Below are 237,368 nucleotides of genomic sequence, written 5' to 3' on the forward strand. Positions count from 1 at the left end.
ACTGATATATTGATCCCATAGCACTCTCTGCACCTAATCTCTGCATATGCATTTATATGCAGACCCCCCCCCCCCCCGCGAGAAGGGTAAGCAGTTTGGAAAATGGATGGAAGTATATGTTTTGGTGGCCTACACTGTACTTGCATCCTGCCTGAGGTGCTGTCTGGGATGGGCTCCGGGCCGCCCTATGATCAGAAGGGGGGGCGGTTTTAAGGGTAGATATAGTATCCAGTATATTGGCTAAATATTTTTCCATAATAATATTTTATATTACACAAATAACTTCACATGACTGGAGCCATAGTTAACATGGATGGGTAAATAGATGCCACTGTACTGAAAAGACAGTCAATCTATTTCCAAACTGCAGATGCCTCCCAGTAACATGAGTCTTATAGTCAGATTTCGGTGGTCATATTCCTTCAAGACATCAGTCTGAACCTTGGTTCAGTGGACAGGCTCCTGCTACTAAAGATAGAAGCATGCGGTCAACACAAACCCCTAGATTTCAGCAACATTCAAACTAATTTATATCTTGTTAAAAAGCATCAATATAAAATTGCATGACCCTTCCTGTTTGGCAGAATCATCTGCCAAGTAAAGAATATTTCAGTTTCTTTCTTCAACCACAGCGATTGAGCAAGATACCAAAGCATTTTCCAGATAGGAGCCATTATACAATGTTATTTTTAATGCAAAATCAAGACCAAACGGAGGACTAGGGCCATGATACCATTTTTGGAATTCACATGAAATGCACCAAGCTTTTCGTTTGTCATGCAAAATAAAACAGAGAAGTTTCCGGTTTCCCATGGTGTACCGTAGCCTAGGACCGGTTTATGTGGTACAGAAATCTCACAGACCAAGATGGTAGAGGTAGGGGGTAGCAGCAGATCGATGGGTGATTTCATAGATTTAACCGTTTACTTTTTATTACAGAAAGCGCCAACATGGAAGGCAGTGAAAAACAGAAAATATATCGTTTATTTTTGGAAATTTACCAACCCCTGTGCAAAACCGCCAGCTCAGCCCAGTGGAATACTAGCTACAGGCCGAGTACTGGGAACCCTTGGATAGATTACAGTCATCCATAAATTCTTATAGAACACTTGGCATCTGCCAGCCGCAGTGCTTGTGAACAACAACCCTGGGATAATCGGAAACACGTGTCGATCCCCCTCAACCTGAGTCCTGAGAGAATCTCAAGGATAATGCCTTTTTGAGAAAGGGCCTGTTTTCATGAACACAGGAAAAGTATCTTGGCTCCACTTCACCTCGTCTCCCCTACCTCCCTTTAGACATTTAATTAGCTATGTAAGCTGCAAGCTAACCGTCCAGAGGAGAGCAAACCAAAGAGCTAATTAAAAGCTAATGTTTTTAACATTAATGCTATTATTGTACACTGATACAGGTATTTTTAATAGACAATCGCGTTCAACTTTCACACGGAATTTTTAATCAACTGTCCTTAAAAAAGTATTTGTGACGAAACATAAAATGATGAACTCTTGTTTTTATTTGAACTGAAAGGCTGAGGTCAGCACAGACCCCAGCAGACCACCCTTTGTCTGTGTTCTTTTAATTTATAACAATAAAGTAATTTGCTAATCTGACAGCTAGTTGCATCATCAGAAAAATATTTTTCAACTACATGCACATTTGAAACTTTTAATCTACTGCAGCACGTTGTTAGTGATTTTGCTCTGCTCCCAGTTTAAGTTTCTATGAACATGTTACAAGTGGGTAGAGGTGAGAGTGAGTCTAATGCAAGATTTTCCTGTGAGCTATTTGTTCAGGTCATGTGCATGAATAATACGAATCATGAAACATTCTGACCCCCACAACGATTCGCCGACAATTTCCTTCCATAAAATGTCACCTAAAAGCGAGGGTATCTACTTTTAATTTTATATTTTATACAATACCTTTATTATTCATGGCACGTAAAAATTATGCTTATTATTCTGTGAATTCAAATGGTTGATGAGAAGGAAAAGAGTATCACTCAAGTAAACGTGCAATAGAAGTCTCTATAACAATGACCTGTTCCTTTGACTGGGGTCTAGACCCAGTTGGACGTGGAAAGTTAGATATACAATATTTGGAATGCGCTTCACCGCTTTTTGCAAAATAGGACAGGCTTCCAGTGTGCTTGATGACTTCTAAATACCCCAGAGGCAGACATTGGCCTAAGCACACAATGCTGTTTCCCTGTCGCATATCATTTCCTGCTCGCAAACTGACTGGCTTTTACCGTAGTGCATTCAACCCGAGCCGGATTCCCGGGATCCAAACACAACAACATGGTTCTCAGACTTCTGAAGCTCCCTCAGATTTGCTCTACTGTCATAAATGCAGATATTTGCAACACTGGAATAAACAGATGTGGGATACTACACTGTGTATGTACACGTAATAGGACAGTGTTCAGACCATCCATCTGTCGTCTAACACCTTTGCGGTGAGTCTGGAGCCAGTTCTTCGCATCTGAGGGCACAAGGCAGAAGGAAGCCCCATTATATTTAGGTGTCCAAGCCGCAGAGCTGTGCCCCCCCCCCTATTGTTTTAATTTAAAGTTTAAATGCAATTTTTTTATAATGGTGTAGTAAAATAGAGTGGTCAGCGTTTACAGAAAGGTCGCCTTTAATTGAAACGTCCATGGATCACTTACAGTGTTTAGTGTGAAAGTATGAGTTTCATATAAGGTACAGTAATACTTTACTTGATAGGGCCAAATAAGGTAGTAACTCAGTTACTACTGAAGTACTAATCATGAACAAACATAGCATGTATAAAATACATAAACCATCATGATTGATTAATGATGAACAAGACGAGATCAGTACGTCACTAAGACGTCGGATGTCTGTGACGGTTGGGAGGTCACCCGTTTAAATCCCTGGCAGAATTATTTTGCCGTTGGGCCCTTGAGCGAGGCCCTTAACCCCCGATTGCTCCTGGGACAGACTGAGCCTGCTTTCTCAGAAATGCACATCGCTTTGGATAAATGTCCCTGGTAAATAAAGTAAGACGTTTAAAAATGTATTTCAAAGTCATATTGTAGATCATAATTCTACACGTTTTTCATATATACAATTACACAGAAGTGGGGATGCCTTATATTTAAGGGGAATGAGTTAAGGCCTTTTATAAGACCTTGTGTAATGTCTCTGCAGTAGATCTTTATGCAAAGTTGTTTGATTAGCTTCACATAAATTATTAAAATATGAACACAAAGAAATGCTGAAAAATGTATGAACTACAAAGCTTGGAGTTGCAGAATTCAAGTGAACCTAAATTATTGATCAGGGTGAGTTGTGTGCTTTTGAAAGTGCTCGAAATAGCTCTCTGGATAATGTGAAAACATAACGTCCTGCAGCCTGGTCCGCTGCTGGTCCCCTTCGTTACATCGCTGAGCCCAACTGGCTATTGATGACAGTAATGCCAGACCTTTGGCGCCTACATCAAATAAAATAAACCAGAGTTTGGACCACGCTGTTCTATGAACTTCACGTTACACACAGTCCCCAGGTTAAGAACGTCTGACTTACGGGCTCATCAAACTTACAAATGGACTGCGATAAAGCTTATTTTATAAAAAATCCAGGTTAAATGCAAGGGTCCTCAGTAACGAACACATCGTACGACGGTTTGTCGGTACAGTACGCGACGAAATGCAGACCTAGTTACTGGTGTTATTATTGCATAGCTATCATCATACACCGTCTCACTATTTTTTGGATTTACCTACAAGTTTAACTTAAAGACAGACTTAGAGAATTGATCTCATTCGTAACATGGGGACTGCCTGTACTGTGATCGCATGGTGTTTCAGGTGGCTATGTAGCGATGAAAGACATGCAGGGTTGGAAAGACGGGCCCGAAATGTTAAGGAGCGGTCTTTTAGCAGCCTTTATTACGGCACAAATCCATGTGCATGTCACCTACACACAGAACACGTACCTTCCTACTGTCGTCCTTATAATTTCTTCATCAAAATACAATTTTCTTCTCTTTTTTCCATTTTATCAGTTGTGAGTATTTGCGGAAAGGAGTACTACAAGGTCAGCCTGTGGAAGCTTGGACTGAGCTTCTGGAAGGTTCTTTGGGCATCATTGATTGGTCAACAGTCCACACGGTTTGTCAGTATTAACTAATGATCTGAGACAAAGATCTACAAACATTAAAACAGATGACTTTGGGGTCACAGTGTGATAAAACAAACCTGTTATTTTGATGTAGTGGGGACATTTTTTCTATCCCCGCCAGGTGGGGAAACTCAGTTTTATAAAAGCTGTGACTGCAATCAAAAAACTAAAAATCAAAACCAAAAAAGCTTGTATTTTGTTTGGTTACTTATAGTTCAGCTTAGCAAAGAAAATCCTACTACCTTTTTTATGTACTCCTGCTTGTTTGAAACACAAAAGCTACCCAAGCAATGAAAATACCAAGCACTGGAAATGGAAATTGAAACTTTTTACAGATTATTTCTGTTATATGAAAAAAAATCCTTAGTCATTTATCAGAGGCAGAATAAAAGGCTACCTCTAAAACCATGCTTTTGATGATGTGACTAAACTGAGTTTATGTGGGTTAAAAGAAACTTGACTGAGCTGCGAATTGCGCTCCAGCAACATCTATTGTCTGATTTTAGGAGACCGTAGCTTTCTGTGTGTTTATGTTTCTCGCCTGCATGTAATCGTAGTCTGCAGTTTCATTGGTGGAATTCCTGGTCTCGTGCCCGTGGGGTATCTCTATATAACTCCGAGCTTGGGGAGTCCAAATAAAAGCCAAGCGGACAGCACCACTTGCGGACTCACTGTGCACGTTTCCAAACCACTTTTTGCAAGATTGAAAAGCAGAGAAAATGTGTAAGGGATTAGCAGCCTTGCCCCATACGTGCCTGGAAAGGTAGGATCTATGCTATATTATTGCATAAAAGGCGGTTAAGTCTGCTGCATGTTCATTTTTGAGAATGTTACTAAATAAACAATGAATGACCTCCTTTGTTGTTGCTTTTGTGAATCATAAATATGTCATAAATACAAATCATACTTGATTTAGGTGCAATTTATTGCTATTTAATGCACTTTTTGGGGATTCACAAAGTTATGAATAAGTGACTGCATGTAAATTGCATGAAAGTATATTTTATGCGGATTTACTAAACGCCACTAGCGGATTACGTAGCTGATTAGAAAACACCCACAATCCAAAAAAGTGTGGCTTTAAATATCTAAAATAATACCTACTATCTGACTGATTAAAACTGAAATCTTCACAGTATAGATTATCCACAAGGACTACTCCCTCATGCATTCTTCAAAATTTCAAGATTTACTTTTATATTATTAAATATTCTTAGATTATTGTAAATGTGATATATAACTTTTCAGTGTTGACTCACCAATCGGCATCGTATATTTTCCCACCAAAAAACATTAATAGCAGTCAGCATCTGGAATGTGTCTTAAAGATATTGTGACAAAATATTATTTTTTGATTTTTCTAATGAAGGCCAATTGGCACAAGCATTCTGTACACAATTTTGCCAGATTCAGTCCCCCCGCGACCCAGAAGGATAAGCGGTTTGGAAAATGGATAGATGGATGGATGGATGGATGGATGCCCCCAAGTTTTCAGCAGATCTGTTATAGTCATTATTCTCCCTTTATTACAGGATATAATGTGTCTTTAAACTTCTTCCTATATTGTTGCGACAAGTGTAGAAATAATTTTACTGTTGCAGTCATTGTTGTAATTGCATTCTGCCTACAATGAACCGCGACGGAGTCTACACAACAATCATTAAAACAAGGGATGAGAAGTTGTACTCATATTTGGTTTCATTGAAGTGCCTCACTTGAGAAGATAAGCCTTTCTCTGCAGTGGATGGGAGGAGATACAATCCCGATTTATGCTGAACTCCCAGCGACATTCGCTGTTGGCATGCTGTCCTCTCTAATGTCAGGGACCGAACTCTGAAAAGGAAAACGAATTAGGCAGACGACAGCTATGATGGCTGATGTGGCAGCGCTGAAAGCTGTCCATCGTATTCGTGCTTTCAGGTCAAACGCTCTACAAACGGTGTATCACAGAATATTTAGGATTCTGCTTAATTAGCTGATACCAGTGACAGTATGTAAACAGCATAGGCAAACTCTATTTAGGTGCATGTTATAGTAATAACAGTAATAGTTCTAATCGACATTTTATATGTAAAAGAAACTAAATGTAGAATATTTGTGGTGAGAAAAATGAAAGCACGTTCGATGTCCAAGGATAGGCTCACTGTGGCACTGTACTGCAGTGCCAGTTAGAGAAACTGGATGGATATTACAGTGATGTAATCGTGTTTGCCTTGTTTGAAAGGTATCAAAAGATCTCAGCAACGAATGGCGGTGAATTCAGTAGTTTACGTTAAAATTGCAGGTAATCTGAGTGGAAATTAGGTTCCACTTCCATCCCTAGGTATTCCTGGTGTGGGATGTGCTTCAGCTAAACAACTGTGCAGATGCCACGTGTTTCATGTATATAGTGACTGTTGGGGTTTGTCTGCTGTATGAGTAGTGAGGTCTCTCTCAAGGGCCCTTCGAGAGGAATGATGAGTGTTTAATAAACACATACCTCCCACTCAGAGACCTTCCTAGCAATCTGTCCCAAGGTTTCTTAAAAGTCACAGATACTAATTATATCACATAATATTTGTTTTCCCTGGGCAGTTGTTATGGATACAGTATAATTTACGTATTGTTTAAATAATCCTTAGTTTGCCTCAGAAGTTTAGTTCAACTTTAATGTACTCCAAGTTTGAGTCATTATCAAGTGGTATATCCTCTTTCATACTCAACACTGTTGTAAACTCTCATATCGTTTTGTAAAAATATTGGGAAGGCCTAACACTTTACTCGAGGGGGCACAAATAATTAGTAGTACATTCTTACTTAATGTATTAATTGAACAGAAACTAACTGTTATGTACTGATTTGTATTAATCTGTCATAATGGTTCATAAATTTCATGCAGATGCTATGTTTGTTCATGATTTGCACTTACGTAGTAACTGAGGTACTAAGTTTCTTGTGCCCTCTGAAATAAATGGCCGCCAAGTATTGTTTTCTAACTATATGTGTGTCGCCATGACAATGCAGTGGAGTCTCTCCCTAAAGTGAGTTAATTTTATTAAATGTGCCCCTGCCCCCCACCTCAGAGTTTATTTTTGACTTTTGTACGTTTGTAAATAAGATCATCACCCCAATCATTCAACTTAAATATTTATGGAGGGGAGAACTGCATAATGGAAACTTATTTATCTGGTTCATCTTCAAGGGCTAAAGGCATCAAGACTAAATTGGGAACTCTGCTCCAGAAGCCAGAGAATTCCATCGACCTCATCATCCCCTACTCGGAAAAGCCGGAGAAGAAACCCGAAAAGGCTCAGAGGTGACCATCACGCGCACATCTGACCGTCAGCTGTTATTGCTAGACGCGTTGCCTCATAACGTAACGAGCACCACAAGAGTGCTGTGAAGAAACACCACACAGTCTCAAATCAGGCACTCGACGCAGCAAAAAATAGAACTACCTGACTGAAAGGAAAAGCAAATTGGAAGCGCCGTCAGCGGTTGGCAGCTGCTGTTAACAGAGCAGTTTAAGTCCCCCGGCCCAGCCTGAATAATAATAATAATAAGAGTCATTGTACGCTTGCCTTCCACCACTTTATGTAATGGCTGACGTAATTACCACATGCAAGTTATTTTCTGACATTGTGCAATTTATTCACTGAAATGAAAGACATCTTCCTTTAGAGGGTTGTTTTTCAGCAGAATAAAATGAAGTAGTGATAAAAAATGAAATGTAAAGGTTTTAAAACTGTTGCAGAATATGAAAAATTAGATACAGATAAATGTTCTGATTTAACCTAAAAAGCCACGACATTTAAAATCAGGTGAGTGGAAATTTTCCTCATTTTCTTCTTATATAATTGAGTTTCTGTCACTAGCTTGGATAAGACAAGGAATGCAGAAGACACTGTATATCCATCTGAAGACTTGTTAAGGGGGAACACAATGGTGTTTCACTGGAAAATATGCAACTGTGGCCTTTTCATTAATTACCTTTTTCTAAGCGCGTCAAACTATGCCCTCATGTGGCGAGTATGACAATGTGCCATGTGAAACCAGACATCTGTTACGTTTTCCTCAAATCAAATGCTAATCCGTCACATCAGTTTACAGCGGTCACTGCACATACTAATGGACTCCCAGTCAAGATAATAACTAGTAGCATTGGAGCGCAAAGCAAAAAGCTACTCCTGCTTGTCAAATTTTAGCCATGAGTCGAATATTAATGTCAGAAGATTAGCTATCGTACAGCACAGTAATGATTTATCATGTAGACACTGATCTGTAGCCATGTTCTCATGTGAGCTGAAGAGTTTTGGCTGGTGTGATCTGCGTGAGCCTGTTCCCTGTCACATAAATGCACACTGGCACAAATGAGGAACAGGCATATTAGCAGATGCAGGGCTGCGCCCTTAACTGCTCTGTTGTTCTTAAGAATAACTCGATGCAAGACTTACCCTGGGGCAGTATGGCAAACAGGGCCATGCGGCACGAGGGACAGGAGGGACGGAGCGGAGTACAGAAGTTTAAACGGGCTTGGGAGTAGCAACAAGGAGGAATGAGCGATGGCCCTTTCCGCGTCAGCACAAGAGAGAAACAGAGAACAAAATGCCGTTTGGCTGGGGAGTTGGGTTTGGAGGACTGTGCGTATCGTCTGGGGGAAATAAAATAGCTTGATTTTATCGATGGAGTGGTAATCTTTGAGTGTAGTAAGGCTGCCTATTTGACTGAATCCCACTAGCAAAAAGAGCATATGAAGAAAATTCTGATCGCCGTTGAATGTCACCGTAGGTGCCGGGTTAGACAAACCAAGAGCAACACTTATGACGTTTCTAACATACTGAGCTTTGAAATACTGGGGTACCTGCAGCTCCACAGCACCCCCAGGGCTGCTACCGACGGCCAGAACTCGATTTCTCCGTTATAACTCGCAGCTACAGCGCTGATGTAGAACAATACAGGACACAATTATTGTTTTTGTTACATTTGCTTTATCCTTCCTCCTCCAGAAATTCGGCCTTTGTTCATTTAACGAGCGGTTAGGCCTCTTTCCCTTGTGGCACCACGATTTCGTGCTTTTCGTTTTTTGTTCTGCACAGGCCGTCCCCCGAGGAAGCCCTGCAGTGGCGGGAGTCGCTCGACAACGTGCTGATGAGCAGCTGTAAGTCGGCTCCTTGCGTCCTGCCTCCGCCGACGTGGAACCGCATGCGGCGGCTTAGTGTCCATGACTGTCAGCTGAAATCAGCCGGTGTCGTTTACCTCATGCACTAGTAGGAGAAATTGTGGAGACACTTAGCATTTTCGGCATTACGCCTTAAAAATCGCTACTGGCGGTAATTCAAAGAATGTTTAGAAATATCATGCATTGGACGTAACTGGAGCAACAGTCGAATAAAGATGAATAAGGTTTTGCAGTCTCTGAAGATACAAGCATCATGATATGCGTCGAAAGAATTCAGGTTGACGTGCACAGTTATTTATTTAGCGGTTGCTTTTATTCAAAGCGACATACAGTTGAAAAAGCAGAGTCAGAATTTAGCATTAAGGGCCTTGTTCAAGGGACCAGCAATGACATCACTCTGCCCACCCTGGGATTTGAATCGGTGACCTTCTGATCATGGGTACAGAGCCACACACCTTATGGAGGAAGCATTACGTAAAGCAATGAGTAATACTATATTTTAAGTACGCAAAAAGTTTCCTTACTAGGTGTTTTGATCCTTAGCATGTAAACATGCTACCATGTGTATCCCAGGTGCTTTTAGACTGGCCAAAGAATTTATTTCACTTTGATACGAATCAACAGACCGCAATCCTGGGTTTACACACTTGTCAGGAACCCGAGGTAGATTGATGAGAACTTTAAGCTGTTCATAAATTGTTTGTTCTGCACATTTACGCCCCCAGTGAACTGAGCTAGTCAGCCTTCAAATTCTAACTCTACTTTGAAAACTACGTTCAAACTGCATTTTCCATCCTGGAAATAGCGAGAACTGTTTCTTAAGAGCACATATCGTGCTGCCAAATTGTAGCTATGTCCTTATATCCTTATTGTAATCTTAGATTGATCCCCCCGCCAACCAAAAAAAATCACAAGTATGAAAATGGCTAAAGTTGTAAACCTTTGACATCAGTCAAAAGAATTTTCTGTTTCATTATTTAATATTTTCATTGAGTGTGCTATAGTCTTAGCAGAGACGCAATTATCTGGGAATGTATTTATTTAACTGATTTAGTTAAAATACATATTTAGTTTCAGTTTAATTCAATTCCAATATAGCGAAATGACCTAATAATTTCTCATTTGCAATTTCATGTCAGAAAATTTTTATTGTGATCATTGCGCTTTATTGTCCACCGTTAATCATCCATCCATCAAGTTCCATTTAAGTACAAATGAACTATTATTAACATTCTACAGTATATATAGCAGTAAACAGGCAAGGACATAAGGCTTTGCACTAAAAGCTGAAGTGCTGCCTTAAAGGAGGCCAGATGCTGAATTTTTTCTTCAGTTTGAAGGAAAGAACGCAATGTTTCCCCAACCTAATTTTATCAGATTGTTCATGCACGCGTGATAATCACTCCGTAATGAAAAACAGAAGCACAGCATTAAAAGATAACAGAAAATGTATGCGCTCCATTTCTGGAAAACATTATCCTTTTGGCTAAACCAGGTGATCTCCTACCCTAGTATTATTGTCATTCGGATAATATTTCATCTCATCTTTCTGTGTTCTTAATTGCAAGTCGCTCATACAGTTATTAATTTTTATAATGTTCGGTCATATGCTTTTTGCTGTAATAGTCAATATGTTTTTATGAATTATTGTAAGCTACCTTTAGAGTCAGTTAAGTGGTTTTTAATCTTAGTGTTAGTGTATGTTGCTATGATCATAATCATCTTTTTTCAGGTGCAAATCCTCCTGTGTTGGTAGGGTTAAAACAAAACACTCCTCCTCCCGCACGTGGACGTGGTTTTCGGCCGAAATCGGCCAATTTCCATGTGTTCCTTTTCCACAGATGGCCTGACCATTTTTAAGAGCTTCCTGAAGTCTGAGTTCAGCGAGGAGAATGTCGAGTTTTGGGTGGCTTGTGAGGACTTCAAGAAGACTAAATCCCCGATGAAGATGGCCATCAAGGCTAAGAAGATCTATGAGGACTTCATTCAGTCTGAAGGCCCAAGAGAGGTCTGCAAGAATCCAGTTAATTTGAACCACTTGGACTTTTTCCATTCCTTTGCATTTCACTTGCCCAGTACATACTGTGTGCAAAATAATTATAAATCAGTCTGTTTCTCATTGAGTGCCCATTATTATGTGCTCAGATCACAGTTCTGTATAGTTCTTTTTAAATGCATGAAAAGAGACTAATTTCCATCGTAGGGTAGCTCATGTTTGGCACAGAAGCTATTGGAAACTCTGTTTCCCATCCAGGAATATCACACTATAGTAAAAGGACGGTAAAAGATCCTAGCGTTCATTACTTGCCGTTAAATACAATGTGGAGTTGACAAATTCTCAATCCAGTTCAATTTTGACTAATCGAAGCTCACCGACTACTTACAGGTGAACATCGACCATGTGACCAAGGACATCACCCTGAGGAACTTGGTGAACCTCTCCGCGGGCACTTTCGACCTGGCCCAGAAGCGCATCTACGCTCTGATGGAGAAGGACTCCTTCGCTCGGTTCCTCAGGTCCGACCAGTACCTGGAATTAATTAAGTAACTGCTTGTTTCCATGGCTGTTAAGCTATTGACACCAGCTGGATTCTTGTCAAGCAAATCTGGTACAACTGAATAATACTATTTCTATAGAAAAATATATATCATTTCATGCTACTCGTCAGGGGCAGTAATATTTAGTGGTGAACTTGTCTATTTAAATAAAATGCTATTGACTGTAGACTTTATTATTCAGTTTACTCTCATAACGTCAGCCTTTAACCAGCATAGAGCTCTGATGCAACATTTAGGCATATAAGACCAAATGCGGATTCAATAAACCGTTAATAAAATCAGTTTGAGTATGCATATCGATTAGATTACTGCATCTATTTCTATGTAGTTTATATTTAAAAACCAAGATCATCATTCTGAAACCTATCCAAGTACGTCATGTTCTGAATGAAGAGGGAACACTAAATTACCATTATGTCATCTTGTGGAGAGTATTTGTCTTGTAAAATCACTTGTTAAGCTAAACAACAGTAAATGGTCAACAGCCTGCAAAATTCGGAGTTAAAGATGCTTAGATGTGATCCCCAGGATGGAGACAAACACGTCTGCTTAGGGGCACTACGAGGTTTGCAGGATGTTTTTCTTAAGGAAGAATGTCGTGATGCAGTTTCGGATGTTCTTGGGTCGATGTTACCTGGGGATTTAAGTAAACAGGTCAAGAGGTATTTTGAACGTAATGTAACTTTATATTCATATTATGTATTAATAAATGATACATTGGACCTTTAATATCTTTAAACCAATAAAATTCTTTAAATATATATTTTATAATTGCTGTTATTAGTATTGCACCTGGGTTTCCTATTTTTGCTTTGCTATAAATGACATAAATAAAAAGTGATACATTGAATTCTTCAAGTCATTACATTGGCCCGGCATATTCCCTATGAGAGTGCATGGCTTTCCTCCTTCAACATAAAAATACATGGTTTTGGCAGATTGGAGTTTCCAAACTAAGCTGTGTGTGGGTGTGTTTTTCTGCCCTGCATGCTGTTCCGAGAATGTTCTCCGGGATCACTGTGATCCCACATTAGATCAGCGACTATAGATGGATGGATGTTTTAACGATTACGTCTAATTTTCTTACATTTATTTAGGACTGCAGGAAGCAAAACTCTTAGCTTCAAAGCAAGCCAATGTATTTCACGCGTAAGTGGTTACACTCCTGCTTTTAGCGTCTCAGGTCCTCGTACCAAGAAATAGTAGCAGCTACAGATAAATAGTCCAGCATTTTAACAAATGAAATGTAATATATTACAATAAATGTACAGAAAAAAGCTTTCCAGGTTCAGAGAAAAAAATGAATTTCTCTCCAAAGCCATGTTCTTTGTTTATTTATCTATAGCTGCAGTTTTGCAGGTGGCTCACTGTAGCCAGAGGCTGAGGTCCGTCCCCTTCACCTGTCAGACCTGTCAACAAAACATTGGTACAGCACTTGGCAGAATACAAATGGATGCAGGTCTGGTAGGGGGGCAGTGCAGATTCAGGACAATGGAAGCTTTCAAACAGCCACTTGTTACTCAGTGTGAGAGCACGGCCATCTGTCATTTTTCACCTGTACAAATGCAGCTGTTTAAACGCTATTTAGATGTTGCAGTGGGGGAGCAAGAAAGAACAAGGAGGTCAAATCAGGATCACTGATGACCAAAAAGACAAAGAATATAAGTTCCCACAAGGCCATGACTTAGATGGTATGTTTTAGAGTCATTTTTACATTTCCAGCTTTTAAATTTTGGGTTTACAGTAAACATAAATGTAGGCTATCCATTTATGCATCCACCGCCTTACGATCTTGACTTGGCTGGATGGATGGATGTCTTGGAGATGTGATAAAGTTTGTGAGAAACAACCGTTTAATTGTTCTGATATTGTAAAATTCTATAGCTGAATTACCCAAAAAGACAAGATAATTTTCAAAAACATTATGTTAGGGTTATGTTGTCAAAGGGTGCCTCTGGGCCCTGCGTCAGAAAAAATCTAAATGTGATCCTGAAAGGATTTTATGAACATAAAAAATAAATTTAATTATTAAAGAGTACAAAAATCACTACGGTATCAAAAGGGTTTTCATTTTGCCATAGTGAATGATGGGCCGGTAACACCTGAGGTCCCGGACATCACTGCGGGACACTGAGGTGCACACTGCAGACATGTATAATCTTTGCACTGCAGACATGTATAATCTTTGCACTGCAGACATGTATAATCTTTGCACTGCAGATAAATAATAGCACTCTGATGTGAACTAGCTGATCCCTCATTCTTTCCTTGACTAGCTTATTTTTAATAATTAAATTTGCTTGTGAATGAATCTTTTAATCTGATGATAATTCATCAAACGATTAGTAACAGTTCATTAATAGTTAAGGAGCAGACCCCCCAACTAAAGTCTTATATTATTTTTATAGTCTTATTTTTACAAAGCCATTCTTAAACCTGTGAGAGTTTCTCTGCTGTCTTGAAAACAAAGTAATCATGATAAAGAACATTCTAAAAGATTAATAATATAAACTGCAGTATTTTTTCCAGCTTTTGATAGCTAGTCTTCCTAGGTACATATTTGAGCATTGTTGATCACGGTTGATTCGAGTATTTTTAAATATTATGTGCGAGTAATTGACTTGCTTTGTGTTAAGACAGCATTGATACTAAAATGATGGAAATAAGTCATAGTTTGGCGCTTCTACCGGGGTGGGAAACCTGTTCCATGGAGGGCTGGTGTGGATCTTTGGGATGACATCATAATCAGCCAATAACAGAGGGTCCCCAGGACTGGAGTTGAGAACCACTGCTTTGTTATTGGCTGATTGAGAGGTCTTCTAAAAAACTAATTCCCGGACTGGTCCTCCGTGCATCAGGTTCCACACCCCAGGTTTAATACCAAAACTCATTGTATTTGCATGCTGTGAACCACAGAGTCAAATTTCCCAACAGATTTTAAGCTATTTTAAGATATATGGTGCTGTTCATACCTTGTGATATGCAAGCAGGTTATGGGTGACTAATCCTAGCTGTTCATAGACCATGTGCAGATTACAATTGTTTCATTTACGGTTTTATTCCAGACATAAGTAACAAAAGACTGTAATAACAGTAAAATAAAAAAAATATATAGAAGCCATCAAAAGAAACTGTACTAAAAATGATGCAATAAATAATAACGGTTGTGATGTACAGTTTACAAGAAATAAATGTCTATAAATAATACAATCAGATGTTCAGTGTTCATTGATAACAAAGTGATTACAGTGAATGTGTCTGCCTGAGATTTCCATAGGCTATATAAAGCAAATAGACGGATTGCGGCAATATTTCAAAACAATGTGAATAACGTATCTCGCAATAAGCACAGACACAGGACACACCATGCTTACAGTCCGATAGGAATATCGACAAAGGCTACAAAAGGCAGATTATATGATGAGACTATCTTTTATCACTGTTCACCGAGAGAATGTCCAGAGGGGAAGATTCATAATAGGAATGACAGCCTGTCAAATATGAGAGAGAACAGGAAAAAAAATCCCATGTGATGTTCTGACCACAAAGAGAAGCTTGGTACTGCTCAAAGGGGGAATCGTGTGACTCTCCGAGGCCCAGACACACAGCAGCAAAAATGCACAGAACACGCTCCAGTACAAGGCCATCTCACGACCACACCGCTGCCTTCCATCTTTTTATTCCAATGCAGTGTAACTGGAATATTAACTGTAAACAGAGACAAGTGGCAAAACAAGTAACGGAATAAGAGGTAGTTCTGCAGAATGTGGCACCGACTCAGTGTCTGATGTGTAAATTTAATTATCAACAAAGGCACCTTTGAGCTTGCAAAACAGGGGATGCAGAATACGAAACAAGAAAATAAAATGATAATATTTTTATCCAATAATTGTTTGTTATATTTTAACAGTTGCAGCTTAGTGTAAATGGTAACTAAGGTCAGTTCTCGCACATAGATTCTTTGAAGGTATTGCTAAAATGATCCAGAATGTAAAATGTATTAGGTTTCATTATTAAATATAATGAAAAAGCGTTTAAATATAAATTAGCGCCATATTAGTACTGGAATGATACACAAGAACAAACAAGAATAGCTAGAATGATACAGAATTGTGCTACTCCTGTCTTGTCCTAATCTCACTTGTATAACACAGCTACGATACTCTAAGACAAATAATATTAGGCATTTTTAGATAGCAAATTTTTCTGTATTTGTTTTCTCATATAGCCACACGGTGATAAAAAGAAATCTTGATATTCCTACTTTTCGCATCTCTACTGCTTTTCAGGCCTGCTGCTACACCAGACACAGAGATCTGAACAGGCACGTAAATACACTCAGTCAGTCTAGTCCTTGGGGACCCACAGACAGCTCATGTTTTCGCTCTCTCCCAGCTCCTAGTAGGGAGCAAAAACATGGACTAACTGACAGGGATCTTGGAGGCAGCAAAAACATGGATCAGCTGTGGGCCCCTGAGGATCGGAGTGGGACACACTGCCCTAGACAAGCTGTGGCAAGATCTGGCCGAGGTTGCAGGCGGTCCCTCTCCGCCTCTTCTCGACACCACAAGGGAAGCCATTCCTGGCTGACTGTGCCATATCCAGGAAGAGCTTTGAATTCAGGAACCGTCTGTAGGAATCCTTCTCCATGAGGAGGAAGATCTTCCTCTGGGCTTCCTCAAAGCAGGAGGGAGCAGCATTCTGCAGGTTTTTTCTGGTCTCCTCTCTGGTTGCAGAATCCAGGTTGACCTATGGAAGTTATCAACAGACAGCCTTCTTAAGTTTGTCCTCCAAATCTGTAGCAAAACGCTACAGGGTACAAATATATGTACAGATTTTCTTCTCTTTTTAGTATTCGATTTTTGTTACACGTACCTCACGTGGAGAATTGACAGCAACATATTTGTCATAAATGTCATTGGCCTTGGCTGCAAGACTTTCTTGGGATGCTATCTTTTTGTAGTCCTCACACGCCATCCAGAACTCGATATTCTCCTCGCTGAACTCAGTCTTCAGGAAGGTGGCAAAAGCTGGAAGGCCGACTGAAAGATAAAATGAATATTGTGTGGGAAAAGTAAGACATCCCAACGAAACAAATTGCTCACATTTTTATATTAACCTGCAGGAAAAAGTGAAGCATTTGAGTGCTGCTGAGGGAAGGTCAGTATATGAAGTGTTTGAGAGTGTCATTGCAACATGGGACCAGTAGGGGGCTGTCATTGCAACATGGGGCCAGTAGGGGGCTGTCATTGCAACATGGGGCCTGTGGGGGCTGTGTCAGAAGGCAGCTAAGTAGCTCCCTGTAGGCAACACCCAGGGATGCTCGGGGAAAAGCGCCTTCCATATAGATCATGAGAAAAATGTGAGCACGAGCAACTCATGAATATATTTGTTGTGTGTAGTCAGAATTTAGATAAAAAATGCTGTGCTTAATCTCTATGGGCATACTAAGAATACTGAGACAATCATGAAGCCTCAAATGGCTGGTGAGAAATTATCACAATGGACTCCTTTACAAGCCAGTGTCAGCGTAATAGGGAAATATGATTTATGACAATGGTATGTATTCCATGAAAGTCGGAGAATGCTTAATTGTCCCTAATGTATCATATACAGCCGCGGTAGCATGAAAAATCATCATTTTGACATGCTGTCAAAATTAGAAAGCTTCACAAAAATTTTAATTAGTGAGCGATTTTCTAAGAACTGTTACATATGGCGAATGCTAGCTTTATTGTTACACCTGTCGCTGTTTTTGTTATTGCTAATCTTACCGCTGTCATTCACCAAGTTGTTCAGTGACTCCTTCCATTTTCCAACTTCAGCCGGAACACTATTACCAATAGGAAAAAAAAAATGTATTCAAAACGATTTTATTCAAACTATTATTTAACGCAAATTGACAACAATTCAATGATGCACTATACAGTACAAATAAAACTGAATCGAAATTGAAAATTAACTTGTCTTCCATATATACTGTCTCCCCGAAGCCTTGTACTCCAAAACAAAAGGATAAAACACAAAAATATAAAACCCATAAAAAGGAAATGGACTATTAACAATAATATTTTTGATGTACAGGTTACAAGTGATAAATAATTGTCTATAAATATGTCTTTAATATATACTCCTCTCTGTCATACTCCCAAAAAAACACATGGAATAACTTAACCATAGGTGACAGGGATTTTTCCCGTGCAGTTTGTGTCCTGTACAGTCAGAACAGTACCTGACACCTTCCTTGGAGATCCCAGACATATTATACATATAACAGAAGTTATTTCTATCTGATTTCTGTCTGTAAAATGCAGAGAGGCACCCATTAAGTCATATATAGATATATAGATCGGTAGACGTCTACACTCAAGGACAAGCCTTGGGTGTCTCTGAATTATAATTCTCCTAGTCATGTCTATAAAAAATTTTCTATGGCTGAAAACTGCCCCACAGGAAAACTGAGTCAAACTGCAATCGGCCGCTGTCCAAACTGAAGTAGCTTTGTAGCCCATTAGCCATTGACCACTATGATAAGATCTCCAAGGGACTCCCATTATAATGATCCAGGTTCACTCTACATCTGGGTAAACAGCTTTTTTTAAGACTCCTACCTCCTTGGGGCTGAATCTCTCTCTTTACTGTTGCCTGCTCCCTGATCAGAGTGAAGGTCGGCTTTGTGAAGCAGGAAGCCGATGCGATGCTTCATATCCTTCGCGCTAAAAAGGACGACACAGGAAGTGAGCAGATCCAAATCAATTAACATTAAATGCTACCTCTAATTTTCAATCTCCAAACGTAAAGCAAAAGCTTTATTTTACATTATAATTTATGTACTTTTTCCAGTTAACTAGTATAACTAGTTTCTTAGTATAACTTTGTTCTAGTATAACTTTGAAAAGAAATCATATTACTAAATTGTAACCCTAAAGTATTTCCAAATATGGTATATTTTTCATAGAATTAGCCACACCACAAATGTACACATATAATTCTGTCGCAGTCATATATGTTTTTTTACATATATAATTCTTAGACAATATACAACAATTACAATACACTATAATTCTTGTAGTTATATACAGATTAATACTGAATAATTCATATTAAAAATCAATGTAACACTTTGTTAGTAACATTGTTAGAACAATATTCATCAAACCATTAGCTATAATATGTATTACCCAGTACAGTAACACATATTTTAAAAACAGCGAAAACCCACCAAAACCCAGTACCTTTTCAAGCATGTTGCTGGCAGAGCCGAGAGCCCTTTACACATTATGCAGGAAGTCCGAGTGTCAAAGGCAGAGAACAGAAGCTAGGTGCCGGGTGTCTCTCAGCGACTGATTTGGTGTGTCTGTGGAGTCCTTGGCCCCGTGTGCTTTTATAGTGCAGGAGTGTTCCGAGCAGCACGACCGGCCAATCACGTCACACCAGGTGCTGCATGCAAAACGTACACAGTGACAGCTTACATGCTTGTGACGGATGGCCTTAAAAAGGTGCTAAGGGAAGCAGAACCATTTTAAAGATGAGGGGAAATATTTACAGTTAAAAAAAAGCAATGGGAATTCAAAATTCTTAATTCATTACGAAAGAAATGTATGCCGATGCCGTCTAATGAATAAAACAGATAATTCATCAGTAGGATTAGTATTGGTTGACTAAGCTGTGGAGACTCAGACTGAACATGTAACATAACGGTTAATTTCTTATTTTTCATCAGCGCAGTCTGTATATGTAGTGCGTCTGTATATGTAGTCTAGTCTATTTAGTGCAGTCTATATATTTAGTGCAATCTGTATAGACGATGCAGTATTCTGTGCAGTTTGTAATTCAGTGCAAATATTCAGTGCAATTTGTATATCTTGAATATTTATTACTCTTTTCATCCCTCACATTGAGTCGAGTTGCATTTTCAATTTCGTCTTCCAAGTGACAATGACAATAAAGATTATCTTTACCTTTAAAAAGGGACATTTGGGGTTGCAATGGACAGGAAACCGGGGTACGCTGTACCCGAAACACATGTCCGATATCCAGTCGCAAATCATTAATTAAAAGAAATGCTAGCAAATTTAGTAGCTTTCCGTTTTGCAAGGTGATGCTACTGTAGATCCTGCTCCTGAAGGCCACGAGCCCACAAGGTACAAAGGCAGAGAATCTAATCAAAGGACTAATATAATCATAAGCAGTCTGGATTACCATAATGGAAGCTGTCCTGATGTAGAGTAGAGAATCCTACTCAATTCGATTACCAGCTTTTCGCAGAATGCCAGTTCCCCTTTCCCTGAAAGCTCACCTCTTGCGCGTGCAACTTTTCAGTGAACGTCTGTTTGTTAAATAGGCTTCACTGGCAGGGCCGGCATTTACTATCGACTGACTGTGCGGCAGGTTAACCGGGGATGAATCTCACAGGTACACAGTTAGGCCTGGGTTCAGAATATAGTCATTTAAAATCCCTGGTAGATTAAAGTCCATCTTGTATCCTTGAGCGGGGAAAGAAAAAAACAGCTAAAATAACGGTCACTACTGTCACTTACAATTTAATGTAACGTTTTTTTTCCCATTGAAATACAGCAGCCGTAACGTCTGGAATGTTCAATTGTAAGTGATGTTACATTTCCTTGCATTCTAGCGTCTGCAAGCCACCTGATAAATTATGAGATTAAAATTCTAAACAGAGTGAGAAAAATCCAGGAACTTAAAGGCTATAGAGCCTGGAGACAGAAGCAGAATTGAGGGCCAAGACGAAACGCCGTGAGTCATAGGTGGTGTGGGTCAGATTAGAACTGGTGTTACAGTATGTGAGGCGTTTGTGTTGTAGGTTAATACATGCTGCTCCCCCCCGAGCCGCTTCCGGGGCGGCATAAGGCCAACAGCCTGAATACCAAGAGACGCAGGTCCTTCCCCCACGAAAGTGAGGACAAATCCCCGTACAGCTCACAGCGGCTCCCGCAATCCCAGCTTCTGATCAGCTCACGCTCACTGTTTTCCATCACAGCACATGACCACTTGGCCCAAAACTATGACTCATACTGTACACAGAAAGGCAGGAGCGGCCCATGGTGAGATGCCCGCGAGAATACAGCGGGGGCATGGACACCCTGGCAAATGCAGTAGCACCAGCACCTTACATGGGCCTTTCCATATGGAAAAATCTGGAAAGATTTGCGGGGGGCAGGCTGGTAGCCAGAAATAAATTTTGGGGGAGTCTGGCGTTTTTGACGAGAATTCAAACTCATTATTTTACTATCTGGCTATGTGTCTGGGTGGGAGCAATCATTTTTTGTTGGGGGGGGGGAGTGGGGGCAGTTTAAAACCCAGACTGTTACTACTTGGCTGGGGGGCCCATGACATTTTATCAGCAGATCCAGAATTTATGGCTACGTCCCTGCCCTATCGACTGTAACCCCTGAACCTATTTGCTAGGCTCTCCTTGTGAGAGTGGGGGGGGGGGATTAATCCTAGCCAATAAACTGGAAACCATGGAAAATAGCCAGCAACATCTGAATGTCCATTCCAAAGTCAACCGGGGACTCACTGGTAAGTTCTCCCACTCCTGGGCTTAGCACACATTGCCACGCCGACAGACAAAATGCGTTCATTTGCAAAAATGCTAAGGAAAGGACACCGAGCCCGTGAAGGGCTTCATCCCGACACCTTCCACCACACCGCCTCTGATCCCCTCAGCCCGGCTGGCTTCCCGGTCTCGGCCTTCGTGGGGAGCCGTGCCGGTCGCCAACCTCCCCCTGGGATTTACCAGCGACGCCCCCTGCAGCCTTTCAGCTACCTGCACCCCAACACACAAATAATGACCCTCGGAGTACAACACGCTGTGGGAGTGAGACTCTCGGCTTTCCTGTCACGTGCTCCACTCTCCAGAGTGCGGGCGGCACCATCAGTGTGACATGGAAATGCCCTGTAAGAAAACACACAAGAAAGAAATAATTATAGTTATTCTGACATCCCTGGTTCAACCTTCATATACATCTACATACCCTCCAACATTTCTTACACCAGGCAAGGAATGAGCAGGGACATTGCTGTTATCGGTTGATTTGCATGGGGTCCCCAATGTTTAGCGGCCCCCTGTTGGCCATAAACAGTCACTTTTTTTTTTTTTTTGGGGGGGGGGGGCTGAAAAGATTATTTCATTGGGGACCTAGAAACAAAAAAAATGGACCCTGCCAATGATGTATAAAACTGCAATAGGCATCTACCTTCCATAACCTCTTAACCAGCACTGCGTCATGGTAAACCCAGAGTCTACCCCAGGATGCAAAGGGCATTAGGCAGGGTACCAACCTGCATGGGATGTGAACCAACAATCAGTTTTCCCATTCATTCATTTTCCGTAACTGTGATCCAGTGCCAGTACTATCTATTTTTTCATAACAAATCATTTTGTTCATTGAAGTATGTTCATGTAAAACCTAAATGATAAATAAACAGAAATGGTGTAAGATGTGCTAAAAGGTGTATACTGTAATCTGGGCCGGTTGTTCTACACCATGCAGGCATGGCGGCTAATCCAGAAATAAACTACAACTTGTATATACAGTATAAATCCAGACGCCCCCCCCACACACAGAAGCGAGTTTGGCTAGTATGACCAGATTTCCAGGTCATGTTGTCATTTCCCCACGATGTGATCGACAAAACTCCCGGCGTCTGTCTCGTATGAGGCAAAGACACAAAGACCCCTCCCTTTAGGTTAGAACTCATTTTATGGGTCAGTGATTCGCATCAAGTCAACTTACATAGAAAGTCTGAAATGGAAACGGAATCACTTTTGTACCGCGTTTTTCCTTCCATTAAAGTTGCTGCTGTTGTTATTACGGTTGTTGTTCTTGTTACACCATTTTCCAGCCAACTGAGAATCAACTAAGAAATCCTTGGCTTAATATTTATATTTGTAATTTATTTTCACAGGACATAATCATCAAAAGGCCAGCAGACCTTGAGGGAGCCAGTGTCTCAGAGACGTGCCCAAACCTCGCCTCTTTGCACTGGTGCCCATCCTCTAAGGGGATCCTTGCTTTGCGCTAATTAAGGCAGCACATGCCAGGAACAAAAGACCAGCCAATCGAATCTCGCCCCCCAAATTTCCTACACAGCTCCTCAGTAAAGTGAAGCACTTGCCTCTCTAGACCCGAGACCCCCACACTATCTAAGATGCTATGTTCCTGCCATTGAATGCTTCCATGGGAAGCACAGCAAAATGGACTGATCGATGTCAAATGAATATACGCAGATTCAGGGCACTGTACTGGAATTTTTAAACGCCGAAGAGAATAATTCAAAATGCTTGCTCAATGAACTAGACATAAGAGCACTCAATATAACTTGTTTAAATGAAATTTCCAGTAACCTGAATATTTATTTAGGTGTGGTCATTAGTTATTGACAGTTAAGGTAGTGCTTTCTTTCACTGTGGAAACTAAAACTGAAAAAAATATATTCTAGAATAAAATAGAATATCTTTATTGTCATGTACAATGAAATTCTGTTTTGTTAGAATACAAGATTTTGTTAGAATACAATATTTAAATTGCCCCTCTGGGACAAATAAAGTTTTTTTTTTTTTATTTGAATTTGAATTTGAATATATTTAATCTTTAATATATCTTTAATACCACGAAGCCGGGTCCATAGGCTTTCCCATAGATTCCTGATGATATTTTTTTTAAACAAAATTGTAAAACACACCTTCCTTTCCTTTCACAAACTACCAGCTTTCACTTTCCCATCTCTGCCCCCCACTTCCCTAGAATTGTTTCATTCCCAAGGCCAGCCGAGAAAAACACCATCGGCATCTATCTTTCAGATTATCAGCTTCATGCTTGGCTTTGCTTGCTGACCCTGAAGCTGCTTCATGCAATTTTTCCTCATGGTACAGAATGACTATAATGGAAGAGAGTGACGCCTACAAATCTACGTAATACGGGGGGGGGGGGGGGGGGGGGTACAAATTTGCCCCAAGGGCCCTTGGAAAAGGACAGCGATGTTGACGGTTGACTCATCTGCTGTGTCGTTTTCGAAAGCAGACACGACAGATGGAGGCAGAACCTGTTCCTATCCGTAAGAGTATCGTCAAACCGATTCGACACCGATGTTGTAAATGAAGTATTAACATGTTCAAACAAACAATACACTTCACATTTAGCGAAACACATACTGCGCACGAAGAGTTATCGAAAAATTCCGTTAATAACAACGTTTCCAGTCAGCCTGGATTCATGACTGTTCTCACATAAACCACATACATTCTTCTGAATTCCGTAAGCGTGGCCTTCAAATGAGCTAATTGTTCTAAGCCGAAACTCATCACGGATGGACTGCTGTTCGTCTTCGCCGGCTATGTTACTCCGAGCACATTTTGTTCACAAAAGTGAAAGACATGAGAAACAGAAAGACGGACTGCAGATGCCAGGAATGATATTTACTCTATATAACTAAATGTAATTGGTATGGAGAAGCAATGTCAGGCCAGATTCTAAATATTCAATAATGTTCCTGGCCATCCTCGAAGAATCGGGTGGATTCTTTGGAAGCAGTTTGCTTTCGAAGGGTGTTTATTTTATGACCACAGAAAAAGATGCTGGTTTCCATGTGTACAAGACATAGAGTAAAAACACAAAACACACCCAAAAACGAGACTCTGAGCAAACTTTTGTACTTATTCATTGACAAATAAAATCTACAACAGGTATTTTACCTTGACTAGTCTGATGTTTGTGTCATTTTGTTCTGCTGTGGACTAGCAATATATATTTGGAAAAATAGTGACGAAACTCCGGACCAGGCCAGAATTTTGTAGACATCTGCTTTGCTACGTAAATATAAGCATACTCTGTTAATAGCAATATTCTGAGAATGATATGATTTTCTGAAGGGTGAATTTACTTGACGAGCCAAGAAACAGAAGCTGTGTCATACAAGCGATTGATGTGGAACTTGGGAGTTTTGTAGAAATCATTTTTTGATTCTTTTTTTCAGTTTGTGATATTTCTCATTGTCTAACATCATTGTCTTGGCAAAAGCATATAAAGTTGTGGCTGACCTGCATTTTAGTGCCGAATCATTGAATGACCTCCTTAATTCACTGAGAACTTTAGTTTTATCTGGTATCCCTCCCCCCCCCCCAAATTCCGCCCCACAGATGGCTCTTTTAATACCACACCATTTATAGACACTTCTGACTACTGCCACGGATATGTTTGGGGTTATGGTAAGCTTGGTAAAACAATCTGCTCTGTTACTGTTTGACATAAATATTTTTCACTAGGGTTGGTTTCTTGTTTTCATTTCCTCGCATAGAATACGCCTACAGATTAACTGAAGTTTTTTCGTTATTTTTATTTCTCGATGCCGTTTCCTAGTTGCCGATGACAAATGATTTACAACAACCTGCCAATTCAATGCAACTGCGAGGAACGAATTAAATTTGACGTACTTTTCTAGGAGGAACCTCCACATTCAAGTTGCCGTTCTAGAATATACACATTCTAGACCATTGCTGATTTTTAATGACCTGAATAGGGAAGAAATTGTGACTATAGTAGAGGGGATACGTGCGGAATAGCACAGTGGTGCAGATTCTTATCGGGCCAGATGGCGTTAAGTGACTCTCTTCTCTGCTTTCATCTGTCAGTGAGCGTCTGGAACACGGCTCCTGCATGGAGTCATCCCCAGCTCAAACCACACCTGACCACTGTAGGCGTATCAGAAGCTGGCATGTCTAACATCTGAACACAAAGGGGCTTAGAGCTGTCAGGGAAATTACTGTCACTATGAAGGGCCGGTTCGGAGCTATCGCATTTCTTGATATGTTCAACGTTGAAACTAATTACTCACCCAAAGCGTCGTCCTTTATGGCAGGTGCTTTTCAGACCTAGAAAGAGAATTGACATTCCTACCGAAATAGTGTTCCCCTAAATAGATTTAACTGGGCTTTTATGATGTCTTAATTAATCAGAGCAGTTCGACTGATTGCTACAGACTTCACTGTAACTCAAACAAACAACCATTCTAGCAAATTTAATGCATGTCTATTCTGTTCCGTCATTTTATAATCACGATAAACATGCATTTCAAAACCGTTATTTCATCAGTGACAGAGACATATTTGAAATGTAAAGATACTCTGGAGCCAGACAATCGCCATTCACGCATATCTACACAAAACCCCCTCTTTCCCCATCTATGTTTCTGTTTAGCAGAAGCAGTATTTCAGTTTCAGGGTGTATCCTCTGCAGATGATGGATGAAGCATATCTAGTCTTCCAGTGAAATAATCTCAAGGGTATTGACATGATGTGTCACTCGCTAGTGTATTTTTGAGTTAAAAAAAGACCTCGACCCTTTCAGTATCAAGGCTTTAGAGCTTCATGTCATCCAGATTTTTACAGCACAAGGTTTTGTCGGGGGGATAATGAAAGATCGAGGTGGTTGAGGTGTTGAACAAAAGGTTGCAAGTTCACTTTTCTATGCACTATTGAGAACGGGTCTTGATTTGACTCACTTCAGTATTAATGATTTATATAACGGGAGGCAGGGGAGCCCTGCTCTGGGTTACCTTGCATTCTTAAGTTAGCAAAACCAGGATGACCTCCTGTGGACTCATTGCCTAATTATAGTAGTATAGTGTATATATATAGGGCCAATTGGATTACATAAAAATTCAGGAGATATTATGAGGCATGATGATGATGGGTGTAAGCAGGAAGGTATTGCTATTTTGAGATGAGTAAGGATTTCTCTCGCTGTTTGGTACTCAGCTTTAAATGTGTTTCGATTTCTGTATGTGTGATTTTGACGTCTGTATACAAACATCCTTGACCCCACGACCGAAATCTATAATAAGATGATGTGTGCAAGTGAAAGATATTATAATAAGCTTGACGATATGCCTAAATACTGTATGTGTCCATAAGCCAAGAGAACCTGAGCCGAAATATTCTTAGGGAAAAAGAATCTGTGTTTCCGTAAGATTAAGAATCAATTAAATAGCACACCGTGTTTTGTGTGTTTCCAGCCTGTGGAGATGTGTGTTCGCAGCCTGACACTCCTGCATCTCCAAAATCATAATAGCCTCCATCAAATCGTAACAAAAGACCGAAATATGACATCGTGAAATGCTGACTCTATTAGGACACGGAAATCTGTCCTAGAAATGAAAGCTAGTAGACGGTACAAGGACGGCGCTGTCAGGCTTCTGGGAGAAAAATACAGCGATTCCAAGCTGCACATCGTAGTGGAAGACTGAAGTGAAATCAAATAAAATAATGCTCATTAAGAGTGTCTGTGGCACAGGGTGACGTTTGGGATCAGGAGGGATCAGGCACTCAAGGTCAGAGAAGAAACTTTCATCTCAATGCTGCGTCGCATGGGAAAGGAAACAGAGTAACGACGACAATGGCAGCAAACAGAACAGCGCAGTGATTCTCGTTTTTTCAGTTGTTCAACCATATTGGCGATTAGCTAAACATCACTTATTGTTAGCCTGGGACTGAGGGCGGTGCCAAGCAGTTTGGGAAGGTCCATGGAGTGACACCATGTGGGTGCTTCCTGTCCAAAGGGTCCATTTCCAAAGCCAGATATATGTCGTACGATACAGTCAGACAATGCACTGCAACAAGGGTAAAACAGCAAGAACCCGCTTGGGATCTGAGTTGCCCTTTTTAAGTTAAATTACAGATTTTTATCCATTAATATACTCCAAAGAATATGCTTCTCCCATAACATCTTGTATGTAAAACAAACAAACAAATAAACGAATGAATAACTGCAGAAACGACTGCCGTAACCTGGAAATGCACTCTTATCCATACCTGCCAAACCACAGCAGGATGGGACCACAGATCCATTACATGAGGGAGTTGCAACAGAACCAATCATTTTCTATTATTTAAAATACTGCAACATTTGTCTATAAATACACCTCAAGGTCACTGTAAATTAACATTTTAATATGGTTTTCCAGATTTAACGTCAGTCGAATCATGACAGCGTGGCAGTAGCTGATGCTCATCACAGTGGACCGTTTTCTCTATTGTCATTTATGCCAATAAAAAATACTGGGTTATGTGTGTTTATTGAACAGTGATGCGAGGCAGATTCGCGATGATAACGATAAATATTAAACTAAAACTTTGGCGAACTGAGAGAAGTAGATCTTATATTTATGCGTTACAGACTCAGAATAATGCCTTGGAAGCGATGAGAGTAAAAGGTATGGAACTTTGCTGACACCTCGTGGTAGTTTATTGGGTCTTTTTTCGTACTAATGTTTCCGCATATGTGAGGTAAATTTGCGGGCAGAAACTTTACAGCCAGCCAGTCAAACGCTGTCAGAAAAAACTCCTTTCACACAGATAATTCTTACAAACAAGCTGACTGGGAAATACTAAGCATTTTTTTCCTTTTAGCCTCGTAATACTTTACATTATTTTTTTGCCGATACGCATGTGTGTCGGTTACAGTGCGCCTGGCCCAAGATCCGTGACATAGGACCCTTACTGGGGGTGAGGCGGTCTGTCTTTTTTCTTTTAATCTGTCTTAAAAAATAATATTTGGCTTGCTTCCCTTCTGTTTACAATAATCAGAAAGATTCCGTGATTGGTCGGCATTAGTTCAGCCTTGGGGGTGGACCAGCTGGGGGCCTGATTTATTGTGTGTTGTAAATCTCTGACTAACAGTGTTTGGGAAAAGAAAACTAATTTAAGCAGATAAATGTCTGTGTGTGCGTGTGTGAGAGAGAGAGAGAGAGAGAGAGAGGGTATACCTATCCTTATGGGGACACAATTTCCCCATAATGTGGTAAATATAAGTTTTTTTCCCTTATGGGGACCGGTTTCCTGGTCCAGACTTGTCTTACCTAAATCCAATAGAAAATCTCTGGGACATTATGTTTCAGTCCATCAGATGCCCCCAGGTTGCACCTCAGTCTGTCCAGGAGCTCAGTCATGCCCTGGTCCTGACCTGTGAGGAGATCCCCCAGGAACCCATCCATCTCATCTCATCTCATTAGGAGCAGCCCTGACGCTGTCAGGCATGCACACAAGCATGTGGGACCCTACAAGCTACACTTTTGAGTTGCTGCAATGAATTTTCATTTCCATCAAACGAAGTGGCCTCTCTCCTTCCTAACACATTACCCAGTTCATATCAGTATAGATGGGTAGTACAAATTAATAATTCTAAAAAATAGAACTCAGAATCCTGTAATCCAGGAGGCCTATTATTATATTATTGGGTATTGAATTTGATCGTTTGGGGGTGTATTTTAATTCTTAGACCTCCTGGATTACAGGATTCTGGGTCCTAAAGAGGAACGAAAATACACTATAATGTCTGAAATATATGAGAGTGAGGCGATGCCTGAATCTACACAGCCACTGTGACTTGCCCAAGAAGGGTACTTCAATGACCAGTCTTCTTCTAGTACCCATAAAATGTCTACTTCTACACTACACAGGGTTCTTAAGAGGACCATTATAGAACAACAGAGTGACCCTATTTGCGACTATGGAGCAGTTTAGTGTTCTAGACAGGAACCGGCTTACAGCTGACTGAGACACGGTAACAAAGTACAAGTAAACAAGCATAAAGTCAGCAGGGTAACCCTGATCACATGCTCTTAGATGTGTTTAAAGACAAAGGAGTCTACAGGAAATTTTTATTGGGGTGACCATCAGGGTCCGGTTATATTTGTGGGGGTGATAGCGCCGCATCCTGTCTGTTATGTGGTATCGCTTAGAACATAAAGTAATGCATATATTGTTTTTATTATTTTGATGTGGTGGTTACACCAGTGGCCACGTATTTAATAGAGTTGCCCCCCCCCCCCATTCGCGCTCCCCCCCCCTCCGCTTAGATCTGTCCCTGACCAAGGGCTGTTTGCAGCAGGGAAAGGAAATTGCATGAATAAAATATATGCAGTGTTGATGGAGTCATTCTGTCTGCAGTCAGCCAAAGTCCTCAAGAAACCCTGGTGATTATTAATTATTGGACACACTTTGGCCCAGTGGGGAGCCTGTTATTGGTCTCAGTGGGGAGTGCTGTTGCCTCACACCCTGTCAGCTGGGGGTTCACCACTCCCTTCTCCACTCTGGACTTTGCTGATTCTCCCTGTGTTGCGAAGATTTCCTTCAGTTCCCATTCCACGGTCCGAAGATATTAAGGCTAATTGGTGTCTTTAAATTGCCTATAGAGTACAAAATACATGTAAATTTAAAAGCATTAAAAATACATGTGTTGTCACAATGGTTTTTTCAGCAATAAACTGAATAAAGTTCATCTAACCCCTTGAGATGTATCTGCATTCCTAGAGGAGTAAAGATCAAATATAATTGAAACATATCAATTATTATATAAAATAAAAAGTCTCATAAAACCAGCACGCCCGAGAACTTGGATGAAATGCACAGCTGAAATATGAAGCTGTGGTCTCCACAAGGGGGACCTAGTGCAGCTTAATATTCTGAAGATGTGATCTCCACAAGAGAAATCAACTTAAAAGTCTGAAGAAGTGATCTCTAAATGAATGTGAAAACCAAGTGAACCTGGCTTTGCTGTGGAGATACTGGAAAGGTCATCCATAGCAGGGTTTGGGCCTCAGAGAAGATCCCATGTGTTTCACAAGGACCACTTGGCTTCAGTCTGGTGTGAGACACAGAGATGCTTAGTCCAAATATAGTGTCCAAAACATACAGCATTTCTGAGGTCCGATGAAAATTATTGATTAGTAGCAATACAATGTTGCCAAGAAGGGACAGGATGCTGCTGTAGTCATGCATGTTGCATGGATGGATGATAGCTATCATGTCTTATGACCTTGTGGTTAGGACATGCTAGTTGTAGAAAAATGGTGGCAGAGATCCTACAGTAGAGATAAAAATGCAAGTAATTATGGTTCTGAATAAATTTAGAGATAACCGTGTGTAATAAATCAAAATGATTGATAAAAATCAAAGTCAAAGTCATCAATCAAAGGCAATATCCCTCTCATTTTGAAAGTCAATGTTACTCCTGCATGCTGAGTGCATTTTCTTGCATTTCAACAGGCAGGACTATATCCAGCGTGCTAGTGTTGCTAAGAAACTCATTTTATTTATAATGTGAAGAAATGAAAATCCAACCAGCGGGACATGCTAAATCAAAAAAGGTGAAAGTGTGTATCCATTACTGATAAGCATATTTGATATGACCTTATACTCTTCTTAAAACTGAGTATACTTCAGGATATTTCTTGCATGCTTTAACGCAATTTCCAAAAACCTTCTGTGTTGTAAAAACTACTCTTGCATCCCGAGATTAAGTTACTTGCTTTTATAGAACAAAAATTTGAAGACTGAAAGGAATACAGGTTAATTTTAATTTATGGTCGATTTTGGAAATCTCCATTTAAAATGATACTATTATTGTTCATTCACTATTATTTACTTTTTGGGATGCTGAAGGAAAATGTTTAGTGTATTCTTATGATTTAGCGATACAAAACGTATGCAATGTTTAAAATTTTGCTTGCTTAACAAGAGTAATACACCCTGTTAAAACTCGTAACTTGAAATTTATGGGTGTGATAAGGAATAATTGAAAACAGAGACGCTGGTCAAGACGAGATCATTTTCCATAGATCTGTGGATACCATTACAATGTTTCCCTACATGTGCATGCCCGTTTTTTAAAAGACAAGTTTGTCCAAGTTTAAGGAAAAACGTACAGTACCTAACAGTACAATTTGATTTGAGGAAGCGAGATCCTTAGATGCGTAATATAAACCAAACCTTCGGGGATGTATGTGAGTCTCAAGCTGAGACTCCAGGGATCCTTTTATCAATTAAAAATGAAACATTGATTTACTGCTGAATCGCTGCCCGTTGCGCCACTAGATGCCACAATAGGCGCCCTTTCGTTTAAAGGTTACAATGAATGAGGAAAATGAGGCATTATCCCCGCCCACAAGTCTATGATGTAACACTGTTCCAATGAAAACAGGTGGAATTCCCAGGTTCAGCCAATCAGCGCCAGCTCTCGAATTGTCCAAGTCTGAGAATGACTCCCCCAGTCATGGCGCTGCGGTGAAGCAGGAACGGGCAAGCAAAGGGAAGATATTAAGTCCCGTTTTATTTTTAAGTTATTTTTACTTTTTAATATGCGTGGAGTATAGTTTTATTTGGCAGCGATGCGGGGACGTAACACGATTGTGTGTTTTCCCCTTGGGAAACAACACAAAGGCTGATTTTTGTTTTAATTCTCATCGAACTACAGCGATGCATTTGCATGAGTACTTACTATTAAGTTACACTAGCCGACTTGCTCCATGGTAGTTCCGTGCACTTACTGGGTGGCATCGTATTGTAGCGTGCCACTGAAGTTAAGGTGCCGTTCGGTTTCCTCCCCTTAAGTCTAGTTGCGATTCTTCTAAATAACATTTTAACGGCTGATCGACCAAGCGACCATGCCAGGGAAAACTAAGTATAATTTAGTGGATGACGGTCACGATTTGAGGATTCCTCTGCACAACGAGGAAGCCTTCCAGCATGGCATTAATTTCGAAGCAAAGGTGAGTAAGAAGCGAAAGGTGAGCAAAGTCCACGATGCGCGCTTCTATCATCGCGCACTAACTGCCAAACGTTACAGACTTTATTATAATGTTATTCTCTGGTTTGTTATTGCTTCTCGTTAATTTGCAGCCCAGGTAATGAACAGCCAGTTAACAGGCATCACGCGCGCGTCTGTTATTTTTACTACGGCGATCCCCATTGATTTTGTATCGAAACAGTAACTTGACGCAAAATAACATCTTTCAGTCTTTTTTGATTGTGTTGGAAGACGCAGCCGCCCGATGCACTGTAAGAGAATGTGCTATTAATTGTGGTATTTTCCCCCCATATTTATAGTACATTGGTAGTCTGGATGTGGCGCGACCGAATAGCAGAGTGGAGATAGTAGCAGCTATGCGAAGGATACGGGTGAGTTTTCCTGCCCTGTTCAGATTTACGCCACAAAGTTGCCGGGAATGTGGAGGTCATACCATAAGCTGCTTGTAGTGTTTAGGAAACTTGTTTAGTAGTAGGGGATACAGAACTAATTTATACTGTATAGTGGGATAATTCTTAATTAACGTGTCACGCATGAAATGTGCACCTTATTTCCACATAAAACTGAGGATACCGTTGATGAAATAGTCAAACATTTCAGCAGGGCTTTCAGGAAGACGCTTCAGATGCTCCTAGTTGTTACTAAGACAGGTTTCTTGTGGAACAGCGCAACGTGCTTCTGTTTTGAACCGTGCAAGACATTGTCACACAAGTCCTTTATGGCCTTGCCGAAATGGTCTATTTTACGATTAATTTATGGTGTTTCTGGGCGGATCCTGTGAGCATTTCGTTCTCGCCGATAAAATGTACATGTTGGATTTTTTTAATCATATAATGGGCTCTTTAATTATTGCAGACATTATTTATGAATATGCAAATTGAAGGCGAGGAGTCTCTTCTACTGATGCCAAACTGCTTTTCTTTCTTTCCAATTCACCTGTAATAGCTCAGAATAATTTTTTTCTGCGAATTTAACATCAGAAAAGCTGTAGTGGGGATAATGTCCACATTTTTAGGCATCTGAGAAGGTTGTGCCAAGGGCATCAGTAACAAATTCCTGTTGAGTGATCGTTTTCTTCAAGGCAAGGTACTGACATTTTTCATTACTGTCAGCTGCTGTATACTTGTGATGTTTTCATAACTGGCAGAGTTCTGTTTTTGGATGCTGTGACGCAGCTTTCTGACTTTCGAAAGGTCTGCTGGTGGGTGGGTGTGTGTGCAGCAATTGAATTGATGTGGTAGGAATTTTGTGGTGCTTGGAAAGTTTAACAGTTTTAATAGTATAAGAAACATTGTTCACTTTCAGAGTTACCATAGTCGCAGATAGATTATTATTATTCATAATAATATTTATTAAGCATATTGTCTTGGATGTGTTTCTGTGTTTACATATACAAATGTTATTTACTGAGATGGGGAATTATGTATTTTCATATTTTTTTGCACCCAACAACGAATACAGGTAATTCATTGTGGTTTATTAGCTAACAGGGGCGCTGCTAAGGATTTTGGGCTCCATGAAAAGAATCTTGACAGGGCCCCCAACTCATTTATTGGGGGCTTCTCTGGGCCCCCTCTCAGTCATGGGCCCCGAGAATCGTCATCGTTTACCCCCCCTTTACAGCGCCCCTGTTAGCTAACAGTAGTTTCTTAAAACGTCTCCGTTAACAGCTTATAGGCATAACCAGTTCTGCCCTGGAAAAGTCCTCTGCAGAATCATACAATATAAATGATACCATATGCGTTGATGTGTCCCTAATAGATTAAGTATTACTCCATTATAGATTAATGAGCCGGGCTGCGTATCAGGCTGATTATATGTGACCCTGCGATCTCATCGGGAAGTTTCTGCCGTATCTGTTTTCTATAAAACGGGGAGAATAAGGACAGCAGCTGCTTCCATGCTCGTCCTTCCCGTCATTCTTCATGACTGTATCGTGGATTTTTACCGCGATATATGATCAGCATGGGTCATGTTTTTAAAGTGAGCTTTTCCGAACATCAGCGCTGGGAAGCAGATGTACCATTTGCATCCCAATTCCCCGTCGATAACGAGGTGGATCCCAAGCATCCCGTTGGGCTCCTCGGTTCTTGGTCTGACGTCGCATGTCTGTGGTCACAGTAAGAGGAACCAAATCCAGGTCGAATTATATCGCGCCGCTGATTTCATCAATAGCTACAGCGTACGTCACCCTTCCGTTACCCATCCATGCATTTGGGAAGTAGTTTTTTATCGAGCAAATTTGGGATGCATTGTAATTAATGACGCTAACGGACCATTTGTAGAACAAGCAAGTATTACTTGCAGATCTTGGTCCACAATATTGACAGATGGGATTTTCAGTTAAACTTGTGATTTAAGTGTTTCAAAGGGGCCACTTGTTTGACACTTTTTTCCAAATAGACTTGTAGTAGAGAGAAGGGTTAGGATTTATTTTCTTAATGGACGCTCCTTAGTACTCGAACCCACGACCCGTGTGTTGTTAGTGCAGTTCTCTACTTGTTGAGGTGCTGGAGCTCAGCGGTGAGGGTAAGTGGCCACCTTTCGGCTCTCTGCTATTTCCTTTTCATGCTTCCCAGCGTCATTCATAGTAGCAATGTCTGTTTTTAAGATCCAGTGTGTCAGGCTCTCCCTCTTTAGTAGTGACTAATATTGATGGTAAAACTGTAAATGAGGTATCACAATGAAGAGTCAAGGGGCCTCTCGTTGCCGAGTTACGGTTTGGACAGCGATCGATAAGGCCGATAACAGGATTTCCGAGTAAACTTTCAAAGGATGACGTGAAAACATCAGGCACGTATCTTAATGTGCCAAAGGCTAGCTCTCTCCTTTTGCTGGCTATTTTCAATTACTTACACACTTGTTTATTGCAAGTCCAGCCAGTTATTTTTTACCTAAGATTTGTTCCATGGAACAAATATACAAAACGCAAAGTATGTTCAACAGATATTTAATATTCTCTAGGTGAAAGTCTGGTAATTGTTCTGGTTGATGAAATTCATAGCTGTTCCTGTCCATCTGAGTGTGTTCAGCTCTCCCCTTTTCACCTTCCAGAACTCGCTCTGTAAATACTATTTCCGCACAGGCCCGTGGGATCGAAGACTCGGCGGAGGTGAAAATGTGCTTTAAATGTTCAGGCGTGATACCGATATTTGACTTGTCGAAGCCTTTTTAAACTGGGTGTAAATCAAGCCCTGTGACCTTTGCTAGTTCCCGCGTCTATGGTTGACTTGTGGAGAAACTCTGCCCTGGCTGATGTTTAACTTGCTGTCATTTCCGAAATGCGTCGACGGGGTCTGGTGATCGTCTTTGCGTTTCATGGATTGCAGACTGGGAAACGATGGCAGGTGTTAAAACCTTCGCCGTAAAAAGTCTTCCGCTAGTTCCGCTGGCGAGTCTGTGTGCAAGGCTGCTTCATCATTGGTTTCTGAGTGGCTGCTTTCTGCGAAAACAAGACCCTTCGCGGCATACAATAGACTCCCTGTACCCTGGCAGGCTAAAGCCTTCGTCTTTCTGTGGAACGTGTTGGGTTTCTTTGTCTCTTGTGCGCTCTAAGATGGCAGAGCCATTCACGGACAAGGCTAGCTGATGTCCGTTGGAAGCCGGCCTACATGCTAGATTACCCACCTTTTTGTCTGCAAAGAGCTTCCTTTGAGTGTAAGTAAGAATATGTCTGCCTTTCCAGGAGTGACCTCTCTGCTCTGGCTGAGACTTTGGCAGGGTAGCAAGGACATGTCCTGCTTTCCTTATGCCGTTCGTCATAGTAACCGTGATCCGTAAATCGACTCGTTAACCAGCAGCTTGGAGATTCCTTTCCTTCCTTTCATGACCCTTTGTGAAGACGCCTTTACAGAGGTTAGCCACTTCCCCACCGTTGGTGACGCATCGTAGCTAGTTTCCCGCCATTTTTCACCCCTGAAATATCAGTGCTCCTGTGTGATGAATGGAGACGCTGTCCCAGTTCCACCCCAGATTAAGTCGCATTAAACACAAAATTAAGTCTCTCTGATTTTTTTTTCTCCCTCTGGTAACATTAAATTACTCTGAAAATATCACGCCTGAGGTCCTTACATTTAATTTTTTCTTTTCATTTTTAGGCTGTGGGATAAATTAAATTTTTTTTTCATTGCTGCATTTCTTTATGACTTAAGATATCATTTGTCTGCCGGTGCAAGGTTTTACTTTTCAGCTAAAATAAGATGTTCAGCTGGCCTGTTTCTGGGCAATAAAGTGTGAATGAAGGCTGATAGCCAATAGTAACATAAGTCATTTCAATGTGCGAATGTAAAAAGAGAATTAAATTGCTATTGAATGTTCTTCAGCAGAGTTTTTGTTAAAGAAAAATGATCCTTAACACATCTATGGCAAACATTGTCTTAAACACAGTATTCTTTTGTTTTTGGTTGCCGTTGATGCTATTTCTTTAACTATAGATTAAATCTTCCTTCTTAAGCTAGTTGTAAGGCTAAACCGTGATCAGTGTTAGCTATAACTGACTGTCTTTTTCTCATGCTGTTGCCAAGCGTTTAGGGCCTGGGTGTTCAGGAATATTTGTACTCATCTGCATACTTAGAACATCCTTCCTGAACCATGAGAGCTTGTTCCCCCCCCCCCCAACCATGCTTTAATGATCCTGATTCCTATTCTAATTTATTTTGAGCTCAAAGTTTTGTTCGCAAGACGTGTCTGGACAGTGCCTGTCACTCTAAATGCCTTGGTACTATTATGAAAGCAAAATCTGAGAGATTGTTGACCGCAGTCTAAGTGGTATGTACTGCTTCCAGGATGCAATTATTTAATAAGGTTAGCATGTTTCTGCTTGGTGGGCAAATAAGATTTGGCACATTTTGTCATATTTAAGTTTAGGTGCTAGGTCATTGATGTCTTCCGCAGAATAACCGAATGCCAGTTCTACATTAATATGCTTGGTAACAGAATTATTCAGGAAAACGGGCCTCTCTGTGTAAACGCAGTACGGGCTGATCAGCTGTCTCTCTCATGTGACTCCAGTGAATGGTAATGAAGTTTTCTTTGCACGTTAGCGCTGTCTTGACATCGAGAAGATGTTTCCTTTCATCTCGGTTCAGTCTCATTACGCTGAACTATGCTTACGGCAAAGACTCGCCCCAAGGCTACTGTTTGAGGATATAATTCAGTAACACGTGGATTTAAATGTGTACAAATATACCTTTTATCGCGCACGGGGATTTGGCTGCTGTTGAATTCTGACAGGCTGTGTGGATTGACTTCTTCTTCGCCAAGTTCCGGTAAAACAATCCCCGTCACCTTCCCGGCACACCTGTAGTGCTAAAATTAGCTGACATCAGTGTCACCAATAAATGAGAGTCTGGAAGCTGGGGACGCCATATCAGATTGAGCAGCGTCTGGCTGGTGTTGCGTGCCGTCTGGGGTCTTAATGATGAAGGCCCCCTCGATCGCATCTCCCATGGATCAGGGGGGAGGGGCGGGGGGGGTACAGAAATGTAGACAAACAGTTTCTCCATGTGGAGGAGACAGAGATTAATAGTGCGTGATGTCTCCATCGCTTGCTTATCAGACTCTATGTAATGCCAATCCATCCATCCATCCATCCATCCATCCATCTATCCATCTTCTGACCTCCTTTTCCTTTTGGAATCCTTTTTTCAAGGAAGATTTTTTTTTTAATTTTGTAATGTCTATTTAAAGTAATAATAGCTAGTGTTTTTAAGACACTGTGTCAAAGAAAAATATTGTGATTCTTCCTTTTGTGTTGTGTTTTTCATAGGGTAAGATGGGTGGTGTGTTTTTATTTACCCAAGGTTTTAATTGTCCTCGGGAAGCTCAGGTTAGCTTCGATGAAGCCTGGCAAGGCAGCTTGGCGGAGCCGCCGATGTAATCATGGCGCTTACACCCAGGGGGACTCCGAGCTGCTTCTGTCATGGTCAAACTTCATGTTTGATATTTGAAACTCTGTTCCCCTTAGCTGGTTCTTTTTTACCTTGTAAAAAAAAAAGTAAATAAAATTGTCCTGTTCGGATGCAATCAGCCACCGGGTCAGACCGAGTCTACCTAGATCCGCTTGATTTCTCCAGTGTGATGATTTTGCAGGGGGTGGATGTGCAGCCTATCTGTCCAGGACAGAACCCCCCCCCCCCCCCCCCCCCAAAGGCTGACACCTTCCCTCCCACTCCCACAGATAGGCTGAAGCTAAGGTTTCATTTCCCAGCAAAGGATGGAGGCCGTGCAGTAAGTTTGCATTGCGGAATAACAGACTCATTTGCATTCTCTGATGTCTCCGATGTCTGTAAAACCCTTATCTGCATTTCCCCATGCAGTCTATGAATATGAATGCTGGCAAACATTTTGAAATGATTTTTAAAAAAAAAGCACGTCAAGGTTTACACTATAATCCAAATCTGTGTGTGTTCATTACATACTCAAAACCGAGTGACCAAACAGTTTCCGTGTCGGCCAAGTGCCCTCAGAGCTGAAGCGGGGATGATGATATTTTGATGTGTGATCTGCCATGTACATCTATGCTGTTATATTGATGTGGCAGCTCTACCTGACTCCATACTGCTGTCACGCGGGTCAAGGTGAACGTTTCATATCGGCGCCTCACCTGGTCGTGCCTGTACCGGACGCACAGCAATGGTGGACACGTTCTGCGTTTCATGCATCGACCCTCCGCGGCTTCATTATATTTGGCTTCCTCTGTTGTCATGGTAACCCCTCTGTTGTCTGCGGGCAAAGGCGGCGATGTTCGCGTTTGTGTTTTTCTCCCGGCTGCGATGTGAGTCAGTGATGCTTCCGATGTCCTTGAAGAATCCAGCCATTATTGTCCTGCCTCTCCGTGTTTTTGAGGTCACTACATCCTTTCGGAATGGGGATATTAAAAAAAAATATATATATATATATATTGTTCATTGGTGAGCCTAAAGAATGCAAATCCTTCAAAAGACATTAATAAAGGGGGTTAAAGAGCCAGACACATGCAGGTTGTGGTTGAAAGGAACCGAAGCTAGAGGTATTCTGGACTTTCACCACTAAAGGGCGAGGTAGGATGGAGTCTGTGGTGGAAGCCTAGGCAGGCATCCATGGCGTGACGAGCCTGACGGCGAATGCGCTGGGTTGTTAAATTGGGGCTTCCTCAATAGACAACATCCTAGGCAGCCATCTGGTAAGCAATGGGTTAACCAGCACTGGCTCAGGTAATCGTAAATGTCTCTCAATTTTTTTTTTAAGTCTGGGAATAACTTCCAAAATGTCCTTGTCACGTATATCAGCCCAGCATCAGGATGTACAAACAGGGCTTTTGTGCTCAAGTATGCAGATGGGCTCAGTGAGACAGGAGGGGAGGGCCCTCCGTCTCCCTCTAGAGTATCAGGTGACCGTGATTATGGGCTGGAATGAGGCTCACCTACCCCGCACTCTCTGGGTCGCTCTGCCGTGACGTTTTCCATTCCGCTTCGCCCCCAGTGAACTCCGCAGTACTCTTGACAGTCCCGATGACCGTGACGTTCTTGTTTTGGTTCCTAGTATTCCCAACCTACCCCGCACGGGTTTCAGTTCTGCTTATTTCACATGTAGATCCAGTTTTGTGATCGTGCTGGGTATTGAGTAGAGTTCATCTCCTCCTGGTCCCCATTTAGACCCCTTAAGCAAACCAGTATACCCAAATAAATGTTTCCCACTCGCTGGAAAGTCCTCCTCCCACGTAATTGTGGTAACTGTGCTTTTCTTCTGCACCAAAAGCATTCGGTCCAGTTTCTGAAGCTGCGATTGAATATTCGGCAGATGATACTGAAATTTATGAAGCACAGGGCTTAGGGATCTGGGAGACGACCTGGGCTTTTCGGTATTTATTATTTTTTTAATTGTATTCAGAGGAAAAAAAACGCCCATATTAAAACCTTTACTTGCTATGGATATTTTTAGTAAGAGTGCCAACTGCCATGGGAGGGAAATGCAGAACAATGGCACAATCCCAGCGAATACGGACACATTGGAATGTCGGAATGCCCTGTCCCAACATCGCACCAACATGTGTGAGGTAGTAGACCAGGAAGGAAAGCTAAATTTAAATGTATTCTAGGGTGTGTATGTGTGTGTTTTCTCTCTCTCAAGCAGTCTAATGATTCGCATTTCACCTCTCATGCCTCGTTTTCTTATTTGGTGCTCTAGCAGTTGTGTGATTAAGGACTGGCGCTTAAATCAACACACTGCGTGTCTTAATCTTCCCCGCCTAACCTAGGGCTGCCCTACAGTTATTTCTGGAATTCTACATTGTAGGGCAGATGTTTGCGCAGATGGCAGTTGTGTTCAGAGCATCTTCCCTTATTTCTTCCTCGACAGGGGAACCTTAACTCCAGCTCTTTACTCCAAATCTATCTGTGAAGGGTGGGGGGGGGGGCTCCTCTTGCTACTCGTACCTGCTGCCTTTAGATCTGTGGTCTCAAACGTAAATAGCCTGGGTGGGGGGGGGGGGGATGCCTTCTCCCAAGGAAGCTACTTGAGCTGTTTTTGAGCCAACAGAGAAATGAACGGGAATAAGAAACGATGTTGTGTCTGTAATCCGCTGAATGTTCTCTGTGGAAAAGAAATGGTCGATCTGCAGGTCAGTTTTAATAATGAATTAAAAACGTGTAACTAGCCGTATAAAAGTGTCTCCTGGCTGGATCTGGTCCCTAGGTTGGTAGTTTGAGACCCTTTGCTTTAGAATTTAAACAGAATAACCGGGGTGTGAATGTCATTCAGGGATCAAGAAATCTGTCGTATTAGTTTTCAAAATGTATATTTATTTGTTTAGCAGACATTTTGCCCAAAGGGGAGGATCTGAGAGCAGAATGAGGAAGATCCCTCTGGTTGCTTGGGTTTGGGGGCCTTGCTCAGTGCTCCAGGGGAGAACTTGTAATTTTATCTGACAGAAGGAATAAATAAATAAATACATTTTGAAAAGTAAACCCAGAAACGCACATGTTTATCTCTAAGTATTGTATAGGTCTCGTGTGTCAAAGTTGGGGGTAAAATCAGTTTCTCCACACTATTTAGTTGATTCCTGCAGTTTTGTTCCATTTATCTTCTCCTTGGGTGCGTTTTATTGCTTTCTCCATATGAATAGCTAAGCTGAGCGGGGAGAAGCCTTTTCAGATAGTGCTTCAAAGGATGAAAAGCTAAAGATGATTTTAACAAGCCAATGGTTAAAGAAATTGGTCTTTATTTACTAATATTGACTAGGTATGGTGGTCGATACTACTGTAAAATGGGACATTTTGTAAGATTAACTTTAAAACCATAGACACTGAAAATTCAGGAGTGCATAACTTTCCATTTTTAGATATTTAGCACACGTACGGGTAAGAAAGGGGGGTCAGTCAGTTCCTAGAGCGGCTGGGGGTTAGGGACCTTGCTTGAAGGCCCAACATCAACCACGGGATTTAAACTGGTGACTGTCCGATCGCAGACACTGTTATGAGGCACTGAGCTACACAAAGCACGTCCAATATTATTAGCTCATCATTTTTTGCAGCCTAATTTTAGTCATTTTATTTTTGACATTTTACAAGGTGTTCCAATGTAATTTGCGTCATTCAGAGACAAGATGTACTATCGAAATAATAGACATTTGAAAAGTATGTCCGGGTACCTTCTGTAAATTGGTAGCTAATCCGTGGGTCAGTCTTAGAACGTGTCCGTTACCAAAAGTACGTCCCTCTCCTACCTAGGTCATCTGCATTTTAATTCTTCAGTTTGCATTTTATCATCCTTGAAGATGGCCTTTGTGAAAAACACGGAATTAGGTCATAGATTATCGCTAAGAATAGTAACCTGGCGTTAGCTTTAGTCGCCGGTGGAGATTTTCCCCCCTTTTGTGAGCCTTTTTCTCGGTCAGTTGCCAGGCATTCGCACATCCATATATTTAGCTCATTGTGGAGGCCGGTCTGCCACACAGTATCGCTTTCCTGCTCTGCGCTAACGCCAAATCCTCGAGGTCCTTCTAGGAAGTGCTCTAAGCACAGCAAGCAGACCACGACATCCTCCATGAAGCTGGATCTCCTCTTTTGAATCCTGCAGATGCTTCTGCTCCTGGTCTTTTTCTTGGTACAGAACAATGTTTCCCTGTCATTCCTTTGGTGTAATGACGCGCATCGTTAAAGTAATGATACCCAATACAGCTATGCGTCAACTTGTGTACGTATTTGGGACCAGGACCAGTGGCCACAAGTCAATTTGGGCGTATCTCAATATTGGAGTTGTCCATGACAACTGTATGCATACTGTATTACAAGTTAGATATGAAACAGTGGGTCAGTATATGGCTGGCAGCGCAGCCCATTCTCCTGCATGTTACACTGAGTGATACACATAATATACTTCATATATTATTAGTATTTTTTTAAACTAGTAATAAGGATGGGCCGATCCACATTTTTTCGGTTCCAGTCCGATTCCAGTATACAAATGCCGATACAAGAGTTCTGTTTACTTACATTTTTTTTTTTTATGAAAAATATTAATGTCAAATTCTTTAGGCTACTAGAAATGTACATAACGCGCTGTTCCACCTCGCTTGTGCATCTTGTTTTAAGCATTTTTCCGGCATTTGCAGTTTGCTTTGAATACCTTCCAAGCGAGGACACGCGAGTGGCGAATGCTTAAAATGTTTTCCTCCTGCTGGCAACAGCATCACCACTTACACATACATTGCAATAGCAGCCCCTCCTGTGTCACAAGCCATAGCGAATGTTCAGAACAGTCCAGGCCGTCCACTTGCAAATCATCTATTGCTTCTTTCGTGTTACTCGCGTTGTCTCGCACAATCGCGTGCGCTTTGTTCAGTTTCCACTAAATGTTTTTACAAAAATTGCAAATCACTGCGCTACTAGTTGTTGAAAGCATACAGTAAAATACACTCTTGCCTGATGTTCTTGCGCTCCGGATATGCGCATGATGTAACAGAAGGCAGAATTAAGTCACTTCGCTCACACTACTGAGTGGCAGCGTGAGCGTTTAGCCTGAATGGGAAAGAACTGTCCTGCTATTGATTGTACAGTACAAGCAGGTTTAACAAGAAACACAAGCTATCTTTTTCCAGACCGCCGAAAACTAATTAAGTAAATTAAGTATCGGACATCTTACATGGCCGAGACCTGATCTGTTTAATAGTTGTTTTCATGCTGTTTTTCCGCTTTTATTAATAATAGCATTTAAGTCGTTTTAGTATTAATAACGACTTAGTGATAATTTTAGTGCCACTTATGTAAATGAACTTGCCTTTTACCAAACAGATGAGCTTAACCCCCAGACATGCGCAAATCATGACCTTGACCACCAGACTTCTGTCCTTCACGGTACTTAATCCCAGAACATCACCAAGCATCCTTTTCCAGACAAGTGCTACTTCTTAGACTATATTCTGCCTGCTGTCCCCTGAGTCATTTTCATAAGCTGTCCAGTGTGATGCCCGTCAGTTCTTGTGCTATGAAGCACTTCGACCGAATTCAAACCCAGGCAACAATCCAGTCCAACTGATGCGACCGGTTCTGCGTCTTTATCAAGTGCTGCATTAAAACACCAGAATCACTTTTAAAAACAACATCGACCAGGTTATCTCATTTGAAAAGCAGAGGTTTCTCTCGATTATATCCGGTTTGTTCCCCTATTAGATGTTTATCTTTAGTTTTAATTAAAGCCAGCTTTGGCACTCTGGTGCTGTGTTTATTTTGTGAAAAAGGTCACTGTAATGCATTGCCCTGGCCACCTTCCTTTTTAACACAATTTATTTGTAAACAGTGTAAGTCCAGATTATCTCCAGTTGACAGCCCATTTTATTGCCCCTGGCAAATCACCATCCATGCAGAATCCTTAAGTGATCCTAGCTGAAGACCGCAGGCTGGCTTGTACTGCAGCATAAACAGAGGTGTGTGTGTTTACTGTAGTTGTACAAATATATCTTTTTTTTTTTCTTGTGCCTGGACACCATATTTGAGATAATGGGATTATTTATATGTCAGATTCTTCATTTGGCATTTTCTCTCTCCTTGTGAAGTAAAAATATCTCCAGAATGTTAAGATGTTTCACCTTCTGCCTGCTGTCTTGGCAGCTTTACTATACTTCCTACACAAGTTATGACTGAAAAGTAAGGTAATTGTTGCTAGACTCCAGCTACTAAACATGATTGGTGCCTGTGGTTTGCCAAAAAGATGCCACCCTGGATAATTGCCCATAATGCCCACGCCAGGATCCTCTACTGATATAAGTATGAATAATCCAACACGAATATGAATCGAAGTATGAATAATATTGTCATTTTTTAGTGCAGGTTTTATATTAGTCATTTTATGTTAAGTCCTGGCCTTTTTTTCCCCTTTAAAATTTTTGAGTGCTTTTCAGTCAGGATCTATGCAACTGACGGTCCGGAAAGTGTAAAATATATATGCGGAGAAATGGCTACAGCCACTGACACAGGGTAAGATCAGAGTGCAGGGAGAGGTGTGACATTCCACTGCATTTCTGTCTCTGCACTGCACCCTTCCAGCCCTGGTTCGGCACTGGAGATGCCTCTCTCTGTCTAGTTACGTCTTGCGTTCGCTCTTTCTCCCCCAGTCATGCTGGAGGCCTGGCCTGCGAGCAGATAGGAGTGTGTGTCATGTCGAACGGCTTACCCCCGCCTGCAGGCTGAAATCCCTCTCTGGCAATTTACTGTTTTACGAAGAATATTTCTATTCTGGAAAGAAATGGTAGTCAATCTGCCGTATACATTCTTAATTGCATTCCTTTAATAGGAATTGGTTGCTTTCCTGAAGTGGTATTTTCATGTCTTCGTATGAGAAGGACTTCCTGTATGAAAATGTACAATCGGGAAAAACCGCACACAAAACAAACATGCCAGTATCATTCTTTTTTTTCGAAATTGACTTCCTTAGTTTGTTCCGAACCCTACAGCTTGGTGCTATATAAATGGAATATAGTAATTCTGAGTTCTACTGCAGCTTTCTCATGACGGTAACGCGATGTCGTCCCCCCCGTCTGCCTGTGCGGTGATGGTGAAGCGGACTGTACCCTGGAATCACTGAGTGAGCTGTGGACTGTTTTCCTGGAGCCTGGTTAGAGCACAGAAGGCCCTCCCCGTTCGCTGTAGTTAATGTTCAGGCTGACCTTTTGGGGCACATTTGGCCTCCACACCTTCTTTGTAGAGTCTCCTTCATCCCGGCCCGACCCAATGGAATATCACACTTTCCGCAGCTGGGCGGCACCCCAGTTGCAGGCCGATAAGGTACACAGACAATGTATCACCCATTGTTAACGCCCTGAGCACACAATAGAGGCAGTGTGTGGCGGGGAGGGGGGCTTTATTAGTGAAGAGAGACGTATCGACCTGCCATGACATTGGAGGGAACACGGAGGCATTGTTGGCTGCGAAGTGATAATGCACAGGCGCTATCGGCCGCGCGCTAGCAGGCGTGCGCTAGCAGCTGCAACCTCCCTCCCTGCTGCCACACCTGCACCTGCTGATAGAGCAGTTTAATGTTGTGTTGCAAACTTTAAAAAGCTTCCCATGTAATACAGGAAAGTCCCGCATTATAAGCGATGATGGCAACCCAAGTTAGCAGCTTTTGCGTTAGCAGCTGTGGATCTGTTTAGCGCCTGTGCGTTTAGTGCGCGTGCATTAGCACTCGAGTGTTAGCGGGGTTGGTTCAACCCTGGGTAACTCCGGGTTAAATGGAACATAGGCTCCCTGGCTGTCAGAGCTGTGCCTGCTAATTTGCACTCTGGCAGTTTAGTCTCATGTTGCAAACTTTTGCTATAACAATAATTCAAACGAGTGTAGGAGCTGTTGATGATTTGTAATTTTCTAGGCTAACTTCATTAAATATTCAGCTGAGCAAGGTGTGATTATTCTCTTCATATGCTGGTTTTCAGCTGTATTTTTCTGCCGCCAGTATATTATTGAGTAAGTTGATATTATGCAGAGGGATAAAAATCATGTGCTTCCTCCATATCTGTTCCTTCCACAAAGTGCGACTTGTTCTTGTTTACATTCGAAATTCAGTCCCTGCTGAATGTTACCAACATGGACCTGTTTATCGGACTGGTCTCCACATAACCCAGTACTTATGTCAGTGCTCAAGGGGAGAAAAAATTCTTTTTGAGTGGAAGTGTTTCAGTCTGCACCATTTCTGCTGTTTGCTCTCCAGTGTTATCAGACATGCTGTAGAAGTTATAATTTCTATCTTTCTTGCCACTGAGAATTCACTTTTAATCACAAGATGTTGCACTTACTTAATTGGCGAGACTGATACTGGTATCGCAGGATAGATGGGATCTACGATTTTTATTTAATGAGCATAGAAAATCTGTAGTTTATAAGAATTCTCAGAATCTTTCTGAAACAATAGCCTTAGAAAGCACATGTAAATTACCTAGAATAATGTTAGTTTATTTAGTGATTGGTTTAGCTGTGCATTTTTGTCATCTTTTTTTATGTGGCCTCTGTTCCTTCTCAGGTCGTTGCCTGTCATAACTGACGAAAGAGGGACACAAACCTGATTTATAGTACAATATAAAGTCTGTAGAGGGCGAAATTTCAAATGCTGAGGTTTCCAAACGATGCTGCTGGGAGGATGGTTTGCTGGCTCATGGGGTAGCAGTGTGGCTGGACACCGGGGGGTTCTGGGATTGATTCCAAGGACACACCATTTAGGTGAATTGTTGTCTCTAAATTGGTGGTGGTGTGTGTTTATGTTTGTTTGTTTGTTTGTTTGTTTGTGTGTGTGTGTGTGTGTGTGTGTGTGTGTGTGTGTGTGTGTGTGTGTGTGTGTGTGTGTGTGTGTGTACTCCAAGTGTGTCTCAAACCCACAGTAGATAAATGGTGACGGATGGATGGGTTTCTCTGCAGTTTCAGTTGGAAGTGTGTGTTCCTAGTGCAGTTGTACTTTCTAATTCTTCTTTTCCCATAATACTTTGGTGCTGTGGTAGGGTAAACGGAAGCCAGATGTTTTGTGGAGTTCCTTTATGGAATTAAAGCTTCAGCTTCTTACAGAGGTCGACCCAAAGAGCTGTTTCCCACCGCAGTAAATTGAGGGAAACAATATGAATCATTTTCTGTCTGTCCACCCATCCATCGTCCAGTGCTTTGCCAGGGTACGAGGCTGAGTGCATGGGAAGCCACACGTAGCCTGGCAGGCTAATTCTCCTTGGTTACTCTTCATTAGCTCTGCCAGCGTATTCATAACTTTGCAGGCTTAGTCACCTAATAATTTTGCCCAGCATCTAAGTTTCACTAAAGTTATTAATTTTCTACAACTTCAAAAGTTTATTGGTACATTATCTCTGCATACAGGAGTAAATCTAGAACTTTTTTTAAGGTGGTGGGGGAGGTATCAGAAGAAATTTGAGTGACGGGCGGGGGGGACTCTTTGGGCCAGTCAGCTTCCAACTGGGACCAGTGCTCCTGTGGCCCCCCCCTGCATACACCACTATGCATATTGAACCTACATGACTTTGGTCACAAAGCAGTTAACCTGATTTAGTTGATATTTTAATGTTGCATTGTAATTTTGGATAGCTGTTCCCGGCAGCAGAACAAAAGCTAAAAGCCTGTATAATATGCCCGTTTATGTAGCGTGTGCCTCTCCATCTTTTGGGGCTCGGAAATTACTTTGCGCGATTCGCAGGTTATCATGAATAGAAGGTGTCAGAGACAGAACTGCTTTTGTGTCATCAGCCGCAATTATGGGAATCAATAATGGACTCGTGGTGTTAGATTAAAATGCTGCAGCGTCCTCTGCCCATAACCGCCCCCAGCCCAGATCTTTATGATCTGCTGAATGCCTCCACACCTGTCAGAAGACACCGTAACTCTGTCGGGAGGTGCCCAAGGAGGCTTTGAATTGCAATGAAATGAGGTTTGGAGAAGGCTCTGGCCCCTGTAGTCCTACTCCCTCCTCCACCTCCTCCTCCTCCATTGTCCTGCCGCGGCTCCTAAGGGACACTCTTCAATTCCCCCTCCCCACGGGATGGCATTTCGCCTGCCACACTCGAACGTCAAGCATAAAACTGATAAAGTGCTTGATCTCCCACGGGTCCCCATGAGAGGGCACTGAGATTTTATTAAAGGTCCCCGCTCCGCTGGTACTTTAGCCAGTAAGGTCGTATTTTACTTGCCCTTCTCTCCTCTCCCTCCAAAATAGCTTGGACTTCCTGTACTCTGGAGAAATGCATCTGGTCATCCTGTATATTGATCGGTGGCCTGGAGTTACATTTTGTTTGCGATGCTTTGGAATGTGAGCCGTAGATTAGACTGGTAACTCGTAGGTAAATCAGGCATAATAGCCTTTTAGTACCTCGGATATTATCTGTTTGGATGTTATATTGCATCCTTTGTTCACCGACCCAGCGAGTCAGGTTCGGGTTATAAGAATGTGTTAATTCCACTTGGTTATTAAAGGTCAGAGAGATCAGAGACAATGAACTTTTGAAGCTGCGCTCAAAGAAGGTTTTCACGTAGATCGCGTCTTGCACAGTGCTGTGATACTACATAGAGTTTAGAATAGTATTTAAGTAGCTTCCTCCATAATGTTTATTAGCTTTGACGTAGCTTTATATTGCTGTGCTAAAACAAAGTTTCATTTCAGAATTAGTTTGGGGAAGTTGTCAGCTGATGATTTGTTCGGTTTAAATAAATGGGTTGGGTGAATTCTGGGAAATACTCCTCGGTCGCTATGGAAACATTCTATAGTTTGATCAGTATCCATGGACACCAGATGTATTAGAATAATCATTTAAACCACTAAAAGCCCTTCTGGTGAAATTGTCACTGTAGGGAAGAAATACCCTATTTTTGATTCGGATAATTTTCTTTGGACTCCTTCTACAACTTTCGGCATGGAGTAATTTGCCTGTTTTTTTCCTGCCCTGTGTGTCGCAGTTGACTGTGTATTGAGCTCTGCAGTTGATCTGTAAAGCATTGAGTATAACAGTCTGATCTTAAAGCAAAATGTACAGATGCCACTGCAGCTTCACCATGCAGTCGGTCGGAAAGCTGCAAACACGTGGTACCGCGATGTACAGCGTGTTTGGTACAGCCAGCCCAAGACACGCAACCAGAACCGAACCTTTAACGTGTGTTCTGTTGGGGTTTTCCTGTATCCATCGTAATTGTTTGTTCATGGTTATGCTGCCATCTTGGCTCAGCAGCTGAGCTAACTGGAGATCTAGATGAAGAACTCACCCCTGTCACGATAAATAATGCCTTATTTCTCTAAATATGAGCTCTGTCCAATAAATATTCTTTACTTCCCCTCCATATATACATTTAATCCCGCTAATATCCTTTAGTGAGTAATCTGCACATTATTTGATGATGAATACACCTGCGTGCTTTTTCTTGGCAGACCTCCTCAGGGTAAATTATTTCAGACGGGCTGTCAGATCGAGCTCCTTCCTCTCCTGAAATTCGTGCTGACAACTGTGTGGTTTTTTTCCTTTTCTTCTCGTCAGGAAAGTGAGGACCTTTGTGAGGACCACAGACATTGGTGCTTCTTCTGCTAACACCTTGAGCTGCGCTTCACGCGACGCACAACCTTTACAGTCACTGTGAGATTAATATTACCACCCGGAATGGTTTATATATGTAGGTTTTCCTTTATCACAAGCATTTACTTTTGCCCGATTTCCAGCGTTAAATTCTCCTGGGAGCAAAACTGGGTAAACATTTTACTGCGAGTTCTTGTCTATAGCAGCTGTGTGACCCAGAAACAGCCATGTTGCTATGATGATGTGTGTGAAACCACAATGCTCCTGTAGTCATTAAAAATCTTTCTCTCCACAAAGGAATCATCACAGTCAGGGAGCAACATCACAGTCATTTCTGCGGCTGTAATCCGTCTGGTTTGAAGTTCTCGTGTGTAGAACGGAGGTGGTAAGGTTGTAAGGGTTGCTAAGTTGATCTCCATTGGTTTATTGGTAAATGGGAGATTTTAATGTTTTATAGCTGACCTATGTTCTGTGATAGTGACCTGGAAATGACACTGTTAATCACCTCATAATATTAGCCATAACATTGTATGTTGTGATTATGCATGACCTCTTTCAAACAGCCCCCTGGCTTTTAGTTGCCGTGTACATCATGTACCGTGTACCCTCATGGTTTGGCCCCCTGTTGGCCACAAACAGTCACTACACGTAGGGTCCCAGAGTGACTTTTTGAATGTAGCCTCCGAAATGACAAACTTGCTCCTGTTCACGGTGAATGGATTCCTTGATTTCTGCAGCCTGTGTTTGGATCGTTTTAGGTCAGTCTGTGCATGTAAGGTTAAGTTTCTTGGGGTCCTCGGTGAAGTCTAGCATTTTAGCTCTCCATCCTCTTATTTTCTTTTGATGATTTAGGGCAGTGTAATCTTTCTAACATTCTTCATGCATTTTTTAACAAGCAGTTCCCTTTCAAGATGAACAAACGCCAATAGTCTGTAATGAATGGTTTTCACTTTTCAGTGGTTCTGTGGAATGCAAGTAATTTCCCAGTGGATGTTTAATCTTATTTTTTTCTTAAAAATATGTTTGTCTTTATACTTAACGTAAATCAGTAACAGTATGTGTAACTTAATGGGTTGTGATGTGTAGCATTTCGTACAAAACTAAGGCAACGATGAGACAGTTTCAGAGCTTAATTTTTCTATTAAGCCCCGAGTAACAAAAGAGCCCTTTGTAGATTATCAAGTGTTTATCTGGAAGCTGAACATTTCTTTGCCCTTTTTCAAAATCATGTTCGTCATCAACGTACTTTTTATAAAAATGTAGCCACTATTATCTTGCCCGTAATTTAGACCCGTTCAGCAAAATCAAAAGTTTTCTCAAGATGAGGTTGATGATTTTCTGCTCTTAATGGGAATTTTTTCGGAGGGGAGCGTTTTCCCTTTATCGCCGGGCTCGTGCCGGGGTGTGCATAGCAGGCTTTCCGTTCCGTGACACTCTTGGTACATTGTTATGATCCAGGGTGTAACAGGGTTCCCTGGCCGTTCACTGTAATTTGCTGATCACTTGTTTCCGACTTCCTTTCGCTTTGACCCTATTGTGACGCGCTGGGTATTCCCTGATTGGCCAGCTCATTAGCCGCACCTGCCTGTTTAAAAACGGCCCTGCTCCTACGGTCGGCCAGTCATGTGGCTGCGCACGAATACGTTCAACACGCAGACAGGGCTATGAGGGTCATTTACTGTGTGCCTCAGCATTATAACGGCTAAAATGCACGCGCCAAGGTCAAAGGCCACATGCGCAACAACAGCCCAGCAGCAAGCGGCATACAGAATGGCCACTTTGAACATGCAGCTACTCTTAAAGGACTGCAAGGACACTGAGGTCTTACCTGATACTAGCTGGATGTTCCTAATAGAAGTGGTGCATTGTGAGTTCTTATTCTAAAATATAATAAGGTGTATGGGATGAGGCACGAACTCTCACTCGACGCACTGCTGACCGGATTGAAGCTGTATGTATGTAGAGATGTGTGATCTGTGAGATTCTGGGTGTGGTGTGACTCTTGGTGCCGGACACTGTGGTTCCGCGGCTTTACTGTCTCAGAAACAGCCACTTCCCCGGGATTTTCATGCACTACAGTGTCTAGATAATGTCACAATAAGCAAAAAGAGTCCTTTCAGCTCTATGACTGAAAACACCTTGGTAACAAGAGAAGAGCAGCCAGACTCATGAAAGCCTCAAGTGTAAAAAAAAAAAAAAAAAAAAAAAAAAAAAACCATCATAATTGCTTCTCTGAACACACGCCTTTTAAGCCACGCTTGAGTTAAAAATGAGTCCAACCCTGATATTAGCGAGGTGTACCGGACACACCTGTCCTGGATGGATGGATGGACAATGTGAAACTTGCACTTCACAGTTCTTTCTCATATTTGTTGCTCTTTCTTCCCATGATGCGAAAATGAAAGTTCAGGCATCTCTGCATGAACAGGCTAAGGGGATAGCGGGTAAAAGTCAGTGTCTTCAAAGTACGTTTTGGTGGCAGTGACCTGTGTCTGTGAAGCTGGTTGGCGAGCAGATAAGAATGAAGAATGAATCTCCAGCTTGGCTCTTGCGAAGGATTAGCAGTCAGTCTGGGTCATATCAGCAGGCAAACTCCTTAGATCTCACTGAGCTCTGGGAGCTGCCGGAACCCTTACTGTGACGGAGCAGCACGGATTGCAGGTGGCCAGATGAACCCAATTAGGACCAAAGCAAACAGCAGCTCATTACGGCCGATTGTGGGAGTGAGGGAAGAAGAGCAGACCGGTCCCGCTAACTTCAGCTGTGTGCCGTCTGAAGCTCAGTGTTTACCTCAGCGGGACAAATGTCATCGGATAAATAATTCAATATCCACTATTTAATTATTAAAACTTTTTGTGTGGGTCATGGTTCTGATCCGCTTGCTTGATGTGACTGATGTATGGACAGAATTTGTGTTTGACCATGGTTGGTGTAGCACTGGAGTGCTACGGGATAAAGGACGGCAAACCATGAGGTAATGAGCGAGCAGATCCACCCTGTCCTTGTTACTTCATTAGAGAACAGGCTTTTGTTTTTGCTGAACTCCCCCCCCCCCCCCCCCCCCCAACCCTCGCATTGTCTCTCTAGTGCATTGTTGTTTACTTGGGATGTGAGTCTTTCCTACAGTAGCCTGTCCGCTCACAGCAGGGAGTCTCCTGATCTCTGCCTTTTAAGGTGCCTTCCACGCTGCCATGCGTTACCAGTTAATCCAAAATGACTAATTTTGGCCGACAATATGTCGTGTTGATATGGCCGTGTCACGCTGCTGCTGTATCTCGACCGGCCATTATTCAGGGTTTCTGCCAGATTTTTGATGATATGTTTTATTCTACCAGGTACCAATTGCTTCAGATAAACCCCCAATATCCTCACTGAGTCTGGCTGTCGATCTTCTCTCCTAACCCATCCTGAACTCTTTATTGACTTTCTTGTGGCCTGATGACCACCGGTCGCCCATAAGAATGTTGGGTTCAGTCATAGTTGAGCCCATCTTCCAGGTTTACAGCACTGTTGTGCTTCTTGGTAATGCTAGTGTTACTCATTTGCTGATTAGAATATTTTATATAATCCTGTGGCCACCTTTGGGTTCTCGAGCGAGGCCCTTAACCCCAGGGACACTTGCTGACCCTCCTCGCTCTGACCCCAAGCTTTCCTCAGTCATTTATCTCCTTGGTACAAAAACATACTAACTAAACATGTTATATCTGCCATATGTATTGTGTGTCGTATGGAATATGTTACTGCACGTCTCAGCATGAAACATGCAAAACAGTCCAACCTCTGTGCAAGTAATATTTTTTTCTAGTTTTGAAACGTCCTACTGGAAATGAGAATACTTGCTCTGAACGTGTCCGATTGAAATGATTCATGTACTATTTTTGGGGAGACTGAATCTGTTTCATCATCTATAATGACTCGAAGTTGGTCCTCATTAAAAGCATAAAAACTAAAGGATTTCGTCGGTCAGGACCCACTGAGAGTGGTTTTTATAAATCAGAACCCACTTGTTAAATGCCATTCAGTGACTCTTCATATTCTCGCGCCATTGATTAATTATTTTTTTTTAACTATCTGTCGTCATCCCGTCAATCAGGTTTCCTCTTCTTTTCAGTACGAGTTCAAAGTGAAGAACATCAGGAAGAAGAAGGTCAACATCATCGTATCGGTGGACGGCGTCAAGGTGGTCCTGAGAAAGAAGAAGAAGGTAGATGGCCACTTTCATGCCTTCTTCTGGATCACTGGTTGGTTGGGGTTAGGGTAGGTGGGCCATTGTCACGTCGCTGATTGATTAGGCCACGCCCACCACACTTGTGTACCGGGTGTTGTGGCCCAGCTTGCTTTGGAATTTTCCATTTTTCAGGGTCTAGGTTGGAGAAGCCTGGCACCATTTGAGATGATTGCAGTTGGCAGTCGTTTGCCTGGGGAAAAAGCTTCATCCTGTATTAAGGCAGATTGAATGTTTGTTTGCTGGACGGAGGAGAATCACCTTAAATTACTAGCAGAAAGCAGAGAGTGATGGCATGTTTCCTTGAATTCCAAGCTATTGCAATGCCTGCAAATTGGTCCATTATGTCTGTAATCACACCAAATCATCACAGGGGCGTAGGGAGAGTGTGTGGCACTTTCAATGTTATATAAAATATTTTGGGGTTTTTTTTGTGCAGGGTCATTGTCATTTATTATCTTTTGGTGATTTTGAGTTTGTTGGTGGATGGATGGATGGATGGATGGATTGATTTATGGGGCAATTAATGAATGAATGAATGAATGAATGAATGAAACACGCTGTGTGCTCCCTTGTCTTATGATGGCATAATCCACAGAAAGGTTTATGGTAATACTTTACTTGAGAGGGCACAAGTAACATAGTAACTCAGTTACTACTCAAGTACAAATAATGAACAAGTATAGCAACTACATGAAATACATGAACCATCATGATTGATTAATGATGAACGAGCATAGGATCAGTAGCTAAGTAGCAGAAACTAGCCCTTAGTTTCTGTTTAATTACTACATTAAGTAAGAATGTACTATGTTATTTGTGCCTCATCAAATAAAGTGTTACCAAGTTGGTCAACAGGAAAATGGAAGTTACATCAGCTACTGAATGTCGACAAGAAGTTTGAGCGCTGATACTGGACAGTGAAATAACGCTTCTCCTTGGTCATAGTGTCCCTTGGGTTCCTTTGGCTTTTTTGGGGTTTGTTCCTTTGACTGCTGATAGTCAGGAATGTAGCACTGATGTGTTTTTACTATTAATATCTGGAAATGCTTCAGTGATCAGAGCAGACGATTGACACCAAACCTGGCCAGAAAGCAGCCTGCAGTTAGCTTCTGTAAAATCGCTAAATAAAGGGCAAACCGCAGATGATTGTAATTCACAATGTTCCTCAGATGTTTTGTATAGTTTCTGTGCCATTTCTCTTTACTTTCTGCGTCGTCTTTTCCTCCTCAGTGCAGCCTCACTCCCGGCTTGTCGGCCCGGCTTTATTTCGGCCGTTCCGTGGAGATCCGTGTTCTTTATAAAGACCAGAGGAAGGTCCTTTGTCCATAAAAGGCATTTTTTTCATCTTTGAACATAGCAAAGGTGTTTTATTGGCTTTGTCTCTTGGGCCTGTTTGCTTCCACTGGCAGTGGTGAAATGTCAGCAAGTTGAAAGGCTTCGCTTTTACGTTCGACAATTAATGTTTGTTTAAGCCAGAATAGTTAAAAAAAAAAAAAAAAAAAAGTCCTTGAATCGATAGGGCAGATCTTTCAAAATGCTTATGATTATGCTGTGAGTGGCATCTGATATGGTGACTATTCAGACATGTACCTATAGTGTTTTGTCATGGGGACAGTACTGTAGTGCCTTTACGGGACCTTAGCGCAGTGCCTGATTCCAGTTTGCTGATTGGCTCCTCTTGCTGCAGTGGGTGTGGTCTGAGAAGAGGGCTGGTTCTATCCTGTGATTAGTCAGTTCATGTAAACTTTAATGTGCTTCTATGAAGCATAGATTCAGCCATAATGACGTGATGGAGGAAGTGGTGATGCCGCCGCCCCCCCTCCCCGTGACCCTGGACAGGACAAGCAGCTACAGAATTTGGATGGATTGATGAAAATGATAATATGCCAGGAAAACAACATTAGCAGGGATGGACGTGACTGTTACGCAAGTACGCATTCACCTTTAAAAGCGATGTGTGGGGCAATCGATTCATGTAACAGCGCAAACACGTATGTGTTTTATGTGCGTTTGTGCTGAAATTACCATGAGTTTTAACCTCTATTCCTCAAACGATGTACGAATTGTGCTGTTACATTAATCGATTGCTGCACGTAACACTTTTAAAACTGAACGTGTAACAGTCGCGTCAATCCCTGAACATAAGTGATTTCTTTATTGCATTTTTTATGGCGGTCAATAGGAGCTCTGATTTCGGCTACTTGCATGTTGTCATCGAGGTAAAAACAAATAGTTTTACTTCAGTGGGCCCTGAATTTGCGTGCTTTCATGTTTGTCACTCGCCAGCGTGCACAATGCCTAACATGCGGTGATTCCTCGCCCCCACAGAAAAAAGAGTGGACCTGGGATGAGAGCAAGATGATGGTGATGCAGGACCCAGTTTACAGGTAGGTGTGTCTACTTCACGCGTAACCGGAAAATGTCACCGATGAGGGACTTGGCTGAACGAGCCTTTAGCTCCGCTGTCTTTCCAACGGGGCGACCTCACTCATCATTCCCGTTTGTGGAGTTTTTCTAAGAGCTTTTCAGCAAGAGGTAGAACGTCAATGGGATTAATATGCTTTTTGGCATCTTCCTGGGAAGGTATTAAATCAGTGGTTAAACGGAATATAATGTGCGTCGTTTAGAGGCCGCTGCGGCCTTTGATTAGGCTGCGCCCATTCGTCAAGTGTAAGTATGGATCATGTTGGCCATCAATCAGAATGTCATCCTTTTTCTCAGTAATGGAGAATTAATGTGCGATGATTGTCGAGAATGTTCTTACGCAAAGTATGCATGATGTGCTCTGTGTAATTACGTGTCGTAGCTTGGGGAGATGATGCAGCAGATCTTTCATTGAAGTGACTTCCGTTAAGGGCCTTTCTCCGCGATGTTAGCGATGTCTTCTGCTTCGCATAACTGTAACGTTCCCCATGAGATTCACGGAACTCTAAAGCTTTTTTTATTTTTATTTCACGCACTTGTGAAACTGCATCCAGTAGCTAATCAGTTCGGTTTATCGAATTTCTTTCATTTCATAAAAAATATTGATGATATTGATGAATCTCGGCTTTGCTTAAGAGAAATTGTCTCCTTCGAGCGGAGATAAAGACCTTCAGTGCTTGGCAGTCAATGTCATGCCGTATTATTATTGATCAATACCCTTCAGCGTAAATATCAAGTAGCAAAGGTAACTTTTTGGTAAACGGTTCCGCTCCGCGTTCCCTCTGTGAGGAGAGGGACTGCACGTTGCCATTCGCCAATCACCCACCAGATTGTACTTTTTAAAGCGTTCCCAACAGACACCCCATGAGTTTCAAATTTAATTCTCTTTGTGTCATTTCTAGGAAAATAAAGGGGAAATAATAGTGTCTTACTATACTAATGAAGTTAGTGAGTGGATGCTTTTAATGCATTTTGCTCTTAACCTGAATACTGATTTATCTATTCAATCCACATACTGCTGCCAAATTCTCATTTGAATTTGTCAGAATGTTTTTTTCTTTGCACAGTAAATGGCAGAGGCTGTGTTTTCTGTGTAGTTTCATATGTATGATTAAGGACAAGGAGGATATCGGGAACCCGTTTGATAATTTTTTTTTTTATTTTTTTTTTATTTTTCCATGATTGCTGATCCAAACAAGGAAATGTTACCAGGGTGACACATAGGGGGCGCTCTGAGTAGGATGTGGAATGACTTGCACAGACAGAGGAAGAGCAGGCAGACTTCAGAAACCAGTAGGTGGGACTGTGCTTGGAACCCGTGTCCCGGGATGTGTGAGATGTAACTCTGCCAACTCTGTCGTGGTTCTGCCGTAACGGGAATGATGGCGGCCGGCCTCCTCAACTCGAACGTACGTGCAGACAGAAAAGGCAGCCTGGGGGGTCTGACACGGAGACGGTTGCCAGGCAGCACTGCCTCCTAACCCACTCCTCGATTTAGCCACACAATGGAGGATTTGTTGCTGAGGAAAAACCGGATTATGTTTCAGTTCACTTGTATTAACCTACACTGCAGGTATCGTAATATGGAAAAACTCTTCAGCTGTCAAGTAGAACATTCATGTTCCAGGGACGCTGATGTCATCCATGCTGTCAAACTTTTACACCCCAGATATTTCAAATGTACAGTTATCCACAGGCAAAGTGTCGATGTCAGCTAGATTGTGATGTACAAATATACAAAAATATAATATATTTTATATAATTATATATATAATATTATATATTACTGTCATACTCATACGTTCTGGGCAGTGATGTACTGCAACGTTTCTTTAACAAAATCAGCCTAAATGGAAGGTCTTTTTACCAAATACACGCAGTTTCTCGTTTAACATTTACCCCAACACAACTTCATATTCCATTCGTCTAACAGAGTTCCGTCTTTGGGATCCTTCTTCTTCTTGGAATTTGGGGTCGAAGCTTTTCCAATCGGCTCCGATCCTGTGAGGCTTGGAGAACAGATTGCTTTTCCGAACGCCATCAGTTAGACGCAGCTGATTCATCCGGTGGAAACCTCGCTGTTCTGTAGCTCTCCTTTGTGTGCATCCTTCAAATACTCACAGTCTCGTACATACTCTGATCTTCATACAAATGCTGTGGCCTCGTTTGACACCCGACCATAAATGAAGATAATACTCCTTTATTATGAGTTCCTGTCTTACTCAAAGGGGTGTAAATTAAAGGTATTAAACTCTGCACTTACAGCAGTCTTGTCGTCTTGGTTCTTCAGTTTCTAATAGCTAAATGTATATGAGCAGGCAGCCTGTATAGCTTGATTAGCAACATGCCTATGCTGCATTATGAAACCCACGTGCGACGTGTTCATTCATCGCAACATTTAACAGATACATTTATCCCAAGTGAGGTACATTTTGAGGAAGCTGGGTCTGTCAGTCCTGGGAGCATTTATGGGTTAAGGGATTTGCTGAAGGAGCAAAGCGCTGACATCACTCTGCCGACCCTAGGATTTGAACCAGCGACCTTCTGATCACAGCATCCGAACCCACTGAGCTGCACACCCACCTCGAACTGTAACACTGAAACTGTATTCTCTCTTCGTATAACAGAAGGCAGATGAGCTCCCTGCTTGTGTCATTAAATACCCGTGACAGTCACTGTTTGTCAACTCCAACCCCCTGACTAATCGAAAAGTCTGCTTTTCATATCGGCCACTGAGTCGGCTCTGCTTTACTAAACTCCATGTCAGAAAAACTGTCTATGTCAGGGACCTTTCAGAGGCATAGAGGCGTGTGTGTTTCACAAGTGCACGCCCTCATAACTGTGGAAATGCTGATGGAAGAATATTTAACGGAAAATGGGTTCACCTGAACTTTGAGCAGTTGTCCAGAGCTTTTGAACGCTTTTCTTCTGGCTAAGATCACTTTTTTTTGGACGTTGTTAAAGACTGTGCTTGGCTATAGCCGTTCCTGCAGATGTGGGATGTTTTATTGGTCCAGCTAACAATAGCAGGAAAACCACCGTCTGATTTTAAAAAAGGAAACTTGACAGATTGTATCAGTCAGTCCATCTTGAATCTTCATCCATCTTCCATTTGTCTAATCCTGTTTTGGATCGCAGGTTAATCTGGAGCCTGTCCTAGGAGGCGCCGGTGCCTGACCCGGGAGAATCCCTTTCAGGAATTTCAGTTACTGCAGTTAATCAATTTACAAAAATGCCTTTGGAGAATGTCTCTAGTGGGGATGTTGAGCCCTTGTGACAGTCAGGGTAGGGACTGACGTTTATTAGACCACGAGGTTCCTCTGTCAGGAGGTACACGGCAGGGCTTGGAACATTGAGAAGAGAGAGAGAAAAAATAAGTCCCTTTCAGTGCATTAGAAAATGGAAAATCACAAACCTGGGTCTAGGAGTCGGCAATCACATTGGATCACATGAGCGTCAGGTTTGGGTAGAAGCTGTAGTCAAGGTTACAAGAAATCAACAGGAGTACAACAGTTCAAGCAGGAAGAGGAAGACACACGACCAATTACAATGCAAAGGCCTGGTCACTTGACCTTTGCTCATGAGATAGCCACACCCCATCCTTATGATTGTGCAATTAATGCTTAGCCACTCGACGTTTACTTTGTGTAGTATGTTTACGTTTTTCCAAATTGTGATAGTGAGCACGTTCAGAGCACTGTAATACACAGGTAGCCGAGTTTGGTCAGCTGACTGGCATGAGATTTTCAATTTGTGACACGCCTCCACACGTATTTACGTTTATGTAAGAGTTTTATTACCTTGTAATAGTCTGTAGGGTTTTCAAACTACCCCAGTGCTTTTGATGTAGCCGATTCTGTGTTTATAGTTGAATAATATAGATCTGCAGTAAGATTTCTTATGTAACCATGACAGATGCGTGATAGCTGGCAATCCTGTAGCAGAAACACGCTCGACACAATCGTGTAGCTCAGAAGTGCTGAAATAAGCTTCTGAACTTTGCAGTCATGCCGTGTTTTTTTTTCCCTGAGACTGGTGCTGAAGTCCTGCCAGGAGTCATCAAAGATTAACTGTGTTTGAAGGTGGAAGAGGCCCCCTTTATCAGAGCATCTGGACTCGCTTGTTTGTGTTTCTCTGTTATATTTCCCCCCTCTTGTTCCTTTTTCTCTGTGGGATGGTGAAGATGTTGGATGACCTTGATGTTCCTCAAAAACACTCGGTGAGCACTTCAGCAGAATTGCCCGACAGAGCCAAACCAGGCTTCTGCTGACAGAGGTTGATTGAAATTGTTTTTGAAAAACCAAACAGGTCGACAGGTTTGACCGCATTAAAAAAACGGAGCCACTACCTACACGCGTGTTACTTGGAAATTCTACCTGATCTTCACACGCTTAACCTATATAATGCTGGTTTGGAAAAATATTCCTGTCCCTTTGCGGCTGTAATCCTCTCTGCCATTTGCAGATATGCTCTTTAATGAGCATTTTAAGGTCATATCTTATAAGACATCAAAGCTCTGCTCTCGCACTGTGAAACGCAAAAGCGTAGCTCACTCCTTGTGAAAGCAGAATGGCTGTTATGCATTTGCACGTCATACATGAGTAGCCTTTGTTTTGCATTAATACAAGTTGTAAAGATACATTTAACCCTTATAAAGAACAGTACAAATAAACTCACACCTACACTCAACACTCTTTCATATGACTGACAAATGGGGGTATGAGAGAAGCGTACTTCCGGCTTATTTTTCAAAATCCTTAGATTTATCACGCATTTAACATATGGATATGTTCGATAACTGGGTTATTCCAAAATGACATCAGGTAAGGTATACCTTAGACTGAGTGCCGGGAAGATGGACGGAGTCCGTATTCACGGTAATGCAGGCGGTGCACGTTTTCCAGTTAGAAGAGGATTTTCACAGAGTTGCTGCTCAGTGTTTGAAATGTTTGTAGGATTGCTGAATAGCTGATGACAGAGTTCCATTGCCACACCAGCTCCTAACAGTAAAATCACGTGTAAGACATCCTGTATTATTACTGTATTCCTTATGGTAGGGCTCTCAACCATTTGATGTCCACGGACTGGTTTATGTCGTACAAAAGTTTCACATAGCTGAAAAAGGGAGGGGTTGGATGGGTGTGTCTATATGGCTTATAGAAGTTTGAGGGTAGAACGAAAAATGATTGAGAGAGAAATCCTTGATTGGGTCCAAGCAACCAGAGGAGGTGGGACCGACCAATCAGACATCTTGGCCCTGCCTCCTCTAGTTGCATGGACCCACCTCCACTACAATCTGATTGGTTCGGAGAGAGAACCAATCATTTTAGAATTTGTGCAATAAACATGAATTGCTGATCAACACTTTTTAAAAGCCCATGTAGGGCTTTAATTATGGGGAGGTACAGTGTGCAGAGATTCGCTTAATTGCTCACTGGCAGCAGTTTCTGCTTGTGAGGGGGAAGGCGGGGAGCAGTCTGTGCTCATGCTGCTACCGTGGCCACTTCAAACCCTTGTCCATGTTCAGAAGGTCGCTGGTTCAAATCCCTGGGTAGACAGAGTGATATTCCCATTGGGCGCTTGAGCAAGGCCCCCCAATCATTCCAGGGACTGGCCGACCCTGTTTTCTGAACAACATTGGCTCTCGATCATAGCGTTTGCTGAACAAATAAATCTAATGTGGTTCTGCTTTACAACGGGAACAGAACCCAAGGCAGTACCTGCTGCCATCCAGACCACTAAAGAGAAGTGCAGTTCACTCAGACCATCAAAACCTTCCCCCGTTCATGAACCCGAAAATGACAACAGCACCAGTCCTTGTGATGCAACATTTAAGTGCAGCCAGGGGGTAATGAAGCAGGCTTCAGGTGTCTGCATGGCTTTCAGCTGGAGGATCTTGTCTGGCATTACGAATGGAGAAGTGGCAGTTTTAGCACAAAGAGAGAAGCCCACTGAAGTGACAAGCTCCAGACCCTGAAAATGTGTCAATTGGTTAATCTTTCTAGTCCAGGGACAGACTGGTCAATAGAACAATCCTCCATAGGAATCCTATCGACATCTGACGGCAAGATGCACGTTGAAATGATCAGGTTATCCGGAGTGGAACTCTAAGGATGGTGCCTCAAGTCTCACCGGAGACGTCGTGGACATTGGACTGTTGCAGGTGCCTCTGATGGGGTGTTTTATATTGTGTCTGCCTGCTATTGTTAGCTTGTGTCTCACTCCTGCTGTAATCTCACTACACACATGAGCACATACATGTTCAGGTGAGATATCTGGGAAGGATGCAGACCTGAGTCTATCTGCCATCTCTTGCCTTCACCTGAAATACTTCTGGTGCCACATTATGGCGGGGGGGGGGGGGATCTATGCACTGACCCATTTTTCCGTCATGACTGAGTGATAATGAGAGACCAGGGGACTGTTTATCACTGTGGTGAATGAAGAACATCTCCCAATGCACACGCTAATTAAGATTAAATTTCTCTGCTGTCCTACACATGCTAAATTTTAAACTAATCCTCAAACTGCAATCGTATTACTTTCTTCATGATTATTTTTTTCCTTCATTTTGAACAGCTCTCATCCCCCCAGTAGGAATAGGCAGTATTATGTATGCATGTATAATGTATGCATGTTCACACACATGCACACATGTAATATAATGTAGTTTAATTTAATATGGTATCATATAATGCTGAGTTATTTATTGGTTGGTTTTTTTTTTTCCCATCCCAGTGGGGAAATTCTCTTTTCGCCTCTCTCAACTTTATAATATAGCATATATTATACCCACTATGTGGATAGCAGTGTTGAGACGCCTGGCCATTACACATACTGGAACTTTTATGACATCCCATATATGTATGTGTCACGGGTTACACATATTGTGTACACACTCAGCAGGAGGTAGTGGGCATGACCACCCACTTTCGGCTCCAGGATCGGCTTTGAGGATAAGCTGCATTTCCCACACTTTTGGCTTCCTATTAACTTTAACGAGCCTGGCCGTTCTCCTCTGCCCCCTCTCATTAACAACACTCCGCCGGGTGTTTATCGCAGCATCCCCTGTGAAGTCCGGACGTCGTAGCGCGTGGAAATCCCAGGAGAGCGGCTCTCTCCGAGTCGCCGGGGACACCCTTCTGGCACCAGCAATCATAACATGTTTAACATTTCTTAGATCTAAAATTACTTGTATCTTTGCCACTCTAATGCTTCGCCAAATGGTAACTGAATCTCTTGACCCAGTGCCGTGAGTAAAGAATTTTCTGTTTGCAGGTGTACCTAATTAACTGGCCATATATATTTATAGTGTATATAAATGTGTTTGTGTATAATATGCATAACATAGATGATATAAACAGACCAGCAGAGATAAGAGGGACAGAAAGGGTACTCTGATGGGGAGCATTGCATCGCTGTAGTACTTTACAATACATTCACTCCGTAATAAGACTGGATGAAGGGCATTTCTGTATTAATTAAAAGGAATAAAATGTGAAACATGCAACGCTGGTATTATTTTCAAAATGGAGAATTCTTGAATGACGCTGACCAGCTCCTGTCTGCCTTTAGCCCCTTGTAGTGTGTGACGGCAGATTCTCTCATCCTTGTACATCGCTTGTAGTGTGTGACTATGGAGCCTTAGTCCTTTGTGGTGCTGGGGGGTGTTTTATAAAATGCAGTTTCTGTGTAAAAAACATAACATACAGGCTCTCGTTACGACTGGGCTGCATTTTGTGTTTATTTTGCATAGTTAGGCCCGGCACAGCGATGTTCACGGTTAATTACTACATCCCAAGGAAAGTCTGTAGGTAACTGTAATGGGGCCTTTTTTTAATTAAGCCAAAGGTGGTCGTTTTTTTTTTGTTTTTCGTCGTTTTTTGTGTTATTTGAGGAAAAACCTTCAGATATTTTCCTGGTATGTTAATTTTTTTTTCCATTAGGAAAAGTAGATTTTTTTATGAGCCAGTTGGGTTTGATCTATTTAATACGTGTTCGGATAGAGAAGCTTTTCCCCCTAGAGAACATGCTCAGAAAAGTGTTTTCTTTGGGTTAATTGGTGCTTGTCACCTTTCTGGCAAATGAGAACGCTGCATATTTTTGCATTTCTTTAAAGTCCCTGTTTTTCAGAGATATATTCCTAAAAACACTAGTGATTATATATTGCTTAGCATTAGCTGGCAGCTGCCATGATCGTTTGATTGAAAGCACATGTGGAATGTTTGTGTTATTCTGGCAAAGGGATATTATCTCTATACATTATTCCATCTACAGCAGAACAACTGCCGGCTTAATTCACACAATGTGGTCTCACAGAGGAGCCGATTCTAACGCGCGCTTAAATGTGAGTGGTGTCAATCTGTCGATCCCACAGGCGTGCACTAATAATGCCCCCCCCCCCCCCCCCCCGTCTCTATTAGCATGGGGAACTAATTACAGGCAGCTCTGCGTAAAATTGACGCAAGTAAATTGGGACTTGAGCAAAAAGAGCAGAGATGCGTAGATTTTACAGAAGCGCAAACTCAGCAAGGTCATATGTGGCAGTAAGTAAATTTGCACTTTATCTACTTGTTTAATATGTGTTCTTTTGGAACTTGCATATTTCGAGTCTGCTTTTGATTAATGTGTTTCTTGCTGTAACTTATCTTGAATGGTATGGGAAGGTAAATCCCATAAATTTATGTAAAATTACACTTTAGGGCGTGTGGACCAGATAACTTATGTCAGCTGAGAATTGCCTGTATGGTAAAAGTGTTACCTATGGTGCTGTATGGCTTCAGTACAGCTGGGGAAATATACAATATGAGATTTTCAGGGGGCAGTTCTTTTTCCCTCTAGTTGTGTAACTTTTAAAAATGAATTTAAATTCTGCCTTTGTTGACTTTTAGACGCGCTTGTGCATTAAGAGTCACCTGCTGGTTTAATAGAATTTGGAGATTAACAGGGATTGTGGCAGTCATTCAGCCGAGCAGCAGGCGCTGAATCATTCAGGTACCGTGAACAGTGCGCGGCGTTACTGCGCTACCAGCAGAGCGAAAGCCGTGTTTTGGGAAAGATAAGAGTCAGAAGCTTCTCAGAACGCTGGGGACACGTCTGCCTGAAACCACCCGCGTTTATATTTTCCATGTTTTTGCATGGAATCTCGTTGTGCCACTTAGCATGAGCCTTTGATGAAACGGATCTGAAGTCCTCTCTACTCCCTCTGTTAGAGAATTAATACCCCCCACCCTTGTCCCATCGTTTCCAAGATCATCCATCCACCCACCCACCCACGTTCTAAATGCTTATCCTGGTCACAGTTATAGAGAAGTCTGAGGCTCTATTACCATTTTCATTGTTGTTGTTGCTTCTCTTTCGGTTTGTTTTATTCCTGTCCTGTGAACCAGAATGTTTTCCCTATACACTCCATTGCTGTGAATCATAGCAGCCCTGCATGCCTGTCACAGGAAACGACTGTAATGTAGGTGTCGCCGGCTGTGAGAAGTGGTCCTAACCTTCTACGGGATGGATACCTTTTATGTCGGGGCGTTCCAGTCCTGAAGGAATCTCCATCTCTCCCTGCCCGCCTCCCTCTCGCCCTTGATCTAAGCCACTGTGGAAATGTTGACATCTGTGTTAAAATTGCTTAAATCTTCATATGTCTTATCTTGGGTTTAAATGCCTTTTGTTACGAATTTGATCTGTCTGTCTCACATGCTGGGGCTGCAGATCCTTTTCATTCATTGATATTCCATGTATAATTCTATTATCTACATTCGCTGTAATTCTTTATGCCCTCCGACGTGACTGTGGTTAATGTCTCCTTATTCTTCATGCTTCTTATTCTTAAGAATTGCGTGTGTGTGTGTGTGTGTGTGTGTGTGTGTGTGTGTGTGTGTGTGTGTGTGTGTGTTCTAAAAATGCGTCCATCTATTTATCTTCCACCCTCTTATCCAGATAGAGTTGTGAATAGGGCTGGAGAATGTTCAAGGCAGCAAGAGGTACAAGGCCAGGCAGTGCACTGCGCATAAGTGTCCTGGTAGGGCATGCAGTCACACACCAGGGGCAATGTAGAGATACCTCCATGTCTGTGGAGTGTGGCAGAAAACCAACACGTACACAGTGGGGATGTTATTCAAACCCCTGACTCTAGGGGGCGAGAGTATACAGCCCTATCCACATTTCTGTCCTTGTTGTATTTCGTGATGTCATGATGAAGGAGAAAATGTTTTACTGCTCGTGGTTAAGTTTATATTGATAAATCACCGAAGGGGGAGAACTTGTGCCGTATATCAAGCCCGCAAGCGTTCTGCTCTGTGTCAGGAAATGGCTGAGTCAGTAGGGCTGGTCCAAATGGAGAAAAGAGACAGGGGTCCATTTTTTACATAGTCGTGGTCTGTTTTGGTATACCTTACCATCAATACCTACTGTTTTAAAATGTGGCAAAACATTGTTCTTTAAGTATGTAAGATGGGGGGGTAAAAATGATGTTTAGGAATTATAAATGTTCCATTTGCCAAGAGGGGTCTTAGGCTATAGCCTGGGATAGCTAGTGCATTAATCTGCCCCTGATGTTTATGGGCTGGACCACTGGACCCCTCGCCCCATCCACATCATCAAACATTTTTCTTCCTCCAGTAGACTTTTCTGATTAATTTTTGCTGCATCTGATAAACAACCAATGGCGTCTCTAGGCCCTGTGGGAAGCTCGCCAGGATGGTGACTCTTATTTATACCCTAAACTGTACTTGTCACTAAACACTCAGGGACTAAAGACTTCCTTTAGGGGGAGGTTTCTTCCCCTTAGCAGCCACATATAGGTTGGCAGTGAGATTTCCTGTGTACTGCAGTGTAAGTTGATTCCCTCTGCAGTGGCCCTCACTGCCCCATTTCTGATGCACTGTGGTGCTTTTCTAAATCATCCTTAAGCACCTGCTGCGAATGTAACTTAAGGTGTTTCTTTGATTCTTTCATTGACGGTATCTGCCTGTGACTTTGTATAATTTACCCACAATGTAATTGGTAAATGCATTCTCATTGGTTAGGGTTTTTTAATAAGGACATAGCAGCATTAATCCCATTGACTGCATGCCGCTGTCTGTATCATAATTTATTAAGTGAAGATTACTGGCAATCTCAAGTTATTCACTCCTGGTGGCCTTAAGGCCTTTTCTGCCTGGAAGGTTCTATCTGTTGTTTGGGTCTTCAGTCTGTCTAGTGCCATGATTATTGTTGTGATGCGGAAAAAAAAATGGTGACAAACTCCCTCTCTGTTTGCAGGATTTTCTATGTCTCTCACGACTCGCAGGACTTGAAAATCTTCAGTTACATCGCCAGAGATGGACAGAGCAACGTGTTCCGCTGTAACGTCTTCAAGTCAAAGAAAAAGGTAACCGTCCCCATTAAGCGTTTGCACGGTATGTCTCCAGCTAGCTGACGCTGCTGCTTGTATGATTCGGCTGCATTACACGCCTTAGCACGTTGTTTACACAAAGTGGGCTGGAAAGAAGCAACCTGCTGAGTTGTGGCCTCGTTACTTCAAGCATAGAAAAACATCTTAATATTGCTGTATACTATGTGGGCCATTACAGTGATAATAGCTGTTTTTTTCAGTCAGGTTACTATGCAAATTACTATAGTTTTTCACAGCATACTCCCTGTTTTATAGCAAAACATTTTGATCGGGAAAACTGATATTTGAATTGCTTCTGTGGTAAAATAAGTCTTTTAAAGTTTGTGACCATTTGCATAAGTTCCTTAAGTTTCCTAAACTGAAATCCTACTGAATTTCCTTAGCGGCATTAAGTTTGCTTTCATGGGAAAAAAAATAGAATTAATTCAGATCTCCCTATCTGCTTGTTAAATGAGCGTGACTCCCAGGAATCGATAATGACGTTAAAGGTGCTGCGGAGGGGAGCCCTCGTGAATTTCAATGACTCCGGGTTGTCTGGTTTAGAGGACGGAGAAGCAGGTCGGTGGAACCTGTCAAATTCGGGGTTTCAAGCCTCCTGATTACTCCCCAGCGTACTCACTTTGTGCTGGGGGAGCACTGCGTCTCTCAGCAGGTTAGGACGCCATGGCTGTGGTCAGAAGATCCCCGCAGATCCCCACAGATCCCCGCAGATTCCCGCAGTGTAATGTCACAGTTGACCCCTTGAACAAAAACCCTTTAACCCCATTGGCTGCAGGGTTACTGTCGGACACTCTGCATTCTCGAAAATGTACATCGCTTTGCATAAAAACATTTCCCAACTAAATAAAATGTAAATGTGTTACGATGTTTCGGCCAGTTTTACCTCCCCATAATTTCCTCGTCAAGCTTCCCCTTGCAGGACCAGCAGCCATGTTGATAGAAAGCAAACAGCATATCCTGTTATTTCCATTCATGGCCTATTATTGCTTTACCAGATTGGCCAATGTGAGCACAAATTAATATGGGAATGAGGCTCCTCAAATTGGCTTGATGATTGCTTTGTGGATTGTCAAATTTCCAATCTATTTTCATAAATGCTTTAATATTACACTTAAGATTGAATTGTGCCTGCTTGTATTGTTTGCCTGTGATGGGCTGGCCCCCCATCCTGGGTTGTTTCCCGCCATGTGCCCGTAGCTTCCAGGATAGGCTCCGGACCCCCTGCGACCCAGAAGGATAAGCGGGTTGGAAAATGAATGGATGGGTAGTTTGCCCAAATGCACATGAATGCATGACCAGTTTTCGCCATAATACCTCTTCTCTCAGTGACTGACTTTCATTTAGATTTTTAAAAATCTTTTTAGCCTAAAATGAATTGCACAGCTTTTCTGGCATTTTTGACAGTTATTTGTCACACTGATTTAATCGGTTCTTGGGGTCAGCCTGTAGCCAGGGGGTGGGTTTCCTGTTTCCGGGGCCCCGGAAAGTAGTGACCGCAGGGGGCCAGCAGGGGGCCGGATCTCCAGGGGCTCGTGCTGGTGCATGGTGCTGGTGCATGGTGCTGGTTCATGGTGCTGGTGCATGGTGCTGGTGCATGGTGCTGGTTCATGGTGCTGGTTCATGGTGCTGGTGCATGGTGCTGGTGCATGGTGCTGGTTCATGGTGCTGGTTCATGGTACTGGTGCATGGTGCTGGTGCATGGTGCTGTAGCCTCACGGTTTTAGGCCTCTGGCCTCAGTTCCTGTCCCTGGATCTGTGCATGCGTGTGTGTGCATGCGTGTGTGTGCATGCGTGAGGGTGGGTCCTTTATATATTACACTGTATATTACACTGTATATTACACTGCTCCGACCTTGCTGTTTTCCTCTGCTGGGCAAACACTTGTGGAAAATGGATGGATATTTTGTGCATGTGTTTTAATCATAGAACAGAATTCCAATACATTTCTGTTTGTTTTTTTTTCTGTTTGTTTTTTTTCTGTTTGGCATTGACTGGATCAGGCAGTGATGAATTGATATGCTGATTAACTGCACAGTTTTGCTTTCCACCTTTTTTAATTTTTTTTTGCCTCTTATTTCCATTGTGACACACTGATTGGCCGCTTAAGTCTTACATGCTCCTACAATAATTTATGTTACTATGAGAAGTCAGCTGACAGGTGCCTTTGTGGGGTCACTTTGACCCCAGGTTAGGTGTGAGCTGGTCTGCTTCTCTTCTAGTCCCAGAACCCCCTTCCTTGTCTCTTGTGTTTATGTCCTGACGGCTTCATGGCCATTTATAAACCTCCTAGTAGATTTTGAGTGACAGTGTGGGGATCCTCTTATGTCACGTTTCGCTTTGAAACAAGCAACAGAGCAAAAAATGCAACATCACATGGTCAAACATCTAAGCGTAGTATGATAGCCTCAGTGCGTCTTATTCCTTTCAGCACCAAATGATAGATTTCATCACCGTATTTTTATTGCATCACCAAGACGGATCTATTTCAGTGGAAATGTGTTTTTTAATAGAGGTTCAATGGTGGTGGTTGTTCTTCGGAAATGCTTCGCCCTCGGGGAGTATGAAGGCCATTCGGTCTGGGGATTTGAGGACCTCACAGGAAATTACTGATCACCTTTGAGAATAATGGCATCGCATGGCCCCCGATAAAGCAGCATTGATAGGTTTCTTTCAGTTGTATTTCACCTGCTCGCCTGATTTATGCTATTAATTGTGCTTTTAAGGGAGAATCTAAGGGGAGGAGAGGTGAGGCTTTTATAAAGAACAGGAACACTGGCTGTCGTTGCACCTGCCGCCTCATGTCCGCAGTGTCACATTCATGGTGGCATCCCACAGTAAAGGACTGATTTTGTTCTTCGAGCCCTCTCGCTCTCTCTCTCCTCCTCGCGCTCTCTCTCTCTCTCTCTCTCTCTCTCTCTCTCTCTCTCCGCTCTCTCTCCCAGTGCGGATCTCCTCGCATAAGATGCGTCTGGTGACATGGAGGAATGCCGTCGGCAGGCCAGAGAGCCGACCATCCTCAGCTTTATTTCATGTTGGGCCTCTGCGGCCCTCCTCAGAACATTCCAGAAATACCCGCAGTAATAAAGCAGAAGTTGGCACAGTTGAAGCCACGAAAAGGAAGTTTTGAAGATGCAGACGGTTCTTGTTTACACGGGTGGATTAGCTTATCTGTGGCCTCTAGGCTGCTACTTCAGCATGGACACTCGGGTGCCGCTGATTTAACCAGCTGCAGCGTTTTTCCCGGGGCAGGCCCATGAGGTTTGCCAGGACCTACGGCTATAGCTCAGGATAGCCTGCGAATTAATCTGATGTCTGACTTCTTTGTGCAGTCAGTTAAGCACGGTAAAGTGTGGGCAGAATTTTAAGTCTAAAAGACGGTGACTCTTTCTGAGATGAAGTGGGGGAAGGACGTCAGAGCATGTCGGTGATGCTGAGCCACATCTGTGGCAGCGTATGTCTGTCTTGTGGGACTCGGCACCATCTCAGTGAGATACTCACCCCGATCTGAAGTGCTTTGACCCATCTGGCTGGCAGCGTGAATGCGTTAAATGAGACGTACGCCCGTGCCAGGTCCCATTAACGAGCCGCTCTGTCCTGCCCGCCCCAGAGCCAAGCCATGCGCATCGTCCGGACCGTGGGCCAGGCGTTCGAGGTCTGCCACAAGCTCAGCCTGCAGCACACGCAGCAAAACGCCGACGGGCAGGAGGGCGCTGACAGCGAGAAGGCCAGCAGCGACTCCGGCGTTCCAGGTAGCTATTCCACCTGCGCATCTGTCTGCTGGTACAGGTCCGTTTTTATATTTCGTAGTTCACCTGACCCATGTCAGCATCACTATTTCAGCACCTCAGGAATTAGTTCCCATGACAGCTTGCTGCCGTTTCCAGACTGTCAATCACTGGGAGGTTGCTAAGCAACATTGTGTATTTTTATCTCCCTTTGAAACAGTGCAGAACCAAAATCGCATGCCATGCAGATTCTTCCTGGAGTTCTGGTGACCATTAAGTCACTGTTTCTGGGAAGCAGGTGAATCCTCATGCTTGTGAATGCTTCACCAGTTCTCATTTGAGAGCCGGCAAATACTGTCTCTGACATTTACGCCAAAGTGTAGCCGGCGGTGGGATTGCAGTCTCTGGGGCCCCCCCTCAGGAAGTCACTTTGGGGCCCTCAGGAAGTCACTTTGGGGCCCTCAGGAAGTCACTTTGGGGCCCTCTGCCATCTGTGTTTCCTGCATCCTCATCAAGGCATTTCATTGCTTTATGGTGAAGAAACTGGTCAGCTTAGGCAAATCTTCTGCTAGCAGCTTCCCATCATTCTTGGCGCTTAATAGCTCCATGTAATGTTAACGTTGGCTAGCGAGTAAAGTCAGAAGATCGTAGCTAGCTAGCTGGTTAACATTACAGGTTAATTTAATATGTGCTGTAGTGAGGTGACCTCCAGAGCATGTTCCTGCAGTGGTTATTGGATCAGAATCAGCCGGGATTCCGCCTCTGAGATTTCCGTGCTCCGGTCTCGCAGGTCAGCCGGCGTCAGCGGCTCGCGGGTCAGCCGGCGTCAGCGGCTCGCGGGTCAGCCGGCGTCAGCGGCTCGCGGGTCAGCCGGCGTCAGCGGCTCGCGGGTCAGCCGGCGTCAGCGGCTCGCGTGGTGAGCGGCTCGCGTGGTGAGCGGCTCGCGTGGTGAGCGGCTCGCCTTTTCAGTTCGCCATTTGACAGGTGCGGAGAAGACGGTCACTGAGGAGACGGACATTGATGCGGAGGAGGCGCCATCCAACAGCACCGTTGGCGAGTTCAGCCGCGGCGTCACAGACCTGGACGTGGCCAAGGAGGAGCAGGCCGCCGAGCCGGATAAGGAGGTACGCCGCCGAGCCGGATAAGGAGGTACGCCGCTTCGCTCTGGCCTAATGGGACACCGCGACAAGACTGTGGGTCCACGGTGTCGCCTGTCAGTTATACAGTTCGTTTTAATGTGAAGCGGCGTGTCCAAGCGGACAAACCGCCTGATGATCGTTTGGTTTCTATTGTCATCCTCATGTATTACTGAAGCTGAGATCATTGGGGGGGGGGGGGTGAGAGAGGCCAATGTGTCATTGATCAGAAGGCTGTCGGTTCATATCTCGTGCTCAGCAAAATAGTCACACATCCTCTCTGGGTCCTTGAGCAAGTTCTATGACCTGATAAATACATGACCCTAGACTTATTACTTACCTGCTGCCTTGTACAGATGACTTTATGCTACTTGTTCATTTGTATGATTGTTTTTTTATATGGAAGGATGGGGACGGGGCGTCCAGTAGGATCTTCGTGAGAGAGAGAGAAAGATAGAGAGAGAGAGAGAGAGAGAGGTTTTCAGCAGGGAACATGCAGTGACCCTCAGATCATTACTATCAGCCCCTGTTCCCAGTTGTCACCCCACTAATAAAGAGCAAGGCGAGTCTCAGGTGTTCACGTCTCTCACCAGGAAATGGATGATTGCCTTGGGAGCTGCAGCAGGCAGCTTCTCGGCTTTGTTAGCTCCATCACCGCGGCCCCGGCAGAACCGTGACGTATCGCTCTGGTTTAGGTGGCTGACAAAATGTGCGTTTCAGCTGGTGGCCTCTTCACTGGTTCTGTCTAAGGTAGCGTGTCTTTAATTCTGGGCCGGTCCTAATCTGATTCGTTCGTATGCAAGATGAAGATGAGATGAACTTTATTCATCCCAGGGGGAATTTCTTGCGCACGGAGCAGCACAGATGAACGTAAATATACTGCAAAACAGGCTAAGTGCAGAGACAGCAGACATAATCCGAGCAGGTAAACGTGGCGTAATTATACGCGATTAAAAAGTACATAACCAGAATATCATGAAAATATCATGAAAAGCAGCTTATTAAGGAAGTAAATCATTTAAGTAAAAATATGTGAATTAGCCTATGGTACATTAGGAAATAAAAAGCAGACTATGGCCATGGTGGGATGGTTCCTGATGTGCTGTGTCTGAGCTGGACGTCCGGAGGCGGCACTGTGGTGCCTGACGGCAGCAGGTAGGACGAAGGATAACTTGTAGCTCCTCTTAACACGCTGGAGGTGGAGTGAGCTGGCTGAAGGTGCTTACTGCACTTTTAAAAGTCGAAATGCATTTGTGATCGGAGCGACGCCCCCAGCAGCAGGGTGTGGCCTCACGCCTGCAGGATTTCAGCATTTCATTGCATCCTGAATTCTGTGTGTGTGCATGATCTCCCTGTTGCCTCCTTACTCTCGGCGAGTGAGTGTTTACACCCCTTGGAAGGCACTGGCTTCGTGTCCAGGTAGATTGACCACCTAATCCATGTCGGGGGGGGGGGGGGGGGGGGCACCATGAGCTGGGACAGGGTTTGTAAACTACCAGCTCAATTAAAAAGACCTGGATTTCAATTTAGCACTGAGTTCTTGCTGTGTGCTGATTGGTCAGTCTCCTATAATCATGCATGTGTCACTAATGTTAATGGGAAACAGCTGGATGAGTCTCTCAATCAAGGAAACAAACCAAGAAGAATTGAATTGGGATTGAAGCTCGTGTCACTGCCGGACGTGTGATGATCTTGCCATCGGATTGGCCTGACCTTCGAGGTGATTGCCTGGAATACACTAACGTTGTGTGGGCGCTATGGCAGCTCAGTGCCACCCAAACGCTGCATTACACAAAACCTGAAGTATTTGCAGCTCAGATATAGAATAAAATGACAGGTTCTTCAGTATGTGGTCTGCAGGCTGGAGTGTAGAATAAATTTGGCCATTCGGTTGACTTCAGACGCAGAATACACAGCAAAAAACGTCATTGTTTGGCGCAAATGTTTTATGGTGGTCAATGAATCTATTCTGTGAATAATGGATAAAAATCAATGCAGTCATTCCAGCTTAATGGCAAAAGGCTATAAACTAACAATAGGCTATTAGGGCTGAAGAATGGAATAGCATGAAAGCTGACTAAGCTACCGGAGCTTCGGCTTAAAGCAGCATTTTGCATTAGCGATCACTCACAGCAATCATACATCACCAATATTTTAATACTAGTTAATAAAGTCCATAGATTTCGAAAAGAGTGCCACTGTAAACATAAAAGTGGTTGCAGAAGGGAAATTAAATTCACTGGGGTTAAATAAAAATTGAATATATGTGACTGCTTAACAATAACAGAGCAGTGTAATCGTTATTGAAAGCTGGTTCAGTCCTGCAAAGAGTTCTATGTGTCAGTGACTTGGACTCCATTCTCTCTATAATAAAACTCTGTAGTGAAGCCTGATTCCAGCGTTCATTAGATATATTAAGAAGAGGTCGCACATCGCCTCACTTGGCACCGTCGTTCAGTTGTAAGACCCCGTCCGGTTCCGCTGGACCCAGTCATGTTAAACTCCTGTGTGCTGCTGAAGACTGAGAGACGACCTCATGTATTTAACATTTTCTGAGGATAATTACTACAATTTCAGCACAAACAGATGACACAGAGACGCAGCTGGAAAGGGCTGCAGTGTTAAACGTGTTTTATCTGCATGCTTTTTCCCCTCATTGGCTAATACGAACAGAGTTTTGTGCTTTAATCTGATGTAATGAGTGTTGTTTTCAGTCAGTAAGTACATGGAGCCAGTGGACTGATGTGTGGTCCTGTGGATTCGGCCTCTGCGACTGTGATCGGAAGGTCTTTGGTTCTAATCCCATGCTAAGCAGAGTAGTCACAACCCCCCCCCCCCACCCCCCCCAAAAAACCTGTACTCTGTCCCCAAACTTCTCTCTCACCTGTATATGGTTGTGTGTGTCTCAAAACGAGAGCAAACTGTGTGGAAGATGTGTGAAAGCGGAAGTGTTATAGTGTAATTTTGCAAATGGCAAATAAAGCATCGCTGGGATGTGGAGAAGCATTTATGTAGAGAGGAAAGTTGCAAACGACATTAGACGCTGTTAGATCTTTATCCTGGGGGGTTTTATAGAGGGCGGCGCTGGTCCTTCTATAAGGAAATGAAAGGGAGCCCCCCCCCCCCCCCCCGATCTTCTGCAGTCCTGATATTGTTCAGCCAGGTTTTCTCGGGACATCTGATATGAAGCGTCTGACAGCCGGGAAACGAGGCCCGGCCCGACTGGCGGTCATCCAGACAGGGGCCCGGCCCGACTGGCGGTCATCCAGACAGGGGCCCGGCCCGACTGGCGGTCATCCAGACAGGGGCCCGGCCCGACTGGCGGTCATCCAGACAGGGGCCCGGCCCGACTGGCGGTCATCCAGACAGGGGCCCGGCCCGACTGGCGGTCATCCAGACAGGGGCCCGGCCCGACTGGCGGTCATCCAGACAGGGGCCCGGCCCGACTGGCGGTCATCCAGACAGGGGCCCGGCCCGACTGGCGGTCATCCAGACAGGGGCCCGGCCCGACTGGCGGTCATCCAGACAGGGGCCCGGCCCGACTGGCGGTCATCCAGACAGGGGGCCCCGGGCCGACAGGCGGTCATCCAGACAGGGGCCCCGGGCCGACAGGCGGTCATCCAGACAGGGGCCCGGCCCGACTGGCGGTCATCCAGACAGGGGCCCGGCCCGACTGGCGGTCATCCAGACAGGGCCCCGGCCCGACTGGCGGTCATCCAGACAGGGGCCCCGGCCCGACTGGCGGTCATCCAGACAGGGGCCCCGGCCCGACTGGCGGTCATCCAGACAGGGGGCCCCGGCCCGACAGCAAGAAATCCTCGGCGGGGCCTGTAGCTGATGGAAGGAAATGAGAAGTAAACCCGTCGTTTGAAAGGAAGCATGAGTGAAGCTGGGGAGAGTCTGACATGAATAATTCACCGTGTACCTTTCACGTCCCGCACCGAAAATCCTGCATCAGCTGCTGACAGTTGCCAGTTAAGTCAGACAGGTCCATGTTGTTTTGTGGTTGGTAGACGTTTGCCATTGCAGTCATTTTCCTTTAATAGTGCATTTTATTTGCATAAAACACTGATAAGTTTGCTTAAATAATTTGGGCTGGGCAGAACATTTGTTATGAAGATTACTTATGAATACCGTAGTGATGTGGGAGTGTAAAGTAATAGCATGTGCCCTGCGGGAGGACAAATTGTCTCTGTTGTCTAGAAACACTCAATGGAAAGTCGTGGGTTTGTTTCTGGTATCGTCGGTAAAATCGACGTGTATTACAAGCGGCGATAACACAGCGTATTCGTCCGTTTCTTCTCGCCAGTGTTTATGTCACGATATCTTTGCCTTTAATCCTGACAGAAAACCTTTTTCATGCGTGGGATGTGTCCGGAAGAATAGCAGTAGTATGACATTTGCTTCTGGTACGAACCAGAACAGAAATGCCTGATGATGACATCAGAGGGGGATTTCATTACTCGCTGCCCAAGTGATCCTTTATCTGTTGAAAGTGATTGAGATTTTTGGACCAACATGATCTGGTGATAAACGGCTGACGCAGCAAAAGGGCTTGGTTGTGTGTGCTGTAAAACACGTTAGGATGAACTGAAGTTTGTAACAAGCGATACCATATTTGAGTGTAACGCGCTGGACCACGGGCCGGCTTTTGGTTGAAGCTGAGCTGTTGTATCAAGCATGCAATATGTAATGAATCTTTACCACCTTGTCATTGTGACATTTCACGCTGATTATTCCATCTGCAAGCGCGCTGTGTAATTCATGCTTAAATATGTCCTTTGTTGTGCTTCTGGCTCCATGTTTATTTCAGGCGCCACGTCATTATGGCCTGTTATAAATCAGCGTCTCATAATTAACTTTTTTAGTGTTACCATGGACCATGTCGGCAAACAATACCAGGTTGATTTGGGGGGTTTGTTGGGTGTGAGTGAATAATTCAGTGGTGTGTATCCCCCCTCCCCACGCATCCTGTAAGGATTAGGCACATGCAGGGGAGGGGTGCCTGAACACCTGTGCTTTATGCCCAACCGACTGAACGAGTAATTCCCCCCCCCCCCCCCCCAGTCAAGGATCACGCCAAAATTACTGAGGGACCTCAGCTTTTGCTTTTTTGATTTGTTTGCTTGTTTTCTGGAAGGGGGGCAGGTCAGGGGGGGGTTCCAGATCATCGCATGGGTGTCTTTCACAAAACTACTGTGGCCTCCAGTACTTGAGAAGAGGCTGTAATTTAACTTGCCTGGAACCGCGGCTGTGGTGGTGTGTGTGCTGCTGGTTCGCCATGGGCGTTAAAGCAGCTGGGAGTCATGTGTTCGGAGTTAGAGGGGGGGCGGCAGGATAATCTGTTTGTGCCGAGAGTTCTGGCTCTCGTCGGGGAGGCATGTCAGTGTGCTGCGATCCCTCATGCAGAGGGGAGGCAGCAGAGCTTAATGGTGAGGCTGGGAAATGATCTTCACTATTCCATTTTACAGTTTGCTGGTTCTCAATTGGCTGTGGCTTCTAGCTGTGTCAAAATGTCCTGACACTGGAGGTCTGTGGCTCAGTGGGTTAGGACACTGTGCTCCTGATCAGAAGATTGCTAGTTCAAATCCCAGCGTCGACAGAGTAATTTTACTTCTGGGCCCTTGACGGCCAATTGCTCCGGGGACTGCCTGACCCCTTTTCACAATTGTACGTTCCTTTGGGTAAAAGCATCTGCTAAATAAATGTGTATTCATGATCATGACTGTCATTTAGATACTGCAGGTGATGTAAATGGCCCTATTATGCTTTTATAGGTTTTATATCATTTTATTAAATGAAATGTGAAAGTATAGTCACATGATGCAATTTGCCACCGATTTCCGCTGGTGGCCAAATCCATCATTTCCCTGCACCTTTGTCAAGATGTTCCAGTTAAACACTCCGTGCTTTCATGTGAACGACGCTTTGATGTTTCATCACGCACGTTGGCGTTTGTCATTCCGCTGGTCCATTAGCTGTGTGATAAAAATGCTAAAACGGGCCGCTTCCAAGAAGATCAAGGCTGGTAATTATTTTTGCCAATGTTCCTGAAAGCCTCCCTGAAGAAGACCTTTTTTCTGAAGCAACGTGTGTGATGAGATTCTTGAAGACATGGACCAGTGAAGCGATCCTCCAGAGGAGCTAGCGTGGGCTCCTCTCCCAACATTTTCTCCCTTTTGATCCATGATTCGCTTAAGCGGAAACTGACCGCAGATCAGCTCTGTGCAGTGGCCACCTTATGATTAATGTCAGTTGAGCGCCATCTTGATCAGGCCCATGGTTGGGATGCAGATTAAAGTAGTTTTGATGTGACCCCCCCTCTCCTAAGAGGCACTATTCCTGAGACCTGCCGGTGGTCAGTGGTGGCTTAATGGTTAAAGAAACACACCTGCAACTGAAAGATTGCTGGTTCGAATCCCCGACCAGCAAGGCACCACTAGGGTACCCTGAGCAAGGTGCCGCCCCCAAGCGCTGCTCCCCGGGCGCTGAATTAGCTCCCCCTGCTGACACGATGTCACATATGGGTTAAATGCAGAGAACATATTGCGTCGTCGTGCACTGTGTGCTGTGGTGTGTCAACAATGATCACCAAATAAAAATAAAATAAATAAATAAAAATAAACCCACTTTGGGTCGACCTGTGGCTGAATGTTGCGATTTATCCATCATCTGAACCTCAGAAACTGGCTACTCTTACTGCACTTGCATTAAGTGGAGTTATCACGATGTCATACGCAGAGTTCGCCTTTTTTGACAGATGATGGTGGCCTTGTTTCAGCTCTGTACTTGCTGGAGTACAGATTGGATGCGGAGATAGTTGAGGAAGCGATAGTTTTAAGGGGACGTTGGGTCTTCATGAGAGACAGACGCATGTATACTGAGCTGAGTCACCCAACTGGCATCTCTGGGGCATTTGGCTTGAAGGGTCTCACTCAAGGGGTCAACAATTAAATGATCGCTCTATTGACCTTGGGATTTCAACCCACAGCATGAGCCTTAATCCGCTGAGCCACTGCCCTGTATGTAATATAGCTCCATATCCACTTATTTCCACTGACAATAATTAACCATTAATTGCCTGTCAGGAAACAGGAGGAAATGTTTGTGAGCGAGAAAGAGGACTAATGTTTGTTACTAACGTGGGACTCGATTGGGCAGCTGGTAATGTCCCGTGGAAATGTAGGCGGCTGAAAGTGAAGTGGTAGTTGGGTATTTTTAGAGGTTTCCGAGCAGCCAGCAGGTTAAATGAAACTATTTCCATGGCAGGACATTGGTTCAATAGCCAGGAAATAGTCCTGTTGTTACCAAAGAAACTTGATTTCTTTGATGTCTTCTTGAACAGGGGAAAAAAAATTCTCAGCCATTAAATAGCAATAATAATCATCATGATAATAAATATTAAGGAATAATAGCAGGTCATGTGGTATGATATGACGTCACTGATCCATGGCATGCCTGCCAGTAACATGCGTCGCATCATCTCTCGTTCGCCATCCTAAATTACCCACACAGATCCTGCTGGGATTTTAAATTTCCACACGAAGCCCAAATAAAGCTTTTCCCGTTGATTGCATTTATCGCGGATGAAATCGTCTCTTGAAGGAAGGGGTAGTTATCCATCCGTTTGCTCATTTTAGGCGGCCCCAAGCCGTCTGAGGCGTGTGCGGTTTTCGTAGGTCTCACCCCAGTCCTCCTTCTGCCGTTTGGAAATCCGAGGCTCTGCAGCACGATTCTCCGGTTCAGCTTGACTAACACAGCTCCCTCCGTATGAATAATGTAGCATTAGTATGGTCAGTGTCATCCCTACTCTGATTTAATATGTTCTCTTACCCACTGGTGTCACAGTAGCAATGAGTAGAATCACAAAAGAATTTGCTGGAAATTGCATGTGGTATAATTGGCTGTTTTATGCTTTTCCAGGAGTCTTAGCTGACTGTTGTTGGATGGGAAAATGGATAAAAAGCATTTATTCTTGGAACTAGTTCTTAAATATGCTTAAACATTTTTTTACAAATGGTTAAATGATTGTGCTGATATAAATGAAAATATTGATTAATATTTAATTCAGTCTTCCTCCCCTCTGTAGCAACATGCCGGCCAACTGTGTTTGTGCAATAAACAGATGTTTTACGAACTAAATAAATAGCTATGCAGTAGAGTCAGGAGGTCGTAGCTAGCTGGCTGGTTAACAGAATATGCTGTTTCGGCTTCTCTGCGTTCATTTAATATTTAGTGCAGGAACTGTTTGTGGTCAGCAGCGAGTGCCGTGCCAGTGTGTGGTGTGGGTGGGGGTTAGGGTAAACACCGTCGCTCAATGTATGTGGAGTATAACTTCGGGAGGCCCACACAAATGCATGGATTGAGTGCTGGTCAGTTCCACCATTTGGTGTAACCAGGATTTTACCTTAGTTATCCTGAATTTGCTTAGTCACTTCTAAAGTATATTAATCGATGAAGCAATGAATACGTTTTCCAGTTCAGTTTTACCTTGCATGACTGCATCAGGTCAAAACAGGAACTTGACAGAATTCATTCTGCCAGGCTGTGAGCTCCTTTCAAGATCACTAAGCAGTGAGAAACCGGTGTCAAGGAAATTCTGACAAGGAGGCGGCCAGCGCAGGTGTTGTTTACAAGGTAGCTGCTGACAAAGTTAGCCAAGCAAACATCTGCTGTCTACAACACATCCAACCAAGTCGCATTAGCATTCAACTCGGAGGCTCCGCTCGTTCTATTCCGACGTGCAAATTTGAATAAAAGTGATGCGAAAATCCATATCATCTCTTGATTCGGGATAGATTGGAGAGAGAGCCATCCAAGGTGAACTTTGTGCCTGTTATTAAGCTTCTGCTGCCTTGTTTGTTTGAAATCGAGACTAATATATGCAATGGGATTTATTGTAATTTGTTTTCATTTTTTTTACTGTGTCTGCGTCATTAATTAACAAGGTTTTGTTTTTCTCCCCTTCGCTCTTTGTGTCACATTAAGTATAGCCAAGGACACAGAGCATGCAGAGCAGTGGTATTGGTGCAGGGAGTCATTTAGATGGTGCCGAAAGCCAGTGTTAAGGTGGGTGACTCCTTGGGCTAAAAAAGCCAGTGTAAAAGTGGGTGACTCCTAGGGCTAAACAAGCCAGTGTAAAGGTGGGTGACTCCTAGGGCTAAAAAAGCCAGTGTAAAGGTGGGTGACTCCTAGGGCTAAAAAAGCCAGTGTAAAGGTGGGTGACTCCTAGGGCTAAGAAAGCCAGTGTAAAGGTGGGTGACTCCTAGGGCTAAAAAAGCCAGTGTAAAGGTGGGTGACTCCTAGGGTTAAAAAAGCCAGTGTAAAGGTGGGTGACTCCTAGGGCTAAAAAAGCCAGTGTAAAGGTGGGTGACTCCTAGGGCTAAAAAAGCCAGTGTAAAGGTGGGTGACTCCTAGGGCTAAATAAGCCAGTGTAAAGGTGGGTGACTCCTAGGGCTAAATAAGCCAGTGTAAAGGTGGGTGACTCCTAGGGCTAAAAAAGCCAGTGTAAAGGTGGGTGACTCCTAGGGCTAAATAAGCCAGTGTAAAGGTGGGTGACTCCTAGGGCTAAAAAAGCCAGTGTAAAGGTGGGTGACTCCTAGGGCTAAAAAAGCCAGTGTAAAGGTGGGTGACTCCTAGGGCTAAAAAAGCCAGTGTAAAGGTGGGTGACTCCTAGGGCTAAAAAAGCCAGTGTAAAGGTGGGTGACTCCTAGGGCTAAATAAGCCAGTGTAAAGGTGGGTGACTCCTAGGGCTAAAAAAGCCAGACGTGTTGATTCAGCAGACAGATTCTGGGCAGGTAAGGGAATGTTGAGAAAAGAGTACAGGGTTAAAGGTCTGTCTTGTTCCTTTGGCCTCCTGATGTGACACCTTGCGTAGAATTAGGGGACCCTTTGCATTTGTCATTTAGCAGGCTCTGTTGTCCAAAGCGACAAGTCATAAGTGCAGCTAGGCTGAGCTTCTAATGAACGCCCAGGTAGAAGAAGCGGCATTGGAGCAGGAGCTACACAACATCTTCCAAACAAAGTAAGAACTTACTGGGACTATTATTCAGTCAGCAGATAGTGTCCCACTGAGAGCCTTCAGCGAGTATGGAGAGGTGAAAGCTAGTAGGTGCTTCTGGAACAGAGGGGTCTTGAGGTGTTTCTTGAAGGTGGAGAGGGAGTCTGATGACCAGATGTGCTTAGCATTCATATAGCTGCATCTGGGACAAATTGTCATGACAGAAACCGACCTTCACCGAAACATTGTGCGGGTCGTTCATGAAGTCGGTATCTGGCTGGTGACATTTCTGTGTTTTCGGCTCGGCTTTGGGAGATGAAGAATCCGGCCACGGCGGGGAGCCTCGGCCATTTATCTCTGCCAGAAAGTGTCACTGCTCGTCAGACTGTTAAACGTTTGCTGCATAACCCCAGTGGCCATTAGGCAGCGGTAATTAATGAGCCTGTATCAGCCTCCACCCTCTTTCACTCTATTTTTAGGTCGAGGCTGCAATATTTCCCAGTCCTGGAATCTACATCATATCTGATTTTTCTTTGTACTGTATCTACCAGTTACAAAAGTAGGGAGAACTGGGAATCCCCACAGGAGATCTGGTGTAACCTGAAAGGCATGCTGCCACTGTAAGCCTCCCCGGCAGAAGTGGCCTATGGATGGATGGATGGATGGATGGATGAGTGGATGGATAGAAAAATGCTCGGTTGCACAGTAATGTGCTTAATTAACATAACGAATTTTTCAAACTCATGCAGTACGTGTGGAACGTTTGCCTTTGACTGGCTCTTCACTCACTCTTGTGTCCTCCGTGGTCTCCTCAGGTCCTGGAGGACGTCAGCATCCTGCTGGCCACCCCCAAGATGCTGCTGCCGTCGTCGGGGCAGGCGCCCGCCGACGCCCCCCTGTCCCGGCACCACCAGGTGCAGTTGCTCCAGCAGCAGCTCCACCAGCAGCAGCAGCAGACCCAGGTTGCCGTGGCCCAGGTGAGAAGCTGGAGAGGGGGAGGGATTTAAGTGCCGCAGGCTGGCCGAGAGGAAGGCCGGCTATGTTGATAATGGCCCTGCTGGTGCCACGCAGAAAGCCGCTGCTGTGTGTATCGGAAAGGTGGGGCAGGGGCTCGGTGAGCAGCACTGTTGTTTCACACCTGCAGTGCTGGTGTTTTTAATCCCACCTCCGCTCTCCGGTTTCTGCCTGCAGTCCAAACGCGTGTGGTGTGCTAAGTTTGTGTTGAAATCGCCCACAGCGTGTGTGTGCCCTGCGACGGACCGGCATCTCGTCCAGGGTGCCCACTTGCCCTCTGTTATCTGGGATACGCTCCAGGCCTCCCCCGTAATCCTGTCCAAGATAAGCAATTGGACGGTGGATAGACGGATGGACGGAACGTCTCTTGGAATGTACACACGGCCGCTCTCTGATTATGCAAGACGTAGCATTTGGCGGAAGCCTCGGCTTGACAGATCGCTTGTCACGCCATGCTGGGGAAAGTGCAGATGATTGATAGGCGGCCGCGCGTCTGCCCGCTTTCCGCCCGCTTTCTGCTCGCCAGCCGCTGTTGTGTTGCGGGCGGAGGTGCCAGGCCAACGTGGGCTTCTTTACAGACGCCAGTACGGCGCGGGCACAGCAGTGGCTGCCTGCCCAGGTCCCTGCCTGGCCGTCCGCCCATGCCAGCTTTTCCTAGCTGCGAAGCTCAGCAGTGCCTATAGGCACCTTATGAATATGGAACCCCCTTTTCCACTTTTTCCTTAATTGCTTTCCCAATGTCCTCGGGCAGGCGGCCGACGTTCCGGGATTTCCCAATGTTCCGTTCCGTTGTGAAGCATCGTTTCTCCTCCTGACATTCCCCAGTGTACGTTCGTTTCGCTATCAGAGCCGACCCGAAGGGGATCCGGTGTACCCTGTTTGATTTGTGGCGGCACTTGATAGAGGGTAGGCGAACTCTAAGGAGGCCAGAGGTAGAGACATTTTTGTCAGAACGTCATGCTCGCTGCCGTGCTGTTGGCCCAAGGCAGCTGACGACGGTCACTCTGTGCTGGATGTGCAGTGGGGGATGCTGGGAAAGGCTTGAAAGGAAAGCAAGCTTTTTAAGTTACGTTATTAAAGCTCAGTATATCATCTTTGTCATTCCTTTATCATTCCGCCCTCAGATAACAAACAAAATAACAAAAAAAATCTAAATTATAAAGACCATAGATGTGTGAATGTAAACGTTCATATTATAGTCTCAACATGTGATCAAATGACAGAGCTAAGTAAATGTATATTATGAATTTAAAATGTTTTGCTTATGCTGATTTTAAACGCGTCGTTAATCAAGTTAGTGTTGTATTTAACAACTGTATTCTACATGTTGCATGATTAGAAGTTGAGTATTATCGAGCTTTGAAGACAATCTTTCTGTAACCTACCTGAGGTTACTGATGAAAGTACGATAAGTTAAAATGGTTTGAATGGTTGCTGGGGATGTAAAAGGTCAAGAACTCCTAAAAATGCTCAGCAAATGTGTTTCATAGATAGAATGAAGGTGATTTCTGTGTGTGTGTGTGTGTGTGTGTGTGTGTGTGTGTGTGTGTGTGTGTGTGCGCGTGTGCGTGTGCGTGTGCGTGTGCGTGTGCGTGTGCGTGTGCGTGTGCGTGTGCGCGTGTGTGTGTGTGTGTGTGAGATCACAAAGGGTCAGATGCATTGCAGCCAGACAGGACAGCCGGTTAAATCCCTGGTGCAACACGTTCAAAATGTCAGCAGTGTTTGGATGCAGAGTGCTGATAAATTGTGATTTGTGGATTCTGGCTGCCTGTAACGTTCACTTTCTGGGATTTTTTCTGCTATCGAATTCAAAGTGCTTTATTCTCGAGGAGGGCCACAAAGAATGACCTTTCCAATATAATTAATTGAATGCATAATTTACTGGCAGGTGGGGAATATTTTAGTGTTTTTACTCCCAAAAAAAATGAATAATTGGGAAAAGGAAACATATTTTAAGATTTATACCAGCAAATGAACTATGAATGAACCGTCTAGTCAAACTGCAACCAAAATGTGTCATATTTGTTTGTTTACATTATCCATGTCGGCATCGGTGGGCGGTGTGTGGGTCAGGCCTTCGTACTTGTGACCGGAAGGTCGTCGGTTCATATCCTGTGTTTGGCAGTGTGCCCACATCTCTGTTGGAACTTTGAGCAAGGCCCTTAACCCCCCAAAAAATGCTCTAGGGATGCTGGATGGACAGCTGACCCCACGCTTGGACTCAAAGCTTCTAACTCACCTCTGTATAAAGGAGAGCGAGAAAGAAACGCAAGAACATTCCGATGTACCTGAACAAATGGAAAAATAAAGATTCATTTGCATTTCCATTCCTGTAGTGTTTCTCCAGAAACCGAAAGGAACAGCAGAGCAGCAAAATGAATGGAGAAGATGAAAGTTCTGTTGCAATGAATCTCGAATGCAAACACGCAAAGTGGATTTTGCCGTCCTTTCATGTCTGCGATTCGCAGACCTCGTCTTGATGCCAATCCGTCTGCCGGGCTATCATTCTGGGTTGCTGGTTCCGGTGGCTTGTCGTAGACCCAGCTTCATTTCATTTGTTTGTGTTGGGTTCTGCTGCTGTGGTTCTGAATGACCGATCTGATTTTTATTGAAACTGACCTCCAGTGCCCAGTGCCCAAGCGATTTATTTTGGCGTTCCTCAGCTGGCCTGCTCCACCCTTTGCTCTGGTACCGTCTAGCAAACATAGCCGTACCCCGCGTGCTTTGATCATCGAGCTGTCACTGGTTCCCCAACCAGCCACACTGCCCTCCCCGCAGTTCAGTGTTCAGTGACTGGGGGTAAAGATATTTCATTTTTAATCTGGAAACTCGAGAGCCCATAGGGGCTCACAATTTCTGTTTATCTGGATCCAGAAGCTATCATATATTTGTATTTTACCTGAAGAAATCATTTTAAATATGCATAGTTTAACTTGGGGTTTTTCTCAGAGTAAGTGGGCTCATTTTTACAAGCTTAAGGGTTTAATGCACTAGTCATTTAGGTTTAACTGGCTTAGTGTATAAGGGGTCCAGCTCACTAAAGCCTCATTAATGTTTAGTTACTGTCTTTATGCAGGTTTTAGCACCACTTTACGAAATTTAGTGCAGAGTTATAAGTTGCGCAAGCATCGCTGTAGTCATGTAAGAGTCCTATAGAAGAATTCATTGCAGAATGCATCATGTGGAAACTTTACCTTCTGGTTAATTGTGCTGTGGGTGAATCCTGGTTTTCTTTGAATTTAAAAGCTATGAATGTGGACTGATATGCTCACATGTGTGTTTTGAACAGGTTCACCTCCTGAAGGACCAGCTGTCTGCAGAGGCAGCGGCCCGGATCGAGGCCCAGGCCCGCGTCCACCAGCTGCTGCTGCAGAACAAGGACCTGCTGCAGCACATCTCACTGCTGGTGAAGCAGATCCAGGAGCTGGAGATCAAGCTCTCTGGACACAACTCCAGTAAGCAGCCGCTTTGCTGTGCTGTGGGCCGTTGGGGTTTATTGGGGGCACTGTATTCCTGGTGGACACAGCTTCAGAGGTGTGGATGGAGGCAAGGGTGGATGCATGAGTTTAGGTCAGTAGTTCTCAATCCTGTTCCTGCCCCCCCCCCTCCCCCCCCCAACCCACACCTTTCAACCTGCTGCATTTATTATTAGCCTGTTAGGGACCATCTGAGCCTGATCGAGGTTGGAATGAAAACATGCTGACAGGTGGGGGTGACAGGAACAGGATGGAGTACTGGTGTAGGTGGATACATGATGGAGGCATGTGCGAGTGTGGGTGGTGGCATTGGGTGGATGCAGGTGAGGGTAGCAGTATAGGCGGCTGGATATTTCTGTTCCGCTCATTCATCAACATGAAGTTAATACTTGGCATCTGAGTCTGACAGATTCTGAAGCTACAATGAACCAGGTCAAGGCAGTGGGGAGAGGGGAGTTTTTGTCTGAAATGATCAGTTTGTTTGAAGGATCGTGGTGTAATCTGTCTTTGTGTGGGTTAATGTTGACGCTGTAAGCATTTCTTTCGTAATGATTCTGGAAGATTCAGTGCCTTTTGTCTTCCCCCCGGTGCTCCTCAGTGGGCTCACAGGACAGCCTGCTGGAGATCACCTTCCGTGCCAACGTGCCCCCGGTCCTGTGTGACCCGTCCACACCCAAACCCGAGGAGGTGTCCTTGCCGCAGTTTAATGACGGGACTCACCTGGCCCTGCCACTGGGCAGCCCCCTAGGTATGGACAGCTGCCTGGTAAAGTTCGAGTGTTTCCGTTTCCTTCCGGGCCCCCCGCAGCAGGACCGGGGGCCGGGCCAGTCCCCCTCCACAGCCCCACGGGACGAGCTGCTCGGCAGCCTGGAATTCCTGAAATTCCGCGAATCGGGCATCGCCTCGGAGTACGAGTCCAACACGGACGAGAGCGACGACCGGGACAGCTGGGAACAGGATGACAGCTCGCTGCGGCTGTTCAACGTGCTGGACAAGCGGGCGCCGGGCGACTGCCTGGAGGACGAGATCGCCGTGTAGCCCCGCCCCCCTAACCACAGTACTGCTTGTTGTCCTGGCATTCAAAGCGCTTGTGAAATCCTCTATCTATTGCTTCTCTTCCTGGCCAGCTCTCAAACCTTAAAGATTTCTTTTAAAAACGTCGTGTACACTGACAGATCCACAAAAACCTTCACACAGACCAACCCAGTGTCTCTAAATACTGCCTGTCACTTTGCTGCTCCACAGCCGGAGTTTGTCGTTTCATTTTGCCAGTGTGCATGTGTGTGGCACCTCCAGTCCTGCTTATATTTGCGGTCAGATGAAGTTCCCCATTCTGGTCTCATTTGTTACAGCCATAACTTTTTGATTTCTAAATCAAAGGCAATTTCGTCGTACAGGTAAATAAATCTCAATGTCGCTGAGCACCAGTGACGTCTCAGCGGAGCTTGGCGATCAAACGCTGAAACTGAGAATGTCCACTGCACTCACTGGACTCTGCGAACTGCAGTAATGTCAGACTCTCCACTTCATGCAGACCTTGTTCACCGTGTCTGTCTGTCATTTAGTCTCAATAGGCCCAGAGTAAAAGAGGGAATGAGATGGGCACGACCTTTTTTGAAATGGAGAATCTTAGCTCATTTTCTTGCCTAAGTTTTATGCTAAATCTGCCCTTCGCCCCAATAATCCCATGACATTCAGTTGTTCCTGCCCACTGCTCTGCTTTTGACTGGTATCCTGTTCAGATCTTATGGACTTGCAACCAGGGTTTTGGTTGAAGGTTGGGGTGGACTGAGGAGGTTGCACCCTGTCGGTCTTCTCAGTGTTGCCCCCTCTTGGTCTCATCACTACTGAACCTGTGTACTAGGATGAAGAAGCATGATCGGGGAAGCATGCCGGATATTTTTTTATCGTTCAGACCGTCGACAATCATGAAGATTTTCCACCGTTTTTTCCAGACGTGTATTCAGCACCTGTGTGTCAAGATGGTCCTCAAACATAACCGTTGAAAATGTATCCAATAAAAATTGTATAGAAATGATTTAAATACCTTTTTTTGTTTTTCCGCAGTTAAATGAATGCAGGTATACTCACTAGACCAGAGAATATCTTTATTATGGCATGTGTCATTCACCGCTCGTGGTCAGACTACTGCTGGTCAGCCTCAGTTACCAGTCTTCAAAAAGGCTTTGCGCGGTTTATCCCTCAGTAAGGAGTGTGCTTACAGTGAGAAAGGCGTGACAGATGGCCTCCATGTGCAATGTAACAATACCTGAACGTCATGTGTCGCCATCCCCTTCAGAGTTTGCATCTGATTGTAATTTGAATCTTATGAATACTGATTCTTATCTACTGGCTACAGTCGCCGCCTGGCAGAGTTCTCTGCTAGGTGAATACTAATGTAGACCAGCATCCGAATTGCTAAATTAGCCCTTGAAAGAAGCCAGATCTTCTGAAGCTTTGTTTAAAGTTACCCTTATCCTGTGGTATTTGATGCATGTAAATTGCCATTTGTTTGAAGGTCAGACACCAATTAAATATCATTCCCCAGATTTAATCATTGCACTTGGCAAAAACAATTACCCATTATGTCAAGGCTCCTGATAGAAAATGCATAGCCTGTGTTGAACACAACATAAGATTCTTTTCATGCAGTTTGACCCCCTCCTATTGGCTTGTCACTTTTATTGATCTGTGTTTGTCAACAATTCCCCTGCCTTCAGGTGGGAATTATAAAGGATTCTTCATGGTCCTTTCTCTCCTTGACCTGTAGGAGAGTGTGAATTTGAGAAGGTCATAAATGGAGTCTGTACGTGACGTTGTGCAAGGTGATCGCTCTTGTGAAAGCTCCACATGCAGGTTTTCTAAATCTTGCAGGCTTTTTCCTCCAGGGAAAACGGAACCGTATCGATCCTTTTAGCCTTGAGGTCGTCTCACTTAGGCGATGCCCGCTGATTTATGCGAAGGACCGCACCTCTCTCTCTGGTCTTTGTGTCTGTTGCCGTTCGGAGGCGCGAGACTATGGATACTGCTTAGTGAAATACGACCCATGAAACAAGGAGAGTTCGGTTTCTTGTAAGATATCATCGATCCCCCTCCTCTTTATTATCTTGACTCACAGCAGCTCGGTGTATCGCTGATGTCTCTCTCCAGTTAAGCCAGACGTCGGTGGCCAATGGAAGATTAGCTATAACATCAGGCAGTTGTCCCTCTGCCGTATTCATTATGTGTTTTGCATTTATCTGAAGCACAACTGGTCTAGTAGAATCTGAAAGTTGTTTCATCTACAGAACACCCTGGGGGGGGGCAGTAATTGTACTTCTTTCCCCCTCGATTTCCTTCTGTGATGTCTTCATTTTATGACTTCTGGCCGTGGCTCCCCCAGTAATTATGCTCTTGAAAGTGCTGTAGTGTATTCAGAGGGGATTGTTTGTGATGTTTCACATTTCACAGTGGCACTCCGCGTTTTTAATGAACACTTTTATTAGAAAACAAGTGGGAAAGTAAGAGGAAGAAGACAACAGCTGTGTTTAGTTGGCATATCCAAAACTAAAGGATAATTAAATCTTATGTTTAAAATGTCATACAGAAGTTTTATGTTCAGGGAATCAAATGTGGAATTCAAATTCAGAAACTAGATGGTCTTACCTTCAGAGATAATATACAATGAGTGCAATGAAATCATTTATTTTTCCTGGGTGTAGGGCTGTGATTGGAATCCATTCAGCACACAGTAGTGTGTGGAGTAGTGTATGGAGGTGGTACCTTTTGGGGAATCTACATTTGGCTAGAGAAACGGTCCAGGCTGTATATAAGGCAGTCAGAAATAACTTTCTGATTTTGTTCCAACAACGAAGGAAAATCTGCTGAAAGCCCCTTGTTAATTACTCACGTGCAATTTAAAATATTACCCCCATATCTGTTCTAGGGGCCAACAAAGCGTCAATAGCTGCAAGGGAGCAATGATCAGACTAGAGCATTTTTCTTGAATTGTAAAGGACAGCTTTCCTAAAGTATTACTGAAAACCTGGTTAGAAATTTTTCAACTAGACACTGCAGTTCATGCATCATTTACTTTTTGACTACTTTTATACAAAGTGTTGATCTTAGATCTACAATCTCTGGGAATACCAGTTTTTAGTGAAACTACATCGATAGACAGTCATTGTGGAAAAATGTTTACTCTGAAATGGCATCCAATCAATACGGAGGACAGATTTAATTTGTAAAGTTGAAGTGACAGTTGCTTGTCAGTTCGATTTGTTCCTTAAAAATTGCACCCCCTTGTCTCAGGATCGACAGGTTGGCCATGGTTCATAGCTAGTTTGACTGCCAGCAGCAAGTTGATAGTGCTGAGATCATTAAGAAATGAAACGGATGTTTGTTCATATTTTGATTTTCCAGTTTGTAAAGCCATCCCCTCCTTCTCTGGACTAATAGGCAGGTTCCTCGTAATTAGCCGATTTAAACTAGCCAGTTGGTTAATTAACCACATAAAGAGTAGAAATTCTGTTATTATCTATGGAATGAGAATTTGCTGAATCTTGGGAGTGGCATTTATTTTTTAATTAAAGCGTAGTTACCATACAATTTGCCTTCAAGGGGCCATTAAACTTTTACACAGATTAATTTTTACAGTACAGTTCTGTGTCTTTTGCAGTTATACCTAGGCAATAATATCGTATGTATTTTGTGTTTAAACAGAGCTACTTCGTTGTGTGAGGAGATGCACTTTGAGGTGAAGGACGTTGTCAACGGCAGGACACTCTGCCTCCATGAGATCGTTTGTCAGGTTGCCTCTCTGTGTTACTTTGGTTTTGTGCATGATCCCATTTCTCTGGCAAATCCTAGGACCGTAATGGACACATTTACTTTGAAATACCATTTGCTGGGTTTTAATGTCTTTTTTCTTCAGTATATCACTGAAGTCATTTGGTTGCCTTTGAATTAAAAAAATATGCATTTTATTTCCCCTCAACACTGAAGGATAAGCAGTCAGAGGTTGGATGTTAGAATAGACGGGGGAATGGTTGGTTGGGATGGATGTATGGTTGGATATGTTATGTAGGCTATAGTGTTATCAACAACCAATGGTAGTTTTGAATTCACATCCTCAAATACAGGCAATAATACTGAGGTGCGCGTAACCTGGCCAATCACGTCGCACCGCCACGTGCCAGTTTAATTACCGTGAAACGGTGCCCAATGTGCTGCATACGTCAACCAACTGTAATTAGGCCTATAAACACCTTATTATTCTGTAAAACATTAAAAATGTTTTAAAAGGCGGGTGCATGCCAAATATCTGAAAATCGGCAAATAGAGACAGAGAGGCGGCCTTTATTACTGCGAGGTCCCAGGTCCTCTGATCGATGGGTATCCTCCTTAAAACGCAGCTGTTGCTGGTGCCCCCCCCCCCCCCCGATTTCTGAAATGTCACAGCAATCTCTGTTATTTTCAACCTACTAGAAATTGCCCTCATTTTGCTAAATGAACGTCAGGTGACTGTTTCGACGTAATGCGCGATGCGCTGTGCTTTCTCAAATCTGTGTCCATTTAGACGTTTAAATTCTAATTTTTCAACACCATTTGTTCGTTCGTGAAAGAATGAACTGTCCTGGTCACATTTAAATTGAGATTCACCTATTTTATATATATATATATATATATATATATATATAATATAAAAATTCAACAATTATGTTTTTGTTTTTTCTTTAAGAATTTTATGGATGGATTTTTAGCAAGGTTGTATTAGATCGTTCTAAGAATATTGTCTTACCTAACTAATATTTCTGGTAATACTGAATTATCCGCTGATAAATGATGTCTTCTGTACTGAACTGAGAAACTGCTGAGTTCACCTTTAGGAATGAGTGTTTCAGTATCTGTTTATGCTATAGCCTACTTTAGCTAGTTTCCCTGGTAAATGGTCATTAATGATGACGATTAAAGAGAAAACTATATAATTTTGCACTTTGGTTGTGGGTGAAAATGACGGAGTTCACTATGTAAACACATAAACATCAAATATTGCTTCAGTATTTTTTATATGTAATTAAATGCAAATTTATATTTTTTACTATTAATTGAAAAACAAGTAACACATTTATATTGAGTTTGTTGATCCCGTAAGGAGCTCTGCGACTAATGAACGCTCTGGAGATCACCCCTTTGAAAGTGTCCCCAAATGTCCTAATTAGGCAGGATGTACGGAGTCCATTTGAGCTGCCGCTCTCATAAATATGAATCCAGTCATCTGTTTTTGAATAATCTCATTTACACTTAAAACTGCTTTTCCGTGTCTTGCCTGAATGCTTGCCGAGAAACATTTGTCTCCGTAAGGTAAGACATCTTGCCGTTCGTGTCTAATTGCAGGATCTGCGGATCGCTTGCCTTCCTCTGCCCTCATGTTTCTGTGCAGCCTCCCATCTTGCTTTATGCTTTCATGTTGCCTGCTGCTGTTTTCAGTTGTGAAACATCCTGAGTGCTGAAAGCGTTTAATTTCCATCATGGACAGCGGAACGCATCTGAATGGGGGCTGGGGGGGGGGGGGGTGGCCATGGACACTTGTATGTTTGCTTTTGAAAAACTCGGATATAACATAATGTAGTGTGGCGGAACATCTAGAGTCAGTCCTGGATGCTCCTAAAGTTCCACAGTCCATGATTTCCATGTGTTCTCAACTCAACAGTAGCATTGTGAGTACATGAGTGTGCTGTGTTTGTCTTGCACTGAGGTCTTCCTGACTACATGCAGCACTCAGCATCTCACGCCGGCTTATCTCTGATGTTTCCAGTCGACCAAAGCATGTTCGAGAATTCCAACACCGCCCACCAGCCGGCGTTCCCCAACTCCAAGTCGGCCGCTTCATCGAGCCGGCGTTTGGCGCCTCCCACATCCGGCTTAGGGGGACCCGTCGACATCTCCGGCTCTGGGCCGGCAAAGCTGGGGGGCAGCCAACACCTGAAGAACGCTCTGAATCTGGGCAAGGCCGTGGGCGCCAAGATGAACGACCTCCTCCGGCGGAAGGATGTCAGCAGCGTCGGGGACATCGGGGTGACGGAGGTCAACAGGAACATTGGCGCAGTCTGGTCTTCCGAGGACCGTGGGAGCGTGGGCATTGTGGCTAGCAGGTAATTCGGAATCGGAAAACTTTATTCATACTCAAGGGGATAAAAGGCCCTGTTTGTGAGGCAAAGACGCAGTTATTTCTGAGCGATGCCATTAACTGAAAGGGCACTTTTAAAAACTTTAGGTGAATACTTTACTGGAACAATTTCTGTGTTAAATGCCTTCTTTCCCAATTGATCTACAAAAAGGTACTTTGCCTTCAGAAGCTTGCAACCTTCAGATTACTATACGAGTAGATTTCTACTGCGGCAGTAATCACGCTGCCTGGCTTTTTGCATTCCTTAAGCCAGGTGAATTAATCAGTCAGTCTTAATTCTGAGGAAGAACATCGCATTACACTGAATGCTATGAATCATTGTTTATGAGGCGTCTTATGTGCTTGCCTGCGCAGAAATGCAGCAGCATTTATTGGGGCCTGATGTAAGGCCTCGTGCGGCGCGAAAATGAAGACGGATGTCCTTTGTGTGCTCTTGCCTGGGTTGTTTCTTTTTAAACACATTGCATTCAAAACAACATCTGACAAGGGTCACAAGCAGCACCTCCTATCAGGCTAAACTCTCAGCAGCGTAGTGATTTTGGGAATTTTGTGTCATCGGCATCCTCATTAAATATGCATATGGAAGTAGATTAATGGGCAGAGATCCTGGGTTCTTTGGCTGCTCACTCTTCCTTCTCCAACTTTTTGTGAATAAATTTCGCACCATTATGTGGCCTTGAGGCATAAGCAGCTAATAGCTAAGCTAGAATTATTCTCCGTCCTTAATACATCCAGCCAATCAGAAGTTCCCCTTTTCATTATTTTAACAATATTAAATAGAAGAGAAAAGGCACAAATACGGGAAATCTGTGTGTTATCTGTAGTTACTACGCACATATAATCTTGTGTGGCGCATTACGTCTTACTGTTCATGCAGCAGAATGTTTAATGGTGATAATATAGTCAACTATTAATATAGTTGACAATACCGTATGTTTGCTAATATTTGGTAGGTGTTAATATTTTTACTTGTATCATTAAGAAATAATCATCGTGTTAAGAATTTTAAGAAACATTTTAATTCCTGTAGAATTTTGACTTTAATTTCCTTTTTTTAGTGGTCGCCTCAGTCAGGATTCCATTCCACGCCTGGACCCTCCTCCCCCCAATGTTAAAAAGCGTCTTTCTCGTGCTCTGAAGAGCACCCAGGACATGATGATCTCCTCTGACCCCGTGGTGGCTGTCACGGAGGCATGCGACTCCTCCTCCGTCTCCCCCCTGGATGAAGCGCCTCTCATCCAGGAGGAGGATAAGTCTGAGGTCCAAATGAAAGGGAAGGAGAAGGATCCAGAGGGAGGCCTGGAGTTATACGAATCTGTGGGGTTTGGGGTCAGAGCTGAAGAAACGCGACTCCCAGGTTCCGTCGGCTCAGGCCTAGATGGACCGGCGGAGGACAGAACCGACGAGCTGTCCCATCTCCAGCTCTCCGTGCCGGACCTCATCCACAAGGACAACCTGGAACCTCTTCACAAGCCTGAAGGTCCGGAGGGCAGAATGGCGTCCACCCCTCGGCCAGGAAAGCCGGGCTGCCGCATCAGCCTGGGCGATGCCCTGGAGGACTGTCCGGGGGGGTCGGGTGTGGCCAGGCAGAGATCCGCAAGTGTGGAGGGTGAGGAGCCCCACCCGGACCTTCTCTCATTCGAGTGACCGGCCCGTGCTGCTACGCTGCGGCCTCTGTGTGTGTTTTCATCCTGACAGCATCCTGCTCGCCGTTCAGTGACCCAGCAGGAAATGACTAATCACTGGGCGTGGTTACAGAAGAGGTCGTCACATCTAACACTAAGTGCAATGACACAAACCAAATCCTTTATCATTTTTACTAACCTATATCCCTTAAATTTTAAAATGATATACAAGCTTATTTTTATGAAATGATTTTCTGGTCCTCTAAACAAAAGCACTGTGAGGTATCTTTCGTCAGAATGGTCTTTGGCCGTTTATTGCTGTTATATGACTTGGAGATTTAAAAAAGCTAAATTAATTCTCAAGCTTTGATTTCAAGATAGCTGTTCTGATGAGAAACAGAGGGTGGGCTCTGCAGGCCAATCTGCATTTTTTTCATTACCATTTTTAGATTTATACGCCGTTGTGTGGTAACATAATGAGGAAAAATGCCCAACCTGGCTTGTTTTACGCAGTGTGTGAATTTCTGCTGATTCTGCTCACCTGATTGGACATTTTGGTGAGTCGTTCTCATTGGCTGCCGCTTTTGGCATACACTTGAGTCTGCGGATGTCAGCTCGCCGATAACTGGCATCTGGCGAAAGCCGCAACCGAATGCTGCTGCTGAGGTGAGCTCTGGCGGAGCCCAATTTAAAGAATGTGCCCGAAACCCTGCCAGCCTGTAGGGGGCGATGCTGAGCCCGTTTTGGAGGAGGCGTGACATCGCTGCTACATGATCAGCTGACCACGGACGTGGTGATGAAATCAGACTTTAAACTGACTCTGTCAGTGGGTGATTGCTTATTTGGAAATTTTAATTATTATGTAGTATTCTTATAGAATAGAGAAGCACGAGAGAAGTACTAACAGGAGAAGAAAGAATTTACTATTATCCATCTTATATTATTTAATTTAGCTTAAGACTCCGTGGGCAACTTAAAATGATGAAGTACCTTCCCCCCCATTACAAAGCGTTGTTATATGCAAAGTGCATTAAAACAAACATGAACAGTTGCTGTATTAATGATTTTGACTAACTGAGCAAAGCGAAAGTGATTAAGGGAAGAAATGATCCAGTAAGATGATGCAGCTATATACACACACACACACACACACACACACACACGATGTATGAGAGTTTTATGCAACTATAACTTATCACTGTGCAGGCCATTAATGATAGATTGCATATTTTAAGAATAATCTAAAATATTCAAATGCGTTTAAAACCACTCTGTTAAACTTTTAAATGTGTATGAATATGTGCCCACAAGCTTTTGTACGTCATTGTATACTGTCGGAAATGCCTTCACTGTACATTATAGAACATTTTGCTTCTTAACTGGTTTTATATTGCAAAGCTCAGATCAACACCAAACAAAATATATATGCTGTCATAATTGATTTTAATAGATTGTAATGTAGAGTTATGAAATGGCTGTATAATATCGTTTCAGATGTAATTTATGGGAAGCTGTGTGTAGAATTTTCACAAAACCATTCCCTAAAATGAAGGAGAAAAGTGATTTTTAATACCAGCATTAGGCTCATAAACTGCACATTGCAACAATGAAACGTCTGACTCTGCCTTGGTGTCTTCTGGGTCCGTCCTCCACTATGAGAAGAACCTGCTGAAGCGCCACATCGTTCTCGCGGGTGGAAATGTTTTGGCGGGTGATTGTCACGTGTGTCTGTGCCAAAGGTGTCTACGTGTTCTTCAGTAGTGACACACTTGATTCTTCAAAGTTAGCGTAGCCTAGAATATACAAATGCAGAGGTACAGTATTATTCTGACCAGTTCTTGTTCAGATCATTTTTTTCACACCCAGATGGCTGAACATTGGTTTAGATTTTGTCGCCATAGCGCTGACGGTCGTCCTCATCGTAAGGATGACAGGGAAGAAACCAGATTTTCCTGGCAAAAGTCCTGCGTCGGATTAGCTTTTGTCCTTTTATTTGCATCATTTATTGACAGTTGCCCTCTGTAATTACATCATATGGTGTCCACTATCGGTATAAGTACAATGCGATTTGTCAGCAACTGGATAAATGGTCTCCTGCGTGACCTTCAGCGTGAGCCTGAAGGCACGTGATGAACATCTGCACCGGGGGGGATGTTCGGATGCTTCTGTTGCAGACCATCTGAGGTGCGTAAAACACATTTTACTGCTAATGGTTTGGCCACGTGAGGATGTTTTCCCATGACGGCTCCCGGCGGACTTTCAGAAAGCACCTCCTTCGCTTTGTTTCTCTGCCATATCCATTGTTCTTACTTTTATTTTACTTTTCATAAGAGAAGAAGGGTGACCTCGTGATTTTCCACATGAAAGACCCGTATGTAAGATTTTTCCACACAATTGGCAGCAAAAAAATGAAAGAGGAGCATAGAATTGTTTGTTTAAACCAAAGCTACGACTAAATACTGTCTCAGATTTGTTGTCATGTAGTATCTATTGGTCAGAACCTAATTATACCTATTTTAATTGGTAAAATTAAATTGACTAATTTTGCCATTTTTTGATCGATTTAAGGGACAACGGAAGCACAGTCACTGTGCTGTATTATGTGTTCAAGAAAGCTACCGTAAAACGACAAGCCTTATCTTTCTGTCGAATTATGTTTAGGGTGGTGATGGGCAGCCATAATGGTACCTGCATTGCGTAACGTGAAGCATTTCTTCAAAGAGAATTACTGTGTGATGAATAAGTAACAATTCAAACAGACTTTCATATGCAGGTTTATAACAGGTGTCTCAGGACAGCAGCACACACAACTTCACTCGGGGGAGCAGCATGGTGAGCGGCTGACTAGGGTTATTATTGAAAATTACTGCCATTTTAAAGCATAAATGTTTAGGATTTAAGACATTTTTGTATTCCTGTGATTTGTTTATTTTTTTTCCCAGTTTTTTGCAGATTTCTTCAAGTAATATTTTCTGTTTGGCATGAGAATGAAGAAATATTCACGCATCAAAAAATAATTGATTACACGTCTATGCATTGATGAGCTTCGTATGCAGTAAAGTATACCAGCTGAGTATTATGCTCTCAAGAACCAACGATGCAATTACATCTAATGAAAAGCCAATTGTATTGGACACCAGAGTATGGCGCCACCCAGTGGACAGTTTTGACACAGCATTTGTCTGACTCTTCCCCCCCCCCCCCCTCCCCCACACGCCTGCGACTTTTTCCAGAGGTGATTTAGCCTCAGCAGCCCCGCTAGCACTGTGCTGTATTTACGCCTTTGATCTGGTCTGAAGTCAGTTCATAATTCACAGCTTTGTTGTTTGCCGGCGGACTGCGGTAATAGAGTTTTGCAAAATGCGTGATAAACACTCAGATTTCCGATACTCCATCTTCCCCAGAGGGGTGAACGGCTTGTTTAAGGGATGCCAGCCAAACAATGAGTATTAACAGGTGCCCCATCCCTGCTAGGCCTTGTCCATTGATCGGGGTTTTGTTAACAGCACTCTGGTTATGGCACCAGACAGAAAAGGAGAAGTTTCTCATTGAAAAGATGCATTGGAAGCCCTTAATAGATAAAGTAACAAAGTATCTCCTAAGGCACATCCTTCCCATGCTGGATTATTATGCGAGATTCAACTTCATTCCTCACGTGACGATCGTGCATCTTGATTACCCAGGAGGCTGTGCCCCAATACACCGAGTGCCAAGGTCATTTCTCTCTCAAAAAAAAAAATAGAATGTTCTGGAGCAACAGATGCATTGCGTTTTTCTCTCATCCTGGATCAGCAGGATTAAGTGAATAAGCGGTTGTTTTCCTTTCCTGTGGTCCCTAGGTGCCAGGTGGGGGGGTTAGGGCACAATGGATTGTTTTTTAATTTAAAAAACGCATTGAATTCCATCGCTCTTTCGGTGACGCTCTCGGGGCTGGCAGAAGGATGATTGTTCATCTCACGCAGTATGGAGCTGTAGAAATTGGCCCTCTGATCGCATTCAAGGCGGCGGACACGAAATGCACCGCATGTCCCCTGGGGTTCCGGAAGGTTCACTCTTATTTATTTTTTTCTCCTGCCACTGCTCCCATTACTGCAGCCTCAATGAAAACAGCATGGTTGAAAATTGGTGAAATGTCAGTCCAGCTGGGAGCAGTACGTTGGGTCCCATCCCCCAGTAACACAGGTTCGACCCAGGCATCTTCTTCCTCTTTCTCTTTATAGTGTTGCCCCCACCAGGGTTAAGTGCACCGTGCCTGAGATCTTTTCATTAAATCCTGTTTGAACCTGCACCCATCAGTAACTGCTTCGCTGCCCCGATGGTTCTCAGTTCCCTTGACTCGGGCGTAACCGGCAGAGGGTGAGACCCCAGATAAGTTTCCAGTAAGTTCTTAAACCGTTTTTTCATTAATGTAGGACGGATGGCATCCAGGTTGTTTATGTAGATGGATCACACTAGAATGAGACTGTCATTCACCCTCAAAGCCAGTAGCGAAGAAAATCAGAGGGTGCAGGAGACTCTTCTGAACTCCAGCGTCACTGCAGGCAGTGGGCGAGTCCCACCGAAGCACTGGTGCAGCTGAGGTGTGTTGGGCTGCATCGCCGCTGTGAAACCAGGCCCCCGTGCAGAAATACTCCCCAAGCTGCAAGGTGAGTGGCAACAAATATATCGCTCCCTGCAAACGTGCAGGAAACCATTTGGTCCCTCTCCTCTATATCTTCAGCCCAGCTGGCTTACATTCAGCCTGTGTTTAATACCCCAAGTGGGCACAGCTGGGCATTATTTAGAGGCAATGTACTTTAATAATGTAATTCTAAACAATGTAAGTCTTACCAGAGCACAATTAAAGTTCTTACTGTTCAAGGGCTCCTTCTGGTAAGTTTGACCACAAAAATATCATGTTAATATTCTCATGCCTGATTATGGCCTAGAGGACAGTGTTGGTTCAGTCTAATGGGAATCCCCCCCCCCCCCCCCGCACTAATTAGGTGCCACTGGGGTGCTGGTAATGGTATCCATGGAGTCCTGGCACAGGATGGTTTTACGGCAGCTAGGGTGTCTTGGCTGGCTGGAGTGCATGAGCACCACATTTGGGATGCAACAGATCTACGCCCCCTGCAAGATGCACCGTGGGCTTTGATCCATCTCGGCCAAGCAGCTCCCCTCAGCTCCGGTAAAAGCTCCCCTCAGGGCAAGCTTAAGGCCTTAATAGCCCCAAGAAAATAGTTTTATCATTCATAAAGGGTTAGAAAAGGACACTGAAAGCGCATCTCCATAAAGTGAAAAATATGATACAACATTCTGGTTATAGTTGGCAGTTTTCCGAAATACAAAGAGCCCAACTGCATATAAGCATCTCTGTTCCTACTCCTTTGAAATGCTTTGAGTGGCATCTGCTGGTCAGTGAAGTAAGTGCAGTACAGCATCACCGGAGCGCTGGGCTGCATTTACGGGCTGCGTGACACTGCCTCAGCTGTAGCAAACAGCCATCTTCTCGGCCCATTCAAAGCCAAGTGATCATTTGTTCTGCCTTAAAATTCGAGACTAGTCAGGTTTAATTTAACAATGCATTTGTCAGCGTGATAGCCTACGTTTTATTTTCATTAATGCTTATTCCAAAATGCCAGTCCACTTAAACTTTGCCTAAATTATAACTTTAAAGTCAAAAATAGAACTTAAATGTTTGTTAGTGAATGTTACATTCTGTGCCATGGGGAACGAGTGTGGCCATTTAATGCCCCCCCCCCCCCCCACCCAACCTCCCCTTGACTGTTTGTTGGCAACAGGAGTCCCCCAAACCTTGGGGGCATCAGGAAAATGCACGATTTATTTATTTTTATTGATGTGAAATGTGTTTTATGCGGAAACAAATTAAGAGTGACATTGACCAACATCCATCAACAAGAACGACAGGCACAGAAATCAGGTGCTGAATCCTTTATTGGAAGAAATGCTGATAACAGCTGCGCACAATCCAATTAAATTACGATCACTCACTATAACACGTATAAAACTAACAGGGTTTGCGCTGCTTTTAATCTTTATGCACTTGAACATCTCTTTGGGAAGCAGTTACATTCAAGCTTGCATGTAAGATAGTGTGTGTGGGTTTGTTTTTTTTTGTAATATCTTGAGGCTCCAGCTGAAGGCAACCAAGACCACACACAGACTTCCACGCCACACACCATCTCGCAGAAAAACGTGCAGGCAGCGCACCTCTATCAAACTCACAGCATCGCCATTAACGCCTTTCATCACACTGTGCTTTCACAGAAATATTAAAACCAGGCGCGCTTATAAAAACAAGATTGTCTTCATTTTGAGTAAAGGAATAATCCGCAAAAAAGCATTAAAGCATCTGTGTAACTAGCTTGCCGAGGGATATATCCGTTTGACTTCCTTCCCTTATAGGAGGGGGCAAAATTACTCCTCTGATCTCGTCAGTAGCACTTCCAAGATTCAACACTGCAAATCAAAGTTATTCAAACACAACTGTATTTACGCAACTGCAGCAAAAGCGTTTTCACACTCAAAAAAAGAAAATGGGTCACAGATTGGATTTCGTTGAAACTTATCTACTCTTGTCTGCAATGCTTAGCCCATAAGATACTTGGCAGATTTTTCTCTTCTTCCTAAGGCTTTCATTTCCATAAAAGCTAAACTTATTCAACTACTAGCCAAGTGTCATTCAAATTGTCCAAAAGTGGGAATAACGGTGAACGAGACACTTTCAGCCCTCAGTTTCAACCTCAACCCCACGTATTTTACAGAAACCGAGCACCAAACACATCCATGGTCACTGACTTAACCCTCAATGATAGGATCCAGTGAATGTGTGTGAGTCTGAAATGCATTGCTAGATTTCTATTCGTGGGAATTTTTTTTACTCCAAAAATTCTGTTCTGAGGGCAGAAGGAAAAATAATTGATTCAGAAAGATGACCAATCAGATTGTAAAGGTGGTGGGTCCAAGCAACTAGAGGCGGGACCAAGATATCTGATTGGTTGGTCTCGCCTCCTAGTTGCTTGGACCCACCACCTCTGCAATCTGATTCGTCATCTCTCTGAATCAATTATTTTTACCTTCTGCCCTCAGAACATTATTGAATAAGTTAAACTACCAAGAGCAAGATTTCTACAGTAGGGATTAATGTGATGCTAGATACTGAAGAACGGCGGTTTGTCAGAGAACCTGGTGGCCATTCCAGGTGGCCCTGGGTTCTGAAGTAGAAGCTGCTTTAGAAACAGCATGTCATGAATACGTTTTTGTCGGTAATGAAGCGAAGGGCCTAACCGCCATCTGTAAAATGTACTGGGTTGGAGTTTCCAGCTAGTTAACATAGTTAATGTTCAGGCAACCAAGGCCGTCTACAGTATTTGGATAGAAATCAGTGTTCTCAGAAATCAGGCACATCCTACAACACATAAAACATTAGAAGTCTCTTCTAATCAAAGACCTTGAACCACAGCCAAACTTTGTGCTGCCACGTGCATATGGGTTCCTTTCACATATAAATACAGGCCAGAGCGATATCCCTTCACCTGTTTTTGGTACTTCTTTGCATTCCCCTCATAACCCCCCCCCGGGAGTGGCTCAGTATCGATTTCGTGTTACTTGGAACGCTCAGAGCCTTCTCAGAGTGTGCTCCCCGGCTGAGAAAGGTCAGCTTTACTCAATGCAATCTTTTAAATGTGGATCACGGTCGCCCACCTGCAAGGTTACAAGCTGCAGCCAAGCCCCAGTGCCTGCAATGTGCACGAAGAGTGCTGCTTAAATTACAGCACTAATTGTCCTACTTTTTTTTTTTCGCTTCTCCGCTGCAGAAAAGGAGAGGATTTTTTTTGCCCTTAATCACAGTAAAGCTTTTTCACAACAAATAATCAGCCATAAAATGCTTTATATGCAAGTCTGGAGCACAGTACAGACAAGCTTGGTGACTAAATGAGGACTTCCAATGCATAGGTGATCACAAATAAGCACACAGATCTCAACAGGCATCATCATAATACCCATACAATAAAACGTTAACCCCGGCTGGCCTGTTTCACACCACACTCATCCAGCATCTTCACGACTGAGAAATCTCGCCTCTCGCTCCCACCCCTCCCATGTTGACACCCTCAGTGCTTGGAACTTTCCGGACATCACTTCTTGGCTTTTAGTACAACGGAACATCTGGCAGTACTTTTCTTCAAAACATATTACTGTACTGTACTAATAAGCCAAACACACAGCCTTCATAAAAATCTTCTCTGGGAGGCTTATGAAGTATAACCTTCATAAAATATTGTTTTGCACCAAACATAGTGATAACTAAATAGAAGTTACCAAACCTTCTTCCCTAGTGACGTCCAAACAAAGCTTCATTGAACCATTTGCTGTATTTCCTGATTGCACTATTACTCTTGCTTTGCTTGGGGGGGGTGCTCTATGAGCCCTTTTCTTGAGTCAGTAGGGTCAGAGAATACAGCAAATGGTTCAATGAAGATTCATTTTGCCATCGCAATTTCTTCCTCGGTAAACTATCGACCGTCGTACCAACAACAAGCTAAAGTGAACCGGATATCAGGGAAACTTCACAGCTGTAGTCAATATGCTTCTCTGTTTAAACAAAAAAATTCTTCACTGAAAATCAAATAGAAAACAACTTAACGTTTTAAACCTTAAGTTTACTAAAAATCAATAATAAAAATTAAAGCGCTACGACAAGAGGAAACACGCTATGTATAACGTTAATTGCTAGACCACTCTATGTATAGACGTGAAAGTTCCCCTTGATGTTATGGCACTGCTGCCCCTTTAAGACACATGTCGGTCTTTGTCCGAAGCTGCAGGACGGATGTCTGCAGTCTCTCTCCCCTACTTCTCACATTATCTGTGGTACAGCCTGTTGTCATGCCGACAGGTAGAGCAGAGAGCTTTACACAAACAGCCCTTATATCACCTGGTGACTGGGAACTCATACACCCAGACCTGGCCTTTTTTTTATTTAAATCTTCATTTTATTATGACGAGCTGTCAGCCTATATTAATAGAGCATCTCTTCCCTAGCAGGTTTCTTATATGGTAAGAAATAAGCACTGGTGCAGAGATGCATTGTGGGGGATGTTCTGCCAGTGTTTCCTGTCGTTTTCAGTTCCCTGACACCTTTGTGACGGCTGATTGCTGTCACTTGTCAGTTTTGTAAGAAAACGCTTTTTACCAATAGCAGTGCAAACATCATCCTACAACCAACAGCAGTAGTATTAATAATAATAATTAGTGGAAAGATGACTATCTGAAGTTGATCAAAACAAAGTTGTATTAACTTTCTCAAATGTTAAATTCCACAAAATTCTGATTATGTAAACATTCCACACTAATATTCACGCAGAACCATCCCCAACGATGCCTGTGGTTTACAAACAGGCCTGAGGCGTCTGCAGAGCATTGCACACAGTTAATAAATCATGTGAGTCTTACACAAGAGTGATATCGCCCAGGTGATATCCCCTACATACTCTGGAGGTCTTCACTTTCAGTCTCTCGTTCGACCGCCACACTGGCCCAGGCAGCCAGCGGTGCCTGAACCACAACAGTGAAGAGTACTGAACATTCAACCAAACGTACTTAGCATGGTGATGGAATGTGTTTTCTTGTGAACGCCACTATTTTTCCTGAATGTATAACAGAAACTTACTTTTTGCCACAAACCTCCGTACACTACTCAATCATCCCAACTCAACTGTCTCCTTGCATAAAGTTTATGCCAGAGGGGAAAAACTGTGTACATTTCTCCTTTTAAAATGAAAATGGCACAGCTACCAAAGACATGACCTGTCATTTTAAATGATCATCTGTCTTGTCGAAGTCGGCCGACTGTCTTTCCCAACCATTGTCAATCTTTTCTTTTACAGTTGTGGAGATTGTCTTCTGGAGGCTCTGAGTGAGACCGATACGCCCCCTACAGGTCAGTCATAAGGCAGGCATTGGCCAGTTCACACACCCAACACTTCACCCCAACTTTGGACTGGGGAGGCAGAAAGCTGAAGTACCTAGAAAACTCAACCTGAAAATGGGGAGAGCCCAACCCCCCCCCCCCCCGGGCATGGAAAGTTGAGGCACCAACTTCCTGAGCCACTGTGCACCCCAGAGTAATTCTGCTGAGAGATAAATACTTTAAACCGATACTAAGACTAAATGCTACATTTTAAATATAAAATACTCAAACTTCACACCGAGATGCAGATTTAGATAAATAGTGTTGATGATAAATTCTAGCAACGTGGCATGTTTATGATCACTAGCACACTCACACGCAGCAGTCTTGCTGACAGGATCCCCTAGATTACAGGGGGTGGCTGCTTTGTTCATACTTCTTAAAAACATAAAAAATAAACAGTAGTCACCTTTCACAATCATAGCCCTGTAATCAGGAAATCAAGTACCAATGAACGAGACCTAAGAAAAGTGCCAAAGTTCAGGTTCAAATGTTCTGAGACTACTCCAACAATAAATGTCCACAGCTAAAGCTAAAATTAAGAGAATTTTAAAACACAACCTTACCTAAAACACAAGTCACTTGTGACAAGACTAACCTTAGAAGCTATCCACTTACTTGAACCTATTATCTGTGCTTAGCAGGACGGATGGAGTAATTAATGAGACGTCTACCAAGCCATTAGTTAATATCAGTTAAGTATAACTAGGTTAGGGTGTATTTGTAAAGCATTAAAGTTAATCAGACAAAGATGTTTAGCCCAAAGTCAGATACAAAAGGAGGAAATTTCATTTCAAAAAGATTCAGATATTTGTACAAGAACAGCAAATATATTGGGGAATTTCTCCGTGTTCTTAAAGTATACAGCCTCGATGGCTATATGATAAATAGCCGTGCAACACGGAAATCTCTCCACAGGTCATCTTCAAACCGCTATAACAGTGATGTTGACACAGCCATGTTGAATCTCCTGAACACTCACACATCAGCACATACTACAAATCCAGGGATGAACATTTTTCACCCCCAGGATTTCATAAGAAAATAGTTTCTGCTGTATTTGGTTCACTGAAATATACAAACAAAAAAAAAATGGATTGATCACAGATTTATCAAAGCGTCTTAGGTGAACAGTTCAGACGGCACGTGCATTTTGAACTGCTAGATTCAAGTTTTAATTTGCAAAGATTATTCCATAGCGTAATACTTTCTGATAGCGCGGATCGCTGGAGGCTACTATGCGTTTCCATTGGAGATTCATCCTCTTTCGAAGACCTGACATCTCTGTGATCCATAAACGGTACTGCGAGGACTGGGCGTCATGCCACTGAAAAGGCCTTTGGACACACTTAGTCATACTGGTCGTAGACTCTTATTTTAATGCAGTGGGTTTGGTGTATATGTCTACCTCCGTTTTGTAGGCAGAGTCCTAGCAAATCAACCCCATGGAGATCTGAAACACTGCTCCGTAAGCTGCAACTGTCCCAGAAACCAAAAATATCTCTGCGTCCATAATAAGCCCCTCCCCCGCATTTAAGGAGCATGGAAGAATTGCGATGTGTGGATTCACATTATTAAAAGCTTTGCTCCAAACGGCACAAGCCACACATGGTTTAATGTCATTTCTCAAGTACAATGGGAAGCTAAATGTTGTGCATGTTTATTGTAACTAGATGCTGTGCTGAAATGAGTCACTTAATGCGACGGATCAGTGACGAGACTAAACAGTGAGAGTCGAGCAAGCAAACGCAGGGCTGGGCAACCATCGCATTTGGGTCTTGTTCTGAATGTCTGAGACTGGACCTCTCAGAATACAGCCCAAAGCACTAATTCATTACATTAATTGTTTTCCAGAGTAGTAACATAAATATGCATCTCTTTTTCCAAAGTCTAAATGATCTGGGCATCGTGACATTAAACAAACATCTGCAATTGCAAAAAATCGAATGCCCTGCGTGAAATGCAATGATGCATGCAGCCCTGCGCCTACTTCACTGGCAGCTTGGCCTTGCATATATCAGAGGATGCCCCAGTTCTGCTCTGAGGACCCCTGGTCACATATGCAGGCTTACTGCACGGTCTGGTACAAGTAGCCCCTCTTGTAGGCACTCAGCGGGTAGAAAGTGGCAACGACGAACTTCCCGTCAAAGGTGCGTCCTGTCAGCAGTCTCTGGGCTTCTTTGGAGTCGCCAGCATTTGCATACTCAACGAAAACCTGCAACCAGTGAGAGACCATTGCATATGCAGACACAAGCAGGTGAGATCAGATCTTTAATTTTTATTTTAGAAATACATTTTTAATTATTTTTTTGCGCGGTCTCACAAATCAAACGGTTCTTGTGAGTATGGCTTTAGTGGACAGCTAATGAGGCTGATATTTTTAGATCATCCATCCATCCATCCATCCATCCATCCCCACCCAGCAGAGAGAAACCCCCCTATCACCTGGCCTTTTCCTGGATTCTCCTTGGGGATCAGCAGAGACACGACGGCACCGTACTTCTGACACTCCGTTTTCATGTCCTCTACGATGTCTGAGGCAGACGGAGCGCTCGGTCAGCACCTCCTGGCAGCGTGCGCGGTGGCGGGCAGCGTGCGCGGTGGCGGGCGTGCGCGGTGGCGGGCGTGCGCGGTGGCGGGCGTGCGCGGTGGCGGGCGTGCGCGGTGGCGGGCGTGCGCGGTGGCGGGCGTGCGCGGTGGCGGGAGTGCGCGGTGGCGGGAGTGCGCGGTGGCGGGCGTGCGCGGTGGCGGGAGTGCGCGGTGGCGGGAGTGCGCGGTGGCGGGCAGCGTGCGCGGTGGCGGGCAGCGTGCGCGGTGGCGGGCAGCGTGCGCGGTGGCGGGAGTGCGCGGTGGCGGGCAGCGTGCGCGGTGGCGGGAGTGCGCGGTGGCGGGCAGCGTGCGCGGTGGCGGGAGTGCGCGGTGGCGGGCAGCGTGCGCGGTGGCGGGCAGCGTGCGCGGTGGCGGGCAGCGTGCGCGGTGGCGGGCAGCGTGCGCGGTGGCGGGCAGCGTGCGCGGTGGCGGGCAGCGTGCGCGGTGGCGTCACACCTACCCTCGTACTCCTCCTCGTTGTGAAGGTGGCTGTCGTCGATGACGTTCAGCAGGCGGAGCACTGGCGTGGGAAGCATCACCAGGTCTTCGATATGAGGAGCTAAGGAAACGCCAACGGTGAGTCAAACCCTGTGCGATAGGGCTCTGTACCCGCCACTGGAAGGTCGCCGTGTCAAATCCCGTGTGCGGCAGACTGATTTGGACCTGGGTTGCTGTCTGACCCTCCTGTCTGATCCCCAGTTATATCCTCTATAGAACAAAAGCATCTACTGAATAAATGTAATCGTCTCGAGCAGGGATCCATAAAGCCTCACGCTCTGTAGAGGAGCACAGACATTCAACAGTATATAGGACAGGGGAAAACAGCCTGTGTGAGGGGTGGTTGGAATCCATAATGATGCTGGAGGCTCTGTGGATGCAGCAGGGATGGGAGACGAGCATCGATGATCTTCCCAACTGACCTCACTACCCTGTTCAGCTGTTTCTGTTCAGAGGTTGTGCAGGTTCTGAACCAGACAGTGATACAGTGGTCAGAACACTTTCAATGGTGGCCCTGTAGAAGGGGGTGAGGGCCAGAATGAGTAGCTGGCCTGCCTCAGCCTTAGGAGGGAATGGAGCCACTGTTGAGTCTTGAATTCAGATCGTCTGCCAGGTGCACGCCCAGGAACTAGCTACCACTGACCCTCCCCACGGCCGTGTCATCTGTGGTGAGCCTTCCTGAGGTCTATGATCATTTCCACGGTCTTGTCAACATTCAGGAGGAGGTTGTGGTGTCTGCACCACACTGTTAGCTGCTGACTATGTTAGTATGCTGACTCGTCACCGGTACTGATGAGACCCACCACTGCGGTATCATCCGCACACTTGATGTGGTTGTTGCTGAATCCAGCAGTACAGTCATGGGTAAGCAGGGTGGACAGCAGGCGGTTCAAGGCGCCTTGGGGCAAGCCGCTATTCACCGAGATGGTGCTGGATCTGTGGTCGCAGACTCTGACTGTCTGCTGCCTTTGTGTCAGGAAATCGAGGATCCAGTTACAGGTGTCAGAATCCACCTCCAGTACAAGAAGGCTGGGGGAGCGACGCTCGACAAGCACGCTGGATATGACGCGACCCAGAGATATGGGCCTCCTCGGATGACAGACACATGACATCACAGGGTGACACATGCGGGGCCCCTCCCCCAATCTGCTACGTACCGAAGGGAATGCTGAAGAAGGGGCTGCACAGAGCTGCCTTCGCTGTGCTTCTCTGGACCGGGTCGTTGTGGAGGAGGCTGGGGGAGTGATGAGAACATTCCTCAAGCACAGGTACAGCTCTGAATCTCAAATTAAAATTATAAAATCCAAAAGATGAATACTGCTACTCACCTTTTGATAAGGTCTCGTAGGTGGTAAACCGGTATCGCTGGACCGACCACAATTTTACTAGCGAAAATGTGGTCTATTATCGCAGTACTTTTATCCTAAAGAAACAAAATAGACCAACAATCATGAGGCACATGGAGTAAACTTGAGTAAATCACCTTTAACAGCCATGCCAGCTAGAAACTGATGTTCATCCCACTTGATATGGTGCTGATACTGTAATTAGCTACATTAATTTGCTATTCATGAACCCTTCCTCTCCACATGATCACTTGCCTTCCATTCCTGAGATCTAACAGTTTCCTTCAGTTTAATTCCTGAGTACATTTCCAATAAGATGATTCCTAGACTCCACAGGTCGATGGCCGTGGTGCAGCCCCTGTCCCCCTCCATGCCGGCCTGGGCCAGCGAGTTCTGCAGCTCAGCTTCAGGTGCCCGGTAACCATCCGTCTGAATGTACTTCACATCCTGCCGAGTGGACGAGCAAATGCATTCGAGAAAGACATTAAAAGCAAGCTAAATTGCAACACTTATGTTCCATTGAACAGTGTCATATTGTTAAAAAAACCCTTTAACAGCTACCTTGAATAAAAAAAACTCCTCCAGTATTTAACAAATGCAGGTACAAATGACTTATGAAGAACAAATTTTATTCGAATGTTGTTTAATGTCATATTACAGTGGTGCGGTAAAACTGTGAGCATTATACTAAATGCATTAGAGATAACTTCTGTATGAGGTCAGTGTAGCTGTTCACATCCTATGAAATGTTATTTACATCAGAAAGATTGTTTATAAATGCACTGCTTTGAGTCAAACCATATTTTTCTACTTCTAAGAACTTTCTTATGGTAGAGGAACAGAGAAAATTGCTGGTAATTTACAATTTTCTTTACACCTGTCCATCCATTTTCCTTGACCGCTTCTCTAGTACAAGAATGCAGTGAGCCTGTAAGCTATCCCAGGATGTACAGGAAACAAGGCAGGAAAGACCATCAATGGGAAGTCAGACACACAGACCTATTATGGGCAAATTAGTGTCATCAGTTCCCCTGACAACCAGTTTTTGGAAAATAGGAGGAAAGCCCAAACGGACAAGAGATCAGCTATAAAAATGTCCATATGAAGATTTTACCTGATGTCCCTCTTTATAGCTGAGCCCGAAATCTATGAGCTTGAAGCACTCATCGTCGGCGCTCCACAGGACATTACGCGGTTTAAGGTCAGCGTGAACGTAGCCCGCTCGGTGCAGGAACGACAAGGCCTCCAGCACATCCCGGGCACAGTGCTGGATGACCCACATGGAATGGCCCTGATTGCTGGCCCTCACCAGCAGCTCAGACACGCTCACATCCAGTAGCTCTAGCAGCAAACAGCGAGTCGCCACGCCCACAGAGCTGTGATTGGTGAAAACCCCATACAAAGTAACTGAGGAAGAAAAAGACAAACGAAACATCTTATTTATCAGCTTGGGTCATTTGGTCTTTTAATCAGCCTCTTCATCTTGGTATCTCCATGGTACCATTCATCATCTTGGATATGTGTCAATGTTATGGAAATCTGCAAACAATCCAAAAAAGGCACACCAAAGGGTCCATGGAAAATAATTCTAATAAATTACAGTGCGTGCTTTGTTAGCCTTTTTTTACTGATGCACGTAAGAAACGACCTACTTTTGACAAAGTCTAGTCACGTACTGCACAGATGAGACATTCCCCGCAGTCCGCCTTAATAAGAGATTACAGTGCCTTACCGATGTTTTTATGTCCATGAATATCCTCCAGCACTGATCTCTCTTTGTGATACCCGTAATCCCCGCCTTGTGCGTCCACCTGGAATTCCTTAACGGCGGCCAGGCTGGCTCTCCCAGAGCTGACGCGGTACACGGAGGCAGAGACGCCCTGGCCGAGGCGAGCCTGCACTTTCCACATTTCCCCAAAGATCTCGAAAAAGACCGGTTTCATCGCCTGGTCTACACCGCCGTGCGGTACGCTGCCGCCGTCGCCGTTTGCTTCAGAACTGCGGCCAGCCATCGTGCGTGTGAAGCCTAATAAAGCCTAAGACCTAGCCGGCCTAGCTAGCTAGCTAACCCGACAGCAGTCAATATTACACATTATTAACATCCCGACTTTTGAGTTTTGGGAAAACTGTGAGATATCAGTAGTCGTACCATACTCAGACACTTGTCCTTTATATTTATAAATGTGTGTAGCATACTGAACTGTCAGTTAGTTGGCGGCGGCATCCCCGGCGCGTCCGAATCCGCTGCGACTCCTCACATTCATCAAGTTGTTTTTAAGGAGAAACGAGCTCCTTTCCAGTGACGCCTATTACTGCCTTTGGGTTTTCGATATTCCCTAAAACGTTAAGGGAAAAAGTAAGCCGAATGCCCCCGGGTTTGTTTGGGCGGCCATTTTCCCGGAAACGAAAGAGCGCACGCGAGATTGATACAGGAAGTGACGAAGGGCTGAGGTCTCACGCTGCTACTTCGCTATTCCTATTTCGGTTTTCTGCTTTTCATCATCAGGGTTTGACGTACTGGAAGTTAACCTATACTTACAATTCCCCCCCTTAATACACCTATATGGAACAACAAATATGTATTATACTGAACTCTTGATGGGTGTCTTTAGTAATACAGTTGGTTACTAGAAACCCAAAAGGTTTCCTCTGTTACCCAGAATTGTATTTCTTGTTATCAATACCATACCTTCTTAGTCGGCGATAAAATCAGGAATATGATTTTTCAAGATGAAAGCTGTTCAGTCAGACAGTGTAGTGGGTCAGTAGGTGCCACTCTTGCCTCATTCCTCCAGCATTGACCTTTGAATCCAATCTCTGATCTGTTTGTGTGCGTTTTGCACAGTCTCCCTATGTTTAATGGCTTCCCGCTTGGTCTGAATTCAAGTTTTATTTATATGTGTGACAGTCCCCAAAAAATAAACTTGAGGTGACGACGGCCCTCGGAGGGAGGAGAGAACTGTGGGAGGAAAGAATGCAGAGATATGCAGTTAAGATAACTGGTGTCCTAAGTTGCCTATAAACTATTAATGTCTGTGCTTGTTTGTATGTATGTGCCCTGCAATGGACTGCATTGGTGTAAACCAGCATTCTGTGCTACCTGGGACAGGCTCCAGGTAGGGCTACACATCCAGCACTTTCCAGGACCACACCAGAGTTTGGTTGTGTGTCCTGGAAAAAAAACTAATTTTATTGTGGGAGCAGAATATCCCTATTAATTTCCCTATCAAATAGACCTAAACGAAGTTTTGGAATGCTGTTGCAGTGTGCAGTATTTTTGGGCAGTGACTGGGTGTCCAAGATTTTACAGGACTTAGTTGGCAGGATCACTGGCTAGAAGAGCAAGGGTAATTCTTGATACTAATTAGAAACTGGCACCATTTAAAAATTCATTTATAAACGTGTTATTGTTAGAGCACTGCATATTACCTGCTTTATGTTTTTGAATGTTGCTTTTTGCCCCAAGTGAAAAGATGAAAAAAATAATTGACTTTATTAATTGACTGATTTTATATTTTCGCTACCTAGAATCGTTACATATAAATATTCGTAGTCACATCCGAGTTCACTATATAAAAATGTACAGGTAGAGTTGTCTATCAAACATTTACAAGTGTAAGCATTTAAATAAATAATCTTAACTGTCACTGGATATAAAGTAGTGAAATATTGTTTAGTAGTACTTCAGTCATCAATACAGTGCATATAATATGCATGTAAGATAAATAGCCCGTAGAAAATCACAGGGATACTTAGAAAAGCCCAATATACAAAAAAGTATGAGACCAGAAATATATCTATATAGTAGGCCTATTTGTAACAGTGACATATATCAAAGATATACAAATAGCAGACTGAAATTCCTAAAATAAACAGAGCCTTATACTGTAAGGACAGCCCACAGATTTAGCCTTATAGTGAATCAGCTCTGCTGTAACATCAGTTAAGTTGAGCAACACTGGCAATATGTGAGCATTTTTATTACCAGAGGTGGCGATTTCAGGTCCAGAAGTTACAAATCCAGACCAGGATTTTGTTTCAACCAACCAGTTGAGTATACAAAGTCACAGTCACAGACAACTCAGCTGGTTAGTTGAAATAAAATCCTGGTCTGGATTTGTACTCTCTGGACCTGAAATCTCCACCTCTGCTTATTACACATTTCAACACGTTCATGAAATGCGTTAATCAGTCACTTTGTAGCCTTTTTTAAGAGATGCGTCCAAACACCTAAACTATGCGGATCGGCCCCCTTTTACGGATAGAGAGGGAGGTCCCTCCCGCCGCCTGTGCGGGTCACCGATCGGCCATTTCGGTGTCGCCACGTCGGGGTGACGGTCACAGGAGGCGGGTCTCCGGAGGGGGCGGAGGCGGATGAGCCTCGACAGCAAAGCGACCGCATTAGACCCAGAAGGCGGCTTAAGAAGCGGGACGGCTGGCGGCCGGTGTGCGTAAGATCGGGGTTTCTCTCCTTGTGATTTCGCGCCTTGAATTGTGTATTTATATACTGAGATTGTGAACTGAATCAACGGCACATTGATCGGTTTGTGCCCCCGTACTGCCAGGCCGATCGCACAATGACATCAGCCATTGATGATAGCTAGTAGCGTGGATTCGAATTACAGTATGCCGGAGAGTTACATTGTTAAGGGTTAGTTTATTCCGTTGTGTATGTATGGTTTTCGCTTGTTTCCTTTTTGTAAGTCCGATTGAATTGCTTTGATTAAGCGGACTCGGGGTGCCGTTCCCCTGTACAGGCAAGCCCCGTGTCCCCCACGCCTCCGATGATCGATGTCCGGCGGTGCGGTTCGAGTCCGGGTTCAGACCGGGTCACCCTGCATCATGCATGTAATGACTACGTGGAATCAGATGTTGCTTGAAAGGTCCATTCAATGTTCGTATTCGAACAGCGGATCGTAACGTGTTATATTTTCTTGTTTTCATTGAAACTTGTGAAAGTATTTCTGTGCGATTTATTTATTTGTGTGGTTTTGTTCTTTGTACTGGGTGTGGCTGAAAGACTGGCCATTCCCATGCGCTTGTTGCACATATCTGATAAAACACATGAGTACTTGAAACTCTCTGGTTCCCGTCATCACGAATATCAAATAAAGATGATTAGTATTAGTTATTAGTAACAAATGTTGGGCGCTTCCACCTTTACCTTCATTATCTAATCGGAGGTGGACGATCTAATTAGCCAATTATAGTAACGTTTTTCGGATAGAGTCACCAATCTTACTTTAGCGGCCCCTGGGATCAGAGTTCGAGTCTCCGCCATAGCTCCATGTATGTGGAGTCCGTATATTCTCCCCATGTCCTCCTGGGCTGTTCTCCACTTTCCCCCCACAGTCCAAAAACATGCTGAGGTGAATTTGAGGTACCGAATTGCCCGTAGATGTGACTGTGTGTGAATGGTCCGGGCGCCTTGCACCTGTAGCGTCCAGGATAAGCCCCAGACCCGCCGAGACCCTTAATAGGACAAGTGGGTAGTTACTAATCTAGCCGCCGCGAGTCACCAGTATTCCAGATGTTGATTGCTCTGACATCTAGGCCAGAGGAAGCAGAAATCTTCGTCACTATTGATTACAATCCAGTCTTATATCTCTAGACTTATAATAAGAGCACATAGATATGAAAATTTGTGGATTTTAACAGAGAGAAGAAGAAATCAGGCCGTCATGGATATCCGGGGAATCGACCAGAAACTAGAAGCAGCAGGGCAGTCGCACCTCCTCCAGTTCTGGGATGATCTGAGCTCCGAGGAGCAGGCGGACTTGGCGCAGGACTTGGAGAGCATGGACTTCGCGGAGATCAACGGCTTCTTTGCGGCTGCCATGGTGTCGAGTCAGGCCAGCAACGAGAAGGTGGACAGCCGGATGGAGCCCGTGCCCAGAGACGTGCTGGGCAGCACGACCCGCGACCGAGACCAACTGCAGGCGTGGGAGGAAGAAGGTGAGCCGACTCTGAAGTCAGAATCTTTACTGGAACACGACCAAAGCCGAGGGAAAATTCTGTCAGCAGAGCTTGCTACAGTTAGAGACGGCATCACCACAGATTTCTAGCAATTAGAGCCCAACGTGCTTTTAGCTCAGCAACACCGTGAGGGTCATGGGTTCAAATCCCTCAGAAATTGTCACCCATCCTTCTACTGTAAGTTGCTTTGGATAAAAGCTTCGGATTGATGACTAAATGTAAATTCAAGATATGCAGCTGATAGGAGTGAATTGTTGTGATAAATACGGTAGTTTGGGCTTGTTCAGCAGCACAGCCGACATACATCTGTACATATAGCACAAAACATACATGATGTGCAGTTATAATGTGAAAGTTTGTCCAGTGGTAGGATGCTGCTTTTCAGTTGAGCAAATGCTTCTGTTTAAGCTAAGCTGTGCTGCTGAAAGGTTCCGTTTTCTAACTGCATGTCCCATTAAGTAAGACAGGTCTGCTTCTATTAATGCTGGGGTTATTTAATATGAATTATTCCATTATAACAGTGGATTGTTTGCCTCTAGTAGCGGCGACTGTGCCAACATACTTTGGAAGAATAGCTGAGATATAAATGGATTCCATACTGACAAAATAGTTTTTTGAGATTAATCAAGCTTCATGTGAAGTGTGCCGATGAGCTGGTTACTAGTGCTGTGTTTAGCAGTGGTTTTGGAATAATTTTTGTAATAAAATGCATTTGGATGTAGCTTTGCCTTGCATGACTCTAAAAGGTGCCAAACACAGGACTGTATATTTTTGTTTAGCCGATGTTTATTTTAGCAGAGACTTCTGTTCAACGTGGCATACAAATGAGGATCAGAAAGCAGGGGCAGACGCTCCCGGATGCATTTGGGGTTAAGTCCTTAAGCCACAAAGCCATGGGATTTGAACCGGCGACCTTCTGGTCATGGGTCGTAGCCCATGGAACCACACATCACCCCAAATAACCACCTGTGTCACGTTAATGTGTAAAGACATCCTGTTTCAAATTAACCCAAAAAAGGAAATGGAAATAAAAATCTCAGTACTTGGTGTTTTCTTGTTCTCTAAAAATGTTGCGGTCCGTCTACTTTGCCAGGATTTGGGTGTGTCACAGTGTGTGTGTTTACATTGCACACTCAGTAAAATACCATGCCGTAACAATGCATGGGGAATTGATTAACGTGCAGATTTGAAAGGGCGTGAAGCTGTGTGTCATAGCAACAGCCCTTTTTTGCCACACAAACATTGTAAATAACGTAGACAGCCGTCAAATATTTTATGGTTTACGATTTAGGTGTGGTAACTAGAATCTGCAATATAGTATTAAAAGACTTTTTTTGCTAGAACCTAAAGTTCAATGCATACAAGAGGCTTTATCACCCTCAAAGCCTTCTGATAGCTTTATTTAAGGGGCAAGGATGTCAGCATCTAAGTGGGGTGGAGTCGGGAATGGGATGAATTAAGAGGCCTTTTCATGGGCAAAAACTGACTTGTTGTTCTTGATTTATAAAACTGGGCAACAAGAAATGAATCGGTTGTTAGGAAATGAACGAGGGGCCCTCAAGGTATTGTTCTCTGTGTTGAGGGCGATGCAGTTACATTAGCCTCCCAGTGGGAGTAGGAGTGGGGGCCGCACGCATCTGTTTGTGCTTAGGTCTGACGTAAACGGGCTTCTCCGTGGTTCACACAAGCGTCGTCGAACCTGGATTCAGCAGCAACAACCAAAACAAATTTGCCAACTTCTATGGTGACGTCCCGGTTACGGGCTTAACCTCAAGAACAGTGACTCATTAACAATATAATACAAGCAGAAAGCTGTGTCTGAGTGTTAGTGCTTGGCTCTGATAAGGAGGGAGGAGGTGTGGATTACTGTGGTGATCGTCACTGATATCTGCTTTTATTTGTAAACTGATGAATATATGGCCTCAAGTATTGTGTGAATGGGATGCAATAAAAATAAAATGAAAGCTTCATAATCGTACTTTACTTAGATATCCTGATGCTTGAAAAATGCAAATATTAAGTAACTTCTTTGTACTCGTATTTACCGCCATTATCTAGACGCAGGTGGGCGACATTAAAAATTGCTGCAATTGCTTCTGCTGGGAAATAATTTTTTTTGTTGTTTTTTTTTCCATTTTCAGGTTTAGTTATTGAAAGTTTCCATGAGTGTTAAATCGCTTTCAGGCTTTCTGACTGCATCACACATCCGCAGTGTGAATCATTTGGCTCTTATCACCTTATTTCAGCCTCTCGATGTCGCCCCCCCCCCCCCACAGGACTCCTTCGTATTTCCCAGAACAAAGTGGCCGTTCTTCTGCTGGCTGGGGGTCAGGGGACCAGACTGGGGGTCCCGTATCCCAAAGGGATGTACGACGTTGGCCTTCCATCCCACAAGACTCTCTTCCAGATCCAAGCGGAGCGGATTCTGAGATTGCAACAGCTTGCAGAAAAGAAACACAAATGCAAGTGCTGTATACCGTGGTAAGTGTTGGGGGGGGGGGGCTGTTTTCCAGCTCCTGACAGGACTCCCCTGTTGTCCTGTTGAGCGAGGCTGTTAACTGGAATCTGTGTAATAAAATGTCCAAGCGGCTGGATAAATGAAGGTGAATGTGGGAAATTAATGAGCTTTTTCACTCCATGCTGGAGGTTACAGCCCAGTGTCTGCCAGAGCGAATGTTTATGATTGAATTGCACCGGACTAATTAGCTGTTTCTTCCCAGTCGCTAATGCGATGTGTGCCTTTCACAGAAAATTATTTCAGTTCTGAAGAGGGTGAAAGTAATTTAGGAAATGAGATTCATGAACTGAATAGAATCACCTGGGAAATCATTTAAGGGGGAGAAAAAACATTCTAGACAGGTTGCTGAGGAGGGGGAGAGGTGGTGACCTTGAGCATGTGAGTGTTTATTTGTGCAGGTCAGCCAGAAGAGACTGGGCACTTATTTCAGTTTCATAACGCAGTCACACTCAATAGGAACATTCCCATTCCGTCAAGGCCGTTTCAAACCAGACGGTGACGCGCTGCACTTTTGTTGTGTCACCAGAGAATTTACTGACTCCTACGTGACATTTAAGCTGACTTACTCGTTCCGTGAGGCCACACAGCTGAAGGGAAGCAGGAAGACCTTCTCGGGCGATGATAGGTGATACAGATGATAGTTGCTTGCTTGTGTGATTTCCCACAGAGCTTTTCTTGTCGTGCCAGTCGTACAGCCGTCCAGTGGGTTTGGAGGAGGTTACCCGTGCATGTGATTAAATCAGCATTGTGTACCGTCAAGGCGGACAGTCTGGTTTTTTCCCTGCTCACTTTGGCTGACTCATGTTAAATACACACAAAATCATCAGTACTTAAAATTATAAACTGCAATTTGTGGGGGTTCCGTGGTATTTGAACAGTTGGCACTGTAGCTCCACACCTTTAGGGTTGTGGGTTTGAATCCCGCCACTAGCTTGGTGTATATGGCAGGGTGTTTGAGCACTCCTGCTTCTGCTTCTGGGAAAGAAACTTGCGGTGAGGTGAATTGGTGACTTTTTTGTCCATTGTGTGTGTGTGTGTGTGTGTGTGTGTGTGTGTGTGTGTGTGTGTGTGTGTGTGTGTGTGTGCATGCTACATTAACCAGCAACAAGGAACTAAACAGAAATTATGGGATGTCCCACAGGTACATAATGACCAGTGGCAGAACCATGTCCTGCACCAAAGATTTCTTTTCCCGACACAATTACTTTGGCCTGAGGAAGGAAAACGTCATATTCTTCCAGCAAGGAATGCTGCCTGCCATGGACTACAATGGGAAAATCATCTTGGAGGGGAAAGGAAACGTTTCTATGGCACCAGGTAATGTTTCCACATTCCCTAGAACCCTAACAAGACAGGAATTGGGGAAATCGGAAGGAATCCCCGCGATGGACCGCCATTCCTAACGTGGCTTTTTCATCTCAGATGGGAATGGAGGTCTGTACCGTGCCCTGGGAACTAATAAGATTGTGGAGGACATGGAGAAGCGAGGGATGGCCTACGTCCACGTTTACTGCGTGGACAACATCCTGGTGAAGGTGGCAGATCCCACCTTCGTTGGCTTCTGCGTGCAGAAAGGAGCGGATTGTGGAGCCAAGGTCAGTCGCAGGCAGTTTAGAGAAGGGGGCCCAGCTGCAGTCCTGGGGGGCCGGAGCCCTGTGTAGCTTAGTTCTTCCCCTGTTCCACCATGAATGATTCAACTCAAGAGCTGTGTGGTAATTAGCACAAGAAGTTGAATCAGGTGTGTTAAATGTACAGGGCTCTGCCCCCCCAGAGTCGGGCACCCCTACTTTAGAGCATAAAATGCTTGCACTACTCCCAGTTTACTGCTAGGTGGTGCCACAACTTCAGAATTGCCTTATAGAACTATAAAGTTTAAGCAAGCCACGATCAGGCCCAGCGCCCCCTCCCTGTATAAGCAGGTTCAACCAACCGTGGATCAGAAACACAAAAAATGAAAATTCCAGAAATTTCCAAAAAGCGAAACTTGAATTTGCTGCGGGCCGAGCACTGCTGAATCCACACAGATTCACACGAACGTGAACTTCATATCGATATTCCCTAAGAAACACACTATGATACCTATTTCCATAATATTTATTTCATATTAGGTATTATGAGTACTATAGAGATGATTTAAAGTATGTGGGAGGATGTGCATAGATTATATGCATGTACTCTGTCGTTTTATATAAGGGACTTTTGTTAACCACGGGGGCTCCTGGAACCAGTCCGTCATTGATACCAAGGGACTTCTATCTGTACTCATGTCCATCTGCAATATTTACTGATTATAATTAACTTTGATGCCTTCTGTAGGCACATTTGTGGGCAAAAAAAAATTAAGCCGATTTCTCATCCATAACAACATACTCCATTAGAGACTCTATTTATCCAAGACAATGTGTAGTATAGACAGCAGGATCAGATAGTCCCTGGAACAACTAGGGGTCATGGATCTTGCTCAATGCTGAAATCGGCCTGTTGACCATGGGATTTGAACCAGCAACCTTCTGATCACTAGTCACAGTCGTAAAGCACTGAGCCTCACACTGTTTTCTGGTTGATATTATCGATTGGTTCTGCAGGATAATACATGTGCGCGATTTCATGTTCAACTCACTGTTGTAGCTCTGGGGATGTACCCTGTTTTTCCTGCCAATTGCTGGGTTAACGGGACGGTACAGTTGCTCAGTCGGTAGCATAGCACTCGTATGGAGTTTGCATGTTTTTCACATGTCAAACAGCTTTTCACCTGCTACTGCTCTGGTGTCTTACTGAAATTCAAAGATGGGTGGATGGATGTGCTTCATTGTACTGCTGATTGAATGGAATCCATGATTTAAATTCAGTCATCCTAGGTGATGGTCACATATCGTTAAATCAAATTGTTAAATAGGAATCATGTTAAATATAAAACTATTTTTAATAGCCTGTTCACATTTTACTCATTATACGGCTTATTCGTTTTCGTGAGATTTTGAGAGGGATGTCATTTAATGAAACGAAACACCACATGGCTTTTTTTCATGAACATTCTGTAGCTCATCCTGGCCAATCAGATGCAGCCTCTGGATTGGTCCTCAGTAAACCAGAACGTATATGACAGCCCCAGTCCTACGTAACTCGATCCCAGGGAGTGCATCATCAGAAGCCCACAGAGGGAGGGCTCCCGTGGTACGCCTGCTGGCACAGGCCATGGTGTTTGGGACGATAAGCTTCGGTTAGCGCTTGCCCTCTCATCCTCCGCCATCTGTGGTTTTCCATGTCGCTAGTTTGTCTTCTACAGAACGGCTCGTAGCTGCAGACCCTCGGCTGTTTACCACTCCGACGGTGGTTGTAGGTTTATTTATTTCCGCCAAACTTCCCTGCAATTGTCACAGTTTGAGCAAATTTCCTTTATCTGCCTACTTTTTTATTATAATTTTTTTTTTTCGTCTATTGATATTTTTTTCCCTCCACTGTAGCAGTTGCATTTATGGCCAGAAAATGCACTATAGAGAGTTTTATGCGTGCGTATGTAGGGGCATGGCACACAAAACCGCGGCCCTCTCCACGAAGATCAGAAGAGTTTAATTACTGCCGTACATCACTTTGCAGATTCTGTGGAGTGGGTGGGGGGTTAGGGGGGGTTAGGGGGGGACGTGAAGCTGGGGCCGCCCTGCCGTTGTAAATTATAAAGTACGCAGTTAATGTGGCCTCGCGCTCTGTAGCTCCGCCTCAGTGGAAAGCCGTCGTCAGAGGCTACGGCTATAATTTGCAGCGGACAAATGGATGGTGGTTTTTAATTTGATGCAGACTCTACGTGAAGAGCCTTTGCTTACCCAAGCTCACCCACACCCCCTGCTTATTTCACCATCCCTAGCAGGGTTATCGAATAATGCCAGGGCCGACCCAACCCTGTTCAGAGCCATAAGCAAAAATTGATTGACCTAGTTGCGATTGTAACACGTTGTTCAGATGGGGTGCCCCCTGGTGGCCGTTGGACCCTAAGCAGCCGCTTGGTTCGCGTACACCTTTAACGCCATACTATGCCATATCGTTGACAGGTGGTGGAAAAGACCAACCCCACAGAGGCGGTGGGAGTGGTGTGCAAGGTGGACGGACGCTTCCAGGTGGTGGAGTACAGCGAGATCACCCTGGCGACGGCGGAGAGGCGGGGCCCCGACGGCCGACTTGTGTTCAACGCGGGGAACGTAGCCAACCATTTTTTTACCCTGTCCTTCCTCAAAGACGTCGTCAAGTGGGTAGCAGTAAGGGTGATGTTAAGCTAGCGTTCGTTAATGGATTCATTCAGATGTGGCCTTGTTTCTCCCCTGGTTTGGCTTTCTGAGGTCTAAAATAGCTAGCACTGGGGGAAAAAACACTGTAAATGGGTCATGTGATGTTTTATGAGTTCTGCACGTTCAGGATCTAGCTGGCCTTCATGAAAAAAAATCGAAAATTTCATATGATGCACTGCAGTTCCGTAGGTCTAGACAGTGAGCTTCTTAAAGGCTCGAAACGCAAAGCTGTTTGGTTCTCACAGAAGAAGCGGGATAGTGCCGGAATGTTAAAGATGGCCTCCTCATCTGTCTCGTCTCTGCAGTGTCCATGAACCTCGGCTGCAGCACCACGTGGCGCGGAAGAAAATCCCACACGTGGACACACAAGGACAACTAATCACACCGGACAAACCCAATGGGATCAAAATGGAAAAATTTGTCTTTGACATCTTTCAGTTCGCCAAGTGAGTGCGGCGATTCTTTCCACCTCGGTTCTAACATATGGCCTCTGGTGGCCCCTTCTTCCTCTGTAGCCCGAGGAGAACCTTTATGACTGAGCGACGGGGATGCTGGATTCCCGGCTTTTTAGAGCACTATGCTATCTCTTGGCAACACCAGAGTCACCGGTGTGGCTTGGAGTGTGCGGGTTTGGTGAATTCTGTAGTTGCAATTTGTGCTGTTGCTGTTTTTGTTATGGGTAAAGAAGTGATTTGGGTGGCCGGATCTAGACAATGGCTCTAGATTCCAGGTCCGCTAAACACAAGTAGCTTGAAGTCGTTGGTGCCTCTGTGTCTGGAGTGCAACCACATTGGGGATAGAGAGGGTGGGTGTGATTGGGTCTTAGCACTCTCTGCTCATTCCATCGGCACTCTGTCATCTCGCCCCTATCAGGACCTTCGTGGTTTATGAGGTCTTGAGGGAGGATGAGTTCTCGCCCTTGAAAAATGCCGACAGCCAGGACGGGAAGGACAATCCCACCACGGCCCGGCACGCTCTCATGTCGCTGCACCACCGCTGGGTCCTGAATGCCGGAGGCCATTTCATCGACGAGAATGGTACCAGGGTGCCGGCCATTCCCAGGTGAGCCGTCTGCCTGCCCTGCCCCGCCCCTCTCGAGATCAGCCAATCGGCTTGCGCTATTAAACAGCTTGCAATCTCTGAATGGCTGGGTGACGACATGTGGGACATGTGGTTATGGGTCGTCAGGTGTGCAGTGGTGGGATCTCGTGTTCTAACTCCTCGGGGTATAGCTTAAAATCCACTGTGCTTTACAGTGACATGAAATCATTTAGTTTTGTTTTTATAGCTAGAATATTAGACAGCTTTGGGTGCCATTTTTACATCCAATTCATTTTCGGAACAGCATGTATACTGTTGAACATTCATATACAGCTTTAAATCATTTCATGCACCTTTTTCCACCTCTTCAGCTATGTATATATAAATGTCCGGTGCATTCAGTTGCATTTGTTCTAAAGTAATTTAGCTTGTAACATTTATCATACAACTTTACATGACAAGAAGCTAAATTGATATTTTTAAGACATTTATACATTATTAATATAAATATATCACTGGCAGATATTGTTCCCCCATACACCGTTTTGCTAGAGTTGCCCACTTTAAACGCTCACATCCATCATTCATCGATTTTACATGTTTTTCCACCATTATCTTTTGTTCCCATTGACCATATTTGTTCCTGTGTAACGTTTCTAGACATGGATCCGCGGGAGGCGTCGGGCCCAATGTGAAGCTAAAGTAAATATTTTCGGTGTCGCATTACATGCATGGTGACGGGGCCTGCGCTAGTGGCTAGTGGCTAGCTGTCACAGAACCTGGTTGATGCATTGAAACCTGAGACTAATGTGCTGATTTGTATCTGTCCACCACAGATATGGATCATATATGTACAGCTGTGTGCACGCATACGTATATGAGGAATAACTGTTTAAATGGCTGGTTTTCAATCTTAGCTACTAATCAATTGAATGTGATGCACGACAATGACGCATGTTGCCCCCTGTGGCTGTTCTGGAGTAGAATCAGGGTCACTTTGAACCTACTGAGTATGACATCATTTTCTTCTCTTACATCTGGGTTTTAAACTATTAGAATGTATTTTTTTTTTTATTGCTGTCATGAATCTTTGGGATAAGCTTTTCTTATTAATTAAATTTTTTAAATCATAAACAGAAAGACTTTGAAGATTTGTGATATATTTTTTTGATTAATCCTCCTTTTATTTTTTGTTTTTTTTTCCTCTAAAATTAGTCTTGAAAAGTTTGCACCCAGGATTTTTAAAACTGTACACATGTATCTCTGCTCTAACACAATCTTTTAATCTCATGATCTGTATTGTTCGATGGATTTTTTTCCCCCTTCTCTGAAATAGTTTTACCAGTTTTTTTTGTACTCCAGAAAACCTGGAACTTGTTAATGTTTGTTCATCCTGCTTTGGTTATAGCTTGAAGGACGGAACAGATCTACCAATCAAGTGTGAGATCTCACCACTGGTCTCCTATACAGGAGAGGTAAGCAGGGAACAGAGGTGGGTATATAATGGAGACACAGAATGACCAGGCATTTGTTTACCAGAGCAATAAACCAGAATTCAACCAGGATGATTTTTTTTCCATAGAAAAAGACAATTGTATTTTATAAATATTAGTTACTAGCTTATCACGGTCATGCATTTTCAATTCAGAATAAAATTCAGCATATACTGTAAAGCAAATATACATATTTTATATTGGAAAACGTAAACATTCACTGCAGTCATGGAGTAAATCTTTTCTAATGCAGAAATCGCTTTCTTGGTTTCAGGGGCTCGAGAGCATCCTAAAGGGCCGTGAGCTCCACCCCACCCTGGTCGTCGACGAGAGCGGCATCCACGAGCTCGTGAAGAATGGCGTGTGATTGGTTGTCTTCCTTCCCACCCTCGTCATGTCAGAGAATGTCGACATTGTGCAATAAACCAAAGGAAGGAAGCTAGTGGAAGAGAGAAAAAAAATCTACTTATTTATTTTAATATGACCTTTTCTATCATTGTAGTGTCTGTGGAATTAGCTATGCACTCATCTATGACAGTAATTTATACACGGAACGCGCTGTACATGTGTTCTGTGTTTTTGCAAATTAAAATTCCATTTGTAGACCTATTTAAGGTGCAAATGATGGGTTTTATACTGTCAGCACAAATCTAGGTTGTTTTTACGGCTGCTATTTCCATAGGTTTAAAGGAGGAATGTCAAAACATCGAATAAACAGGCCGGGTTCTTGGTGAACATGTTGGCGTGGTTTTCGTGTTAGAGGTCCAGGGCTCTGCTGAGTATGGATGGATTTCAGATACAGCCGAGTCTGCGATAGTCATTCAGGAAATGCAGGAAGCGCGAGCTGCTGCTCCATCTTTCGCTCTCTAACATGTTCAGGCCGCTGTCACTGCTGGTGTGTAAAAGTTACCGCTCAGCCTCGGCCTAATCCCACGGCGCAGAGCATAATGGCAGCTTTGAACGGCTTAAACATGTTAAATTCATTAGTGTCATGCAGGTGTGTTAGACCTGCTCGTAAATATTCTGTGCTTGTGCACATCCATTAAAGAGTCATTTGGAGGAAGGTTGTACATATTCTCCAAATTGTTCTTTGGATCTTGAAGTGAAATTCACTTAAATGTATAGATGTTTCCGACTTCTGTACCAAAGTTTGATTTGAAGCTGTACTGTTCTTACATTTTATTTTTTACCTTCTTTGAAAAAAAATGTGATCATATAAAAATGGTAGTACCCTTAAATGCATGATGTGACGTTCCTTCTACCATTTTTTTAGATAGCACTTATTGAAGGATTAAAATGAAAACATGCCGTTATGCCGGTATATTCATACGGTTTCTGGAGTCCTGTGCTTAAGTCCCTGTTTGTGGAAATGTGTGGCTGTCATTATCCCCGATAAGAAAGGCAACAATGAAAGCAAATAGTCCCATTTTTGGTTTAACTAATCAGTCACCACAACTTGACTGAGTTATCTGTAGGATTTCGGGAGGTTTTCACCAAACCCACACTAACTGGCTGTTATCTGCACGCTCCTCCATGAGGGAATTATGGGGTCTTATCAATTAGCTTTGTTCTTTCACTCGTAACGGTCGTTCAGACTGTACCTGAAAACAGCCCATGCCACTTAATAACGTCTCGCACATATAACTTGTTTTTTTTTCCCCCAAATAAGCAAAAGTATGTAAAAATAGACGTCCTCAGCGCTACACTGCCTAGTGCACGGCATGCGATAGTCGCTGTGGGGAAGTGCCCTACCATACTGCAGTGTGACCATCCCAGCTTTATACCCATCCCCCTGCCCCATTCTCACGTAAGTCAGTGCGATTACACTCCCCACTTTGACATACGACCTGTCTGTCGGGAAGGAGTGCAGTTGTAAGTGTGGACAGTCTGTATGGGTAAAGTTACCCTGCTCTCTGACTGACATCTGTGGATATCACAGGTCATGCCCTCGTTCGCTTTAGGAAATTCAGAGTTTTATAAAATATTAAGCAGTTGCAATGTTTTGTGAAAAGATTGGGCCCTGTTCAAGCACCTAATGGTGGTGTGTATATTCTGCCAGGATTTGAACCCACAACCTTCTGGACAAAGATCCCTAACCCTAATCTGAGCTTCACAGTGTCCCCAAGTAATAACCAAAAGTACAGTATATATGACGTTTAATATAAATTACCTCATATACTCATGTAATGTTCTGGGTTTATACATGTTTTGTAATTTGTCTCACCATGAACATGAACAATAAAAGCATCACCATTAAACAATACGATGACATATATACTGTACATGGAGACATTCAGAAAAACCACATATATTTTGCCTTATTGCTTATATGCAAGGAGTGGCTCAGTTCTTATCAATGTTTCCTCCTACCTCTTAGATCACGGCTGACGTTTCTGCCCCAACTTCACATGTGTGGACTTTGCATGATCTCCCTCTGTTGTTCTGACATTTCCTCCAGGTTCACCAAGTTCCTCTCATGGTCCAAAGACACGCCAAAGTGACTGGATTTTCCAAATTGCCCATCGGTATGAATTTGTCTGTAAATTGAAATTGTAAATTAGTCCCCATTAGGGTTTGGTTCCCTGCCCTGGGTTATTCCCTGCCCCCCCGTGGATTCCCCATGGTAGACTTTGCAGTGCCCCCCTGCCATGACAGAGCAGGTATGGAAATGGATGGAGGGATGGATGTATATCTGCATTGTGTATTTCTGTATGTGTTTCTGTCATTTTGCTGAATTTAAAGTTCGGAGGGGAGGAAACTGCACACCCTCTCGTCTGTGAGAGACTGGATGAAGAATTGAGAAATGTGAACGTTCTTCCAGCAAGACCTCAGCGGCACAGAGTACAGGTCAGAAAAAACTGGCCTTGAACCCATGGGATCTCTGCGTTAGTGCTTTCATGGACAGACTTTCTTCGCTGTTTCCAGCGGGACCTGATGGGCATAGTTTCCAAAATAATTTACATTCTGCCGTTGCTATGAGAAAATAACAAAGCGAAGTATCATATGAGCGACGGCCTGGGTTTCATTAGCTTCAGTGTTCGGTGTGAAGCGCGGTAAATGTCAATTGCTTAAATATCCAGTAATGGAAACGTTTCGATTATTTTAACTTTTTTTTTCCCCCCAAAATATTCACTGGTATACAGTATATAAAAGAATTCAGTTCTTTAGGCAGAGTACTGACTGAAAAAATAATTTAAAAATTATTTTGTATATTTGACGTCTTGTATAGTGTTTTGCACTTCTGCATCATCCATCCATCCTCTAACTGCTTATCCTGATCAATTTCACAGGGGGCCTGGAACCTATCCCAGGCAGGACAGGGCACATGGCGGGGTGACACATAGGCTACAATTGCACTATTTGCGTGTGATTAGACGGCGACAGGGAACCAGGTAATTTAGAGGAAACCCAATTAACACGGATAGAACATGCAAAATGCAAGCAGAGGAGGTGGGATTTGATTGGCCCTACCCAAAGGTGTGAGGAAACAGTGCTAGGAATTGCATAACTCCAATTATTATTATTTTATTAAATCAACAACAACAATAATAATTGAGTACAACAGAGGTTTGCCATGATTGGTCGAGCAGCCGGTTTCTTAATGAGAACCTTATGCTGGCCATGCGGAATTCTGGGATTTCGGAGGCTTCCCAAGAATGTGCAGAATGTGGAGTTTTTCAGTGGGACTCTTACATCAGCTCCGGACGGAGAGAGAGGCGCCTGGGACTGCGAGACCTACCGCTCGCTGTCACTGACAGCCTGCATTACGTACGGGCTTCCCTGGACAAATGGTTTGATTGAGGAAACGCTGAAAAAAAGTAAGCATTTCTCTTCTATAAGTATAATATCGTTTACTAAAACAGGCAGACCGTTCTTTGAGAAAATCATATATGATGTTATGTGCAATTACTGTTAAACTCAGGGGGGTTTTTCTGCGATTCTTACTTAACGTTAATTCCCTAATAAAATGCTTTTAACGTCTGTTTTCTGCGTATTTCGGACGTGCGTTTTCTGGAATGCTCTTTATTACTAGTTTTGCCACCTTCTATTGTTTGCATGGCGGCCGAAAATAGAGGATATCGGATTCCAGGTAAAGTTTGTAGTAGCTGGATCGGCACAGTGGAAACATTCAGCGAAATCATGCATTCGCTACAAACGATTGATATCCTCTTGGTAACTAAATTTTGCGCAATTTTGGAAACAAATTATGTTGAAATACCTGGTCTTGAATATCGTGCATTCAGTCTAAAAGCTTGGTGGCAGTATTTATGCGGTAAGAAGTTGAAGTAGAGTATTTTTCATATGTATGCGGTGCCTAAGTAGAGTTCCTGAAAGTAAATGCTAAGCAACTGTAGCAGTTTTTAAAAGTACGCTTTTGTTTTTAAAACGTATGTTAATTTGTTGCTTTCGGCCTTTTGTGGCAATAATTTATTTTATAGTCCTTTCCACGGAAAAGAGTTAGCTGTTAGACTAAGGGTCGTAAATCCTAAATTAAATAAAATATGATCAGTTGTGTATAAAAATTTGGGGGGGAAAAAATAAAACATTTACCTACAGTCATTACATACGTCAGGGCGAACCTTTTGCTTTTTATTTATTAAATTGAGGGAAAGCAACCTTAAGGACTTTGTGATCCACGTAATACATTGAATAAATGGCATTTACACACATATGGTCACACTTTCAAAGGGGATCTTGGGATCTTCCCTTTTCATAATTAAACGCTTATGTTAGCAGTTAGGACCCTCACAAGGTCCAGACAAGGGAATAGTGCATTCATGTGATATCAAACCGGAGCAGAACGACTAGATGCAAATAATTCCCTACCGCACATTCCCACCGTATTGTCTATCCTGTGATAAATGTTGCATTTAGGGGTTGGTAGGAAAGTCATTCTGTTTCACTGGTCTAATAGGCCTTAATTTGCTGTACTTGACTCTAATGTTTAGGGGTTTGATGTGGGTCTTTTCATGCAAGAGGTTTTTCAGGATGTTATTCATGAGACAAAATATTAAAGTGCTTCATATAGCAACGATTCGGGTTGGCAGCAAAGCCCGAACCTAAACGGAAGCCTGGGAGCGACTGTTCTCACTCTTTCCCATTCGTTTCAATTAATTTCCAATTTTTTTAAATGAGATTTTTGATCTTCGTGGTGTCTGCTTAGCATCACCAAAATTTCTTAAAATGTGAGCAAGTTGCAGATTAATTAAAATCCATTTTTCAGTACTTGTACCATGTTTTGAAGTGACCAAAATATTTTAGTCCTACAGCTTGGACACCCCCATTGACATTTGTGAACCATTTTACTGTAGGTCTGTGCTTTGAATGGTCCTGGGGGGGGGGGGGGGGGGTGCTGGAACCTAATAACGGTTTCTCTCTCTCGTTACATGGATGTGTTGCCCCATGGACAAACCACATATTTCTGTGCTCCAGGGAATCTGTTATCTTGTGGTTTTTAACTTCAGCAATGAAAGATGCTTTTGTTTAAAAACAAAGATGGGACAGAGAGAATTTCCTCATGAAATGGTCTCTCGTAGCACGCCTGAAGCTGACTTCTGTTCTTTGACCCTTATACTAACCGATTTCTGTGTCATTAATGCTCTGTTATACAGTGGCTCTGTAACATGGTAATAGTTTCACATTAGTTCATTTTACAGCCTGTTGTGAATTGCTGAGTCTGGTGACTGCCTCTAACTCTGTTACTTAAGTAGTAAATTAAAGATACATGGTTAATTGTGAACATAACATCATCTTTTTAAACAGCTGCTCTTCCTCTGTGTTTGTGGAGAAAAGTTACTATCTTGTGTTAAATATCCCCATTGGTTGTTGTATATTGCATTAAAAAATGACTTGTGCTGTATTCCAATGAACAGGAAACCTCATCCTTAGCACAGCCTGACTCTAACTGCCTGTATAATTTCCTGTATACCAGTTTTAGTCGTCGTCAACCCATTTTTTTTCATGAACCACTTTTTCTGCTTTGATCTTTAAGGCCGCTCACTCCTTTCTAAAATCATGATGTCAGAGTTTGTTTCTTCTGGCAGATTGTATAATTTGTGTTTTCACTCTCTGGATGTTCTGATATCGATTTCCAAAAGGTAATTCTGAGCCATAATATCCATAAAACTGCAAGCAAGTATCGCGAAGCCAAGTTCACATGTATTTCTTTTGCCGGTGCTTTTGTCCAAAGCGGCATAGAATTGAACACGCAGGGGGAGACGGGCCTGGCTGGCCGCAGGATTTAAACTGGGGGGGGGGGGAAATAACGCTTTTGATGGTTTTGATGTTTTGTCTGATCTGGTAGGGACTGGCACCAGCAATGGTGTTGAAACTATTTTCAGAAGTAACTGCATATAAAAATTGGCTACTGTTTATTTAATAATATAACCTGTTTGATAACTAGAAGCAGCTGTGATCACTTTCCCATTAATTTCCAGTCTGTTAAAAATCCGATTTTTGATCTTTGTAGCGTTTCTTTTAGCATCTGTGGTCAAGGAACCGGGATTTACTAAAATGTGATCAAGTTGCCGATTTTTTTATTGGTTGGCGAACATGTGTAATTGGTGACATCAGACAACTGCGTGTGTGAATTTAATATTAAAGACTTAATACAAGAGTGTAAATCATGAGCCGAGATGTTTTAAATCACGGTGTGTTGCTGTATAACAAGGGGTATGTAAGTTTGTATGGAACAGTAGTATGCAGAGCTGTTTAGTGTTCGGTCATTCCAATCTGTGCCAGGAATCCGAAGGTTGTTGGTTTGCATGCCAGGAGTGATTCTGCTCTGTTGGGCATTTGAGCGAGACCCTTAACCTGTGACTGCTTTGTCCTGGTGTGACGTTAATCTACATCCAGCCCTGCAAGCAGGTCCTCCAACGTCCAGGGAAAATTTGGGGGCTGGTGGCAGGATTGGCTCTCCAGCCACTGGGAAAAAAACTCACACTGTTCTATTCCATCCGAATAAGTGTGGTGCTGAGGTATCATACGTCTGTAGGTGGGTTCTCATCCCTGAGGATATTCGTCATGCGGTGGGAGCGGCAACGCACTGTATCAGGGAATGCCCCATACCTCCTGTTATACGCACGTTTATATACTCACCCCAAGGTATCTAAAGTGTCGGTATTCTGAAATGTGAGCAATATTTAGTAGCAATGTCACGTTAATTTAATGCAAAAATTGCAGTGCTACATTACAATATGGCTGTTTGTACCATCGTCTTTAAAAATAACCTCCAGAGCTTCAACGCCCTTTGTAACAAACACTAATCCATTTTTAACACCTCAGCCTTTCTGCCACTTCCCTTGTTTATTCATAGTGTGCCTCGTGTCGTCGGCAGTACAAGTCTCACATTGTCAGTGGATGTTATGGTGAAATTCACCTGTGAATGGCTTGACCGCTATGTGGCCCCCGCCCTATTTTGAGCAATTTCTCGAGTCCCGTTCATGACCCGCTGACCGCAGAAACCCGGAGAATGTTCCCTGTTTTTTTTTTCCACGAGGTTAAAGTCGTTGCAAGTATGTGTTGCAGGTATTTGCTGTCAAGGTCTTTTAACATGAGTTTGCTTACTGTTGCTTTTAAAATTATGTTGTTAGTTTTAATATGTCGATTTTAAAATCAGGAACAGGCCTGATTAATGGTAATTGTTGCAGGATTCTTGAAGTGGTACTGGGTGGTAACATTTCACTCGACGAGGCACAAATACTTAGTCATAACTCACTACTGAAAAACAAATTATGAACAAATCATGAACAAATATAGTTGCTACTTGATGAAAAGATGTTATTCAATACTGGTTCCTTCAGTAGTTCACAGAATTAACAGATATAGTAACTGCTTGAGATAAAATATGCATCACAATTCATAGAATGATGAATTAACATGAGATCAGTATGTAAGTAAGATTTCATTTTTGGTTATTTAATACATGAGTGTAGTATTGTCAAGTGTTACACGCTGCATTATTAGTTGGTTCATTTTCCTTTATCAGTTTTAACAGGATTGTTAACTAGTAGCTAGTTGACAGCCCTTTATGCTGGGGAGGCAATTGGTTATGGTTGTTTTTATCAGCCTGAAGTCAACAGCCCAAAAAAAATTGTTCTCTAGCTAAACCTTATCGCCCCCATTATCACGTCAAATGGTTTCGGCGAAGGAAATCAAAACATGCATAAAATGAGATTGGTCAGATCAGTATTCGCCTCCCATCCCGCTCTGTGACAGGTCTGTGTATCTCGGGGGGGGGTGTCTGACGTTTTGTGCACCTGACGCTCGTAGCGATGAGTACTCACAGAAGAGCTTGGTGGCACGGCTTCTGTTTTTAGCCCAGAATTCCCCTCCCTCCCAAAATGATTACCGCCTAACCATCGTGAACAATCCCACATGGAACATTCCGGTACATAATTCTCAGATGCCACCTTGGTCTATGTTTTAATGGATTAAACCCTGGAACAGCAGAGCAGTGTCTCTGGTCTAGGGGTAACAGTTAATCCCATAGCTTTACTTTCTACTATTCTGCTACTTTCTGTTATTTTTAAACAGTCCGAGGACTCAGGAGAGGTGGGGGTGCAGGTTCAGGCACCGGGAAGGAAGAAGGGAGGCTACGTGTTGCTGAGAGGGATCCGTGTTGTCAAACTGAGACGAGGCACAGCTAACGCTTACGTAAGGTGTAAGAATGAATAAACACAAACTGTTTTGTTTTGTGTCATGCGGGGATGTGGAAATTTTCTGTTCACACATGGCTCCTGATTCTCAGGGCCGGGTTATAGTTAACAGAGCAGTTTTCAGTGATGGTAGTGAGTAAATGGGGGGGGCTTTTCTGTGCCTCACGGCAGGTCTGCTGTATAGTACAGTATGATATTTAACAGATTCACATTGCAGTGTACATATTTCTGTAATAAGCGCTGTTGAGTTTAGGTTTTAATATCCTGTGTGAATATTAACGCGTAACTTTTTGACAAAATGACAGACTCATGTCGACAGTTCAGAATTAAAGTTGTCAGGAAACTGCATGATTCTTTACATTTGCTTGGTTTCTCAGTCTGTTCCTTTAAAAAAATAAAAAAATAAATGTGCGAATCTGTGTATTAGGATAATAAGTTGCAGTGGTTCCCAGTCCAGTCCTTGGGGATCCACAAACTGTCTTACTGGGAGCTCAGAGGGAACAAAACTGCGGACCGGCTGTTGGTCTCTGAGGACTGAACTGGGAAACGCTGATCTCCTGTCTTACGTCTATACTTTTGAATTGGGGAGCATATATTTAGTGTTTTAATTTGAGGGAGGCATTCTGCGTTTAGGCCGGCGTTGTCTTAGTCAGACATGATTTAAATACGTTTTGCTTTATGGAGGGAAACAGATGCGTTTCTTAGCTAGGTCTGTTTCAGTGAAGATTCCCTCCTCACAGGTGAATCGACGCAACTCTCTGGCAGGAGCTGGGCCTGCACATTCTTTTTTCATTACTTTTTATGTTTTATTTCCTTCTAGTTCATGCTGTCGCCCCGAACAATGTGTTTATTGCGATGCGTTTAATAGGAGTGGTGTTTATCTGTGTAAGCTGAGTCCAGAGCTAACACCACATTAATGCCAACCTCATCAACAAAAATGCTTTGTGTCCAGTTAGAAATGTCCACTTTCATGATGTTCATATATTTCCCAATTAAACATACTAATCCACCAATAAATGGAATGAAATTCAAGCAGGATGTAGGCCTAATCCCATTTTTCAGTTTAATTTTTTTCATTTCAGAAAACTGAAATAGAAACTGTTTTTTATCCATTTAGTGTGTGATTAATTACAACAAAATTAAAATAGTTTTGCAATTATTGGGTAACTGAGCATTTGCCGCCGAATAATTAATTTGCACTGTTGGCCTGATGTTGAAGCTTTGTATTGACTAAGAGGGAATATTGATTAATTGCACCTGGAGGTGATTATGAAAGCAGTTATTTCAAACAGCGCAGCCTCTGACATTTTCCTGATTGCCAGGCTGCTGTACCTGTACAATACTGCTTGTCCCTGCCGCGGTTACATCCACTCTCATTTCACACTTTCCCAGATGACACACATTACCCACAATGCTCTCTAATTGTTCTGCACAGCATCTTTTTATGAGTCTGCTAACGCTGATTTTTCTCTGAATTTTATTGGCATCTGTTTACTTTGCCACCTGCTTCCAGTTACGGCCGTTTGGGTTTTTTGTTTTGGAGTTTATGCATCCCCATAAAAGAGACTATCTGCAGTGCGTGTTAAGGCCAGAAGGAGGGGGGGGGGAATCAAAAGCACATGTCTCACTATAGGGTGTCTGTGCGTTAATATCTGTCTTGGAGCTTAGTTGCTGTTAGTTACTGTTAGTTACTTAGTTGCTGTGGGCTTAGGTACAGCCCCAGTAAAATGTACTCTAAGATGATGCTGTGCTGTCAGCCATTTTCCCAGCTTTCGTGGGATTGTTGAAATAGTCTTGGGGGTGGAAGAGAAGTCTGTGGTCTCCTTTTTAAAGACCTTTAAAAGTCTAATGGATGATTAGGCGTTGTGGTTTTGATTGAGATTTTTCAGTATACGGATTGTGTACTGCTGTTTTTGGCAGAGAACTGTGGGTGTCTAACACGAGCCGACCTTGATGAAACGCTTAATTTCATTCTTGCCATTTCAGTCTGACACAGATATTGCTGAATTGTAACACTTGCCTTGTGTATGATGGCAGACATAGGAGAGTCCGAATGTCACAGGGATGGGAAAAAGGAACAGAGACGAAAGTAGCAGAAAAGAGAGGGTGACCAAGAGGAGTGTGGATGTTGGGTTGCAGTTGTAGGCTGGGTATCAGGGACTGGGAATGTTACTGGTGGCACTGTGTACTTTAAGTATTGTGATAACCCTCCGAGTGTCAGTGGTCCTGTGTGCTGCACTGTGGCCCTGAGGGAATGTGACTTTATCCCACCCTGGGCTGTTGACTCCAGTTTTAGCAAGTTATCTTGTTTAATGAAGTAGCTCAGTACTGCTAGGGCTTCGCGGGTCCTGGGTTCCAGGCTGAAATATGCAGCCAGTTCAGCGTTGGGCTGTATGGGGGTACGTGTGAGGAAATGTGAGTATGTCATGCCCTGTGTTCCATGCTCGACACAAGCTTCCTGGAGTATTCATACCTTATCATTTGTATCTCTGTGGTCTCACAAACGTGATCTCTGTGCTGTTACTGTGTTGTCATTTAATATTTGTTACTGACTAATGATGTCTGTTTTTTTTACTGGCTTAATGTGTGTTGTGCTACCATATATAAACCTGCATTCCCCTTTGTCTGTCTGTCAAGCATGCATTTGTTCATGCGGTGCCAGAATTTGTATGTGTGGTCCTTGCTAATCCCGAAGCCCTTTCACCCTAATAATACTGGAAGTTGTGTCAATAGGTACCACTTAAACCTCAAAAAAAAATCTGTTTTTCATCATTCGCTTGGCACCAGAGAAATTTGGTCCCCATAATAATGGCGGGTTCCTCTCGGCCCTTTATGGGAGCGGTGGTCTAACCACACCTCAAATTCACGCCGACGCTCCAACTTTTTCCCCATTTAACGAGCGGACGCCGGTCGGCCGTTAGTGCGAAGCTGAGACTAATCGTGCACAGGTGACAGATTTAATGGGCTAAAATAACCGATTCAGTGTTACAGTCAACGCAGAAATCCAAGGAATCCATTATATGAATGACATGGAAGACGACGGCGACACTTCAGAAGGTGAAAGGGTGCGGACGGTTTTAGTCTTTTGTCTGGGGACGTCAAACAGTGTCCATAAGTATAAAATGTTAACCCAAGTGCTGTACTGAAAGGAGCGATATTTTTTGTATTTACCTGTGAACTGCCGAAACTATTGTTTTTCAGAGTCTGATACTGTAGGATAGAGTGCATGTTTAGTTTGTGTACCATGAATTTCCAGTAAGAGTGACCCATCCCCCCCCAATCTGATTAACTTTATGACCCCTGACCTTTGTTTGAAATGGAGGAGTGGTGCTCTGTGCCGGGTTGCGAGCTTGGCTCTGCCTTGTCTTGACATCTTGAAAGTCTGCGAAAGTGATGTGTGAAGGGGCTTGGAAAAGGAGCTTTGGAGCCCAGTCATGTCATAACCACCGGGGGGAACAACCAGAAAATTGTATGTTACTTTCCACGCTTCGCAGTCGCTACAATATGCTAAGGGGGGGGAAGAGACCTTGTTTTGGCAACTTTATTTCACAATCGTACCCTTGTGGGAATGCATTTCTGGTGGAGTGTTAGTTGAAGTGGAATATTTATAATGGCAATAAATACGGCTTTATATACTTGTTGGTTTGTTTGCATGCCCATATTGGATTTCATTGAAAAATACGACATATAATTGCAATTTTTAATTAGATGAGCCTTTTTGCTGCGCCAAACGGGCTTGAGTTCAGGCTTCCCTGTAGAACTTTCCTAAAATGAGCTGGAGGGTGGTTTCGATGGATTTCTCAGACGGAACTAAGGGAATTAGACTCAGCTGTCAAGGTCTCAAAGCAAATTAATTCCCAGTTCTGGTGCTCGGCGGCGTTCCTGGGAATTAAAATCCGTCTCTGATTTCCGTTTCTCTTCATAGAAATCCCATTAATTTTCTGGAATCAGATTTATGAAATGTAATTATTTGGATTTAGCATGGCAAAATGTGAGTTATGCTCTGTCAGTGGGATTGCACGTGGAAAAAAACCCAGATGACCAAGGCTTTCAGATATTTTTAAAGGCAGGGGAAAATACAGGTCACTTCCTGACCTTTGGCCGTTAGGCTGGTGTCTATTTAAAACGTAATTACAGTGCAGTGAAACCCCAGACATTCTGAAAACATTTTGCCAATTTGATTTAAATACTGTGAATGCAACAAATCAAATCCAAAGTATCTGGATTCATATGGGAAGAAGTGAATTTTAGATTTAGCCCCCACTTACAATGACAGAATTGGTAAAGTACTGCAAGACTGTTTACATACTGTAAATAGTCTGGAATATACACTGTACATAACTTTTTTTTTTTTGGTTGGGTTCAGCTTGGCTTTGTAACATTATCCGTCTAAACTTCATGGATATTTACCGGTTTATGGATTTTCATTGTGCAGTGTCGACTAAGCTAGAAATGAGCTACCTGGTTAGCTGCCGCTTTCTTTCTAAGTATGAAATTGGTTTGATGTTGTAGGGTAGTAGCCGGCTTTGGGACTTCGTTGGTGTTGGGACTGTTGATATTTCATGTGTCGGCTTTTCTTATTGGGAATGAACGCATTCCATTCATCGGCCACTAGCTTAGCACAAGAGGACAAGCGCCACACGTACAATTTCACAGTCCGTTCATAGAGACCCCTCTCTCATTTCCACAATCGCATTGAAATCGTGCAACTTTTTCTGGGTTTTCTTCCCTTCGGACCTTGAGGATCGCGCACAGTTGGCACGGGCCCACGATAATTGTTTGGATTGGATCGCTTATTTTGAAAAGGGGTGATATTTCAACATGCAAAGCTGTGTCTGGTAAAGAAATCGCTGGGCTGGCGTGTTACTGTCGTGTGTGTCGGTTGAATGGAGTCGGTCCCTTTTCCGATGTTCCAGTGTGATTTGATATCTAGGGGACTGCGGAGCTCCTGTAGCTGCCCAGGCCGTTGTTGTTTGTTTTGGGAGCGCTTCACGACTACTGCTGGACGCGTGCGGAGGTATGCGATGAAACACAAGCTTCTCGCCATATCAGGAAAATAGATGCGTGCGGCTTGTTTTCTCTCATATACCAGAACTGCAAGAACCTAAACGAATGCGTTTTTTGCCAGACTTTCTAAATGCATGAACACCGACCATTTATAAGTTCTTTGGAGAGCCTGAAAGAAATATCCCGGAAATTATAGATGAATGTAAAATTTGAATGAAGCCAACCTTCATGTTTCTGGATATTGTCAGGTATGTTAGCGCAGTGTTTAGCTTTCCTGAATGTTGAACTCTTTCTGCAGATATTCTGTATTTGTAATTTGCATTACCTCATCAGAAACCATGCAGGCCATTTGCCAGTGAGCCTAAAATCTTCTGCTTTATGTCACGACCAAATCCCTTCCTGATTATTTTTTTCTCCTATGCTGGATGACATGGGGTTTATCATAATATATTGTTGAGTTTGGGGTTTTGGTGTAGCTGCCACCCCCCCCCCCCACCCCAAAAAAAATTGTGCGAAAAGTTGTCCACAATATTTCTGAGTTGAACTGTAGAATGATGAAGATTCTAAACAAAATGCTGCAGAAACCTTTGTCTGCATCTCATCGCCGTAGACAGTAAAACCCTTTCTTATAACTTTCGAAGATCAGTTGTTTGTATTCTTTATTTTTTGTAGCCTTGTGTCAGTGTAGCAGAATTCTGTATTTAATGGCCTTTTATATTGATTTATTTATTTTATAAAGGCAACTGGAGAAAAAGCTATTTCCGCATGGATTTGAAGACCTGCTCATTCTCAGTTACCCAGGGTATTCTAATTTCTGCTGCTATAAGCTTTCTAAGCTGTTAACTTTGTCTATCATCATAATAGCCTTTAAGGAATGTTTTGTACAGGCAGCGTTAATGTTGCATAGAAGCAGCTCCGTCTACCTCAGATACCTTAGCTGTACCAAGAGGCCATTTGAAATGTCGTTCCTGCTCAGAAGATCTCCATCCTTTTCCTGTTATGCTTATCCAGTACAGCAAGGGTAGGCACCTCTGATCCGGGGTGCCGGTTTCCAGCAGGTTTTCTGTCCTACCTTGTCTCTGATGAGCCAGACCTGATCCTAGGCACACAGTATTTTACCAGGTAGGATGGGAAACCTGCTGGATACCGGCTCCCTTGGATCAGGGTTGCTTACTCATGCAATACAGGCTCATTATCATAGAGCTTATGCAGATAGAGCCCCCTCCAGGCTAAGACCTGTACTGCATTGTTAATCCTGGTATATTTTAGAGGTGTGTTTTGGTTACATATATACAGGGGTCTTGCGAGCTCCTGTCAGTGTGAGGACAGGCATAAGTATTATGCAAAGAATGTGGACTTGGGGAAAAGTGTGGTATAACTTTACTTTTTGGCAGTTTCCTTACTGTTATTTATTGATTCTGAAATAATGAAGTGTGAAAGAAATGTATTCAGTTAAGTGCACTTTTCTTTTCTCTCTTCCAATCATGCAACAGACGACTGAGTGATGCAGGGCGCTGGCAGGTGATGTGCACGTGTGCCTGTCCACGCACTTTCTGCCGAAGCCTGTTACTGTCCTTGCGCATTACCGCTCAAACTCATGCCCTGCTAACCCCGCCCTCTCTCTCATTGGCCAGCCAGGGTTGCATAAACCTTTCATGGGAGTTCGTCCCTTCCAGCTCCCAGGGAGAGCTTGGCATGCAAGCCAGCCGCGTTGTGAAAAACGTGGCCATCTGATCCTCCGTAAGCCGCATACAAGCAGCTCTCTACTTGCATAAAACCAACTGAATATCTTATGTAATTTATTGGATAATGTACTGCAAGTAAATCATATACTCATCAAAAACTCTAAATATCCTAATACAGACCATCATAACCGAGGGAGCGTCAGTGTTTGGGATGTCAGGCTTCTCCTGCTGAGAGGTGTACATTAGCATTCTGATTCCATATTTGGGTTGCGCTCTCTAATATCGCTTTATGCTTATAAAATTAAACGTAGGGCTTGCAGGTTCACAAACCCTCCACCCTAGATACCATCAGCTTTTCAGGTTTCATATTTTAGGCTCCGCCTCTGCAGTTTTAAGCATCAACAGCTGCACACTCAGCTCTACTTGCCTTTGGCATAATCCAATAAGTCCCTGAAGGATAACCAAGGTCTCAACTGTTCTGTTTTTCTGGTCTTGGTGAAGTTCTCGCCCATATAAGGTTTATAGGCGTGCGGGTGGTGTGTTAAGCCACATGGAGCGCCTTTAGTCCACCGAGATCCTGGTCTCCCACCGAATGGGAACCCGGAACGTCGTGTAACGGGGCAGGCAGGTCTCAAACAAATAGAGCCGTTGCACTGGGTTCCTGTCGGTTCTGACCGACCAAAACCCGGTAATTAGAGGCTATGAAATAGGGGAGCAGCGGGACTTCCTGATGCTGTGATGGAAACGTTGTTATCTTAAAATGACCCCCCCCCCAAACCCAATAAGCAATGTGAGGTTAACAGTGCCGTTGTTAAGCATCTGCTCTGCAATCTTTCATTTTCGACATACTCGAGCCCCTATAGAAAGCGCATTTGGACATGAAGGTGACATTGGTTTGCATTATAAGATCCCCTTCTCAGTCATGAGGAGGGTTGTGTTTGGCCAGAGATGAAAACTAGAGAGAGAAACCGCCGGTGCTGTTGTTCAGATTTCCCCGCAGAGTCCTGTGGCGGCTGGTGTGTGTTTAACCGGTGGCTTGAACTTACCCAGCAGTCCAGGACAGTGATGTGAGTGTGATGGTGAAGCTTTGCTCTATCAGAAAACTGTTTGCTAGTCACCATCCTGAAAGATCTTGAAGATATTGGAAAGTATTAATACTATTTATGATTGTAAAATATTTCCATCATGGGTTAGTCATGGTATACTGTTACTATAAAAATGATTGCCACATTTTTCAGCAATATTTTTTGTATATAGTGAGGAACACATGTTAAGATGCTTTGGCAGAAAAGATATTTGCTAATTTGATTCATAGGATTGTGCACAAGTTAAGACATTTTTAATTTGTTTTTCTTGCTACTTTGATTCATCCATTCCAAACTCAACACCCAAAATACATTCGTAAAAGGGTTGACCTGCAGATGAGTTTGCTTATGTTTTATGACCAGTTTGCAAATCCAGGTTGATTCAGACATGCCTTTATAGCACTGCGTGGAAGGATGACCAACCTTCATCTTTCGTACGTCTTTCATAAATCCTATAAAATCCCCAGTGGTCGAGGAAGATAATCTGAAACAGAAACACTCTCCTTATTGTCTTTTTATTTATTAAACAAAACATTTCTATAACAAAAGGGTCAGTGTAGAGAAATGAATGAGCCTTTCATTTCTGAGTTATTGCACTTCCTTTATCTGCCGTGAAACCAAACATTTCCTCTAGTTACTGAGCGGACATGAACATCTTCTTTGAGGATTTTTTTTTTCTTCCTTCCTCTTCAGTTCCAGCGTTATGCTTGGGTTCAGACGAGCGGTCCGCTTTTGAGTCTTTCCAACGTTTCTGTTTTGAGGTATGAGCTTTGACCTAACATTTGCAAAGACGCAGAGTTTCATGCCTTTAATCCATTCTTTGGTAGATTTTTGCCGGAGTGTTTAGGCTGACTGTCATGCTACAAGTTCCTGTTACTGACACTTCCAGCTCATAGGGACGTGATGTTCTCCTCCAGAGTACTTCACAGCACCTCAGTGTCCCTGCAGGATAGGAAATTACATTTATATGTTTTGCAGACACTTGGAATTTTAACCAGTGGCTTTCTGATCACAAGCACACTGTCCAAAGCCCCCAAAGTGCTGCTGTCTGTAGGTTAGCATACAACCCCAAAGCATGACACTCCCACCATCACATTTGGTAAGGCTTTCACCAGCTGTGATGTCTTTGCTTGAATCCAAAGAGACACACACATACATTTTGGACCCCTCTGTCCAGAAAGCATTCTTGTAAATATCTACTCAGTCATCCAAATGGTTGATTGTAAACTGAAGAGTACCGTGGTTAACCTCTGGCTAACCCCTTTGAGTTTCTGTCATATTACTGAGGTATGAGGCTTGCTGTCAGCAGCAGTAAGGGAGGCCTAAGTTGCTTTGTTTTGCGGTTCCTTTGGACATCCTGCTTGGCGCTTTTCCTTGTTGATCTGTTGGCTAATTTCGAAGCTGGAGTATAGTCTTGAATTTCTGGCTTGTTTGTCTTGCAGTGGACTGATAAATCCCAAAATGTTTTCCCCCCAATGGTTTTATAACCTTTTCAAAACATTTGAACCCTTTGGTCTCTACTGAAGTCCTCTGAGGTCATGGTTCACACAGAACTCTAGGAATAAGACCGACTACGATTTTTACTTCTGTGTGGGATAGGTCCATCAAAATTTGGACTTAGCTCTTTAATTTGGTAAATTGGATGGATGGATGGATGGATGGATGGATGGATGGTTGTTGACTGAATTCACTTTTCACAAACATTTTTTAGGATAAAATATCTTTATTATAAGCACCAATTCAACAATTTAAATGTAATATCTAACTTTTACAAAAATAAAGCAAAGTGATTCCCATGAACACGCAAGTTTGCCGCAGTTCTCTCATAATTTTTCCATTAATCCTCTGTATTGTTAGATCCTTATGGGCAAATTTAGCAAAACTTAATTTCCTTTTTCTGAATTTTCAGGCTTTCTGTCCTGCATGTGGTAGGAATGAAGAATCTGGCTGAAATGAGGCACCACCTTCCTCTGCTTCTGCTCTCCCTTCTAGGAGCCGTGAGGTCGCAAGTCAATCCCGGTAAGCCAGCCGATCTTATCTTGGTGCCTGTTTTAGCTCTGGGGTCCCACCCAAGTTAAACTGAACTTCCCTGCACTTTTTTTGTGAATTATTCGCATGGAGCTCAGTGACGTTGCAACGAATATCTGTCCGAAGGAGCAAGCCTAAGAATAGAGGTGGTGTTTTTTTTTTTTTTTATGGTAAATGCCTGGGTGAACAAGGATGTTTGCAATGTACCGAAGGAGAATCTGTGAAAAATTACCAGACGGTGTTTTAAAGGTTTGGAATCGTTGAAGGAATCCGAGTCGTTACAGGCTCTAGATCTTTCCATGCCGAAAGCCTGAGTGTCGCGTGACGCCTTCACACGTGTGTTTTATGGAGAGGAAAGTGTGACGCAAATGTGAGCGCCGGTCACGTTTTACAAGATGACCGAACTGGCGGACAGGAATAGAACCTTTTGTAGAAAGTCCATGAAAAAATGCCGCAGTTTTCGACTTGCGAAATACGACAGAATATAGGTCTTGTAGCCTGTAAACTAAATTGCATTGAGGTGTTTCTTTACAATGAGGCGAGCCGTTAAAAGTGTAGCATCTTTGTAAAATTCATTTTGATTCAGTGTAGGAACGACGGGCTTGGAAATGCCACAGTTATAAAGTATTATAGATACCTTGGAGGGGGGTTTAACTAAAGCCTTATTGTGCCAAGCTGCAGAAAATCCAGAATGTTCTTACATTTAAACAAACACTGAAGATGACGCTGACTTATAAAGCATAATTTTTCTGCTTGAGTTTCACAGTGTATTAGTCTCGGAGCACAGGGTTGACTTCTCGTTTAAAATCGCAAACTATGGAAGATGCCAGAACAATGTTTATTAACGTTCCAATGTCATGAAGCTGGACTAAAGTACTTATTTAAATTTGGCTCCGTTATTGTACAAAAAAGGGGGAATCGTCTGCTAGACTCATTTTTTGTATCCGTTATGAAATATGAGGCAATCATTCCATATAGCGAATTCCCAAGAAGCATCTCTCTCTCTCTCTCTCCTTCTCTCGCTTCGTGTTCTGACATGAACTGCATTAAATACCGCTCCCCAGAATACATCTCCAGAGACCCACTGAATGTACCTGGAACTTAACTTAAAATCTTCCTATCCTGCCTTTCTGCGCCTGACTCTTATTTAACTGCATCTCAGGAAACCTTAGACTCAGGCCTCGGGAAAACGGTAAACCCACCTACTGCAGCCACAGGACAGGGTCACATCGCTGGAGAAGCCATCAGCTGGGTCCTCCTTCACCCCGCATCTCATGTAGTATCTGCAGAGTCAGACGCAGGCCTCCCGTCCCCTCATTCCTCGAGGTTCTGCAAGGGCTCGACCTTGGCCCGGGTTTATTATTACATGTACTGCGTCTACAATGGGCTCCTCGATCCGCCGGGAGTCTGCGGCTAGTCCGCGGCACACATTTTGACAGCAGGAAAGTACATCAGAATTAGCCGGTTTGCGTGCATTTCTGGATAGTGCTTACGAAGCCGCAGAGGACAGACGGGCAGAGTTCAATAACTGAAATATCCAACAGCGCAAGAATTTGCTGCTTTAAATATGAGCTACATGAGATCAAAATCGGCAAAGGTTTTCAGAATCACTGTACAGATTAATAGTTTTGAATGTTTCTAAGCTTTGTGTTTTTTTTTTTTTTTTTTTTTTTTTCATATCTTGTATTGGGAAAGATTGTCATGTACTGTTATATTAGTTTAGATGTTATTTCTAAAGTACAAGAAATAGGTTTTTCCATAGCAGGAAAATACGCATCACTGTCTGAAGTATGCCAACTTTCCCCTGCTTAAAATTCCCAAGTACTGTAGGTACAACGGAGTCCCTACTCTTTTTTATTTAAATTTTTTTTCTGAAATGAATGTTAAGCCATGTGACATGAAGGCCTGTGGGTGGGGAATAAGGGGAGGAGGAGGTGGTGAGCACAGGCCCACACAGCCCCCACCCAGCTTGTGGGAAGATAGCGTGGACGATAAGTCCCTGTGGCAACGTATGGGGGTTGGAGACGGCGGGTAGATGGCAAACATCGTGGAACAAGAACGCCTTTCAGGGGCAGGGGCCTGGAAAAATCAGGGGATGAGAGGGAAGGGGGGGGCTTGGAGCTAAGAGTCCAGGCTTGGGTTTCTGCACGCCTGCCAGTGCGTGAGGACCCCGCAGAGCAGCCCCGTGATTCGCCGAGCCGCCACTGCCTCGCGCCCCAAGCGGCCTCCTTCCTCCCACAGCGCACGCCGATATTTTTAGCCTCGTAGCCAAAAACTTAAACTGATATTGCTTTAGTTTCTGTTTCGTTTTTTTTTTTTTTTTTTTTAACCGATCTCTCACAGAAAATACGTATATATTCAAATAAGCATTTGACAGGGTGAATTCGAAATATGAATCGAAAAAGCGTGTTTCACACAGTAGCTTTTTCTTTGGCATTATAACTTTTGTGAGTTCTTGCTTGTTCTCTTCCTGTAGCATAAGTCAATAAAACTGTTAAATCACGTCAGCTAGGTAACTCGTATTCCCGATCCACTGAACATTTTTCTGGATAAAGGGTTTTATATGTACACACTGCTACCTTTATTAAATTGTAATATAATAAAATTATATCCTGAATTTTATTATTTATGTGCGGTATTATTACTAATCTTGGATGTTTGTTTCATGAACGATAGCACACAATGCCATCTTGGTGTCTTTTTTTTTTTTTTTTTTTTTATGAAAATGAACAAGAGGGTTGTTGAGTTAATTTAATTTGATACATCAGGACCTTATCGGTTGTGTTACAAACAGGTTGGGTATCACTGTTAAAGTTGCTCTGGTTTAATAACAGCAACAGAGAATACACACACATTCTATATTTCACTGGATATCAACAAAGTAATATGTGTGTGTGGATATTTGCATTGTACATAATTTGAATGAATGTTTACTTGTATGCATTATATACAGCACGAGTCAAAAGTCTGGGCACATCTATAGAAAATCGTTTGTTTTTCGACAAGACCCTAAGAACACCGCAAGGATACATAAGTACTATACTATCTTGTGGACAGGAAATGAGATGAAGTGCTGTGGCAGATGACCTGACCCCCATAACCCCCTGACCTAAACCCTTTAGAGCTCGTTTGGGACGAGTTTGGTCAAAGAGTGAGAGCAAGGTGGCCAACTTGTGCCCAGAACGTGTAGAAACTCCTTCAGGACTGTTGGAGCAGCGTTCCAGGTGGCTACATCTGGAAGCTGGTTGAAGGAACGGCAAGAGTCTGCACTGCTGTCATGGAAGCAGAAGGGGGCTGTTTTGAAGAGTCCAAAATTAATAATAACAATGAAATGAGAACATTTTGAGATGTTGCAATATTCTTGGTTGCTGCAATATTTGATTTGTATTACCTCATTGCCTCATGGCCTTTTACTATAAGATGAATAGCAAAATAGAAACAAGTGCATTAAAAGCAGATATGTCAAGATTTTCGAATGCGAGTATGCATATGTGATGAATACTTTTTGAAATGTATTTAATTTTATATACTTTCTATACCCATAACACTATCCTATAGATGTGGTTGGAGGATGGATATATATAAGTGTACATTTGTAATCGCATCCCATATAAAATCAACAATGAAACGGCTGTTTGATGTTTTAAAGTAATTATGCAGTGATGCCGCATATAGCATCTGCGCGTAAATGTGACTGTGGCCAGACGGCAGGAGGTTAGGCTCAGGGCTTCGGCTAGATTTGGATGACATGAAGTCGGAGCTGCCGGAATGAACCTCGAAGGTTTTCCCATCTTTGGTTTTATGCAGGTCCTCGGGGTGGGGAATGGGGGTTAAACAAAATGTCCTTCACTTCCATCCATGCTGCTGCTGGCAGGATCACAAAGGCGTTTCTGTTGTGACGTTGGGGTGGCGCGGGTGGGGGTCCATTTGCACTGCACTCTGGGCCCAAAACCAAACAGAAATCAATATGCGCATAACTGATATTCGTGGGCATTTCGTGGGTGTGGCTCCCTCGCTAACTCTCTCCTTTTTTGTGTTTGCTGAAAAAATACCTTGGCAAAGCAGAGCCAGCAATTCCCCTGAAGCCACATGCCTTCAGCGTCTCTCTAGTTGCCCTGTGATGTTAGGCTCCTCCCACTGACGATGTTTTTTTCATGCGCAGTAAAACTGATTTGGACCTCAGTGAGAAATGCCCCTGAAAGAGTGTGTCTTCTGGCAGATGGGAGGGGTTTTTGGGGGGGTTTCTGACTCCCCCCCCCCCGTTGTAGGAAGACCTGGATCGTATCACAAGTAGCACACATGCGTGTGGATGAAGTGCTGTGACAGATGACCTGACCCCCAGAACTACAGTCTGATACTATACCATCACTACTATCACCCCCCACCCCCCCCCGTCATTTGAATTGCTGAATATGGTCCCTGCAGAAGAAAAAAAAAAACCCCAGAGACCCTCCAAAGTAAAACTTCATCATTATTACAGTTACTGCATGGTAGCTGGAGGTGGTTCTGTGCTTGAGGGTGGGTTATATTCCACCAAGCAAAGGATATTGCAGAAGCGTGCCAACCGAAGGCTTCCAGGCTTGAAGAAAGAAAGAGGAGGGGGATGAATAAGGAGGTCTGTGATCTCCACGAGTGTAGTATATCAGCCTTGTACAACTGCTGTAAGTTTTCATAACTTTCCTAGTGATGGAAACTTAAAACTTCTAAAAAATACAGAACAAAGAACTTGAAATATAAGGCGTGAGAAAAGAAAATGTGCAGGGAAAATGCACATTTTTACATACAGAATCGAATTGCGCATATTACACAGTTCTGTGGTTGGCAGATGAGACACTTTACAAGGTACATTAGGGCTGCAGCTATCGATTTTATTTTATTAATCAAGTATTCTATTGATTGTTCCATTGATTTATCAAGTAATCGGATAAGAGAAATTTTCGTCTTAAAGAGCAATAGTAACTATTCAAAAGAGAAAGACGGGTCTCTTAAAATAAAACTTAATTCCTTAATTTTTAAAGCAAAAAGGTCGTTTGAAAAACGAACATGGAAATGTTAAATTTTCAAACAATTTGAGCCGTTGCTTCAGACGACGACATCTGCTAAATGTGTGCGACGTATAAAATGTTAATTACTGCCAACCGTCAATAGCTTACAGCCACAAATGTATGTTGAAACAATTTAAACTCTTTTTTTTGTCAGTTTTCTTTTTACTTTTATTCTGCAGCTGAACAAGTAGAAATATGCAGCTGTATGTTTCAGTGTATAAAAGTAAATAATAAAAATAAACAGAACTGTAATGACAGGGGCACACTGGGGAAACTGCTCAAATGTAGCTGGACAGCTGTACTCAGCTAGGGGAAAAAAGCCAGTTTCTCTGTCATGGTTTTTATTATTTGTTTATATATTTAAAAAATGTAAAAAAATCTTAGGTTGCTGTCGGCCAAAATAAAGGTTAAGAGCTGTTGCCAAGGAATGTCAAGGTAGGATATAATTTTGCATATTAATGCACAAAAATGTAATTTAAGTTTTCTGTGTCCATTCTACTTCTGATGCAGTTTTTCCTTACCACTGCTAAACATCTGTGATGGATTTGTTTAAGTGCGGTTAAAGTTGCTTTTGTTGATGTCCGTAGGTGTGTGTCGTTACCCGCTCGGAATGTCCGGCGGACAGATCCAGGATGAGGACATCTCCGCCTCCAGCCAGTGGTCCGAATCCACCGCGGCCCGTTACGGCAGGTCCGTCCAGCTGGACCCGCCGGCGCTCCTGCATGCTAAATCGCCAGCAGCCATGCCTGTGAATATTTATACAAATACAAAAGGATGTGCCTGAAACCCACGACTGACAGAGTATGTATTGTTATTCAGCCTCTGTGTGTGTGTGTGTGTGTGTGTGTGTGTGTGTGTGTGTGTTTGCGTGGTGCGTGCATAAAAACCACACTGATGGGGAAATTTACCCACGTGGGTGGCCTGTTCTCCGTTTCAGATTTACACGTATTCTGGTTTCTCTGCACAATGCCACAATGTTTTCACAAAAGCTGTGCTTTCCCACCAGTCCAAAACAAGGCCCCCATTGCATGCTGCTCCTCAGCCGGTCTCTCCCTCTCCTTCCTCTCACTTCTCCGTTCCCCCCGCCCCCCCCCCCAGACTGGACTTCGAGGAGGGCGACGGCGCCTGGTGCCCAGAGATCACCGTGGAGCCCGACCACCTGAATGAGTTCTTGCAGGTTGACCTGCGCTCGCTGCACTTCATCACGCTCGTCGGCACGCAGGGGCGTCACGCCGCCGGCATGGGCAATGAGTTCGCCCAGATGTACAAGATCAAGTACAGCCGCGACGGAAACCGCTGGATCTCGTGGAGGAACAGACAGGGCAGGGAGGTTGGTCATGTATCCTTTGCCCTGTTGCCCTTGGGCTTAATTCCCTCTAACTTGCTCCTGGTGACTTTGCAGTCAGAACCATGTGACACAGGGGTGATTCTAGGATAAAATTTTTATTTTTTATTTTTTAAGGTGGGCTGCATGAAAGGCGCCATTATTTAAACAGAGGGGCCACCCATATGATTACCCAATGATATGCTTTGAATCAGTGAGTGACAGGGGAGGGAGCCCTCCAGAGGCCAATTAGCTTTCAGCTGTGGTCAGTGCCTCTGTGGCCCCGCCCCTGATGTGATTCAAGGTTGGGAGGAAGGAAGAGAGACTCTGTTTGTGTTTGGGCATGGAGATGGGTTTAACAAACACATGGAATGAAAACCAAAGATATCAGCTTTGGTGGAATCGCAAGGCGACAACCCTGGCATAGGGATATGATGGAAGCCAGGGCCTGCGTGCATGTTCTCTGGACTAAGCCATGAACAGAACAGTGTCATTCGGTAACTTGACACGCGTGAAGTAAAGGAATGTCACCTCATCTTGCTTTGCCCCGTCTGGCATGTCCCCAGCCTCCCAGAGGGCCTTGAAGCTACTCTACGACATGAACTGCTGTTTATATCGGTTTGAGGGTGTTCTTGCTGCTAAATGCTAAGACGATTTAGCCCAGCCCCCTTCGGAATATGGATTATCATTAATCATGACTTGACCTGGTGTAACGTTTTAGCTCTCAAGACAGCGGTTTCCTTGGGGGCCACAAACGACGACGTCGTCCATCAGCGTGAGCGCGCATCGGCGGCATCTCATGACATCATTCTGCGTCGTTCCCCCAGATCATCGAGGGCAACAGGAACGCGTACGACGTGGTGCTGAAGGACCTGGAGCCTCCCATCATCGCCCGCTTCGTCCGCTTCATGCCTGTGACGGACCACTCCATGAACGTGTGCATGAGGGTGGAGCTTTATGGCTGTGAATGGCTCGGTAAGCTGGGACGGCCCACACAAAACCCAACAATGCATAGATAAGTGGATGCTAATAGCAAGTTAGCTCTCCAATGGCCTTGCCTCCTGCTGGGCTGCACCAGGGGTGACTTACTGCTAGTATGCGAGTGATAAAATGGACAGTGGTGTGCTTTTCATTCTCCCCTTCAATAGTCACCATTATCCTGCCAATGGTCTTATTTATGACTCTTAACCACAGCAATATACACTTGAGAAAGCAGGATCATCAAGTGCTGAGAGCAATTCAGGGTTAGGGGCCTTGCTCAAGGACCCAACTGTGAAATCACTCAGCCAACCAAGGGATTCAAACTAATGTCCTTCCGGTAATGGGCACAGTGCCCTAACCTGTACAGCCATGCAGTCTTGGTCTCCCTTAATTCTGCCAGATATATGATCCCAAAGATTTTCGCTCTACTTCAAGCCAGGGGCCCACTGCAGTGTGCAAGTATAATTCAAACTCAGATGTTTGCATATTTCACAGTGACGGCCGTTTTTCTGAATTGATAGTGCTTTAGTGCCAGTGCCTTACTGTTAAATCGTATAATGGATAACATTTTAAGTACTTTTTGAGCGCATTTTATCTGTGCTATAAATCTGCTGCTGGCTGCCAATGACTTGGATTTGTAAAATATCTTTCATCTGAATAATTCCCTGCAGGGTTGTGCATTATTGCTCTTATCTTGTAATATGACCACATTCATCTCAAAGTGTTTCCCTCGAGATCATAAAACGCATAATTGCATTACATTCAGCAGCTGCTTTTATTGAAAGCGACGTGCAGTTCAGAAAGCAATTGGGGGTTCAGGACCTTGCTCAAGGACCCGATGGTGAAATCACACTGCCAGCCCTGGGGTTTGAACCCACCACCTTTCAGTCACAGGCATAAGGTCCTCGCTCGCTCTGCCACCACGTGCCTCCAGTTATAGAAATAAATAATTAAGGAATTTCAGTCAGTATGCGGGGCCGGCATGGTGGTGCAGTGGTTAGCACTGTTGCCTCACACCTCTGGGACCCGGGTTCGAGTCTCCGCCTGGGTCACATGTGTGAGGAGTTTACCCCATGAGGGATTAAACAGATTCCTTACTCTTTTCTCACAGATGGCTTGGTGTCCTACAGCGCCCCCGCAGGCCAGCAAATGATCTACGAAGACCTGCAGGTTCAGCTCAACGACTCCGTGTATGATGGGGCTGTGGGCTACAGGTGAGCGTACTCTGTCTCCGCACACCGGTCACGTGTGGAAAGGCTTGATAATTCAGTCGTTTTATGACATTCTAAGTTTCAGGTCACTGCTTCAGTCCGCATTCATGTTAACTGCAGAACGAATCAGTAATTGTGAAGTTTTCAGACAACAGAATGTCACCATCTAGTGGCCAACAGTTGTGTTGCTATCTTATTTATTTTAGCACCTACATTTTTTTTTAAAAAGCAAGGCCAGTCTCTGGAGCAGTTGGTCTCAATGGTGAAATCCCTAGGATTTGAACCAACAACCTTCTGATCACAAGCACTGCAGCCTAACCACTGAGTCATGCACCCTCCACGTAGAAGCATGCATGTGTTCCTGATCCAGTTCTGCACTGTCCTGAACATTGAACATTCATCAAACGTTCCCACGTGATTAAGCTCAAGTCCTTCATGGCTCGTATCTCGCCCACAGCTTGACCGAAGGGCTAGGCCAGCTGACCGATGGCATGTGCGGCCTGGACGACTTCACTCTCAGCCACGTCTACGCCGTCTGGCCTGGCTACGACTATGTGGGCTGGAGCAATGAGAGTCTCCTCATGGACCATGTGGAGATCATGTTCGAGTTCGACCGCATACGCAACTTCACCACCATGAAAGTGCGTGTAACAGCCGTCTCCGAGGGCGGGGCCAAATGAATAGAGTGCAATTTTATAGTCACTATATAGGTAGCAAGTACAACGGAAGTCAGTCATCACAAATATCATCCCGCTCTCCTGTGATACACATATATAGGTGAGAATGAATCTTGGGGTCTGAGTCCAGGGTCACCCATTTACCCAGCAACTTTATAGCAGGTTTGCAGAAATAAGAGCCTAGGTCAAGGACTCAGATTGTTATATGACTACTCTTAGCAATCTAAGCACTTAGCAATTACTCTTACCATTCAAAAGAACAGAGCCAGGTACAGCCCCCAGCGGTGGAGGATTCAAACATTTTCTCTCATGTCTGTATGTAAAGGGAACTGCCTTTACGACTGGGCTTGTCACCAGTATAACGTTTCTGGGTCCAGAAGAATTTCCCTTATGGTCGGTGTATCACATGTTTGTTGGTTCTCGCCCATGCCACAGGTGCACTGCAACAACATGTTCACCAGTCGGGTGAAGATGTTCCGGCAGGTGGTCTGCCGCTTCCGCTCGGAGTCGGACTGGGAACCTACGTCGGTCTCCTTCAGCCCCGTGATGGACAACGTTAATCCCAGCGCTCGCTTCGTTACCATCTCCCTCCACAACCATATGGCCAGCGCCATAAAATGCCAGTACTTCTTCGCTGACACCTGGATGATGTTCAGTGAAATAACTTTCCAGTCAGGTACTGTGGGTTTTTGGTCTATAGATGCCTACAGGCTTTGATGGATGCTTGTCTTCATATATAGTGTTCACAGAACGTCTTGGAATGCTTATTCCTTTCAGTAAGAATATAGCAAATTTATTGGTTTTATAACACAACATCATTACTCAATTCATTTGTTTACAAAACATTCACATTAGAAACGACTAGTAGATTTAAGTAAAACATTCAAGTAGTATTGTTGAAACCAAAATTGTACTTGTAAAAGACCTGTTCTCATTGACAAGCAGTCTCACTGGGTGCTTTTTAATTAGTAACAACTTTTGTGTTTTAGTCTCCCTTTAGGAGTGAATGTCTACAATTGCAATTGATAGCAAAATGGCAGGAACAGGAATGAATGAGTCAGTCAAAAAAAAAAAGACGCTTAATAAAAGTAAAATGTCTGTGCGGAAGAAGTTAAACGTTGCTTGTCAAAGGATTTTTGTTACGGAACCAATAAATTTGCATTCTTTCTGCAGAAATTAAGCAAGTCCTTTAAATGCTCTTATATGATGTAAAAATAATGACGAAATCTTCTGATACCTCTAGCACTGATGCAGGTCTATCTTCTGCCATAATGCCAGCTACAGTAAGACCTCTGATGCACTTTACTGTACTGTGCCCTGAACAGTGATCAGTCGGAATGAAACTTTCCTGTCAATGTGATTTTCTAACGTAAGCTTCTTCTCTCTCTCAGATACGGCGATGTACAATACCACCCTGCCACCCTCAAACACTGACCCCCCAACAAGCACTCAGCCAGGTAAGTAGGTCTGCTTCTCTTATTTAAAGATCTCGATTTTTTTATTGCTTTTTTATATGCATGACAAGTGTAATGGACACAACACAGTATCTGCTTAACAAGGCACCCAATAGTGGTGATTAGAGACACAGTCTTTCATAATTAGTTTTCTTTTTACACTTTGGCTATGAAGATATCTATCGACTTTAAAAATACAATCGCTGGGGTTAAGTGATAGCAGGAACTGTAGTAACTAGAGGTGTAACGAGATCTCATAACACACGATATTACAACATGACGAGATTTCTCATCGGAGTGAAAAGCGGTTCTGCAAATTAGCTGCTGCAAGCATGTCACTGTCTGACGAAATTATCATAGTTGATGCACCAGACACTTAAATCTTTTGCGCGGCAGCATTTTTGGTAGCTGGTGGAAAATATAAACGGCGAAAAGGTGACAGACAAAACAGGAACCAATGTGGGAAAATAATGCCGAAAATGTTAAATAGGAGAGAAGCCTGTGATTTGTGTTTGTGGTGAAATATTTTATGGTGCTAGATATTTCTGTTTACTGTATATGATGATGGTGATTATTTAACACATTTCACCATACATCTGCATTATTTAGCATTTTGTCTTTCAAATTAATCAAAAGTTTTCCTTAAAATATTGTTAAAATCTCGTCTCGTTCTTGTGAACCCAATATCGTGTCTCGTCTCGTGGGCTGAGTGTCTCGTTACACCTCTAGTAGTGACTGTCAGTGACAAAATGAGGGCGATTTACAGGTAGCAGATTTGCTGTCACAGAAATGATGGCTGTCAGGCATCTGACTCCTTTGACCTGTTCATGCTCAATGGAAAAAATGATCCCCCCCCCCCCATTTTTCTGTCAGGTGACGACCCTACTCATAAAGTGGATGACAGCAACACAAGGATTCTGATTGGTTGCTTGGTGGCAATCATCTTCATCTTGGTGGTCATTATAGTTATGATTCTGTGGAGGCAAGTTTGGCAGAAGATGCTGGAGAAGGTCAGTGAAGATTTCATTCTAATCGGGGAAACGTACCACGGTTCACCACAGAATGTTAACTGCCTTATACAATTGTTCTTTATGCTTGTGCTTTAGACTAAAATATACAGGAAACTCTCAAGCAATCTTTCAACCACAAAGCAATGTTTCCCAGTCGGCCCTCAGGTACCCCCAGACAGCCCATGTTTTTGCTCCTTCTCAGCTCATGCAGAGACAGTCCACATTTTTGCTCCCTCCCAGCTCCACAGAAACGTGGACTGTCTGGGGGGGTGTCCCAGAACCAGTTTGGGGAAACAGTGCAGTAAAGGATCATGGGAGGCCTGGAGTCTATGACAGAGGGCACAAGGCAAGGAAACACCCTGGATGGGATGCTTCTCCATTGCAGGACACACACACACACACACACACACACACACACACACACAGAAAGAAAGAAAGGCAATTTAGTTAGCCTGATAATTACATTCGCCTGTGGGAGGAAATCTGTGTAACATGGGGAGAACATTTGAACTCCCAATCCTGGAGATATGATGCAACAGCACTATCCACTAAGTGACCATGCTATTAAAATCTCTATATAAATTATTACATATTAAAATCAAAGTTTTTGATGGGGTCTTCTCGTCTACATTTTGGCTAAATCTGAGCACGAGGTTAAATGTGGTTGGATATAATGTGGTTCTCATAACTTTTAGTTCTTCGTTCTGGATTTCTAAGCCAGATCTGGCTTCAGCTTTGCAGTGTTGGGGGGGGAGGGTGAACCAAGAATATGATGGGGTGGACTAGGCCCACCCTGCCCCCCCACTCCCATGGAGCTGAGCCCTGCCCTGGGCAGAAAACGGACAATGAGCTAACTGTCATTCACTTGCATCAACACAGAGTGAAATCTACACCTACAGCAGCAACAACAACCATTCATCGTCTCCCAGCGAACAGGAATCCACCTACGAGAGGATCTTCCCCCTCGGCCCAGACTACCAGGAGCCCTCACGCCTCCTCCGCAAGCTGCCTGAGTTCTCCCAGGTCACAGAGGAGGCCGGTATGAACCACCACTATAGAAGTAAAACAAAGTCTAATACGAAGGTTGACTGATTAGTAGATGGTCCAAAGGCCTCATTGACTGATAGAGGATCTTAAGACCCTTAATAGAAAACGACTTAAGACTAAGACTGCATGACAGAAGATCTTAAAGGAGCAGTTCAGGTACAGAAGATACGAGCACAAACACCCTGGCAATATCTTCTGTGTGTGGATACAATTAGTGCGTGGAGTTTAGTAGAAGAAAAGTAACATTAAACTACATTAAATTGCTCACTACAAAGTCTGTGGATTATCTTCAATAACCGGCTCATGACTTCTGATAAGAGACCTTGCTGTTCAATTTTTCAAATGTACTTTTCTGGCACTTTAATCACCACAGAGAAAATGCCATTCAGTCTCATTATATGGGGGAGAACCATTGCGACCAATATCTGCAAAACTAGGCATCTCCCAGCAGAACAACCTAGATGGATAGATGGCACTAAAGTCCGTTTTGGGGTGAACTGTCCCTTTAAGACCCCTACCAGAGAATGACGTATGATGGCATGTCTGATGTATGATGTTTACTGCATTGACTTGTTTGGGTGTTGGGTGTCACACAGCGGGGACCAGTGTAGCCTCAAAACCATCTCAAGCCAGTGGCCAGGAAGGCGTACCTCACTACGCCGAGGCCGACATCGTCAACCTGCAGGGGGTGACGGGGAGCAACACCTATGCCGTGCCCGCCATCACGATGGACCTGCTGTCCGGGAAGGACGTGGCCGTGGAGGAGTTTCCCATGAAGCTGCTGAGCTTCAAGGAGAAGCTTGGGGAGGGACAGTTTGGAGAGGTGGGTGATGGCATAATCTAGTGGGGAATGGGTGGAGACTGCTGAATGCGAAAGGCAAGTCGGGACTTGAGGATGACCACGCTCTGTTTTTGGTTAACTTTGTCCGGGGCTGGTGCGTACCAGGTGCATCTCTGTGAGGCAGGGGGCATGCAGGATTTCTTGGAAGAGGATTTCTCTTTCGACGTCAGCCCCGGCATGCCCGTGCTTGTAGCTGTGAAGATGCTGAGAGCAGATGCCAACAAAAATGCCAGGTAAAGCCATGGCTTTGCGCAGATAAGCCACTCGGATAGCCAGGTCAGTATCCTTGTGGTAATGCCCGAGCATCCATTCACAGGAATGACTTCCTGAAAGAAATCAAGATCATGTCACGGTTAAAAGACCCCAACATCATCCGTCTGCTGGCAGTGTGCATTTGCGCCGACCCCCTCTGCATGATCACAGAATACATGGAGAACGGGGACCTTAACCAGTTCCTGTCTCGTCACGATCCCATGGTCCAGGCAGCCTTCTTCGGGAATGCTGCCATAGTCACGTAAGCGTGGTTCTCTCTAGCTAACACCTAATATGCTGCCATAGTCTTTGGGTCTTTTATGCAATTTGACTTGACGTGACTCCCAAACCCTTCAATCTACTTCTTGCCCATCTGTGCTCTGCAGTTACAGTAACCTGCACTACATGGCCATGCAGATTGCCTCTGGCATGAAGTACCTGTCCTCACTAAACTTCGTCCACCGAGACTTGGCCACACGCAACTGCTTGGTGGGCAAGAATTACACCATCAAGATTGCCGACTTCGGCATGAGCCGTAACCTGTATAGTGGGGATTACTATCGCATCCAGGGCCGGGCCGTGTTGCCCATCCGCTGGATGTCCTGGGAGAGCATCCTCCTGGTGAGCACCAGCAATCTCTTCAACCAGACCTCCTTTGTTTCATTTTTGTTACAGCATTAACTATTTAAATTCTCCAAGATGATTTGGTAGCATGAGCTAATCCTGTGATTTTTGGCTAAAGTCCTTTGAAAGACTAACGCATTCGCGCAAGTTAAAAATGCGTCCCCATGGGATGACCTGTTCTTTGTGGTGCCCTGCTTCTGCACTTCAGGGCAAGTTCACCACCGCCAGTGACGTATGGGCTTTCGGCGTGACCTTGTGGGAGATCCTGACTTTCTGTAAGGAGCAGCCCTACTCGCAGCTCTCCGACGAGCAGGTCATCGAGAACACTGGCGAGTTCTTCAGGGATCAGAAGCGACAGGTGAGTGTTTGTGCTGAGCCAGTGTCTGTCCAGCATACAATTCACTCCCTCGCTGTATTTACTAGCTTCACGGCATGTTTTTATTGCATGCAATTGGATGCGGCGCTCCTCCTAAATTTTTAGCTATTTGTATTCATCCAGTAAACTTCGCCCACATAATCAAGAGATTTACAATTTATCATAATTTCCGGAGGGCAGAATTTTTCTGATTACTTATATTAACTCCTGGTTGTCTTGTGTCAGTCAACCTGCTCAGTGTAACATCACATCACCAGGGCAGGCCATTTACGCTATACGATTCCCCAGCCATTTCCAGCTCCTGATCCTATTCCCCATAAATCCTTTGTAAAAAAAAAAAAAAAGAGCTTAACGAGTCCAGATTGTGGAAATGCTGCCCAGAAGCTTTACTACCCACTAAAGGGCCGACCACACACCTGTAACCGTAACTCGCCAGCACATGCGTTTATCGCTTGTGAAAGTAACGTCACTTAGCGATAAGAAGTAGCGTCAGATGACATGGCTCCTTTTGTCCCATTCTGACGTGTTTCCTGCAAACGCTCCTCCCGCTCTGCCCAGATCTACCTGCCCCAGCCGGCCGCCTGCCCCGATCCCGTCTACAAGCTCATGCTGAACTGCTGGCAAAGGAACGCCAAGGAGCGGCCGCTGTTCCAGGACATCCACCGCGTGTTGCTGGAGTGCCAGCCGTGACCATGGCGGCGGCAGCGGAGATGGGGGGGCATGCGGGGGGGGGGGCACCTCAGTGCACTGCTCAGACGATTGTGCCCAGCGGGCCCTTTGCCGGATACTTCCGGGTTCTCATGCAGGCGGGCGTTCCTCTCCCCTTCTGTGAGAGAGTAGTTACTGCTGTGTAAATATCATTATTTTCATATTTGGGCCAGAATAGGGGCAGCCTGAAGTGCTTAGGGGAGGGGAGGGTTCGGCAGGAAGGGTTATGGGCTGGCAGGAGGCCTGGAAGCACTTTTGAAACGACCCGACTCCAAATTTAATCTAGTAACCCAGCGAAAAAAGTTCTGTTAAAAAGGATACCCCTGGTCACCTACCTTCTCAAAGGTTTTTTCCCCCCCTGGAATTAATTAGATTGATAGTATTTGCTAATATAGCAATATTACTGTCATGAAAGGGGCTGAATTCTATCATGATTCCTTTTAGTCAAAGAAAAATCGCACGAATGTCACATTTCAGGCCTTGTCCACAAAATGTCACATTTTCGGCTTTTGAATAATAAAATAGCCAATATATAATTTTGTTGTTATATAGGTCTGGAAGTTGACTTTTTGTATATGGGTTAGGGTTTGTAATCATAAGGGACAGTTTTGAAATCATAGCCGTCCCTTAAGAGTTCTTAGTGGATTTTAGGGAATACTTCGCACATTTTTATGTTTTTTGTTTTATTAAGGAATGAGGGCATGTCTTGTTGTTCATTTTCCTGTGGGACTCATTTCAATGAAACTCAATATGCGTCAGCACAGGAACAAGGGCATTGTGTAATGTAGGTGAATTAAATATTCATAGTTTTAATACAAAGAATAATCTCAAATATCACTTTGTATCAGAATATCTGCTATTTTAAGCAACTTTGTGCAGTAGGTTTGCAGTGTTAACTTTCTACAAATCTTGTTGCATTTTTTTTTTTTTTAAATAACAGTGATGATAATGTGCTTTTATGTAATTTAAGGTCCACAGCAATACTTAGTTTCAGTCTCGAGTCAAACACTGACAGTTTCTTGCAGGTAGACTAGTATACATCTTACAGTAGAGGCGCGATATCACGCTCAACACAGACCTGGAATTATGGAATAGTCCAATTAAACTACTTCAAGCTCGGGAAATTCGGTATGTTTGTCATATTTTTATTTTTCGCTAGTGGAATCATACTCTAAGTGCCTTAAAATGTTATTAATGTTAGTACTGATTAATGTTAAATAGTGAGTATCAATATTTCTATTACTACTATTTGAATGTTGTTAGGCAGAGGATTTTATTGTGGTTTGGACATTTAATAGTGCATTATTTATACAGTGCAGGTCATACAGCATTTACCCTGGACCATGTTTCCATGACGCGCAGGTGAGAATTTTAATGTTTCATTGTCTTCACCCCCTGAAAAACAGAAATGCTATATAGCCACTTTGTTCACGGTCAGTAGATGTCTTGCCTTAAGCCTCAAACTTTGCAGTCATAGCACAGCACATCATAGAATAATCCAGGGTTTGTATAGTCACTCAACACACTTGCATGAGAATCTAACCACCCAAAGCACATTTCCTGGCCTGACGTGTCTTCTTATGTAAATTTCAGTTCCATAAACTCATCTCTAAGTTATAGCAATTTTAACTCAATTCATAGCTATTAATGGTAATAGTTCACTTCACAGAAAACCTGCGTTCAAGGGAAAGATGTCAAATGGACTGGTAAACTCAAGTTTTTCTCTGCAGGACACAGCACTGTTTAAAATAATCTGTGAGCTAGAGGAATGTATAGATGTGCAAGGGAGTGAAAGAGTACGTGAGATGAAAAGGAGAGATGTCGAAGATGCTCTTCAGCGTACGCAAAGAGCATGTTTGTGCGTTTGGTATAAAATGAGTATGAAAATATGCTTGATTTCATTAGTACATGAAATGGTAGCTTTCTGTTGTGTCTGAATGTTGCATTGATAACGAAACACGCGTTAAACTTCTGGGTGTATATAATTTTTGCTGTTTTTTTTTTTTTCGTTAAGGGAGTTGTGGATTTATTGTACCGTGAAATTAGGAAACTGAAGGACAGTTCGTTCACATGGTAGATTAGCTGAAAACATTATCTACAGCTGAATGGTTATTACAGGCTGGCATAAGTGTTGACGTCTGGTGTTAATGAAGAACTCGGCTATGTGATCGGATGCCTCTTTTAGGTTTGAACAGCAACAAAAGGACCACTCTGCAGATAGTTATATCTAGCATACTACTGTAAGGATCGGGTCCTATTTATCTAATCTTGTAGTCTGGGAAAAGGTATTCATATCTGACTGGGTAAAGGGGCTTTATAACTCCAGTCCGCCCAATCAGGCAGCGCAAACTCCGCAGATATGCTTTTTCCAGCCACCATATGTCCGCTCTGCTCTGCTATAATGCAAAGGCAGGCATGTCCTAAGACCCAGAGTCATGTGCATTCTGATTATCAGTTGCACGTTGATGCTGTTCCTGAAAGAGAAAGACCACTTGTGGCAGACCTGGGCGAAAGCTGACCAGGGGGCCATATTCAGCCCATAATGATATTTTACTGGTCTGCTTGATAATAATAAAAAAAATCAATTAAAAAGTATTACATTCAAATGTATGGAGATTTTTTTTTTTAATTAATGATGTATTTTACGTTAAACATGAACAATGCACTGGTTCTGTTGATTTCTGCGAATATTTTCAAAAAAAGGGAAAAGTGAAACCAAGCAAGTCCTGTTATTGTACAGTAGCTTTCAGGTGAGGTGGGCATAATCATTTTGAAACATCCCACGCTGATGTGGTGAAGCTCAGATTTGTCACTCCGTAGAAAACAATTGCCCACGGCTGGCTTATGGTAAGAGTAGCTATGATTAAATTTGAACAAGCTCTAGCATAAACTGTGGGACGTTCAGACATGAATTGCCTACCCTGCGTGACGTCCCATAGCCTTTAACTACACAGAATCCACTGGAACCCTGACATTATTGGAATGTTTCTCTGTTATAAATCAATATGTTTAAAATTAGACATTTGATAGTATTTGCCCTTTGGCGTATTTGAAACCCTCAAAACCTCCTGTTAATTTAGCTTATTTACTTATTTGCAACCACATCCTATAATAACTGTTAGATCTTGATAAAAAGTTAGTGTCAAATTGAGCTTCAATTCATAAACCATAATGGTAACAAATTCAAAAATGACCAAAGCCATAACTTGTTGAAACCACACAATAGCTATCTTCATGTTTTCTTTAGACTGAGGGATTTATTTTCTAGCCATTAGTTTTGCTTTTATAAATGTAGTATTTGTGTATAACATCATACTGGTTTTGTCAATCATAGTAACATACTGACAGTGACACAGTTCTGTATAGTAATTATTGTATAGAGCTTATTTTGTGCACTACATTTTTTTTTTTACAAGTTTAGTGGTAATTTGTTTTATTCTGTTATTGTATCCAGGTATTTGTTTTGCATATTAAAATCGAATGATTTCAAAATATATACATGTGATGTTTTGTATTTGTAAGTCTTTAAAACGGACAAAATACTTTGAATTCCTTTTTTGGGATGATCAGTAATTTAAAGTCAATGATCAATTTAAATATGATTGCAATGCAAACCTTTGTTTCATTTGCTGTTCTTTATCGTGCTATTTTATAAAATAATTCTGCAACTTAATGAAAACATTGCCGACTCACTGATGTTGGTTAATAAACTAAATGCAGTTTAATTTTCACTATGACTCATTTTCCATTGCATTTGACGTGCTAGTAGATAGAAAATGTCACCATGGTAACAACTGGTGCAATGACACTGGCATGTTGCAGCTGCCATGTAGTATAATTTACATGTGTTGTCACTTTTTTTGTTTCATGTGAACAGTTCTGGCTTTAATATTTACCTTTGAAACCTGTCACGTGACAAACTCTTTCCTTTGTCTAAAGTCCCCATCAGTTTATACCAGAACCAATAACTTTAGATGTGGCTGCTTACTTACCTTCCTAAGGAATGTCCAATCATCCGAATGAATACTGTTTATAAATTGCATTGAGGGAGAGAGATTCAAGATCTGTACAGAAACCAAACGTGTATTTTTTTTCCACTTAGAAGGCCAGGAGTTCCAGATGATCATGGAAGAGGCAGTGCAATACTGAATCCATCCATCCATCCATCTTCCACCTGCTCAATAACTACAGGGACAGAATGAGTCTAGAACTTACTCCAGAAGCACAGAGGGACAGTCTGGACAGGATGAGCTGCAACTAAATTTAAGATCATTCATACAGTCAGTAATTAAACCCTCCTGAAAAAATGAAGAGTGTTAAACTCAGTCTTTCCCTGTTGCAGCAGTGTTTTTCCAGAAAGTCGTCTTCAAGAGTGTGATGACTCCACTGGTCTCTCTCGACTGTTGATTCAAATATTCCAAGACTCAAAACGGTGGCAAAAATATATATATATATATTCTTAGCGGAGTGCAAGGCGGTGACATCCTTTATGAATCAGATCTGAGCTGTCAGTGTCTGAACAGACTATGCAGTATTTTTTACTCCAAATTATTCAGAATAAAATAAAATAAAATTAACAGCCAATTGGCTGTTAAACGTAATTTGTCCGTCACCCACGTTTAAAAATAAATGGTTACCTAGACAGGGTGAGACGGGACATTAGGTGGCCAAAAATCATGATGGGGGCGGCCTGCACGTGACTGATCACACCTAAAAATACACCGCCCCTTATAGACAAAAGGCTACTATTTCTCTGCTCTCTGCAGGATTTAGAGGTGAGGACAAGGACGAGATCTGATACTGAACAAAATTAAAGCAGTGATCCAATGGAGATGAACCGTATTTTGCAATCACACAGTATTACTGTGCGCGTGTTTTTTTTTTTTTTTGTCATTAACTGTATAATTAGGTAGTAATATTAATCGATTCAGTAACAGATGAAACAAACTGCGCGTACATTATTACGATTGCAAGTAAGGACATTAATTTAAAAGTCAAATATTAAGCAATTACTTCGGTTAAATTGGATGTGCCCGGAGTATTATAATTAAATGTGAAGCTCACTCTGTCTCTTCTGATGCTGTTCTCCAGGAAAACCGCGTCTGTACTTGGGTCAGTTGTTTGTTGCAGATGCTCGGTTTGCATGAGGATCCGCTCCAGCGACACGCTCATATCAGCGTCTTCCTCTGCGCCGCTAACTTTCGGGTTGCTGAAAGCCCAAACCATGATGCAAAAGTAGATGAAAAACGTCGCCATCACGAAAAGCATCAACGCGTACGATTCGATAATTGCTTCGTTTACGTTGTAAGGCATGGTTTCCCGGTATTTGCGCTTTTATTTATGTGAAATAAGCAACGTGCGAAATTAAACTTGAGTTTTTAATTATTTGAATGGTTTTTAATTAATGCAGCGAGTGAGTCGAAAAAAATATTTTCGGGAAGTTGTTTTTTTAAGTATTTTAAATAATTCGAAATATTTAATGTCCCCAACAGTTTCTTTGTCAGTTTTAAAAGCTTCACGTAGCTTATGGCTGGTGTCCGTTGCAGTTCAGCATCTGTCTGTTCTGTAATCAGATTCCTTTCACTGATGTTACCTTTGGACTGACGCTGCATTCAGTTTTTAGCGTCATACATTTGGGGACACAAACCCGCAGGTGCTAGCTTTTCATCCGTAGTATAGTTATAGCTATATTCAGTTTAGTTTCTCCCCGGAAACAGAGAATTCTGTGACTTGGAAAGTAATGCATTATTTTATTTTATATGCCTAACGGTAGCAAGGTTTCAACTCAACAGAAGTCGCAAAAAAATCATAAACATGCATTAAGCCCGTGTTCTGTCTGAAAATGCACAAATAAGATTTAAAAATAAGATTTACTTTGTTTTTAACGCGTTTACTAACCTTAATGTCATTTACCTGATAACACCCCATTATTTTTTTTATTAAAATGATTATGTCGGAATAAGTCTTCACATTAATTTACCATTGCGGAATGGTATTTGTGGAAAAAGCACCAACGGAATAACCCCCTGCAGTGTGTCTTAGGTAAGGGATGGGTTGTATGCCGAATACTTTCTCCTAAAAGACTACAAGTCCCATGTAGCCGTAAGCCGAGGTCCCGGATGTTTATCGTGCCGGAAGAGAAGCAGTGTCTCTTTCCCGGCCATCTTGTGGCAGTCGCTGGCGACAAGTTCGCTTCTAGCCTCGGTAGAATCGGAGGAGAATCCCATCGGAGGGGCGCCATCATGCCCGGACATCTGCAAGAAGGCTTCGGCTGCGTCGTCACCAATCGGTTCGACCAGCTATTTGACGACGAGGACGACCCGTTCGAGGCGTTAAAGCAGGCGGAGAGCAAGAGGAAGGACGGTGCTGCTCCTGGTTCTGGCAAGACCGCCGCTCAGGCCGCCAAGCAGCCGAAGAAGGAATCGCAGAAGGACAGAAAGAACCCGCTAACTGACAAGAAGGAAGAGACGCAGCCGCCGGTGTCTCTGAAGAAAGAGGGTAAGAGTTTTGTTTCCCATCCGAGGTTGATGGTGTTTCTAAAATCCTGAAGAATGTTGGCTATTGCACGCGCGCACCCCCCATGAGGTCAACAACATGGTTTCTATTGTGGACCCGCGCGCGTGCGGTCCGACAGCTACCGCGCCGAGCACGTGCTTCGCGCGCACATCCATTATTGCTTTTCTTTCTATCACACGCGGTGTGGCGCCTGTCTCGGCCTTTTAGTTCAGAGTTTTGGGGGAAAAACAGCGGCGTGACCCGCTCGTGAACAAAAAAAATCCCTGTCGGATATTTGCTGGTATTTGTGATTTAGTTTTTTATTAACAAAAAAATGAACCATGGGGATTTAAATCTGGAATCGAAACGTGTGATCTACTCGACTTTTAAATTGCAGATCTTTTGCTGGGCTGTGCAGCCGCCCCCTCCCCCTGCCGGCGCTCCACGAACGACAACTTTAGGAGGGAAGCAGGGGACCTCGTGGTGGGAGTGTGGGTGCCGTGGTGTCGGCCGATCTTTATTTTAAGTTGTTTGGTGTAGGGAAGGCGATTGGTCGCACATGGATTTCTAACAAGTTTTTTTCGGGGGCGGAAGTGCTATGGCCGCGAACCGGTTCGCCCAGGAACGAAATGAAGCGTGGTGCGCGGCACCTGTTTAGTCGTGTCAGTCAGCCGAGAGAGACTCGCGTGTAGCTGCCGGTCCCGCGTGGAAGGCGGCGCGTGCGAACCACGATCACCTGATTGCATCTTAAAATGCATGTCGCGGGTTGTCGGTATGTGTGGTGAGCTGCATGGAGCCCGTTTTGGCGAAGGGGGATGTTTAAATAGCCGTACTCTAGAATTAGCGCCTTGATCCTGTCTTCGGAGCCCCTACGACCTCCTGCAGGCTTTGGGGGGGGGGGTCGCCGCTGAACTCCCACACCCCCCCCTCCCCGATCGCGCAACATAACTCCAGTAACGTGTCTAATGGCGGCTGCTGCCAGTTTCCTTCATGGCACGAGGATCTTGGGGCAGGGCAACTTAAAATCACATACTGCTCTGTACCTTAAGGAGGATTTGACGTATTTAGCTCATCGTGTTTTTTTTATTTTATTTAAACCAGTTTAACGTTTCTCTTTTACATCACGATTACACGGGGTTGCCATCTCCCCGGCATCGTGCGTGACACTGGCGCGTTCAGACTCGGGCAAGAAATGTTACAGCAAATCTCTTATTCCTTATATACCTAATATTGCCTACGTCAGAATCATCGGGGTAGTTCGCAAACCCTGCAGACTCTTTACAAGGCAATAAAATTCTTACATGCACGTAAATGCGTGTGCAGACTCGTCTCAAATGAAAATCTCGTTCCAGCCAACTGGCCAGAGTTGGCAGCCCTGTGATAACATCATGCCAGGGGAGAGGTAATCAGACCACAGCTGATGATTGCATGACCAGTTATCTTATTGATTTGGTAGTAAAATGTTCATTTGCTTTCCCCGTTGGTAGCATGTTCTGTTTTTCTCACACTGTTTTCTGCCACAATTCTGAAATGCGCTTTGACGGGCTGTGGCCTGAATCCCCGTTTTGACTCTGCTCTGGGGTTCAGCTCATTTTTTTCTTTTCTTGCTTCAGGCATCAGGAGAGTCGGCAGGAGGCCTGAGCAGCAGGCTCCCCACTCAGGGCAGCAGGGCCCCCAGCAGGGAGCCCAACAGGGCCCTCAGGGCGAGGCTCGGCCCGGGGAGAGGAGGCCGGAGAGGAGGCCTCCCCGGGAGCGGCGCTTTGACAAACCCGCCGAAGACAAGCCTGAGGGGGGGGAGTTTTCTGTGGATAAGTGAGTGTTTGAGACTGGATGCTCTCTGGCGTAGCATTTTATTTCCGTTAACGGATTAGCACAGAAATCTCACTCCTTGGGTTTTGTTGCTCCATGTAAAGTGCTGTGTCACGTTCAGGTGTTAATTTTCACTTAATCTGTGATCCTAGCCACATTTATACTGTCAGTCGTCCGTGGCCCCTGGACCTCAGAACCGAACATTTCTTAACGTTTATTCTGCACTCGGGGAACCAGCAGGGTTTAGCTGCACGTTAGGCATCCGCCCTATTAGCTGGGGGTGGTTACCTTGCCCCCATGAACCTAGTCTCTGGTTGTCTACATGAAGATGTTCTTAGCGAGGGAGAAGTAATATTTCGTGTACTCAGGAAAACTTAAAATGCTACTGGAAGCTTGTATATGATGAGTGCCATTTTTTCTAGTCCTTCATTGTCTTTATTTGTACATGCACTTGCTTCCTCCCACCTCTCCCAGCAGGCCTGTGGGAGAGAGGCCTCCACGAGGCCGTGGTGGATCCCGGGGTGGACGTGGCGGCCGAGGGCGTGGCATGGGCCGCACCGACGGGTTCGACTCTCGCGGCAAGCGGGAGTTTGACCGGCACAGCGGCAGCGATCGGACGTAAGTCGTCGCCTGCCCGGCCGTCCGCGCCGGCACTTCCCGCGTCGCCGAGTTGCGGCCAACCTAACACCCCCTTCGCTTTGCTTTCAGTAGCTTAAAAGCCGAAGAGAAGCGTGGCGGGAGTGGATCTCATAACTGGGGCACTGTCAAGGATGAGTTAAGGTGGGTCAGACGGTCCTTGGAGCAGCTGGGGTTAAGGGCCTTGCTCAGTTGTAAATTGCTTGACCCAGCAACTTTCTGATCCCAAAGTCTTAACCTGCGAGTGAAGAAGCTAGGGGCATGGTCTCATAACTGGTATATTGGCCAACGATTGAATGGGAGTTTAATTTCCTGTAGGGAGTTGTCTAATACTGCAGAATACCCATGTAGGAAAAAAAATACATTGTCGTATTTGGGTTTATTTGTTGGCTAAGTTTTTTTTGTGTGTTTATGTTCTGCAGCGAGCTTGATCAGTCCAATACCACTGAGGAAACCCGTGAGGGCGAGGAACACCCCCCTGCTGACTCCGAAAACAAGTGTGTCCCCGTGAGACCGACACGCATCAAATAAGTCTTCTCGCTGATCCGAGAAGCCTTCCGGGGGCTTTCCGGTGACCTGCCCATCTCACCCAACCGCTTGTCTTTATGTTTCCAGAGAGAACGAGGTTGAGGAGGTCAAACCAGAAGGACCCAAAGAGATGACTCTGGATGAGTGGAAGGCGATGCAAGACAAGGAGCGAGCCAAGGTCGACTTCAACATCCGCAAGGCCAACGAGGGCGCCGACAGCCAGTGGAAGAAGGGATACGTGCTGCACAAGTCCAAGAGTGAAGACGTATGTCTGCTTCCCGTAGCGCTTCCCTCGGTACACTCATTCTGTTCTGCTAGCTTCTCTTAGCGCCGCTGATTCACACAGATACATGGAGGCTGGTGAGCGTGCTATCATTTTGGTTTCAGTCTTGCCTTGGTGTGCCAACAATATTGTCTCCCTGGGTCTTGTAGACTGTTTATAACGTCGTCGGACGTTGTAGCGACGAACTGCCTCAAACTCTTCAATATTGTTGGCACAGCTGTGTTGTCGCAGGCTTTGGAAGTAATCCGGACTTAAATTCGAGGTGTGTTCGTGACTTTGCACAAGCGCATTGGAATGTCCACCCTTTGAGGCACACCCTACAACAAGAACAATGAACGTATGAATAGTAATCAAGGTACAATAGATGTTGATGCAGTTTGTGCCATGCAGTTCGCTGGTATGTCTTCCTGCTCATAAATTGTAATATACTTGTAAAGAGTGGGATTCACTCATTTTAAATCCAGCTCTAGTTGTGGCCAGCAGCTTCGAAATTTGTAGGGAGCTGCTGGTAAGGCTGTTTCCATTGCACCTGCTGCCTTTTTGGTACTTCAAGAAAGTACCAAAAGTTCAGTACTTCAAGGTGTTGGTTTTCCACTGCCGTTAAAACTGGTACTGGCGCCGGATGACATCACAGAGCAAGGCTGGGTATTTTCTACTGAATTCGAAAAATGGCTTGAAGCATATTATATGGCTTGGCAATGTGCAATATTAGTACCAACATGGCATGTTATACACATACAATTTTTACATCGCCAGTCAGGTATTTTAAAATAAGGCTTTTACTTTTAGTTCTGTATTGACATTATAGCACAGGGGTTAGTTTTGCAAAAAAAGTTTACTGTGGTAGGAAAAAGCTTCGCAAGCTTTGCAATTTCAATTATTTCTTTTATAGATTCTTATATGTTTTGTAAATCAGTTTGATGTTTACCTCTACTGCTTTTTCATGAGGGCTGCATACGTTCAAGACGATCGTAATCATTTTCAGCCGTTTAAATCACTCGAAGGCGTGAGTTAAGTTTCTGTCTTATAAATGTGCCAATATTTAGTACAACTAAATCACATCTATATTTATGACAAATTCAAATCTCTAGGACAGTATGTTTGTTTTGCGACTGCTTACAATACTGTCTTCAATTCCATCTGTTATCTATGGAAGCATCGTTGTTAAAGTGCAACATCATTAGTTGGGGTCTGTCGGTCGTGACCATATATAATCAAAGGATTATTTGTCATTGTGGTTTACACAACAGTTGACTACGAGCCTCTGTAATGGCACTCATGACAATCAAAATAGTTAATTTCTGTATTTAATACTGAGGATATATTTGTATTTACAGAGAGGTATGAATAAGCGTTGTGTGAGGTTTGACACGTGATGCATGTCGGTATTGCACTGTAGTGTGTCGTGGTGACGGCAATATGAATAATGAGAGGCATGTCGCGCTTTCAGGTCCAGGCCGATGATGCCGCTGGTGATCACCACTTCCGGAAGCCGGCCAATGATATCACGTCCCAGCTGGAGATCAACTTCGGAGACCTGGGCCGTCCCGGTCGCGGCCGCGGTGGGCCCCGTGGCGGGCGTGGTGCTCGTGGCGGAGGTGCTGGTGGTGCCGGTGGCGCGGCTGCCGGCGGCCCTGGTGCCAGTGGCCCTGGTGCTGCTGCTGGTGGCGCGGCTGCCGGTGCAGGCAGGGTGGCGCGTGGGGGCCGCACTGAGAAGGTACCCCGTCCAGATTAGCTTTGTGAAGAACAAGGGCTGGGGGTCCTCCTGTCTTAGAGCCGCTGCCTTGATATTTAATCTCTCTCTCTCTTGCCCCGGCAGCCCAGTGGAGTATCGGCTCCGAATGTGGATGACCCAGAGGCTTTCCCGGCCCTGGCCTAAGGCGACCCAGTGGCGCCCCACCCCAAAAGGCCCCCTCCGGGCTCTCCTCCTCCTCCTCCTCTGCAAGGCTCGCATGCTATTGGATCCTTCAGCTACAAATAATAAAGAAAAAAAAAACACCATAAATGGAAGACTGTCATCCATACCTTTCACATTGAGGACTGACTTAAGTTTTAAAAAGGAAAAAAATGGACTTCTTGCTATCCTGAAGCAAATTGTTAGAGGTTTTGTATTTTGAGACAAGGTAGCAGGGGCTGTTTTCTTACAGTGATTTTTGTTTCCAGAGATTATGCATTCTTCACGGATACTATTTTGTATTGCTGCTTGAAAATATGCATTTCCAAATATAGGTGTGAAGACTATAACTATAAGTTTATGGTGTCCTAATTGCTTGTGTTTTTCCCTTACAAATGTACTATTTTAAGCATACAATTGGACTGTCTACCAGCCAACAAGCTCTACCAAAAAAGTTAAAAGACGCTTAGTATATTTGAGAGTGGATCCAGGACTTGCTTAATTTTTTTTTGTACAGATTAAATGTTTCTGAAGCTAGGGAAGTAGTTAATTTTGGTGTATGAAGAATAGCTGATGAGTTTCCTGTGTAGGGTTTTGGTGCGTCCTGGTTTTCCTTCTTGCAGATCTGTTGGTCCTTGGCCAACGTAAGATCTTGTTTCAGTGTCAAATGAATAGTTGTGCGAATTGGTCTTTTAATGATTTGATTCCTGAATCTACTCATCTTTGCAGCAACTGAAATTGCTTAGACCACTAAATTTTAAGTGCTTTGTGGTGATTTTGTTTGGGTAGTTTTGGATTTTAAACATTGTTTTAAGCCTTCGGTGACAGAGATACAAGCTTTGGAGATTTGTTACACATATCTTGGTCTTCTGCTTGGCTGTTCTCTGATTTCTCCAGCAGCAAAACAAGAGTTTTTCTGAAGGAAATGCATGTTGCTCTCAATATGGCGTGAGTGCCTACAATTAGCATGACCGCTAACCCTGCTATCCACGTCTGATTGGTTTGTACGCTGTGAGCACACTGCTTCCATGGTGGTGTTTCCGACATGACCGTAAGCCGTACCTTTTGTGTTCCGTGTTGAGAAGTCGCTGGCGATGTACACACAGATTTCTTCCGCCCGCTTCCATTCTGTAGATCTGTTGGGTCCAGGCGACTTTGGGTTTCTGGGAGATGAAACCCATTTTTGCAAAACATCCCTGTTCCAATAAACTGCCGAGAGGTGATTCCTGCCATTGGTGGAGCATAGTGTTGCGTAATTCTTCATGTGTCGAATGTTCTTGATGGTGGAATGTTTGCGGCATTGCTGTCAGCCTGAGCATTTTTCAGAGTTTGCGTCATCTCGGGTTAGTTTGGGGGAATCTTAAATGCTCCTTAAAAGTGAATGTTCTTATATTCACCGTTTTTATGCTTGTCAATTTGCCCAACTTCTCCATCTGATGCTGTGCCTTAATCATTGTTGGGCTTTCTGCTTACAGGTTCCATGCCCTGCGTATAAAAGGTAATGGTCTGGCTGATCGTGTTAAAGGTTAGTTTCAGTAGTAGGCTTTCGAGGTTTGTGTGGATGTCATGCATGACACTCCTGAACTACTTAAGGTATAGTACAGCATTTCGATTTCTATGATTTTTCTATATATTGGGGACGCACTGATCCAACTTTTTCAGTTCCAATACCAATACCTGGGCTTTGGGTTTCGGGCCGATCGCAAGTACCGATCTGATACTGGTGATTAATAAGACGTATGTCACACTTTGGAGAGAAGATGGAGATTGTATTTGAGACATTAGGCTTAAATACTTGACCTAAATACCTAATTTTGGAAGACAATGTAAAAAGTACACACACACACACAAATATATACAAGATGAATTATTTACTATTAACGTAATACTAACAGTCTGATAAGAATAAAGTAACAGAAGGTTCAATGCCAATGTAAGTAATGTTATGTATTCTAGACGCAGCAATCTTCAGGAATTAAAATTACAGTATACAGCAATATGTGTATTAAATGAGGCTCGCATCTCACGACCAACGTTGGAGCTCCAGATATCAGTAGGGAAGCTAATCGCTGGAACATCTTTTAGCGTTTTTGGTACGAGTTCACATACTCTTTGTACAGCTCGGATAGAGCGGTCTCAGGAAGATATTTCCGTGATGGAGAACTACCCTGATTTAAAGTGTTCAATGAGGCAGCAGAACCCCTCATTTCCTACAACTGCGAGCGGGTTCGAGTACCTTTTCTGTTATTTCTGTCGTTTCTACACTATGGCCGGTGAGTTTCTCGCATCTTTGCAATGCTGCCTGCAGAGTTCACTGCTTGGAACGGTCCCCTGTTTTCGTTTTGTTCAGCTCCTTGCGCTCCCTGGCATGATCCTTCTGGAGAAGCCTCATGAAGTTGGTCGTGTTGTACTTTGCAGTGCTGCTGCCTCCCGCGCAATACATTGGCTCTGCAGATTTCGCAAACAGCTGTGGAACTTAACACAGCAAGCCTGAAATGCCACCGATATCCGACCCACTTATTTAAGCCGCTATCGAACCGATAATTCCACCCTGCACACTCTTTGACAGTGGAAGGAACCAGGGGCAGTGTACAAACTCCACACTGTAAGGACCCAGGACCTCCACTGTGCCACCATGTGGCCCTAGTTAAATCATACTGCTGCGTATCCTGAATATGGAGTGTGTGATAATTAGTGTAGTGTATCTTTCTGGCCAGCAGGTGGCACCAGCAGAAATGCAAAGTTTGGTGATAAACGCTACAGCAAGAAGAATTATCAGTGCAATAGCATACTTCCCATTGGGTGAAATCGGGCAATGCAGACTGATCCTGTTCCTGAGGGTTTTTTTGTGGGGTGGGGTTGGGAGGTAATGCTATAAGCAGCTTGATTAGCTTTAGAAATGAGTGTGAGGTGAAAATTCAGGGTGACTTCAAATGAAAACACAAGTATTCTGAATTCTCCAGCATAAGGGACCTAAATACCCAGGTTATGTATTATCACATATAAATATGCCTATTAATTGCAGTTCAGCTTGTGTGTTAAGCTCAAACTTGTGTGAAGGTTTCAGTTAAATAGTCCATTCCAGTCCATCTTGACACTGTCTAGGGTCAACCTGCCCCCAAAGGACACTAGAGGCCCTGAGAAGGTGCTCTGAAAGCTTGGGAAGAAATCGCTCTCCACCACATCATCTGGCAGCATCTCACAGTCCATGTCCAACAGTCCATTTGAGGAGATATAGTCAACAGTTATATCTGTGACTGTAGACAGCTCAGTCTGGACAGAGTTATCCGATTCATGGGAAAAACTTTTGATGTAAGAGCACACCGGCTTAATCTGGTTGACAGCGCAGTTCATTATTGCCGCGGGTATCTCGCTGGTACTCCCCTCTGGAGCAGACGAACCACCAGCTTCCTCCACGACAGTCAAGGCCTGCTTTTCTTCAATCTCCTCGATCTCCATGGTGTGCGGTTCTTTGTCCAGAGCAGAGCAGTTGAGATGCAACTCCAGCGTCATTTCACCCTACAGCAGAGGACCCACACAGGAAATCATCTACACTGAAGAACAGGAAAGCGACGAGAGTGCAGACAGTCTGTTCTTACCATCTACATAATACAATGTGAATGGAAACAACCTAGTGAAGGATGAAATAACCGTATCTGTTATGCCATCAGCGGAGCTGCAGCGTTTAGGCGTCTCCTGGTCTGACGGTACCTTAGAGGCTGTGCACTCCTTAGCCCATTTGCTGTTGGCAGGGTCAGGCACGGACTTGGGCAGAAGTCTGAAAAATGAAACAAGGTTTTCGTAACACTGAAAGTAGAGGTCGTTTAACTTCTGCACAACTCAAGCATTTAGTATAAACTTTGGTGTTATTAAAATGTTATACTCTTCTTCTGGACAGGCTCTGGCAATGTGACCGTCTTATTCTTTACACCAGAGTTTCCCATTCCGGTCCTTAGGGACTCGCAGTCGGTTCATGTTTTTGCTCCCTCCAAGAGCTGAGAGGCAAAAAATGTGGATTGTCTGTTGGGGAGCAAAAACGTGGACCGGCTGTGGGTCCCCGAGGACTGGACTGGGAAACACAGCTTTACATTATTCATGTATTCATCTTCTACATCGCTTGTCCTATGCCAACATCCAGGGGCTCCGGGACACAATGGAAGCAAAGCCGGAAATAACCCAGGTGTGAGGTGACCACAGTAACCACAGTGCTAACATGTTTAGTTTCCGGCTGGTTTCCTATCTCAGTAACAAAAACTGAGCTGCTGATGGTGTCCTAAATGAGAGTGAATGTCAGCAGTTTTAGGAACCGTTGTAGTTGACTTTGTGTTCTGATGACGCTGGGGAGGATCACACAGGTGTGTTCTTTGGTGAAATGTTCAAGAAGTAGCTTGTTTTCTATCATGTGTGGAGATAATTCATTAACACCTTCGCATTTGCGTATCAGACATTTGCAGTTTTGGTTACTATATCTTTAATATTAAAAAATCTTTGCTTGGGTCCCCCTTGCACGTTTCTCGGCGTGTCTCATTCACGTGTTGTGATCGTGGAATCTCGCATTTCTATCAGTAATTTATAAACTTAAGTGCCGTTAATTTTGCTTTTGTAATCATGAGTCCAAAACGTAGTGCTCCCCGTAGTAACTTTATACATACAGGGACATGATTTAGACGGTTTGTGTATTAAATAAAAAAAGGTCTACATATGAAATTGTCATTTGACATGGCAGTAACGTTTGTTTAGGAAATGCTAATTAATAGACTTTTTATGTCACTGTTTTGCCTAGCAGGTTGTCATGGGTTAAGGTTAGGGGGGGCAGCTATTTACAAATTTTCACATTTGTGGCAATCCACCTGGTCATAACCCTCTAAAGGGGCTGATCTATGCGTGCAGGAGGGACCGTATCTGCAGAACACAGCTGGGTACAGAATATGTTGTTTACATTTTAAAACGTTCTTCTGTTTTTGTTCTCTTCAGGATGGTGGCGCGTGTGATGGTGTTTACCTTTTCGCTGATGTTGTGAGACACAGGTAAATGACCATCAGCAGGGGAAAGCACAGTAAAATCACCGGAATTATAATGAAACCCTCTGTGTCATCTGAAAAGAGAGAACGGAGGCAGAACCTGCAGTGAGCATGAATCAGCCTGAGAAATGCCGCAGTGACTTTGAGAACGTAACCTTTCTGCTTGCACTTCGCCCACACATGCACGCCAAATCCACGTGTCCCTCACGTCTACGGTGACCAAGGAGACCGTGACCGCTTTCTACACGTTTGGCGGAACACTTAGTGCGGCCCACGCACGCTCGTGTGTGACGTGTAGTTTCGCCCGTGATGCGTACTCACTCTGCGAGATCAAAAAGACCGCCGAGTCTCCTCTCGGACCTTCTCCAGCACCCGTCCTGCTGCTCATAAAGAGGCTGTACTCTCCAGGTTTCAGCCCACTGATGCTAAACATCCTCTGCGTGGCCTTTATTGGACCTGGAACAGAAGCCACTCCCTCACAAGATCTGCCGGCTGGAATTGCATCTCAATGTTCACATTTTGTAAGTTTACACCTTACATTTATAAAAGCAGAATCATTATTTCTTTATGCTCTATAATGCCAGCACCCCTGTACTATCCTGTGAACAAGGAAAGAGATGAAGTGTCGTGACAGATGACCTGACCCCCATAACCCCCATTTTTGATTGTAATTTCTGTCCAGTGCAGACTCGGCACATCGGCTGTATCCGCCTATTAACTGGCAGTACTTTTCCCACTTTAGGTGTTACAGGAAACCATCCAAACATTGAGAGGCGTCTCACTGCCTCGTGAGCATCGGCACGCCGGGATCCTCACCGAGTCGACTCTCCTCCCCTCCCTCTCTCTTCAGGTAAATGATGAAGGCCCTCAGACAGCCTCGCTGGTGCTCGAGTGGGATTCCGCTCCAGCTCACGACCACCCTGTTGCCCGTTACCTTGGTGATCGGGGTTGGGCCCAGTGTCGGGGCTGCGTGTCGTAAAGCATGTCACTCCCAAGCAATTTTTCAGTAAGTTAAAGCTGTGTTTTTTAACCCGGTCTTGGGGGACCAGCAGACGGTCCACATTTTTGCTCCTGCCCAGCATCCGATGCTTGTGTTGAACTGGGAGGGAGCAAAAATGTAGACTATCCACTGAAGACTGGGTTAAGAAGCACTGGGCTAAAGTGGAAAAGAAATTCAAACATCTATGCTTTTGGAAGTAGTAATACACCTCGTCTCTTACCTGATTCCCTGGAATGTGCGTCTATAAAATCCTGCTTCCCAGAGCCCTGCTCATACAGGGCAAACACGGCACCCTGGTAGCATTCGAATGGCTGAATGGTTTCTTAGGAGGCAGATGAAAAGGGAGAATCAGAATCCTTTGTCATTGCCTGGCTGTACATACAACCTCCAGTAACAACACTAGCAAACAAAGACAAACTAAGGTCAGTAACAGAAACAGTAACACATGACCAGGATTTATAGTAATACTTCAGGAAAATGTCATGCAGTTGGATGTCTTAATTGGTTTCTTGTTTTTTTTTTTTTTGCCTTGCCCACCTGTTATGCTGGTGTTAAGCTCGTTCTGTCCCACCCTTTTCCACTGGAGGTCTTGTCCATGTCGATGAGCGGCAAACCACTGCACTAAATATCCTTTCACTGTTTCTGTAGTAGCAGGTGTCTGCCAGGAGATGGCAATGCTGTGATTACTGAGGGGTTGGCAGACCACATTCTGGGGGGGGTCAGCTGGGGAGGGAGATGGCAGATGTTCAGGGTCAGGTTTATCACTCCTGGGATCCCACTCAAAAAATGACTTGGGGGGGCTGAAATGTTTTGAAAACTAAAAAAAAAAAAAGCTTGTGAGTAAAGTCAGAATATCACAGCTAGCTAACTTGGTAGCAAACTATGCTGCTTCAGCGTCTCCTCAATGAAGGACGTCTTTATTTTATAAGTGTAGGGAGTGTCCACAGGAGCTGTGGCTCTAAGCTCACACACAAATGAGGGCTGAAAGATAAACCGGAAAGAAATACAGAAACTACGCAGTGACAGTAACATCCTCATAATGAGCCATTACCTTGATGCTGAGGAATGTTAATAAGGGCCGGGGGGGAGTGGCCTTTGGAGTTGAAGGCAGCGACGGAGATGGTGCAGGAGGAGCAAGTGACTCTCACTCTGGTCTGGTTGCTGGGAGTGATGTATTCTCTGACCCCCCCCGCTGAGAAATCTCGGACCTCCAGCTTGTATCCCAGAATCCTCCCCCTGGCTTCTGATTCGTTGAGCTCCTGCAAACGTGCCCCAGGATGAATCTAAATGCAAGGAACTGGTTGCCGTGAGCTTTGTGTTGACAAGCTACATGGAAAAATACGGTGACAAAAATAAGGTAATTATAGATAATAGATAATATTCATAAAGAACTTGAAATTAAGAATATGGTAGGCTGGACAGCTGTTTCTCTAGACCAGCGTTTTTGCTCCCTCTAAACTCCCTTCCTGACAGCCCACATTTTTGCTCCCTCCAAACTCCCTTCCTGACAGCCCACATTTTTGCTCCCTCTAAACTCCCTGCCTGACAGCCCACATTTTTGCTCCCTCCAAACTCCCTTCCTGACAGCCCACATTTTTGCTCCCTCCAAACTCCCTTCCTGACAGCCCACATTTTTGCTCCCTCCAAACTCCCTTCCTGACAGCCCACATTTTTGCTCCCTCCAAACTCTCTTCCTGACAGCCCACATTTTTGCTCCCTCCACATTTTTGCTCCCTCTCAGCTCCATCAATAACGGAGGACCATATTGGGAAAAACTGGTCCCTAAGAAAAACGTAGTGAGTTCATAATGGGGAGGGGATGACTTCTTCATTTCTTTTAAGTAGAACTTCATTTCTTTCTTTGAGGGTACACTGAAACTCCTGCTGGTTTCATTATCACGCATGATGGGTGACAACGCTGTTACTTATATGGGCTGTTAGAGTGAACTACAGAAGGTATCTAAGGGTGTCTGACATTTACCATTATAAAAATCACTTGTTTTTTGTTTTTTCTTTTTGGTATTTTCCCTCTGCAGAGTCTTGTCGATATTTCAGTGACAATAATAAAGTAATCTACATTTTTTCCGCACTGAATTTTTCCGTTTCATTGTTAAAACCTGTTTGCTCTGTTAAGTACTGCATTCCCAGATGTGAAAGGCATTTTTGTTTACGTTGATGAACATTTTTGCACATCGACTGGAGTAGTGTTTATGAACGTCTTTGCGCATTTCCCCCATAGATTGACATATGCGCCTGTATGTAATTAGCAAGTAAATTTGCTGGGGATCAGCTGACCGTTTTGCAGGTATTAGCAAGTCATGCGACAGGTCGGACGGAGAAATACTTGCCTTCCAAAGCACAGTGAATGATTTCTCTCCAGAACTGAAAGATTCCTCAATATACCAGACGTCTAAACGAATCGGCGCTGCAACAGACATAAATGCTGCGATCACACCACTGCCTTCCGAGTAAAAACCCCATAACCCCCCTCCCCTCCAGCCGCAGACCTTTATTCCCACGGGTGAAAAACACTTTTGGGTAGCACGGACTTTTAGCAACGCAGGTGACTCTGCCTCTAACAAAATTCACAAAAAAAAAAAAAAAAAGTTGAAGAAAAAAATATGCATAAGTTATACCAATTATGCAATTCTATACTACATTCGTTTTATCACCCGCAGCAAGGTGTAAAAACAAAGCATCATTCCAACCCACACATGCCGAAATGCACGTTATAATGAAAGGAGAGCTGGGCTGCGGTGCGATCACGCTGCAGTCAGTCAGGATCAACCCCCCCACTCCCACTACTCTGCCATGACCAGGGTCACCAGCGCCGATTCTGCGTACGCTGGGGGTGACGCACGTGCTGGCTGGGGGAGACGTATGCCACCGCAATTTGCCACCCTCATTAATGCCGCGGTCTTTGCAGGCTGCGAGAGAACAGCGGCAAACATGACCGTCTGCACAACGCCAGTTATACTAACAAGAAAAACCCTGCGATAAAGCTACCGTGTTATATACCAGGCAGATCCACCCCTTAATTTAAACCACTAGATGTAGACCTATTAAATAAACATCATTATATAATTCTAAATCTCTACCGATTCCCTTCTATTCATACTTGTTTTGTTTTTGCTCGATTTTCTCCACCCCTGGCAGTTCCCAAACACCGTTAACATTAAGAGGGGGAAGAACCTTCTTCTTCAGTCCTGTCGGTTATGACTCCGCTCCATTCGCTCCACAGGCCTTGGCTGGAGCTTAACTTGCTCCTGATCTGGACGTCGTACGCCGTGAAGGGCTGCAGATCGGAGATGGTCCAGCCCCCAGCCCCACTGTCCTGTTAGAAACACGCAGGGAGTACATATCCCATACACCATATTAGATAGTAGATACACCGTTTCTAATGGTGTAAAAAGTACACGTGGGAAAGAGGATCTCAAAAGCTGCGCTTTCGTAAACCCGGTTCCTCATTTTACTTTGCGTTTGGGTCAGTCTTTAGTAAACAAGAGAGCGCCTTACATCATTCATGTCCTATCGAAACACCTTGGTGCTTACAATTATGGGATGGATCGTCCAGTTTCCATGGCGCTTCCTGTACTTGACCTGGTGGAGCTGTATATCTGCTTCGTGGCTCCAGTACAGGACACACTGGCGAGAGGCACAGCTCAGCCAGACTGTGTCCGGTGGTGGGGGCTTCACTGATCGCACAAGAAGAGACAGACGAATGCTAATGTGATCAAGAGAGACTGATACGGTTCATCAGACAATGATTACAGACCCCCCTCTGTCTAGGATAGACGCTTTCTTTCATTCATGTTATTTATCCTTGTATATCTGTGATTAAGACAAACACTCACTCGTGTTCTTTGGAGGGCTCCGGTACTCACTCACTTTTTTGTCTAGCAGTCATTTAGTCACTATTTTAATAACTCGGCCACCGACACTAAATAAAATCGGGCAGATATGTGAATTGCCGATAAACGCTCCTTATTAATATTTAAAATACAGGGCGATCGCGTTCGGGTTCCGTATTCATTACCACCTACCGATATCACTGAGGCTGAAATGAAGCGGGAGAGAGAGGACGGTGCCTAGTTTGTTTGACACATTGACCCACACGGAGTAACGCGACCAAACACCAAAGACCGGGAAAGTGGCGGAGCCAAAGCCGGGGAAGGAGACGGGATGCGCGCTGCTGTCCAGGCTTTGCGGTTTCACCCTGAAACCCAGCAGATCACGCCGTTAATACTTCGGAATAAAATGCAAAAAAAAATCAATGCATCTGGTTATCATTGTCACCCTTTTCAATAATAATTTCATCTTGTGGATACCCACCATAAGTTCGACATGGTTCTAATATACGTTTTTCTTCCCGTCGTCCATGTACACGTGACATTTCCGACGTTTCTGCTCAGGCTACATGACACGTTCTGAGGTTCGTCAGGTCGATCTATAAAACAAGCAAAGGTTGTTCTTTCTTACATGCTGCGGTTTCTTAAGCACGCCAGCCCTGTACGATAGTGCTGTTCGGGTTTTTCAGGTTGTAATCTCGAAATGCTTAATAGCAATTTCCAGTCACCACTTTTTTAGCGGTTTTCTCTGCCTAACACTTAATAAACCACCTATAAGTTGAGCTCTTGCTTCTCCATCAGCTCAAAAATGTAATTTTCTCCTGTTTCAGATCCTAAGATTAGTTTCGGATAACCTAGTCAACTCTTGGACATACCTTCCCTTTACAATCCAAATTACATTTTTAATTCTATATATTCAGTTTAAAATGGTTACATTGCGTATCGTCAATTTCAACTTTATTTAATTTAAACTTCTTTACTTACATCCAACCTGCAGATCGAGTCCACAAGGATCCGTACAGCATGCACACTTGCAAGTGTATGTCCTGTTCTCCATTATATTATTTACATTTACAAATATTGCAGTGGAATTGTGCGCAAATGAGTCATATATCTGCATTTTGTTCAGATGGATAGATTGTTTGCAGTGTTTTGCGATGTTCCGAAAGACGCAGTAAACCTTAAAGCTCGAGCCCATTTGGACAACGGGGCCCACTTCTGATACTGCGTCGCATGGTTTTTGCGCTAGAAACGACAGAAAAGGGGGGTTTGACAGTCAAATACATCTTCTGACACGTTCCTCATTGTTTAATTGTGTCCCGGTGTTATTAGACATAAATCCGAAAATCTAAAGAAATTTTATTTGCTCTCCCGAAAGGACGGAGTTTCGTTATGCGTTATATACATATACTGTGGTGTGGGCGCTCATAAATACGCTGGGGCTTCACTTTAGGATCAGGAAAAAAGATATAATGAAAAAATTAATAAGCTATCGTGTATTAATATACGATATCTTATACTGTAAGATTAAGTTTTTTTTTTTTTAATCTTACAATGTTTTTAATTAGGGCTTTTACTGCATTAATGGCGTTATCGACTCTTAGGGAAGAATCAGTTAGGCTTATAGAAAATCAATAAAGCTACTATTAATTGATATATACACCAGTACACACACACTCACATATATATGCATTTTTTATTTACCTGCTATTGTCTGTATGCCACAGAACCAGATGAACTTGATGAAACTACCACACCAGTGGCCAAGCATTGGTTCAGTGTACGTTTATACGTTTTCCTTACTTTTGCCAGTTCTGATTAAAGTCCATGTTGCTGCCGTGCAAAGGAATGAAAGATAAGGAGCCGAAGTAAGTTTCTGATTGTATTTTAAAGCTGAAAACCATCCACCTCGCACATCATCTCCATCTGCAGTTGACACTGGCGGGCGCAGTGTACATGATCTCACCAAAGGTACTATACCGACAGATCATACTGCTGGACTTAATACATTCATTTCCCAACCTAATAGTACTCAGCCAACGAATTAATGAATTGTTTACTGATATACCTCGTACACAATGAAAGCCAAAAATTAATATATTTGTTTATCGAATAATTCTGAATATGATTATGACATTTTTAGCCAGTAGAGAATTTCCAACACAGGTATATTCTAGTAAACCATTTTACTACTAACAAATGATCAACAACAACAAATGATTAACAAAGACAATACGCTCGCTCACCTTTCAGGAGCGTTTTGTTTCTAAGACGTTATCATTGCGTTAGGCGAGAAGGTTGTTCTTCCGGATGGAGTATTAGGTTTTGTTCGTATTCGTGATGTGAAACGATGAGATTTCACCCAGCCATGAGCTGCGCGATCGCCTGACGGTGCCGTCGGTAGCGAGGAGCCCCTGCGCTTTCCGTCCGGCTGGAAGGTAGAAGTGCGGCTCAGCCGGAGATGCGACTTGCACGTTTATTCTCGCTTCCCTCTTTACTGGGGCTTGCACCAGTGACCACGAAGAGCACACCCCAGATCACTTTAGGTCACGAAAAGCAGAAATTAACATTGACTGTAAACACTAGTAAGCGAAATATTTATTTGGGGTGTATCCTTATAATGAAACGTTACGTTCCGTTTTTTGCCATGTACGCGGGTTTTCTGTAACTATAAAAGTGGCGGTGGAGGTGGGGTTTATTTAACTCTACCCCCACCCTGCGTTGCACTTACTAAGAGTCTCAGTAGTGAGGGGCATGTTTCACGAGACCAATTTCAAAAGGGAAATAGTTTGTCGGGCCTATTTTTGTTTGTTTGATTATTTCACACAGTTGGTAAAGGCTGTTCCACAGTAACCGCACTTTTTAAAAGAACTACACTTTCCTAACAGAGTTCAGTGACTAAACTAAATTAGTTAACAAAATGGAAACAAACGTCACGGCGCCGTTGTACTGGAGATGCGTGACATCATCAATTAAATGAAACCTGCCATTCATTTCCAGGCACAATAAAACTAAGGAAATATATTTTTAGCTGCATCTGATCACGATGAATTGGATGAGATGTTGTATTTAGGGCCTCGGTTTCTGGATTTGTTCTTCCGTTACAAACCTGAAAATAAATATTCGCAACGAGTAATGCTAGATTCACCTGCTGTTTGTTTGCTGGAATGACAATAACGTTTCAAAACTACAGAATGAAGAAAAACACAGCGGATGGAGCACGGCAGTGCTTCTTTGATTACTATTAAACAATGCAAGTTCTACAAACAACAAATTGAATCTATACCATAAAGACCACGCAGCCCCTGGACGCCGCATGCGAGCAGTGGATGCTTCACGGCTCACCTCTTCTTAGAAAGTCCATGAAGTATTTCATTCCATTACACGTACAACCCCCAGAGTTGTTGGAAAAACAAGCCTCGTAGTGATGTTTACTGTTGTACTGAAAGCTGGTTTAGATTTTGTGATTGTTTTTTATAGTATTGAAAAAGATAAATGTCTTGTGTTTACATTTTCATAGAGATCTTTGTGGTGGGTGAGGGAAATGACGGGGTTTGGGGGAACGAATGTGAAATGACTGTGTGATTTCAAGTTTTTAATGGGAAAAGGGGTAGTTTTTACTGTAGCGTGGTTCAGTACACCAACCACACCAGTAACGTTCCTGCACAAATCGAACTATTCCATAAAAGGCAGTATCCACTTCCAGACTTCCCAACTCATGGATGATCGGAATGATGTCCCTTTTTGGTTCATTTATGGGTTTTTTTTTTTTTTTTTTTTTTGGGGGGGCAGCCCATATTCATGCAGCAGGCAGCAAGGAAATGCAACCCAAGTGTTTTTGGTTCAAATCCCTGTAGAGTGACCTGCTCATACTCTCTCAGGCAAGCTGCTAAAACTGAAAAGTACCAGTGAAGATCTATCTATCCATCCATCTTCTATACCCTCTTCTCCTATGCAGGGTCACTGGATGTCGAGCTAATCCCAGAAGCTACAGGCACAAGGCAGGGAACAACTCAGGATGGGATGCCAGCCCTCCGCAGGGCACACTCACACACCATCCACACCAATGTGGTCAATTTGGCATCCAGTTCACCTGAGCATGTTTTTGGACTGTGGGGCTGCAGGTAAAGATCGATACCAATAAAATAATCTGTATAAATGGCACATGTTCTATATTGCTATTCATAAAAGCATCTGCCAAGTGAAGTGAATATAACGATGCTTCTCATGCATGATATTCAGAATTCATTGTGAAAAAGTGCAGCATTTAAATCAGTACTATTTAATGTGAGTAACCGAAAATGAAAGTGGTTCTGTGTAAAGGTATACAATGTTCTTCATTCACACAGCTGCCTCAGTGTTATATGGCTTAACATTAATGGGTTGTATATCTGTAGGACTGTGGCCCCCAATGGTGCTGTTGCCTCACGCCTTCAGGAATGGCGGTTCAGGTTCCAGCTCTGCCCAGTGTGTGGAGTTTGTATGGGATACTTCCAACTGGAATGCATAGGTTGCCCATGGTGCGTGTTCTGTGATAGACTGGCATCTTGTCCGCAGTGCTTGACTGCCACCCTCTACCTTTGGAACCGGCTCCGGACCCCCATGAACCTGAATAGGACAAGCGGTTACAAAAATAATGGGTGGGTGAATGAAAAACGGGCCGTTAGACTGCACAGCGTTACGATTGTAGCGTTATCGCAGATTTTTCAGGGACAGGTTTCACAATTAATTCACGGCCACTAAATAACACTCTCCTGCTGCCCAAGTTCACTGAGTTAGACAAACAGGAAAAATAATAGTTTCCCATTCAGAAATTTAGTGCTTCTTGCTGTTTGCTTTAAAAAGTGCTAAAATTCACCCTTGTGAATATTACGTCCCACAAACAATCACAGGGTTAATGAAGCTCTGTACCTGGCGGTCAGAGTATCGTCTTACCATGGGTGCCTCAGTCTGAATTATATCTGACTTACTGACAGATTTTCTGTCAGTAATAAACAGCTACAGAGACCCTAGCCGATGGCCCCTAGGTGATGTGTTCGAGACCCCTGCTCCATACAGTATGTAAAAACAGAAATGTTTTTTACAGCCATGAAATAATCCTGGAGGAGTTTAGGGAGGGTCCTGTCCGAGAGTTTGGCGGCTTTGGTCGCTCCATGTTCGTTCGTCTTTCCAGTCAGCTGACCTCCTTTATCCTCCTGGTGTATAAGCCACACAGCGTTATAACAAAATCAAATATCAGTTTCTCTGATTAGGAGAAAAAGTACAAAGAAAAGTAGATGAAAGATGAGAATAGGACAAATAAATAATGTTTGATGTTCCATCATCGAGTCGCCCTGCGTACAAAGCTGTGGATTAATTATATATATATATATATATATATATATATATATATATATATATATATATATATATATATATATATATATATATATATATATTGTTGTATCTCATTTGAAATATAAGTAATGCTAAAAAACAGTGGACAAAATTGAATCATTTTCGGTCCTGGTGCAAAATCTGCCCACTTTTTCCAGGTCTCTCGTTGTCGGGTCTGGATGATGACTCACTGCTCTGTGGCCTCAGATCCTTCTGTGAGAAGTACGTAGCGTCCTGCACTGGCTCTAGGGACAGTCCAATCAGACAGCTGACCAAGTCGTCCGGCAGCAGCGTTTGGTCCTGGTACCCTTCCTCGCGGTCCCTCGGGGCCCTATTAACCTGCAGCCTGTATATCGGCCTGATGCAGGTGCCCGGTCCCGGCCCACATTTATCTGGGTCAACGTCCCAGGGCCAACGTCTCGAGAACTCGGACCCCTCCAGGCCGCAGGCTGCTCCTTCCTGGCTGAGGCTGTCCTCCTCTTCCGAGAACTCTTCTAGAGCCAGTGGTGAGATCTGGGGCTTATATCCAGAGTCCTCTTCCAGAAGTGGGTTGGTCCGTACTGCCCTTTCGTCCGGGGTGGGGTCCTCCTCTGCTGGCATTTCCTCCATGGAAGTGAGGGGGGGGTCCCGGTATACTGATTGCCAGGTAAAACTGGAATCACTTCTCTCACTCTCCTGTGGGTTAAGTCATGACAGACAGGGTGAGAAATTAGCTAGCACTGTCATTACATGAAATAATTCACTTCTGAGTGCGCTGTAATCCAGCTTTTTAAATAAATTAGAAAATGAGTTCTTGTATGAATTTTCAGTGCATGCAGTACATGAATCAAGACTCCAGTGTACTTCCACCATCAACACATGCGTGTAAAAGTACACAGTGCATCAAAATGTGTTTTCCCTTCGGCCTCCTGTGCTGATGCTCATAATTTCAAATACGATAATCTAATATGTAACATGCGCAATAAAATACAATAAATGCACTATAAACTTAAATATGCAGTATATGTGAGTATACACATATACATACATGCACATTCATTTGCAACATTATTCTGTCTGAATGTTTCATTACCTGCAGTAATACAGTCACACTGCTGTTTTCAACTCTGGGAAATGTTGCGAACAGCCACTGAGGTCCCAAAGTTATGCATGTTTTTTTAATCCTGTTAAAAAACATTTAAAGTTTAAGAGGTAGACTACACCAAACAGAAAATGAAAGGCAGAGCAAACGAGATTTTAACTTTGTGCTTATGGTTATGAATAGGTTTGAATATGTTTGTGATTATGAGAGAAGTCATTGCATAAGGTTGTCCTTATCTTATTCATTCATATTTTTTTATCTGTTTATTAGGTCATGGGCAGAGCCCATGTTATGTTTTGATCGAATACACTATGAGAATATGAGAATTCCTTGGGGAACCATAGGCAGTCTGGTATGGTGCAAAAGGGAGGGAGCAAAAACATGGGCTGTCTGGCAGAGAGCTGAGAGGGAGCAAAAATGTGGGCTGTCTGGCAGAGAGCTGAGAGGGAGCAAAAATGTGGACTGTCTGGCAGAGAGCTGAGAGGGAGCAAAAATGTAGACTGTCTGGCAGGGAGCTGGGAGGGAGCAAAAACATGGGCTGTCTGGCAGAGAGCTGAGAGGGAGCAAAAACATGGACTGTCTGGCAGAGAGCTGAGAGGGAGCAAAAATGTGGGCTCTCTGGCATGGAGCAGGGAGAGAGCAAAAACGTGGGCTGTCTGATAGGGAGCTGCGAGGGAGCAAAAACGTGGGCTGTCTGGCAGGGAGCAGGGAGAGAGCAAAAATGTGGGCTGTCTGACAGGGAGCTGCGAGGGAGCAAAAACATGGCAGGGAGCAAAAACATGGCAGGGAGCAGGAAGGGAGCGAATAATGTAGACTGTCTGGGGGTGCCAGAAGACCGGGTTGGGAAACACTGGATTGCAGATGGAAACCCACAGTAGCCCTGAAAGAACTCCTGGATTCTCACTGGATTTAGCCCAGAGCCCTGGAGTCTCAAAGCAGAGGTGTTGAGCCTCTAGTGTAGTTTTACACCTGTTTGAGTCACATCACATTGTATTTATGAGGTAATTCTGCCCTTATGAACAGGCTATGAATGTGATTACAAATTAAGTTAAAGCTGGTTACCTAGTACATTTCCAGTACATGAAATTCAGTACAATCAGTGCAGGAATCATCACTGCGATGCTGATCTTAACACCTGGATCACCTGTAGAAAAAGAGATTAAAAGACTGAGAGAAGACTCAGCTGTGACATTGTGTAGAAATGCATTAAAATAGAGGGACAGGTGCAATGCCACTAAACGCTGAGATGCCGTGACCATTTCCAAGATAAAACGTATAATACCGACTGGTCAAAGAGCTGGTCTTAAGTCATTAAACAGGTGGGTCGTTAAGTGAGGAGTGTCTCTACTGAATGCTCTTGTATTTTTCTACGTATCCATATGGAAGCTTGTCTTCATTGTGTCTTTGATTTGTACCGCTCTCCTGTTTGGCTCTTGTTTTTATATTTATAGAACATTATATGGTTCTCCAACGCTAACTTGCTCTTCAGATCATTCATTGATAGCTCAGTATAGCCGCACATCTACCCAGGTGGCTCCTTAACAGCTGAACACTTGTGTGAGAATATCTGGCTCATTTGCACATCACCTTGTGTGATATCTGGCTCTTTTGCACATCACCTTGTGTGATATCTGGCTCATTTGTACATCACCTTGAACAAAAGCATCTGCTAAATAAATCAATGTAAATATAGATTGACCAATAGATAGTTAAAACATATTTCTCTTCACACTGAAGAGCAAGCTTGTCAGCACCATAACATCAACTTACAGTTCCAGAAATAAGCAGGAAATATAAATAAAATAAGGTAGACCTCAAGGGTCCAATGGTGGCATCACTCAGCCAACCCAGGGATTTGAACTGGCAACCTTCTGAGTCCCAACCCACAGAGCTGCACCCCTAAACCGTTGACTGGGACTGTGTGTCTCTTTAAGATATTAGATGTAAAATGAAGGCAGGTGGTTATTGTCTCTGACCTCCAAGCTGAGCTTCTGGGGAGGGTAGGAACCAGCAGTTGATCCCTTCCCCCTGTGGACCTTCTCCTGCTGAGTTGGAAGCTGAGATGTGAAGGCTGAAGCTGGTGGTCGCAGTGTCAAGCCACATCTCTCCTGATTCTGGGGCTGCCAGAGTGACTAGAACAACACAGGGTTTCATCATCGTCTTTATTTTTAAAAGAGAAAAACACTCTGCAGGTAAATAAATCTAAAGAATATATTATACAGCACTTTACAGATCATCAGGATTAAGAGTGCGGTTCAATCTAAAGAAAATTTTGCTGCAAAATTTTAAGCTGAAGACCGTAAAATATTTTTGCAAAGATTCCCCGCGTGGTTTTAATCAGTTCCTACCCTTTTATCTATACATTTAGTTGTAGATTCCATTCAGTAATAACAATTATCCAAATGTCAGAGAAAGGTCTCGGTAAAGGCAGAACACAGGCCCGAGATATGGGGACGACGATTCTGTATTTTCTGCAAGAGCAGGTTAAGGAAATTGCAGCTGTATTTGAAAAAAAAACATCATCAACAAACCTGTTGATTGATAACAAACGAATATGGTAGGATACTCATATAATGGCTAAACCCGTGCCACGTGAGGGCAAGGTCATCTGCTGGACGTGGCAGAACAGAGGGCTTTTTGGGCGAGCAACACTGCCTGTGGTGTTGAAAGGAGTTAGCAAAAAAACAGCTTTCAAAGTAGCACGTTTAAGTTGCAGCTCTTCCTTCCTGTCCCGCTCGCAGAAAGAGAAGATAATTATAGACTCCACCACTGAAAACAGGCTTGCTCAGCTCAGACGAAATTACAAAAGCTGTCGTAACTCCAGAGTACTTCAAAAAGTGTGCCAGTAGCTCGCTCCGTCAAATTGCAAATTATACCTACCTGTGCTGGCCCACAAATCATATGGCTTTGAAAACACATGCATATTTTAAGAGCTCAGAACACAAACTGGTGGGCAGCTGCCCCAGGGTCTGCCCCCCCACCGCGAGGTCGAGGGCCCTCATATATGCAAGATTTTATTATTTTTTATTATTATTTTATTATTTTTTTTTTAATTGAAAATTTTTTTGAAAAGTAATAGTTTGTTTTGTAGTCACATTATGTTGTCGGTGCATGTAATTTTCTAAGTACTGTAGTGCATGATGAGTAGGGTTTTTGGAGACTAATTTCATGAACTGCAACTGCCGTAGGCAGGAACTGAGTATGAATTTGGAGGAGGGGGTGGGGGGGGGGGTGCATGGTCCATTTCTGCCCCAGGGCCGAGTGCACAGTTGTTCCACCACTGTATTGACTGAAGTGATTTTGAATTACAGCGGGCGGCTCACATACATTCTGAACCAGTTTCGGTCTGACAGCTTGCCCACCAGACCATCAGCTGTTTAAAAATTTGGTGTTTCATTGTAATACTGCTTCCTGGTTTCCCCTACACTGGAAACCTAACTGCACTCAAGCACCCAGGAAGGCTAATTAGAAAAATGGTGATTCAGAGGGTAAGGAGAGGAATTACCGGAAACTAAATGAAGGCTTACAGTAAAAGGAGAAAATCCCTTTATTCACTCCGTGCTACTATGACCTGTGCTGCTGGTAACACTATGAAAGAATAGTGACTGTAAGTAAACGTGGCGTGTGACTGCACAGACGTGTATGTCAGCCCTCACACAGAAGTGTGCACACTGCAAGAGAAAAAAAATAAACCACAGGCAACTCAGTGAGCGAACGACGTCTCACCATTTTGAAGGTGCTTCCCAGTGTCACATTTCCTCATGTATAAGTTGTAGCTGGTAATGAAACCTCGCCGTTGGCAGAGTTCAAGAGCCTCCCACTGGATGAGGATACGAGTCTCTTCGGAAGTTTGGATCGACACCTTGGGTCCAGAAAGTGGCGCTGAAACGGGTTATGAAGTTTTCTGACATCCGACTTAAGTGGTGTGGGAAGACTTTTGAGATTTTAGGCGTAAGTGACTTTAAAGAAGAGCCCAGTTTACGACCAGTTCTGTTCAGCTAAAGCCAAGTCTGTTCCAGTACGGCATTCCTGTCACTCCCAGAGGACTGTGCTCCCCGCAAGAGGCACACATTCTAAAGCCAATACAGCCTCTCCCCAGGTCACGATTGTCACGCTCGGGAGTGGGCGAACAGGTGAACGTGTGGGTTGGCGACCAGAAACCAGGCAGACGAGGCAACACTGGGGAAATCTGGGGTTTATTCCTGATCTGTAACACCGGAAACATTGACACCACACCGAATCCACACAACGCACAAAATTCACGCAATGACGGACGAGGGTAACAGGCAAGACCAGGACTTAAAGCAAGACAAGACTAATCAAAGTAATCAGACACAGGTGGCAACGATCGGGAAAGAACACATGGGTAGTCAGGGGGCGTGGCACACACGAGGAGCGGACGGGCCGGGCATCACAACGATAAGGTCACATTCCAATAAACCTGTCATAAGGCGAAAATGTCCTAAGTAAATAATGCATATTGACACAGTACACCTAACATAACACATATCATAGCCTAACCTAGCCTACCTTAAACGTGCTTAAAACGTATATTAGCTTGTAGTTGGGCAAAATCATTAATACAAAACCTATTTTATAATAATGTGTTGAAAATATCTTATCATTTTTTGAGTAATGTAGTGAAAGTGAAAAAGATTTACCCATCTTAAAGTCGAAATATCTTAACACGGCCCATCGTAATCCAGGGAGCGTCTGTACAATTTTGTGTCGGAAAACTGAATTACACTAATACCACGTATTCTTAACTCAATGCAACCACTGCGATGAGCAATGACCTTTGAACTTACCCTCCTCTTTAGAGTACGCCTGGGTAGTAGCTGGATCAGAGGAACCATGCAGAGTCACTGCATACAGGGACACGTTGAATTGGATCCCTGGCTTTAAACCTGTAATATCCAGCAAAAACCTTCACATTTTAAAGAAATGTTTTCTTGCTCAGTGTCAATAACAATCCACACCGAAAAGTCAGTTCGGGGATTTAGCCTGGGTTCCTGGGCCATGTCCCAAGGGATGCCCACCTCTGCCTCTGACTTCTACAAAAGAATCTAAAAATATATCCATGTAAAAGCACACAAAGAACACAGATGATGTGACCACAGAGCAGACCAACAGAAAAACATCTCAGCTCAGCCGTGCTTCTAAATGTGACTGACGAATATCAAGACACCTGGCAGGAGAACTGACTTGTTGACCACAACTGGTTTCTCACCCCAGATTCCTCTAGGTTGCTTCTTAACAGTGCCAACCCTCCCCATGGTGTTAGGACTTTTGGGGATGATTACAAACACAATCCTATTACGCTGCTCAGGTGATACTCGAATTCTAGCCACGGGTAACCCTGTATGTTTAGAGGAGAGCTCACCTTCTCATGGAAATCTCACCTTCGATGTATGTGAAGTTGTTTTCAGGAGGTATCCGCCTCCACTGTACATCCACGGAGCTGCTCTGCCATTGGACAACATAGCAGACCAATGAGCTGTTCCGGGTAATATAGACCTCCCACATCAAGAACATGCGGTCTTCACCCGCAGGATCCAGACGCATCACCCGAGGAGAAGGCAAGCCTGCAGAGAGTCACACTCTGGGGTAAGACTTTATCACGTCATGGTGTTGGATTCTGGTTCACCACTACGTGTTTCTGGAAAATGCACCCCTAATAAAATCCCCTACCCTTTAGAGGATGCTATGCATTGAAACAACTGCTGATGCTGGAGAACATCAGTCTACCAGAAATACCAAGTTCTCATTGATCGGCATTTTATTTAGAAACTCCCGCCGCAGTGTTTGTAGAATTACCGAACCTGGGTGTGTGAGGGTTATACCCGCAGGCGCTGAGTTTCCAGAAGATGTGATGGCGCTGATGTGCAGGGCCTTCACGCCCTGTGGGAGCTGCAGTGTGCAGTGCGTGACATCAGCTGCACAGGAGACGATGTCCATCCTGCCGTATGTATGTTCGTATGTGACCTCGTAACCTAAGACAGCACCACTGTAATCTTCAGTACTTAAGGGCTGCAGAAAACATGACAGACAGATGTCAGTGAAATCCACTCTATGAGTGTGATTTTCCAGTGGTAAGGTACATTACTCCAATCTCAGGAGAAAATGCACTGTAAAGGTTCAAAGTAAAACAGTGAAGTTTACATTTAAACCTGGAATATTCATTGTTGTACTATAAAGTTTTTTAAAGTTTTTTTTAAATTTTGGAAATGATCGTTTCACTCTTGTTTTCCTTTGAAGTTCATGGTCACTTCTTCTGGGGTTTAAAATTCTGATGGTTTATAGTTGAACTGTAGATTTCACAGTGGAACCAGAAAAAAGTTGCCAATTCACTGTAACAATGCATGGGTGAACTGTGAAAGTACATCAAACATCATACGTCAAACAAGTTTACAGTTTTACTATGAAATTTCACTGCATTTTTTTCCTGTTCCATACTTTGGGTCCTAATAGTGGAGAAGGTGGGGGGAGACGGGCACCCACCCCCAGGCCCATCACTGCAGGGGGCCGCGCTAAACTTTACCCAGGGGACCACTCCGCCCCCCCCCCCGTGGACCAGGGAAGCAAGGCAGGACCCCCCCAGAGTTTTAAGAGAGGGGGCGTGGCACACGGGAGGATTGGACGAGCAGAGCATGACACCAGACTTCATCTCTGTCAGCTACTCCTGTCACTAAGACCTTCATGGTGTCCACACAGCAAAGCTTGCTTCATCTTTCTGTGTGCCATTACAGTCCATGCAGAGCTGTGTGCTCAGACTCGCCTGCATGTACTGCATTTGGCCATGGGTGCAGGTGATTATGGTCAGCACATGTGTACCGCAGTGACACTCCACCAGAGGGCAGACATCTTCTTGGTAAGAAGGAATTCTCTTTTTTTACGGAGTATTTGGGTAATTTCTTTACACAAATTCATGCAGCTGAATATGTCTTTGTGTTCATTCAATAGTGACACACACACACACACACACACACACACACATATATATATATATATATATATATATATATATATATATATATATATATATATATATATATATATATATATATATATATATATATATGTGCACTGCATATACCTTTCTGGTCCATGATTTCAAGCCTCTGTCCTCAAGTGCACATTTTATCTGACATTTTTACCCAAAGCAACTTACACTAGAGGGTTTCCACTTATGTGTGCTCTGTGGAATTGAAACCCATGACCTTTGTGTTAGTAGCAAAATGCTTCACTTGTTAAGATACAGGATGCCTCCCCTTTTCTGCCCCTGCCTGCCTGCCTATTACTTACTGCTGATGTTACAGTGCCCCCTGTAGGTATCTCTGCTACCTGCCTGTGCTTTTTTTCCATCCTTGGTTCTCAAGTGAATGGATAAATAATGTGGTTAAAAGCAAAGGGTGAAAATCAGCATAACCAGAAGTTTGTGTGCGCAAGATTTTTTTAGGGTTCAGGGTTTTCCAAGAATCATTTAGAAATTGGTTAAACAGCGTTTTCTAAACCAAGCTTCATTGGCACCATTGGCAGCAGCCAATCCGTCACAGCAGCAGCTACTCCCTGAGTATGGCAGCCATCAGAGCAACCAGACCAAATGATGGTGTGCCCACTTACAGAGATCTGGTCACTTTCCGGTCTGTGTACCTCCGAGAATGCCGCCACTAAAATGCAGCGTTTACAAAGCTCCCCCGACAGTAGGGGAAGACAATCATCATGCCATAGAGAAGAGACATTCCACGCGCCAACTCAGATGGGCCGACCTCAAACTGGGACCCAGGTGCTACTGTGCAGAGAGTGATGCTCTACAGTTCAACTATAACCAAACCTGGTCCAATCCCCAACAGATCTGGCCCCATTGGCTCTCCTGTGGTTTCGACTCTTCCGGGGATCAAGCTCCCAAACCTTTCCCTGTGCATTTTATCATGCATGCAGCCTTCCTGTAGGTGGCTGCCGCAGAGCTACTCCAGTGGAGAGCAGAAGAGAGTCCTGTCTGTGTCCTGTCTGGGTGAAGATTTTTATGATGGCTGGAGTTCCAATCCCATCACCAACCAACCCCCAAATTTTTCCCTCCAAGTTGGAAGACGTCATACCCAGGACCTAACTCAACATAATTCCCTTTATAGGACACAAAAGCCTTGCATCAAGAAACTACCAAGAAGAAAACTATCTTTCCATCAGATGTCACTAAGTGACTGACACTGTTTGAGTGTTCTTTGTCAGTCTGAGATAGTCGTTAGACCTCAACTAGATTCAGTCAGATATGCTCCACAGCTCACAGAAATCCACACCCAGCTCCACATGTGCTTAAAGTTGCATTCGATGTTCGCGCCTTTGCCTCCTTGGAGGCCTGGGCATGCAGTGAAGGAGAAAAGTTGCTTGTCATTCAAAGAGAAATTTTAGACCATTACCTTCCACAAAACGGTCACATTTCTCGCTCCATTTGCTTCAGAATCTCCAAATATTCTCCACACGTCTAGTTTTTGCTTTGGTGCTACCAAAAGAGGAGATCAGGTTAGAAAAAGTGGGCACCACTATTGCCTCACCCTGCCAGTGCTGTGTGTTCTGGCGGGGGTGAAACTTGTTGTTTGTTTCTAGACAACTGGACTGGTTCAGTAAAAAATGTACTTGCCCTTCGTCTCAGGAAAGTGGGTGGACTTCATTTCTAGCCTTGTGTTCAGGTTGAGTAATACAGGCCTATCTACACCAGACAAAGTACCATGTTCCACCAAAATCAAAGGCGATTATCATTTTCAGATGTCGTGACCAAGTGCTGTGTTTACCTATTCCTGGGCTCATTGTTGATACCGGTGGACTCCACAGGCTGCATTTGAGAATTCCTTCTGAAGTGCAGACTTGGAGCTGAAACTCATACCAGGTCAGAGGCTGAAAGCCTTCCAGCAGAACCTCCTTGCCGAGCTCTGAGCATTCGGGCTCATACTGCACGAAACACCACATGGTCAATTGCGCATGAAAAAAATAGTATGTGGCACATTGGGCGGAGCTTAATGCTCCACCTTCTATGATGTCATAAGCGGGAGGAGGCGTATCCCTTATTCTGATTGGTCGAGAGGTTATCTCCATATAACATACATGCTTATGCTATGTGTTGCCGATAGGGGGCCATAATGCAGGGAATCCTTGTTAAAATGACTCGCTCGCTCTCCATGTCTCGTTGAGACACTGGAGAAAGAAAGAAAAAGAAAGAAACAAAGAAACATCAGCGAAAGAAACTGCACGGAGTGAGGTTCGAAGCTGCGATCTGCCGATCGCATAAAACTGTTGACGGGACGGACACTCTGTGGGTAGTGCCACCCATCCATCCCCGACCCACCGACCCTTCAAGGCCTGATTATATCACCGTCTCTGCGGCAGCAGCGAAAGAAACTGCACAGAGTGAGGTTCGAAGCTGCGATCTGCCGATCGCATAAAACTGTTGACGGGACGGACACTCTGTGGGTAGTGCCACCCATCCATCCCCGACCCACCGACCCTTCAAGGCCTGATTATATCACCGTCTCTGCGGCAGCAGCGAAAGAAACTGCACAGAGTGAGGTTCGAAGCTGCGATCTGCCGATCGCATAAAACTGTTGACGGGACGGACACTCTGTGGGTAGTGCCACCCATCCATCCCCGACCCACCGACCCTTCAAGGCCTGATTATATCACCGTCTCTGCGGCAGCAGCGAAAGAAACTGCACAGAGTGAGGTTCGAAGCTGCGATCTGCCGATCGCATAAAACTGTTGACGGGACGGACACTCTGTGGGTAGTGCCACCCATCCATCCCCGACCCACCGACCCTTCAAGGCCTGATTATATCACCGTCTCTGCGGCAGCAGCGAAAGAAACTGCACAGAGTGAGGTTCGAAGCTGCGATCTGCCGATCGCATAAAACTGTTGACGGGACGGACACTCTGTGGGTAGTGCCACCCATCCATCCCCGACCCACCGACCCTTCAAGGCCTGATTATATCACCGTCTCTGCGGCAGCAGCGAAAGAAACTGCACAGAGTGAGGTTCGAAGCTGCGATCTGCCGATCGCATAAAACTGTTGACGGGACGGACACTCTGTGGGTAGTGCCACCCATCCATCCCCGACCCACCGACCCTTCAAGGCCTGATTATATCACCGTCTCTGCGGCAGCAGCGAAAGAAACTGCACAGAGTGAGGTTCGAAGCTGCGATCTGCCGATCGCATAAAACTGTTGACGGGACGGACACTCTGTGGGTAGTGCCACCCATCCATCCCCGACCCACCGACCCTTCAAGGCCTGATTATATCACCGTCTCTGCGGCAGCAGCGAAAGAAACTGCACAGAGTGAGGTTCGAAGCTGCGATCTGCCGATCGCATAAAACTGTTGACGGGACGGACACTCTGTGGGTAGTGCCACCCATCCATCCCCGACCCACCGACCCTTCAAGGCCTGATTATATCACCGTCTCTGCGGCAGCAGCGAAAGAAACTGCACAGAGTGAGGTTCGAAGCTGCGATCTGCCGATCGCATAAAACTGTTGACGGGACGGACACTCTGTGGGTAGTGCCACCCATCCATCCCCGACCCACCGACCCTTCAAGGCCTGATTATATCACCGTCTCTGCGGCAGCAGCGAAAGAAACTGCACAGAGTGAGGTTCGAAGCTGCGATCTGCCGATCGCATAAAACTGTTGACGGGACGGACACTCTGTGGGTAGTGCCACCCATCCATCCCCGACCCACCGACCCTTCAAGGCCTGATTATATCACCGTCTCTGCGGCAGCAGCGAAAGAAACTGCACAGAGTGAGGTTCGAAGCTGCGATCTGCCGATCGCATAAAACTGTTGACGGGACGGACACTCTGTGGGTAGTGCCACCCATCCATCCCCGACCCACCGACCCTTCAAGGCCTGATTATATCACCGTCTCTGCGGCAGCAGCGAAAGAAACTGCACAGAGTGAGGTTCGAAGCTGCGATCTGCCGATCGCATAAAACTGTTGACGGGACGGACACTCTGTGGGTAGTGCCACCCATCCATCCCCGACCCACCGACCCTTCAAGGCCTGATTATATCACCGTCTCTGCGGCAGCAGCGAAAGAAACTGCACAGAGTGAGGTTCGAAGCTGCGATCTGCCGATCGCATAAAACTGTTGACGGGACGGACACTCTGTGGGTAGTGCCACCCATCCATCCCCGACCCACCGACCCTTCAAGGCCTGATTATATCACCGTCTCTGCGGCAGCAGCGAAAGAAACTGCACAGAGTGAGGTTCGAAGCTGCGATCTGCCGATCGCATAAAACTGTTGACGGGACGGACACTCTGTGGGTAGTGCCACCCATCCATCCCCGACCCACCGACCCTTCAAGGCCTGATTATATCACCGTCTCTGCGGCAGCAGCGAAAGAAACTGCACAGAGTGAGGTTCGAAGCTGCGATCTGCCGATCGCATAAAACTGTTGACGGGACGGACACTCTGTGGGTAGTGCCACCCATCCATCCCCGACCCACCGACCCTTCAAGGCCTGATTATATCACCGTCTCTGCGGCAGCAGCGAAAGAAACTGCACAGAGTGAGGTTCGAAGCTGCGATCTGCCGATCGCATAAAACTGTTGACGGGACGGACACTCTGTGGGTAGTGCCACCCATCCATCCCCGACCCACCGACCCTTCAAGGCCTGATTATATCACCGTCTCTGCGGCAGCAGCGAAAGAAACTGCACAGAGTGAGGTTCGAAGCTGCGATCTGCCGATCGCATAAAACTGTTGACGGGACGGACACTCTGTGGGTAGTGCCACCCATCCATCCCCGACCCACCGACCCTTCAAGGCCTGATTATATCACCGTCTCTGCGGCAGCAGCGAAAGAAACTGCACAGAGTGAGGTTCGAAGCTGCGATCTGCCGATCGCATAAAACTGTTGACGGGACGGACACTCTGTGGGTAGTGCCACCCATCCATCCCCGACCCACCGACCCTTCAAGGCCTGATTATATCACCGTCTCTGCGGCAGCAGCGAAAGAAACTGCACAGAGTGAGGTTCGAAGCTGCGATCTGCCGATCGCATAAAACTGTTGACGGGACGGACACTCTGTGGGTAGTGCCACCCATCCATCCCCGACCCACCGACCCTTCAAGGCCTGATTATATCACCGTCTCTGCGGCAGCAGCGAAAGAAACTGCACAGAGTGAGGTTCGAAGCTGCGATCTGCCGATCGCATAAAACTGTTGACGGGACGGACACTCTGTGGGTAGTGCCACCCATCCATCCCCGACCCACCGACCCTTCAAGGCCTGATTATATCACCGTCTCTGCGGCAGCAGCGAAAGAAACTGCACAGAGTGAGGTTCGAAGCTGCGATCTGCCGATCGCATAAAACTGTTGACGGGACGGACACTCTGTGGGTAGTGCCACCCATCCATCCCCGACCCACCGACCCTTCAAGGCCTGATTATATCACCGTCTCTGCGGCAGCAGCGAAAGAAACTGCACAGAGTGAGGTTCGAAGCTGCGATCTGCCGATCGCATAAAACTGTTGACGGGACGGACACTCTGTGGGTAGTGCCACCCATCCATCCCCGACCCACCGACCCTTCAAGGCCTGATTATATCACCGTCTCTGCGGCAGCAGCGAAAGAAACTGCACAGAGTGAGGTTCGAAGCTGCGATCTGCCGATCGCATAAAACTGTTGACGGGACGGACACTCTGTGGGTAGTGCCACCCATCCATCCCCGACCCACCGACCCTTCAAGGCCTGATTATATCACCGTCTCTGCGGCAGCAGCGAAAGAAACTGCACAGAGTGAGGTTCGAAGCTGCGATCTGCCGATCGCATAAAACTGTTGACGGGACGGACACTCTGTGGGTAGTGCCACCCATCCATCCCCGACCCACCGACCCTTCAAGGCCTGATTATATCACCGTCTCTGCGGCAGCAGCGAAAGAAACTGCACAGAGTGAGGTTCGAAGCTGCGATCTGCCGATCGCATAAAACTGTTGACGGGACGGACACTCTGTGGGTAGTGCCACCCATCCATCCCCGACCCACCGACCCTTCAAGGCCTGATTATATCACCGTCTCTGCGGCAGCAGCGAAAGAAACTGCACAGAGTGAGGTTCGAAGCTGCGATCTGCCGATCGCATAAAACTGTTGACGGGACGGACACTCTGTGGGTAGTGCCACCCATCCATCCCCGACCCACCGACCCTTCAAGGCCTGATTATATCACCGTCTCTGCGGCAGCAGCGAAAGAAACTGCACAGAGTGAGGTTCGAAGCTGCGATCTGCCGATCGCATAAAACTGTTGACGGGACGGACACTCTGTGGGTAGTGCCACCCATCCATCCCCGACCCACCGACCCTTCAAGGCCTGATTATATCACCGTCTCTGCGGCAGCAGCGAAAGAAACTGCACAGAGTGAGGTTCGAAGCTGCGATCTGCCGATCGCATAAAACTGTTGACGGGACGGACACTCTGTGGGTAGTGCCACCCATCCATCCCCGACCCACCGACCCTTCAAGGCCTGATTATATCACCGTCTCTGCGGCAGCAGCGAAAGAAACTGCACAGAGTGAGGTTCGAAGCTGCGATCTGCCGATCGCATAAAACTGTTGACGGGACGGACACTCTGTGGGTAGTGCCACCCATCCATCCCCGACCCACCGACCCTTCAAGGCCTGATTATATCACCGTCTCTGCGGCAGCAGCGAAAGAAACTGCACAGAGTGAGGTTCGAAGCTGCGATCTGCCGATCGCATAAAACTGTTGACGGGACGGACACTCTGTGGGTAGTGCCACCCATCCATCCCCGACCCACCGACCCTTCAAGGCCTGATTATATCACCGTCTCTGCGGCAGCAGCGAAAGAAACTGCACAGAGTGAGGTTCGAAGCTGCGATCTGCCGATCGCATAAAACTGTTGACGGGACGGACACTCTGTGGGTAGTGCCACCCATCCATCCCCGACCCACCGACCCTTCAAGGCCTGATTATATCACCGTCTCTGCGGCAGCAGCGAAAGAAACTGCACAGAGTGAGGTTCGAAGCTGCGATCTGCCGATCGCATAAAACTGTTGACGGGACGGACACTCTGTGGGTAGTGCCACCCATCCATCCCCGACCCACCGACCCTTCAAGGCCTGATTATATCACCGTCTCTGCGGCAGCAGCGAAAGAAACTGCACAGAGTGAGGTTCGAAGCTGCGATCTGCCGATCGCATAAAACTGTTGACGGGACGGACACTCTGTGGGTAGTGCCACCCATCCATCCCCGACCCACCGACCCTTCAAGGCCTGATTATATCACCGTCTCTGCGGCAGCAGCGAAAGAAACTGCACAGAGTGAGGTTCGAAGCTGCGATCTGCCGATCGCATAAAACTGTTGACGGGACGGACACTCTGTGGGTAGTGCCACCCATCCATCCCCGACCCACCGACCCTTCAAGGCCTGATTATATCACCGTCTCTGCGGCAGCAGCGAAAGAAACTGCACAGAGTGAGGTTCGAAGCTGCGATCTGCCGATCGCATAAAACTGTTGACGGGACGGACACTCTGTGGGTAGTGCCACCCATCCATCCCCGACCCACCGACCCTTCAAGGCCTGATTATATCACCGTCTCTGCGGCAGCAGCGAAAGAAACTGCACAGAGTGAGGTTCGAAGCTGCGATCTGCCGATCGCATAAAACTGTTGACGGGACGGACACTCTGTGGGTAGTGCCACCCATCCATCCCCGACCCACCGACCCTTCAAGGCCTGATTATATCACCGTCTCTGCGGCAGCAGCGAAAGAAACTGCACAGAGTGAGGTTCGAAGCTGCGATCTGCCGATCGCATAAAACTGTTGACGGGACGGACACTCTGTGGGTAGTGCCACCCATCCATCCCCGACCCACCGACCCTTCAAGGCCTGATTATATCACCGTCTCTGCGGCAGCAGCGAAAGAAACTGCACAGAGTGAGGTTCGAAGCTGCGATCTGCCGATCGCATAAAACTGTTGACGGGACGGACACTCTGTGGGTAGTGCCACCCATCCATCCCCGACCCACCGACCCTTCAAGGCCTGATTATATCACCGTCTCTGCGGCAGCAGCGAAAGAAACTGCACAGAGTGAGGTTCGAAGCTGCGATCTGCCGATCGCATAAAACTGTTGACGGGACGGACACTCTGTGGGTAGTGCCACCCATCCATCCCCGACCCACCGACCCTTCAAGGCCTGATTATATCACCGTCTCTGCGGCAGCAGCGAAAGAAACTGCACAGAGTGAGGTTCGAAGCTGCGATCTGCCGATCGCATAAAACTGTTGACGGGACGGACACTCTGTGGGTAGTGCCACCCATCCATCCCCGACCCACCGACCCTTCAAGGCCTGATTATATCACCGTCTCTGCGGCAGCAGCGAAAGAAACTGCACAGAGTGAGGTTCGAAGCTGCGATCTGCCGATCGCATAAAACTGTTGACGGGACGGACACTCTGTGGGTAGTGCCACCCATCCATCCCCGACCCACCGACCCTTCAAGGCCTGATTATATCACCGTCTCTGCGGCAGCAGCGAAAGAAACTGCACAGAGTGAGGTTCGAAGCTGCGATCTGCCGATCGCATAAAACTGTTGACGGGACGGACACTCTGTGGGTAGTGCCACCCATCCATCCCCGACCCACCGACCCTTCAAGGCCTGATTATATCACCGTCTCTGCGGCAGCAGCGAAAGAAACTGCACAGAGTGAGGTTCGAAGCTGCGATCTGCCGATCGCATAAAACTGTTGACGGGACGGACACTCTGTGGGTAGTGCCACCCATCCATCCCCGACCCACCGACCCTTCAAGGCCTGATTATATCACCGTCTCTGCGGCAGCAGCGAAAGAAACTGCACAGAGTGAGGTTCGAAGCTGCGATCTGCCGATCGCATAAAACTGTTGACGGGACGGACACTCTGTGGGTAGTGCCACCCATCCATCCCCGACCCACCGACCCTTCAAGGCCTGATTATATCACCGTCTCTGCGGCAGCAGCGAAAGAAACTGCACAGAGTGAGGTTCGAAGCTGCGATCTGCCGATCGCATAAAACTGTTGACGGGACGGACACTCTGTGGGTAGTGCCACCCATCCATCCCCGACCCACCGACCCTTCAAGGCCTGATTATATCACCGTCTCTGCGGCAGCAGCGAAAGAAACTGCACAGAGTGAGGTTCGAAGCTGCGATCTGCCGATCGCATAAAACTGTTGACGGGACGGACACTCTGTGGGTAGTGCCACCCATCCATCCCCGACCCACCGACCCTTCAAGGCCTGATTATATCACCGTCTCTGCGGCAGCAGCGAAAGAAACTGCACAGAGTGAGGTTCGAAGCTGCGATCTGCCGATCGCATAAAACTGTTGACGGGACGGACACTCTGTGGGTAGTGCCACCCATCCATCCCCGACCCACCGACCCTTCAAGGCCTGATTATATCACCGTCTCTGCGGCAGCAGCGAAAGAAACTGCACAGAGTGAGGTTCGAAGCTGCGATCTGCCGATCGCATAAAACTGTTGACGGGACGGACACTCTGTGGGTAGTGCCACCCATCCATCCCCGACCCACCGACCCTTCAAGGCCTGATTATATCACCGTCTCTGCGGCAGCAGCGAAAGAAACTGCACAGAGTGAGGTTCGAAGCTGCGATCTGCCGATCGCATAAAACTGTTGACGGGACGGACACTCTGTGGGTAGTGCCACCCATCCATCCCCGACCCACCGACCCTTCAAGGCCTGATTATATCACCGTCTCTGCGGCAGCAGCGAAAGAAACTGCACAGAGTGAGGTTCGAAGCTGCGATCTGCCGATCGCATAAAACTGTTGACGGGACGGACACTCTGTGGGTAGTGCCACCCATCCATCCCCGACCCACCGACCCTTCAAGGCCTGATTATATCACCGTCTCTGCGGCAGCAGCGAAAGAAACTGCACAGAGTGAGGTTCGAAGCTGCGATCTGCCGATCGCATAAAACTGTTGACGGGACGGACACTCTGTGGGTAGTGCCACCCATCCATCCCCGACCCACCGACCCTTCAAGGCCTGATTATATCACCGTCTCTGCGGCAGCAGCGAAAGAAACTGCACAGAGTGAGGTTCGAAGCTGCGATCTGCCGATCGCATAAAACTGTTGACGGGACGGACACTCTGTGGGTAGTGCCACCCATCCATCCCCGACCCACCGACCCTTCAAGGCCTGATTATATCACCGTCTCTGCGGCAGCAGCGAAAGAAACTGCACAGAGTGAGGTTCGAAGCTGCGATCTGCCGATCGCATAAAACTGTTGACGGGACGGACACTCTGTGGGTAGTGCCACCCATCCATCCCCGACCCACCGACCCTTCAAGGCCTGATTATATCACCGTCTCTGCGGCAGCAGCGAAAGAAACTGCACAGAGTGAGGTTCGAAGCTGCGATCTGCCGATCGCATAAAACTGTTGACGGGACGGACACTCTGTGGGTAGTGCCACCCATCCATCCCCGACCCACCGACCCTTCAAGGCCTGATTATATCACCGTCTCTGCGGCAGCAGCGAAAGAAACTGCACAGAGTGAGGTTCGAAGCTGCGATCTGCCGATCGCATAAAACTGTTGACGGGACGGACACTCTGTGGGTAGTGCCACCCATCCATCCCCGACCCACCGACCCTTCAAGGCCTGATTATATCACCGTCTCTGCGGCAGCAGCGAAAGAAACTGCACAGAGTGAGGTTCGAAGCTGCGATCTGCCGATCGCATAAAACTGTTGACGGGACGGACACTCTGTGGGTAGTGCCACCCATCCATCCCCGACCCACCGACCCTTCAAGGCCTGATTATATCACCGTCTCTGCGGCAGCAGCGAAAGAAACTGCACAGAGTGAGGTTCGAAGCTGCGATCTACCGATCGCATAAAACTGTTGACGGGACGGACACTCTGTGGGTAGTGCCACCCATCCATCCCCGACCCACCGACCCTTCAAGGCCTGATTATATCACCGTCTCTGCGGCAGCAGCGAAAGAAACTGCACAGAGTGAGGTTCGAAGCTGCGATCTACCGATCGCATAAAACTGTTGACGGGACGGACACTCTGTGGGTAGTGCCACCCATCCATCCCCGACCCACCGACCCTTCAAGGCCTGATTATATCACCGTCTCTGCGGCAGCAGCGAAAGAAACTGCACAGAGTGAGGTTCGAAGCTGCGATCTACCGATCGCATAAAACTGTTGACGGGACGGACACTCTGTGGGTAGTGCCACCCATCCATCCCCGACCCACCGACCCTTCAAGGCCTGATTATATCACCGTCTCTGCGGCAGCAGCGAAAGAAACTGCACAGAGTGAGGTTCGAAGCTGCGATCTACCGATCGCATAAAACTGTTGACGGGACGGACACTCTGTGGGTAGTGCCACCCATCCATCCCCGACCCACCGACCCTTCAAGGCCTGATTATATCACCGTCTCTGCGGCAGCAGCGAAAGAAACTGCACAGAGTGAGGTTCGAAGCTGCGATCTACCGATCGCATAAAACTGTTGACGGGACGGACACTCTGTGGGTAGTGCCACCCATCCATCCCCGACCCACCGACCCTTCAAGGCCTGATTATATCACCGTCTCTGCGGCAGCAGCGAAAGAAACTGCACAGAGTGAGGTTCGAAGCTGCGATCTACCGATCGCATAAAACTGTTGACGGGACGGACACTCTGTGGGTAGTGCCACCCATCCATCCCCGACCCACCGACCCTTCAAGGCCTGATTATATCACCGTCTCTGCGGCAGCAGCGAAAGAAACTGCACAGAGTGAGGTTCGAAGCTGCGATCTACCGATCGCATAAAACTGTTGACGGGACGGACACTCTGTGGGTAGTGCCACCCATCCATCCCCGACCCACCGACCCTTCAAGGCCTGATTATATCACCGTCTCTGCGGCAGCAGCGAAAGAAACTGCACAGAGTGAGGTTCGAAGCTGCGATCTACCGATCGCATAAAACTGTTGACGGGACGGACACTCTGTGGGTAGTGCCACCCATCCATCCCCGACCCACCGACCCTTCAAGGCCTGATTATATCACCGTCTCTGCGGCAGCAGCGAAAGAAACTGCACAGAGTGAGGTTCGAAGCTGCGATCTACCGATCGCATAAAACTGTTGACGGGACGGACACTCTGTGGGTAGTGCCACCCATCCATCCCCGACCCACCGACCCTTCAAGGCCTGATTATATCACCGTCTCTGCGGCAGCAGCGAAAGAAACTGCACAGAGTGAGGTTCGAAGCTGCGATCTACCGATCGCATAAAACTGTTGACGGGACGGACACTCTGTGGGTAGTGCCACCCATCCATCCCCGACCCACCGACCCTTCAAGGCCTGATTATATCACCGTCTCTGCGGCAGCAGCGAAAGAAACTGCACAGAGTGAGGTTCGAAGCTGCGATCTACCGATCGCATAAAACTGTTGACGGGACGGACACTCTGTGGGTAGTGCCACCCATCCATCCCCGACCCACCGACCCTTCAAGGCCTGATTATATCACCGTCTCTGCGGCAGCAGCGAAAGAAACTGCACAGAGTGAGGTTCGAAGCTGCGATCTACCGATCGCATAAAACTGTTGACGGGACGGACACTCTGTGGGTAGTGCCACCCATCCATCCCCGACCCACCGACCCTTCAAGGCCTGATTATATCACCGTCTCTGCGGCAGCAGCGAAAGAAACTGCACAGAGTGAGGTTCGAAGCTGCGATCTACCGATCGCATAAAACTGTTGACGGGACGGACACTCTGTGGGTAGTGCCACCCATCCATCCCCGACCCACCGACCCTTCAAGGCCTGATTATATCACCGTCTCTGCGGCAGCAGCGAAAGAAACTGCACAGAGTGAGGTTCGAAGCTGCGATCTACCGATCGCATAAAACTGTTGACGGGACGGACACTCTGTGGGTAGTGCCACCCATCCATCCCCGACCCACCGACCCTTCAAGGCCTGATTATATCACCGTCTCTGCGGCAGCAGCGAAAGAAACTGCACAGAGTGAGGTTCGAAGCTGCGATCTACCGATCGCATAAAACTGTTGACGGGACGGACACTCTGTGGGTAGTGCCACCCATCCATCCCCGACCCACCGACCCTTCAAGGCCTGATTATATCACCGTCTCTGCGGCAGCAGCGAAAGAAACTGCACAGAGTGAGGTTCGAAGCTGCGATCTACCGATCGCATAAAACTGTTGACGGGACGGACACTCTGTGGGTAGTGCCACCCATCCATCCCCGACCCACCGACCCTTCAAGGCCTGATTATATCACCGTCTCTGCGGCAGCAGCGAAAGAAACTGCACAGAGTGAGGTTCGAAGCTGCGATCTACCGATCGCATAAAACCGTTGACGGGACGGACACTCTGTGGGTAGTGATTATATCTGATTTATCTGATACCCACTCTGTGGGTAGTGCCACCCATCCATCCCCGACCCACCGACCCTTCAAGGCCTGATTATATCACCGTCTCTGCGGCAGCAGCGAAAGAAACTGCACAGAGTGAGGTTCGAAGCTGCGATCTGCCGATCGCATAAAACCGTTGACGGGACGGACACTCTGTGGGTAGACCCCCACTGGACGTTTATGCGCTAGCTTGCATTCATCCCGCTATATGTTTCATTACGTTAAGGAATAATTAAAAGTAACACAAATAAATACATGTAATGTATTTTTATTCTGTTAAAGTTTAACGGCAACCCTTATCTCCCAAGCCATATGGCCCCCAATTGGCAACACCTGGCATAAGTATGTTTGATACCATATATGGACATATCCCCTCGATCAAAATCAGGGATACACCCCCCGCTTTCGTCATAGGGGAGAGCATTAAGCTCCGCCCAATATACCACCTAATTTTTTTTTTCACCTACACACCTGATGAACTTCCCTTCAAAGGTTGAATTGGTAGAGCCTTAGTGTTACTGCAACTTTGCCTGTCTATTGACTTATTTCAACTATAGCTCAACTCTAATGTCATTATACTATGATAGAACAAATGTACTACGAAAAGTATGTTAGTGTTAACTCCAAAAATCAGTTTAACTTATCAGCCATTAAAACATTTTTACTATAACTAATGAAAGATAGATAGGCAAAGAAATGTATTGTAGCATCTAGCAGAAGTACAAATAGCAAATGTGAAGGTGATGCATGAAGTTCAATTGACAATATAGCTTTTATGAACAGTAAAGTTATGCTGAGTAAGACCGTGCAGAACATTTACAAGCTTGCGAGATTCATACCCTGAAATCTGAGCCATTTCTGGGCGATTTAATCCTCACTTTAGGTTTCAGAACCTTAGATTCTGCACTCTGCCAGGTCAACATGGCCAGCGTTGAATCATTCTTGAACATTATGCTGATGATTTTTGGTGTGTAGGGTATTTCTGAAAAAGGAATTTTAACACCAAAAGAAAAAAATATATATATTTAGAAGACCATAACCTTTTTTTAGCAAGACTGAACATTTTGCTATGAAAATCAACTCTCTAATGTACAAACTTTTTTCCCTTCTTTCAATAATTAAAAAAAATGTTAAAAAGTGGTCTTAGCCAGCCTTTATTAAAGTACAGGGGGAAGTAGCACCAAACTTACCTACATCTTTGGCGGACAGCAGGAACATATCAGAAACAGATTCTCCAAGAGCATTCTGGGCTTTCACATTCACCATGCACTCAACGTTCGTGTCAAAAATGGACCAGGGCACTTTGAGAGAAGATGTGTTGTATTTCCATTCAAGAAATATGTTGGCCCCATTTTTGCTGCAAAGGGGATTAGTTCCATACTTGTTAAGTGTGACAAAAAGGGCGAAGCAAGAGCGAACGAAGCAGGATGTATCTGCGAGTGCTCACTCTGCAAATGTGACGCTGAAGTTGGTGGGAATGTGAGTCTCCTTTCCTCTGTCCCAGAAGCACTCCACGTGCTCTGAATCCCTTGGAGCGAAACATCTGAATTTCGTCGGTTTGTCTGGAGCATCTGCAGGGACAAGGTTTTACATGCAGGTCTGGAAAGTAAGATTTAACTGCATGTCGGAAGACATAGTGTCATAAGTCCACATGACAGGTTTTAATCCTGGCGACGCTCATCGGATAAAAACACGGCACTCACGAGATTAGATGCGTTGGGATCACTTACACCCGGAATGCAGGTTCTGGCCACAGATGACCCATTCGCTCTGGTGCTGGCTGGTTTTGCATATCAGCTCAAGCTTCGGTGTGTTGACGTTGGTCAGATTCAGCCACACGGTGGAGCAGTTGAGCTTCCGCAAAGGTTTCTGCGCTTTCCCATTAAGGTAGATAGAGAAACGGCGGCCGCAGTGCCGGTTCGGGGCCCGGCAGAGCACTTTCAGGTTCGATCCCATCGGGACCACGGAGCTGGCATCCACCTCTAGCACCCCCTCACAGACGATACTGATGGCGCCTGGGGACAGAGGCACGAAGTAATAACAGCGATGAGAAACTGAGGATTCTTGCGGGTTTCAAACGCCGCGTCCAAAGTTACGATCGATAGTTTCTTTTCTTGTTTCGGGTTTAGAAAATGTAATGACGCAATTTACGGTCAGTAGTAAATGAAATATAAATGGCATGTGCAATTACTTTGCAAACATTTAGAAGTAAACAAATTATAGACATACTTACATCCCATTTTCAAGTCAAACAGATAAATGAATATTAACCCCAAAGGGTTCCTGAAGAAATCCATGTCGTTCTGTTTAAGCCATGGTTTGGCTCTCTGTGTATAACAATAAATAGATGTTAAACTGTTTTAACCTTTTTCTGTATTTGAAAATACATAAGTGCACAAAAATCTGACCTTCTGTGTTAGAAGTTTAACACTAAATCAACTTCAAAGAACTTCATTTGTACAAAGTTCACTGCGAGTTCATCTCTTGTACGATCGTACCTAAGTGGGCGTGAGTACAAGCAGCAATGCTATTACATACGTCCCCCAAGACTGATGTTATTTAACCTGTACATGCTACAACTGGGGGCGGCATGGTGGTGCAGTGGTTAGCGCTGTCGCCTCACACCTCTGGGACCCGGGTTCAAGTCTCTGCCTGGGTCACATGTGTGCAGAGTTTGCATGTTCTCCCCATGTCGTCGTGGGGTTTCCTCCGGGTACTCCGGTTTCCCCCCACAGTCCAAAGACATGCTGAGGCTAATTGGAGTTGCTAAATTGCCCATAGGTGTGCATGTGTGAGTGAATGGTGTGTGAGTGTGCCCTGCGATGGGCTGGCCCCCCATCCTGGGTTGTTCCCTGCCTCGTGCCCATTGCTTCCGGGATAGGCTCCGGACCCCCCGCAACCCAGTAGGATAAGCGGTTTGGAAAATGGATGGATGGATGGATGCTACAACTGTCAGTTACAATAAAAAATATAAAATCAACTGTCATCAATATGCAGATTACACACAGTTATCTGTCCACTGGCGGCTTGACTGCATAGATGATAAACTCATGAATGTCGCAAAACTTTCTGCAGCTGAACAAGGATAAAGGATAAAGTTGTTTGTGAATGGGAATGAAGTACAGAGGAGGGATATACTGCTGTACTTGGAAACTCTGAAAGCCAAAAAACCAGTTAGAAAGCTGGGAGTCTGTTCCAACGGTCACCGTAGCTATGTCAGCAATGTCTGCATAACATTCTTGTATGTTTAATTCATTTCTTTTAAATGTTTGTAAACTACTCTGTTCTTAAAACAGCACTATATAAGAACACAAGAAGTTTACAAACGACAGGAGGCCATTCGGCCCATCAAGCTCGTTTGGGGAGAACTTAACTAATAGCTCAGAGTTATTAAAAGCTTATCTAGCTCTGATTTGAAGGAACCCAGGGTTTTAGCTTGTACTACACTAGCAGTAAGACTATTCCATACTCTAACTGCATACTGTGGAAAGAAGTGTTTTTAGTTTAAAATGTTCTCCCGCTAATTTCCACTTATAGTCACGAGTTCTAGTATTTAAACTAATATTGAAGCATCCAGACCTCTTAGAATCTTATACACCTGGATCATGTCTTAATCTCCTTTGCTCAAGGCTAAACAAGTTCAGCTCAGCTAACCTCTCCTCATAAAACATTCCTCTAAGACCAGGAATCATTCTCGTAGCCCCACGTTGCACCCTTTCCAAGGCAGCAATGTCCTTTTTAAGGTATGGTGACCAAACCTGCACACAATATTCTAGGTGGGGCCTTACAAGGAATTGTATAATCGTAGCATCACCTCCATTGACTTAAACTCCACACACCTAGAGATGTAACCCAATATCCTGTTGGCCTTTTTATTGCTTCCCCACACTGGTGAGAGTGGGACATGGAAGCATCAACATACACACCAAGGTCTAATTAAGTGCAAGCCAGCAGAAAATCGATAAGCTGACATGGATACAGCTGTGTATATTGCTGATAAGGTTTACAGATGAATATTAGCAGTCATAAGAAAACTAACAAACGTACCGCTGCTGTTAGGGTGTGCAACTCTTTTCCCAAAAAGTAGTTGGCTGGTAATTTTTAATTTATATGGAGCTTTTATTTCATGTATATTGTAGCCCTAAATTTAAAGGCATTTCATGGCTGATTCTTTACGACGTGAATTCTTTTTCAGTTGACCTACATTGCGGCATTTTCAGCATAAGCTAAACTAAACATTCTCACGGTGCTGACCTACATTGTTAAATATCTTCACTTTCTTATAGACTCAGAGGGTCCCAACCCCCTTCCTTGGGGCTGCACCAGTCTATAAAACACAAGTACAAGAATACAAATTTGATAAGGTACATAATCATACAATTTTAAATGGATAAAAACCTAAGATCCTGTACTTTTGTATGAAATTGTACTATATTACGATTATGAGCATATTACGAGATTTCAAACTTTAGATTTCAATATGCAACCACAAGGTTCCTACTGTAACATATTTCAGCTTGAGAAATTCTATAGTAGACTATAAAGAAAGGAATGTCTTTAAATTTCTGAGCCGGAAATGTCCTTTAAAAGTCATATTAATGAAGTTATATAGTGTACACTGAAGAGGTGAAACTGACCAAAGAACTTACTATTAGTCCAGGAATAAGGTAGCTATTTTCAATTTACATGTTGTAAAAACAGAAGCTGATACATTTATAAAACAGAAATCTATATATTGAATGCCGTACTTGTCTTCTCGATGGTTAAATAAGACGGAGCGACTGTTACCTGACTTGTTCCATGTGCTCTCGTTCACAGCCGGTAAGCATATGAAGCCAAACTTCAGACCAGTCAGCTCTCACACTCGCCCTAGATTTTAGATTTCCTTAATGTCAGTTTCCATTGCTAAAGCTTAAATGGGAAGTCCCCCAAGATCAAAGACCTTGAAAGATGAAGTATTTTTTTCGGTCAATGAATGAAAAGCCAAGTATTTTAATGCGAGCTTAATTTAACAAGAAGTTAAAGATAAATGATAACACCAAAACTGTAACTGCCGTTGACATCTGTCCGCCCCCCCCCCCCCATAGCATTATGTTACTTTTGTTAAGATCCCACCTGCACTTTATCTTATATCTGAACCTTGTACTTCTGGAAACTGTGGTCCATTTTCCATATCACACATAATTATTACTATTTTGATACTCATTCCTATATTGCACTGCCTTGTCCTCAATTGCACTGCACTGCAGTCTTGTCCTGCACTGCACTATTGTCTGCCCTATTGTCCCCTATCCTGCAGCTGTAGCATAAAAATTCAATTGTGTTCCTCGGATCACTTGACAAGAAAACTTGAAATATCAAACTGCTGGTCCATATTAGTATATCAGCTTGAATGTTTGTTAAATAATGATGCACATATAATAGTGTACATATTTGATAAGTAACTGAGCTTGAACATTTAGAGTAGCTGAAATAAAGGCTTTATTTGAAACCTTTTATAAGGTTAATATTGGACATACTACAAGGACTGCAAGGATAAGCAAGTTACTGAAGTGTCAGATAAACTCTTGCAATCCATCTTTTCCCACAAAAAAAAAAAATTGTTTTTGGGTGGAAACTATGAATCTGAATGCTGAGGCATTTTGAAGATTTATGGTCTTCTGCTGCTGCGGCGTAAGTTGATTATATATTTTGAAAGTTCTATTCTCATTAAGAAGAAGCGGAATCAGGCCTGGCGGTCAGTCCTGCGCCGCGCAGACATGCATTCTTCTGGGTGCGACATGCATCTGACTTCCCATAAAGCGATTTCTTGTGAAAACCACAAAACTGGATAAGAAGAAAAAAACTCCGAAGGCGAAATTAATTGATATGGCTTCACAGAATCGCTGTATAAACTGAAGACCACAGGAAGGGCAGGGCCTGTGCTGAAAGGGAGGGCCTCACAGCACTAACCATTACAGTCATACTTTTAAATCTTTGCACATTTGGCGGAAGCTTTTGTACAAAGTAACGTACAAGTGAGGCAAAAAGCACATTACAAACATACAGCTGTTGATGGATCCAGCTGGGCTGAGTTTCCAATGACTGACCAGGTGCAAGGGTAAGCAGTGTAAGTGTAGCCAGTGTAAATGTAGGCAGTGTAAGTGTAAGCAGTATAATGGTAGCCAGGGTAAATGTAGGCAGTGTAAGTGTAAGCAGGGTAAATGTAAGCAGCGTAAGTGTAAGAAGAGTAACATAAGCAGGGTAAATGTAGCCAGTGTAAGTGTAGCCAGTGTAAATGTAGGCAGTGTAATGGTAAGCAGTGTAAGTGTAGCCAGGGTAAATGTAGGCAGTGTAAGTGTAAGCAGTGTAATGGTAAGCAGTGTAATGGTAAGCAGTGTAAGTGTAGCCAGGGTAAATGTAGGCAGTGTAAGTGTAAGCAGTGTAATGGTAAGCAGTGTAAGTGTAGCCAGGGTAAATGTAGGCAGTGTAAGTGTAAGCAGTGTAATGGTAAGCAGTGTAATGGTAAGCAGTGTAAGTGTAGCCAGGGTAAATGTAGGCAGTGTAAGTGTAAGCAGTGTAATGGTAAGCAGTGTAAGTGTAGCCAGGGTAAATGTAGGCAGTGTAAGTGTAAGCAGTGTAATGGTAAGCAGTGTAATGGTAAGCAGTGTAAGTGTAGCCAGGGTAAATGTAGGCAGTGTAAGTGTAAGCAGTGTAATGGTAAGCAGTGTAATGGTAAGCAGTGTAAGTGTAAGGAGTGTAATGTATGCAGCGTAAGTGTAAGCAGTGTAATGGTAAGCAGTGTAAGTGTAGCCAGGGAAAATGTAGGCAGTGTAAGTGTAAGCAGTGTAATGGTAAGCAGTGTAATGGTAAGCAGTGTAAGTGTAGCCAGGGTAAATGTAGGCAGTGTAAGTGTAAGCAGTGTAATGGTAAGCAGTGTAAGTGTAGCCAGGGAAAATGTAGGCAGTGTAAGTGTAAGCAGCGTAAGTGTAAGCAGCGTAATGGTAAGCAGCGTAAGTGTAAGCAGCGTAATGGTAAGCAGTGTAAGTGTAAGCAGGATCCATATAACAACTAGAAACTTAGAAAGCTTTCATTTTTAAAGCGTAAAAATTAAAAATGTGAAAGTGAGGACAAGCACTCCAACGGACAATCGCTGTGCCGCTTCTGCCAGCAGTTATATGAGGGGACATGTAGCTCTTTGATGAGAAAGTCAAACCTCCAAAGCCCACTGAACAATTGTTCCACCAGCTGCTGACTTGTGCAAGAACATTAGGGAACATTATAGTATAGATCCAAGCAGGGGTGTTAGAAATAGACGTGAGGTAGAAGAGCATCCCGTCACGTAGAAGAGCATCCCGTCACGTAGAAGAGCATCCCGTCATGTAGAAGAGCATCCCGTCACGTAGAAGAGCATCCCGTCACGTAGAAGAGCATCCCGTCACGTAGAAGAGCATCCCGTCACGTAGAAGAGCATCCCGTTACGTAGAAGAGCATCCCGTCACGTAGAAGAGCATCCCGTCACGTAGAAGAGCATCCCGTCACGTAGAAGAGCATCCCGTCACGTAGAAGAGCATCCCGTTACGTAGAAGAGCATCCCGTTACGTAGCGCACTCATCACATTAGCTGATTCAGGGAGAGCTATACGTGTTATCTTCGTTGGTGGTTGGTGGTTAAAGGTGTGAGCCAAAGGTTGACATAACATGACATGTTTGCGTCCCTAAGCCAGCATCCTATGAGAACCAATGCGGTGGTAACAATGTGTGCTCCTGCACCTCCATGTTTCTCCACCCAATGCACGGGGATCCCCAGGTGGTCCACGTTTCGAGGGAGCAAAAACCTGGACTGACCGGGGATCCCCAAGGACTCACTTGGGAACAGTAGTGTAGCTTAACCCTCTGAAACGCTCAGAGAAAACAGTGTATAAATGTGAAAGACCACAAACCCACAGACATCTCAGGCTTCATGCATGAGGCGAGGGATGTTAAACAGCTCTGTCATTCACCTTTAAGCCACTGACCCACTACTAAGCGTCTACCTCACATCCGAGATAAAAAATGGTTAAGTTGCAGACCTCTCCTTTCCTGAATCCAACATACTAGTTATAATTACATATTGTTTTAACCAAAAGACAACAATATTTTGTGGTAGAAAATGATCATAGTAAGTTGAAGTATGAAGCCTCCATTACCATATTCAGAATTATGTTGCAATAGGGTACAACACTGGGCATCTTTTAAACATCTCTAATTTAGTATTCTGTACAGCCACTTTGCTTGGTCTTAATTTTTTATCCAATATGTAAAGCAATTTGAGCTGCATTTCATATATAAAGGGTGCTACACAAATAAAAATCCATCCATTTTCTGAAACCACTTGCCCTAGTCAGGGTTGTGCGGGGGTCCCAACCCTATCCTGTAGGCTACAGGATGGGGTCCCAACCCTATCCTGTAGGCTACAGGCACCCAGGAGGGAGCACCAACCCATCACAGGGCACACTCACACCACTAGGGGCAATTTGGTAACTATGGGGGGGGACCAGAGTACCCACTGGAAACCCCAGAAGATCACAGGGAGAACATGCAAGTTCCACATACGTGTGGCCAGGAGCAAGGAGTTAAACCCTGGACCCAGAGGTGTGAGGCAGCAGGGCACCACAATGTCACCCGTGGCAATAATAATAATGATGATGATGATGATTATTATTACAAATACTCGTACTGTATCGAGGTCATTATCTTTAGGTTTACACAGTCCGTCAGTTGGGTCCATGAATGCTTGAGAAGCCTGTTTTGCATACTAGGCATATCTGACATATGCAGCTGTTAAACTTTTTACATCTGTAAAAAGCAACAATGTCTCGGTGGGTAATGCCATTGGCTCACACCTGCAGGGTCTGGGCTTTGGATTCTTCCTCTGTTTGTATGGAGTTTGCAGGTGCTTCCCTCCAAAGACACGCAGTCGAGGAGGTCATACCTCGAAATGGTTGGAAGCGTATGGGCCCGGTGGTGGAGGGTCTGGCGTATATCTGTGCTGAGCTTCTGGGCCTATAAGCAGATGGATGGAACATCAGAAATATATAACTTCGTCATTAAAATAATTTCAGAGCTCTTAACATAAGAAATATGTAATGTTTTCAAATAATTTTTTTAAACCCAAATACAGCAGAAGTTACCACACACCACAACACAAACTTCTCTCTTTTATCCAATTTTTAGGACAGTAAGATTACATACAATTTACATTTTTGAGGTGTCTGCAATAATTAAAGTATTTTCTTTATATTACCCGCTATATATTTTTTGTAATGATTTTTGACTTTTTCCTTCACCTCTTTCGGCTTCCTGTGCTCGGAAAAACTGAGGCGGCACATGCAGCCGTAACCTACGTGCTTTGATGTGGCCAAATCTGCGATGCCTGACTTCAGTTAAAAGCAGCAAAAATCTGCAAAATAAATGCCACTGGATGAAAGTTCATACAAATATGGATTTTAGATTTCACCCTTTCAGACTTGCATGAAAGATACGATCTCGATCGTAAGACACCGGAAAACATCGACAAAATGTTACAGTTATCGGACGTATTTTTTAGGCTGATGAAATACATACGAACATCCACATTTTTGTTTTTATGTTAGTATCTTGTTTAATGCCTCGTACCCATTGCTTCCGGGACAGGCTGAGGACTCCCCGCGACCCAGTAGGATAAGCGGTTTGGATGGATGGATGGATCTTATTAAGTTGTAATGTTTACTTTTTAGTTTTTAGATTTTATCTCCATGGTTACAGATGTAGGTAGCTTGGGGGTCTCTCTTCTCCAGGGATGGGGGGTGAAGTTTGTTCTCACGGTGCTGAGGTCTCTTCCCGCAGTGAGACTAATTGGTGTCGACCCTGCAATGGACTAGCACGCTACCCATGGAGGATGCCAGCTTCGTGTCCTGCGCTACCCGGAACAGGTTCTGACCAGGAACAGTGGCCATCTATCATTGGAAATTGCTGAATAGCTATTTACGTTACTATTTTACTTTCATTTACCAAAGCCAGTGACCAACCAGGCAAAAAGGCAGCTTACATTTCAGCTGACTATATCCATCCATCCATCCATCCATTTCTGAAACTGCTTAATCCCAACTGGGGTCGTGGGGTGGGGGGACTGGAGCCTATCCTGGGAACGATTGGCACAGGCAGGAGCCAACCCTGGGCAGGTGCCAGCACACCGCAGGGCGCGCACACACACACACACACACACACACACACACACTCTCACAGGGCCAATTTAGACTCACCAGTCAACCTATCCTGTACACTTCTGGACCGCGGGAGGAAATCGGAGCCTCTGGCGAAAACCCACACAAACACGGGGAGAGCGTGCGAGCTCCACACAGAAAGGACCTGGGACCGAACCCAGGACCTTCTTGCTGTGAGGCAAGATTATATCAAGTATGAAAATAATGAACATATCAAAGAAGTTCAGCCACCAAACTGTTAACACTGTGGTTTTGTGACCTCAATTTAGCAAGTCCCACATCCTTCCAGTACATACCTGTCATGCTCCTCCTTCCATATTCAGGGGGGTTGACAGCATTAAATTTAGTCAAGGGGGGGGGCACTGTGTATGATATTCATTTCTGTTCTGCAACCAGCTCAGATCGTGCCGCTCAGTTTGCCATCACAATGCAAACCAGGCTTTAAAAATATTTCTAAATACATTTCTTATAATAAATAATATATTTGTTCATAGGTGGCACCAATTCACACCTCAAAGGTTGTGGGGTCAGACCCCTCATCTGCTTTGTGTGGAGTCTGCATGTTCTCTCTGTTCTGTGTAAGTCTGATCACCATGTGTAACAACATGAGGATACCGACTGCCAATGAATCGCCCGCAGTATGTGACCACGTGTGGGTTTGATCGTGTACGTTCCCTGTCATGAACCGGCATCCTAAAATAGAAAGTGGATATCTGTTTATTTTGCTAGAAAGCACCCTGTAGAATAGAGAATATTACCTTACAAAGACTCAAAAATTTCACATAGGCCTCTATATACGTTTTCGGTCCTTCCTTTGTAGATTCTTTCATCTCTGCGCTGACGTGCTCTTACGCCAACCAGTCATTGTTTTTGGAAAAATGAGTGTTGGCTGGGGAAGTTCAAAGACTTAAGACTTAGCTTAACCATAATGTCTCAAAAGCCACTGAGAATCACGTGGACACGTTTACCGTTCATTTTCAGCTCCTGATACAATATCAGCTTTTTCGCACTATATATAGGTTGCCTCCAGATCAGATATCAGTTATCGTGCCGATAGCGACCCGCGTTGCTGGAAACCCCGCCATTTAAGCCGCAGCGCTGGGCGCGGCTTGGGATACTGCCGCCTCCAGCCAAACGCGGTTCTTTCAGTGGGTATTTCCACGGATGTGTCCCAGGGTGTCAAAGTAAAAGTCCCACGCTGGTAGTGTCTGTGTTGTTTTCTTTCGTCAACTGCAGCGGCATCTTTGAGTCTCTTCCCTGACTCCATCTGTGTGCATGTTCTCCTTGCGTTGTTCTGGGGTCTCCTTCACAGACCAAAAGCATGCCGAGTTGCCAGATTGTGCGTGTGAGGGTGCCCTGCGAGGGGTTGCCAGATTGTGCGTGTGAGGGTGCCCTGTGAGGGTTGCCAGATTGTGCGTGTGAGGGTTCCCTGTGAGGCGTTGCCAGATTGTGCATGCGAGGGTGCCCTGCGAGGAGTTGCCAGATTGTGCGTGTGAGGGTGCCCTGCGAGAGGTTGCCAGATTGTGCGTGTGAGGGTGCCCTGCGAGGGGTTGCCAGATTGTGCATGCGAGGGTGCCCTGCGAGGGGTTGCCAGATTGTGCATGTGAGGGTGCCCTGCGAGGCGTTGCCAGATTCTGCATGTGAGGGTGCCCTGCGAGGCGTTGCCAGATTGTGCGTGCGAGATGGATGGAAATCCAGTGAGCTACGGTCTCCTTGTACATTACTCCTTTCAGACAAGTGATAAAGTGTATTTGAAGCCAGACACATCGGAAATGCAGCAACTACACAAGAAGATGGTTCATAATTCACATTAACCAACATCACCATGCCGCTTATATCAGAGCAAGGGTATCAAGGCATGAAAAAATAAAAACAATTTTCAATACGACGCTAACTTTTATAACACTTCTATATTGCACTTTTTTTTAAAGATGCTAGTTATAACAAAGTGAAAAAGAAACCTTTCTTACCTAAAGAGGAGAGCGGTCTTATCGTCCTCCTAATCAGGACAGAACGCGTTCTGTTAGCCTAATCACTTTCAGGGAGGAAATTCTTACTGTGAGTTTTTTTGCTAACAGTGAGGAATCAGTTTGGCATTTATTTGTGTAAGAGGAGCTCTGCACACATGCTGGTCATCAGAGGTTGTATCTATGGATGGGGTTTGGGTACCACTCGAAATGTGAAACCACACAGTCTGTTCTGTGATGCAAGCACACCTCAGTCATTCATTAGTCAGGGAAAAAAGTAGCACAGACTTAAGTTTAGGGTGTCGGATTATAGAGATGTATACCTATTTAGTTTTCATGTGCTATACACTGCCCGGCCATTTGAATTTCTCGTTGGACCAGTGTTAGCTTTGACTATGGTGCACATTGGTCATGCCATTGTTTCCACAGGCTTATGCAACATCTCACCTTTTATTTTCATCCACATTTGCATTCAGTTCTCACCGAGATCCTGTATTGATGAGTGAGTTGAACCTCCATAGAACCTCCTTCAGCACATCCCAAAGACCTTCAGTGAGGTTAAGGTCACAACTCTGTGGTGACCAGGTCATGCGTGAAAATGATTCCTCACGCTCCCTGAATCACTCCTTGACAATTCGAACCCAATGAATCTTGGCATCCTTGTCCTGGAATATGCCCATTCCAACAGGGAAGAAGGAAATACACTGATGACGGATGGAGGTGTAACCTGGCCAGTCAGTAGATTCAGGTACTCAGCTAACTTCACTTTGCTGCTGTATAACATTGCTGAGCTGTAATGATGATCCAGTCATTGGCTCCTAACTATTTGCTGACAAATTGAAATGTTGAATTTTTTGACTATACAGTGTAGTTTCAGTTTAAGAATAAATCCTTTGAAGGACCTGGCTTGCTGCGATAAAATGTTGCAATGTAGGGGCGCTGGCTCCTTCTGTAGTTCAGAGCGTTACACAGAAGTTTATTTGCTGAAGAAAATAAAAATAAAACAAACTTATTTCAGTTCGTAAAAACATCTCGTGAACTCCCTTGAGTATGCTAAATGCATAATGCAAGGTTTTAGTAAAAATCTTGCCTGAAAAGAATTGAAATACTGTTAATAAATACAGAGCATCACAGATGCGACAATTCAGAAGCCTATTGTTGCTGTTAAGTAATGTAATGTGCCCTAAAGGTTCATTACTGTGATGTTACTTATACTGTAAACCTAATGTTAACAATAACTTAACTGATCCGATTTCGAATGCAATAGGAGTGGAAAGCGAACGTGGCAGCAAGTCGAGATGGGATATAAAGCATCATGTCAAGTGGAGGGGTGATGTAATTATATTTCTGCTCATTATGAAAGATTTGCTGTATCTAACCTCCGCTTAATAGTGTGTTTCAGTGTTTTACCACTAAGATAAAGGTGTCTGTTCATGACACTTAATAGAAGGTGAGCCACTGTTTAACAAACAAATGATTTACAAGACAAAACAGAAGCATATGTGTAGTGAGAAAATGACTAGGAACCTGTGAAATTTATCCTTAAAGTGCAATACTACCAAAATAGATCAGTCATAAGAAATATGTTACAGAAGCAGCTAGCAAATTCCAAATCACCACTTTATGTGACTCCAGTAAGTAAAGAGAAGGTGAACCTAAGGTAGACGCGTAGTCACTAGCCCATAAATCACATCTACAGTAAAAGCACATTATGAGGAAAATACCTGTACATTGATGCTGTGAAAAGATTTGCGATTCACATAATCGCCCTCATGCTCTCCCAGGGGTGCACTAATTGGGACGTGTGTGCAATCGATGATTCCTGTGACCCATGGGAATCCTATGAGAAACTGTGTTCAGTAAAAGCAATGACCCAATGAAAATACTTTAACGCTGCGATTTACCTGCGATTGCATGAGACCCTTCTTTATTCCGCAGAGCACTTAAATGACCAGGGAAAACCACAAATGCATCCAACACATGAGGAATTCCCTCAGATGAGAATCTGTACCTTCCATGGAGAATATGGTGCAGGTACGCCAGCGGACTCCGGCAGTCTCGGTTAACCGCGAAGTTACCTGGATAAGTCAGTAACCCTGTTTCGTAGTACAGACCCCAGGTATAGGCTTGCATTGGGGTTACGGTTAAGGATTAGTTTGTAAATAGAGTTAGGACTTGGTATAAGGGTTAGTCTGTGACTATGGTTAGTGTTCAAGTTGGGATTAAGGTTAGTAAGGTTAGGGTTAGAATTGAGATCAGGTTAGTCTTTGGTTAGTGGTGCAGTTAGGGTTGTGACTAGTTTCGGAAGTAGGGAAGTAGGGTTAGGATTCATTTAAAGAAACTTTACACACGTTTCCTTGCCAAAAAAACTATCACGGGAACCCAGTTACCAAGTGAAGAACAATCTTGAACAAATTACGGAATACATCAGAAGCGTGCCCTTCATCCCAATGGTCTAACCAGAGGTCTTCCACAGGCCGTGACACACTATTCCCCGGCTGAAACACACAGGCAGAACGTGCAGTAGGATTAAGAGCCATTAGGGATGAAAGGATGAAAAGCTGAGTAAGCAGGAAATGCAAACCATCAGACAGAAACCGAATGACAAATCATAACACCAAATCAGCCTACAAGAAACTATGAAGGACAACATGGTCAAAAGCAAACTAAAACCATTGAACGCTGCTCCAAAACAGGCGCCCAAACATTTTAAGTTAAAAGACCACTAAAAATCAGATACGGTCGCAGTATAGCCGAAAACACAAACCACCACATTTACGCAAAGCACTAACCATCATCAAATGCAATCGAAGTGTAACAGAAAACACAAACCACCACATTCATGCAATTATCAGCTGGAGATGCAGCCAGATCTATGTAGGGCAGGCAGTAAACAATAAGAACGACGCACACAGACTGTATAAACTACACCGATTTCCAGCCAACGTCACCGTGGCACTTGTAGTACTGCAGGGGTACTCAGACATTGAAAAAAGCATCTTATAACACTGCATTGACTTTCCTCACACTGCTGTTACACACCTTAAAGATGCTAGTGACAACCAAGTAAAAAAGGAACATTTTGCCTAAACAGGACACTTAGTGACCTGTTAGCTTTATTTATTTGGTAGGTAGTGACCAATATTTTTTGCTGTCAGTGAGAAAGCAATTCAGCATTTGTGTAACTGGATTTGTACACACATTTCAGGCATCAAAGCTGTTAAGTTAGGGTTAGGGTTAGTGGTGGGCAGCATGACCAAGATGTCATATTACAGTATCTTTGGTTAGAATCACAATCCACAATAGAGGTCATGATTTCGTTTGCTTTGTTACAAATCAACCAAATTAGACCGTATTGAAAAGTATTTTAATAAATTATGCATTTATAAGAAATTGCCACACATCACTTTAAATGGCGGATTCAGACTTGCTTTTCACTTATCAACCAAGTAAAATACTGTACTAAATTAAGTAGGAAAAGTACTTTATTTTTAATACTAAAGTTAAATACAAATTAACTGTACTTCTGAACTCAGTTTAATGAATAAAAACAATAGATAAAAGAAAAAAAGTTTATTCAACAATGTAGCCGGTCTGTCTATGGACCGTGTATTGACACAAGTGAAATATTTTTAACAGTCTGATGGCATATAAAGTTTGTTTTTATACGGAGTTACTGAGTAAACTCGTTAGAAAAGCTCAATTGAGAGGTGCTGCATCGTGATTCTTGCTGCAACTCTGAAACGCTTATTGTGAATACAATTGCAACTGATTAAGAAAAATTGCCATTATATTGCCCAACACTAGTTAGGATTAGGAATTAACGAACATCGGTAGAACGATGTCCTTCATCCCACAGCTCTAAAGGCCTTCCACAGCACAAGATAGTCACCTAAAAACACAGGCAAGCACTGTGAATAAAGAGCATATGGCATAGCAGAGTACAGTGACTATTTCCTAAACCCCTTATCCACAAAACAAAAGGTTCATAAGAAGAACTTTCTGTACACAGCAGCTCAATCTCCCATCCTCTTTAAAAGACACCGACAGTGTAAACATGAACATGGAGATTAAGACCCATCAGGGAAAGGCTAGAGGTGAATAAGTCTAGAAGGAAATGAAACAAAACTTCAGAAAGAAACCAACCAAGACCAAATCAGCCGAGAAGGAAAAAAACATGAAGCAGCTCCTAGTCAAAATCAAACTATATCTGCTGAACACCATTCAAACACAGGAAGCAGGACATTTAAATTAAAAAAAAAAACAAGCGATTCAGTCAAAGGGCATCCGACTGCCAAAAACATCACTAATGAAATCATCTACTGGAACTGCAGCCAGATCTATGTAGGACAGGCAGGAACTAAAAACTAGGTTAGCAGAAGACAACATGGTAATCAAAAAAATAAGAAAAAAAAAGAGAAAACGCACAAAACCGCCACCAGCCTTCTGCCTACGCCGTCAGATCAAAAGAGCTGGAGAGAGATCAAAGGAAAACACAGGCTGTAAAGAATTAGGTTCCATTTTATTCTTTAGTAATTACAAAAGGATAATATAAATATTCAAGAACATGGGATGAGAACAAAACAGTGATGATCAACGTGTTGAACATCTGGCGGTAAAATGGTTTGTTTTGTGACTGTGTGACCTAAGAAACGGTGTTTGCTCAAGGATTCTCAATGCAGTAAGGGGCAATATTTATACATTTTTATGTACTCACCTTCAAAGGGCAATTTACTCAATCCAATGCACCCATATTTACTTCAGCCACCTGGGGGGGGGGGGGGGCAGGGGGGGGGGGGGTCGAGCTATTTTTTTTTTCCATTTTGGTTTTAAATTGCAGCAGACTAGTCTGACACACTGGATGACTGGTGACTGAAAGCTAACTAGTACTATGTTACAATACATCAGGGTGATCTGGTGGTCCGGCAGGTTTTGCTAGTGGTAAACGGTACAATATCAACAAACTTGATTATCAGTAAGTTACACTCAAGAACAATACCTAAACACACAAACTGATTTTTTTTCAATAGCTAAGAAAATGATACAACTCTTCGCCCAGTCAGAACTTTAAAGGTTCGAAAGGAAAACTTTACCACATAAGACTGGCCTGTTCATTAACAAAACATCAAGCAGACAAAAAAACGCTTTGGATAAAGCCATTAAACCCCCCCAAACATCCACGTGAGGCAGTTCTTAATTCAGTTAAAAACAAATAGTTCTACATTGAATATTAAGTTCTATGATTACAGATACTAAACAAAATCGCACCGAGTCACTTTCTTCATGAAGATTGCAGTCAATTTATGCAGTTAGGTGGTTGCTCAAGGTTCAGTCCAAAATGCTCACCAAAAAAAAAAGATAAAGAGAAAAACTCTATAAAACATTTAAACATCTGTTTTAAGACATGGAAATGCTAGTCTGCAGCTTAAAAAAAAGGAACTACATAAAAGTAAAAACCATATAAGATCAGAAAAATCTACCTTGATATATGAAAGAATACATAGTTTAAAAAAAAAAAAACACTAAGTATCGGGAAATATGAATCAATCTGCCCCCATAACACACGTACTATACAGGACATCACTGATGTCATTAGCAAATAAACCCATTGGTTAATTTTTTCCCTACTGAAACGAGTGGATGTGTGTAAGGCTTCAAAGTCAGTTTTATTTGATTTAATGATGTACTCATGGTGCAAAGACAGTCTTGTACAAAACTAAATGAAAGTGCAATATCGTGTGCTTATAAAGCTCAGGTTCCCCTTGCTTACTGCAAGTTACAACTGTTGTCAAAACACTCACCTGCTCCTGAAAGACTGAAACTTCCACCGTTAATCAAAATATATAAATATCTCTTGCATAAAAAAATATCAGTCGACGATCTGTAATACAAACGCACTTCTTTAAATTTCTGAAAGGTCCCTTAAAAGGAGTGAGGAGGAAGGAGAAAAAAAATCTTCCTAATTTGTAAGGATTTGTACTTTGGAATACAAAAGACTGCAGAGGTTGCATACAGTCTTCCCAAATTTGCTGGTGAACCCCTGGCATGCAGGAGGCTCTGTCAAACTCCTGCCCCTAGAGGGCACCCTGTGCAGAAGCATCAGTGATCCTCAGCCTTGCTCATGTTGGGATCAGGGCCCCCCTGGGAGCTGCTGTCCGTCCTGCGTTTTTTGACAGGGTTCTCAGGCCCAGCATCCTCATAGGAACCGGCACGGTGGTTCTCCTCAAACCCAGATTTGCTGTGGTTCTGAGAGTCCTCGCTGCAGCAGCCGTTGGTGTCTTTGTCCGAGGAGCAATGTTCTTGGCCGTGAGTGGGGCCGTTCTTCTGCGCCTCCTCGTCCCTGACCCCGTCTGGGCCGCCGCTCCGGTCATCTCCAGTCTCATGACTCGTACCTACGACCAGGACAAATAAAAAAACAGTTAGACCCACGGCGTGGATATTTGTCGGTGGTCCGGCCCTAAGGGACTCTCTGACGGACCGTTCTGGAAGCAGCTGTCGTCTCGGTCCGAGGTGGACGAGGTCTGAGGGGGAGAGGCGGCGTAACTGGAAGCCGTGCTCTCGGTCTCGTCCAGCAGCCGCTCCATGTAATCCCTGCGAACAGCAGGGGGAGTCGTCACGTCCCACAAAGCACCGCAACCTCTCTACTTAGCTGCTTATAAAGCACGGAGGCTTATCTATCACAAAGGGCTACATCTTTAGTCGTGGGGCTATTAAGGTAGCACAATCTTATATTTAGATTGCATAGGTTAAAATAAAAAGGTACAATGCCATGATTAGTCAAACAAAACACATTCTTCTCGGGCAAACAATGGAGATTTTTTTCTGGTACATAAACTGATATATGAAGTTTATTTCACAAAACAGCAGTACAATGTACTGTAGTTTTAAAAAGGCTGCTTAAAAAAACACTTTTTATAGTAAAGAATACCTTGGCATTCAATAGCAGCTACGAAAGGTTGCTTTTTCCCCTCTAATCCCACAAAAATCACGATTCCTACACTATTAAATGATTAACAACAGAACCACTTCCAGCCTTAAGTCATTAAAAAAACAACAGTCTAATTATTCAATGGAAAAATGATGGAACGCTCCTAACACGTTTTTTTTTTGTCATCAAATACAGCTACTTACGTAACACCTGGGTGAAGATTGTATTTCCTTTTGCCAATTCTGGTTTGCTGTGCAAAGAAATCATAACGCTCAGATTTCTTCCACATGTAATAAAAGGCCACACATTCTCCAACAGACCTAGTTCTCACCTAAAAAAATGCAATTTGTTGCATTACATATCTACAAAAAAACAGAAGACAACAGCAACAGTACAGGCATTACATTGCACAGATATCTTCATATGATTCAGTTAGAAAATTAAGCAATTTACAAATTAACATAATCCACACTTTACAAAAAAATGTTAACAAAACAGTTCAATAAATTTAAAATTATTATTAAAAGCTAAATGAAAACAGTATTAATACTTGACTTTATTGAGTGCAGCAGTTACTGAGGGCAGCAAACAACTGTCCAACAACTCACTGTGGGTACGAAAGGGCTGACATCTAATCACTGTTTCAATGATTAAATTACAGGTTTTTTCATCTATTCAAGCTGTCAAACATCAGACTCCAGACACAGTTTGCTAGCTACAAATTTCAAGAAAACAATCCAATGTAGCTTAAAATTAAGTGTGGCTTTAATCTAACAATCAGCAATTTAAGCATAGACTATGAAATTCGAACGCAGGCATTTCAGAGACATAAATTTCTTACTTCATGTACAGAAACTGACTAGCGATTTAAAAAATAAAAATCAGTTGAACAGAATGGATCAGGAGTACAGAAACCCTCAAACTTTACCTAAAGCTCAGTGAAGGAACAAACTGCTCAGCTGTTAGAAGTTATAGTTTGGTACATATTTTCAAATTTTTCATCAAATCAAAGAAAAACTCCCCCTACCTTGTTTGCTTGTATTAAATGAAAATCCTTCCCGTAAGCTCTTAATCCTTGTTCAAAATTCCGACACTCTTCCTCAGTCCAAACTGACAGTTCTTCTGCAGTAGAGGAACATGTTAAACCTTTGAAGGCCTAGATGGGTCATTTTTAAGGACAATTCTGATGGTTAAAGGCAAAGGCTGAGGGTCACTGGGTCAAGTTCCGTAAGGAAACCTGTAGCAGCACTCAAACTCCTAGAGCAAACCCTCCAGCCGTACAATCCTAAGTCCCCTTAGAGAAAAGGGCCAGCTAAACTACTGATGTCAGCAACCCAAGCAGCAAAACTGCTCAACATACACAGTACCATGTAATTAAGGGCACTTTTCCACTGCACCAGCTGTCGTACTTTCAGTACTTCTAAAAGGTACGGTACTTCAAGGTTTTCCACTGATGTAAAAACTGATACTGGCACTAAACTAAATCACAACGTGAGGTGGTCTATTTTATACTGAATTTGAAAAATGACTATAGTATATTAGAGGGCTGGGCGATGTGCAATATTAATTCTAATATTGTATGTTATGCACAAGGACCTTCATAGTCAGCTGGGCTGAGATCAGACTTTTTCGTGCCTCTGTACTCCCTGGGTATTACAGCACAGGAGGATTTAAGTTTCACCAAAACATTTTCACTCTATCATACGTTACGTCCGTGTACAAACAAAATTTAGCAAGCATTAAAATTTCAACGAGTCTTTCTTTTCAAGGTCATCTATTGCACATCTATTTCAACAATCAATTTAAATTGTATCGTTCCTGCTTCTGCATGACTGCTGCATGTGCTTTCCCATACACTCATAATCATTTTCATTCTTGCCGCTTAAATCACTCCTAGACTAGTTTGAGTGACATTTATTTTGAACGGCTTTTTTTGCTTCACATGGCAATATTTGAATTTTTTCCTCAATATCATGCAGCCCTAGTACATTATAGCAAATACTTTTTACTTGTCATGCCATCCAGATCATGAGCTTCTTCTAACCAGATCTCAATTAAAGCTTCAGCCTCTTCATTTGTCCCCACAAAGATTATTATAATTTTTTTTTTTTTTTTACTTTGTTTACTGTTGTTTTCTGAGTTTGTAACTTTTTTTAAAGATGGCAGCTGTATTGTGTTTCAGAGGCAGGCTATTCGGATAACCAATCGACAACGAACATGTTTGCAATTCCCACCCTAAAGTATCAAAGTACCAGAGAACTACCCCAGCTGGTTTGGTACTTTGCCGTAACGTAATGGCACTTTTGGTACCGGTACTCTACTGGACGCGAGTGGAAACAGGAAAGTACCAAAACCCGGTACAGTGGAAAAGCACCCACAGTTAACACCGGTGTTCAAAAATGGAAAGAAATTAAATGAAAATGCAGAACAGTAACTCACCTCTGGCAGCTTTTACGCTGAACCGCAGTTGCCTTAAGGCTTCATCTGTATCAAAATTGCATTTCACCAGTTCATAAAGGGCCTGAAAGGAAGAGTGTCCAAGGTGAGTGAGAGCTCAAGCAGCAGCTTGGGAACAGGCAGCTTTAATAACACAAAACTGAGAAAGGATCCTGGTCAACAATTCTCTGGAAAAGACTGTATGATTAAACACTGAATACTTCAGTCTGCAGATTAGAAAAAGATCCACACATTTCATTTTCCAATATATACTCTTTACGATATTTGCATCAGATTTTTTGAGTAAAACATTTGCGATGTTATAAATCATGTTTTTTTTCCTGCTCTAACATCGCTTACCAGTGAATCTGCACTTTGCTGATACATTATTTGGCTCAAAACAAAATTCCTATTTGCCTCCCCACTCCATCAGGGGCATCCACATCAAAGTAACACTCCTGAATGCACCTGCTCGTTGTCCTTGATGTGAGATCCTTCCGGAATGGCGTCCACTCCTTTCTCCTCGCCTGTACGCTTGGAGGCTTCTGCGAGAAACTCCACCACTTTGTTCTCAGGGAGGGACTGTGGGTCCCAAAGCAGCTGATCTTCATTTTCGTAAACTGTGGAAAGAAAATGATGTTGACACATCGACCGGCAAGGAGAACAGACCACGGTTAAGAAGCACCCAGGGGAATTTCCTGGTCTACTCCGGACCTCACCTTTCTCATTGTCTCTATATTTGCAAAGCCCAGAAGGTGTTTCAGCCTGGTACATGGATCCCACCATGATCTCCTGAGAGACACAGCATTTCAAACCATTTTCCACACACATCCCCTGAGGACATCATTTAAAAAATGTCAGCTTCTTAACAAAACGTACCTTTTTCCAGTCCTCAGAGGGAACGTAATCTTCGTCATCCTCCGATTCGTCTTCATTGCCTGAAGTGACAATGTTTCACAGTCAGTGCATGTGCCGATAATTATGCTGCATTTATGCAACGCGAAAGAAAGCATCGAGCGACGCATTTTTCATGTGGATGCAAATTTATCGCATCGCCGACTACAAATTGCGTCACCGCATCTACACGCCTTTGCTATGTTTTAATTCATCAGAACATGCAAGCACTCCAATGTGCACTTCCACACAAATAGCTGCGCTATCAGACTGACTGGACCCACCACCTCCCACAAGAGTCCCGTGGGGAATAGTCACATACTTTCGAAGTACTTGCACCTCCGTGGACGGATCAGCTCCGCATGCGAGGAGACAAATGGGGTCCGTTCGCCATTCGAGGACTGGATCTCGTCCTCTTGGACCGACATGTCCTTTGCCCGCTCACCCTGCACAGACCAAACCCGCACGGTTAGAAGTACCACATCATCTGGCTTTAAACGCCCTGAGGGCTCAAGGTGCCAGAATACCGACCGAGAGCCGGTTCAGGTCCCCCGTGCTCCTGCTGTTCTCGTCCGTCACGTCATCCGCGTACTCCTCTGCTTCCTCCTCCCTCTCATCATCCTCTTCCTCGGCCACCTCAGGCGACCCGCCGCTCCCATATCCGTACATGTTCAATAGCTCCTGTATTGGCATTTCACCCTCCTGTGGTTCAAGAGAAGCACATTTCCATCACAACTGCCAATCAGAAGACTGCAGACTCACATCCAATAGCTGATTGGTATATGCTAAACTAACCCGAAAAACTAATGACTTTTAACACGACTCAAAACACCTAAATTAATATACCAAGACTCCCAAGCCTGACCGAGCCATTAAACCTAGTGTGATTAGAAAAATTGTGCTATTCCTATGGATGCATGTAACTGGTACGCAAGAACGCATCTGGCAGATGAAATAAAATGTGCAGCAATTTCATGCTGTAACAGAGCAAATGCACACATCTGCACTGCTATTATAAGAAATGACCATGCATTTTAACCTTTTAGTGGCTAATGAGCACTTTTTATATAATGGTTAAAATGAATGGTAAATTCTTGCGTACAAGTTATGTGCATCTCTGGCTATTTCAAACCTCAACATGCAGCAACACGCTACTCACACGGGCAAGGTCATCAATTTCAGTGCTAATATTGGTTTCTTCTTCCAGCATCTCCTCTTCATCCAAGGTCCTTTCATCGTCAAAGTCATGGACAAGCATCTCCGCGGTGGGATCAAACTCTTGGTCATCTGAGGCAGCAGAACCTCCTGATAAACAGGACAGCATACTATAGCTGCACAGCCGTTGCACATCAGGAGAATACACTTTGCGCCATAAAACGGAAAAACTGTAAATAATTAAGCTTATTTTTACCTGCTGGGCTTGAACTCCCAAAGGAGGGCTGAAAGAAAAATAAAATGCCATTCATTTAAAAAATAAAGCAAGGAATTATGTATAGTAACGAGAGCAAAATGCACGTTGTTCAGCAATGCCTTTGAACAAGCGTTTCATAGTCTGTCCCGAGTATCCTTTGAAACCATCATCAAAACACAATAATTTGGGTCTGAATTAATTAAACCATCTTATATAATGATGTTCATTTAATAGCTCAGTTTCTCTCCATAAGAGTGCAAGTTCATCTTCAGTTAATTCACACCCCAAGGCTTTGCTCTTTAAAAGGTTCACTTATCTAGTCCCATGAGCTCTAATGTTTCAATCCCTTTAGTAAATAAAAAATTAAACGTTTACAAATGTGTTCAAGATTTATTTCTGACATTGAGGATTGTTTTTAGAAAAACAGTATAGACATCTTTGGCCAACAAAATCGAGAGACAAGGGAGTTTAGTTCTTTTTACAATTATATTTTTCGTATATTGTACAAAACTATTGTTGCCGCACTTGTAATATTTTTGTAAAGTTAACGTTTCATTGCCAGACGTCAAAATTTTAATAAATATCATCAATAGTTTTAAAAACAAATTTCAAAATACATGTAGGCAAAAAATGACAATTCCACTGAAATGGACACGAATCGCCCTTTGATCAAGACCTCTTGCAATGAATCACATAACAGTCCGTAAATAACTTGCTACGTATATAAGGCTACTATTAGTATTGCTAGAAACCTGAATCTACATCCAAATGTTTAAGCGCCTTTATAAAGCAGTGTATCCTTCGTAAAGTTATAATACAAATTCACCCAAACCAATTTAATTTCATTTTGCGCTTAAGATGGTGATTATTAAGCGACATCAAGCCCAGTACAGTTATGATGGGAGCCCATATCGCAGATTACACAGTTCTGCGACACAGAAATCAATTAGATTCGTCATACATACGACGGAAATGTTAAAATATATAATACTACTCGTACACCGAAAGAATCGCGTACTCTGAACACCGTGAAACCACAGCGGGCCAAGTTGATAAAAAAGTAGGACTTAAACTCAAAAAGCGCGCCTAAATTCGACTACCTAACGTTAGCCTCCAAAAGCAATCCCTTCAAAGTACTAAAAAGCGGAAAATTGAGCAAGATTTGTCTGGTGACTATCACATTCAACATAAAATAATCAAAACCCCCCCGCAATTAATTTTTAAATACAATAAACAACGTGACGATAGTGGCATTTAGCTAGTTAGCAATCTGCACAGATGGCTCATTTAAGTTTAAGAATGGCTTACAGATAAAATGCAACGTATGGAAAAGTTTAAGTCGTAATTAAAACACACTAAGGTGAACGCGAAGATTTATAAAATTACATCACGGATATTTCCCGTCCCCTGAACTCATTTTTGTGTACAGCAGACTATTGGTAAAAACGTTGAGTTAGCTAGCTAGCCTGCTAGCAGTTCTCTCCTTACCTCCGCCATGTTTGCTGTTATTCAGGGGGTCACGTGGTGAGCCGACGCTAAGTCCCGGATGAACGCCCCTTACCAGTTAATTCATGACGTCATAGCTCCCCAGTGTCCCTCAGTCGTCAGTATTGGTGTCATGAAGGTTATATCTCATTCCTTGACTGTCAACGTAGCATTCGATACAAAGTGAGCATGCACTTATTTAAAAACATTCTGGTTGTTTGTCTTAAATGCTATTAATATCTTGCACAAGGGGTGCTGCAGTTCAATTAGGCTATTTTAAATTGGATTAGATTAAATTAGATTAACTTGATTGTTACCAGAGGGAAACTCTTGTGCATACAGCAGCAAGCACGTATAGAGCACAGATGAGCATAAATGTATTGCAAAACAAGCAAGATGCAATGACACTACACCGTGCGAACAAGTAAATGTGACGGGAATAAAAAATACGGGCTACACAAATAGAATCCTGAAAAAAGCATATTACATAGTATTCATATAATACATATTAAGTAATAATAATAAACAATAATGATAATAATAAATCAATAAATGGCCAGAATTATTCATGATGTTGTCAAATTTTGTCGGCATCCTCTTGTACCACGGTCATCCCCGTCAGGTAGGGTGCTGGGCGTCGGTCTCGCTTGACTTCATCCGATTAAGGCTGTGGGTGTGAAGCGGCACGTTTGGAGGCAATATTGCGACGTCCGATGGCAGCAGGTTGGAATGATCCCCAGTAGCATTTTTTTCTTGATTTTCCAAAGCAACGTTACTTATTCACCGACAGAGGTCCTCACGATGAAAACTGCGGGCGAAATCTGAACGGTATCCAGACTGTGCTTTTCGGGCTTTTTTATAGGCTAGTTGCTCATTCTTCCTCTGATTCACACATTAGTTCACCAGCTGCCTTGCTGGCTAATTTCAGCGATCTTTGTTACTCACTTAATTTAAGAATTTCTTAAATTAAGTCACTTAATGTAAATTTTTGGTCAGATACTGAATGAGAAGTTAAACATTCATTTACAATTCTTGTTATGCAAATCCATCACACAATTTTTCATCTCGAAAATTATCTTTGTGCTGTGATATTTACGTTAAGTTCAGTATCCAATGATTTGTCTAAAATGTGCTACAAGCCATAAGGAGTTATTTACTGTCACACAAAAATGATGAAAAGTGATAAACAGAAAATTTTAGAATCATCCATCCATCCATCCATCCATTTTCCAAACCGCTTATCCTACTGGGTCGCGGGGGGTCCGGAGCCTATCCCGGATGCAATATGCACGAGGCAGGGAACAACCCAGGATGGGGGGGCCAGCCCATCGCTGGGCACACTCACACACCATTCATTCTCACATGCATTCATACGGGCAATTTTAGCAAGTCCAATTAGCCTCAGCATGTTTTTGGACTGTGGGGGGAAACCGGAGTACCCGGAGGAAACCCCAAGACTACATGGGGAGAACATGCAAACCCCGCACACGTGACCCAAGTGGAGACTCGAACAGAGGTGTGAGATAACAGTGCTAACCACTGCACCACCATGCCGCCCCACTTTAGAATCATGTCTTCCGTATTTCAGTTACTGTTGTATGCATGTTAGGGTGAGTGCACGTATTTTGAGCTTCTTTTCAGGGTTGAGATCGCTTGTTTGTCTCATGAGACTTGGAAACAGCGCTTGTCGGGTAGGAAAGAGGAGACTGAACAGCTGAAGGCAGGTTACACTGAGTCTGAGCTCCTGGAGCATGTTTGTAATTAGTAGTCAGTAGTAGCATTGCGGTGTTATGGCGGGATGCAGCAGTAAGATAGACAATTATGTACTTTTATAGTTTTAATACGTTATAATTTTGTATGCTGACAAATGACAGAAATTTCCAGCTAACTCGCGACCCTGAATACGACGAACGCTTTCAGAAGAAGGATGGATAGATAATAATATGCATTTATGGGCTTACCCCAACAAATGACACTAAAATTCATTTAGAGAGACGATAATCTGAGATAAGCTTATTGATTTTCCATGGTACATTCGACTTAATGGAAATTCGATGGCAAAGTCAAGGTTTTGCGATACAGAGTAGTCATAAATGAACCATGTGTATGTAGGTGTGTATGTGTGTGATTATTGTTAAGCGTCCGTTCAGTCTTTCTTTTAGTGACGTGGATAATTACGTCCGATCAAATCAATAAAGTCTGACGACCTGAAACACTCTCTTTAATAAAAAGCAAAGTTGTCACTATTGAAAAAAATAAGTCGCCATTATGGAGAAAATAATTCTTTCCGCTGCTGCCACCTGGTGACCAACATAGGTATTTCTTACTCTTATTCATCGTATGAACTCCAAGGGAATTGCAGTGGAATAACCCCCGCGCGAAAAATGTGTAGACGTGGGGAGGGGGGGTTCTCTGTAAGATTTTCGCTGCTACACGAACAGTGACGATAACGATCCTACCCCAATTTTGCGTGATCGTCTGTTATGAAAAGGGGCACTCGGTATAAAAAGGGTGGTTTCTCTTGGCAACTTTGCAAGCAGGCCCCCTGAGGGCGGGTACCTTCCTAGTAATCTGTGATTGATAATTCGGCCGTTTAGCGAGAGATGATATGAGGCAGAATGAATTAATATTCTTCTTTGACTCTGGCAGTTTTACATTTCACTGTAATGTACGTCTTTCATTTAGATATTTTTACTTTGTCCTTTGTATTATTATTATTATAATTATTATTATTATTGGAGTTCTGAATACTGCAGACTAGGGATATGCATCTCTATCACTGAGGCCGATGCGATACACATCTCAATTCGTTGCCAATGATCCGATACATGAAAGATATATATGAAAGAACTGCTAATGCGTTGTGATGTCATTCACCGCTATTGCGATGCAGCGCGACTGGACGCGATTTGATTCAACAAAATGTGATTCTGTGCAATACAATGCAGTGCAAAAGATATGATGATGTTAAGCAATTCAAGGTGGTACAGATAGAGACAGTTAAGGGGGGGGATCAGTCTAGGCCCAAATATACAATTACTGGTCAAAATTATTGGTCATATTTCTAAATAATAAAGGCATTGGGCCTCTACTAAAATAAAAATAAAATTTTATAAAAAAATTTTGCAAATATGTTAGAAAATGATGAATCCCGAGTTCATCCCAAATTACATCCGGTGCAGTTTTTTTAAACGGGAAAGTCGCATCGTTAACTTTTAAATGGGGCGGTGACGTCTGGGGAGGCAATCCGTGGCAGGGGGGCAGTTTAGGGCACAACACCTGTTCAACGATGCGAATCAATGGGTCTTACTATCCCTGCTGCTAACTTTACATATTGTTTTACGTATAGTTACATTTTTTGCGAAACAAAATTTTTTTACTGTTTTACGTCCTGTGCAGTTGGTTTCCAATTTTGCAACTGAGCATGCAAAAAACCATACCCGCAGTAAACGTTACGCGCACAGTTTTGCTTCTTCTAATACATATGCCTTTAGCATGTTCCCTAAGTGAATATACTATTCCATCCATTTTCTCACTGTAAAATTAACAGAAATTAAAGGTTAAAATATGCATATTCTTAAGATCTGCAGTACTTCTAGTGTGTACTAGCAGAATGCAATAGATAGCAGCAAATAAATCACCATATTTAGCCAATCTGACTGTTTTATGTTAATCATTATCGTCCCTCCAATACATGTGAAACTTAATC

At 44.0% G+C, this 237,368-nt stretch overlaps 10 protein-coding genes across 30 annotated transcripts; 5 read left to right on the plus strand and 5 right to left on the minus strand.

The window, feature by feature from the left end:
- The first annotated feature begins 4,753 nt into the window (after positions 1-4,753).
- Positions 4,754-12,626, plus strand: LOC125708770 (regulator of G-protein signaling 5-like). The gene is made up of 5 exons (XM_048976564.1): positions 4,754-4,911; positions 7,330-7,443; positions 9,224-9,285; positions 11,148-11,314; positions 11,693-12,626. The coding sequence occupies exons 1-5, from the start codon at positions 4,868-4,870 to the stop codon at positions 11,852-11,854; spliced, it is 549 nt and encodes a 182-aa protein (XP_048832521.1). The 5' UTR covers positions 4,754-4,867; the 3' UTR covers positions 11,855-12,626.
- A 2,288-nt stretch (positions 12,627-14,914) lies between these two features.
- LOC125708769 (regulator of G-protein signaling 4-like) lies at positions 14,915-19,238 on the minus strand. Its single transcript, XM_048976563.1, has 5 exons — positions 19,101-19,238; positions 18,477-18,581; positions 17,640-17,698; positions 16,741-16,907; positions 14,915-16,614 (listed from the first exon to the last, which is right to left on the minus strand). The coding sequence occupies exons 1-5, from the start codon at positions 19,142-19,144 to the stop codon at positions 16,366-16,368; spliced, it is 624 nt and encodes a 207-aa protein (XP_048832520.1). The 5' UTR covers positions 19,145-19,238; the 3' UTR covers positions 14,915-16,365.
- A 12,663-nt stretch (positions 19,239-31,901) lies between these two features.
- On the plus strand, positions 31,902-97,795 carry nos1apa (nitric oxide synthase 1 (neuronal) adaptor protein a). 6 transcript variants are annotated; one of them, XM_048976557.1, is made up of 12 exons: positions 31,902-32,433; positions 32,771-32,842; positions 54,104-54,196; positions 56,549-56,607; positions 67,907-68,015; positions 71,647-71,788; positions 72,734-72,888; positions 83,716-83,877; positions 87,204-87,369; positions 87,989-88,138; positions 94,187-94,523; positions 95,617-97,795. In XM_048976557.1, exons 1-12 carry the CDS (start codon positions 32,329-32,331, stop codon positions 96,203-96,205), a joined length of 2,139 nt encoding a protein of 712 aa, XP_048832514.1. In that variant the 5' UTR covers positions 31,902-32,328; the 3' UTR covers positions 96,206-97,795. The 6 variants fall into 6 exon arrangements, with proteins under 6 accessions (XP_048832514.1, XP_048832515.1, XP_048832516.1 ...); XM_048976558.1 differs by having other exon boundaries at positions 72,749-72,888; XM_048976559.1 differs by lacking the exon at positions 32,771-32,842.
- Positions 97,796-102,102: 4,307 nt separating this feature from the next.
- uhmk1 (U2AF homology motif (UHM) kinase 1) lies at positions 102,103-113,018 on the minus strand. Its single transcript, XM_048976575.1, has 8 exons — positions 112,325-113,018; positions 111,707-111,999; positions 110,848-111,039; positions 110,575-110,669; positions 110,404-110,480; positions 109,209-109,307; positions 108,605-108,693; positions 102,103-108,374 (listed from the first exon to the last, which is right to left on the minus strand). The coding sequence occupies exons 1-8, from the start codon at positions 112,602-112,604 to the stop codon at positions 108,228-108,230; spliced, it is 1,272 nt and encodes a 423-aa protein (XP_048832532.1). The 5' UTR covers positions 112,605-113,018; the 3' UTR covers positions 102,103-108,227.
- A 1,878-nt stretch (positions 113,019-114,896) lies between these two features.
- On the plus strand, positions 114,897-127,234 carry uap1 (UDP-N-acetylglucosamine pyrophosphorylase 1). Of its 4 annotated transcripts, none has more exons than XM_048976996.1 (11): positions 114,897-115,039; positions 116,251-116,547; positions 118,845-119,049; positions 120,228-120,403; positions 120,509-120,681; positions 123,133-123,326; positions 123,672-123,812; positions 124,240-124,428; positions 125,068-125,109; positions 125,816-125,882; positions 126,175-127,234. In XM_048976996.1, the coding sequence occupies exons 2-11, from the start codon at positions 116,274-116,276 to the stop codon at positions 126,265-126,267; spliced, it is 1,554 nt and encodes a 517-aa protein (XP_048832953.1). In that variant the 5' UTR covers positions 114,897-115,039; positions 116,251-116,273; the 3' UTR covers positions 126,268-127,234. The 4 variants fall into 4 exon arrangements, with proteins under 4 accessions (XP_048832953.1, XP_048832954.1, XP_048832951.1 ...); XM_048976997.1 differs by having other exon boundaries at positions 114,938-115,043; XM_048976994.1 differs by lacking the exon at positions 114,897-115,039 and adding an exon at positions 115,050-115,243.
- Positions 127,235-129,523: 2,289 nt separating this feature from the next.
- On the plus strand, positions 129,524-163,643 carry LOC125708405 (discoidin domain-containing receptor 2-like). 3 transcript variants are annotated; one of them, XM_048975890.1, is made up of 18 exons: positions 129,524-129,718; positions 134,436-134,555; positions 144,244-144,353; positions 149,995-150,097; positions 150,506-150,737; positions 151,559-151,706; positions 152,824-152,926; positions 153,381-153,564; positions 154,036-154,276; positions 154,992-155,057; positions 155,928-156,064; positions 156,944-157,103; positions 157,708-157,934; positions 158,058-158,185; positions 158,269-158,466; positions 158,591-158,825; positions 159,037-159,186; positions 159,763-163,643. In XM_048975890.1, exons 3-18 carry the CDS (start codon positions 144,269-144,271, stop codon positions 159,892-159,894), a joined length of 2,529 nt encoding a protein of 842 aa, XP_048831847.1. In that variant the 5' UTR covers positions 129,524-129,718; positions 134,436-134,555; positions 144,244-144,268; the 3' UTR covers positions 159,895-163,643. The 3 variants fall into 3 exon arrangements, with proteins under 3 accessions (XP_048831847.1, XP_048831846.1, XP_048831845.1); XM_048975889.1 differs by lacking the exon at positions 134,436-134,555 and adding an exon at positions 143,028-143,095; XM_048975888.1 differs by lacking the exon at positions 134,436-134,555 and having other exon boundaries at positions 129,542-129,718.
- A 2,392-nt stretch (positions 163,644-166,035) lies between these two features.
- Positions 166,036-172,789, plus strand: serbp1a (SERPINE1 mRNA binding protein 1a). Of its 4 annotated transcripts, none has more exons than XM_048975894.1 (8): positions 166,036-166,410; positions 168,021-168,219; positions 168,694-168,834; positions 168,925-168,996; positions 169,275-169,349; positions 169,468-169,645; positions 171,114-171,380; positions 171,483-172,789. In XM_048975894.1, the coding sequence occupies exons 1-8, from the start codon at positions 166,155-166,157 to the stop codon at positions 171,540-171,542; spliced, it is 1,248 nt and encodes a 415-aa protein (XP_048831851.1). In that variant the 5' UTR covers positions 166,036-166,154; the 3' UTR covers positions 171,543-172,789. The 4 variants fall into 4 exon arrangements, with proteins under 4 accessions (XP_048831851.1, XP_048831850.1, XP_048831852.1 ...); XM_048975893.1 differs by having other exon boundaries at positions 166,037-166,410; positions 168,691-168,834; XM_048975895.1 differs by having other exon boundaries at positions 166,037-166,410; positions 168,691-168,834; positions 168,928-168,996.
- Positions 172,790-173,305: 516 nt separating this feature from the next.
- Positions 173,306-186,773, minus strand: il12rb2 (interleukin 12 receptor, beta 2a). 2 transcript variants are annotated; one of them, XM_048975892.1, is made up of 16 exons: positions 183,672-186,773; positions 183,130-183,258; positions 182,410-182,670; positions 181,910-182,024; positions 181,621-181,793; positions 181,130-181,272; positions 180,770-180,911; positions 179,926-180,002; positions 178,630-178,837; positions 178,116-178,301; positions 177,799-177,900; positions 177,395-177,544; positions 176,900-177,034; positions 176,559-176,652; positions 175,269-175,335; positions 173,306-175,076 (listed from the first exon to the last, which is right to left on the minus strand). In XM_048975892.1, the coding sequence occupies exons 2-16, from the start codon at positions 183,194-183,196 to the stop codon at positions 174,621-174,623; spliced, it is 2,376 nt and encodes a 791-aa protein (XP_048831849.1). In that variant the 5' UTR covers positions 183,197-183,258; positions 183,672-186,773; the 3' UTR covers positions 173,306-174,620. The 2 variants fall into 2 exon arrangements, with proteins under 2 accessions (XP_048831849.1, XP_048831848.1); XM_048975891.1 differs by having other exon boundaries at positions 178,630-178,861.
- Positions 186,774-186,832: 59 nt separating this feature from the next.
- il23r (interleukin 23 receptor) lies at positions 186,833-213,158 on the minus strand. 4 transcript variants are annotated; one of them, XM_048977460.1, is made up of 18 exons: positions 213,105-213,151; positions 212,575-212,643; positions 210,725-210,814; positions 210,550-210,643; positions 210,047-210,331; positions 209,764-209,887; positions 209,507-209,673; positions 209,156-209,298; positions 196,672-196,828; positions 196,300-196,382; positions 193,705-193,912; positions 193,285-193,467; positions 192,691-192,789; positions 191,609-191,764; positions 189,859-190,014; positions 188,945-189,026; positions 187,874-187,964; positions 186,833-187,476 (listed from the first exon to the last, which is right to left on the minus strand). In XM_048977460.1, exons 4-18 carry the CDS (start codon positions 210,611-210,613, stop codon positions 186,919-186,921), a joined length of 2,556 nt encoding a protein of 851 aa, XP_048833417.1. In that variant the 5' UTR covers positions 210,614-210,643; positions 210,725-210,814; positions 212,575-212,643; positions 213,105-213,151; the 3' UTR covers positions 186,833-186,918. The 4 variants fall into 4 exon arrangements, with proteins under 4 accessions (XP_048833417.1, XP_048833416.1, XP_048833415.1 ...); XM_048977459.1 differs by lacking the exon at positions 210,725-210,814 and having other exon boundaries at positions 212,364-212,643; positions 213,105-213,158; XM_048977458.1 differs by lacking the exon at positions 210,725-210,814.
- Positions 213,159-225,008: 11,850 nt separating this feature from the next.
- Positions 225,009-233,779, minus strand: LOC125709280 (mesoderm induction early response protein 1-like). 4 transcript variants are annotated; one of them, XM_048977570.1, is made up of 13 exons: positions 233,663-233,779; positions 232,175-232,202; positions 231,923-232,068; positions 231,295-231,465; positions 231,086-231,209; positions 230,749-230,807; positions 230,589-230,661; positions 230,338-230,489; positions 229,873-229,954; positions 228,461-228,552; positions 227,637-227,683; positions 226,984-227,096; positions 225,009-226,897 (listed from the first exon to the last, which is right to left on the minus strand). In XM_048977570.1, the coding sequence occupies exons 1-13, from the start codon at positions 233,669-233,671 to the stop codon at positions 226,605-226,607; spliced, it is 1,389 nt and encodes a 462-aa protein (XP_048833527.1). In that variant the 5' UTR covers positions 233,672-233,779; the 3' UTR covers positions 225,009-226,604. The 4 variants fall into 4 exon arrangements, with proteins under 4 accessions (XP_048833527.1, XP_048833524.1, XP_048833526.1 ...); XM_048977567.1 differs by having other exon boundaries at positions 227,637-227,764; XM_048977569.1 differs by having other exon boundaries at positions 228,461-228,555; positions 233,663-233,778.
- Between the last annotated feature and the right edge of the window lie 3,589 nt (positions 233,780-237,368).

The sequence above is a fragment of the Brienomyrus brachyistius genome, chromosome 15 (genome assembly GCF_023856365.1).
Source record: "Brienomyrus brachyistius isolate T26 chromosome 15, BBRACH_0.4, whole genome shotgun sequence".
Lineage (NCBI taxonomy): Eukaryota > Metazoa > Chordata > Actinopteri > Osteoglossiformes > Mormyridae > Brienomyrus > Brienomyrus brachyistius.

Coding starts and splice junctions, on each gene's coding strand:
- nos1apa (XM_048976557.1), top strand. CDS start 32,329: ATGCCAGGGAAAACTAAGTATAATTTAGTGGATGACGGTCACGATTTG. Junction 32,434..32,770: donor GCATTAATTTCGAAGCAAAG/GTGAGTAAGAAG, acceptor CCATATTTATAG/TACATTGGTAGTCTGGATGT. Junction 56,608..67,906: donor ATGCAGGACCCAGTTTACAG/GTAGGTGTGTCT, acceptor CTCTGTTTGCAG/GATTTTCTATGTCTCTCACG.
- LOC125708770 (XM_048976564.1), top strand. CDS start 4,868: ATGTGTAAGGGATTAGCAGCCTTGCCCCATACGTGCCTGGAAAG. Junction 9,286..11,147: donor CAACGTGCTGATGAGCAGCT/GTAAGTCGGCTC, acceptor CCTTTTCCACAG/ATGGCCTGACCATTTTTAAG. Junction 11,315..11,692: donor AGTCTGAAGGCCCAAGAGAG/GTCTGCAAGAAT, acceptor GACTACTTACAG/GTGAACATCGACCATGTGAC.
- il23r (XM_048977459.1), bottom strand. CDS start 210,613: ATGGATTTCTTCAGGAACCCTTTGGGGTTAATATTCATTTATCTGTTT. Junction 209,888..210,046: donor CCAGAACCTGCATTCCGGGT/GTAAGTGATCCC, acceptor TTGTCCCTGCAG/ATGCTCCAGACAAACCGACG. Junction 189,027..189,858: donor CCCAGAAGCTCAGCTTGGAG/GTCAGAGACAAT, acceptor CTTTTTCTACAG/GTGATCCAGGTGTTAAGATC.
- uap1 (XM_048976994.1), top strand. CDS start 115,186: ATGATAGCTAGTAGCGTGGATTCGAATTACAGTATGCCGGAGAGTTAC. Junction 120,404..120,508: donor AAACGTTTCTATGGCACCAG/GTAATGTTTCCA, acceptor TTTTCATCTCAG/ATGGGAATGGAGGTCTGTAC. Junction 125,110..125,815: donor GGGCCCAATGTGAAGCTAAA/GTAAATATTTTC, acceptor CTTTGGTTATAG/CTTGAAGGACGGAACAGATC.
- LOC125708405 (XM_048975890.1), top strand. CDS start 144,269: ATGAAGAATCTGGCTGAAATGAGGCACCACCTTCCTCTGCTTCTGCTC. Junction 155,058..155,927: donor CCCAACAAGCACTCAGCCAG/GTAAGTAGGTCT, acceptor TTTTTCTGTCAG/GTGACGACCCTACTCATAAA. Junction 158,826..159,036: donor CCTGGGAGAGCATCCTCCTG/GTGAGCACCAGC, acceptor TCTGCACTTCAG/GGCAAGTTCACCACCGCCAG.
- il12rb2 (XM_048975891.1), bottom strand. CDS start 183,196: ATGCTTGGCCACTGGTGTGGTAGTTTCATCAAGTTCATCTGGTTCTGT. Junction 178,862..179,925: donor CATTCACTGTGCTTTGGAAG/GCAAGTATTTCT, acceptor CCTTGCATTTAG/ATTCATCCTGGGGCACGTTT. Junction 177,901..178,115: donor GCTTAACACCAGCATAACAG/GTGGGCAAGGCA, acceptor CTGCCTCCTAAG/AAACCATTCAGCCATTCGAA.
- serbp1a (XM_048975893.1), top strand. CDS start 166,155: ATGCCCGGACATCTGCAAGAAGGCTTCGGCTGCGTCGTCACCAATCGG. Junction 168,835..168,924: donor CACAGCGGCAGCGATCGGAC/GTAAGTCGTCGC, acceptor CTTTGCTTTCAG/TAGCTTAAAAGCCGAAGAGA. Junction 169,646..171,113: donor ACAAGTCCAAGAGTGAAGAC/GTATGTCTGCTT, acceptor TCGCGCTTTCAG/GTCCAGGCCGATGATGCCGC.
- LOC125708769 (XM_048976563.1), bottom strand. CDS start 19,144: ATGTGTAAAGGGCTCTCGGCTCTGCCAGCAACATGCTTGAAAAG. Junction 18,582..19,100: donor CCAGCAACATGCTTGAAAAG/GTACTGGGTTTT, acceptor CGTCCTTTTTAG/CGCGAAGGATATGAAGCATC. Junction 16,615..16,740: donor CTGTCAATTCTCCACGTGAG/GTACGTGTAACA, acceptor TAACTTCCATAG/GTCAACCTGGATTCTGCAAC.
- uhmk1 (XM_048976575.1), bottom strand. CDS start 112,604: ATGGCTGGCCGCAGTTCTGAAGCAAACGGCGACGGCGGCAGCGTACCG. Junction 110,670..110,847: donor TTAGATCTCAGGAATGGAAG/GCAAGTGATCAT, acceptor TTGTTTCTTTAG/GATAAAAGTACTGCGATAAT. Junction 110,481..110,574: donor CTACGAGACCTTATCAAAAG/GTGAGTAGCAGT, acceptor TCACTCCCCCAG/CCTCCTCCACAACGACCCGG.
- LOC125709280 (XM_048977566.1), bottom strand. Junction 231,210..231,294: donor GGGACCTGAACCGGCTCTCG/GTCGGTATTCTG, acceptor TGGTCTGTGCAG/GGTGAGCGGGCAAAGGACAT. Junction 227,765..228,460: donor ATTTAATACAAGCAAACAAG/GTAGGGGGAGTT, acceptor GCATTTTTTTAG/GTGAGAACTAGGTCTGTTGG.